The sequence below is a fragment of the Lepidochelys olivacea genome (genome assembly GCF_965140295.1).
Source record: "Lepidochelys olivacea isolate rLepOli2 genome assembly, chromosome: 7".
In the NCBI taxonomy this organism is placed as follows: domain Eukaryota; kingdom Metazoa; phylum Chordata; order Testudines; family Cheloniidae; genus Lepidochelys; species Lepidochelys olivacea.
In genome coordinates this window covers 84,930,120-85,178,193 of record NC_140417.1, presented here as the reverse complement: position 1 = coordinate 85,178,193, position 248,074 = coordinate 84,930,120, and the positions used below count along the sequence as shown (strand labels likewise).

General features: G+C 44.0%; 1 protein-coding gene across 3 annotated transcripts; it reads left to right on the top strand.

The window, feature by feature from the left end:
* The first annotated feature begins 22,320 nt into the window (after positions 1 to 22,320).
* Positions 22,321 to 215,525, top strand: PALD1 (phosphatase domain containing paladin 1). Of its 3 annotated transcripts, none has more exons than XM_084635428.1 (21): positions 22,321 to 22,563; positions 31,961 to 32,063; positions 96,036 to 96,230; positions 96,967 to 97,069; positions 97,961 to 98,140; positions 101,051 to 101,215; positions 102,004 to 102,164; positions 102,948 to 103,023; positions 105,843 to 105,994; positions 107,490 to 107,586; positions 107,811 to 107,915; positions 123,821 to 123,916; positions 124,663 to 124,797; positions 125,319 to 125,435; positions 125,580 to 125,759; positions 129,537 to 129,734; positions 131,632 to 131,772; positions 133,804 to 133,875; positions 138,234 to 138,374; positions 190,813 to 190,968; positions 213,729 to 215,525. In XM_084635428.1, exons 3-21 carry the CDS (start codon positions 96,049 to 96,051, stop codon positions 213,876 to 213,878), a joined length of 2,607 nt encoding a protein of 868 aa, XP_084491554.1. In that variant the 5' UTR covers positions 22,321 to 22,563; positions 31,961 to 32,063; positions 96,036 to 96,048; the 3' UTR covers positions 213,879 to 215,525. The 3 variants fall into 3 exon arrangements, with proteins under 3 accessions (XP_084491554.1, XP_084491552.1, XP_084491553.1); XM_084635427.1 differs by lacking the exons at positions 22,321 to 22,563; positions 31,961 to 32,063 and adding exons at positions 36,841 to 36,858; positions 37,515 to 37,561; XM_084635426.1 differs by lacking the exon at positions 31,961 to 32,063.
* The last annotated feature ends 32,549 nt before the right edge of the window (positions 215,526 to 248,074 follow it).

Sequence of the window (248,074 nt, the reverse complement as noted above, 5' to 3'; positions counted from 1 at the left end):
GCCCCCAGCTCCAGCACCCCAGGCACAGGGATGATAAGCATGAGATGGGCAGCGAGAGCACAAATGGGAGGAGTGGTGTCCTGAGATGATCTGACTTAAGACATGGTCCATGCTTTAGAAGAGTTTGAGAACTCCCTCATAGATCAAAAGTTATGTCACTCAGTGTGAGGTACTTACTACTGAGGTGCTAAAATTCACTGCTAGCCTGGACTCTGAGCTCAGAATAAGCAGGATTAAACATCATTGTTTTCATCTTTATTTGAAGACCAGAGATAGCTTTACTGGATAGATTTGCAATTATATTCCTGCACAAGAAACACACTCAAGTTGCCTGTGCAGTCGTATGACAAACATTTGTTTTACCAGTTCATTTCCAGTGTAATTCATCCTGAAATCAAGACAGCTAGTCACAGATGGCACAGCAATTTGCATTTCAGCTACCTGATTTCAATAGCTATGGTTATACACCAAGAGGTAAATATATATTTGTATATACTTTGATTTGAGTTGTTTTGGTAACTGAAAGAAGTACTAGGGTTTGGCACAGCTTGTCATCTTTTCCACGTACTAGTAGGGAATTTCCTTTTTCCCTTGTCAAAAATGCTGTGTAACTTTTCAGATGGGTGCAGTAGACTACCATGAACGGAAATAGCCCAGCTTGATTGTCATGCACATTGTGTAAAGAGTTGTCACTTTGGATGGGCTATCACCAGCAGGAGAGTGAATTTGTGTGGGGGGGTGGAGGGTGAGAAAACCTGGATTTGTGCTGGAAATCACTTTAGATAAGCTATTACCAGCAGGACAGTGGGGTGGGAATAGGTATTGTTTCATATTCTCTGTGTATATATAAAGCCTGCTGCAGTTTCCACGATATGCATCTGAGGAAGTGAGCTGTAGCTCACGAAAGCTTATGCTCTAATAAATTGGTTAGTCCCTAAGGTGCCACAAGTCCTCCTTTTCTTTTTGCGAATACAGACTAACACGGCTGTCACTCTAAAGACAGCCCTTGTGTCCTTAACTTTGCAAATATTCAAAGGGGGCTCCAGCCCCTATCTCTAGAACTAAAGCATGGACAGAGCTCTGCAGTTTCCTCAGTGACAGCCACACTCTTCTACAATCATGTCCTCATGGTGGCCTATTGTAACCCATCCCTCTTCATAATAGAGCATGCTAAGTGGACTCATTCTCAGTGGACTGCAGCAGGAGGCAGGGACATGATCAGGGTGATAATATTTCAGCAAACCCTGGAGAGAAAAAAAGAACCAAATGTCACATGAAAGGTGGTGGTGTTTGGGGATTTTTTTTCCTTTTGGGGAGAAGAGAAGGAACAAAGTGCCCTGACTCCAGCTGCTTCGTATCAAGTAATAAGAAAAGGGGGGCCAGGTGGGGGGTGTGTGTGAGCAGTTATCCAAGGGGTGGGCAGCAGAATGCCTGACTAATTTTTGGAGAATTTGAAATTCAGCCACTAAGGTGCCAAAGCAGCATATGATAGTGTCATTTGACAGGCTCTCTGAGAGAAAGGAACAAAGCTGCAGAAGTGCTATTAAGTCCACCACTACCAGACCCCACAATCAAGTCAACGTTACCTATTGCCAATAGTATCAAGCTGGTAAGAGGTGTAATAAAGTCCTCATGGACACCTTGCCCATATTCATGGTTAAAAGCAGTTCAAGCATCACTATCATTACAGTCTCTTGCTGTGCTCCAGGACAGACAGCAGACTGAAAGAGATGAGAGAAATCTGTGGAATCAGAGTATAGGTATGAGTGGGACCTTTACCACATTCTCAGTATCATTCTCTAAAATGGGAAGCTTCAGGCAGAAGGATAATCTCCAAATTTGTTCATGTCCAAATATTAGTGCTTGAGTCAGGATTTAACTACTATTTGTTTAAAAGCATTGCTGGCAGTTTGACCTGTCTAAAGAAACAAACAATGCTGATCAATAATGGGTCCAGAACCTCTTCACTTGGATTTAAAAGCCATAAAGAGGATTGGGGTAGGTAGGCTCTGAGATGTTTGATTGCAACTAGAATTGCAATTGGTTCATGCTAGAATTGCACTTCATGATATTTGTGATAACATTCTGCACTACAAAGCAGCTTTCATTTAAAGATCTCAAAGAATTTTACAAATGTATTTTCATTTTACAGATGGGGAATCTGAGGCATAGAGCAATGAACTGACCTGTCAAGCATCACAAAGCAAGTCTGTCGCAGACAGGAAAAATAGAACCCAATTTTCCAGAGTCCCAGTCTTCTCTATCTACTAGTCAACACTGCCTCCCTGTTAAACTTTTGTAGATTTTAACTACATTATTTTTTTTTGCAAAATATACTCTTTGAAAAATTATATTTGCACGTCCTAAAGCTTCCTAGAACAAACTGCAGTGTGTTTTCACACCCATCCTTCCCACAAAAATTAATCATGAAGGCTTTTCCAAATATAGCATTTGAATGCTTACTATTCAATCATCACTTTTATGTTCCCTAACAAACAATGCAGTAGTCATGAATTATCAGATGAATTTCCATGTCACTATTTGTTGTTCATGCTTTTTCTTGAAGCATTATTAGACTAAACACAAATACTGAAATACTGGGTACTATTTGTATACAAGGTAATACAAATAGGTTCGGTCAAATATCTATTCCAGAAATAACCAGTATCATTTTAAATAGAAAAGGATGTATGAATACTGAAAATGCAATGAAAAAAACTTTGAAATCAATAAAATCGTGTTGTAAGTAATTATACTTAATAATATACCACAGCATTCATTATTTTTGCTAAAAAGCTGTATTTAATTTTCTTCAACTGGGATATATCCAAGAGCTACAGCTGGCACGTGGGCTGAAATAGATCAGCTGTTAACTAGAGTTGGTCAGAAAAATTCTGAAACTATTTTTTTTATTGCAATTTGCCAGTTCTCTGAACTGGTTGATTCTGACAAAATCCTGCCTGATTTCCTGCCAGCTCTCCCACCTGGCTCCTTGGAGCTCATAGATAGCCAGAACTCCCAAGGCTTCCAACCTTCCAGCTCCAATTCATCCTGCCATGAGTGTTATTGAGAACCCAGAGTTTCCTGGTCTTCCACATTCTTTGGGTCCCTTGGGTTCCCAGCAACCCACTAAGCTGACTGCCTTGGAGGTGGGGATCCTGGAAGCCCTGGCATCTGCAGGCTGAAACTGACACAATTCCTGTCAGTTTTACTACTGCCTACCACTGAATAGCAATGATAAAACTGACCAGACTCTGTTAAGGTGACAAAATACTGAAAAATATTTGTGGAATTAAAATTTGATTTCCCACCCAGCTTTACTCTTAACCTGCATAGTACCTGACTTTTCAGATCTAACTGTATAAGAAAGTTCCTATGTATTTAAGTCGGGACATTGTCATGTAGCTGATGTTTTAAACTAATTTTCATTTTTCCTTTCTTCATTATTTGTAATATGCTCTCAAGAACCTGAAAATAGTTTTCTTTCTAGCGGTTTATTTGCACAACACTAATTGCCAGTCTTTCACACTTTCATAGTGGTATCAGAGTTTATGTTCAGTGTAGACTGCAACCATTAGAGGGCAGGATACTCATATACACTTGCAAAAAGAAAAGGAGGACTTGTGGCACTTTAGAGACTAACCAATTTATTAGAGCATGAGCTTTCGTGAGCTACAGCTCACTTCATCGGATGCATACCGTGGAAACTGCAGCAGACTTTATATACACACAGAGAATATGAAACAATACCTCCTCCCACCCCACTGTCCTGCTGGTAATAGCTTATCTAAAGGTTTCAGAGTAGCAGCCGTGTTAGTCTGTATTCGCAAAAAGAAAAGGAGGACTTGTGGCACCTTAGAGACTAACCAATTTATTAGAGCATAAGCTTTCGTGAGCTACAGCTCACTTCCTCAGATGCATATCGTGGAAACTGCAGCAGGCTTTATATATACACAGAGAATATGAAACAATACCTATTCCCACCCCACTGTCCTGCTGGTAATAGCTTATCTAAAGTGATTTCCAGCACAAATCCAGGTTTTCTCACCCTCCACCCCCCCACACAAATTCACTCTCCTGCTGGTGATAGCCCATCCAAAGTGACAACTCTTTACACAATGTGCATGACAATCAAGCTGGGCTATTTCCTGCATAAATCCAGGTTCTCACATCCCCCCACCCCCATACACACAGAAACTCACTCTCCTGCTGGTAATAGCTCATCCAAACTGACCACTCTTCAAGTTAAAATCCAAGTTAAACCAGAACATCTGGGGGGGGGGGGTAGGAAAAAACAAGAGGAAACAGGCTACCTTGCATAATGACTTAGCCACTCCAAGTCTCTATTTAAGCCTAAATTAATAGTATCCAATTTGCAAATGAATTCCAATTCAGCAGTTTCTCGCTGGAGTCTGGATTTGAAGTTTTTTTGTTTTAAGATAGCGACCTTCATGTCTGTGATCGCGTGACCAGAGAGATTGAAGTGTTCTCCGACTGGTTTATGAATGTTACAATTCTTGACATCTGATTTGTGTCCATTTATTCTTTTACGTAGAGACTGTCCAGTTTGACCAATGTACATGGCAGAGGGGCATTGCTGGCACATGATGGCATATATCACATTGGTGGATGTGCAGGTGAACGAGCCTCTGATAGTGTGGCTGATGTTATTAGGCCCTGTGATGGTGTCCCCTGAATAGATATGTGGGCACAGTTGGCAACGGGCTTTGTTGCAAGGATAAGTTCCTGGGTTAGTGGTTCTGTTGTGTGGTATGTGGTTGTTGGTGAGTATTTGCTTCAGGTTGCGGGGCTGTCTGTAGGCAAGGACTGGCCTGTCTCCCAAGATTTGTGAGAGTGTTGGGTCATCCTTTAGGATAGGTTGTAGATCCTTAATAATGCGTTGGAGGGGTTTTAGTTGGGGGCTGAAGGTGACGGCTAGTGGCGTTCTGTTATTTTGCCGTCACCTTCAGCCCCCAACTAAAACCCCTCCAACGCATTATTAAGGATCTACAACCTATCCTAAAGGATGACCCAACACTCTCACAAATCTTGGGAGACAGGCCAGTCCTTGCCTACAGACAGCCCCGCAACCTGAAGCAAATACTCACCAACAACCACATACCACACAACAGAACCACTAACCCAGGAACTTATCCTTGCAACAAAGCCCGTTGCCAACTGTGCCCACATATCTATTCAGGGGACACCATCACAGGGCCTAATAACATCAGCCACACTATCAGAGGCTCGTTCACCTGCACATCCACCAATGTGATATATGCCATCATGTGCCAGCAATGCCCCTCTGCCATGTACATTGGTCAAACTGGACAGTCTCTACGTAAAAGAATAAATGGACACAAATCAGATGTCAAGAATTGTAACATTCATAAACCAGTCGGAGAACACTTCAATCTCTCTGGTCACGCGATCACAGACATGAAGGTCGCTATCTTAAAACAAAAAAACTTCAAATCCAGACTCCAGCGAGAAACTGCTGAATTGGAATTCATTTGCAAATTGGATACTATTAATTTAGGCTTAAATAGAGACTTGGAGTGGCTAAGTCATTATGCAAGGTAGCCTGTTTCCTCTTGTTTTTTCCTACCCCCCCCCCCCCCAGATGTTCTGGTTTAACTTGGATTTTAACTTGAAGAGTGGTCAGTTTGGATGAGCTATTACCAGCAGGAGAGTGAGTTTCTGTGTGTATGGGGGTGGGGGGATGTGAGAACCTGGATTTATGCAGGAAATAGCCCAGCTTGATTGTCATGCACATTGTGTAAAGAGTTGTCACTTTGGATGGGCTATCACCAGCAGGAGAGTGAATTTGTGTGGGGGGGTGGAGGGTGAGAAAACCTGGATTTGTGCTGGAAATCACTTTAGATAAGCTATTACCAGCAGGACAGTGGGGTGGGAATAGGTATTGTTTCATATTCTCTGTGTATATATAAAGCCTGCTGCAGTTTCCACGATATGCATCTGAGGAAGTGAGCTGTAGCTCACGAAAGCTTATGCTCTAATAAATTGGTTAGTCTCTAAGGTGCCACAAGTCCTCCTTTTCTTTTTGCGAATACAGACTAACACGGCTGCTACTCTGAAACCTTTAGATAAGCTATTACCAGCAGGACAGTGGGGTGGGAGGAGGTATTGTTTCATATTCTCTGTGTGTATATAAAGTCTGCTGCAGTTTCCACGGTATGCATCCGATGAAGTGAGCTGTAGCTCACGAAAGCTCATGCTCTAATAAATTGGTTAGTCTCTAAGGTGCCACAAGTCCTCCTTTTCTTTTTGCGAATACAGACTAACACGGCTGCTACTCTGAAACCTGTCATATACACTTGAACATTCCATCCAGTTGTTACTATAAAGCTCACAGAACAGTTGTCTTTTTTTTTTAAAAAATGTATCCCCACCGAAAATATAAATTAATGTAGCCCGTAAAAATGTTTCAGAATGTTAAAGGTGAACTGCAAATAAAATATGAAAATTCCGTCCATTTCATCAATTGCTGCTGAATACCCATTTAGTCAGCCTAAAAAGGAATTCTGCACGTTATTATTTATCATCATCCCCTGGAGTTCTAAAATAATAATAACTTAGAAAAATGCAAAATGCCACATTTGAAGTACCATGGTGGCTGTAAAATCACCAGCACAGTGAATGCTAGGATATTACATTGGAGTGGGAGCCAACAATACAGGTGGGAAGGACAACACAGAACGTGAAGGGAAAGAAAACAGTGAGGTTTTAGGTAATAATGTATTTCTTAGCTGGCTAATTGGGGCTTTCAGTAAGGACTGGTAAAGTAGTTGGAATTTTAATATTTTATTTGCAATCCATCTTTAAATTTGGCTTTAAAAAAATATAGCTCTTCAGAACATCTTCAGAAAAGCCTGAAAAATGTTTCATTTGGCTGCCTAAACTTTGTGTTCTCTGCGATTTTAACTTTGGGAGATAAAACGAAGAATTTGGACAGCATCCCAGGGTAAAATTCTGACCCTAGTGAAATCAATGACAAAATTCCCACTGACATCGGGGTGAAATCCTGCCCTGCCGCCCCCCCCGCAAGTCCCTATTCTTAGATCCTGTGCACAAGAGGAAGACAGAACTGGGAGTCAGGAGGTCTGGGTTTATTCCCAGCTCTTCTATAGGTTACTGTTAAACCTTGGACAACTCAATTAATCACTCTCTGTGTCTCAGTTTCCTTATCTAGAGGTGTTTTGAAGCTAAATTGTTTTCAGTGCTTTGAGATCCTGAGATGGGAGGTGCTGTAGAAGAAATGCAAAGCATTATGATTTATATCCATCCTAGAAAAAGTTACATTTTTCCAAGGCTTTCATCAATTATTATCCACTAGTATGTTGGAGCAGTTCTGTTAAGCTTAAAAAGCAAGGGACTATAAAAGAGCATTAAAGTACTCTTAAATTTCATTTTGCAGCATAGAGACTGATTTTCAGCCTAGGAGGCCTAACTGCAGTGATTTTCAAACAGTGGTCTGCAGGGAATTGCTGGTGGTCCACAAAGAACCAGCTGGTTTCTCCCTTCTTGTTTCTAGCTACTAAAATGCACTAAAACAAGCTAAAAATGAATCAGATACTTTGGTGGTGGTGTTTTTTGTGCATGTAAACAATTGATGTAGTTGCCAAAGGAATGCTGTGGAGACTATGGAGAGAGAGAGAGGAAGGTGTCCACAAGGCACTCTCTTTATTAAGCTGTTGTCCATACTACGAAAACTTTGAGAACTCCTGCCCTACTAAGTGTTGTTAAAATATTAAGTAGAAAGGAGCAGTGGAACAGCAATTTAACATCTGTGTTTTGGAAATGCTCCCTACCAATACTGAATGCTGGGAGGGTGGGGGATAAGGAGTAATTCTGGTTTCCAATAGAAGTAATGATGAGTTTGCAATAAAAAGGTTCTAACACGGAGAAAACAATACGTTTTATCAATTTGCAAAGATCAAAGTTTTCTCTCTGAGATCAGTTCTCTTCATGAAAATGATTTTTATTGCAATATATATATATATATATATATATATATATATATATATATATATATATATTAGACAGCATAGCAAAACCCTTCACAGAGACATTTGTAAATTAAACAGAAGAGATAAGTTTTTAAGGTGATTTAACCAACTCTCAAAAGATGTAGCAATAAGATTCATAAATATTAAGGGCAGAAGGAACCATTATGATCACCACATCTGACTTTCCATGGCTGGCAAGTTTTCTTCCATTTTCTTTCTAAGGTATGTATTTCTAGAGCACCAATACCAATGCATATATGTGTAATGCCTCTGTGCATTCCTGGAGCCCCTTTAACATATATACATAGTATGGGTGCTCTAGAAATACATAACTTAGAAAGAAAATACAGGGCTAACCTAAATCCTGCTATCCAGTCAATCAGTCACCGGTTAAGACAGAGGAATGGATTATTTCTAATATTTTCAACTTTTTTGTATATTATATTATCACAGAACCTCGGAGCCCCCAGTCATAGACCAGGCCCACATTGTGCTACATTTGTATTTCATACTTCATCTATATTACACATTACAGGGAGTCATTTATATTTGTTTCAGAGTAGCAGCCCTGTTAGTCTGTGTTCGCAAAAAGAAAAGGAGTACTTGTGGCACCTTAGAGACTAACCAATTTATTTGAGCTTAAGCTTTCGTGAGCTACAGCTATATACCAGTAATTATACAAGCTGTGGTTTGTGTGGTTAGTGAGCATTCCATTTGTAGAGATACCTACAATATAAATAATATGGCTAGATTTGTTTTGCTGAACATACTACAATGTAGTAATCTTATAATTTGCATTTGTTACATCTTGTTCTTATGTTTTAGTATTGTTACACTCCCTGAATAATTATTTTTTTAATGTGCAGAGAAGGGAGAGGGAGAGTAAGCTTTAATAAAATAAAAACCATCTATTATAAAGTTACCATATTTAACACACTTAAATGAATAAAGCTACAATGCTATTTTAAGATTCCTAGAGACAGCACGATCCATTCTGCTCTCATGATTTAAGATCTCATCAGAAACCTCAGTGACATTTAGAGCCTTTAATTTTCCAGTGTGTATTAGTTATGCTATATTTAGTAAACATTTTACCAACTTCTAATTATTCCTGTTTTTAAGTAATACAAGCAGTTCTCCTATTACATCAAAACTGATAAAATTATCATAATTTTTGTTTCAAATTCAGCCATTCAGAACTATGTCTGACTTAAACAAGATTGATCAGATTCCTGGGGGGAGGGGAAAATCAATAAACAAGATCATGTATATTAGGAGAATCTATATCATCATCCCTTCCCCCCCCACCCTTTAATTCAAACTTTTTATGACTTTTGTTCAAACAAAAGTTTGCAAAAGGGTTACGTTTATTTTGTATAGTTTGTGGACCCAATTCTGTCCCTAGAATTTGCTTCAGAGATCTTGCACAGCTGTAGCTGAGGACTGAGTTTGGCCCTGTATGACTACAGTTTAGTGGATATGTATCCTTCATAAATGTATTCTCACGTGCTCCAACACATATCTGCTTTATAATATACTGTATGATCAGTTTGTTTCTTCATCTTCCTACTTTTTTATTATTAAAAGCATTTATTACATGCTGCACTGATTAATTATTTCATTCTTCTCTATAACCACACTATGTTAATCTAAGATGATGTAACAGGTACAACTCACATAGCACTGCCACTGTTCTATTATATTGAATTTTGTCTGCTGGTAAAGGATAGCACTAGAGAATGTTCAGCTCTCCCTCGTAGAGCTGGGCAAAACTAGGGGAAAAAATTTCCCAGTAACTTTTGTAAAAAGATCCATTTTTTTCCACACAATTTTGAAATTTCAAAATTCAAACTTTTGTCAAAATTCAAAAAACATCTGACAGCTCATATGTCCTCTGCTTTTCCTCCCTCCAAATTTCAAAATGCTGTCAAAGGTTTGAAATTGGAAACACGTAAGGTAGCTCTGCTCCCTAGGATTTTCTATTGAAAATTAGCCAGCTGAAAATTATTGGAGGATTGCCTAGGAAAATCCATTAATGACTTTCAACCTCCAGGATATCTCTCCAGCGTGGAAAGGACAGAAAAGCAGTGGAATTATTCTGCAAGTCTTGTTCCGGCAGGCTGTAAACTGCCCCATATTTCCATACACACACTTAAGTTTCCAGAGGGGGATATGAATGCTCCGTGGCTAAACATAATAAATTAATGTAGACAGGTCACACATATTGCACAAAGGTACAGTGGTGCTGGAACAATTTGTATAGCAGCATGCTGAGAACCATTGAAACTAACTGTAAACCTTGTATATGATGGAAACCACTTCAAGCCAGGGGGTGCAACAGCAGCCCCAGAACCCCTAGTTCCAGCATCTGTTCAGGAGCAAGCAAAACAGGTTAAGATTGAGGGATTGTATCCTGACGTTATCAATGGTGATTGCTTACAGAACTACAATGGGTTAAAGCAGCAAGCAGTTTTTTAAGGCAGGGGTTCTCAACCTTTTTCTTTCTAAGCCCCCCCCTCCCCCAACATGCTATAAAAACTCCACGGCCCAGCTGTATCACGACAATGGTTTTTCTGTATCTAACAAGGAGTATATATAGAGGGTAGCAATCAGGGCAATTGCCTGGGGCCCTACACCAAAGGGGGCTCCTCAAAGCTAGAGTTGCTCAGGCTTTGGCTCCAGCCCTGGGTGGTGGGGTTCGGTGCCCCAGACTGCAGTTCTGTGTGGCGGGGCTTTAGCTTTCTGCCCTGGGCTCTAGCAAGTCTAATGCTGGCCGTTGTTGGCAGACCTGTACACGGCCCCACATGGCCCCCTGACCACTGGTTGAGAACCACTGTTTTAAGAGAACTGATAGATTGTTTCTCTTCAAAACAAAGGCTAAAAGAAGCAGGAGAAGATTGGGATGGGACCTATTCATGTTCATGATGGCCATTGAGGATGATGGTCTGGAGATAATCTAATCACTCCACGGTTGAAAGGAGAGAGGCAGGATGTGGACTGCAAATCTGTGACAGATGTCTGGCAGGGGCATGGATCCACATTCTCTGCCTCAGAGGGAAACAACCACAAAGGGCACCACAGCTGAAGGGATAAGGGCATGACAGTCAGGCTCTTTCCCAGACACTTTCCCCCTTGCAGAGTTTATTCAGCCAGCCCCAGGGATGTGGATTGGGAGGTTTTGAGCTGCCTGGCAGGGAGATTTGACAATCTATGAGGACCATCAGACATCACAGAAGCAAGCATAAAGAACAGGAGTACTTGTGGCACCTTAGAGACTAACACATTTATTAGAGCATAAGCTTTCGTGGGCTACAGACCACTTCATTGGATGCATAGAATGGAACATAGAGTGCGAGCAATGCCCCTCTGCCATGTACATTGGCCAAACCGGACAGTCTCCACGCAAAAGAATAAATGGACACAAATCTGACATCAGGAATCATAACATTCAAAAACTGGTAGGAGAACACTTCAACCTCTCTGGCCACTTCAAAAGATTTAAGGGTGGCAATTTTGCAACAGAAAAGCTTCAAAAACAGACTCTAAGGAGAAACTACTGAGCTTGAATTAATATGCAAACTAGATATCATTAACTTGGGTTTGAATAGAGACTGGAGTGGCTGGGTCATTACACATATTGAATCTATTTCCCCATGTTAAGTATCCTCACACCTTCTTGTTAACTGTCTACATGGGCCATCTTGATTATCACTACAAAAGTTTTTTTCTCCTGCTGATAATAGCTCATCTTAATTAATTAGCTTCTTACTCCACCTTTTTATGTTCTATGTGTATATATATATATATATATATATATATATATATCTTCTTACTATATGTTCCATTCTATGCATTTGATGAAGTGGGCTGTAGCCCACAAAAGCTTATGCTCAAATAAATTTGTTAGTCTCTAAAGGCTTCAGAGTAACAGTTGTGTTAGTCTGTATTCGCAAAAAGAAAAGGAGTACTTGTGGCACCTTAGAGACTAACCAATTTATTTGAGCATGAGTGCCACAGGTACTCCTGTTCTTTTTGGGGATACAGACTAACATGGCTGTTACTCTGAAACCTGTCAGAAGCAAGCATGGCAGTGGAGAAAAGGGAAGAAAAGAGCATTGGAAAGCAAGGGCCTGATCCTGGGTGCCTCCATTTATTTTAATTATCTTTAAATCAGGCCCTAAGTGCACCACACTCTGGAGATAGCAGAACACAGGACTGATTCATCTATGCATCTGTCCCCCAAATAACTGCTCAGACATACCCTGATTTGAAAAGCATTCAGTGAAAGGCTTCATGGTCCATGGAAATTCTCATCAGTAGCTATATACAGTTGTTGTAGCCCTGTGGGTCCCAGGACATTAGAGAGACAAGGTGGGTGAGGTAATACCTTTTATTAGACCAAAACTCTGTTGGTCAGTGAGACAAGTTTTCCAGCTACACAAAGCTCTTTTTTATGTCAGGGAAACGTGCTCAGTGTGTCGATCTTTCATTTAGCAGGTACACTCTGAGTACATTTCCCAGACCTGAAGAAGAGCTCTGTGCAGCTGGAAAGCTTCTCTTCCAATAAAAGATATTATCTCAATCATCAGTAGCTGTCACCCCAAAGCCTGCTGCTAACAACGGTAATATGAACTGGCACAATATATACAAACACATCCTAAACGTAGTTAGGAAAGGATGTGAGATCTGTATGTTTACAATACTACAGGTACACTTCCACATTCAATTTTATATCAAGGCGAATCTTACTTGAAATGAACATGTGTGTGGCCGAAATATGACAGAGATAATCTCCCTCTCTTTCTCTTTTCATTCCGATCCACTAATTGCTCCAATGCAAGGCGGGGAGGGAGAGGCCCTAGCTGTGTGACCAGGGAGCAGCGCACGGCCCTGGGGCGGACACTGGCCTCCAGCAGCGACGGCGCCCTTGCTAGGCACACACAGTGCAGAACGGTGCCCGGCACGCCGCCTCCTGGCCCGCAGTCAACGTGGGCAGGCTCAACAGCCCAGCGCCGCAGGTGGCGTTGCTGGTGCCCGGAGGAGGAAGCCGCCCATTTACTGTGCGGCCGCAGGCTGCGGCCCACGTCCGCCCGGGCCGGGAGCCCGGCGCAGGCTCACCGTGTAGGCTGGCGGAGCGGGCGCGGAGGGGCTCTGAGGAGGGCCCCGAGGCGCCTCCCGGGGCTGGGCGCTCGCCGGGCTGCCGCGGGGGCTGAGGGGCGGCGCTCTCCGGCCAGCCCCGCCAGGAGCAGCAGCCGAGGCGCCCAGAGCAGGCGGCCCCAGCGCCGGGCTGGCACCTGCCTGGCCCGTCCCCCGCTCCCTGTCGCCTCCCCCCGCCGCCCAGGCTCCCAGGGGCTCCGCGCACAGGTCACTGGGGGCGGCTGCCGCCCCCGGGCCCAGCAGGCCTGGGCTCACACCAGGAGACAGGCACTGCCGGGGCGGAGAGGAGAGCTCAGCTCGCCCTGGGTAATGTCCGAGCCCCTCCGCTGGGCTGCCCAGGCCCCTCCTCAGAGCACAGCCCCCCTGACACGCACAGAGCCCTCGCCCTCCCCCCACTCCTTCCCCAGCCGCCCTCCCCCAACCCTTGCACCTACCCGCTGCGTCCTGCCTTGTGGCTGGGGGGGGGGGGTCCTGCAAGTTTCTCCTCTGAAGGGCACCGCTAGCTACCGTTGCGGTGTCCAAAACGGAACAGTCTGAACAGACCCGGCCTGATTCTCCGCTGCCTAGCACCTGTGCTCATCCTCAGCGACCGCCGTGCAAGTGGGGCTACCACGAGTAGTAGCATTTTCCACATGGTGCTCCTTTTGCACCGCTGTACGTGGCTAGGCAGAGTGCACCGCGGTAGAGCATCAGACTCAGTATTGACACATGCACAGACTCCAGCGAGGCTGGTCCCCCTACTGTGTCCCTTTGGTTATGCCCATGTGACCAAGGCATGGCATTGCACATGGATGTTCATGTGGTAAAACCAGTACGATGGATTAATTGTGATACTTTACAAATGTCTCAGCCATTCTCTCACAAAAGCTGCAACATAGATGCAATCCTAGCATCTCAGCTGTGCAACTGCTCATAATTATTCCATACTATTGGATTTACGACATGAACATACATGTGCAATGCCATGCTTTGGTCACATGGGCATAACCAAAGGGACACAGTAGGGGACCAGCCTCGCTGGAGTCTGTACATGTGTCAGTACTGAGTCTGATGCTCAGTCACATGGACATTAACCAGAAAGAACATGGCAGGCTGACCAGCCTCCCCAGATTTTATAAATTCCCCTCTGCATAGAACAATGCATTTTGCTGCTGTGGCATCTGGGTTGTCATTTAATTAGCTAGCATAAGCTAAATTAATAGGGTTGAAGTAGATCAATAGGAGCCCTCCCAGGAAAACTCACCTGCAGCAGGAAGTATTAGCAGTTTATTAGGTAGTGTTCTCTCCTAGAATCAGTACTGAAGCAGTGCCCTGCATGATATTTGAGCTTGCATATTTTGGATGAGATCTAAAACTAAAGTAATGCAATCTTCTGTGTTGTTTTTGCAAGAGATGATGTGCTAACTGATGTACAAGTTAAATTTCAATTTGGGCAGTCACATTCTGCCTACCTGGAGGTTCAATCAGAGAAGCTCAAATCCCTTCCTAAAAGTGTTGTTTTGTACAGCATTGCTCAGAGAGGTAGCTTCATTTTAGTCTTGGCAGAGGGATCTCGGTATACAATGCTTTGGAATCTTTTAGGATGAAATATGTCATGTACATGTAAGAATTAAATTTACTTTTGGTTATAGATAAATATGGGGTGGGAGGGGAAATGCCATTCAAGAAATACATTTTGGCGTTTCACCTTTTTTGATGGATTTCTCTAGGCTTATGCTATGGTGTCCAGAATTTTCCTGCTAGCAGGCAGCAACTAAGAGAAATTAGAGGCCAGATCACCACCCCCTCTCATGAAGAAAACTACAGGAAGGGGCCATAGGGCCAGGAAAACTCTGAAGGAATTTCCTGTTATGAAGCAGCCTCTCAAGAGGGAGCAGTTTGGGCAGTTGTGGAGTGGGCAGAGGATGGTGCCTCCTAACATCTTAGTAGAATTTATATTGTCTGTTGGGCTTTCCTGCTATTGCAAATACTGAAACTGGGGAAGCCTGATAAGATTATACCAGTGAGATTGCAAATTCACTATGTTGTCAGCTAGCATTGAGATAAATTAACTTGTTCTGTGACAGAAATATATGCTGAGGCAAACTGTTTTCTCAGATTTCGTCCAATATGTGATCTTAATGGGGCATAATATGCTGTATTTGTAGAATTCATGTCATGTAGCTGTTTCACTTTTACATACTACTTCATTTGTATTAAGATATATAATGTAAAATAAGTCACTTTTTATAACTTAAAAAAAATAAAAAAAACACCATGGAGCCTATGGTTCCATAGGGAAATGGAAAGATTCCCTCCTCCCCACACCCCACGCCTAGTTTAGAGAGAGAAGAGACAGCTGTGTGCATGCAGACTGTACTGGGCCTCCTTCCACTAGCAGCATAACTCTCGCAGGAGCCATTCTGCTATTGATGGGGTACTCCCACGGCAGCACAGCAGCAGCTGCTGAGGAAACACAGAGTAAATGTTGCTATAAGCAATTTTCTTTTTAGTAATGATTCTCTCTTTACTCCATGAGAGAGCATTAAGTGTTTTCCTCACACTCTCTGGTTATTAAGGTATTATTTCAATATTTGGGTAATTCTGTTGCACTTCTTGCTATTAATGTATATACTCCGCTTTGCTGTACAATACTCAAATGTCAGTAAAATAAGTAAAATAGATAATGATGTAAAGTACATAGTCAATAGCATGCTTTAGAAAGGAACAGCTGCTTACAGATTTTGGTCCCAGTCTTCAGGCAGCTCTAGACAGGTGGACCTTTGCACCAATGACTTCATTTAAGACTCTGCATGGAGGCGGAGGTCCATTTGAATGGAATTTTTGCACTTCTGGGGCTTCTAACATCATATGAAGGAAAAAGTATTAAAGGCATCTTGCAGAAATGAATAAGTAGAAAATGAAGGCTCACTATTCATATTTTGTCATTTGCCTTTGCAATAAGAAACAGAGCAAGCCTTAATACAAATTCACACTTTGGATGGTGCAGAATAGAAGTATATTGCAATATTTTTCAAAGACTGTGAAAGATCTCTCAGGCAGAATACATATGGAGAACAAAAAAGTACTGGTATTCATTAAAATTAAACTCTGTGTATATCTAAGAAAGGACAAAATAATAATCGTCCTTTTCCATAAATAATTTTAATAAAAACACTCTTGGTGCTTTTGTGCCATGGACAGTATTATATGGATTTTCACTGACTACATTCCTAGATACATTTAATGTCAATGAACAGTATGAACATATGTAGAGAAATACATGATAAACCTATAGATTTGGCTCTATTTGGGTTTAATTTTAAAGTTTTTTGTTCCCTGACACACAGTCCTTCATACATAGGGCCCTTTGTTTTCGGGGGGTTTTTTATTTAATTTTTCTTGGGAATTTCTTGGTGTTTATTACTACAACAACAAAAACAGGTGAAAATAGGTGGAAAAAACTATTAATATTTTTTCTGGGTAAATATTGGGGTTTGTTTTGGTGCATGGAAGGATGGGGCTGAAATATTCAGTAGATTACTACTTTGGTTAATGGAATTCAATGCAGTTTGCTGCAAAACTAAAATAGAACTCAAAACAGTGCTACCTCTGAGTTTAAGAAAACAATATAGCTCTAATCCCAATTAAAACTTTTCATTTCAATAAACAGTTTACTGTTGTAGACTTAAAAATATTAGCCTATAAATATTTACATTTAATAATTGGGCCACACCTTTTGCAGTGTATACACTAAATTTAATCCTTTTCTCTTGTTTTTTTTTAAACATTTGAATACTTCCTTGTGTTCTGAAATGTATTCTGATACCGATTTTCATTTTCCTCCCATTTTAATGTGTCAGATCTTCAAACCATTACCTACTAACAGCTTGAAATGTGTACATGGTGAGCGTGAGATTCATCAGTACGTTCAGATGCGCACACACTTCGGAGCTTGTGTGCATGCCTGTTTGTTTATTGTGTGTATCTTCTAGACTAATACATAGCCTTACTTCATCAGGTAGTTTTGCATATACGCACAGACTAACATATTATTGTAATACACATATCTCATGCAATGTATTGTATTTTCCTAATAAAACAAGTTATTTTTTATATATTTGAATTATATAAAATTAGGGTGAAAATTGGAAAAAAAACAAATACTTTTTGTAAAACCTGGGATTTTTTTTGTAAAAATTGGTTTAAACTAAAATGAAGGGGCTTATTAATAGATTAGGAAATATGACTTTTTATCAAGATATAGATCTTTAGGTTTATATAAAAATAAAAGTTGATATTTTCTTAATAGAATTATTTTAAAAGGGCTACTGCTTTCAAGCCTAGAAAACTACTTTGTGTTACCTCAATGATGGAAATCTGTTATAAGCCCATTTTAATTGGCCAGTTAAACCAGGTTTGTGGCTGTCTGGTTCACTGGAGAAATGGAAAGCAGCCAGAGATTAGCCAATGTTCTTTTTAAACCAAATTTTTTTTTAAATACTTGCTGTCACCATGACTGGATGAGCAATGGTCATCATTTTGGTATCCGTATTTGTCAGAAATCTGTACCTCCTGTAGGATCCCATATGAACTAATCAAATAGGAAAGATTTACTTAGAATCATAGAATCATAGAATATCAGGGTTGGAAGGGACCCCAGAAGGTCATCTAGTCAAACCCCCTGCTCAAAGCAGGACCAATTCCCAGTTAAATCATCCCAGCCAGGGCTTTGTCAAGCCTGACCTTAAAAACCTCTAAGGAAGGAGATTCTACCACCTCCCTAGGTAACGCATTCCAGTGTTTCACCACCCTCTTAGTGAAAAAGTTTTTCCTAATATCCAATCTAAACCTCCCCCACTGCAACTTGAGACCATTACTCCTCGTTCTGTCATCTGCTACCATTGAGAACAGTCTAGAGCCATCCTCTTTGGAACCCCCTTTCAGGTAGTTGAAAGCAGCTATCAAATCCCCCCTCATTCTTCTCTTCTGCAGGCTAAACAATCCCAGCTCCCTCAGCCTCTCCTCATAACTCATGTGTTCCAGTCCCCTAATCATTTTTGTTGCCCTTCGCTGGACTCTCTCCAATTTATTCACATCCTTCTTGAAGTGTGGGGCCCAAAACTGGACACAGTACTCCAGATGAGGCCTCACCAATGTCGAATAGAGGGGAACGATCACGTCCCTCGATCTGCTCGCTATGCCCCTACTTATACATCCCAAAATGCCATTGGCCTTCTTGGCAACAACGGCACACTGCTGACTCATATCCAGCTTCTCGTCCACTGTCACCACTAGGTCCTTTTCCGCAGAACTGCTGCCTAGCCATTCGGTCCCTAGTCTGTAGCTGTGCATTGGGTTCTTCCGTCCCAAGTGCAGGACCCTGCACTTATCCTTATTGAACCTCATCAGATTTCTTTTGGCCCAATCCTCCAATTTGTCTAGGTCTTTCTGTATCCTATCCCTCCCCTCCAGCGAATGTACCACTCCTCCCAGTTTAGTATCATCCGCAAATTTGCTGAGAGTGCAATCCACACCATCCTCCAGATCATTTATGAAGATATTGAACAAAACTGGCCCCAGGACCGACCCTTGGGGTACTCCACTTGATACCGGCTGCCAACTAGATATGGAGCCATTGATCACTACCCGTTGAGCCCGACAATCTAGCCAGCTTTCTACCCACCTTGTAGTGCATTCATCCAGCCCATACTTCCTTAACTTGCTGACAAGAATACTGTCCTTAGTGTCTAAGGTTTATCCCTATCAGTGCAGGACTGTTAGCATATCTTCAGTACTTTGTCCAGTATAGTGTTAGGGACCTCAAGTGATGAGACTTCCTGCCATTACTTTTTGGGGGACTATTTCACCATCTTATTCATATTGTAGTTAAGAACTTGAGCCTAAATTGATCTTTGCTTATTTTCACCCCATTCCTCCTTGTTGTACATAACGCCTTTCCGCTAAGGAAAGCAAAACCACAGAGAATGCAGTTCACAAGATATGTGCCAAACATAGGGCCACTTTGCCTTTATCCCACCTCTGCACCTTTGCTTGATTACATGTAGATTGTAGAAAAAGAAAAGGAGGACTTGTGGCACCTTAGAGACTAACCAATTTATTTGAGCATGAGCTTTCGTGAGCTACAGCTCATGCTCAAATAAATTGGTTAGTCTCTAAGGTGCCACAAGTACTCCTTTTCTTTTTGCGAATACAGACTAACACGGCTGTTACTCTGAAACATGTAGATTGTACACTCTTTTGAGAAGAGGGATGTTTTCTTTATATGTGGTTTCAGAGTAGCAGCTGTGTTAGTCTCTAAGGTGCCACAAGTACTCCTTTTCTTTTTTCTTTATGTATGTCCGTAAAGCAGCAAGCACACCTCTGGAATTACATATGTAAATAATAAGTATAACAAAATGATAACACTTTTAAAAAGTAAGCTATATGCCATATTCTTGCTTGGCCCTTCTATGAGTGCACAATGGAGGCTTGGGGGTGGGGGGTAGGAGCAGCTTTCCTCTTTCACTTGGCTTCTGTAAGGACCAGGCAGAACGGTGTTACCTGCACTCAGGAGAAATGAAGGGCTGTCCTCCTTTTCCTTCCCCAGGGGCACAGTGGCCCAAAGAAGGTGGGGGGCAATAGATATGATTCCAAAGGACACCAGTTAAATTCATTTATATTCTGTGGCCTTTACTTAACTTCAGGGGACACTTTCAGGCTAAACACCCTATATTAGAAACATAAATCTTAAACTGTTATGACTAACACCTGACCTTAGACTCCCTAAACCAAAATAATAAACTAACAATTGTTCACTGCTTAATTGCTTTTGCACTTGTCTCATCTTAGACGACACAAAGGGGATGAGTTTCAGAGTAACAGCCGTGTTAGTCTATATTCGCAAAAAGAAAAGGAGTACTTGTGGCACCTTAGAGACTAACCAATTTATTAGAGCATAAGCTTTCCTGAGCTACAGCTCACTTCCTCAGATGCATATCGTGGAAACTGCAGCAGGCTTTATATATACACAGAGAATATGAAACAATACCTCCTCCCACCCCACTGTCCTGCTGGTAATAGCTTATCTAAAGTGATCATCAGGTGGGCCATTTCCAGCACAAATCCAGGTTTTCTCACCCTCCACCCCCCCACACAAATTCACTCTCCTGCTGGTGATAGCCCATCCAAAGTGACAACTCTTTACACAATGTGCATGACAATCAAGTTAGGCTATTTCCTGCAGAAATCCAGGTTTTCTCACATCCCCCCCACCCCCATACACACACAAACTCACTCTCCTGCTGGTAATAGCTCATCCAAACTGACCACTCTTCAAGTTTAAATCCAAGTTAAACCAGAACATCGGGGGGGGGGGGGTAGGAAAAAACATCAGCAGTTTCTCGCTGGAGTCTGGATTTGAAGTTTTTTTGTTTTAAGATAGCGACCTTCATGTCTGTGATTGCGTGACCAGAGAGATTGAAGTGTTCTCCGACTGCTTTATGAATGTTATAATTCTTGACATCTGATTTGTGTCCATTTATTCTTTTACGTAGAGACTGTCCAGTTTGACCAATGTATATGGCAGAGGGGCATTGCTGGCACATGATGGCATATATCACATTGGTGGATGTGCAGGTGACCGAGCCTCTGATAGTGTGGCTGATGTTATTAGGCCCTGTGATGGTGTCCCCTGAATAGATATGTGGGCACAATTGGCAACGGGCTTTGTTGCAAGGATAAGTTAACAACCACATACCACACAACAGAACCACTAACCCAGGAACTTATCCTTGCAACAAAGCCCGTTGCCAATTGTGCCCACATATCTATTCAGGGGACACCATCACAGGGCCTAATAACATCAGCCACACTATCAGAGGCTCGTTCACCTGCACATCCACCAATGTGATATATGCCATCATGTGCCAGCAATGCCCCTCTGCCATATACATTGGTCAAACTGGACAGTCTCTACGTAAAAGAATAAATGGACACAAATCAGATGTCAAGAATTATAACATTCATAAAGCAGTCGGAGAACACTTCAATCTCTCTGGTCACGCAATCACAGACATGAAGGTCGCTATCTTAAAACAAAAAAACTTCAAATCCAGACTCCAGCGAGAAACTGCTGAATTGGAATTCATTTGCAAATTGGATACTATTAATTTAGGCTTAAATAGAGACTGGGAGTGGCTAAGTCATTATGCAAGGTAGCCTGTTTCCTCTTGTTCCCCCCCCCATGTTCTGGTTTAACTTGGATTTAAACTTGAAGAGTGGTCAGTTTGGATGAGCTATTACCAGCAGGAGAGTGAGTTTGTGTGTGTATGGGGGTGGGGGGGGGATGTGAGAAAACCTGGATTTGTGCAGGAAATAGCCCAACTTGATTGTCATGCACATTGTGTAAAGAGTTGTCACTTTGGATGGGCTATCACCAGCAGGAGAGTGAATTTGTGTGGGGGGATGGAGGGTGAGAAAACCTGGATTTGTGCTGGAAATGGCCCACCTGATGATCACTTTAGATAAGCTATTACCAGCAGGACAGTGGGGTGGGAGGAGGTATTGTTTCATATTCTCTGTGTATATATAAAGCCTGCTGCAGTTTCCACGATATGCATCTGAGGAAGTGAGCTGTAGCTCAGGAAAGCTTATGCTCTAATAAATTGGTTAGTCTCTAAGGTGCCACAAGTACTCCTTTTCTTTTTACAAAGGGGATGATGTGCACTTTCTGGCTCTCAAACAGTAGCCCCGCGCGACCACATTTGAGTGCAAAATATTGCAGGGGGTTGTTTGTCAGAATAATAACAATATAATAACTAATCCCATACATGATTATCAGGGAGAATACTAACAAGGGAATCATGCCATCACACATGGAAACGTTTCCATAGAAAAGAACTTTGTGGTGCTTTCTGGTGGTGTTGTTTCTCTTTCTTTTAAAAGCACTTCAATGTTGGGTCAAATAACAGCGGATCGGGTCGGTTCACTTATTTCCGCTGCAAGGAAGGAAGGAAGGAGGAAGGAAAGGGGGTGTGGGGGGGAGATGAAGAAGGTGAGGGGAGGCTCAGAAGGAGGGGCTGGGCAGCGCTCTCTGCCCCGCTGCTGGAGCACAGCTGTTGCAGCTGTGGCGGGGAGACGGCGCATGCTCAGGAGGCGGCCGGCGCCAGGGGTTGTCTCCCTGCGGTGGGGCAGCCGCCTTGCAGAGCTCGGCTCCCCCAGGGAGGCAGGCGGCGGGGTCTCTCCGAGGCGGTGAGAGCACCGCCGGCTCCCCGCGCGCCGGGTGTGTGCCTGGAAAGACAGAAAGTTGATGAGCCGGAGCCAGAGGCTGCTGCAGCGTGCGCGGCCGGTGCGCTCTGCCCCCGGCCCGGTGAGTGCGGGGGATGCTGGCGGCCCGGTGAGTACCCCACGCGTTTCCGGGAAGCCCCTTCCTGCTGCCGCTTCACAGCGCACCGAGGGCCGGAGGGGAGCCGCAGCTGCCTCGGGTTAGATGCACAAGCTTCCCAGAGCCCCGGAGAGGAGCGTGGCTGCTCTAGCTGCTGCACCGGGGCCAGTGCCTCTTTCTTCCCCGGCTCTGCGGCCGCTTGGGGGTTTCTCTCGCCGCCGCATGGGGCATTTGCGGGAGGCTGGGTGGGAAGGGGGAGCTGGCTCGCGGGCAGGACATTCCACGCTGCAAACTTTCCTCCAGCAAAAAACCAGGTTTGAGGAAGGTTCCTGTGTGTGCTGCTCCGCTCGGGCAGTCTCTGGTATGCTCTCTTCCCCCTCCTGCAACACCACGTCCCTCTGGTCAGACACTGGGTTGATTGTCCTCTGTCTTGCCCCATCAAAACGGTAACTCGGTAGCGCCCTAGCTGGGTGATCATCTTCTTCCCCAAGTTATATAAGTGTCAGTCTTGCTCCTTTCACATGTAATAATACCCGTTTCGCTAAATATATTGGGAAAAATATTCCAAGCCTCTCTTTGGAATGGCTGATAAAATCAAAAAGAACAGGAGTACCTCTGGCATCTTAGAGACGAACAAATTTATTAGAGCATAAGCTTTTGTGGGCTACAGCCCACTTCATCAGATGCACAGAATGGAACAATTTATATATATATATATATACACACACATACACTCACAGATAAATTGGAAGTTACCATACAAACTGTGAGAGGCTAATTAGTTAAGATGAGCTATTATCAGCAGGAGAAAAAAACTTTTGTAGTGATAATCAAGATGGTCCATTTAGACAGTTAACAAGAAGGTGTGAGGATACTTAACATGGGGAAGTAGATTCAATATGTGTAATGACCCAGCCACTCTCAGTCTCTATTCAAACCCAAGTTAATGGTATCTAGTTTGCATATTATTTCAAGCTCAGTAATTTCTCCTTGGAGTCTGTTTTTGAAGCTTTTCTGTTGCAAAATTGCCACCCTTAAATCTTTTACTGAGTGGCCAGAGAGGTTGAAGTGTTCTCCTACCGGTTTTTGAATGTTATGATTCCTGATGTCAGATTTGTGTCCATTTATTCTTTTGCGTAGAGACTGTCTGGTTTGGCCAATGTACGTGGCAGAGGGTCATTGCTGGCACTCTATGTTCCATTCTACGCATCCGATTAAGTGGTCTGTAGCCCACGAAAGCTTATGCTCCAATAAATTTTGTTAGTCTCTAAGGTGCCACAAGTACTCCTGTTCTTTTTGCGGATACAGACTAACACGGCTGCTACTCTGAAACCTGATAAAATCAAACCACCCAGACCTATTTTGAAACTTCTGCAGCAGAGGGAAATGAATGTGATTAGTGGGTTTGGCATTTGTGTTGTATTTGGAGATACAAGCAGGGGCACAACATTTTGCATTCAGGATCCTCTTGAAAGAGTTACCCCTATACCAGTCCCCATTGTGTATTCTTTGTCCGCATCGCTCTACCGGATATACCTTTGACCAGCAGGGTAGTTCAATTTTTGTGCCCCTTCAGTTGTTGGCCACTCAATTATCAATGATATAAGGGATGTCAGTGATGTGTGGCAGAGTGTTTATGACAGGGGTGGGCAAACTATGGCCCACGGGCTGGATCCTGCCTGCGAGCCGTTTTAAGCCAGCCCGCGAGCTCGTGCTGAGGAATGGGGTCTGGGGCTTGCCCTGCTCTGGCGCTCCATCCACGGTGCTGTGTCGGGGGCCGCACCACATGGCTCGGCCCTGCTCCGGTGCTCTAGCCAGGGCGCTGGGTCAGGAGCTGCTCCGGCGCTCCAGACAGGGCGCTGGGTCAGGGGCCGCACCACGCGGCTCCTGGAAACTGCGGCATGGCCCCCGTTCCAGTTCCTATGTGCTTCAATGGGAGCTGCAGGAGTGGTGTCTGCGGATGGGGCAGCGTGCAGAGCCACCTGGCTGCACCTATATGTAGGAGCCGGAGAAGGGACATGCCACTGCTTCCGGGAGCTGCTTGAGGTAAGCGCTGCTCAAAGCCTGCACCCCTGAGCCTCTCCACTCTCCCCACCTCCCTGCTGCAGCCCTGATCCCCCTCCTGCTCTCCAAACTCCTTGATCCCAGACTGGAATGCTCTACTGTACCCCAAACATCCCCAGTCCCACCCCAGAGCCTGCACCCCCAGCTGGAACCTACACCTCTTTTTGCACCCCTCCCCCAACCCTGATCCCCCTCCTGCATTGTGAACCCCTCGGTCCCAGCCCAGAGCACCCTCCTAGACCCCAAACTCCTCTTAGGCCTAGATCCACAAAGGTATTGGGCTCTTAACTTCCATTTAAATCAGTGTGTATCCCCCCCTACCTTCTCCAGTAGAAGCACTTGTGCCACCATCCAGAAAGGCAGAGTACCAGACATAATCTTTGATTCTGTATTCTGCACGTGTTTGAACAGAGTTGTATTTAGTGGTTAAAATTATACATACTCCTTACACAGTTTTAAAACAAACCCTAAACTCTGATGATATTGATTTAAGAGGACACAGTCTAAAAACTGCTGATTTTGTTAATGAAGTTCCCCTCCATCCTGAAAACATTTCCACTGGCGTACTTATCGAATTATTGTACAATACATTTCCTGAGCAGAAATACCTATGTAGATATCTGAAGTGTGCTTTATGGGGGATGGCCTTACTTTAACTTTCCAACAGGGGTCACTACAGGGCAAACAACATTCATAGAGATTATAGTGTAAAAACAACTACTATTGCGGGCAAAGGCCTGAATAGAATATTTTAAAATAAAATTGCAAGTTAAAGCATTATGTTTTAAATTTATGAACTACAAGTTTTAAGTGGTGTAACAAAAAGGTTTATAGAACACACTTGACAGTGTTTCTCAAATTTGTAACTGAAGCAAGTCTGGAAGTATCCATACACTCTGCTTCAATAACAACTTTAACATTATTAATGAAGTGGTTGGTTTCTGAGTTGTTTTGAGGTTGTGGAATCTATGTAATCCACAATCTGGAAGCCTTAGATTTCTCTGTAGACATAATGCTGTGCCTGGTCTGTTTTCATTATTCATTCTGGCTAATAGAATTGATGGGATCAGCTGCCATAATTTCATACAGAGATACTTGTCCCTTTTGCAGAGGGCTAAATAGGAGAATGGCAACTTCAGCCTTGAACATCTTGCTTCTCTCCTTTTCCTAAAAGAAATTCCACCACAAATAAGCAAACCCCCAACTACAAAACAATCTTTATTGCTCCTGGTGGAAAAAAATCAATGTTCACATCACAGCAGGAGTCAAATGAATTTACATCAGCCATATGAATCTGGAACTGCTCATTGTCATGGAATGGTGAATATTTTGGAAAGTTCCTGAATGAATGTGATGCAATTACACATTCTTCCTGTTGTGAAAACGACAGCTTTATGCTAAGGCCATGTCTACACTACCACTTATGTCAGCAAAACTTATGTCGCTCAGGGGTGTGACTATTCCACCGCTCTGAGTGATATAAATTGTGCCAGCATAAGTGCTAGTTTGCACAGCGCTATGTCAACGTGACAGCTTCTCCTGTCGGCATAAAGCGTCTTCGCCACACATGCTGTAGCGGCGCAGCTGTAAGTGTAGACATCCCTGTGTCAAATGATGAATAGCAGTTTAAGGAAACAGGTGCATGTTGCCCTGAGAAGGAGAAGCCTTTTGGAATGAGACCAAATGTATTATTTTGAAAGAGATACAGTCCTTTCCATTTTTGATAGGCCCCTGACAACCCTATTTACACCTCACCCTTGAGTTTTCATATTGCATCCCCTGCCACTCTGGTGTAGACGCCTTGTGGAATGTATTAATTCAGTTGTTCAAATAGCCAGAGGAATCGTTGAATGGCTCCGTCGGCTGCTAGAAGCTTGGAATGTTGTTTGTCCCAGTTCCTGCTGGCCTTGGGAGTAGAAGATTGGGAATTGAACCCAAATCTGCTGCATGGCCATGCAGTGCACTGGGGTTGTCTACAGGTAACTTACAGTCAGTCATGCTTCGGAAATACTCAAATCCACACACCTGTAGCATCGTAGAGCAACTCATTGTGCATCTCATGCTGGCTGCAGGGAATTATGATCCTTGATTTACTGACTATTGCTCAGTTTCCTTGGAGTTGCTTGCTGCTGCATTTCAGAGTAGCAGCCATGTTAGTATGTATCTGCAAAAAGAAAAGGAGTACCTGTGGCACCTTAGAGACTAACCAATTTATTTGAGCATAAGCTTTCATGCGCTACAGCATGCATCCGATGAAGTGAGCTGTAGCTCACGAAAGCTCATGCTCAAAGAAATTTGTTAGTCTCTAAGGTGCCACAAGTCCTCCTTTTCTTTTTGCTGCTGCATGAGTCTGCTAAAAAGATGTACAATAAGCTATGTTGTCTGCATTCTGTTCCTCTAAATTTGGTCTTCTTGTTCACTTTCTCCTTTCTTGTTGAGGGATGGTATTGAGGATAAAGAGTTTCTGGGGCTACTGCAGTATTCATAATAAACCATGGAAATAACATGGATGGGTGATGGCCAGTCATTATATAGCTGCCTCAGATAACATCATACACATGGATGAATTTCACTGAAGTTTGTTGTTTTGGCAATGCCCTTGGCAGAATTCTATGCATTATCTATACGTTATCTTGTATAGCATTCAAGTCCCTTAAAGGAACATTTTCAATATGAAAATCACATTTCCATCTGAAAATATTGTTCCTACCAATTCTTGTTATGGGTAACCCCACAGATAATGAGGACAGAGCAGGCCTGGAGAAAAAGTGTACATTTCTCTGTTTTCTGTTGCTCTGTGCATTTGGTGGCACTCTGTTTCACTGTTCTGTTGAGGCCCATGCAGTGCTCTGTGCACCGGCGTAGCGCTCACATGCATGCTCCATTAGACTCTGCAATTCGGTTTTCTGCAGTAGGAGCATCAGCAAAGCTGGCCTTTCGGTGCTACTGTTATTTAAATTAAAAAAAAAAAAAAAAAGGTAGTGACACGCATTCCAGTAAAAAAGACTAGAAGTTATATTATATAGAAAATAATGTGGTGTGCACATCAGCATGCTCAAATGGATTAAGTCCAGGCAAGTTTAATATTTAAGTCTCCCCATTCTTAATAGTTTTGGATTTGATTGCACCCTCTATAATTTGCAGTTGCTTTTGTTATAGATAGGGCTCCCTGCCCAGGCCTTGTCAATAATGGATTTTTATGGATTGGTTTTAAAATCATTGCCTAGAGGATTGAATAATAATAATAAAACCTCTGGGGTTCAGAGGATGGGGGAAATATCAAATTCCAAATAGCTGTTTTTAAATAGCAGATAAAACACACATTTGGTTTGCTGACAAAACCTTTTTATAGAACTTTAACTTCACATATCCTCTCTTCCATTTTCAAGTATTTGAATATGAAGATTTCTTTTCATATATAAAGTTTGTTAAGCTCTTCTCTTTTTTCAGCACTTGAGCTTCATAAATAGTATCATGGCACAAAATCTATGAGAGGAAAGCTCTGTTGCTTAGAAACAGTCTGGCAACAGACCCAATTTAAAAAAAACAGAGAGAAAAAAGGCAAGACAAAAACACGCTCCCTCCTCCGCTAAAAGGGGATGGTTGAAAAAATTCTGAAATGTTAGCAAAAATTTTGGGAAAGAATAAACAGGAAAAGTGTTGGTGACATTCTTGCAAATTCCTTTCTTTCTCTACTTCCTGCCCATTTTTAACCAGTTAACGAGTTTGTAATTTTTGTCTAAATTTGAAGGAAAAAGGGAAATATTGCAATTTCCCCCGTTTCTTTCTCAACCATTTCTACTGCTAAAGTTTCTCCAGGGATTGATGTTTTCTGTAGTGTAATAAACCAATGATCTAGTTTGGTTAGCTCAGACAATCGAAAAATGGGTGTAAATTGGAGGGAGGGGAGCTGGTGGAGTGACAACTCAACACTTTCTCGTGATTCTTAAAGAAGAAATGATGAAAAGTGATCTTGAAGCTAAAAGGCTAAAATGTCCAGTGTTTCTTCCTGGATTGTAAACTCTTTGGGGGTGGGACTTTTTGTTCTCTTTGTACAGCATCTAGCACAATAGGGTCCTTGGTCTGCGACTGGGGCTTCTAGGTGCTACCAGGACATAAGTAACAAATGAATGAGGGGCACATTAGGTTTATTTTGATTTTGCTAATTTTTTTACGTTTACATTTTTTATCTTATTGTTAATGTTATGTTATTCTTGATAAGACAATATAAATACAGGAGTGTGTGAGAGAGAGATATGATCACAAAGAGTTTTACAAACTGTATAGAAATTTCCTCCCCCTCCCCTCCGAAAAGCAATTAGATTTGGGATACAATGCAGCAGCTATTTAATGTTTATATTATTATATACTATGTCTTTTTTCCTTTGAAAGTTCTTCAAAAATTCTACTACATTCCTAACATATTCTGCCCTTGTTGTTATGCTTCTGTGGTTCCCACCAGCAGATTAAAATGTGATATTTTTTCCCACCTCTGTTACATTCTTACACCTTCCTGTTGGTAGTTTTCCCTGTTGCCCTTACATGTAATGTACACTTTTGTTTACATCACCACTGAATTTGGCCCATATGTCTAATTCTTGTCTATCACTTAATTTTCAAAGGAGGATTGTAAATGTTTTGGCTTATCAGTGAGTGTGTATTCTTTGTGGAGAACTTAATGAAAGCTCAAGATTTTTATCTCTTTCCTATTTTTTCTTGTTTATTTCCCCATGGAAGCTCAGTTCAGAAGCACCACCTAGTTTTGCAGGGGAGGGTCTTGCTTTCTAGTCCATTCTCTAACTGGGGCACTGCAGATCAGTGGTTTTCAAACTTTTTTTCTGGGGACCCAGTTGAAGAAAATTGTTAATGCCCACGACCCAGCAGAGCTGGAGATGAGGGGTTTGAGGTGTGGGAGGGGCTCAGGACTGGGGCATAGGGTGTGGGGGTGAGGGCTGTGGGGTGGGGCTGGGAACGAGGGATTCAGGGTTTGGAGGGGGCTCAGGGCTTGGGCAGGGGGTTGTGGTGCAGGAGGGGGTCAGGGCTCTGGGCTGGGGGTGCAAGCTCTGGGGTGGGACCAGGGATGAGGGATTTGGGGTGCAGGAAGGGGCTCTGGGTTTGTGGGGGGCTCAGGGTGAGGCAGGGTTTGGGGCATGGGGTTGGGGCACGGACTTACCTCCGGCGGTTGCCAGACAGTGGCACAGCGAAGGTTTTAGAGGCAGGCTTCTCGCCTGTTCTGGTACTGAGGACCATGCTGCACCCTGGAAGCGGCCAGCAGTGGGTCCGGCCCCTAGGCAGAGGTGCTCAAGCGGCTTCACACGGCTCTCACCTGCAGGCGCAACCCCCCCAGCTTCTGTTGGCCGGTGACTGGCCAATGGGAGTGCAGAGTGGGTGCTCGGGGTGGGGGCAGCGCACGGAGCCCAATGGCCACCCTGTCTAGAAGCCGGACTCGCAGCTGGCCGCTTCCGGGGTGCAGTGCAGAGTTGGAATAGGTAGGCACTAGCCTGCCTTAGCTGGGCAGCACTGCCGACGGGACTTTTAACGTCCTGGTCGGCGGTGCTGATCAGAGCCGCTAGGGTCCCTGGGTGCTGAGCGAAGCAACCCAGTGCCTTACATGCTGGCCCAAACTTTGAAAAACACTGCTATGGATGATTTGCCTCCAGTCATACAGAACATCAGAGGCCTGGCAGAGAATCCAGATTAGAACCCTGAGTCCTGTTAGCTCCCATCTCTTTGCTTCTAAACAAGACCACATGGTCTAATTGGCTTGACTGGAGTTGTTATTGGCTTTGCTATGACAATGAAACTGTTGCTGTGGTCAATGTGCTCTTATGGCCCAGCAAGGAGTTTTCATCCCTGCCTAAAGTAAACCAATTCCTAGAGCAGCCTGTAAGGTAGGGAGTCTGGCTATTATCTAGTAGCCTTGGCACATGCGTCATATTAACAAACTTTCAAGCCCTGTCTTCCAGCCTTACCATTTTCGGATTGCATATGGGCTCCGTTTACATTCCTTTCCCTCACTCCCACTGACATCTAATGTGTTAATACTATTTTTCTTTTCCGTTAGCCTGTGGTATTCTATAAATATTTATTTGGCTTCTGCTGGGCAGATGTAGTGTGAACTGACAGTGTCTTCAAAGGAGGCATAATATCCACAGAGGATATTCAGTATATTCTTAATTTGGAGGCTCTGAAAATACCCATACCATTTCCTAAAATTAAAAATCTCTGACATGGTTGAGGCAGGGAGGAGAGAGAGAGAACTTTAAATTAGCGCCGTATGCAGATAGAATGCTCCAGTTGCACCTCAGCATTTAACCATGTCTAGATCAGTCTAGAAGATCTTGGGATTGGTTTTAGCTCTCTGTGACACAGGTTAAGAATGCTGCCCAGGAAATGTCAGTGGGCAGCAGCCACTCTGTATGATTTAGGAGCAGCAGTGATTGGCTTCAGAGGGAGCTGTTCTTGTCTTTGTGACTGAGGATTTAAATCTGTGTGGTCAAGTAAAACTAAGCAGGATAATAGATGGGAGTCCTTGTGTCTCTGATATGAGCTAAAATGACCCTCTCCCGCCCCTTCACTTCCTTGGAGTTGAGAGGAAAAAGGAGTTAGGACTCTGACTGATTTTTTTTTTTTTTGGTTGAATTTTCTCTTTTCATCAATCTGTACTCAGGCAAAAATTGGCTGCCTGGCTTGAGGTTTCTGATGAGGAACTGAGATGGAAAGTGGATGCAAAGCCATTGTCTGCTCTGCCAGCTCTGATCTTACTTGGATTGTTTCCAAAGCCTTAAGAATGTTCATAGTACTTTCCATTTCCAGTGGTGCCTCTTCGCTGGAGAACTCAAAGTGCTCTACAACAGCCTCCCAACAGGCCAGGGTTGGGATTTTAATTAGGATTTAAATCAGCTAGCAGGAAACCTTGATTTATATTACTGACTTCAGTTGTGCTTGTACTTTTTAGTTATGGACCTAAAAGAAAGTTTAATTCTCATTAGTTGGTAACTGTTAAAACATGTTGATTTGCAACAAATATAGCCTTACACTAAATTTGGTGCTTTCTTATGCTAACCAAAAGGGTATGCTATATTTATACATATTTATTTAAGCAATTAAAAATTAAAATAAAAAAGTAGCCAATTTAAATACAAAACTGATTTTGATTTTAAAAAATCCGTTTTTATCCATTCGTCACCGGTCGCGTGCAGTGGATAAATATCAGTATACCTGTCTAACCGAGGTTAAGTGTCTTGTTCAAAATCATACTGTCTATAAATGGCAGAGTCAGAAACAAAAACCAAGAGGTCCCAAGTCTTCTGATTTAACTATGAGATCATATTGTCTTTCGTAGGTCAGGATCATAAGAACAGACTGAGATGTGGAGTGTGTTGAATACTTCACTTGCTGTTATTCAGAAGAAACAACTCTGCCTGGCCATGCTGAGGTTCTTGTTGGTTAGTGCTCATTCCTATTTGCCGTCTTTTGCATCACTGACCCTTCCTGCCCGTGGCTCACCAGTGTTTACCATCAGTGAAATAATATTTTTCCATCTAAATGATGATGGTTATTATTTATATAGCTCTAGCGCTAGACACTTTACAGATAAGAAGCCTAGATCATCTTTTCCACAAAGAACTTACATTCCTTGTCCAACATTTTATTTTGACTGCAAATCAGGGTGTGATGCTTGGCCAGAAAGCGTTAAACATCATGCAAAATAAATGACTCAAATTCAACCCTTGAAGACATATGGGGAGATAATGTTTGTGTTTTTGTGTATTTATATATGTATGCGTAGTGGTCAACAATGTAATCAACAGTCCCTGTCTGTGCTGTATTCTGATCATTCAAAGATCAAAAGAACATCCTAGCATTTAAATGAAGTGTAAACATGGGATATCTCTGTATTCATCTCTCTTTGAAATGTATAGCAAATCAGCGGTGAATGGTGAAGGAATAGGTGATTGTCTTATGTTAATTCATATCGTTAAGTACCGGAGATAGACTGCCTGATGGATAAATTGCCATAATTAATCTGTGTGAATAGTTATAATGATGGATGCTTAGGAAATAAGGGCCTATTGTTCCCCGAAGGACTCCAATTTGTCAAAGAAGACCTGAAATTGTATAAAAGATCCTTGGGTCCTGATCCTTTTAATCTCAGATCTGCTTAAGCTTCATCTGGGGAAGTTTGAATTGCAAGATGAGATCCCAGTTAAACTGGTACAACCTGAATATGATATTGGACATTGGACTTTAACCTATGAACTGCATTCTAAAAAACTCTTTGCAACTACAAAGCTCACTATCTCTGCTATGAATCTGAACCTCAACAATTGAACTCATGTCTGTATGTATATTGATCTTTTAATCATACTCTCTCTTTTGTTTTTTAACAAATTTTAATTTAGTTAATAAGAATTGGCTGCATGCGTGTATTTGGGTAAGATTGGGAATATCCATTAACCTGGGAGGTAATGTGCCCAATCCTTTGGGATTGGTAGAACCTTTTCTTTTATATGATAAAATCAGATTTTCAGAAATCTTCATCATATTTGACTTGGGAATCTGTATGGAGGCCTGAGGCTGGGTTACTTCAAAGGAACTGTGTTGTTGGCTTCTGGACAACCAATGAGGTAATAAAGAAGCTGTTTTATGCTGGCTTGGTAAATCTAAGTATTGAAATATCCACTGGGTTTTGGGGATTATCTGCCCCATTCTTTGCAGTTCATCCTAATTGGGTGACCTCGCCTGGCCCCCTCTGGGACCCCGGTCACACTGGGGCAGGAGTAAAAGCAAGAAGAAAACCCTAAATGAGAACAGACAAAACTTAAAGATTTTTGTGTGTGTGTGAATCAGCTATAATTGGTGATAGTAAGCTGCAGCAAGATACAAGTGGCATGGTGCTAGGACTTTGTAGGGTACAGGGAAAAAACCTGGTTCCATAGGAATGTGACTTCCCCCTATTGTGCAAGATAGGGACAGCCTTGCTGTTTGCCTTTCCATTAAATGTGAAACCTAGAGGAAGGAGAACAGGGAAGCTAGATTATTGTAATTGGCCATGGTGGGGAGAGAAGAGATGGCTACCTGGCTCCTCTGTGTGAAGGTTCCCTGACACCATGCAGTATGCTCAGGAATTCTAGGGGATGTGTCTGTTTGTGGTGATTGCCTTCAGCCATTGAAATATTCTTTCAGTACTACTAAATCTAGTCCAGACAGAGTCCTGAGGTTCTCTCCACCTTTTTTCATTTTGAGAGAACCATCACTCTGCGTCTCTTATAATATTTTTGCCCATAGGTGGTGCTAGCCCATTGGGGGGCCACCCACAAACAACACATATTAAAAAAAGCGAATGGGGGCCCGCTTTTGCTGCTTGGGGCCCTAAGCAATATAGCCTTAGTCTGCTTATGCCTAGCGTTGGCTCTGTTTTTGCCTTTAGGCAACCACCACTGTAGCAGGTGAGCATTCTCCTTCCCACGCTGTGCCATCTTTTGATCAGCGAGCAGAAGCTGTTCACATAGCAGCTGTCAGTATTGACTCTTTAGAAGCAAAGTATTGCGCACCAACCAAACCAGGGAGCAGAAGACTTAACATTGTATTGGAACGTAGGTTTCCTGCAGTCACCAACTGTTGGGGTAGCTGATCTGAGACACTGGAGGTATAAAGAGTGTGTGTAGTAGACTTCCAGAGTATTGAAAGGAAAACAGAGAACCATGTAGAGGTGTACAAATTAGTGAGTAATCGTCTCTATTTGCAGCCCTAAGTAACATAGACAGCACCACTCAGAAATGGAGTTTGACCACAGATTCCATATTGGCATGAAGTGGACAGTACTAGTGGGAAATGGAGCTCTAAATTCGATCCCAAATTATTTTTTGTTAATGTAGTCTCATTGAGTACAGTTACAATGTGCAAACTTAATAAAAAAAGTGAGAGACTGTAGGGAGATTGCTTGTCTTTAGGGATATTGCCCTATTCTGGACTGTCATAAATATAAAGGGAAGGGTAAACACCTTTAAAATCCCTCCTGGCCAGAGGAAAAAACATTTCATCTGTAAAGGGTTTAGAAGCTAGGATAAACTCACTGGCACCTGACCAAAATGACCAATGAGGAGACAAGATACTTTCAAAGCTGGAGTGGGGGAGAAACAAAGGTTCTCTCTGTCTGTGTGATGCTTTTGCCGGGAACAGAAAAGGAACGGAGTCTTAGAACTTTAGAACTTAGTAAATAATCTAGCTAGATATGCATTATATTCTGTTTTGTTTAAATGGCTGATAAACTAAGCTGTGCTGGAGGGAACATATTCCTGTTTTTGCGTCTTTTTGTAACTTAAGGTTTTGCCTAGAGGGATTCTCTATGTTTTGAATCTGATTACCCTGTAAGGTATTTACCATCCTGATTTTACAGAGGTGACTCTTTTACTTTTTCTTTTCTTTTAAGAACCTGATTGCTTTTTCATTGTTCTTAAGATCCAAGGGTTTGCATCTGTGTTCACCGATGCAAATTGGTGAGAATTTTTATCAAGCCTTCCCCAGGAAAGGGGGTATAGGGTTTGGGAGGATTTTTGTGGGAAAGACATTTCCAAACGGGCTCTTTCCCTGTTATATATTTGTTAGATGCTTGGTGGTGGCAGCAATAAAGTCCAAGGGCAAAAGGTAAAATAGTTTGTACCTTGGGGAAGTTTTAACCTAAGCTGGTAAAAATAAGCTTGGGGGGTTTTTCATGGAGGTTCCCACATCTGTACCCTAGAGTTCAGAGTGGGGAAGGAACCTTGACATGGACAGATGGCTCCTCCCTTTGAGAGAGAGAGTGGAGCACTCTGTATGGCTCATGCTTTGGCATTATTTGTATAGTTTGTCATGTCAGTGAAGTGTTATTGAATTGAAATGAATGTGTGTGGGTGTCTGGCTGGATGGGGACACTAAAAACTACAAGGAAGCGTAGAAACAAGGGGAAGGTGAGACATCCAGCAAGAAGAGATGTGGTTGTAGTGAATAATTCAGAGGAAGAGGGGTCTGATTTATCCTGGGCCCTGTAAATCTCGGTTAGATGCATTTTTTGCATTGAATTCATTGTAATAAAATGTCTTTCCTGGTTGCAATAAATTGACTTTGTTGTCAAGTGCCTTGGTATAAATGGAAGGAGTTAGGGTGAAAAATGTAAATACTTTAAAAAAAAAAAAAAAAGGAAATTCACAGATCCTATATGGGAGAAGATTAGAGATCAACCAAGATCAGGGCCCTACTGTGCTTGATGCTATGTAAAGATAGAATGAGAGTCAGTCTTTGCCCTGAGGAGCTAGCAGTGTAAATAGACAAGATGGCAAGGGGTGGGGGAAAGGAATATAACATACAAGTAGAGTGAACAGTGTGGTGGTCTCCAAACAGCATGAGAGTTCCATGAATGTTTGCCTTTTTAAAAACTTATGTATCTGTTTTATTTTTTAGGTGTCAATTTGTTAGAGGAAGAGTAGATAAATGGGTAGGAAGGAAAGTGAGATGTTAAAGGGGGAGAGGCATGGAGGGAAGGAAAGCAAGTGTGGAGGGTGGGTCAAGTGAGGCTGAAGTGCAGTCACTGTGTGGCGTAAACTTTATCCATGTGTGATAAGCATGACATTTCTAGCTTCAGCAAATTGATCCAGCAGGACCTAAATAAATGCTCTAAAAGGTAGTAAAAAGTGGTCATTTTGAAAGCTTCTAACTGTTAACCTCATCAATAAGCTTATATCAGACATTCTGAGAAATTCAAGCTGGGCACATGTGTGCCTTTAGGGAAGGAATAATTTTGTTTTTCTAATACAATCAGTGGGGTAGCTCCCCACTCAAAACAGCATTTTCACACAGATTTATCTGTGGGATTGAGACCAGTGCCTGGCTTGTGTATGTCACATGCTCTGATCACTGTCTCTCATTCTTTATGCTTAAATGGGTAAGAAATTGCAGTTTGTAATTCTGGTGTGCAGCTGCCAGGTAGTGCCTTTGACATTGCAGGAATGAAAAAATGTGTGACCCTTTCCTCCCCTTTCCCTCTTTTTTACCATTTAGAGTCTGGTTTTAGGCTGGACACACTGATCCTGTTCTGTTCACCCTGGGACTGCTGATCTGGGCAATTCACAGATTCCAAGCACTTGGGAGATCCAGATGAAGAGACAAATAACTGTTGCTCCCCACCCCTGCTACCATTGTTCTCTCCCCCTTCCAATCCAAGGGCAGCTGAGGGCCCCTTAAAATGGGCAGCATAAAAAGAAGGTAACATCAAACAGCTTAAATATCAAACATTAAAGACTCTACACTTTAATGTTAACTGAGACTAAAATCGCTTGACAGCTGTTCTTGTCAGTAAAGTGCAGTGCTGTCTTGCCCAGTAGGTGGGGATAGGGGTCAGGGTGGGAAGAAGACCTCCTGCTTTTGAGCCTTTTATCAGCATGGCCTGCATTGAGCTACTCCTGCTGCAGCAGTCCCCATGTAGTGCACTCACTTAGGTTGTGTGCTGCTGTTGCCAGGAGTCCCAGGCCTTTGATTGGCAGAGAGAGGCCCACGGAGTTGGCCCTCTTTAAAGTCCGCCCCCACATCCTCCAGCACACAGACAGTCGAGGCTGTTCTGCTCACAGAGTGAGAGAGCGGGCGAATGAGCCAGTGCCTGTTGCTTGGCTGGTGCTGTTTTTGCTGGCAATGGGTAGGGTTTGATCACTGACAACAAACTATTACAGATTTTGCTTCTCCTACTGGCTCCTCGATCAGCCCAGAAGGATGGGTTTAACTGCTTTGTCGCCATAGCAGCCCTTAATGGATTGTTCTGAAAAGTTACAAGGAGAGTGAGAGGATTTGTTTAAACCTGTGCGGGGAAACTGCTTTCTGCAGCTCTGAGCTTTACGGTTTTTTTTGGTTTTTTTGCGCCCCTTCAGCACAGCAAAGAGGAAACTGAATGATCTCTGGAGCTGCTGGAATCCAGGTACTGTAGCAGCTTTGTGCAGGTTGTTTTGCTCCTTTTGGATGAGTTTGAACCCCCTACCACCTCACGTTGAGAATTTTGTGTGTGTGGTGTTTTTTGTGATGCTGTTGTGGTACTTTCAATAGAGATTAGTTGGGACTTAACTAGGTCTTGTTTGCCAACTTCAGATGGACTCGGCTGTCTTATTGTGTTTGGTCTTTGTCAACAAAATTCCCACTCTCTCTCTTCCCCTACCTCTCCATTGTGCGTGGTATTATTTCTATAGTCTCTGATGTTGGAGTGATTTTCTTCCTTGCTTTCTCAGCATGGGTGAGCTATACCAAGCACAGGGCTTCCATATCTTCTGTCTTCATGTATGAGACCAAGGACGTTTTCCTGTCTTGTCCTTCTGAGATCTTAGTTATTGTCCTATTGTTGGTGGAAATATTTAGATTTCTGCCCTCTCTTTTGCAGAGGCAGGAAAGCACCCAGGTAACTAGTGCTTCTTTGAGAGGGTGGCCTAATATAATCGTAATACAATATAAGGCTCTAATGTCTTTCTTTGCCTGCACTGGGGACCATCAGTTTTATAATGGGCTTCTGCCTATGTAAAAAACCAAAATACTGCTGTGGAGACAGCAGACTTTACTCCTTGGGGTGAGGAGTGGAAAGGGAGTTCAGATCGTCACAGGTCTGTCTGAGATGCAGAAAACCAGAATTGACAGAAAGAGGGGTGTGTGTGTGTACACTTGCATAGCTAGTTGTATATGTTGATGAAAAGTGCTGTGTAAATGTAAATTATTAATTATTCTGTGTTCCATTTAGCTTTGATTACTTCTTAAAGTTTGTAAACATTTCAATCTAAAATGGATGTTGTTTTAGCTTGTGTTTTTAACTATATACACTGGTCTTTCTGTGGGCTGCACTGTCCCTTGGGGGTAGATATACAACACAAGATACCCAGTTTCATTCCTTGTACCATACAGTTGGTGAGGCCTGGCATTCTCATAATTCAAGTCCTTCAGCCTGGTATAAGTTCTTTGTGCCTAAGGCACCTGTCACTTCCATTAATGTTAATAGAGCTGACACATGTGCAGAGTGGCTAGAAAATAGATGCTTTTTATTTTCTGTTTACAGCATGAATTTAAGATACCTAAATCAAAGGACTTGTCTTGGGCTTGATTTTTCAGAAGTGTTAAGCACCCACAACTGCACTTGAAAGTCAGTGGGAGCTGTAGATGCTCAGCACTTCTGAAAAATCAGGCCCTTAACATGTTACTCTATGTTGATACTTTAAAGTAGTCTTGTGATAACAGTTACATTACAGGATAGGAAATGTGGTTTTTCTTAACCTCTACATTTGGCGCACAGACATTCACCCATGTTTGCAGACACGCAGCCTGAGACACACCCATGTATACATGTGCTGGTCTCAAGGCTTCAGTTCTGTAAAAATTTATACTTTATAAAGTTGCTTTGAAGTCACAAACAACATGACAGCACTGTAGGAGCTTTAGCCTTGGTGATGCAATTGTCTGTTCAGGCTGATTTCTTAAATACTAAATTAAACACAACCCAGCCAGTACCCGAAAGGAAACTCTCCCCTGTACATCAGACACTGTTGTAAATCTACATGGTATTTAATGACACCATCCCTGGTCATAACTATGCTTTGCAGAAGCCCACTGTAAACATGACTTGCTCTAACACACTTCTGGCAATAACACACGCACATACTCTTGCATTCCAGTGCTCTCAAGTCTACCAGTTTTTTTTGTCCTCATCCAACACAGCAAGAATTGACAGAAAATATTTTTAGCTTTCGAGGATGATGTTCAGCTCCATCTGTCTGCAAAAAAAAGTCCATGTGCTGGAGAGAGAAGGGGACTAGTCTCTCATATAGGCTAAAAATGAGTGCTGCTGTTACCGAAAAAAGGGCATCAAATCAAAATAATATGTTGCATGTGTATACATTTGACTTTCTCTTTCTTTAGAGTGACACTGCCTTATATCTGCTTGATTTCAGTGAGAACATGAAGAAACCAGTTTGACTTTGTGATGTAGAGACCTTCATTGCTGCCCATCTTGTAAAATCAACATGTGCACAGTAGTTTTTTCTGTTTTTAAAAAAAACAGCAAAAAAACCCACAACAATGTATGTGATAACACAGGCAACACATCCACATCTCTGAGAGTATAACCAGGCCCTTAGGAGGTTAATGGTACAGGTGGTTGTGTTAAGAATGGACCACTTTGTGATGTTAGTTGCCACAGATGTCTGTGACTGTAAGATGAAGAAACAAAGTCAGCCATTGAAATTTATCCGTCTCCAGTTTAATTTCATCATGCTGGCTTTGATTCCTGCCAGAGAGGTTCTTAACAGTAATGGGAATCAACCTGTGACCCTTGTTTGACTCTCTAGATAGAGCCTGGCATGCAGCTCTCTTTATCTGTAGGTCTGCTGTTGGTAATAGTTTGCACTTCTCTAATGCCTCCCATCTATTAATATTAGAGCATTTTTCCAGCTCTAGTAAATTAAGCTTCACAGTATCCCTATGAGACAGAAGTAATATTAATGCTCATTTTGCAAAGGAGTAAATGAAGACAGAGAGAAATAGCTTGGTTTTTAACCCCATCAAAGCCAGTGGGGACTGTTGGTTCTCAGAACCTCTGAAAAAACAGATCCTAAATAATACCTAGCTCTTAGGTAGTGTTTTTCTTCCATAGAAGAGCTTTATGGTGGGGTGGGTGTGTGTGTGTGAGAGAGAGAGAGAGAGAGAGAGAAATATGAGTATCATTATCCCCATGATTTGCCCAGGGTTGTGCAGGATGCCTGTTACAGAGACAAGAGTCACACCCAGATCTCCTGAGACCAGTTTGGTGCTTTAAAGGGACACTGTCAATATGAAATCTTGTCAGTTTTAGAAACCTGAGATATAGGTAATTTCAGGTCCTATGTCTTCCCCGCAGACCCCTGCCAACTTTTGTGGCTTTGGAATCATATTTTTCTGTTTTTAAAAGTAGTTTTTCTCTCCCCTGTTGCTGTGTGAAAACCCCACACAAAGAAAAGAGGAAACTCACCTTACAGGGGAAATGGTGAAAATGGCTGTACGCAAAGTACTGTCAAATGCACACAATAACACTGAGAAACAGAGACAAATATTTTCTCCACTTGCCTTTGTACTTGCACTTGTTACAACAGTAGCTAAGAAATTTCCAGACAGAAGTGTTCTATTTAAGTCAATGGTGTCCCTTTAACCAGCATTCCTGCCTGACTCACATGAAGCAGTGCAGGGGTGCTTTGTGTACACCCATCCTGTCACAGAAATGAGAAGCTGCTGGAATCTCCCCTTACTTAAATAATGAAGAAAGATAGAGGAAGAAGAAAGAGAGGACACAACTCCCACTTCCTCCTATCAAAATGGGTGGGGAGGAAGGCAAGAAAATTGGGCATTAAACTTAGTCAAAGAAAGTTATAAAATAACCCAAATGTAGTGTTTTGATACTGTGATATAGCATCAGTTCCATACCTCTGGTGTGAAGAGAATGTTAATTGCACCCAAGTCAGGAAATGCCGGTCAAGACTGATGCATAACCTTAACTCTGTCCATTAATACATATGCATTACATTAGTCTTTAGTTGTGCGATCACATACTATTTCTCAGCAATGCAATAGAATATTATATCAATTTTTCTAGAACTCTAGGTACATGTGTATGGCAGGGAGTCTTAAATTCAAGTATGTGGAAAGGATATGGTAACTGACACAGAAGGCTTTCTGGGGGGGAAGAAAGAAGGCTTGGCATGCAATTAGGAGTGCAGTTTGCAGTACTGTTGTACTTGCTCTGTTTTATAGCTGGAAACCACCATAAGATGCCAAAAGTTGAATCCTGGAGCTGTTTTCTATTGCAGCCTGTATGCAGTGGAACACCAGCATTTCAGAGGAGCATAACTGGTACTTTGGCTGCAGCTAGACTTACGCATCCCCTGATGTGTGAGGAACATAAGGCACTGAGGTACCCAAATGGTTCTTACGTGGAATGCCTCATTTAACCAATCCCAAATTCCTCACAAAGGCAAATCTCCTATGGAAATCTTAAAGTGATTTTCATTGGCATCAAATCCTGCTTTTTCATATGTGCATGCAAGTCCCATTGAAATCAAATGGAATTAAGTTAACACCTAGGAGGGCAGAATGGAGCATCCTGTATTAAAAGGGATACTGTGAGCTCAGTCGTGAGGGACAGGGAGAAGAGGGCAGGGGGAGAACTGATTTATTTAAAAATAAATACATTTTCCATAGAGTGTGTTTTTATTGTTTTTATTTAAAGAATTAAAATGTTCAGAAGGCTTTTTCTGCCCCCAAACTGTGCTCATAAGTTTCTTCTAGGTACTCCTCTCCATTGTACATCCTCTACCTTCCCCCCCCCCCCCACCTCTTTCCTTTCTCTCTGTACACATGCCTGCTTGCTGATTCTTCAGTTTCAGCTCTGCTGCTGTTGGTGGCGGTGAACACCCTTTTGCAGAGCTTGTGGCTTGGTGTGCAAGGGAGCTCCTTCCAGTGTAGTGTATGAGTCTTCCACCAACAAATCAGTGAACTGTACACCAGATGTTATCTAATGCACAAAGTAAACAAATTGGGGGGGAAACACCAGGAAAATAATGTTGTTTTCAGTTATAAAGATCTTATGGGTAAATAAGCGGTACAAAGTTTTGGATGAAACTATGATTTTTTCAGGTTGAGGGGTCCTTTTAATGCCCCTGGCTGTAGCCTGCGGTGGGAGTAAGGTGGTTGCGGGGAACCTTCCTCCTTGGAAGCCAGGAGACTGTTGTCTGGGGGTCTTGGACTATTCAGGCCTGGTCTGCATTTAGAATGTAAGTCAACATAGCTACGGCACTTGGGTATGAAAAATCCACGCACGATCATCATAGTATGCAAACCTAATGCCTGGTGGGGATGCAGCTAGGCTGACAGAAGAATGCTTCCATTGACCTAGCTACCATTGGTCAGAGAGGTGGAGTTCCTACAGTGATTCAAAAACCCCTTCCATTGCTGTAGTCTGTCTATGTTACGAACTTACAATGGCATAGATAGGGCACTGCTACAGCGCTTGAAGTGTGGAAATGGCCTCGGTCTCAGAGACATTCATGCAAACTAGTTTCGCTGTTTTGAATACACCAAAACAACTTGTTATGAAAGTGCTGAGAGAGAGAGACAGTCGGTTTTCATTGTCCCCATATTGAATACAAAGATGTGGAGGGAGGAAAGGAAATTTTTTTTGTTTTGCAAAAGGTGTGGCTTATAAGAACCCGGTTTAATAACAACTGTCTCTTGTGTGCGCTGCAGGAATGTGGAAAGACCATGCGTGGCTTGTAAACTGATCCACCTTGTTGCTTTCAGAACTTTCTAATCAGGAGGGGAGGTGGTGGTTAACTATGAATAGAACAAAATCATAGCTTTCAGTTTCCAAATATGCATCTTCTCATATGCAGTGTGCTCTCTGAGCTGAGTATTATGTACACAAGCTTTTCATGTTGCCTTAGCTGGCACTTAGCACTTGGGTGTTTCCTTTTCTCTAGGTCAAAAACCCCACTCAATTTAATGAAGGGTTGTTCCTGTCATCTAGCTTCTTATTTTGGCCTATGCTATTGGCCTCCATGTAGGAAGAACCAGGGTCATACTGTGGCATTATCTTCTGTAAAACGGTCTGCTTCATCTGCAAAAGGAAACTAGTCCCTTTTTCTTTCCCTTGCCAGCTAGTGCAGTGTTGCTTTTGGAGGAGTAGGGATATTTGTTGTCATTCACTAATGATTGCTGTAAGAAGTTAAATAGCGTTTTATTGGAGGAAATGCATTTCACTTTGAGGACACCTGTGAAGGAGCAGGAGAGAAGGCTGCCAGGCACAGCAGGGATTAAAGAAAACCTCTGGGCTCAGTTAGCTCTGCCTCGTTCTACCTGCAGCCAATGCCAAGCCTGGAGGGGGAGAAAAGAAGGGAGCCCGGCTCAGTCAAGGGCTGACTGGTGAAGAGGCAGGAGCTCTCTGTATGCCTGCCTGAAGGCACAGACCAGCAACCTGCCTGCCAGCACAGCCACTGGAGGCAAGTGAGTCTTCCCCTGCCAAGGGGAACCTACAGAGAAGCCTCAACTGTGGGGCAACTGGACTAAGCCAGGCCACGCCCCAAACTAAAGGACTTACATAAGGAGCAGGCCAGGAAAACAGGCCCTGAACTCCCCCTTATGGCTGGGAGAAAGCTCCATCTCCCCTGTTTAGGGGTTGAGCGACACGGGACCCTGAGCCAAGACCTGAGGGAAAAGGATGAGTCTGTTCACTCTACTGCCCCTGTAACCAACTATTTAGCCACTAGGCTGCCTGGCCACTGAAGACCCTATCACAACACCCTATAGTGTTACCATCTAAGTAATGATTGGGAGTGGTGGGTGCTTTGACCAGTGGCTTGCAAAATCTGCACATGCTCCCCAGTAACTGCTGTCTTGGATTCCCTCTGACAAAAGGGAGTCCTTGGCAGCATAGCTAAACTGGTGGACATGCAGCTTTTTACATGATTCGCTCTCCCAAAACCCTGATGGGATCCCATGGATTGGAAATATTATTGGGCCACAAATTCTGAAGGGGCAATGGAACTTGGAATTCCCATTATGGGGAGTGGAAATAGATTTCAACTTTCTGAAATTATGTTGGCAGGAAGACGATCTAGGATTTTTTATTTATTTATTTATTTATTTGATTTCCACCCGACCCCCACGACCCACACTTAATAGTTAACATCGAGTTCCAAAGAGAATCCTGGTATAGGTTTTAGCTGTTGAGACAATGGCCCAGACCCATAGCTGGTGTAAATCAGTGAATGAAGTTAAGATCTGGTCTGGCAATGATACTTTGCACTTGCATATGACTCCCATTTGAAGATCTCAAATATTTGAGGTTTGCTCATTTTTTAAAATATCCCTCTGATATAGGGAAGTAATATTACACTATGTTATGGAGGAGTAAACTGGCACAGAAAGAGGCTAGAGTAAAGGGACTTACCCAGGTCACATAATGAGTTGGTGCTGGAAGAAGAATATAGGAGTTATGACTGGCATTGATGTAACCGATAAGCATCCCCACCATAGTTGGTCTGTTATCATCAAGCTCCTGAAATTTGATTAGACTGCGAAGTAGTCTTCCAAGAGAATAATACTTAGTACTTATATAGTGCTCTTAATGTTCAAACATGGAAGTGCATTATACACATTATTTAATGAATCCTCACAACAGTCCTTTGAAGGGTAGGTGTGACGTTGCACTCTATATGATTTCATAAAAATATGCTAATGAGTGTGAATATAATGTAACTGGGATATGCTTCATGCAAAAGGTCTCTTGTAAGGTATCATTACAAAATTTATAATATACTGAATGTGTTCATCCTATTTGTATGAATGTATCATTCTTGTATCTGAAACTAGAAATATAAAATATAACTCTGAGGGCCTATTGTAATTATGCAAAGTGTGGGCCATTAATGGTGGTTTGGAATCTTGATGGCTTCCGTTAACCAGGACAATTGACTGTAGATGGCTCTGTTTTACTGGTAAGTCTTCCTGTATACTTGTGTGCTGGGAAATGGGTAATGAAGTCTTTCACTGAACTGGAATCCATCTTTAACCTGGTGTTTTTCCATTGAGAAGGAGGGGTGGGAACCCAGAGAGGGACAAAGGATTCCTGCCTTATGCAAAAGTGGCTGGAACAGAACAAAGTGGGTGGCCATCATGAGAAATCCCCTAGCTACCACCTGAGCTGGAACAAGGGCTGTACCAGGGGAAAGGATTGTGCCCAGACTAGGCAGGCGTCCAGTCTGTGAAAGAAACTTATTGAAACATCTCTGACGGTGAGATTTTATCTGTATTCAGTTTTATTACTGTACTAGACTTAGACTTGCATGTTTTATTTTATTTTGCTTGGTAATTCACTTTGTTCTGTCTGTTATTACTTGGAACCACTTAAATCCTACTTTCTGTATTTAATAAAATCACTTTTTACTTATTAATTAACCCAGAGTATGTATTAATACCTAGGGAGGTGGCAATCAGCTGTGTATATCTCTCTATCAGAGTTATAGAGGGCGAACAATTTATGAGTTTACCCTGTATAAGCTTTATACAGGGTAAAATGGATTTATTTGGGGTTTGGACCCCATTGGGAGTTGAGCATCTGAGTGTTAAAGACAGGAACACTTCTTAAGTTGCTTTCAGTTAGGTCCGCAGCTTTGGGGCACGTGGTTCAGACCCTGGGTCTGTGTTGGAGCAGACTGGCGTGTCTGGCTCAGCAAGACAGGGTGCTGGAGTCCCAAGCTGGCTGGGAAAGCAGGGGCAGAAGTAGTCTTGGCACATCAGTTGGCAGCTCCAAAGGGGTTTCTGTGATCCAACCCGTCACAGTAGGTTAACAATTATCCCCCTTTTATAACTGGGAAAACTGAAACAGGGACATTATGGGATGTGCCCAAGTCTACAGAATTAGACAGTGGCATATCCAATAATAGGAACTGATGATTCTCCATCCTGTGGCCCAACCACTGGACTAGGATTCTCATGGAATCCCTGTTGCTGGAATTATTTTAAAATAGGCTGGGCACAGGATTTGGCAATATACTTTGGGAAATAATCCTTCACAGACTAGTGAATGGACTTGATTAACTACTGTGGGATTTTTCCTCCCCTATAGAATAGGTGTATAATTTTTGAAAGAGTTTTTGTGGTTAGTTGACTGGAAATGTCTCATGGACATCTGTGCAGTCTTTCAGTTGTGTCATAAGTTTAATGTGGTTCTGGTTCTCAGTCTTGGAGATCCAGTCCCCATTCTTATCCCCTTTATCATAACTACTGCAACTTATTTGAATGGTGGCTTTAGTTTGGCAAATGTCAATCCTTGCAAAATTGATGTCAGAGGAGAGAAGGAGAAGCAGTTTTTCTGAGTGTATTCATTGTGAAAGTTTGAATACCTACTTTCAAAACAAAATAGCATGTCTAGGAGTTCCTTTCTAACCAGATTCAATTCTGCAGTGGCAACTCCAGACTAACAGGCAGAACATGAGGTACAGGGCAGGAGGTTTGCTGATGAGAGATTTTCATATATATAAAAATGACACACAAGGAATCCTCTATTTCTTTCTCTCTCTTTGTTTTGGTGTGGGTATCTTCCTTGTGATAGCATCATGGACCTTCTAGAAGCCTTCTCTTTTAAATGGAGTAAATTGCCTTTTCAAGACAGTGAATTGAGTCAAGGGTGAAGAGGGCAGGTCTACTGGTCAAGTCACAGGATGTAACTGAAATGAGGCTACTGTGAGGGTAAAGCCTGGTTTGATCCTTGAATGGTGAATGCTTTTAGGGATACTTTTGGGGATTGAGGCTTTCCTATTTGTAGGCCTTGTCTACATTAGTCCTACTAGCCATGAGTCGTATTCCACTTGGGTTCTCAGAGCCCATTTTGGAATATCTATTGGGGTCATAATGGTGGTTTGATTGATAATGACCCCTAGAGGGATTAATGGGTAGACCCAGGCTATGCTAGCATTAAAGATGGTAAGTATATCAAATTTGCTCCTTTTGCCATGCGCCAGCAGGGTTGACACAGGCCTGCTGCACATCAGAACTTAAATCCCTGCTGGTGTGCACTAAGGCACCATGTAGACAAGTTCTAAACAGAAATTACTTGCTGTGCAAATTCATCCTTTTGTGCAAACTCCATTTTCTTCAGCCTAGTTATATCAGGGATGAATTTGGCCCATAATGAACTTCTTCTTAGCTTGTTTTCCTTCTGCTCTAGAGATTCTATCTTTGCTTTATCTCCTTCTTCTGCATCAGTGTTTACTGTGTCTTCCTTTCCCCTGGCAACTTGCAATAGTGTCTAAGTATTTATATGGCCCCTTGGCCTTCACCTCAGTATCTGAGCACCTCTCAAGCATTTTAAAATAGGAATAACAATTTCTGTTCCTTCCTAGCCTGGAGGAGAACATAACTCGATTAGTTTAGTGGTTTTTGTTTTATTTGTGTTTGTGAGAAACACTTGTTGAAGGGAAGCTAAGGCTCAGAGCTGAGATTTGTCGTTATTTCTGAACATGGAAAGGTCTGTGGCCAGTTATATCAAAGATGGATTCCAGAGGTTAGGCCTAGTTCCTGTGACGATTCCCCTATTGGTTGACCATTGAGTTGCTCCAATGGAACAGAGTCATGGGAGGTCATGGTTGTGGAGGGAAGGATGATTTTTCAGGTAGTTTCCAAGCTCTGGGATATCAGGGCAGTGATTACAAACTGGACTATGTATTCAATAGGGAACCAGTGGAGAGGGTTTGAGAAGTAACATATTGGATCCTGATGTGGTGATGTGATCGGAGAGGTGCCATAGAAAGCAGACTTGGAAAAAACCTGTTTTTTTTTTTTTACAGATTGATCTTGTGTAGAGCAGATCATCATCCTGCATAATATTGTACAGAAAAACAATGCATGGCAGTTGCCAGTAGCCCTGAACTTTGTGGATTTTCAAAAGGCTTTTGATCAGGTAGAGAATCACTGTGGCAGATAATACGAATCTATGGAGTCCCCAGCAAAATCATTCAAATTATTAGGAATTTGTATTGGAATGTTCAATGTGCAATAAAGATAAACTAGGAGCTAACAGACTGGTTTAAAGTGACTACTGGTGTTAGACAAGGTTGTATCTTGTCCCCCATTTTGTTTGTAGACGCTATTGACTATGTGACAGACTGTCAACATGATTATCAACGTTGCCAGTCAGATGCCCTTGCAATCTCTGCTAACCAGAAAGGTGTTGTTAATAAATCAAAGATGGAAGTTATGAAAATTAATTTAGGTTGTCCATAGATTGAAGTGTTATGAAAACTAAATCTAACGCACCACAGAACTGTTTCTATATACATTTGGTTTATAATGCCAATGGAAAAAGTGGGTTTTTAAAAGAAGCAAATTCCCTTTTAGAGTCTGCAACTCAAGACCTGCAGCACTTTACTAGAAGCTGAGTGGCTCGAAACTGGGCATTGTATTTTCATTGTGCAAATAAGCAAACAGTGTTAATGGCAGATAATTAAGTTAGTGGCCTTCTAAGCCTTGTTATAGAAAGAGGAGGGTCTGGAACAAGAAAAGAGTTTTAGAAGACCAGTATGCAATTAGGTTTTGTGTCATTTTAAATTATCTCCTTTTTTGTTAAAAAGTGGTAAAATGATATTAGGGAATTCTGTGATCTTATTAGTCGTCATTAATGATGTTTTATTGATCTCTTTTCTTAGAGAGTGAAGTAGTTCAGCAACTAAAAGTAGGTCTCACCCAAGTTCTGTTGCCAGGATATTCAAGTTTTGTTCCTAAAACATCTTTTTACCATCTCTGGCATAGTGCCAGACCTTTGCTTAAAAAGGAAGATTTGAAATGGGTGATAAATGCTTTACAAAAGGGCAGTCTGGAAAAGGCATCTTAGTCAGAGGAGGCACCTCTGAGTATATATTGTCCAGAATGTAGCATATTCAGAATACAGGAGCACAAGGGTGAGATTCACCCCTGGTATGAAGGGGGCCACGTTCTAAGTAGGGAGAGTGAATTTCACTGCTAAACATCAAGATGGCTTTATGGGTACCAACCCTGCTCTAAAATCGCTGTACTGATTTCCTGATAAAATTCAGAATTGAGATCAAAGTATTTTTTACTAAAGTAAAGCACAAAGGAACTGTGGTAATGCGTACTTGATAAACCTTTTATTACCATATGTTAGTTGCACAGTGAAGTCTGAATCAACAAACCATTATCAGTGTCTGCTGATACAACTTCAGGTCTGATTCTGATCTCACTTAAACCGGTTTAATTCAAGAGTAATTCCTCTAAAATTAGTGGAGTTAGACAAATATGAGAGGAGAATCAAGCCCTTACCATCTGAGACTGTCTACACTAGCACTTTTGTCAGTCAGGGTGTGGAAAAAACCACCCCTCACACTGACATAAGTTTCACCAACAGAAGCACTGGTGTGGACAGTCTTCCGCCAACACAGCTACCGCTGCTCATTGGGGGTGGTTTAATTATGCCGATGGGAGAGCTCTCTCCTGTTGGCATAGAGCAGCTACATGGGAGATCTTACAGCGGTGCAGCTTTAGCGGTACAGCTGTGCTGCTCGAAGGTGTGTAGTGTTGACATAGCCTAGAGATACAAGGCCTATAGTAACTGTATGTCTATTGGGGAGACTCGTTACTCAGTTTTCTCTGTAGCATCTCATCTGTCACCATGACATGAAGACTGTGCAAGAGAGAACCTGTTTGTTGTAGCCTTTGCTTTCAAAATTTTAGAAATGCTAGTGCTTTATTGGGCAGTGTTTTATGTCTCTCCCTGGACAAAAGAAGCTGTATGTAAATACATTCTGTTGTGGCTATCACCATGGCTATTGAAAAATATCCTAATGTAACTTTTATTGCATGTATATACAGTATACATACGTGCAATGTATGTGTATTTGTTGGTTTGCAGTTGCTGTGGTTGAAATTGATCAGGGGTTTTCCTGGCGCCTTACCTTGCTTTCATCACTGTTGTCAATAAAAAGGACCAGCTGGCAGGTCAAGGTCCCTCCAGGTACTAGTGATAACAATTATTCTATAATAATGATTGATGCAATAATTATAATCATAGTAAAAACCCTTTTTAAGACAGTTTTAACCCTTTCTGAAGTCTTTTTAGACCCTTTTTTAATTGTGGTTCCTCATGGTAGTTTCTTGGCCTCATCTGTGCACCCCTCCATTTTAATACCCATCTTCCCTGGTTAACAATAGTGGTGGCAGCAGAAAACAATGTCTTGCCTTGATTAGTCTAGTTGGATCCTCATACCCCATCCCGATGTATATGTCAGGTGATGGTAGGGGTTGTTACACTTCATATATTAGCAATAGATACGGTGTTATTTATTTTCTATCTCTAGTTGCAGGCACAGCAAGCATAAAACAACAATTAAAGCAGAACAAATTAACCAAATCTTAACTCAAAAGAATCTCTCCTCAAACCATAATGAAAGTACAGCATGCATACCCTCCAGTCCACACTAAGGCAAAAGCATGAGTGATGATAAATTCTCCAACAAATGCAGATTCTGTGAGAACAAGTGGGAAGCAAATTCACAAGCTGAGGGTTCTGCACTGAAAAAGCTATTCCTCCAGGTCCCAGAGTTCAAATCTAGGATCTATAAATGAGCATTCCATCTAATGTCCATTGTCAGCACAAAATATGATCTCCAAGGTATCTAGAACTGAAACTAAACAGACTTTATTGATCAAAACCTACACCTTGAATTGCATCCAGAAACAAATGTTTAATTTAGTGCAAACTATGGAGCACATGTATGATATGTTTTGAGTGTGAAACACTAAGTAAGCAGGCTGCCACTTTCAGCATTAACTGAAGTTTGAGTGGACTTAAGTGTAACCCCATGTAGAGAGCATTAAATGAATCCATTGTGGAGTTGATAAAAGCATGGATAACTATGAGGAGGTCAACATCCAGAAGAAGAGATCACGGTCTTCTCAACAAGCAAAGATGGGGAAAAAAACGTGTTCTTGGCTGGTGATGTTTCCTGGAAATCCAAGAGCAGCCACAGACACAGCAGGATCCTTATATTGTGAACCTTAACACAAGGAGTTGTTACGCTGCAGTTGAGGAACCAGATATTGCTTCGCCAGATGTTGGCTGGGTGGAAGAAATCTTATCCACATTGAACCTAAACCAAGTAACAAGCCCAAATCTCAGCTGGGACACGGAGAAAGAAAAGGATATGTCTATGCTGCAATAAAGGACCCAAAGTATGGCCACTGCTGGCCCAGGTCCGATGACTGAGGTTTGTGAGGCTCAGGCTGCAGCACTATAAAATAGCAGTGTAGGCATTTGGGCTTTGAGATCCTGCAAGGCAGGGGTGGGTCTCAGAGCCTGGGCTCCAGCCTGAGCCTGAATGTCGAACTCTGCTATTTTTAGTCCTGTGAGCCCGAGTCACCTGGCCTGGGCTCTGAGATTGGGTGCAACAGGTTTTTTTTTTTTTTTTTGCATTGCAGTGTTGGCATACCCAAAGAAGTTATACCACCTGGGTCTGATGAAAGAAGATACAGAGCTGAGTCAGCACACACACGTGACATGGCAGTCAAAATGGTTTTCCTTGGCAACTTCTTGGTTACTTTTACTGGTTTATTCTGGCACATCTCCCATTCAGTCTTCCATGAGGGCCCATAGGTCAGATGCAGCCTATAAGAGGATGTTTTTCTCCTGTAAGGGCTAGAGGGCCTGGAGCCAGGCAGCCCTATTTGATTATCAGACCCAGTTGGGAAGGGATCAAGTGATCATAAAAGCCAAGAAACAGCTCACCTGGGCAGGGGGAGAACTGCAGAAGGGAGGTTGGCTCCTGTGACTGCCCCTGGAGAAGAGAGGGATATTGACTGAAAGGTCTTTGGGCCCCCAGCAGGCTCTGTTGGTGAGGGGAATAGCTTTATTTTGTGTTAGGAGTAATAAACTGTCCTGAGGGAAGAGCCTGAAAGAGATCTGAGTATGGCATTAGGGTTATTTTCCTTGGCTAGTGAGGAAGACCCTAGGCCCAATACCTCAGGGCCAATACTGTCCTCTGGGTCCTTTCTGAAAGGAATGAATGATGCCACCCAAACATTACTCTGCCTTCCCTGCTGGGCACACACCAATATCTGGTGGTCAGTGCTATCAAAGGCAGCCGGCAGATTTGAAAGTATCTATATGGACACCTGCCATTTGTCTATTATCAACAAGACACACACCTTCTGTCTGAGGATCCTATATAATAATAGAGCTGACTCATTACAACCTTCTTAAAACAGAAAGACTAGAATCAGACTGACTCTTGTGTCTGTCAGCATCAAGAGGTGATTTCTTGAGCGTGGGCCTACCAGTCGCTTGCTTATGTGGGGCCGGCACCTTGTCCTCTTAAAGGAAGGCATTGACAGTTTATACCAATAAAGGTCCCAGTGTTCCTCTGATAGATTAGGCCAGCCATGATTAGCATGGCCCCAAATTATGTAGGTGACAGCCCAAATCTTCCACAGCAATTTTAGAACCTCAGTGAGAGTGGCTGAAACTCAGACTTTGCTTTTTCCCAGGCAAGGATTTATCACCCTGGAGGTAGCCAAGCCATTCTGAATCTGATAAATCTTGTCCTCAAAGTGAAGAGAAATCTATGCAATGGGAAAACTTGTCTTTGCTTGTGAATGATGGCAGGCAGGCTTTACAGGACGTTGTGTCACTGTCAGAAGACTGAGAGTCATCTGAACAACAAACTGTATTGCTTTGAGTAGGCTGAGAAAATAGTAATAAAAAATGACTGAGCCCTATTTATAGTGCAGCTTCTATCACTGCTACCACCACTGGAACTTCACCAGTGTTGAATGGTGGGTCCCATCTATTCCAGCATAGACCAGCCCAAGAGTTACTGTGACCAGTATACATTTTTATTATTTATTATGGTAATTTATTTGAATTATGATAGCACCGAGACACTCCAAGCAAGGATCAGGGCCTCATTCTAGGCATTGTACATACAAACAAGACTGTCTCTGCTGGAGAGGGCTCACAATTTACATGTTTGACAACACAACGGGTGGACAAAATAGATAAATGGGTGCAGTGGATATGAACTAACCAAACAGAGCTTAGCAGAAAAACATTTTCCTTGCCCCCCTTCAACATGGTTTCTCTAAATACTCCACAGGAAATAATTTTGTGAAGCCTTGGGCCAGGTATATAATGCAGCTTTCACGTTCTGGGGTGGAATACAGACTAGTGAGGTGTTGTGTCACTGCCTGCCCTGAATGCCCCAAGTGTCTATGCTGCTGTGGTTCTCTTGTCTGGTCGCTCCCAGCCAGTATACAAGCCTGCACTGAGTGTCTGTGGGTTAAGCAGCTCTGACTCAGCTATTCCGTTTCCAGCAGCCTGCTTGTCACATCCCAGCCACACTCTGGTTACCCCAGACAAGATGACCCTACCAGTCCCAAATTTTCTCAAAACCACATGGTCTGAAGCTTGGAACACTCAGAGAAATAATAAGGTTTGTTTTCTCCTTTAAAGAGAGAGCCCAACAACTTGCCACATTAACTCCCGTTAAACATCCACTTTAAATCAAACACAGCACTGGTTGGTTTATATTACAAGTAAAAAAGCTCATTAACAAAACGAGATAGGACTTTAAGTGTGTTCAAGTATAAAGGACAGAGTTAGAAATGGTTACAAGCAAATCAAAGTGAAGAACACTTTCTAGACTTAGCCAAACAAGCTGCAGTCTTTTTTCAAGGTAGTTTTCTTACCACTCTTCCTTTCATCAGGATGGCCGACCAAACCCTCTGGTCAGGATCTTCCACGAAGTCCAAAGTGCTCAGTTCCTTTGTCGACTTAGGTGAAAGATAACTTGGGGTTCTTCACCCCTTTCATTTGTAGTCTAGTCCAGTGGTTCTCAACTTTTCCAGACTACTGTACCCCTTTCAGGAGTCTGATTTGTCTTGTGTACCCCCAAATTTCACCTCACTTAAAAAAGACTTGCTTACAAAATCAGACATAATAATACAGATGTCACAGCACGCTATTACTGAAAAGTTGTTTACTTTCTCATTTTTACCATATAATTATAAAATCAACTGGAATATAAATACTGTACTTACATTTCAGTGTATAGTATATAGAGCAGTATAAATAAGTCATTGTTGGTAGGAAATTTTAGTTTGTAAGGACTTCGCTAGTGCTTTTTATGTGGCCTGTTGTAAAACTAGGCAAATATCTAGATGAGTTGATGTACCTCTGTGTGCTCCCAGGGGTATACATATCCCTGGTTGAGAACCACTGGTCTAGTCAATCTTTGAAATGGATTCTTCTGACGATTACTCTACAAAGTAAAGTTTGCTCAAGCTCTGAGGAAAGCAACATGGAGTCTTGTGGTGAAGGAAGCTCCATGCTGACTTCTTCTCCTGCTGGTGTCTGCTAAAATGCAAATTATTCTGTTTCCTGCAATGTCTTCTCTCTGCAGTGATGCTGAGTGGTTACCTCCTCTCCTTGTTAGCTTGATGGTCCTGTTTATCTTCTATGTAAATTGTACTCCCATTGTCTCCTCTTAATGTACCGTTTAGGTGGCAGAACCACCTTCCTTTGTCTAGGGGTAACTTTAGGGCTTGTCTACACTGGCACTTTACAGCGCTGCAACTTTTTCGCTTAGGGGTGTGAAAAAACAGCCCGCTGGCCGCAGCAAGTTTCAGCACTGTAACGTGCCAGTGTAGACAGTGATGGTAGCTAGGCCACTCGTGGAGGTGGTTAACGTTGCCAGTGTAGGCTAGCCCTTAGTTCTGCCTGGCAGACACATTTTGGTAACAATTCCCAATATGTTTGTAATTTTGCATTTGCCCTTGGTACATACAGCACACAATAATATTGATGATCAGTATGTTGTTAGCTTTCCATTGATATCTTGCATGATACCTTTTTAGATACAGGTTATGACATTACTTGAGGTACAGTGAACTGGTCAGGCCAGCTGACACTTACCACCAGATACCAGGGAGCCCTTGCCCTCTTTCATTGGGATGCTGTTAAGGTCACAACAGCATAAGTTGTGTGGTGTGTTTTGTTTTTTTTTGGTGTGTGCTTTTTTTTTTAAACTGTTTTATTTTCTCTTTAAGTACAGGGCCTATTTGTGTCCACCTATAGGGAGCTGAAATCTAGGTGTAGCACATCCGTTTTGCAGTGCTGTTATGCTCCAGCCACTTAAGACACTGGAAAAATAATCAACCGTAAAGGATTCTCTGCTGTCAGAGGTGGAAAGGTATCTGTGAAGTCCTATAAGGTTGCTTCTTGAAGTTACTGGACAACATTTTCGCAGAGGACACACAGACACTTGATAAATATACAAATGGAAAAGATATTTTAAAATCTAAATGTTTGCAGTTCACTTTCTATGGCATTTGAAATACTAATAATTACAGACAATAAATCTAGTCTGTATCCAGAGTATTTAAATACACTAAAGTTACAATAAAACAAGTACAGGCCCTTTGTTTAGCTCTTGCCAGTGATTGTTCCTCTTGCATATACATAATGAAAGCCATCTGTTATGTCTAGTTTTTCCAACTCTGCTTCCTATGCTGACATTAGGTGGTGTTTGGTCAGTGTCTTCATCTGTAGCTGTCTCCATTAAATTACCAGCTCTCTCAGTGGAGGTAGAATATCAAGGTATAATGTAATTATTAAAGATATTTGTGTGTAAATCCATTTCTTAATCAATAGATTAAATCTTAATAAACCCACAAACCCAATGTTAAGGTGGAACAGACCTAGATTAGATTGGGTGCTTTTAAGGTGACATGCAGGGGGCCTGAGTTCTGATTTTGGGTTTGCTGGGCTGGGCCTTGTGGTGGTCGTGAATGAAGAGAATTGTTTGACTCTGTTACTCATGAAGGACTGATAGCCATATGTATAAACCTTAATTTTACTATGTCCATAGCAACATTCATTTTTAAATTAACATAGTAACACTCAGTTGCTGCTACCGTGGTAGTCCATGCACGTGCTTGGGAGCTGCTAATGCAGTTAGCAGTCAGGAGGTGTGGGTTCCATTCCCAGTTCTGCCCCTGAATTGCTGGGCAAATTCCTCCTCCTGTCCTTCTGGCTGTTTTGTCTATTTAGGTTGTAAGTTCTGAGGCAAGGGCTGTTTATTATATGATTATACAGTGGGGCTCCAATCTCGGGACATCCTGGTGATACTGTAATACAAATAATAGTAACCACCCCGACCCTAGCGCAAACAGGGAGAATGCAAGGAGCCTTCTCCATCACCTGTGTATAGGCCAAGGACAGTTGCAGCAACACTTGGGGTGTGTGTGTCTTGTTTGCCATCTCTCCTCTTTACTTTGCTATGATGTTATCAGCAGTTTCAAGTGATTAACAAGTGAAGTGCAACATTCTCAAGCAAGTATAGACAGACAAGAGTCAGTGTTTCTTCTGTAAAAAAAAATCCCTAGTTCTAAAAGAGCTGTGCAGTTCCTATTCCCCCACCTCCTTTCTAGTTAATCTAGTTGCCACCCTTTATAAACAACCTGCGAAGTGGACACTTTAGTGATAACATCATCTTATCGTGTTCTTTTGCGTGGTGGTTTTCCTGCAGTATTATGTAGAGCACTTTAGAAAAATGGCCTAAAAATGACAACTGCATTTGGCCGCTGTGTTTGTCAATTGTTTTCAAGAAGGGCAGATTGAAGGCTCTCTTGAAGCCTGAAACTGAGCCATTCAGGAATCTTCAAGCTACTCCAACCCCTGAGGAAATGAAGATCAACACTGCCTGTCGCAAAACAACTATACAGCACAATGCAACAAGGCTTCTCTGCTCAAGAGATTGTTGGAAATATTAAGGTTTCTGTCTCTCCGAATTGAGAAAACTGTGGTGGGGAGGGAACGTGTAATGCCAAGGTTCACAGAAGGTCAGGATTAGGGGTGAGCCGTGGCAGCTTCCGCTTGTGCAAGTTGTTCTGTGCACAAATAATGGGCTCAGCTTTAATGAGTCTTAAACTAACTTCAAATCAAGCAAAGTGCTGAATGTTCTCTGTGTAGGAAATGCACGCAGACCTGAAGTATTCCGGTCTGAAGTGATCTGGTAGCAAACGGTCCTAGAGAATACTACAGCTGTCCTGCTGCACAGGATGTCTCTTGGCTCTGGTCTGCCTTAACTCCAGGGCTATCAAGGGTTAGTGCACTGACTTAGGGGAAAAAAGGCCTTTCCATCTTCCTGTTTTCCTCTTAAGGGCTGCATGCTTAATGTTCTGTCCCTTCCCTTTCCCACTTTTACAAAGCTTATTGCCACTGCTATAATGTTCCTTGAGGTTTCTATCATCATTGAAATGGTTAAAGTTGAGAAGTTAGTGCTGGTGAAAGGAGCCACGCTGATAGCTTTGGTGAACCTTAGCCACAGGACAAACACAATAGGGACAGTGCCTTCTTCCCTTACATCGTCCTATCAGTGTACGTTGGTCCTGATGTGGAGGGATTGCATTGAGTGGCTGCAGGAGAATTCACTCTGTTTTCATTCACTTCTCAGACTCTTGGCAGAAGTTGCCATCCTAAAGTGCCAGCTGGTACTGACTGAGGTGATCTTTTATAATGTGGCCATCAACCCACTAGAAACCACCGGGCTGAAACCATCAACTCATTTCACCTAAGTCACAGGGTGTAAGATGCCAGCTACTTTCTCTCATTACTGATGCAGTGTTCTAGAGATAAAGAAAAGGAGTACTTGTGGCATCTTAGAGACTAACCAATTTATTTGAGCATGAGCTTTCGTGAGCTACAGCTCACTTCATCGGATGCATACCGTGGAAACTGCAGAAGACATTATATACACACAGAGACCATGAAACAATACCCCCTCCCATCCCACTGTCCTCATGGTCTCTGTGTGTATATAATGTCTTCTGCAGTTTCCACGGTATGCATCCGATGAAGTGAGCTGTAGCTCACGAAAGCTCATGCTCAAATAAATTGGTTAGTCTCTAAGGTGCCACAAGTACTCCTTTTCTTTTTGCAAAGATAGACTAACACGGCTGTTACTCTGAAACTAGAGATAAAGGGCTCTGTATCCTATAACAAGTCTCCTCAACCATCCATTTTCCCTTTTTATAATCCTGGAGCCACGTATGCACAGAGGAGAAATAACTGAGGTGTTTTAGTCTCATTTAATTGCTCTTTCCTGACTCTTTTCTTTAATCTACCACAACCTTCTGCAGAGAAAGATGCGGGCAGCATGTCCACCAAGGGATCTTTATTTATGGTGGCATGGGAAGAATATAATGCACAAGGTATCAGATCTGGGTGTGTTTTGTTTTAGTTTGCTATTAAAGGGATTCTGTGGTATAATGAAGGGAGCAGGTCTAGCAATTGTTAATAGCTGCAATTAAAGAGAGCAGGATCCTGCTGTTTTTGGTCCCTCCCCTACTCTAGCTCACTGGTCTTACCCTACCACATATTTACAAGCTGTTTGCTTAACACTGTTCAAAACAAGAAGTACAGTGTGATGGCTGGGAATGCAAAGATAAGGAGCCATCCAGATCCCCTCTGCTGGAAATAGGATACACTGCATCCGATGAAATGAACTGTAGCTCACGAAAGCTTATGCTCAAAGAAATTTGTTAGTCTCTAAGGTGCCACAAGTCTTCCTTTTCTTTTTGCGAATACAGACTAACACAGCTGCTACTCTGAAACCTGTAGATTTTAAGAGGCTGTTGTTTTGTGAAACAGGGTGAAAGAGGCGTGCATAGGATGCACAGGATGTTCAGTGGGAAATAACAGAGGACAGAATGCTTGGTTAAGTCACTTCCTTCCAGGTTCAATCCTCTGACTGCTACTGTCTTCCACAATAACATATTTCCGTTTTTACTGCCACACATTTCCCATTCCATTTATTCCAATGGCCCAGTTCGCAAGCAGATGTGTGCCTCTCAATTAACATATTGCCCTCGGACAGAAAATGTCTTTGTCCATTTGTGTGATCACTTCCTGTCAAGGTAGGCCAGCACTTCCTGCTTGGGTATTTATTTATTTTCTGTCTTACTAAGAGAACAGTATCTGCTGAGACTAGTGCTTGTTTTCTCTTTAATAGGCTGACCTCCAAAAGGGGAAAAGTTTAGAAAACCTTAAAGAGTGATACATTGCAAACTGTGGGCCTGATTCTCATTTACTAGTGCCAGTGTGGAGTAAAGGGGCCTTAGTGTAAATCTGAATCAGGGCCTTTGTGCTTTGGTTTTATCTTAAATTAAAAATACTAGGAGGGACAGATAGCTCCTCTTTTCATCCATTCTCTACCAAACTTTTAGAGCTTTGGAAGAAACCCTGGTATGTGAATTAAGCCTTTGATTTTTACTAATGTTTTGGTGAATATAGAGAATATAAATGTTCAGGGTTTACCATTCCAGCAGCATGATTTGGTGGACTTAGCATAAAGTAGGAATCAGGAACCCTGATTTTTTTAAAAAAATACTTACCTTTATTTTCATTTTACTGGTATTGTGATGTGACCTGATTGACGTAGGATAAACTTGAGAAAACATAATCAATGATATAAATAACTGATTTGGGGAGGGGGGGATTGGGCACTTAAATTTCAACCCAACCTAATTAATTTTTATTATAATTACATTTTAACACTATTTAAAATGATTTTTTTCTAAATTTGTTGAAAATAATGAATTTATTTCTAATCCAGTTCCACTGTTCATTTAGGAACCAGTTCTTCAATCCGATTCTTGCAAGATCTGTGCCCAACTCTGCATCTTTGAGCAAGTCACATAATCCCTGTCTCTCTATTTGTAAAACAGAGATGATTATTTACCTAACTACCTACCTACTTATGTACATTGGGTGTTGTGTGGATTAACTGGTTAGTGTTTATAGAGCACATGGGAAACATAAAACACTAAAGTGCTGTATATTATTTTTATATTTATCATCACCAAGATAATTAGACTGGATTCTGTAAACCTTTTTTTCTATTTCCCTACAAATACCTGTAGTCAAGCTGTATGCCACAAAGCATTGAACTATCTGTCCTATTTCTAAACAGATGAAAGGCTTCATCATGTGAGGTGATGACCACTCCCACCTTGATCCACTTAAGCACGTGGGTAGTCCTGTTGACTTCAGTGGGACTGCTGGTGCTTATTTGCTCTGCTGGATTGGGGCCAGAAATACTCAGCACCTTGTAGTATCAAGCCCTAAGTGATGATGCCAGGAATTAAAATACAGTAGAATCTCAAAGATACAAACCCCAGAGTTATGGACTGATCGATCAACCAGACGCCATGTGAAACCAAAAGTAACCAATCAGGCAGCAACAGAGATCCAAAAAAAAGAGGCAAGTACTGTACTGGGCCTGTATTGTGTCTTAAAGATAGGCACATCTGGGCTGCCTGTCCCCACTCCCATTCACAGGGCAGCCACTTACAGCAAGATGCTGGGGCTGCCAGCCCAAGGCAGCCGGAGACAACAGCGCAGGAGCAGCTCTGGGGTCTGCGCAGCTTTCACCCCCCCCGCCGGGGGGAGGACATGCTGTTTTTACCCCTCCTCCCCCCTCTGCTGGGAGGGAGACAAGCTTGCAAACTCATGCTGCGGCTGAATCCTGTCCTGGCATGTCAGCTGGAGCCCGAACTCCATTCCCGCGGTGTCCATAACTCGGAGGTTCTACGGTATCGCTGTTGTTTTGAACTATGCACAGGGTTGGGAAAAGAGCTGTGATTCCAGGTTTGGAAGTGTCACAGGAAAAGAGAAAACTTGCAGTATCCCTCTGTGTATGCGTGGCCACATCAACATACTTGACACACACTAATGCACGTTGCTAGTCTCTGTTCAGGAGAAAAGTGGGACTAGAATATCTGTGGGTGTTGTAGATTAAGAATGAAGTGCATTGACACTGCTGCGTGCAGTGACAGGAAGCGCCGCAAGTTAGGACTGTGAGAGCTGTTTATAAGAAATAGCAGGAAAAAAAACAATGAAATTCAGCGTTGCTTGAACATCATCCCCTCATTAAGAATTGTGCGTTTGAATAATTTAACTTTCTATGTAATAAGTTTTTAATGTGCTAGTCTGGTGCCATATGCAAGTGGGTCAGACTAGTGCTTTATATACAGTACAGATGGAGATGTCAGTGGAGTAGGAATGAAGAGCTAAAGTTTCGTTGTATGATACCGTACACCATGCTTTTCATGGAGGGCATTTGTTTCTTTATAGGAATTCTAAGGGCCTCACCACTGTAGTGTTTGTGCCAATCCCAGACTGAGTAAATGAGCCTTGCGGCCTGTGACAGTGGTGGGCAACAGCAGCTCAGCCAGCAGTCAGATCACTGCAACTCCAATTAGTTGCATCAGAGCACACCTCTCTACGGGATCTTTTCCCAAGTGATAGAACTGGAATGGGGTGGGAGAGTTAAAGGGCTAACTAACTCATTAGCCCAGATGGTACAAAAGGCACAGGAAGGAAGTGCAAATGGAGAGGTGGGAAGGGGGAGAGGTGGATGCTGGTAGGCAGAGTTAGAGTCGTGAGAGATCTCTCCTCTCTTTGCCTCAGAAGCTGAGGACTCCATCTTACTGTTGGTATGTAGTGGCATAGTCTATAAAGGTGGTGAAGTACTTTGTAAATGAACTGCATGAGGTGCTTTACCTGGAGTTAGAAAGTAGGTAGGAGAGAGTCTGCCTTTTCCACAATGTCCTGAATAACAACTTGCCATACATAACAATTAGGAGCAATGCTGACTATTCCTTTATGGGGATTGGTTGTTCCATTTACCAAGGGTCTTGAAGACTTGCTACAGTACATCTGTAGGTAGATGAGAGTTTAAAATATTTGGTCAAAAGTGCCCCTTAACTACTAGACTGTTCTTGGTGGTTTTGGGAGGTTGCCCGTCTGTGAAATAAGAGAGCCCTTCAGAGTAAAGTCTAAAAGTTCTGTACTTCATGGCTCTGTATGTAATGCATCTAAAGAAATGTATGCCTCTGACGCTGACAACCTGATGCATAATTATATTTTGAGTATTCAGTTAGATGGAAATGAGATACTGTATAAAACATATGGAGACTTACCATTGTTGAATTTTTATCTGTAGACATAGGTATAGTATATATATCTGCAATGCAAAGCCAGTGACCTCGGTAGTGAACCAGGAACATGTCCCTTTCTCAACCCCACAAGTTCATTTGTCTTCCCTGGAACAGAGATGTAAACTATCCATACCATTCCCTTGCAAAGGGACACTGCCTATTCATTTTTTTTTAAACTGACTAATTAAAAAAAAAATTCTGCCTGCTCTCTAAGTAGACATTCTAATATATTTTAAATCATTTTAAAATCATTTACAGTTTTGTTAATTAGGTTTTTTGCTCCTTTGTTGATGTTTGAGAATCTCTTTAGCAAGGGAGAAACTGACAATGCAGGGGAACAGTGCTGTCAGGTACACAAAGTAAAGAAACATATTTTTGTTTAGTTTCTGAGTTTAAGTTCTAGTAATCTCAGTTGTTGTTTGTGCCTTCTGTAGGCACAGCATTTCCAAGCAGAAATGTGATTCCCTCCCTCCCCCAAGTTGAGAATGTCCCTTTTAATCTCAGTCTGTGGTATGAATTTTAAACTAGCTGGCACAATCAAATAGCATCAGACAAAGCCATTGAGACATGTACATAACAGATTCCAGTCCTGGTGTAACACTTTTAAGCAGGGTAAGAGCCATACTTGGCTGACTGATTGGCTTGTGCGTGTGCACTCTGTCCTGTGTTGGGTCAGGTGTCTGATTAAACCCTGGGCAGTACTGCTATGTAAAGATTGCTTTCCCTTTACTTCTGTAGCAAAGGGTATGTCTACGCTACGAAATTAGGTTGATATTATAGAAGTCGATTTTTAGAAATCGATTTTATACAGTCGATTATGTATGTCCACACTAAGCGCATTAAGTCGGTGGCTAGCATCGACTTACGGAGCGGTGCACTGTAGGTAGCTATCCCACAGTTCCGGAAGTCTCTGCCGCCCATTGGAATTCTGGTTTAAGCTCCCAATGTCCGATGGGGCAAAAACATTGTCGCGGGTGGTTTTGGGTACATGTCGTCAGTCGCCCGTCCCTCCGTGAAAGCAACGGCAGACAATCATTTCATGCCTTTTTTCCATGCGGACGTCATACTGCTTTCAGCAGACGGTGCAGTAGGATTGCTAACCGTCGTCATCCACCACTGCCGCTGCAACTCTGCTATGCTGCTATTGTCTCAATAGCGAATTTCTCCATGTTGTCTGTTATGGGCTCCCGGGAATGTGTGTTCTTCCTCGGGAAATGTACGCGGTACTAACTGTTGTCATCCACTGCTTCTGCTGCAACTCTGCTCTCCTGCTTTCATGAATCCATCTCGCAGGTCCTCTCGTCATTCTCTATAAATATCTGTTCTTGTGGCATCCGTCGTCAGCCACCACCTCTGCTGCAACTCTGCTGTCCTGCAGATGCCATACCACGGGAAGCATGGAGCCTGCTTAGATCACCGCGGCAGTTAAGAGCATTGTAAACATCTTGCGCATTATCCTGCAGTATATGTAGAACCAGAACCTGTAAGAGCAGGCGAGGAGGCGAAGGCAGTGTGGTGATGAGAGTGATGAGGACATGGACACATCTCTCAAAGTACGGGCCCTGGCAGTTTGGCCATCCTGGTGGCAGTGGGGCAGGCTCATGTCGTGGAACGCTGATTCTGGGCCCGGGAAACAAGCACAGACTGGTGGGACTGCAAAGTGTTGCAGGTCTGGAATGATTCCCAGTAGCTGAGAAACTTTCGCATGCATAAGGGCACTTTCATGGAACTTTGTGACTTGCTTTCCTCTGCCCTGAAGTGCAAGAATACCAAGATGAGAGCAGCCCTCACAGTTCACAAGCGAGTGGCGATAGCCCTCTGGAAGCTTGCAACGTCAGACAGCTACCGGTCAGTCGGGAATCAATTTGGAGTGGGCAAAACTACTGTGGGGGCTGCTGTGCTGCAAGTAGCCAACGCAATCACTGAGCAGCTGCTCTCAAGGGTAGTGACTCTGGGAAATGTGCAGGTCATAGTGGATGGCTTTGCTACAATGGCATTCTTTATTAATTCGTCACACAAATAGGGGGATAACTGTCAAGGTAGCCCGAGAGGGGTGCGGGAGGAGGGAAGCACTGGGTAGGGTGGTGGAAGAGGGAAGGACAAGGCCACACTGCACTTCAAAACTTATTGAATGCCAGCGTTCTGTTGCTTGGGCAGTCCTCTGGGGTGGAGTGGTTGGGTGCCTGGAGCCCTCTTCTCTTCTCTCCCTCCCCCCCCGTTCTTGGGCATCTGGGTGAGGAGGCTATGGAACTTGGGGAGGAGGGCGGGTGGTTACGCAGGGGCTGTAGCAGCAGTCTGTGCTCCTGCTGCCTTTCCTGCAGCACCATCAGACCTCAGAGCATATCAGTTTGATCCCCCAGTAGCCTCAGCATTGCATCCTGCCTCCTCTTATCACGCTGCCGCCACCTCTCATCTTGCTCGTCCCTCCTGTCCTCGTGTTCATTTTCTGCTTTCGTGGACTCTGCCATTGTTTGTCTCCACGCATTCTGCTGAGCTCTTTCAGTGCGGGAGGACAGCATGAGCTCAGGACATTTCATCACGAGTGCGGTTTTTTTTGCCGCCTTATCTGCGCTAGCCTCTGGGACGGAGATGATAGGGGGAGCGTTGAAACATTTGCAGCTGCGGGAGGGGAAAAAAGGGAAAGTAGTATTTAAAGAGACACATTCTAGAGAACAATGGGTAGACTCTTTCACAATGAACCAAGCTGTTAACGTTAAATAGCACATGTGCTTTTGGTACAAGGTCGCATTTTGCCTCTTATGTTGAGGACTGCTGGTTTGGTGTGAGAGATCACACATGCAGGGCCGGGCAACAGAATTTGGCTTGCAGACAGCTGTGGTAAACCACAGTCTTTTGGCTTCTTCAGCCTTCATAACACCTGGGAATGCTTTCAAACAGCAGCGCCCTCCTTTCCCAAACCAAGCACCAGTTGGGTTGGCCATTTAAAATGAGGGGCTGCGGTTTTCTGGTTAATGCGCAACACAAACCCAATTTACCCCTCCCCCCCATTCTCTGGGATGATCGCTTCGCCCCTCCTCCCACCACGTGACTAGTAACAGGGAAGATCCCTGCCAGCCAAATGTGAACAGCTCAGCGTGAACCAGTTCCCCCGCTCTCCACCGCATGGCTAAAAGTGGGGATGGTTTCTTTTCAGCCACAGGCAAACAGCCCAGCAGGAATGGCCACCTCTGAATGTCCCCTTAATAATGTCCCTGGAGGATTTCTGCTCCATCCCTAGACACGTTAACAGACTTTTCAGTAGCTGTACTGGCTGCAAATGCATCCCACGTCTTCTGGGTAAATTAATCGTTAAACACGCTTGCTTTTAAACCATGTATTTATATTTACAAAGGTACACTCACCAGAGGTGCCTTCTCCAGCTTCATGGTCCGGGAGCCCGCCTTGGGAGAGTATTGGCTCCAGGGTGATAAACAGTTCCTGGCTGTCGGGGAGAATGGTTTCTCCGCTTGCCTGATGTGCACTCTCCTCCTCCTCATCTTCCTCATCCCCAAAATCCTCATGCCTGTTGTGTAAGACTCCCCCCCCCGCCCCCTTGCAGGTGTCCACGGACAGAGATGGGTTAGGGGTAGTGGTAGGGGCACCCACTAGAATTGCGTCTTTTGGAACGGAGTTCTGATAGCACAGATTTGTCCCCCATACAGCGATCAGATCCAGTACCTCCCGTTCGGTCCGTGCTGGAGCTCTTTTGCGATTCTGGGACTACATGGTCACCTGTGCTGATGAGCTCGCCACGCTGGCCAAACAGGAAATGAAATTCAAAAATTCCTGGTGCTTATCCTGTGTACCTGGTTAGTGCATCTGAGTTGAAAGTGCTGTCCAGAGCGGTCACAATGGAGCACTCTGGGATAGCTCCTGGAGACCAATACCATTGAATTGCATCCACACTATCCCAAATTCGACCCGGCAATGTCGATTTCAGCGCTAATCCCCTCATCGGGGAGGAGTACAGAAATCGATTTTAAGAGCCCTTTAAGTCGACAAAAATGGCTTCGTCGTGTGGACGGGTGCAGGGTTAAATCGATCTAATGCTGCTAAATTCGACCTAAACTCGTAGTGTAGACCAGGGCTAAGTCTGTGTTGCTTATCTGCTGTCAGACCAAGAAATCTGCATGGGGATGCAAGGTGTGGGATTTGGTTTCTGAAAAGCCAGTGTATAAGATATGGAAATGTTGTATCAAGGGCTTCTGCTTTAAACTGATATTTATAGTCAGCCCAGCAGTCACACTACCACAGGTCCCCTGCTTTTTCCGGCCAGTCAGGCTGAGAGCACTGGGAGGCAGTCTTGCTTGTTGATCCACCTTTGGTTGGTTGGTATGTGTCTGTAATGTGTAGGGTGTTTGGCTTGGGTGATAGATGGAGAAAGTGAGGAGGTAAAATATAAGAGCAGAAATGGGTTAGAGCTCAGAGATCCCAAATCCCCTGATATTAAAGGCTGATTAAATCCTAAACAAGTTATATTATTGGTATTATTAGTTTAACAGTTGTTTGAACTGCAAAACCTCATCCCCCCTCTACTTTATCTCCTATGATCTCGGCTCCTAGTCAGGTTAAATTAGGAAATGGTGTCTGGCAGCAGGTGACAAGGAAAGTGTAGTGGAAATACTCAGAATGAAGTTCCCCATGCCCTAAATTGGTTCCTTTTGGCTGAACATTTATTCCCCTCTCACTCCACAAATCCTGCTCACCATACTCACACATCAGTAGTCCTAGTGACTTGGGTGGGATTAGTCACATGAGTTTAGGTGAGCAGGATTTCACTTTCTACCTATAGACCTAGATGACAGCTAAAGGCATTTTAAAACTTTAGTATTTGAAAATCAGTTAGTCCAGGGGTTGGCAACCTATGGCATGTGTGCCAATTTTTAATGACACGCTGCTGTCTGCTGGACCCTGGTGGTGTAAGATCAGCATTTTAATTTAACTTTAAATGAAGCTTCTTAAACATTTTGAAAACCTTGTTTACATACGACAATAGTTTAGTTATATAATATAGAGACTTATAGAGCGAGACCATCTAAAAAAACGTTAAAATGTATTATTGGCACGCACCTTAAATTAAAGTGAATAAATGAAGACTCGGCACACCACTTCTGAAAGGTTGCCGACCCCTGAGTTAGTCTCTCTACTACCCACCCAAATGGATAAGAAAAGTGTTTTCTCCAGGGCAGCAAATGAGCCTCAATGGACTTAGGGTTGGCCTTAGCATGGGAGACTTGGGAACCTTCCCAGAGCACCAAAAAAGTAGGAGGCACATTTCATGCATGCTGGACATTACAGAGGATACTCCTGAGGGCATGCTGCGCCAAAAAATTAAAAATGTTGTGCACAATATTTTAAAATTCTGCAAATGTTTTGTCAAATAAATGTGGAGGCTCCAGCATAACATTGAGGAGCACAGGCCACTGGCTGCACAGAGGTGGGAGATCACTGTGCAGCTCCCCCTGGGACATGGACTCAGCAGTGAGGTTGCAGCCAACCCTGACACAGTGCAAGGACCGGGCCTGCCCAAGAAACACTCCAGGGCTGTGCCCCTCCTTGCCAGGTGTGGGCAGGCAGGCTCAACAAGGCAGCACCCAAGTGTGGAGGGGCTTAGTGTGGGGGGGGATCCAGGTGTGGGTTGAGAGGTTTCTGTGTGGGGCAGTCTGGGTGCAGGCAGCTCAGTGGGGGATCTGGGTGCGGGGGTGGGATTTGGATGTATAGGGGCTTGTTTGGGGGTTCTGGGTGCAACAGTAATGGGCCTCTGCAGGGGGGTCCAGGTGAAGGTGGTTGGGGCTCAGTGGGGGGGGCCTGGGTGTGGGAGGGAATAGAGCTTGGCATAGGGGGTATGGGTGTGGGGGACTCAGTGGAGGGTCCAGATGCAACTGGTTGGGGCTTGGTGGCGTGGGGATGTGGGTGTAGGTGGCTCGGTGGCGTAGTGCATGGGAAGTGGGGCTCACTGTGGGGGGCGGTTCTGAGTGCAGGGTTGTGAAGCTCGGTGGGACGGTCTGGGTATGAGCGGGCCTGGATGCACAGTGGTTGGTCGGATTGGGGAGCAGCTCCTTGCACAGGGATCCCACCCCCTGCAGCTGAGGAGCGATGGGTGCAAGAAGCGAGGGGTGGGGGGTAGAAAGACTTTGCAGAGCTTCCTTCAGCCGAGGGAGAAATCTGCGGGTGGGTCTGACCCAGCAAGGGAAGAGCAAGTCCCATCCTCCCCAGCCCAGCCAAGACTAGCAGCTGAGCTGGCACAGGGTAGGAGCCACCAGCCGGGTCTTCCCCAGTCCTGCCTGCTGCCTCACAGTTACTTACCACTCTGCTGGCTGCCCTGAGCCTCTGAAACTTATCGTTGCGGAGGGTCGCATGACCACTCTTGTGGCTTCCCTTTGCTTCCCTGTCAGAACGTCATTTTTCTGAAGAGAAGCAAAGATATCTGCGGGGGACACACATTCTGCGCATACGCAGTGGCATAGAATTCCCCCAGGAGTAAGAGGGATAGAGAGCGTGCTTCTGAAGTTTAGAATTGTCATGCTGGCTATGGGCTATGAAAATCTGGCTTACCCAGGCACTATTTATCCATGTGTGGAACCAACTATGTTAGCAGACAAGGGAATTAAGGTGCTTTTGCCTCAGGAGAAAAAAGGGACGATAGCCCTCCAATGTGCTGTTTGTGACAGGTATATCTGCTGTGACTCCCTGAGTAGCACTGTGGTAAGAAGCTAAAAAAGGGCACCTGGGAATTCAGAAATCATGCAACCTTTGTATCCTTCTCTCAGTGCTCTTGCAGTTCCTGTTCAGGACAGATGAAAATGTACTAAATAGGGAACAAAGAACATTAATTTGAATCCAGAGTACGTTAATAGCTAAAAACTTAAAAGAAACATGCCTAATTGTTTCCAAAATGTACAAAAATAGCCCATTCTCCAAGTGCATCCCCCTTTGAAGCCCTCCTGAAATGGTGCCGCTAAATCATGTGGAGCCCTGGCAAAGCTGTGTGAAGGAAAGTTTGCATGGTACTTGCCTATGGCATGATTAGGTTCAGTTAGTGCTGCGAGTCCTTTGTTTGCAGAGAATCATATTCACTGTCATTTTTTATCATTCAAATCTCTCTAAATACACTATCCATAGCAACTCTGTCATTTTTGTAGTCATGTCACAGTACGAAGACTGAAATCTAATGGAGCCTCATTAAATCTTCTTGGTTACTGTAAATGTAGTAGCTTTATTCACAAAGCAAAACCTTAGCTAGTACATTTCTCCCAGAACTGGTTCAGGTGACTCAATAGCATGGCTTACCATGTTTGGTTTGGAACATCTCCCATTCGGTAGAGTTTGTATGCTTTGTTGGAGGCATTGTACTTGGGACAGGAGAACCAAATGCTGGCTACTGTTTACAAGAGTGCCTGCGGCTATGCATGTTGGGATTGACGTTGGTCTCTGAATGGTGGTTTGGGTACATATCTTCCCTGGACAGAAAGTGAGAGAGATCTCTGGAGAGAGGGCTTGGGGCAGAAGAAGGGAAGAAGAAAGGTGGGAAGACAGTGGTTCCTGTAGTCAGGGGCAGCCCTAGACCAAATGGTGCCCCAGATGAGGAGAGTCTCCCCACCCCCACCCCATTTGTTAAACCTTGGAATACGTTACAGAACTCCCCAAGCCCGGCACTCTAGGCGATTGCCTGGGTCGCCTGCCCCTAAATCCGGCCCTGCCTGCAGTGGAAGAATCCTCAAGATACCATTTGGATGAATCTTCACGTAGAGTCAGTCAGGGTAAAGATTTGGGAAAGACTTTTACCGCCAGAAAAGTGAGTGTGTGTGTGGGGGGGGGGAGGGGAGTTGGGGGGGTAGGGGGAGAACGAACAGAGGCATAGTTGTGTTGATTCCTCAAGCTCACAATGAGAGAGCCAGGCAAGTATACGCTTCCTTCTAATTAGTGCAGTCCTAGACAGATGCATCCTGCAGCTGCGGGGCTCTTCCTCCTCCCAGATAGACACACTGTCTCTATATTTAGTCCTTTTGTTAAGTCTGTCTTTGAATCCTTGCCAAGTTCCCTACTTTGGTGGAATGTAAATTCAAGATGTATGAATAATTGTGGTGCTGGACATTGGGGGGTGGGGGTGGGGGGAAGCAGTGAGTCTGAAACATGTAGAGTTGGCAGAAAATTACCTTGTTGTCATTCTGTTTCTAGGGGCAGAGAAAAGAAATGCTGCTTTGGGATGTTGAGGGATTTTTTGTTTTGCCTACTGAAGAAAATGCTCAGTGTGTTTGACTGGGAATCAGGTTCAAGTATTTTCCTACATTTGTACCCCCACTCTACAGTTAAGATTGCCAGGCGTCTGGTTTTCAACTGGAACACCCAACTGAAAAAGAACCCACAGTGCTAAAAGTCCGGTTGGCAGCGCAGCAGGGCTAAGGCAGGCCCTGACGCCATGCGGCTCCCAGAAGCATCCGGCATGTCCTGGCTCCTAGGCACAGGGGACGGAGCTCTGTGCGCTGCTCCCACCCTGAGTTCTGGCTCCACAGCTCCCATTGGCTGGGAACCGTGGCCAATGGGAGCTGCGTGGGCAGTGCATACTGATGCGGGCAGGAGCCGGACATGCTGGCTGCTTCTGGGAGCCGCCTTAGGGAAGCGCTGTGGGGCTGGAGCCTGCACCCTGAACCCTCTCCCACACACCAACCCCCTGTCCCAGGTTGGAACCCCTCCCACACCCAAACTCCCTCCCAGAGCCTGCATCCCACACCCTCTCCCACACCCCAACCCCCTGCCCCAGCCCGGAGCCTCCTTTTACACCCCAAACCCCTCATCCCTGGCCCCACCCCAGAGCCTGCACAACCAGCCAGAGCCCTCACTCCCTCCCACACCCCAGTCCCCTGCCCCATCCCAGTGAAAGTGAGTGACGGTGGGAAGAGCAAGGGAGGATGGAGTGAGCAAGGGGCGGGGACTTGGAGAAGGGGTGGGGCAAGGGCGGGGTAAGGGTGTTCGGTTTTGTGTGATTAGAAAGTTGGCAACCCTAACCACAGCGCAATGTAATGGTTTATTGTGTCCTTTAAACTCTGATACCATATGGTAAAAACAGATTTTTCCTGGAAGGTACAGGAGAGTATTAGCATAGACATAGAATTAGATCCTCAACCCAGCAGGAGTTGGGGGTTCCTCAAGATAATCTCAAGGATCTATAGGCAGGGTTTTGTGTCTGCTTCACATCTTAATCTCTAAGCATTATAAAATATTTATATTTTAAAATCTTTATTAATCTAGGCAGGATTTTTTCCAAATTTTATTTAGCACAAAAGAGGTAGATTTTAGGAAACCAAAACCAAAACCCCAACCCATTTAACTTAATGAAGAGTAGTACATCAAAAGTGCAGATTCAGCAGTGTGCGTGTGTTGAGGGTAATACTGCATCTTGATAGCTCTTTTGTATTTTAGAGTGGGGGTGGAAGAAATCAATGAAAAGATGTTTTATAAGAAGAAAAATTCTTAATGGAAGCAGTGAATGCTTCTGTGAAGCCCTTCCTGGGACTTGGTTTTGCTGTGCAAATGCGATGTTTATTCCTTTAAAGTGTTTGCTTGTTTATGATTATTCTTCTGCTCTTTTCCTTCATGCGTTTCTTCTGCTTTCTCTCTTGCTCTTTATTTCTGCTGTTGCTGTCACTCCCTCTTCCCTTGCTGCCGTCCCTTTTTTGTTTACAACCCTGTGACACTTGTAGGAGAACTGCCTGCCTCTCTAGCCTGTAAGCCACTGCTTTCTATGAAAAGGTGAAAGACCGCAGTCAGTCTTTCAGGGAATTTATTGCAGCATTCTTGAAGCAGGTTGGCCCTTTCTTACATCATCTTATTGCTTCATGCCAAAGTAAATGTTTTCAGCTATAGCTCTGTTCTCAAATCAAGACTGAGAGAGCCTGGGTTTCAGAGCTTCTAAGCACCTGCAGCTCCCATAGGCTTCATCTGGAGTGGTGGGTGTTCAGCACGTCTGTAAATTGGGCCTGGTACCACGCCATGGCTTCTTTGCAGAGGACTACAGCACAGATGGGTGATTTTAATAGAGCGAAAGTAGGCGTGCTTCATAGTTCATGTTGCCGTCTATTTCTAGTCCCTTTTACCTTCTAGTAAAGTGTTTATTAATCACAGAAAATGATGAAACCTCAAGGGGAGAGAATAAGAGAGACTTTCACCTGAAGCAAATGTTAGCTCAAACTGAGCCAGTGGTTAATTTTCTCAACTGGACCTGGTTTCTGATCCCTTACTCACCTGGCTGGGAGCGTAGTGCAGGAAATACACTTAGCGCCAAAGAAGAGTATTTCAAATCACTTGAGCAATCACAACAGCCAATTAATAACAGCAATATTAAATTACAGCACACAGTGGCATTGACAGGTCGTGAAGGGACATCTGATTAATCCTCATTTCTGGAAGGATGGTGGCTGCTGTGGTGGGAAACGCAGGGGATCCTTGGGCCTGTACAAGGGATTGGGAGAAAATGGGGGTGATGGGAAGGGAAACCACAGTCCCAGTTGGCACAAACAGACTGCTTTTGTTGGACTTCCCATTTAGAACACAGGAATTAAAAGCCGGCAAACTTTCAAGCCCACTTCCAGCAAAGCTGTACTGGACTTATTTATTGGAGTAAATGTACATTTTAGCCATAGGCTGCTGGAAAACAAAAATTACTTCTTGCCAGTCCTTCACAATTTTCTCATTTGTGGGGGATGAATGGAGATGTACACTTGCTATTAAATCTCACTGTGCTCCATGCAGTACAATTCCTTGGTCATTTAAATTCATAGCCTCATTTTAAATTTTAAGCAAATCACCTAGCAAGTTAAACTAGCCGTTTTGGTTCAGCTGGGCCTATCATCTCCAAAAATGTCAGGCCTTTCTATCTACGATCTGAAAATATTATTGTCCTCAGACCATGGCAGTTGATTGGTTGCTGGTGTCTAGAGGCTGTTCTGTGCCTCCTGTGAGTGAGAAGGTACTCAGATACTACGACAATGATCATGGACCAGAACTGACTTGTGTGATTCCTAGAATCCCACTCTCTGGATGCGAAAGGACTGGGAGTTCCTCAAAAGCAGCACATCCAGCCCTTTGAGAGAAAACAGAGAGGTGAGGTGCTTTGCGTTGCCCAAAAGTGGGCCACCTGTTGATTACAGGGAGGAGTTGGGAGGCTACAAATGGAATTTTATATGTTCTCCCTCATCTCAAAGAAAAGTGGGTGGGTGTAAATACAAGGCCTCAAGCTTGTGGCTGATGGTAAGAGGTCAGGTTACCATGTTTCGAGTTCCCAAAAAGAGGACACTGCCAAAGGGATGGGGGTACAGTTGTGGGGTGCTGGAGGTGTGTGTACTGGGAAAGGGAATTTGTGGGTGTTGGAGGGGAATTTGGGGGGTGCTGGAAGGGGAGTGTGTGTGTCTGTGCTGAAGGGGGTACCTGGGACCTCACTCTTGTTTCGTGTGACAGTGGCTGGTGCAGACCCAGGAGTCAGCGACAGCTGTCAGTCAGTGTTCCCCGTGGGGCGCTCCCATTCCCCAGGGCTGGGATCTAGGACTTGGGTGGGTGGGATCTGGCAGCTGTGAGGGACCAGTCAGATGTGGGATCAGGGGAAGGACCAATTGGGAAGTGGACCAATAAAGGCTCTTTCTGAGCTGCAACGTCTGCTCACAAAAAACCTGGACATTTCCTCTTATTTGAAAAATCTGCTTGGACAGAGGGCAGAAGATCTAAAAAGAGGCACTGTCTGGGGAGAGCCGGACGTAGGGTAACCCTAGTAAGAGGAGTACTTTGTATGAGAGCAGAGAAATCCTTGGGGTTATGGGGGTAGCCATTTACCAGATGTCCTTACAATAACTGCTTAGTGGCTTCATTTTTTAAGAAAGCCAGAGAATGCTACACTGAAATCTCAGCAAAGCACTTTGATTCTTGGTTTTAAGTTCATATACAGTTTTCCTCCTCCTTTTTCATCAACCACAAGAACTACAGGCCACAGACATTCCTGAGAATTGATTCTTCCATTGCCATGATTGGAAGAGAAACCATATTAGACACTTTCAGATCTCGTGATGCCCCTCATATTACAGGAATCTCTTCTAATTGTACACAGAAACAGTAAAATAATCCACCCCTTTGGGTAGGTAAGCGGAGAGAGGGAGTATGTGGCTGTAGGCGTTATAAACTGTTAGAACTGGCAGAGTAATACATCAGAGATTTGAATGTTCAGATAGTCTGTGACATTTCCTCCATATCCACCTCAGAGGGATATAGCTTAACCAGTTGCCATCTGTGAAGCTCTTTGAGGTCCTTGGGTGGAAGGTATAATAGCAGTGCTAGATGCTATTGTAGGCTGAACATCTGACCTCTATATAGTGTAGAATAGAAGAATGTCAGGATATTAGGGAAGAGAGTGGAATCTTGTTTCCCTGGCCTCAATTCAGGCCCTGAGGGCTCAGATTGTAGGGAATTTCCCGATACTATACACCCCTTGTGCAGGGCCAGTGCAACCACTAGGCGAACTAGGCGGTCGCCTAGGGCGCCAAGTGGTTGGGGGCGGCCAAAAGCGCGCTCTGGGGAGGCGGTGGAGTGGAGGTGAGCTGGGGCAGGGGGGTGCGGGGAGGGCCGCCTGCAGCAAGTAACGGGGCGGGGGGGCGCACAGGAGAACTGCTCCCCACCCCAGCTCACCTCTGCTCTGCCTCCTCCCCTGAGCATACTGCCCCACTCTGCTTCTCTCCCTCCCAGGCTTGCGTGCCAAACAGCTGATTGGTGCCGCAAGCTTGGGAGGCGGGAGAAGCGGCAGCGTGCTCAGGGAGAAGGTGGAGCAGAGGTGAGGTGGGGCGGGGAGCTGCTGCACGCGGCTCCCCGGGCTGAGGGGAGGAAGGGAGAGAGGGGGCGTCAGGGAGCTGCCGCAGGGGGGTGCCTCAGGGCGGGGCGGGGGGGAGCTGCCATGGGGCTGTAGGGGGGGGTGGTGGGTGCAAGGTAGAAATTTCACCTAGGGCACAAAACATCCTTGCACTGGCCCTGCCCTTGTGAGCATCGTGCGCTGCCATCACATTGTTCCCAGCGCCTGCCAGGAATTCTTTAAGTTTATCTTGGAAGAAAGAAATGTTGCTCTGCTCCTCTTCTGTATTGCAGCACTTAGGGAAGTGAAAGTGATGAGGAAGACTCGCTCAGAGGCAGCGTTGCACTGCACAGCATTCCAACAAGACAGAGGTTTTATCGCCTGGACTTCTAGTCACTGGAAAGAGACAAAGTGTTGGCAAGGCCATTATTTTAATAGGGGGTTTTGGCTCTACGTCATTTCTGGTACATAAAGAGAAACCATAAATACTAGTTTGTACAAAGAAGGCAAAGCATGAAACCCAGCAGAACATTCAGGCTAATGATTAACTTGTGTATTTCTACAGTTTTCCCTCTCCCCCGACTTCCCACAAAATTATTTGCTTTTCCTGAATGTAAAGACAGGCTTTTAGTATGTTCTCCCAACCTGACAAAACTCTCTTCTCATGCAAATGTTTCTGTGTCTTTTGCATTTCTGATTACAAAGCCAAATATTCAGCACTCCAACAATACACCCTTGCAGTGTGGCTTGTTGTTTAGCCCTTGCAAACTGGTGCCCGTGGCTGGATAATCCTATGTGGTGTGGTGATATATCTAATTGTAACAACTTTTGATAGCAATAGGCATGTACAGTAATGCAAAGTTCCTGGTAGCTAGAGTCCACTGTAAAGAAACAGGCCTGTTTAAAGGAATCATTTTTTTACACCTCATAGTGAAACACAAGCAAAAATAGTGAGGCCCTTTGAAACAAATATTAGGTAAAATAATAACTTTATTTTAAAAACTAAATTGCTCGGAGGAAACTCATGCATTGGTTTATTACTAATATTTTAAAAAGGGTTAAATATAGTAGCAGCCAGGGTTGGAGTAAGGCAGTCCAGTGCTCTAGGCACTCTCTGACACAGGGCTCCCAGCAGCCCTGCTTTATCCTGCGCTGTGGTCTTGTCTCACATTTGGACTGATAGTGGCAGAGGTCACCTTTTCTTCAAGAGAGGCAAGGACAATGGTATGGGGCCCCCTGGTACTTACCCCAGTAGTAGAGCATATCCACTTGGATGGATAAGGCCTGCTGCACTGTTACCCTGCCATACACACAGTGTGCTGCTCTGGTGGGCCCACCAGGGCAGTGGTGTTAATTTCAACACCCCATTGAGATGAATGGGTTAGTTCTTTCTCTCTGAACCTGTCTCAGGTTGCCTGCAGACTCAGGTAGACAGTGCTGCATCACCTACACTTGGTCACATTTTCATGGTTTTCTTCACAACCATGAAAGCTGGAAACTCACTTCGTTAGTGAAAGCTGAGATTCTGATGTAATCATGTGACTCTAGGAGCAGAGGTGCTGTGCATGGGCCTGTAATGCTATGCTCAATTTGGCCCTGTATTAGCTGCTGTTTGGGTAGGAGAGGTTCCAAGTACAAACCATTCCAATGAACTAGTGCAGAGCAGGTTGTTCCATTTCTAGAGATGTGCCAGTTCAGGTGTGTGCCAAAATTCCTTAGCCTCTTTTAAGTTCACATGGCTTCACACCCCAGGAGTTTTTCCTTTCGACTTTCAAGTTCATTCAAAGTCAAACTGGCAATGGCAACGCTCAAATGGAAACAGGAAGGCTAGTTAAGATCTGTTCATTGCATGTGCATTTTTGAGGGTTGGTTTGACTAAAAGACCTGTCAGGTGACCAGCTCTCTTGCTTTGAAACCAAAATGATACTACAACATTCCAAATTTAAAAATCTGTGCCTATCCAGAGATTGCAAAAAGTTTTACTTTGAGCTTTGATGAATGATGTGTGCATCAAAAAAGTTCGGCATAAAACTGCAGGGCCTGTTTCCATTTTCAACCCCAGCCCTAGCTGAATTTTGCATAAATTCAGGACCCAGTGTGGTAGTTTCAAATGGCTCTTAAATCCTTTCTTTTGTAGGTTTTTTTCCTTGTAAATGGGTAATGAGTACATTTAGGGTATGTCTACACTGCAGTTAGACTGTTCCATGTCTGGCCCACACCAGTTGACTGTACGCTCCCTGGGCTCAGGCTAAGGGGCTGATTAATTGTGGTGTAGATATTTGGCGTCAGGCTGCAGCTTGAGCTCTGGGACTCTCTCACCTTGCAGGGTCCTAGAGACCAGGCTGCAGCCTGAACCCCAAGTGTCTGCACTGCAGTAAAATAGCCCTTTAGCCTGAGCCGCACAGGCCTGAGTGAGCTGGGATGGGACAGCCGCAGGTTTTTAATTGCAGTTAGACATATACTTAGAAGGTAGAAGAGGTAACTTTTTTCATGGCGTTTATAGTATTTCCTCCCTACTCTTCGTAGTAATCCCTTGGAAATTTGAAATCAAAATCTCTGTCCTGACTGAGATCTCCTCTATTGTATCTGCATGCATTGGTAGAGCCCCGCAAATCTGCAGATAGCCGTGGACCGTGTTTGTGGATTGGATGCGGGTACACATTTTGTATCTCCGCAGGGCTCTATGCGTTGGCTGCCTGTTGTTAGTTGAGGAGTGGGCAGCTGGTTGCTCCCACTTCTTTGGGGGCAGGGGGATTAAAGAGCTCATTGACGTGTTTGGAGCGTGGGACAGATCTTAGGCCTGTTACTATGCTTGATCTGCTCTCACGATGAGGCTTGTAGCAAACTGGGAGAGGGAGGGCAAGATGCACGTGCATTCTGATCTCCTGATCGTGTCAGTGTTGTAGGTAGAGCTAGTCTGAAAAACTACAAACAGTTTTGTGTTGAACGTTTTTTGTCCTCCTTTGTGTTGACACTGAAATCTTTCGGAATCTTTCACATTCAGTTCTTGTCCCAAGTGCAGACGTCCCACCAATCCTGAGTTTGCTGTGTTTGGGGCAGCAAGTCTAAGAATAAAACTGTAAGAGTGGCTATGTAATTAAGCTTGAAGAGATTAAGACTTGCTCTGCTCTCAGTTACTCTGGTGTAAATGACTTTGGTTTGTGTTATGGTAGCTCCTAGAGGCTCCAAATGAGATCAGGACCCCACTGTGCTAGGCACTGTACAAACGCACAGTGAGCCATGGTCCCTACCCCAAAGAGCTAACAGTCTAAATTGACAAACCCGACACTGGGGGGGGAGGGGAGATAGAGCTAAGGGAGGTGAAGTAAGTGGCTGAAGGTCACATAGGAGATCAGTTTCAGAGCCAAGAACTAAATCCACGCCCATTGATTCTGGCCAGTGCTCTCTCTGCTAGACCATGGTGGCTCCCAAAGCAGAAGTAATGTTGTTGAAAGCAGTGTCCAGTATGTGAGCTGTTAAGCATGCGTGACAAACTCTGAAGTGACAAACTAAAATTTTTGACCTATTAACTGCTTACAGTCTCTTGTGGAATGACTTACAAGTAATTGTTTACCAAAAAATAAGAAATCTCAGTTCTTGTGGGAGACTTATAAAGCATGCTGAGTTCTTACGTGCCCCCTATTGCCACTCTCCAACACTTCTCTGAGAACTGTATCAAAAACAATTTTATTAATAAACCAGTTGGGAGAGAAATCAAATGTTCCTGGTTAGAGTGGGTGTGAGCTGGAGAGCAAGGAGGCAGAGGAGCTCCTTTGGGATTGTCATGTTGCTCCTTTTGGTCTGGAAGCTCACAGCAAATATCAGCTGTGCTTTCAGAAACTGCTGAACATGGTTTGACCCTTCTCTGACATCGTAGTCAACCTGCACCCTTTCCTGACAACTACTGTCAGCAGAGGCAAATGTCCAGGGCCAGTGCAACCACTAGGTAAACTAGGCAGTCGCCTAGGGTGCCAAGTGGTTGGGGGCGGCCAAAAGCGCGCTCTGGGGAGGCGGTAGAGTGGAGGTGAGCTGGGGCAGGGGGGCGCGGGGAGGGCCGCCTGCAGCAAGTAACGGGGGGGGGGGGCGGCGCACAGGAGAACCGCTCCCCCCCCCCCCCCGCTCACCTCTGCTCGGCCTCCTCCCCTGAGCATACCGCCCCGCTCTGCTTCTCTCCCTCCCAGGCTTGTGCGCCAAACAGCTGATTGGTGCCACAAGCTTGGGAGGATGGGGAAGCGGTGGCGTGCTCAGGGAGGAGGCGGAGCAGAGGTGAGGTGGGGCGGGGAGCTGCTGCATGTGGCTCCCCAGGCCGAGGGAGGGGGCTGCGGGGAGCTGCCGCAAGTGGCTCCCTGGGCTGAGGAGAGAGAGGGGGGCGACAGGGAGCTGCTGCGGGGTGGGCGCCTCAGGGTGGGGGGGCGTGGAGCTGCCGCAGGGGGGCGCCTCAGGGCAAGGGGGGGGCAGGGAGCTGCTGCAGGGCTGGGCGGGCGCAAGGTGGAAGCTTCGCCTAGGGCATGAAACATCCTTGCACTGGCCCTGCAAATGTCCTAGGGAAGACAAGATGTTTGAATGGAGTAGTCATCATGTTCCACATGGCCTTTATAGTGCTGGGATCGGGATACCGGACTAGATGGACTGCTGGTCTGATCTATTATGGCAATTCCAGTGTTTCATTAACAGGAATCTGGTTATTAAATCAGAATATTATAGAGCTCTTGAGGGGTCACTGTTAGAGCATAATTTGGGGGGAATGGTACATGGAGAGCATATTTCCTATAACATTATACGTGGGCCCCAGCTAGAGTTGCATTCCTGATCCAAACTGTCCCAAAGTTCAAGGGTGTCCGAATCTATGGTTTTGATTCAGTACACTGCAGAGAAAGAGGGAGCGAGGGAGAGTCCAGATGTGAAATTAGAGTCTGGATCAAAACTCTTATGCAGAGTCTGGAAGCGTTCAGAGTGCAGTCCAACTCTAGTATGTATGTATTAGATATAAAAGAAGAAAGTCCTTAGAAAATGGCAAGTTCCTCAGTCAAGTTCAGAATATTTATAGATAACAAAACTGAGTCTATAATGGGATGGGGGGAACCTCTTTTCTCTCCTCTCTCTTACCCCCACCTATCCTTTTTTCTTTTTGCTGACCTGCAACAGAAGCTTATGCCTGTTTTGGAAGATGTTTCTTGGCTATCCCCTCTCAGCACAAATAACATAAACGCTTCCCTATTATGGTGGTTTTCTCCAGAGTTGTTTCACTGGCCACACAAGATGCCACTGTCAGGATGCACAGCCTTGATAGTGACTAGAGAGTACTAGATCTTCCCTTATTATAACCTCTTCTCCCTCCGTGTAGAGTTTTGTATGTTCTGTGTGTACATATGCACTTGTGTGGTGGTGAGCAGCAATGAAATAATTTATATTTCTTTCTTGATTTTCACTGTGCATTCAGTGTGGTTTTAAAGAACATTTCAAAATCTGTCAATTTTTTTTCATGCAATTCATTGTTGTTCACTGCTGTGGTTTATTGCTTTAAAAAAAAAAACCCTCCTTTGGAGGTTTGCCGTGAAATACCATGGATTTCTAGGGCAGGACTGGAGAGACATATATAAGGCTGGAAGGGACCATTGTGATAATCTATTTTGACCTCCTGCATAATGCAGGCCATAGGACTTCCCTGAATTAATTCCTGTTTTAGAAAAACATCAAAGATCTGCTCTATTTCAATCTTGATTTAAAACCATATCACCTTCACCGTACACATGCAAGTATAGGGCATTCAGTATTCCTCAGGGTCAGGGGGATCCTGCGCCCAGAACATGCATATTTGCAGTGAAGATAGCAAAGTCATCTGGGCATGTTGGATAATTGTAGTGTATTGAGTTGTGTTTGCTGTTCATAAAGTTCTGCTGAATCTGAATGAAACAAAATTTTGCAGAAAACAATTCTGGCTAAAAGCTTTTCTCCTGCTCAAGTCCTTGAACTTTTAAAACCAGCTGAGGGCTGCTACAAATTTTGAAATCCTTTTGATGTAAAGTTTTTCTCATTGTTAATGTGGGAGAAGTAGCGGCCAAGACGGTGAAGCCTCAAATTCTACTTCTGTTATAGCCCCCATTTTTTATTTTTTCAGTGGCCCATACTTTCTCAAACTTGGGCATCGAGTTTATCATGCTTGGACTCTTCCCAGGATTGACTTGTTCAGAAAGTGTCAACAAAATCAAGGTATTCATAAAGTGAGTGTGTGCGCGCGCACACACACACACACACAATTTTAGGTGAGGGTGTATGTGTGTGTGTGTGTGTCTCAATTTCTTAATCAGTTTTTTCAAGTTAGTTTGTTTCCATGTGGATGCGATAGGATATTAGGTTTTTTATGGCTTAGAACATTGAGGGCACACATGCATAGCAGACTGCGCTGCTAGGCTTGAGGTGAGATCACTAGTTGTTGCTGTTGAGATGACGAAATTGCAGAAGATTTTTATTTCAATCAAAGAATAATCTCCAGGAGCCAAAGTTTCTCAGAAATAATCTATTTTTATGCAACTACCTTTAGTAGTAAGGAGCAAGAGAAGAACTGGGGAAAAAAATTGCTACAGAAGGTAGAATAGTCTCAAAATAGGACATTTTCCAAAGTTTTCTGTGAAGTGTCAGCAGTTGTTTAAGGGCATCATGTTTCCCCAGGGGGAGCCTTTTCTGTAAATACTCTTAGTATCTATGTGCATAGATTTATGTGGTTTTGGTTTCTTCCAGTCTGGTTGATATGTAGAGAGGGCTTGCTGCTTTCAGCTGCCTCCCAGAGGTTTTGCCATGTTGGTCCCAGGATATTAGAGAGGAAAGGTGGGTAAGGTAATATCTTTTATTGGATCTACTTCTGATGGTGAGAGAGACTAGCTTTCAGGCTACACACAGCTCTTCTTCAGGGCTGGAGGAAGTACTCGGAGGATACATCCACACTGAGATAAAACACCCACAAACTGAGTCTTACAGCCCAGGTCAGCTGACTCTGGCTTGCAGGACTCTGGCTGCGGGGCTGTTTCATAGCTGTGTAGACTTCTGGACTCTGGGATCCTGCGGGGTGGGAGGGTCCCAGAGCTCGGACTCCAGCCTGAGCCCAGAAGTCCATACAGCACAACACTTTCAAAAGACAAGTCTAGGAGCTTAAATTCATTACTCTGCCAGACATGGTCATAATACAGACACCAGATTTATGTCTTTTTACAATAATCTGTAACCCACTAACTCCCCTTGTTTGTCCATGACTGTAGAAGTATTAAAAGGCCACTTCACCTTGAATAGTCTCTTAAAATATGTGTTAATTGCTTGTGCTAAGCAATCTGTTCCTGCTTGTATTTAGCTGTGATGCTCCTGAGGCTAAGAGCTTGTCTACACTTGAAATTCAACTTTCTGTTGGTGTAGAGCTTCAGTGTAGACCTTGTATGCAAGTGGGAGGGGTTCTCCCTTCGCCATAGGTAATCCACCTCCCTGAGTCCTGGTCTACACTACAAAGTTAGGTTGACATAAGCCACTTTGCGTTGACATAGTTGTGTGTGTCTGCACTTACGTTTGTAAGCACCCTGTTATACCAAGAATTGAGTGGCACTGAGCCATGGTTGATGTACTGAGGTTGACGCACTGCATTGCTTTTGTCAACCTTAACAGTCCTCCAGCAGCTGTCCCACAATGCTAGACACTGACCGCTCTGGTCTCAGTTGTGAACTCCATTGCTCAGGGATCACAGAGACTGGAAGGCTCCCCGACTCTCTAAAGCTCCACAGATTTTTGAAATGCCTTTTCCTGATTACCCAGTTTGGTGAGCAAACTTAGCAGCCCTCCATTGTTGTGCACAAGTGCCCAGCTGACCATGTTGGCTACATGCTCCAGATGTGCTGTGGCTTGGAGTAGATAGGAGATATTGGATCTCCTGGGCCTGTGGGGAGAAGAGGCTCTGCAGGCACGGCTATGGACCAGCTGTAGAAACATTGATATCTAAGAGTAGATTTCATGGGGGATGCAGGAGAAGAGGTAGGGCAGGGACCAGCAGCAGGGCCAGGTGAAAGTGAAGGAACTACAGCAGGGAGGCCCACAGTCAATCCGGTGCTGAGCTGCAGACCTGTTGCATTTACAAAGAGCTGTATACCATTCTTGGCGGAAACCCCACAACCACCCTGCATATCACCATGGAGCTTCCAAGGAGCCCAAGCCACAGGCCCTTGTCCTGAACAGAGAGGACAAGGAGAAGGATGGGGGAACATGTGACTGAGGGGTCCAGCTAAGCCACTTGTCAGGAGCTGTTTGAGACTCCACCACAAACAAGTCAGTCCTGTCAGTGGAGCATGGAAGAACCCAACGTAGAGAAGGAACCTGGGGTAAGTGTAAATGTATTTCCCATTACAGTGGTGGGAACTTAACAAGACACAGCTATTAACTTTGCATTAATTTACTTGTACTGGAAGTGGACAAGAGCTAGTGTTATCTGCTTTTCATGCCCCTGTAGAGTCAGGTGAGGAAGGGCATGCGGAGCAGTTTGTTTACATACATAGAGATGTCCCTTGAATCCTCCTGAGAGATCTCAATGAAACTTTCATGGAGGTATTCTGCAGTCCTCTCCTGAAGGTTTCTAGGGATGGCGGCCTTATTTCTTCCTCAGCAGTAGGACACTTTACTTCGGCAGGCAATATACGGGCCCGGGCATCTTCGGGATGCCAGCAGCAGCTGTGCTCTCTCTGCCTTTGTTACCCTCAGGAGTGAGAGATGGGCTAAAATCACCACTACCTGTGGAAAGTAGTGCCAGTATTCAATGCGATTGACCTATACTCATAGTTTCATGCAACTGAGCTATTCCCTTCTCATTTTCCTCACCCCTCGTGGGTCAGACTCACCATGACTGGTGCTGTGAGTGATGCCGTGCACAAGGTCTCTGAAGCAGAAGTGTCAATAAGCACGTCTTGTTTAAAACATTAGGGGGACAAAGGAAGGCAGTTCAGAATCTTAAGTTTCGCTTGCCATTGTGACTGTACCGACAACAATAGTACCTCTGTGTATTGTATCTGCAGCTGTTGCCATTGTAGCCTGGAGGGGTTCCCCCTTCACAGCTGCAGTGTGTCTGTCAGATAAAGAGGACAAAGAAGACAACTCAGGTGACATGTTCAAGGGGATCCTGCAAGCCACTGCTGGATCACCCTTGAGGCCCTTTGCTCACAGTTAAACATTGTAGCAGCCTGGAGAAGGAAGGAGTGGAGTGGAAAAGCACCAGGACAAAATGGGGCTTCTCTAGCAGCAAATACAAATGCTGCAGACTCTTGTGAATCTACAGATTTAACACGCCCAGGCTCACCTCCCTTTGCAGTCCATGGAGAACTCCATTGCGGCACATCCCTACACCCCCCTCAGCATTCCATGTGGCATCAGGGGCCACATCCCTACCCTACCTCTCCACCCGTGGGACATTAAGGACAACCTTAAGGACACAGCTTCACATGCACTGACCTGTGAAAGCCATGGCAGCTGTATGTGTAGCTAAAATGGATATGAATGTTCTTGCCTTTTGATACATTAAAAACCTAAAACTAATAGAATAGAATTTATTTGATTTTAAATTGCAGATTTTTCTTTTCACTGGTTTGTTACTGAATAAAATTCTATTATTTGGAACATATGTTTTCTTTATTAGTTCACATTATATACTGCAGGGTGCCTAGCAGTTCTGAAACCACCCACATACTTGTTACTTTTCAGTGTGACACAACTCATAGGATCAGTGACAAACACACACAGTGTAGTAATCATAAATGTACAAGCGCTGCAAAATTAGTAGGGGCATTGACAGTGTTATATTAATACATGTACACCAAGCACCACACAATTCCTAACAGGCCCTGAAACAGCAGGGCCAGGCAGAGCATGTTACACCATAACGCATTACTGAAGCTCACAATTCTTACAATCATAGAATATCAGGGTTGGAAGGGACCTCAGGAGGTTATCTAGTCCAACCCCCTGCTCAAAGCAGGACAGAACCAATCCCCAATTTTTGCCCCAGATCCCTAAATGGCCCCCTCAAGGATTAAACTCACAACCCTGGGTTTAGCAGGCCAATGCTCAATTAAAGTGTTCCTTCAGCACCTCCCTGAGCCGTATAGCTTGTGTCTGGCTCTTCAAACTCAGCAGACATCCACTCCATTTCCACCCTTCACTCCGGCAGCAACTTCCCCCCTTTGCTTCACAGATATTACATAGGACACAGCAGGCAGCTATAACCGTTGGGATTTTTTTTTCACTGAGATCCAATCTTGTGAGTGAACAATGCCAGCATCCTTTTGATCTACCAAAAGCACATTCAACTGTCAGCCTGCACCTGCTGAGCTGGTAGTTGAGTCTTTCCTTGCTGCTGTTCGGGTGGCTAGCATATGGCTTCCTGAGCTAGGGGAACAAGGAGTAGGCTGAGTCCCCCAGGATCACTGCTGGCATTTCAGCATTGCCAGTAGTATTCCACTGGTCAAGGAATAAAAGTCCCTGCTTGGAGCTTTCTGAAAAGTCCTGTGTTCTTAAAGATGCGAACATCATGCACCTTCCCTGACCAGCCCACAGTAATGTCGGCAAAGTGTCCACGTTGATCCACAACCATAGAAAAGTAGCCCTTTCTGTTGATGTTCTCTGTGACAAGGGAGTCTGCTGCCAAAAGGGGGATAAATGTGCCATCTGTTACTTCGCAGTTTGGGAACCCCATTGCTGCAAATCTATCCCCTGGGTCCTGCACATTGCCGAGAGTCACAGTCCTACGTAGTCCTGTACACGTGCATGACAACAGCCTTCACAGTGAAGTTTCCAACTCCAAACTGATTTCCCACTTCTTAGTGTATGTGCAACATGCCTCAGGTGGCATGTGACCAGGATTCATCACCGAATTTGGTCCACTGGTTGGATCATTAGCTTCCCTGACCGGTGCTGTATACTGAAGGGGAGTGCGACGTGAACGCTGATTCATGTCGCCCATTTCCCACTGACTGGTAGCAATCCAGCATTGCAAGTTTCCACAGTGCGATTGCCACTTACTTCTCCACTGTCAGTGCAGCTCTCATTTTGATGTCTTTGCACTGGACATCTGGGGTAGGGTGAGCTCAGCACACGGATCCAGGAATGTGGCCTTGTGCATCCAAAAGTTCTGCAGCTTGTCATCCCAAGCTTGCATTATGATGCAATGCCACCAGGCAGTGCTTGTTTCTCAGGCCCAGAATTGGTGCTCTACCATGTGCTCCATGAATGCCAACAACAACCTTGAATTGGTTCTCGCTATGTCCCACAGCAGTCTGCCCTCCAGGAAATCGTCATTTTCCTTGCAGATTTGGTTATTCTTGCTTCTCTGCAAATACCAGAGTGTCCTATACTTGCAATGTTTATGACAATAATGGAGCCTGCGCAGCTCTGCATGCTTCTGTCAGAGATGGCGAATAGCAAGGAAGGACATACGGGTTCATGGGATTTTTTGAAAAGGCGTGAAAAATTTGGAATATAGACTACATTATGGGATGGAGACAGCTGCACACTGGGAAGTTGACCTTCTGCTCCCAGTCACCCCTGCATGATTCATTTTGGACCCACCAGGCATTGCCAAAACTTCCCAAAAGACAATGCGCTGGCGGTGGCAGGTTGCACAGTGGGATACTATGATGCACTGCATTATGCATTGATGCAAGCACTTTTGGTGAGTGTGCACAGCGCCAACACAAGGAGACAAGTATGTACATGGACAAGCGATATACAGATTATGGCAGCTTAATGCTGACGTAACTTGCAGTGACCAAAGTTTGTAGCGTAGACATGGCCTGAGAGGCAGTAGGTAGGTTGATAGAAAGAATTCTTCTATCAACCTAGCGTTGTCTATACCGGGGGTTAAGTTGGCTTAACTGCGTTGGTCGGGGATGTGGATTTTTCACACATCAGAGAGACATAACTGTGCTGATGTCTAAACTGAAAACTTACTAGCCCTGTGTCTCCACTAGAAATGCTGCAGCAGCAGTGCGTCAGTATAGATCCTCTCTACAGTGACAGTTAATCCACCTCCCCGAGAGGCATTAGCGAGGTCGACGGAAGAATTCTTCATTGACCTAGTGCTGTCTACATTGGGGGTTAGGTTGGCTTTATTAGGTAATTCAGGGAATCTCACTTTATAGTGTAGACCGGGCCTGAGTACCTTTCCCAGACCGGAAGAAGAGCTCTGTGTAGCACAAAAGTTGGTCCAATAAAAGATTTTTCCCTCATTCCCCTTGCCTCTCCCAGAGGTTTTGTAAGTTGTTTTGGGGCTCACTAGCCATACAGTAAATTTTCTGCCTCCAGAAAGGAAATCTCCACAATAAACTTCTTCAGTCTCAAGTCAACCTCCTGTATTGAGAGTTATTCATCTTTGGACTGTTGACTTTTGTCTGCTAGCATAAAGATATTGTCCTGTTGCTCTATTTACTTAGCTTAGCACCTACCGGCAGCCAAGCTCGCCTCTTCCGCCCAGTGCCTCCCCCCGCCGGCGCCCCCACTGATCAACTTCTCTTCCTCCCTAGTGCACCTCCTGCCCACCATGATCAGCTGTTCCACGGCGTGCAGGAGGCGCTGGGAGGAGTAGGGGTGGGAAGAGGGAGGTGGGGGTTTTGGGGGAAGGGATCTGGTGGGGGCAGAGCTTGGTGTTGAGCACCCTTGGGTGAATTGAAACAAGAAAAACAAACAAAGCTTGCTTAGTTGAAACAAAAAAGTCAATAATTTTATCACATCGGTGTTAATTCATAAGAGCAGATTGCAGAATTCAGTAAAAGACCCATCAGAACTCATCCCTCAGTCACAAACAGTCCTTCTTTCTTTCAACATCTGAAGGAAGAGACAGTTGAGGGTTTTGTGGTCCGGAAGTTGTCTTGCTTTAAGAAACGATTTCTTATCACTAAGTTCTCTTGATGTATCACTACTTTCTTCTACGTGATCAGAAATTAGAAAAATATCTTAACATCGTGACTTACAATAGTGTAGTCCTAACATAAAACTGTATACTAGCATCATGTGCATCCAAACAGATTTGTTCTTAAATTGTTTATCTTCAGTAAAAAAAATTATTTTTTAGCTGCTTGTAGGATTTTGTTTTTCTTTTAAAGTCAGGGTGTTAAATACAACAGGAAAGAGTGACATTTCAAACTAGAGGTTGGAGCAAGTTATTGGGCATCGGGGGGCTATTCCTTTCTCTGCCACTAAATTGCTATGTGACCTTAGGCACGTCACTTCACCTCTCTGCTTCAGTTTGCCCATTTGCAACCCTGTGAGTTTAATTCACTGAGATTTATAAAGAGCTTGGAGATCCCTGATTTAAAGATTCTATGTACACCAAATGAGTATTACTGTATACTTCTGGGTCTAAAACCTTGACAAGCTTCCCTTTAAGTCTAAGATGTAAACTACCAGGGTGGATTTTCTGGTGTGATCTCTTCTGCAATGCCATGTTGTTAGTCAAAACTGTAACTCTGTTCAGTTCTTTCTGTATTGTTTTTGATGGGTGTGAGTCCTCTAGAATTCATCTCACTTCCTCTCCATCCTGAACCGGAGTCATACTTTTCTTCTTTCTTCCATACCGAGACCTCCAGTGACAGCAATCTTTTTTTTTTGTTTTTTTTGTTCGGGTGACAAGTTCTGGGCATGGCCCACTCCAGTGCCCATCAGTGACAGTCAACGTATTGTTCTAAAGGGGTCAAGTGATGCAAGATACTCTTAGCTGGTGCCAATTCAGGGGAGGATCCTCCTGCTTAACTGTTTGCTTTTGTCTGGATTTTAGAGTGTTGGTCTTGTGAAGTAGGACAAATGGAGTTTCATAAGAGCACAAAGTCGGTGCAGTGTGAGAGCTCTGAACTGGATTTGATTCTTTGTGCTACTAATTTGGGGGGAAGGTGGGGGAACGTCTTTGCCACAAACTCAAGGGGGAATCTTTGGCTAACGCAGAGCTTGGGGGAGGGAAGGAGGTAGGTTGTGGCACACATTTTTTCTACAGAATTACAGAGATGCTTTTATAGTGAAGGAAGGAAATCCCCGATGACAGTGGCTGTCTAGTAGCCAGCTGCTGGGTGGATGACTGCAAACATCTGTCTTGTCTGGGTTCTTCTGCGTTGAGCAGCTGGATCTTGTCACCAGCACCATGTTTTCCTGTAGACTCGAGTGAGAGGGCTGCAGGCAACTAAAGGGAAGTATTGCCATTCCATTAAACCTCCAGAGTTGCTCAGAATAATTCTCCCAGCTCAGTAGTGACAACAGCGTTATTCCGCAGCAAATAACTTACTGTAACTGTTTCACTCTTCTGTTCAGAGCAATGTTGCATGGTAAATTCTTTCCATCGTGCCTAGACTCCATTTCAGTGTATCCCAACTTGTCGTTGCAGATAGTTCCCGGCCTTGTACCCTCTTAGGGTCTGAACCTGCTCCTGTTGAGTCAGTGGTGCAAGATCAGTCCCTGGAATTGTTTCCTTTCTTGTTTCAAGGCTTGGATCTGTGTTTAATTGCAGTGTTGCTTGGTGGTGTTTTTTTAATTTTTATTTTGGTACTTTGTGGAGAAACATTACTAGATAATTATTATTATTATTATTTATTTATTGTAGAGTGCCTAAGTGGTATTCTACAAACATTGGAAGGCTGGATGCACCTCAACATTAGCGTTGGAAACAATCCATGGAAACAATTGCTGCACGTGAAACTGTGTTTAAAGGCGCCTGAGATGCCGGCACACAGCTGCTATATTTTCAATACACACAAATCTCCCAGTGATTAGCAATGATGGGATGGTAAAATGAAATGCTAATATTTTACCAAACTCTAATTAAACTTTTGTGCATTTTCTTTAATCTGTCAAGATTGCCTGTGGGGCAAGTACAGGGGAGGAGAATGTGCATGGCTGGAGAGGCTGGATTGGATTAGTAGAGACTTTCTGAACCGGCTTTGACAAATCAGAGGATATACACTACTGGCCTGGAGGCTGCCAGTAAGTCTGCAAAGCAGCCACGAGGCAATTCCGTTAATGATGGAATGATAAAAATCTGCCTCCTCTCCACCTTCCTTGAAGAGAGCAATGCCACGTGAATGCAAGCAGTCCGCTAGCTTGATGTCGTCTTCCCACTCCACACATATTCCAAATGTAGGCTGGAGCAGGGAAAATTGGCATTCCTTGAGCAGAATGGAATAATCCCTAAGTCAAACAACGGTTGCACAGTGTCTACTCCAGATATACATCAAAAATTCCCAAAGAGACCAGAATTAATCATGAAGCAGTTAACAATCAAAATACCACCTGTTATTAAAGCACCAGATCCATGTAAACAGCAGCCAAGACCACTTCAGAATTACTTAACCACATCCAGAGTAGACCGTATTTATATTTGCATAATACTTAGTCACTAGCATCTGCAAAGTCACAAATGCCAGGTGTAATCAGGGCAGCTGGGGCAGAAGTTGATCCAATCTGTTAGCAGGCGTTGAAATCCTTCAGGGAATGGCTGACTGACTTCTGCTGATATATTGTGGTAGGTTTGGCTTGTTAATGCCATCCTGAATGTAAGTGACATGGGAGTGGTTATAGAATAGAGGAATCTAGGATTTGAGACAGAGGAGTCTATAGGGAAGCCTTACAAACAGCCAAGCTAACAAATAAAGGCAAACCCCAGGGAGGGGGATGTTTATATGGATTGCATTTCATGTAGACTCTCTCTAGAACAGCTAGGGAGCTGCACCCGCTTATGCCTTAGTTGACTTATCTCTCTCTATTCCATGCAGAACATAGGGCCTTCAGCATTGCCTCCCATCTTTGACAGTTTCTTGCTTCTGTCTTAGCTTCCTGTTGTCATTTTGATAGCTTTCAGTTCCGCTTCTACTGTGCGCTTTCATAGAGCCCTGGATCTACCTCATCACCTCTTGACCTGGGGATTTCAGTCCAATGCCTGCGTAACTTTGTCATTTGGGTCTTTCCTCCATGTACGTCCTAGCCGTCTCCATTTTCGTTTTGTCCTCCTCCAGAGTTCCTCGTTTTGTGAATTTTTTTTCTGACCATCTGATATTGAGAATTTGTCTAAGGCAGTTGTTTATAAAAACTTGGAGTCCAGGTAGTAAGGTCTTAATAAATCTCCACGTTGCTTATAGTAAGACTGACATTTACAATGGTGTTAAATATTCAAAGTTCAGTTTGGAGGACAAAATTTGTTTCTCCAGATTGGCTTTAGAGTTAGGCAGGCGTGTTTGGCTTTCACTTTTCTGGCTTTAATGCCTTCGTCTGTTCCTCCTGTTGTACTTACAATGCTGCCAAGATGGGAAATATCTGACCCCTTCCATGTCAGTCCTAGAAAGTGTTGTTGGTGTTTCTTGTTGTGTGCTAATTCTCATGGTTTTGGTTTTCTCAGTTGGTCTTGATTTTTCACCCCTACTAATTGTGCATAGACCTGAATATTTTTGTTTTGGCTTGCATGTTTCTGTGGGTATAGGATAGCAAGTTGATGTCATCTGCTAAGTTAAGGTCTTCTAACTTCTGTGTGAAAGTCCATTGTTTATCCTGTGGTCTTTCTCATTACCACATCTGCTATCAGTAAAATGATTATCTGTGACATAAGACATCCCTGTCTGACACCAGTTTGCTGTTGTATATTACTTGGCATGTTATATTTTCATAGATGCTCTGAATGATGTTCAAAAATTTCTGTTCTAAACTGTTTTATTCACTGTATCAAAGGCGTTTTGGAAAGCTATAAAATTCATGTAAAGGTGTGATTGCCAATCGATCAACAATTCTGTGATGATACGTACAGTTATTTGATCTATACATGATTTCTCCTGTCTGAACCCTATCTGTTCTTGTCATAACCTTGAACCTACTGCTTTCTTTATTCTGTCTAGAATGATGCATGTAAAAACCTTACTTGGGATAGACAGCAATTGAATATCCCTCAATTTTTGAACTGACTGATATCTCCTTTCTTTGGCAACTTCACTGTATGACCCTTTTCCAACTCCTTTAGTATTTTTTTCTTCTTCCTCCTCCCATATCTTTTGTAAGATGCCCATCAAAATGACTTGTGCTCTTCAAGTTTCCCTTAAGAGCCTCTGTTGGGATCTTATCTGGACCTGGTTGGTGCCTTTCCACTTTTTAATCATTCTTATACCAAGGGGAAAATAGTGTTCCTTGCCTTTAACTTCCGCTGTCTTGAATTTGGATGAGAGACTGCTATATCCCTGACATTTTATTTACCGTCAGAAGTGAAAGGTCATGCTGGCTGAAGTATTAGGCATGAATATAAATGCTTGATTGGGGCTGGGGAGGTAGAATGGAGTTCTTAGCTCCAGGAAAACTAAGTCCGATGGAGGCTTAAAATATCTTTACTAAAAAAGCAACATTACCTAACTGCAGGAGAGGAAGGTGTTTCAATTTATATCAAGCACAATCAATATTTGGTGAACTCAGTCACCTTTTTTAAAAACCTGAACATTTTTGTTAGGAGGCAGAATTAGCATATTAGCTAGGCATCTTAACATAAAATAAAGAAACACGGGCAGAAACTTTAATCAGACTTGGAAATGAGGTGAGAGGCTTAGAGAAAAAAAAGTCACTTGGACATTCAAAATAAATATTTATTAATATTTACTCTTTAAAGCATCTTCAGTCTGGGGCAGGGACCTTGTCTGTAGAGTAACACACTGTTTGGCACTGTACAAATAAACAATAATGCTAATCTTCCTTCTCTGAGGCAGAAGGCGCTGGGAGTACTTTGTGCTTTTTGCTACTGGGAAAGCCTTATATCATGTAATGGTGCCACCTGCTGGCTGGTATGAGTGACACAACCTTAGATATTGAAGAATATATGACAATGGATCCTTGGTAGTTATTGTCCTATTATGTTCACCGCTCCCTCTCTCCCCCAAATCTTAAAGCAAAATGTCCCTTTGGTAGGTTCTCTTGGTAGAATGGAGTTTAGAGATGCATATTTTCCCTCGCCAGATGTCCCTATGTTAGCAGGTAGACTAAGGGAGTTCCCTACAACCCTTCTAGTTAGGGGGATTCATAACAATATGAATGAAGAGTTTTATATGGGGGAGCAAATGAGAACCTCCGGAATGGGCTGGCTGATCTGAAATGCACCTCTTCCCTGCCTTCACAGTTCCCATAACTTAACCAGGTTGAGGTGGTGTGTAGTCATTCTGCTGGAGTATTGCCAGATGACAGCAGTATAGGACTGGTGCTTCCTAGTTCTGAAGAGTAACTGTCCATGAGCAAACAAAAGGAAAAAATATAGGCATCCAACCTTTCTGTAAGACTCACTGCTAAAGCTCTATCTTCAGAGAGAGAATATTTCCCTTATGGTCTGAGAGCCAGATACAGCCATCAGGGAGCGACTGAAGCACTTGTCCCTGCTCTTCTAGCCCAGTTCCTCAGATGGAATATAATCTTAGCTTTTGCAACACTTCCCTTGGATCCTGTACAGTTCTCCCTGCAGCTTCCTCATATCCCTTGAAATTAGTCTGAGAGGTCAGTATTTCTATCTAGGAAAAACTGTTTTCATTTTCCTCTTGCATATTAATTTCCAGCCTCCATTACCATTAGTTCAGGCTCATGCTCTCTATTTAGTTATCACTGGAAAGATGCTCATGTGTGTGTGTCTGCTGTGTTGGCTAAGAGCAATTGAAGACCTCAGGAAAGCAGATGGCTAGACTCTGCATTCTCCTGATCCTTGCAAAAGCATCTTTGTTCTGTGTCTCTCACCAGAGTCCTTTGGGAGAGTGGCATGTTACCAGTTTCAAAGATCCTTCCAAGAATCTGTTGAATTTGAAGGGGGTGGGTGGGAGCTGATGAGTTGTGTTTGGAAGGGTGCTGTCATCTAGAGAAGGTTTGGGTGTAAGAGCATAGTTAGTCTGCAGCTAGAGGAGAGTTGAAGACACCCTCCCCCCAGAACAGCAGAGTCCCCACTAATAGCTCACATGCCTCCTTAGCTCCTCTCCTTCCAAACTCAAGGATCTTCATTTCTTCATGCCCTGTCAGCTTGTGTTTGTGCAAAGGGGGCACTCAGTTAAGGAACTTACATCATGTTATGTTATGGGTTTAGGACTGTCATAAGAAGGCGGCTGGCTAGACACTTCCCTCAACCAGCAAATCTGGTGCTCTGATATGTACAACATGGCTGACTTCTGAGTTAACAAGAGATGTTAACCAAGGGGCCCTATCATTTCGTCCCTGAACTCAGTCCATCCCATCCTTCCTTCCCCCGACTCCATTCATAAAGGCCTTCAATAGCCCCTAGATTGGGCTTTGAACTATTTTTAAAAGTGAGGGAAAACCAAGAGGAGCAATGTGACTGCTGGGACAACTGAACTGAATACTAAGGATTGAGTAAGAGGCCAGTACCTGTTCTGCATCCTATCCCTTTTTCTAAAGTTAAAAGGATCTTGCTCTGAGGGCGATCTCTCATTCCCCTCCAGGTCTTTAGTGGGGACATCAGCAATACTTAGCGTGCTGTTCAGTATGTCTACACTGCAGTTAGACACCCATGGCTGGCGTGTGCCAGCTGACTTGGGCTCCTGGGACTTGGGCTAAAAGACTGTTTTCAGTGCAGTGTAGACATTCGGGCTCAGGCTGGAGCCTGGTCTTTAGGACCCTGCAAGGCATGAAGGTCCCAGAGTTTGGGCCACAGACCAGGCTGGAATGTCTACACTGCAATGGAACAGCCCCTCAGCCCAAGGCCCATGAGCGCGAGTCAGCTGGCCTGGGCCAGCCACAGGTATCTAATTGCAGTGTAGACATAACTCTTCATCAGTAGCTTTCAAAGCCCTGTGCAAAGGGGAAAGCAGATGGAGAAAGTGAGGCACACAGAAGTTGTGTTTTGCCCAAAGCCACTGTAAGGGTACTTCCAAACAGTGAGTGTCAGCCCCAGGCAGTGAGTCTTCGAACCTGGGTTGGCTGACTTGGGCTTGCAGATCTCATGCTACTGCGCTGCAAACAGCTGTGCTGATGTTGCAACTCGGGCTGCAGCTTGAGCTCTGAAGCCCACCCCTACCCAGGCTTTCAGAAAGCGGGGCTGGGCTTCAGAGCCCTAGCTACCATGTCTACACAGATATTTTTAGTGCAGTAGCACAAGCCCAGCCTGTTGACCTAGGCTCTGAGACTCACTGCCACAGATTGCGGTTCACGGTGTAGACATATCCTCAGCAACTTAGTGGCAGAGCGAGGGTAGCACCTAGGTTTGCTGGGACAGCATGGGAGACTGCAGTGCTTATGTATTCCTTGAACTGGAGGGACAGAGACCCCACTTTAAACCGTGAGAGCGGAGTTCAGCCTACCCTTAAACAGCAAGATAGCTTAGCATTCATGACCAAGGGGACCATGTGTGTCCATATCCTGAAATGCCAGATTAATTCCATATATTCTTTGGAGGCCATTATTACTTTGCAATTTTATTTTATGTTTTGAAAATTGGGAATAGATGAGCTAAACCTCCTGGGTTCAGTTTCACATAGATCACTCACCAATGAAACGTGGGGATGTGTGTGTTTTAGTTGTCTGTCTGTCTGCCTGGTCAGAGTCCCCACAGGGTGACACACCTCTGTTGCTCAGGAGAGGCTGTAGGCCTACAGTAGCAGGGTTGGATTGAGGGATGGCCAGCCCCATGTTTGTTTGTGTGACCTGGGTGTTGGCTGTGAGAGCTGAAGGATATAACTGAGTTGCATTGGCAGAGGGGTGTGTGTGAACGGAGGTGGAATCTGCCCAGGCAGCTGCCCACACTCTGTCTGGCTCTACCCACACTTTAATGAGCATCAAAACCATCCAATTATGCAAAACCTTTAAAGGGGGAGACACGGTCAACAATTGTCTGTACAGTGTCAGATCTGAGCCTGTTTAAAGTGTAGCATCTGGTAATTCTGTCGTGACGTTTGGTTGGCGTTAAGTCCTCTTTAGATCAGCCCTAATGTTTTGTCTCGTCGTTTCTCCTCCCTTTCCTACCGCCTGTTCTCCTGGCTGTTTTATGAAGCTGCCTGTGGATTATGGGTACAACTGCCAGCACAGCTCAGCAAACGGTCTCAGCAGCTACGTTTGAGAACGTTCACGGCAACGGGACCATGGAGGACCGCCACTCGCTTAGCATCCACTCCTGCCAGACGGTTGGCCTCCACAACAACAAAGCCAAGTCCATCATCACCAACAAGGTGGCGCCTGTTGTCATCACGTGAGTAGCTTCAGACTGGAGTGCTTCTGTAAATCACATAACCTTTGCCCCAGCCCATCAGCATCCAGAGTTTCCCCTCTGCTAACATTCTAGGAGCATTGCTCTACTGGTTTTGTTGAAGACTGGGGATTCTCCTCCTTTCATCCTCTCAACCCCCCCAGCTCTCTGTGCTGAGAGAACAGACCTTCCCACAATTAATCTCCTGGGGAGAAGCAGCGAGTCCTACAACCTCTCCCTGCCTCCTGCTTCCCCTGTAGGAACAGCCTTCAAGAGACCCAGGCTCCTCTTTCCCTCCCCTCTCCTGCATCCCCAGATGAGCAGACTATTTGGTGGGTGCAGGATTCGGGACCATCCTTTTCCCCCCACCCCACTTTCTCCACCCTGTCCCATTGGAGCAGCCTGGCTCTCGCTTGTCGAAGCCTCTGCCAGTTACCTCTGTGCTGCCAGCAACTGTTCTGCCCCACAGCCTGTGTAGCATATCTGTGGTGGTGATTACCATGTATAGCACACAATTTAGTTTCTGTCACATGATAACATTTCAACCAGTGGTTGTAGTTATAGAGAATATATTGTACTTGGGGTTTACCAAGTGAATAGGATAGGGATGGGTGGCTTTTTTCACAGCCTGTGTCCCTGAGCTTCAATCCCTTGACATTCTTGGTCCATGATCCCCATGCTTACTGGAGAAAAAGTCTTTGTCTTAAATGCTGTATGTTTTGGTGTGTGGCTTTCACAGCTACAACTGCAAAGAGGAATTTCAGATTCATGATGACCTGCTGAAGGCCAACTACACAGTGGGGCGGATTTCAGAGACCACGTTGGAACACTACCTTGTACAGGTAAAGGCTGCTAACCCTGTTGTGCCATAAGCACGCTTTGTCACAGTATATGTAGAGCAAGCAAGTCACATTACCTGAGGTGAAAATTATACTGTGCATTTTATGAGCTAAGGGAAGGGTAACACAGCTGTGCAAATGCCACGGGATTCATTTCACAAACCCTGCAAGCATTGTTATCGGGGACTGGGAATGAGGTTTCCTTAGAGGCTTTGGATCAGCTAATTTGATCCCAGAAAGGGATCCCTGTGCTTGTGGGGATGGAGGTGGGTAGCTGTTTGGGGATAGGAAAGGAAAGGGGAAGGAGAGAGAGGCAGCTGCGGTTAGTGTATTGTGTTATGTGAACACTTTCACCGCAGGCAGCTTTGCAATCTCTCTGAGCAGGCAGGCTGATGTTTACAAACATGTGGAAACCTTCATTTCTAGGCTGTGGTCATGTAGGGTCTAAGCTTCATATCGGTATTTCACTCAGTTTTGAAATTGAATCAGACTTGCTGCTCAGTGTATAAACTAATCACCTTCAGGGGAAAGACCTGAAGAAGTTTTTTTCATTGCACATTTGGCTAAGTGAATTCTGAAGTTGTTTTGCATTTCGTAGAATGAGCAGCCACTATGAGCTGGTAAGACACTGTTTCTGCTGGCTGGTACTCTGCTTTCCCATTCTGCTATGTGCTTGTGATCAGGGATGATGGGGATATGGGCACATTGAACATATGTCTAGGAAGAGTTTCTTTTGAGTGAAGTGGTTGGAATACACTTCTTGGTCATCTCTTGCCCCTCTCCCTTCCTGTTGAATTAGAATATGCTCAGTTCTATGTAGATGCATAGTTTTATATAAAATGCTTGTTGTTTCACACTCAAATCATTGTCTTTTCTCCACCACTTATTTTGCAGGGGAAATATTTTATGGTCAGAGATGTATACAGTAAATTAGATGTCTTGAACACTACAGGCAATTGTGGAGCTCCAAATTTCCGACAGGCCAAAGGAGGGTATGAAGTGTTTGGAATGGGACAGCCCAGTCTCAATGGATTCAAGCAGGTGCTGCAGAAACTCCAGAGCTATGGGCACAAGGTAGGGGTGTGTGTGTGTGTGTGTGTGTGTGTGTGTGTGTGAAAGAAAACCAAATGCATACCTGTCTAGGTGATAAAAATTAGTGTTCCATATTACATGAGATATTCAGCTCTTAATGTGCATATATAATCCCATCCATCAATGAGAATGGGAGTTACAAAATTTATTCCCAGGGCCAACTGAACCCTCGTAGAGTGAACTCAGATGCACTGTAAAGCTGTTTATAATAAAGTAGATGTTACATGAGGGTGGCGAGCTGTCAGCTCCACAGAGCTGACAGCCCCGAATCCCCATTAAATTAAATTAAACTCCCTTATTTTTAATTTATAAAGGGGGGGGGTGTCACACTCAGAGGCTTGCTGTGTAAAAGAGGTCACCAATACAAAAAGTTTGAAAACCACTGGCCTACAGTGAAAAAAATTCATTGCTATGAGTTTTCCACTGTATTTCTTAATGTGGATCTTAATGTGGAGAGGGGTGTGATAGGGCTCCTGGGATGCAACCTGGACTGTGGGGCCACTCAGCCCTCTGTCCCACCAACCTGGGGTATCCCTCACATTATGTTCCTGTTTTCAAGCTACAAACCTCTGGCAGGTACTGCACTTACACAGACATCTACAGGCAGGGACACACCCAACTGAATTATATGAATGCTTGTCCTAGCCACTCATGAACCAACAATAGAGAGTCTTCAATCAATTCTCCCCAGCCTTGCACCTCAGAACTGTACTGTCTTGCCCTGCTCAGAAGCCTGACCAGTGTAAGTTCATCACCTAATCTGCCCCTTCCTCGATGTGGAGAGGACACACACTAGCCTTTGTAAACTGAGCTGAGATTTCCCAAGCACTTCAACCAGAATGCACTGTTTTAGGTAAAATATAAAACAGATTTATTAAGTGATTAAGATATATTTTAAGTGATTATAAGTAGCCAGCATAGAGATCAGTGTTGGTTACCTAAGAAATAAATTTGCAGTCTAAGTTCTATAAACTAAATAGGAATTGAATCAAGCAATGTCTTACCCTGACAGATGGTATATTCCTCAATATACAGGCTGGAAGTTCAAAGTTCAGAATCTTTGTCCTCCAGATGTGTTTCCAGGTGTTGAATTGTGGGGGGAGTGAGGCCAAGTCATGATGCCACTTCCCCTTTTTGTAGTTTCTTCCAGCTTGCTGGAAAGATCTGTGCTTGTGACGTGGGGGTCCGCCCCCATTGGTTAAGTATTCTCCATTGTTTATGTGCTCTGTCTGAGAAGTCTTCTGGGATGGCTGTTGGGAAAGTGCATTCCCTTTAATGGGCCACTAGCACGTCTGACTACTCCATCTTTGTACCTGAAAGGCTGGTTGTGAGTGTTCCCAACCTCACAACGTATTTCAGTAACACACACATAGCAAAACTTCATAACTGCGCACACAATGATAGCACATACAATCCAAGAGGACATTAGTGTTCAACAGATCACAACTTTTAAAATGATACCTCACAAGACATACTTTGCTCAAAATATATCCTAATTATATGGAGGTGGTGAATATGGGGGTTCCAGGGGTCTGCTTTGCGGTATATAGAGTGCCACGTGGGGGAGGCGGGGAAGAGAGTCCATTAAATGTTTAACTTTGTTAAAATAACTTTAGTGTGTTTGATTTGCTCACACAAGCAGGTTAAAACTGCCACTCTTCTCTGTGCCTACATATAATAATGGGCAGTGATACTTAGAGTAAGTGCTGCAGCCTTAAGCACAAGAGGGTGAGGTGAGGATGGATTTCCTGCTTGTCAGTGTGAGTGAAACTGTTTGATTTGTTTGGATGTAATGGCTCCTTTTAGAGTTCTGCAACTTCTGATTTTCATTGACATATTGGGCCTGTGGGTAACTGTGGACAGTATGAAGTGAAAGTAACTGTATAGTCTCCACAGGCTGCTGCTGATGTGAGTACACTGTAGCTATGACTTTAAGTCAAAATACAAACAGCTCATTGCTGGCCAATTCTAGTTTTAAACAAAAGCCTGTTGGTGTGTGATACAATTACCTCCAGACAGCAGTGGGAGGGACCCAGGAACCTCACTCTGTGCACTGGTGGGTGGGGAATCATAGGAGTGGAATGCTCCTGTGGAAGTTATTAGCTGCAGCCCCCCTGTGGAATACCCAAGATAGCATTAGCCTTGAAAGAAGCCACTCTGCTCACTTGGATGTGGGTGGAAGTAGAATGATGCTCTGGTGGTGTTGCCCCTTACCTATTTATTTTTAATCCCTCTTGTTCCCCTTTTTTACTGAGTTGGGCATCTGGGAAGCACTATCCATTGCGGTGAGAGTGGCATGAAAGAGAGGGTTTGCCTTCTGCAATTCACACCAGTCATAAAATGGCCCTGCCTTAAGAGCTGTGACTGAAATAATTACCTCCAAAAAAAAGGCAGCCTTCCAAAATTTTATGCCCCCCACTCATCCAGGACAAATACTTGGTGATTAATATTCTCATCCTCATCGTGGCACCAGGAGGTAGGTAATGCACATATTGGTGAATTTTCATGACACCTTTTTAACGCTGTCATAAGCACCTGTTGTGACAGGATTAAAGCTCAAGATCTTAAGTTCCTCCGAACACACAAAACAAATAATGAAAAATAACAATCCTGTCTCTTTAATATTTTCCTTGCACCGTCCCAGTGTTGGACACTGAGACCTTCACTCCCCCAGCTTGACTGGGGAAAAAAATGGCACAGCAGTATCCATCTGTCTAGGTCAGTATATCATGTCTGCCACTATATGCCTCACAAGCTTTTAAAAACCAGAATAAGAGTCTCTCTAGTCTAGTCTCCTCTCTCTAGATGCTGAGCTCAGCTAGGCATTCATCAACCATTCACAAAGCTGGAGCAGTGGAGGCTGTTGGCTGGCATGTACCTGTGTCTTTGCAGGAGTGCATCTTCTTCTGTGTTCGTGAGGAGCCGGTTCTATTTCTACCCATGGAAAACGACTTTGTGCCCTACACACCAAGAGGAAAGGAGAACTTGCATGAAAACCTGCACAGCCTGCCAAGAGGGGTCAAAGTTGACAACATGGAGCTTGCAATTCGGAAAGAGGTGATTGGGAGGCATAAGGAAGCTGTTCCACTGTGTGAAATAGCGGGACCTGGGGTGTCTGTCAATTTTGGTTTTGGGGACTGAGGTGAACTGAGGTGTGTGTTTGGCAGGGAATGGGGACAATTGATTGGAACCACCTGATAATTCTGTTACACTGTATAGTGGAGGTTTTTTTCACTGTCCAGTGGGAAGTGACCCTTGGGAGGGGCCATGATTTTTATTTATATATAAAAAATCATTTCTCCGCTTTACTTGGTGACTTTTAATGGCCAAAAAATAGAGGCTAAAACCCCACAGAATATTACATTGCACTTTGTTCCTGGCCTAAAGAATCCCTGCTCTGGGCCCTTACCCAGCTTTGCAAGTAAACCAAAGTCCTGACCCACAAGCATCCATGCTATTCCACCTTTGAACACCTGTACAGCTCTCCCATTGTGTCTCCACCTAGACCTCCAGCTGCTCTCATGCCTGCTACTTCAGTTCTAGATCTGCACACAATTTTACCAATTCACCTCAGTCCTTATATGCAACATCCTCCTTCCTGTTCCAGTCCTGAGCCTCTTGTGAGTGGGCACTGCCCGTTGTGCCAGATTGTGTAGCATGAACAAACTTCTAGTGACCAATATGTTGAGCCCAGTCAAGTTGTTTGTTTCCTTTGTCCAAAACAGCACATGCTGTATATAAGCACTGCGATTCCCATGTGCTGCTGGGTTGGTGGAGTTGAAAATGGGGATCAAACTGTAAAGCAGTTGTTTTAAACGTGGTTTTGTTGCATTTGTTTACTGAAGATACATGATTTTGCTCAGCTGAGTGAGAACATTTACTACATCTATAATGACATTGAACACTTCAAAGATGAACCGCACTCCGTGACCATCCAGCGCGAAGAGGACATCCATGTGATGGAGGAGGTGTACAAGCGGCCTGTCTTCCTGCTGCCATTTTACAGGTAACCCACAGGCACATAAAACATTCCTGGCCTTTAAATCACCCACATAGTTTGGCAGCGTCCTCTTTTTCTTTTCTGCTCTTTCTTTTCTCTTCCTCTGCATGTTTATTTAAAAAAAGTTTTATTTATGCCATGCCAAGGGAATCAATCAAATATTCAGTCTTATCAATACTTTTCCTAAAGTCCCAAAACTGTAACATAGACCTGGTGTTCTCATAAATGTACTTCTGGGTCATGCTCCCAATCTCCCAGAGGTCACAGGTTCTGTGGTTTCAACATGTAATAACTTGAGCTCTGGTTAAAGAGAAGGAAGGAAGAGTCCTTCTGTCCAGCTGGAGAGCAATACTGATGGGAAGTTTTGTCCAGTCCACCCTATTGGAAGAATGGAAATTGTGTTATGCAGCGTGAAGGGTGGGAAGGAGACTCAAACAACCCCCAGCATAGATGTGCATTTCTCCTACCCCCATAAAACCATGCTGTTCTCCGCCCAAAGGATGAATGGCAGAAGCACTCTACTTTTATAACCATGAAAGATGCCCCAAAACATGTGGATAATCCTCTTCTAAATTGAGAAACACAGTGACCATTACTGAATACATAACTATTTTTAGAGTCGTTCTTTTTACATCATTCTTCTTTTAAGTGAGGCCCTCACACACATCAGAAGGCAGCATTTCCAGTTGTCTGTGCTCTAGAACTTTATTAGAGTGTAAAATCTGCTTATTTTCAATGAATGGCATTTTGCTCACATCCTGATGAATGTCTTTTTACTGTGTTTGGCAGGTACCATCGGCTGCCATTGCCTGTGGATGGGGCACCTCTAGAAGCACAGTTTGATGCTTTCACCAATTTCCTCAGGGTAAGGACTGCAGACTGTGGAACTGCAGAAGGTGTCTCACATTAGCAGCTTGGAGGCAGTCAGAGTTAAAATATCAGATTTCTGTTAGCATGACCAGAAAGACTAGCAGCAATTACTTCACTAACTGTCACCTGTTTGTTGTTTATTTCCCTCCAGAGAAGCTACTTGGGTCAGATGCAGCATCTGATTTCTAATGAGGTTTCTGTGGTTTTTTTTAAGGCAGGTTCCCTCCTGAGATAAATCTTAAGGGGGTGGCAAATGACTTTGTCAAGGGCACATGAGTCAGTGGCTGAGCCTGGGTTAGGGCCAAGGACTCCCTGAGGTCAAATGTCTTAAGCAGAAGACCAATGGCCTGCTTAATGTGTACGTGTTGAATGGTTTTAATGTTAGTTACCACAGCTCCAGATCCACATTCCTTTCTGTTGGCAAGCTTGTGTGTCTGTTTTTAAACTTCTTTTGAAGCTTCTAGCTTTGTAGTAGCTGGCCAGAAATACAGTGTGGAACCCCTGTGCTTCGGGAAGGAGCACCTGTCATGATGAGCAACGGTATGGTATAGTTGGATCGAATCCAGTCCCAAAATGGCTTCCAAAGTTACTGATGGGATTGATCCAAGCTCTGACACACAAGCGCAGCGTGTGAGAGATGCCAAGAGCACAGCACTCTGGCTCTTTATTGCAAAGTTCTCAGGAGTGATTGTTTGTCTCCAGGGCCCTTAAAATATTTAAAATAACTTGAGGTCTGAAAATCATGTTTGGGATACTCTACATTGCTGATGCACATCTGGCTTGGGTTCATAGTGGTCAAAAGTTTTTGCCATCTTGTGACTGTTCATTGGCCTCTGAATTGAGTTGGAGGCCTTAGTTCTGTTCCTGGTTAACAATGGCTTTCATTATATTTGGCACTATGGTGGGAGAGTGATCCTTAGAGGTGGTCTCTTCAGGTGAAGGTGAGGTACGTTGGTGGGACATTGCAGGGGAAGCTAGCACTGCTACTGCTTGATTTGTACCTGTTCCATGGATAAACAGAGGGATTGAGTCTTCAGGGCTGCTGTTCTGGCGCTTCTCACCAGATAACTCTCTCACACAAATAACCACTCATCTTTTGCCTGGCCCAACCCCTGTGTGTGGCTGTACAAAACACTAGCCCCTAGGAAAATGTGTCTATTTTGTGTTAATTTCAAAAAAGATTTTTTTTTTTTCAGTAGGATTTAAGGGGAGTGGAATGAACCTTTTTTCTAGGAACCAATGAAAATGTCACTAATGCTTTCTTGGCACCAAAATCTGCCTTAGAGTGAGATTTTTTTGTTTAGACTCAAGTTGTCTCAACCCTAAATGATAAACAGCTGCTTTGAGTTCATTTTGCTTCAGATGTAGTCACATGTTCTTGCTTTGACGCAGTGATTTAGAAAAACTGGGCAACCTGTGTTTATCTTAGTTCCTTCCTGTTTGAGGTGCACACTGAGGGCTTGTGTTCTTCCAGAACATTTTCCATCCTGCTTCATGTTCTTTCACGCATTCTCCTTTTTGCTCTGCCTTTTTTGGAGCATATGTGCTGGATGTAGCAGGATGCTTGCTCAACTGATTGGAAACATCACCATTTTTGTACGCAGAGAGCTCTGAGTGCTTCTTGTTTCCAAAAGACCAATGAAATACAAAATCTATTTTCTCTTTTCCTCCACCATCTCCCACTCTGCCTTTTTTCTCCCTAGACCATTTACTTTAGCCATTAATTTCTCTGCTGTTTGTAATTCGGATAGAATGTCTCCAGATGTCTTGATCCAGGTATGGTAGCTGCTTTTGGTCTAGGGCTCATTTAACCACTTACTCCTGCTTAATTCTCGTCAGTCCTGTAAATTAAGAGCTGCTGTGCTCAGTATGACATTCTGAAGAGTGCAATCAAGACCAGTGAGGGGCTGTCTCACCCATGCCTGGCAAACTTGGGGGTGTGTCAGTGCTTTCTGTCTCCCACCTTGGCCACTCACAAACAGCCTTTCAGCATGCAGGTAACACACTTGGTGTCTGTGTATAGCTGCAGATTGCCAGCCACACTTCAGTCACACTCTGGGTTCCACCAGCCTGGGTTACCACTTGCAGCGTATAGCATATTGTTGCATTTTGAAAGCTAGGGGTATAATTAATCTGTTGTAATTCCACTGACTACAGGGGTAAAATTGGCTTAGTAGATTTAATTATTTTTCTGTACTGCTGCAAAAATATCGTATGGCTTACATTGTTCCAGAAATCCCCAGCAAACATACAATTAGTTATTGTTTGTTCCCTGCACTTTAGTGTAACAAAAACTACAATGAAAAGAGAAATTGAAGGCTTAAGCCATAAAACAAGCAGGTCAAATGTATAATTGAAGTGACAGAGCAACACAATAGGTACCCAAAAGCTGGGCTGCTAAGGAGAACCTGGTGTCTGGTGGAGAGATGCAATAGATCTGCTCTACTCCTAAAGCCAAACAGAAAGTAGCAGGTCAGTGGTGATAGAGGAGGTTTACCCGGTCTAAGATGATCACACCATTATCTGTCCCTGGTATTACAGACCTAAGGGACAGCTCTCTGCTTATGCAGCACTGCGTGAACTTGAAACAGCCAAAGGAGTGTGAATGTGACCCAACTCATTTAATTTCTGTGTGCCTGTTTCCTCATGTGAAAATGACGCCGATGATATTGATCTCCCTTTGTATATTAATGTTTGTCTTATAAGTACTGAGCTGTGTACTATTGTCTCCTTCCTGCTTGCATGTATTCACTGTGAAGCATTTTATGATGCTCTGTGTGAGAGATGATACATTTGTCTCTATCTCAATTATAGGAGAGTCCAAACCTGCTCCTGCTCCAGGACCCCAGCAGACTGCCTCCTGCTTTACTCTTCAGCTGCCAAACTGGTGTTGGCAGGACCAACCTTGCCATGGTGTTAGGCACTTTGGTGCTTTATCATCGCAAGGGGGCAGCACAGAAACAAGAGTAAGCATGCCTTCATCTCCCTCCCCTTTTAGATAGCTGGTGGAATGAAATGGGGAGGAGAGTGCCAAGGGCTTCCTTTAGTACCAGAGCTTCTTAAATAACTAACTTGTATTTAAGAAAACCCTCCCATGTTAATTGCTAAGGGTGCATGTATTGAGGGTGCTTTTCACAGGAAGAATTGAATTGCTGTAGAAATTCTTATAAATTCTTTTGTAAAAGAAAATTTACACTCAATGCTGCGGCTGCACCGGTGTAGCATTTTAGTGAAAACACTCTGTGCCAACAGGAGAGAGTTAACCTGTCAGCATAGTTAATCCACCTCTGCAAGATGCAGTAGCTACCTCAGCGGGAGAACCCTCCCACTGATCTAGTGCTGTCTACATCGGCGCTTAGGTTGGTATAACTGGGTTGCTCAGGGGGGTGTGGATTTTTTCAAACCCCTGAGCGATGTCGTTATACCGAAGTAATTCTGTAGTGTAGACCTAGCCTTAGTGTGATCTCTCCGACAAGAGACACGCTGACTACAGGCTCAGTTCAGCCACCGCGCCACAGCTATTCCATTCCTGGTCTTTCTGCCCACATGACCTTCTCCAGAAGCCAGGCACAGTCTGTCCAAATCACTCTATCCGCAGAGAGTGCACAAGGAGGGTAGGTGCTTGGTCTCTGTATTAGAGACCGGAATGTGAGTAAAGGTATTGATGATTTAATTATATTCCCATTAAATGACATTTGGGGCCTGGGGCCCCCTTCATTAACATATTTGGGAGAGTGGGGCCTGCTCCCAGCAATAGCACTCTTGTGGGGGTATGGAGGGCTATTCCCCACAAGAGCACCTTCCATCCAGTGCCTGATTTACTGGTGTGCTCTAACAGCTTATACACCACAGTGAATAGAGGCTCCCAGCCCGTTTATAATACACTCCCCTCTCTGGACCACTCCTGCAAGAGCTGCTTTAGGACTGAACATCTCCATACCCTTATCTGTAGCTTCCCCCAGGAGCAGTTCCTCCTGTCTTTCTGAGGAAGGCTTGCAGGTGGCAGCAGCTCAGACCTTGAAGCTATGCTGTCTGTGTAGACTCTGTCTGTGTAGACTCAGGATGATGATTACCTGCCAACAATACGCATCCTGGAGGAAAACAAAAATGAAAAATATGGACAGTGTGCTCATGGGAAAGGGATTCTAAATATACATAGTATAAAAATAGTACAATCAAATGGATGGATGGTATCCCTTTAATCCAAAGTCATTTCCCTATTTTCAACATAGAGCAAACTATTAGAACCTTTCAAAATGGAAGACACTTGTAAGCTCAGCTACTGTACACAATCTTGCCTACTGGGTGCTAGGTTGATTGGATGAATTATGTGAAACAGGATAGTTTCCTTTAAGATTTTAAACTGGCATAAATGTAAAAGGAAAGCAAAAGGAGGGAGAGAAGCGATGGAGATTATTATAACTTCGAACTTACTCTGTTTCTTTCCTTCCTTATTTACAGCCTTCCACATCCTGCTAATACTTTGTCCAGGGACCGATTTTGGGTTATTCAGAACTTTATTGACATGGTACCAAAAGGCCAACAAATCGTTGAGGAGGTAAGCGTCTGTCTGTGGCTGGGCTTACATTTGTAGGTATATCTCATGCTGGTGGCCTTCAGGCAGGTGTATAGCCCTTGTGTGGAAGGGATGTGTCTCTGAAAGTGTGTGTGTGGGGGGGGGGGGGGGGCGGGGAAGGGAGAGACTCAAACAGGACCAGCTGGGAGAGGGTGAAATCTCATCTTTTGCCTTCAATTACTGAATTCCCTTTTGATCTCTCCAAGGTGGACAGTGCCATTTCCTGCTGCTCTGAAATGCATGACATGAAGGAAGCCATCTATGAGTATAAGAAGAAATTGGAAGGGATTGGAGAAGATTACCAGATTCAGGTACTGTAGGGAGCCAAACTACAGAACCATGGTGCCTATTGAAGAGAATAATTCATATTTTGTTAACAAAAAACAAAAAATCTAGTACTAAGAGAATAGGCACCTTTTTGGAGTGAAATGCAAATAGTCTAATGCAGGTGATGTACTTATTTTAAAAAAATCTGGGGTGAATTTTGCGCTGATGGAAGTCACCAGATTGACAACTCTCCTTGCTTTGTTTAGCATTTTAAACAGTAGCTTGATTATTTGCAGAAGAAGAATTTCATGGCCTCTAATTTAGGATGGGTATCAGCCCATCCATCAGATATTGACCTCTCTGGGCAATATCTGTATCAGACTCATGTTTGTGCTGACAGGTATGTCTCTAGGAGCACTAGACTGGGACTCAGGAAACCTGGATTCTGTTCCATGCTCTACCACTGCTTTGCTGAGTGATCTTAGGCAAGTCACATAGCTTCCCTGTGCCTCATTTCCCCATCTGTAACATGTGTATAACAAAACTGACCTTGCATAAAGCACTTGGAGATCTGTGGATGAAAAGTGTTGTATGTGAGCTAAGTATTGTTGTCGATCCCTAGTAATTCAGACTGACTGTTTTATAGGGATTCTTGGCAGTGTCATAGTGAGAGCTCTGTCCTTCAGTATGACATGGGGGCAGGAGTGACACTGGTGATGGAGCAGCTCTTACGTCAGATTCCTGTCTTATTCCAGTTTACAGACTAAATACTAAAGTTCCTTCAAAAAATGTGGGTGAGAATACAGTGCTTGTGTTAACTTCTCCCATGTAGTTCTGCCAGTGCTCGTCTTTTTCCAATCCTGGACTTCCCTTGAGCAGAGGCTGCCTCTTGTGCCAAATGGTGTGGGTCTCTTTGTGATGTGGGCATTTGAGACAACCATACTCATTTTACCTGTGGCCGTGGACTCTTTAACCTACATCCCCAGATAGTGAACTTGTCATTTATTAGAAGCAAGTTACAGGGTGAGTGAAGAATTGAAGAAAGGATGGAAAGATGGGAATACTATGTCATTTTTCCTTTTGAAGTCTCCTGTGCTTGAAGAGATAAACAGGATGTACTATGGAGTTCGGGTGTAAACGAGAGACACTATAAACACAGATGATATATGCTATTAGATTGTGTTAAAAGCCAGAAGACCATTTTTTGGCCAAAGGTTTATGCGGAATACAGAAGGAATGTTCCTTTCTTCCAAGAGAGCACTTTGGGAAGGAAAATTCTCATTCCTGCTGATGAGGTGGTGATGTAGCTGTCTGAGATGAGGTGGTGTTGTGTCAAAATACACAGGTGTGATTTTATCCCCCTCAAAAAATGAGGTGTGTCTGAGGGAGGAGGCTTTCATGACGTTGTAATGTAAATGACATGCTCTTTACTTTATTTCACTGACTTTATTTATAACACTGACTTGCTTATGCCCTGAGGAAATATTTGTGATTTTTTTATTGTTGCTGGGGTATCCTTAGCTGCTGGGTGATTGCAGGAGTGGTTCCTTTTACAACTGTGTGTTTGAAAGTTATCAGGAGTGCCTAGAGCCAGGGATAGGAGCTCCTGTTGTTGGTTGTATAGAGCACAATGAATCCATAACATCATAATAGTAAAAGAGCATTCAGGATTAAGCTGCCACTCTGCTTGAACTCCTGCTGCTGCACCTCTGAAGACCAAGGATGGGATAAAGCTTTCTCTTTCTGCTTCCCTTCCAATCTTGGATGAAGTCAGAACTATAATATTATTTCATTAATTTTTTGTTGTACTGAATTTATGGGTGTGCTTTATAATTTACGGTATTAGGAATAAGTCATTTCTGCTACCTTTTGATTGGGACTGATCTCTTACCCTCTCATCCCACTCCAGTGCAATGTGGATGAACCCTATATAATGCAATTAAAAAGAAAAAGCATCCTGTTCTTCCTTTTGCTGAAATATTCCCGATCGATTGACAAGAAATGGGAAATTATAGTACTTGCTGGAGGCAAATACCACGTGAGAGCACAATCAGAGCCATATAGCACATTAGTGTAAAACCAGTGCTCCTCCATTGACTTCAGAGGTGTTATTGCTGATTTATACCAACATATGAGGAGACTCACTATCGCATATGCCACCACTTAAGACCTCCTCTCTTCAGCAAACTACATGTTCTATCCTTCTTGGGGAGGCTTTATAGAAGACTATCTTTTTATTTTATAAGGCTGTCCCCTGGGGACCTTGGCTGCTACCTCTATTTGTAGGCGCACCTTCCTAAGTGGGGTGGATAGGATAGGCTGTTTGTTTTCATTCTGCCCATGAGGGAGCATGAGCTAGGACCTGACCAATCAAGTAACCTCTTAAATGGCCAGGCCAAATGATCCGTAAAATGGAATCTGACTGTATCTAATTTGGGTTTAATTATCACTGATGCTGCTGTCTGCCAGTCATCCCATCCTTGATCCAATGGACAAGAAAACTTGCATTAAACAGTTGGTGCTGCTAAGCCGGCATGTGGTTGGCAGGGATCTGGTTAATAGGGAAGTTAATTGTCTTGTGATGCATGACTGATTTTCTATCAGTTTGATTGGGATTCACATCCATTTTAATTTCATACCTCAAATACCATGTACTAGTTAACGGCAATGGCTCAAAGCAGATTTACACTTTATTGCTCATTTAAAGCAAGGGATATCAGAGTAGCTCAAATGTTCCAATCAGTGCTGCTTGTGGCAATGTTAAAGTGTGCACATGGTGCCATGGATTAAATTGGTATCAACCCATTGAAATCAATGGAGCTATACTGAGTTACAGCAACTGAGCATCTGGCCTATAGCAAAGAAAAGATAGGAAGAATAGTAAGAGGCCAATATGGCACCATCAGGAGTTCTTTAATTACATGAAAATTAAAGGAATTCCATAAAAAGTGGAAACGTGGACAAATTTCTAAGCACAAAAGAACAGTGCAATCTGGTAGGGATAAAATCAGAAAGACTAAAGGCTGGTCTATGCTACCGCGGTAAATCAATCTAACTTACGCAACTTCAGTTCCATGAATAATGTAACTGAAGTCGACATAGTTAGATCCACTTACCGCAGTGGCTACATTGTGCTGTGTTGACGGGAGAGCATCTCCCTTCGACTTCACTTGCGCTTCTTGTGGAGGTGGAGTACACAAATTGATGGGAGAGTGCTCTCCCATCGATTTAGCATGTTTTCACCAGACCAGCTAAACTGACAATTGCTGTATCAATTACAGCAGTGCCGATCTACTAGTAAGTGTTGACATGCCCTAAAGTGCAGAATGAGTACATTAGGAGGAAGGGAAAGATGAAGGAAATTGTAGGTCCGTTACTTAGCAGGGAAGCAGAACTAATGATGGAGGACACCAAGAAGGCTGCAGTATTTAATGCCTATATTGTTTCTGTCTTTATTAAAAAGATTATTACCAGATGCTTAATACAATTAATATTAATACCAAGGGAGAAGGATCATAAGCCAGAATAAGGAAAGAACAGCGTTCAAGAATGTTGAATAAATTAGATGTATTCAAGTTGACAAGGCCTGACAAAAATTCTTCCTAGGGTACTTAAGGAAGTAGCTGAAGCAATCTTGGAACCATTAGCGATTATCTTTGAGAACTCATGGAGGATGGTGTGGTCCCAAAAGGCTGGGGAAGAGCATACATAGTACCTATTTTTAAAAAGGAAACAAAGAGGCCCTGGGGAATTATAGACCAGTCAGCCTAACTTTGATACCTCAAAAGATACCAGAACAAATGATTAAACAATCAGTTTGTAAGCACCTAGAGGATAATAGGGCGATAAGCAACAGGCCGCATGATTTGTTCAGAAAAAATCATGGACACCAATGTAATTTCCTTCTCTGACAGAGTTACTGTCTTATTGGATGTGGGGAGCAGTAGACGTGATATATCTTGATTTTTAGTGAGGCATTCTTATAAGCAAACTGGGGAAATGTGGTCTAGATGAAAGTATTATGAGGTGGGTCCACAACTGGTTGAAAGACCATACTAAAAAAGTAGTTGTCAGTGGTTTACTGCTAAACTGGGAGGATGTGTCTCGTGAAGTTCTGCAGGGGTCTGTTCTGGGTCTGGTACTTTTCAGTATTTTCATTAATGACTTGGATAATGGTAGGGTATTCTTATATAGTTTGTGGATGACACCAAGCTGGGAGGGTCTTCAAGCACTTTGGAGGACAGTATTTAAATTCAAAATGACCTTGATAAATTGAAGAATTGGTCTGAAATCAGCAAGATGAAATTCAGTAAAGCCAAGTGCAAAGTTCTGCACTTAGGAAGGAAAAATAAAATGCACAACTACAAAATAGGGAATAACTGGCTAGGTTGTCGTACTGCTGAAAAGGACCCAGGAGTATAGTGGCTCGTGAATATAAGTCAACAATGTGACGCAGTTACAAAAAAGGCTAACATCATTCTAGGGAGTATTAACAAGTGTCATATAGAAAACATGGCAGGTAATTGTCACACTGCTTGGCAGTAATGAGGCCTCAGCTGAACTATTGTGTCCCATTTTGGGCAGTACACTGGAAAAAAATGGACAAAGAGCAACAAAAATGATAAATGGTCCAGAGAACCTGATCTGTGAGGAAAAGTTAGAAAAACTGGACATGTTTGTTTAGTCTTGAGAAAAGAAGACTGAGAGGGGAACATAAGTCTTGAAATGTGTTAAGGGCTGTTATAAAGAGGAGGGTGATCAACTGTTCTTCCTGTCCACTGGAGGTAGGACAAGAAGTAATGGCCTTAATCTTCAGCAAGGAAGATTGAGGGTAGATTTTAGAAAACTTTCTAACTATAGTTAAGCTCTGGAATAGACTTCCAAGGGAGGCAGTGGAATCCCCATCATTGGAGATTTTTAAGGAACAGGTTAGGCAAACACCTGTTGGGGTTGGTGTAAGGATCCTGTCTCAGCATGGGGAGATGGACTAGCTGACCTCTTGAGGTCTCTTCCAGTCCCATATTTCTATGATTCAGCAATAAAAGTGTTTGATGGCACTTTTGTGAGTCTTTTCAGAAATTCATGAAATACCGGTTTCCTCCTCCCCACTCCCCTGCCCTTGTTTTTAGGAGAGTTTGGAATATTTCACTGCCCAAAGAGGAGTTGTACAGCACATGAGTAACACACTATCTCAGTGGGCATTCTCTGGTAATTCTTGGCATGTGTTCTTGGCTAACCAGTGGAGATGCTTCACAGTGCTGAATATGAGAGAACAGCAAGGTGAGGATCATCTTTCATTCATGTTTAAGCTTCAGGGCAGAGAGTTAGAAATCTCCCTCTGAGTCCAGAGGGTTGCTTGACTTTTTCATCCACTTTATATCCCCAGCCTTAAGGCTTCGTGTCCTTGCAACCATTCTTCCAGCAAGGGGTGACAGGATAGGACCCCCCTTTGAAGTCTGTCAGTATCACTCCTTCATGACCTTCCACAGTCAGTGTTGAGCCATGTGGTATGTCTCCATACCAAAGGGCTGAATGTGCTGCCTCTGAAGTTCTCCCAGCCTCTTTTAGCCAGGCAGCAAGAGACATGCATTGGGAGTTGGTGCCTCAAGTGTTCAGCTTTGCTGATGAGGTCTCTCAGCCAGGCTGATCCAAAGGTGATCTTTTATACCAGACAAGGGGCCTCCAATTAGGGCTAAGTGTTCAGAAAAATGCACCAGAACTGTCTGCACAAAATATGTCCCACTGGATCTTCACAGATAGGTTCTTTTGCATATAGATGCCTATTTGCATGTACAGTTGCAGGAGTGTTCTTCTAAGTTTCAGGCACAATGTAGATATCACTTTATGAAAGTTTGGCCGTAGCTATATATCAAGTGCTTTCTTCTTCTGCTGTTTTAAAGAGAAAAAGCTGACACATCCTGCTGACAGGTGGGCTTTGGAACTCAGAAACTGAAAGCTGGAATCTGAAATGCTCCCATTTACCATTCTTTGGGTTGGTGGCATTTGAAGGAGAACTCCTCTTCCTAGTTTGGTCTTTGACATGGGCAAGAGGATGGGTTTTTTTACCCATGTGGGGGATACAGTTTTTGTTTTGTAAAAGCTAAAGCTACCTGAGACCCATACCAAGCCCCCACTGCAGTGATTTGCTGTGGTGGGAGATGGCTGGTATATATCGTTACTGACAATGGGAAATAAACCTTCAGGGATTACTGTAAATTAAACAAGAGGAGTGTTTAATTGAAGTTCAAATGTAGCAATAACACTTTTAAACAATGGAAAGTCTCCAGGAAAATTTGCTTATTGGACATGAACTGCATTTGGGGGCAGAAGGGGAGGGAGGGAAGGAAAGAAACCAGAGAGAGTGAGAGATGGGTGGGAGGAGATATTTGTATACGTAGATGTAGGACCAGATCCTCAGCTGGTGAAAAACAATATATCTCCATTACAGTCAATGGTGTTTCAGCATATGCTTAAGGGCTTTGCTGAAATGGGGTCTCACTGAATGGATGTCATATGCCTGATCATTTTCTTGGGGCTTTTTGGCACACAGAGGAAATCTCTCTCTCACCCCAAAAAAGTTGGAGCTTCTGAAAGGTGCTAACTCCACAGAAATGAAGTCTGAAATCCTTCGTGCACAGAAAATAAGTATGGCACAGTCAGCAGCAGAACATACTTCCATAAACCTCGCTGACAATGTGCCTCAACTCTTGACCAAGAGAGGTCATTTCTACGGATTGAGAGGGTTGTTCATTTACTCCTTCACATCTCTGCTGAGACTGCTAGAATGGGTGTTAACGTGTGTCAAATGAAGTGTTGGCTTTTGTGATCTGGACACCTGTGAACAAAGAAATAGATTAAAACATCCATTAGATGGCAACAAGGTTCTAACATTACAAACCTGGTCTGGCTTTGACCTGGTGACCTAGAAGTAATCTCTGTACACTTTGCTACCAATCCCCTGAGAAATCCAGTTCTCAGCTACTTTGAATTTTGCTAAACTAGTCACCTCAGGCTGGATCTAGGTATTGTGTGTAATATAAAAAAAACTAAGAGAAAACAAAAACTTTTTGTGGTGTGTGTGTTAGGAGATTCATCTCAGAGGTAAAAATGTGGTAAAGAAAATTAAACAAAATAAATACCTGGGGAAAAATAGCACGAATACTGATATTAACATCAATGAAAACCTGGCGTATTCCCACCATTACAGACTTTGTTTTGAGTTTCCAGAGTAAGCACGCTTCTCAGTCTCTTGATAAATGACGGAGGGCTGGATTTATCTCATGGATCATAAGTAAATATTCATGAGTCAATTACATAATGTTAGAGATTTCCAAGTAACACTTACCAAATCCTCCTTCCCTCCCCTAGTATTACAGGGAAATCTCTTTATATATATACACAGCTAAATGTTAAAACATTTTCCATAAAATCCTGGGTCTGGATTTGCAATCTAACTGCTTAGTGATGAAATATTTGTGTCCTTCTGGTTGATCCTGGGGTGTGTGTGTGTGTGTGTGTGTGTGTGTGTGTGTGAAGAAACATGACCTTCAAGTGCTTTGAGAAGGCATCTTATCTTAACATTGCCATAACATGGCCTTCAAGTTGTTTGGCTAACATGGGTGCTCATGCTGTTTCCCCCCAACTCTTGATTTTAGCCTTTGATGATAGCAAAATTCAGACTGTTTGTCTTTTAGGCACCACAACAGTGTTTGTCTTCAGCTTAAGTCTATACATGCAATTCTAGTCAACTTCAAAGAAAGCAGATATTATTGGCAAATTATCAAACAGAAGAGAGAAGCATTAAATAAAACAAATTGGAAATTGTCAAGGTTCCTCCCCCACTCTGAACTCTAGGGTACAGATGTGGGGACCTGCATGAAAAACCTCCTAAGCTTATCTTTACCAGCTTAGGTCAAAACTTCCCCAAGGTACAAAATATTCCACCCTTTGTCCTTGGATTGGCCCTACCACCGCCAAACTAATACTGGTTACTGGGGAAGAGCTGTTTGGATACGTCTTTCCCCCCAAAATACTTCCCAAAACCTTGCACCCCACTTCCTGGACAAGGTTTGGTAAAAAGCCTCACCAATTTGCCTAGGTGACTACAGACCCAGATCCTTGGATCTTAAGAACAATGAACAATCCTCCCAACACTTGCACCCCCCCTTTCCTGGGAAATGTTGGATAAAAAGCCTCACCAATTTGCATAGGTGACCACAGACCCAAACCCTTGGATCTGAGAACAATGAAAAAGCATTCAGTTTTCTTACAAGAAGACTTTTAATAAAAATAGAAGTAAATAGAAATAAAGAAATCCCCCCTGTAAAATCAGGATGGTAGATACCTTACAGGGTAATTAGATTCAAAACATAGAGAACCCCTCTAGGCAAAACCTTAAGTTTCCCCCAAAAAGATACACAGACAGAAATAGTTATTCTATTCAGCACAGTTCTTTTGTCAGCCATTTAAAGAAATCATAATCTAACACGTACCTAGCTAGATTACTTACTAAAAGTTCTAAGACTCCATTCCTGGTCTATCCCCGGCAAAGACAGAATATAGACAGACACACCGACCCTTTGTTTCTCTCCCTCCTTCCAGCTTTTGAAAGTATCTTGTCTCCTCATTGGTCATTTTGGTCAGGTGCCAGCGAGGTTACCTTTAGCTTCTTAACCCTTTACAGGTGAGAGGAGCTTTCCCCTGGCCAGGAGGGATTTCAAAGGGGTTTATCCTTCCCTTTATATTTATGACACGCCCCCCAAATCTCAGCTAGGGTGAAACACTGGCTGGGATTTCTTCCTGGAGCTCTAGGAAAAACAGAATTAATAAGACACATGCATCTCTAAATATACTACCAAGTACATAAAGACTAACAATATTTTCTACATCTCAAGGACGATTTTAACCAGTTGATTCTGGGAAACTTTCACTGGAGAGTGCATCAGCCACTTTGTTAGAAGCTCCTGAGATGTGTTGGATGTCGAAATCAAAATCTTGGAGAGCTAAACTCCACCGAAGAAGTTTTTTGTTAGTTTCTTTGACGGTGTGAAGCCACTTCAGTGCAGCATGGTCGGTTTGCAGGTGGAAACGCCGGCCCAAACATATGGGCGTAGCTTTTCCAGAGCGTAGACAATGGCGTAACATTCTTTTTCAGTGACTGACCAGTTGCTTTCCCTCTCAGACAGTTTTTTGCTGAGAAACACTACAGGGTGGAATTCTTGATCAGGTCCTTTCTGCATTAAAACTGCTCCCACACCACGCTCGGACGCATCTGTGGTTACTAGGAACGGTTTGTCAAAGCCTGGGGCCCTTAGTACAGGGTCAGACATGAGTGTTGCTTTAAGCATGTTAAAGGCCTTCTGACACTTTTCGGTCCACTGAACAGCATTTGGCTGTTTCTTTTTGGTTAGGTCTGTCAGTGGGGCGGCGATTTGGCTGTAGTGCGGTACAAATCGTCTGTAATAACTGGCCAAGCCTAAGAAGGATTGAACCTGTTTCTTTGACTTTGGGACAGGCCACTTTTGGATGGCATCCACTTTGGCCTGTAGGGGGCTGATAGTTCCTTGACCCACCTGGTGTCCAAGGTAAGTCACTCTGTTTAGGCCTATTTGACACTTCTTAGCCTTAACAGTTAGTCCTGCCTCCCTTATGCGCTCAAGGACTTTTTGTAGATGTTCCAGGTGGTCTGCCCAGGAATCCGAAAATATGGCCACATTGTCAAAGTAGGTGACTGCATATTCTCCTAATTCTGCTAGGAGACCATCTACAAGTCTTTGGAAGGTGGCGGGTGCATTTTGCAGCCCGAAAGGGAGTACATTAAATTCATACAGCCCGAGATGTGTGGTGAAGGCTGACCTTTCCTTGGCAGATTCATCTAGCGGTACCTGCCAGTACCCCTTGGTTAAGTCCAAGGTAGAGATGAACTGGGCCCATCCCAGTTTCTCTAATAGTTCATCTGTGCGTGGCATTGGATAGTTGTCTGGGCGAGTTACAGCATTTAGCTTACGGTAGTCCACGCAAAAACGTATTTCCCCATCTGGTTTGGGAACTAGAACCACTGGAGATGCCCATGCACTTTCAGAGGGGCGGATTACACCCATCTGTAACATATCCTGGATCTCCCGTTCTATAGCAGTTTTAGCTTGAGGAGACACCCGGTAAGGTTGGACCCTAATTGGGTGAGCATTACCTGTGTCAATGGAGTGGTATGCCCGTTCAGTCAGTCCTGGGGTGGCTGAGAACGTTGGCGCGTAGCTAGTGCACAGCTCCTGGATCTGCTGTCACTGCATACGCCCAAGGGTCATGGAGAGGTTCACCTCTTCCACACCACCAGCACATTTCCCTTCATAGTAAACACCTTCAGGCCACTCAGCGTTGTCTCCTCCGTGGGCTGTAAACTGACAAACCTTTAATTCTCTGGAATAAAAGGGCTTTAGAGAATTAATATGGTACACCTTAGGCTTTCGGTTGGAGGTGGGGAATGCTATGAGATAATTAACAGCTCCCAGGCACTCCTGGACCGTGAATGGCCCTTCCCACAATGCTTCCATTTTATGGGCCTAGAGTGCCTTTAAGACCATGACCTGGTCCCCTACTTTGAAGGAACGCTCTCTGGCATGTTTATCATACCAGGCTTTTTGCTCTTTTTGAGAATCCTGTAAGTTTTCTTTAGCAAGGGCTAAAGAGGTTCGGAGGGTGTTTTGTAGGTTGGTTACAAAGTCCAGAATGTTAGTTCCTGGAGAAGGTGTAAATCCCTCCCATTGCTGCTTCACCAACTGCAATGCCCCCTTAACCTCATGGCCATATACAAGTTCAAATGGGGAAAACCCTAAACTGGGGTGTGATACAGCTCTTTAGGCAAAGAGCAACTGCTGCAACACTAGGTCCCAATCATTGGAGTGCTCATTTACGAATTTACGTATCATGGCCCCCAAAGTTCCATTAAACTTCTCCACCATGCCATTTGTTTGATGGTGGTAAGGAGTGGCAACCAAGTGATTTACCCCATGAGCTTCCCAAAGGTTTTCCATAGTTTCTGCCAGGAAATTAGTCCCTGCATCTGTGAGGATGTTGGAGGGCCAACCTACCCTGGCAAAAATGTCTGCTAGTGCCTGGCACACACTTTTAGCCCTGGTGTTGCTTAGAGCTACTGCTTCCGGCCATCGGGTGGCAAAATCCATGAAAGTCAGTATGTACTGCTTTCCTCTGGGTGTCTTTTTCGGAAAAGGACCCAGAATATCCACAGCTACTCGGTGAAATGGCACTTCAATGATGGGGAGTGGCTGGAGAGGGGCTTTGACCTGGTCTTGGGGTTTTCCCACTCTTTGGCACACCTCACAAGACCGGACATAGGTAGAAACATCCTTGCCCATTCCCTCCCAGTGGAATGACCCCCCCAAACGGTCTTTGGTCCTGTTCACCCCAGCATGGCCACTAGGGTGATCATGGGCTAAGCTCAAGAGCTTGGCCCGGTATTTAGTTGGAACTACCAACTGCTCTGAGGATGCCAGTCTTCCTGGTGTCCCCCAGAAAGAGTTTCCTTGTATAAAAGTCCTCTTTCTACAACAAACCTGGATCGATTAGAAGAGCTGAGAGGCGGTGGGTTGCTGCGTGCCGCCGTCCAAGCTCTCTGGAGGCTTTCATCTGCTTCCTGTTTGGTCTGGAACTGTTCCCTTGATGTTGGAGACATCAGTTCCTCATGGGATTGAGGACCTAGGCTGGGTCCCTCTGGAAGCGATATAGGGGATGGAGCTGTTTCTGTTGACTGTGAACCGCTCTCTGCTGGTGCACTATGTTGGGATTCAGGCTCCGGCTGAGCCTTTTGTGTAGGGTTATCGGCTGCTGCCAGTTCAGGTTCGGTGGGGCCCTCTGGTGTTGAGGTTGCAAGTACAGGATTCAGTGCTGACACTGGGTCTGGTGTTGGTTGTTTGGCTGGTTCCGGTTCAGGGACTGGTTCCGTCTGGATCTCTGGGACTGGATCCACTACTGCTGTTGCAGACATTGGCCTGGGGTCCGGGTCCATCACCTCTGACCGGGTCCTGATAGAAGTTTCCGGAACAGAGCTAGGCCTCACGGCTTGTTTAGCCTGGCTGCGGGTGACAGTTCCCACCCTCTTGGCCTGCTTCACATGATTGGCCAAGTCTTCCCCCAACAGCATGGGGATGGGATAATCATCATAGACTGCAAAAGTCCACGTTCCTGACCAGCCCTTGTACTGGACAGGCAACTTGGCTGTAGGCAAATTGAAAGAGTTGGACTTGAAGGGTTGAATCGTCACTTGGATCTCTGGGTTGATTAAATTGGGGTCCACTAAGGAAGCATGGATAGCTGACACTTGTGCTCCGGTGTCCCTCCACGCGGTGACTTTCTTCCCGCCCACACTCACAGTTTCCCTCCGCTCCAAGGGTATCTGGGAGGTATCTGGGCCTGCGGACCTCTGGTGTGATTCCAGTGCAATGAACTGTAATCTGTTGGGGTTCTTGGGGCAGTTGGCCTTTACATGCCCCAGCTCGTTACATTTAAAACATCGTCCAGCTGACGGGTCACTGGGGCGAGGTGGGTTGCTGGAGAATGGGGTGGTGGGACGATAAGGGGTCTGGAGGGTTCTTTGGGAGGTAGGTGGGGCCTTGGGCGGCCCCCAGTAATAGGGTGTGGTCTGGGGTTGTCCCTTCTGGTCTCCGCTCCAACTGCGACCAGTTTTCTTCTTCTCTGCCACCTCCACCCATCTGGCTCCAATTTCTCCTGCCTCGATTACAGTTTTGGGTTTCCCATCTAGGATGTATCTTTCTATTTCCTCAGGAACACCCTCTAAGAATTGTTCCATTTGCATTATGAAGGGCAAATTTACTGGAGATTCAACACTTGCTCCTGATATCCAGGCATCCCAATGTTTCACAATGTGGTAGGCATGTCGGGTAAATGACACGTCTGGTTTCCACCTTAGGGCTCTGAACCTCCGACGAGACTGCTCGGGTGTTATCCCCATTCTGATTCTCGCCTTGGATTTAAACAGTTCATACTTGTTCATGTGTTCTTTAGGCATTTCAGCTGCCACCTCAGCTAAGGGTCCACTGAGCTGCGGCCTCAGCTCTACCATGTATTGGTCAGTAGAGATGTTGTACCCAAGGCAGGCCCTTTTGAAGTTTTCTAGGAAGGCCTCAGTATCATCGCCTGCCTTGTAGGTGGGGAACTTTCTGGGATGGGAAGTGGTACTTGGAGAAGGATTGCTAGGGTTTGTTGGGATATTCTGCTGAGCCTTTATCTTCTCTATCTCCTCCACATACTTCCTCTCCTTTCCTTCTCCTCCAGTTCTTTGTCCCTTGCTTCCATAGCTCTCCTGTGAGCAGCCGCTTGGTGGTGTTCTGCCTCTTTCGTTGCCTCTCTCGCTGCCTCCCTTTCTTGTTCGTTCTCCTCCTCCTTCAGCCGCATGAGTTCTATCTGTCTTTCATGTTCCCTTTGTCTTTCCTCAGCCTGAAATTTGGCTAATTCCAGCTGTAGTCGAGCCGTGGATTTTGTCATTCTAACCTCTCTGTTTTTAACTAACTTTACACCCGAGGTTTAGAAATAAACAAACAAAACTTGGCTGTAAAATTTTGCTGTGCTGGAATAGAATACCTATTCTCTGATAGTGATTGTCAGCCTACAGAAAAAGACAATTCCCTTGTCTCTGCTCTGGGCCCAAATCAAAGCAAAAAACCTACAACTACTTGGAAATCTGCTTACCAGCAGCCCAAAGGAAAAAAAAAATTACTTTTTAAACTTGTGCTCCTTGTAAATAATCAAAATCCTAAAAAAAAACCCCTGCCACTTTTGTCTCCAGGCAAATGGGTAGAACACCCCCCCCCCCATTTACTTTTAGGGGAAAAAAAACTCTGGGTTGGAAGACTGTGAATTTCCCTGCAGGAGTTAAGTACCCTGCCTCCAGGCAAAGAAAACCTGCAATTCACAAAGATAATCCCCTTTTGTCTCTGCTTGGCCACAAAGCAGAGAAAAACAAGCTGCTTTCACTTTCAGCTGCTTTGTGGACTTCCTTTCCAAAGGAAAAATTTTTTTTCCTTTTTTAAAATCTGTATTTCTAGTTCAAAAAATCTCAACTGGATCTCAGAATGATTTCAGGTTAATCCCACCACTCTGCCACCATGTCAAGGTTCCTCCCCCACTCTGAACTCTAGGGTACAGATGTGGGGACCTGCATGAAAAACCTCCTAAGCTTATCTTTACCAGCTTAGGTCAAAACTTCCCCAAGGTACAAAATATTCCACCCTTTGTCCTTGGATTGGCCGCTACCACCACCAAACTAATACTGGTTCCTGGGGAAGAGCTGTTTGGACACGTCTTTCCCCCCAAAATACTTCCCAAAACCTTGCACCCCACTTCTTGGACAAGATTTGGTAAAAAGCCTCACCAATTTGCCTAGGTGACTACAGACCCAGACCCTTGGATCTTAAGAACAATGAACAATCCTCCCAACACTTGCACCCCCCCTTTCCTGGGAAATGTTGGATAAAAAGCCTCACCAATTTGCATAGGTGACCACAGACCCAAACCCTTGGATCTGAGAACAATGAAAAAGTATTCAGTTTTCTTACAAGAAGACTTTTAATAAAAATAGAAGTAAATAGAAATAAAGAAATCCCCCTTGTAAAATCAGGATGGTAATTACAGGGTAATTAGATTAAAAACAAAAAGAAAAGGAGTACTTGTGGCACCTTAGAGACTAACCAATTTATTTGAGCATGAGCTTTCGTGAGCTACAGCTCACTTCATCGGATGCATACCGTGGAAACTGCAGAGGACATTATATACACAGAGACCATGAAACAATACCTCCTCCCACCCCACTCTCCTGCTGGTAATAGCTTATCTAAAGTGATCATCAAGTAGATTCAAAACATAGAGAACCCCTCTAGGCAAAACCTTAAGTTTCCCCCAAAAAGATACACAGACAGAAATAGTTATTCTATTCAGTACAGTTCTTTTGTCAGCCATTTAAAGAAATCATAATCTAACACGTACCTAGCTAGATTACTTACTAAAAGTTCTAAGACTCCATTCCTGGTCTATCCCCGGCAAAGACAGAATATAGACAGACACACCGACCCTTTGTTTCTCTCCCTCCTCCCAGCTTTTGAAAGTATCTTGTCTCCTCATTGGTCATTTTGGTCAGGTGCCAGCGAGGTTACCTTTAGCTTCTTAACCCTTTACAGGTGAGAGGAGCTTTCCCCTGGCCAGGAGGGATTTCAAAGGGGTTTACCCTTCCCTTTATATTTATGACAGAAATAAACTCACCAAATATGATAGCAAACACCACTAGACAGCCACCATGCTTGCATTATATTGTATGACATTGTTACCCCTATGGCATAGCCTTGGCCGTCTCTCACTCACTTTTCATCAACCCATGCCCACAAGAAGATGTCAGTGTCTGAACTTGTTAGCTGCAAGCCATGTGCCCAGGAAGGTGTCAGGACTGAGCTCACCACAACCCCTCTTTCTTATAGCTGGTTTGCAAAGTTTTAAGTCACATGCTAACATTTGGATATTGCATTACCCCAGACTAAATGGAGGATAGCAAACCAGTTCGAATCCAGTTGGAAAGGCTCCTGCTGTGTCCAGAGCCCAAGCTATGCAGGAACATTAGGCAATATGCTATTCAAGTATCCTGTCCAACATTGCATGCTTAGCCGTAAGTCTTAATCATTCTCAGATAGGGTCTCTGAGATGGGCCAGTGTTTGCATGTTACTGGGTTTTCTCTTCTAGACAAACAGCAACAAGCGTAAAGTGATCTCCCATCCTTGAAGGCAAACAGCTTATGGAGAGACACATTTCATAGACTCAGACTCTGCATTGGTCTTAGGGTTTGGGTCATGTTTAAAGTCTGCAGTTCATATTGAATGGGCTCTATCTCCTGTAGTCTCTCACAAATGCCATTGTTATGGTTTATTCCAGGGGAGCAGCACCAAAGAGTATTTCCTTCAAAGGACTTTGCAGAGCCTTGAGCGCTATTTCTACTTGATTGCTTTCAACTACTACCTTCATGAACAGGTGAGTGTTCTCCCCATTCTCCTTGTGAAGCCTGCCCCTATGCCCCCTCACCCCAGTACTTCATTTCAGCAGCTCTACTGGGGGTGGAAACAAACATGTATGCTGATGGGCTGGATGCTGGAAAGCCCAGCTTCTGCCACTTTCCAGACATTGATTTTGCCCTCCTCATGGTGTCTTCAGATGCTCTTGGTTTTATGTTTGGAGGTATAGTTCTAATGGACTACTATGAGTAAAATCCAGTTAGGAGCTGGGGTAATGGTAATGGAGGCCCAAGCCCCTCTCCCACTATATACTGTGTGTATGGTACATGACGTTCCCTGAGAAAACAGTCCCCTTTTGTCTCCCCGAGGAAGGAACCCCAGGTACCAAGTGGTGACTCAGTGAACTGTTTATATCAGCTTTTCACCTGTGGAGCATGGAATCAAATCTTGGCAATTTTCAAGTGAAATTGGTTTGAAAACCTTTACTTTGTCTCTTATTTGTCCACATCACAAAACCACTGGAGAGTATGGTATCACTATGAGCCTGAGGCTTTGGACTGGAATAGGAAGGCGAATATCAGGGTCAGGTTGTGCGAAGCTCTGAAATGGGATTTTTGAAAAAGCAGTGAGCTTTCAACCCTTTTCTGAACTGCTTGTAAGGATTGCCCTGTAAGGTTGCTGTTCCTGCAAGATGTATGTGTAGTACAGTGCTTGCATTTGTCTGTTCCTGAACAAAGCATCTCTCTGTCTCTCTCTCCCTGATAGTACCCCTTGGCCTTTGCCCTCAACTTCAGCAGATGGAGGTGTGGGCACCCAGAGCTTTACAGGCTGCAGATGAACATGAACCTGTCAGAGCTCACAGTGACGGGGGAACTGATAACAAAGGGGACACGAGTGCTAGTGAGTGAGCTCCTTAAATCTTCTTGCAGATCCCATCCTTTTCAGGGCACGGGTAATACAGTAGGCATGTGAGGCTTATTTCAGCCTCTCTAGAGCCACATACAGTATATCAGAGCCAAACACTCTTCGGGGGGGAAAAAAAAAACCAACCATGCTTCCATAAGCTTACAGTGAAAATTCACTCTGATGGGGCCAAACCGGAGCCCTTGAGCCCTATGTGCCCCTCAGCATTGGAGTGTTTGAAATCTCGAGCCTGACTCTGTGACTTCGATCCCATCCTGACCCTTGTGTCAGACGTGCACATTGCAGTGCCCTGGGCAGCGTTTGAAGGGGAGTGGGAGTCTCTTGGTGGAGGTGGTTGTTTTACCATTCAGTGCCACTCTGACCTGGGGAGTGACCAGCTGGGAGAGTCTGTCTGGGAAGACCTGTGATGGCAAAGGTGCCAGCTGAACCAAGAGAGTGGAAATGTGGCTTTCATCTAAGTTGCGGCTCCAGCTTACTCTGATTTTGTTCTGCTGCAGGTGGTGGATGAGCGTTTCTCCCCAGATGTGCTCAGCACCGTCAAGGAAATGAGGGTAGCTAACTTCCGGAGGGTCCCCAAGATGCCTGTGTATGGGATGGCACAACCCAACTCCAAGGTAAGAATGCAGCGTGGTGGAGATTCTGGCACAGGGGGAGGTGACCAGAGTGCAGGACTGAAACCTTCTGGGTTGTGCCCAGTGCAGGTCAGTTTGAAACATGTATGTTCTGGGGGGGGTTCATTTTGTTTCCATTTCCCATAGGCCATTGGAAGTGTGCTAAGCTACCTAACTGATGCAAAGAGGAAGTACTCCCACATCACATGGATAAACCTCCGTGAAGAAGTGGTGCTGGAAGGGAATGAACAAATCTACACCCTCCGGGAACCCGGGAACCTGGAACAACAGATTACGGTGCCTGTTACATCACCTGAACAACTAGAGGTGAACACTCAGCACCTTCTTCACCTTCTGCCTTTCCTGTTCTTGGTGGTAGTCTCCACTGCTACTAGAGGGCTTAATGCAGTGAAGCAGGCACTAGGAAATGTCTTGGTGCTATTTTGGTCCTGTAACATTTTGCGCAAGCAGCTTGTATTGCTTTATTTTCATTGGCATATATGTAACTGCTTTGTGGTTACAAAGCAAATACTACATGGTAGTAATACTTGAGTAACTACCACAGATTCTCTAAGCCAAGGCAGGTGAGGGGATATCTTTTATTGGACCAGCCTCTGTTGGTGAGAGAGACAAGCTTTGGAGCTTACACAGAGCTCTTCTTCAGGTCTGGGAAACTAAGGCCAGGTCTACACTGCAAATCTATATCGGTATAACTACATCACTCAAGGTTGTGAAAAATCCATGCCCAGGAGTGACGTAGTTATTATGAACGATCTCCCGGTGTAGTCAGCGCTATGTTGACAGGAGGGCTTCTCCCCTCGACATAGCTTCCACCTCTCGGGAGGTGAATTAACTATGTTGAAGGGAGGAGCTCTCCCATCAGCGGAAGAGTGTCTTTACTTAATCTCTACAGTGGCACAGCTGCATGGGTGTGTAGACCTGCCCTCACTCAGGCCTTGTCTACACTACCAAGTTTTGTCGCCAGAAATTGCCTTTTGGAGACAAAACAGTGAGAGCATACACACCACAATGCGATTTCGTTGGGAAAAATGCCCAGTTTCTGCGACAAAAAACTTCTATCCCTATGAGAGACATTTTTTTTCTTTTCCCCCCTCCCTTTATTTTGGACAAAGAGCCAGTGTAGACGCCACAGTTTGTTTTGTCGACAGAACTGGCTTCTCCCAGTGTCTCACAATGCCTGCCCTGATCGTTCTGTTCAGCGTTTTGATCTCTGCTGCCTTGCAGGCGTGCACCCCTCCCCTTTCAAAGCTCCAGGAAATATCTGACAGCTGAGTGTGTTGCTCCCTTTGGGGGACAAAGAGGAAATCATTGGAATGCTCCTGTTCTGCCCGGCACTAGGAACACAGTGGCAGGCAGACTGCTGTTGTGGGATGGGGGTGGGGCTGAGGAGAGCCTGCTGGGCTGCTTTGACATTCCTCAGCACAGAGAGCTCACAGAGCTACTCACGATGCCGCTCCCAGCAGCTGAGGAGGCTGAGGGAATCCCAAGATGCGCAGCGATCAGCTCCACCTTCCCACAGCACTGCACTGTGGGATACATACCCACAGCGCATTGCTCACACTGTCAGTGATGGTGCCCCCAATCTGGACATGATCTGTCGACAGAGGGAGCAAGTGTGAACACCCTTTGGCGATTTTTGTTTTGTCGACTTTTGGGTGTTGACAAAGTTTTGTTGACAAAACTTGGTAGTGTAGACAAGGCCTCAGTGTCGCTGCTAAATACAAGATTTGAACAGATTGTTGAGCATAAGTAGGTAACACATTTCAAGGGTGCTTAAAGGGCCACTTCATCTTGAATGGTCCCTTGAAATATGTGTTAACCACTTATGCTAAACAATCTGTTCAAATCTTGTATTTAGCAGCCACACTTGTGAGTTAGGTTATATCTACAATGTGCACCTTGCAACGGCGTAGCTATGCTACTGCAGCCGCACCAGTGTAAGGTGTGCAGTGTAGCTGCTCTTTGTTGCCGGGAGAGAACAACAACAATGTCCTGGCAACAAAATAAAACCACCCTCAAAGAGGGGTGGTAGCTGCGTCGACGTGAGACCGCTCCTGCTGATGAAGCACGGTCCACACTGGCGGTCTTTGTCGTTAAAACTTCTGTCATTCAGGGGCTGTTTTTTCACACCCCTGAGTGGCACTTTCGTCATTAAAACTGTTGTCAGTGTAAACAAAGTCTCAGTTTCCCAGACTTGAAGAGCTCTGTGTAAGTGCGAAAGTGTGTGTCTCTCTCTCTCCAACAGAAGTTGGTCCAATAAAAGATACATTACCTCATCCACATTGTCTCTCTAATATCCTGGGACTGACACAGCTACAACACTGCATATAACACAAATTTAGTAATTACTGTGTAACACGCTATGTTCTCAGGATACATCACAGTATTATTCTAATGAAGAATATAAGAAAAAGAGAGAGTTGATTTTGTTACTGCATAGTGCACGTATAAACTCAATATTTAAAATATAATTTTGTATGGAGTGGTTATTTTTCCCCTCTCAAATTGCTGTACCATGGCGGGGGGAGCAGGAGGAGGGAAGAACAAGTTTTCAGTTTGCTAATAAATAAGTCAAAATACCACCAGCCTTAATGTATACCAAGCTGAAGATGGCAAGTGACCATGAGCAAATGAGATTTACATTGACGTACTGGACACTGCATTTAAAGATATCCCATCCATATGCTTCACAGCAGGGCATGGACCTGTGAGCCACATCAGTCCCCCTCTTCCTCTCACCCCGTTCCCAGCTGGTCACCTACCTGGGTTGCTGCTTATCACCCACCCCAGGGTGTTGTGCAATTGGCACAGAGAATTTCAATTTCTGGATACCGACCAAAGGTTTTTCATCTTTCTCGATTCTTTTCTTTTTTTCTTTTTTCCTTTCTGCCTTTCTGCTCACCCGTCCCACTCTCTCTCTTTTCATGTTGGCAAGTAAGAGAAAGGAGGAAGGAAACCAGTCTCATGACAAATACAGTTTTGTGTGGCGTAACATATTTTATATCAGCTGTAACCCTGGGCGTTGTGGCTTTGATACAAAAAGCGCAGTTGTAATAAAATTATTAGTAAATGTTTATACAGCACCTTAAATGTATATAATATTTTACAGAATGTGGAATAAAACTCAGCTCCAACCTGGAGAGTTTATAGGGTGGCTTGTAAGAGCATGTAAATAATACAGTTAGGCAAAGGAGAACAGAGATGTTCTTGGCTGGGTCTTGAAAAGGGATAGCCAGGACAACTTAGAGGAGAAGGGTGGCCCCATCACAGCGGTCAGATTGTGTGGTGGGACGTGTGGAGAAGGGAATGTGGAGAGACTAGATTCCTGAGTTAGGCAAGCCCATGAGGGGTTTTAAAATCAGGATGGCAATTTTAACAGGATCTTGAAATGAATGAAGAGTCAGTGGAGGTGTACAAGCAAGGGGGAGATGTGGTTTTGTTTCTTTGTACAAAACAGAAGGTGGGCAGTAGCATTTTGAACATGTGGGAGCTTGAAGAGTTGGAACTTGGGTCGGCCATACAGAACTTGAAGGGAGTTGTCAGGCAACAATGAAGATGTGGATCAGGATTTCAACAGAGGCAGAAGCTGTGTACGAGTGATGTTGCAGAAGAGATTATGGGCACATTTGTACCCCTGGGAGATGAGAGGAAAAGGGGTCAGTCCTTGACTCCTTTTCCTCTCAAGAGATTAAGGACAGTAAAAAAAAAACCCTGAAAGGTCAGAGTCAAGGTGGGCGATAGAAGCATGTGAATTTGTGTTTGTCTGGGCATCTTAGATGATTAACAAAGTATCATACATTCCTACCTCATTGGCAGAGTCTTTGGGAGAGGTCTAGACCAGGGTTGTTGTAGATCTGTCTAAGGCATATTAGCAGAGCTGTGTGTGTTAAGTTTCCAAACTGTGGTTTTGCACTATGCCTGGCATTAGTTCCTCGCTTCCCTGAGTCCTAAGTTCACCTACAAATTTATGGGGAAATAAAAATTTCCTTTTAGGGTGAAAAAGGAAGAAAGATTCTGAAAACTTATGTTAAGTGTCCATACAGTAAAGGAGTCTTGTTCAGTTTCTTTGTCTCTCCCCTGCAGAAATTAGAGTCTACCTTGAAGAATGACGTGCTAAAGTCCCAGAAGTGGCTGGAGGTGTATCTGGAACAGGAGAAGCAGATGAAGATGTTTAAGAGTTGCCTGACCACACAGGAGATACTTAATCAGCACAAGAGCACATGCCAGGGGCTGGTCTACAAACGAATCCCAATCCCAGACTTTTGTGCTCCCAAGGAGCAGGTAATGGAGGAGCTAGAAGCTATTCCTTAGTTTCAACATCAAAACTCCCCTGAAGGGGCCATGGTGAATGCCTTCAGTGAGGATCTCCTGAAGACATTCTACCCCACCACTTTCAAAAGGTGGTGCGTGGGTAGGTCAGCTCTTCTCTCTCCCTTCCCCTCCCAATTTATGATATCTTTCTCCCTATGACCAAACTGATATTCCGCTTCCTTCCCAGTTTGACTTTCTCTTCTGGTTTCCCCCCTCCAAATTGATGTTCTCTCTTCTTTTTGCCCTAAATTGTCTGTCTGTCTGTCTCTCACTTCCTCTTCCATTTCGCCCTGCAGTTGCTTTCCTCTCTTCTGGCTCCTCCCTTTCCCTCACCTTAAGGCACTGCAGACTCTTTCCCTAGAGGATTGCGGAGCTGATGCTGTGCTAGGTGTATGGTTGCTGAATCTGACTGCTCCATTTTCTTTCTTTCCCTGTGTTTGTACTCCAGAGAAGTGGATGAGGCAAGTTACCAGTCTACTGTCTGTTCACCATTGTGGTCCTCAGTGCCTGGTGGCTGACATTGCTTTTGAAAAAACAAAGGCAGCATGATTGCAATCCCTAGCATGATGTCTGGTACTGTAACTCTGGGACAATCCTGGCCAGAATGAGATGCTCTGCAGCCCTGGGTTGTGTTTACTGCTTGCGTTCCTGCACAGTTTTATAGACTTGTGAAGAGGAGATTTGGTGTGTGCTCCTCTAGGGAAGCTGTGCAGTTGCTTACAATTGCTGAATCCTCTCCAGTACACCAGAGACACCTCCTAGTCTAAGAGTCACTGATCCGTATTCTAGTCATTTGGCCCATGCGGGGATCTCGGATGCTTTTGTCCATGAAATTTCATTTCTTTAGTTTTACAGGTCTGAACGCATTTATATAAGCATTGATAGAATCAGGATCACTTTTCAGTCATGTTTATTGTAAGTGTGTTATTGCCATCTGCTGGTCTCAACCTGCAATTATAGATTTGCACCTACAGTTGTTAATCTCAGACTTTCCTTTGCATTTCTGTTTATCCTAAACATCTTATGTCAATGCAAAAGAAATTAAGAGAACTGTAATTAGCATTATCCTAGAGAGATTTCCTATTTGCATTTTCACTAGAGTGAAAACGGATCACCTTGGGATAGCCACAGAGAGATGCGTATTTCTTTACAGCTGCAGAAACTGAGGGATTTAAGATCAGTTAGTCTGGATTTGGTATAATCACACACTATTCTTCCTTGGGAGGAGAAACTTCAAGACCTACAGTAACACTGTAATGTAGATGGTGCCTTATACCCTGGTGATAGACCCATTAGGAGTACCTGAGAAAGACGGGGAACAGCTGCTTTTCAACACCTCAGGGGAAAAAAGTTGGCCAATCACAGGTTGTGCAGGTGAATGCTGCTGGTTCGCAACATATCACGGTGTAGGATTAAATGGAGGTCTCACAGAGACTCAGTGATATCCCTCTTAAATCTGGACTAGAGTATTCAAGTTCCACATTAGGAGTAAGGATCTTCCCTAACTGCTGTCACTGCAGTGCATTGTGCTGCCATTCAGATACAAGTTAAAGATGCCATGGCACTTTCTGCAAGAAATAGGGGGTTACACCTTTGCTTAGGCCAATATTCCCTCTCTGGTATGGCTGAGTATGAGCAACTGCTGAATGCATCAAAGTCTGTGGCATTTTCACACACAGTCACTGTAGTCCCAGTGTGTATCTTCTTGCTTTGTAGCACCCTTTGGGTTACCTGGAAAGTAAAAGGCACTACAGAAAGCCAGATACAGTTCTATTAATCCATGGAGGGGGTGGGGGGATGACAGAATCCATGAGTCACACCAAGCAGGGAAAGTCTGTATTTAATTCTTTTTGTTGTTCATTTTCAGGATATAGATCGGCTGTTGGACGCAATGAAGAGCGCGCTAGCTGAGGACTCTCACACGGCCTTTGTGTTCAACTGCCATAGTGGCAGAGGGAGAACCACCACAGCCATGGTTATTGCTGTCCTCACGCTCTGGCATTTCAATGTAGGTATTAGCCCAGGGATGGGCCTCTTGTTCTAAGGAGGGTTTAGAACAAAGGAAGCTCCGAGGAATGAATCCCTAAACACCAAACCCTAGCCTTGTGAGCAATGAAAGAGGGCTGTGCTGGAACCTCAGTAGGAGCCTTAGGGCTTGGCCACACTTGCAAGTTAGAGCACATGAAAGCAGTCCCAGGTGCCCTAACTCACGACCCGTCCACACTGGCAAGCCACTTAGAGCGCCTGCACTCTGCAGCTGGAGCGCTTCTGGTAATCCACCTCCGCAAGAAGCATCACGCTTGCTGCGCCTCGGCTGAAATGCCCCAGCGTCAGTGTGAACGAGGTGTTGCATTACTGCGCTCTGATTGGCCTCCGGAAACATCCCATAATCCCCTTAAATCAAGTGGCCACTTTTGTCATTGTTTTGAATTTGGCTGCAGGAATGAGGATATGCCCTTTCAAAGCTCTGTTTCTGATAGCCGGCATGCTTATCTGCGCCGGGACAAAGCAGCCATTTGTGTGGAATGCTGCTTGCTATGACTGAACTTACAAGACAACACGCTGACACACTCTCAGTTCCCCAAAAGCCCGCTCTCTCTTCCCTCACATACACACAACACACTCCCTGTCACACTCCACCCCACCCCCCATTTGAAAAGCACGTTGCAGCCACTTGCACGCTGGGATAGCTACCACAATGCACGGCTCTCTGTGGCATTGCAAGAGTTGCTAATGTGACCACGCCCGTGCGCTTGAATCGGACAGTGTGGACACACTGCAGCGCTTTCCCTACTGCACTCTCCAAGGGCTGGTTTAACTCCCAGTGCTCTACATCTGCAAGTGTAGCCATGCCCATAGAGTGGAATAAGGCCTCTAATAAGGTTGTTTAAACTACATTGCTGCTGAGCAAACCAAAGAGTTTTCATTTTTGCTGTGAGTGTGGCCACTTAAGTGATGGAACAGATTATCCACCAATTCCTGCTTCATTACATCACTTCCAGATCTGACAAGTCTGTTTCCTTAAGCTCTACACTGCTGGGGCTAGTCTGGGGCATGTCCTAGTAGTGGAGCTGGAGGTTGTCAGCTGCATGAGCAGTGTCACCAAGGAGTTCTGCTGCAGCTTGCAATGTTAGCGGGGTTTTTTTCCAATGAGAAATGTGGATCAGTGTTTTTAAATGACCTTGGGTGTGGCTTTGAATTGTGGAAACATCTCCCTGTTATGAGCAACTGCTGTGTGCATTAAAGTCTGTGGCATTTTCTCACAGTCACTGCACTCCCAGTGTGTATCTTCTTGCTTTGTAGCACTCTTTGGATTACAAGGACATCTCCCTGTTATTAATCCTTTCTTAGATGTAGCCAGCAAAGAAGTTTAAGAACAACAGCTAGTAGGACATTGTTGTTGTTATTTTTGGCAATTCTTCAGCACCTTCCATCAAAGGCATTGTACTGTGCTTTGTAAACATTAAGGAATTAAGTCACGTTCACCTCATGAAGTAGTCTCTTTTTACAGAGCAGGAAACTGAGGCACAAAAGTTCAGTGACTTGTCCAAAGTAACTCAACAAGTCTGGGGCAAACCTGGGACAAAGGGCATATGGGGAGCGGCTAGTGGTTTGTCATCAGACATAAAAGTCGGGAAACTTGGCCCTTTATTCTTGATACTTCGAATGACTGCATGGGCAAGTCATTTAACTGCTGTTCCTCAGTGTCACGTTCTGTTAAAAGAAATAAAAAAGGCATAAATAAGTGCTTTGAGAGCTATGGGTGAAAAAAGCTACATATTACAAAGTATTATTTGTAGAGCCCATGCCTCCTGGTGCGCAGTTCTTCCCTTAGACCACTGTATTCCCACATACGGTATTGTTAAGTGGATCAGGAGTTCACGCAGGAAACTATTGTGTGTGAAAAGAACAAGGAGTACTTGTGGCACCTTAGAGACTAACAAATGTATTTGAGCATAAGCTTTCGTGAGCAAAAACGCACTTTGTAATTGGATAGGTTTTTAACTGCTCAGCTTGGCTTGGCCTCTTTTTGCTGCAGGGCATCCCTGAGATGAGTGAGGATGAAATTGTGAGTGTGCCTGATGCCAAGTACACCAAAGGGGAATTTGAGGTGAGTCCTTCTCCTATATTAATCTGCCTTTATTTCAGGGTGTCTTGTGAAATCTCCAGGGGCTGCTCATGTCCTGTTCCTTCAAACAGCCTCAGCATTTCAGCTCCTTCATTCAGGAACTGAATTTCCCATTAAGTGATGTGGTCTGTGTTTAGGATTCTGAAGCAGCCAGACTGGAGTCTGTTCACACTATGGTTAAAACTCTGATAATAACAACCCGGTTCAAGCGTGGGTCCAGGCATTTGGGGGCTTTTCTGGGTCTCTGACACTGGGGTTAGTATGCTCATGGTTCGTATTTGGAGATAGTGTGGTTTTTAAAGCAGCAAAAAACCTATGTGCAGAACAAGGCAAGGGGATGATGATGGCCTGTTAAAGATTAACCATTAGGCTGGTCTCAGGAGGTGCTAAATGTCTGTTTCCATCAGCAATATCAAAGCAGAGACCAGGTGTTAGTCTACAGGAGCCATGTCTAAAGAGCCCTCCATTTGTCTATCAGCTGCAGACAATCTGAGTATCAGATAAAATAGCTAGAATAATAAAGTTTTTTTTTTTTAAATAGGGCTCTCTCCCCACACCCCACCAGAGAGTAAATGTTAACCAGCTGAGTTTGAGCCTCATTGACCCTCCCTCATCTGCTGATGATGGTATATGATTGATTATGCCCTATTTTATTAACCCCAGCCTCTACTGTTTTCCCATTGTGACATCACTCTGTTCTGTCCATTTTTATTTTCCAAAGGCAACAAACATTTCACCGAAGTGTCTGGCATTGTGCTTCTGAAAGAGGCTTATGAATACCACAGCACATGTGGCAGTTATATTAGTGTGTCACCTTGGCAAGTCCGCCTTCTGGCTGGTGACCTGCAGGTGTGTAGTACTATAATGGCATCTGCTTATAGTGAAGTCAGATTAAGTTTCCATTGATCATGAAGTAAAATGAAAGACCCTGATGGTTCCAGGGCAATTTCAATTCTGGTCATATTGAAATTTTCCTGGGGGAAACAACAACTTGATAATCCTACTTTTATTTTTTACAGTATAATAAAGAGAACTCTGTTGTTGTATCCTGAACTAAAAATGACTCCAAACCCAAAATATAATTATTACCAAATTTATGTCAAGCCCACAAGCTGTTGCTGCTCCTGTTCTGAAGCCATATCAAAGTAGCTGGTTTTGAGACTGAATTGGATGAGAAATGTTTGGGGTTTTTTAACAGAAAGAGAAACTCTTGAAATGTGTCCTAGCATCTTCAAGGTTCTGCTTGATTGAATCAAGAAACTGAGGTGGCCATGTGTGTTGAGGGAAGAAGAGTGGTCTGTTGGTTAGTCACTGGGCCAGGACCTGGGTTCAATTTCCTGCTTTGCCACAGACTTCCTAGGTGATCTTGGACAAGCACAGAATCTCTCTGTGAGGTCTGCAAAATGGGGGTGATAGTCGAAGATTTTAAGGCCAGAAGAGACAATTAGGTCATCCAATCTGACCACCTGTATAACACAGGCCCTAGATTCTACCCAGTTACCACTGTCCTGCTGGTAATAGCTTATCTAAAGTGATCATCAAGTTGGGCCATTTCCAGCACAAATCCAGGTTTTCTCACCCTCCACCCCCCCCCACACAAACTCACTCTCCTGCTGGTAATAGCAGGATAGTGAGTTTGTGTGTGTGGTTTTTGGAGGGGGGTGAGGGGGTGAGAGAACCTGGATTTGCACAGGAAAGGGCCCACCTTGATTATTATTATTCAGTAAACTGAACCCAATAACTGTTTGACCAAACATATCCTCCAGAAGGGCATCCAGGCTTGATTTGGGGAGAGAGAGAATCCACCCTTCTCTTGGAGATTGGGTAGTAGGTCCCTACCTTACAAGGGTGTGAGGAAGAGAAATATGTTAGACAGAGAGGTGCTCAGATTCTATGGTAATGAGAGCCATATAAGTATCTAGGATAGACAGATAATTTGTATCAACTGTCTGATAAGCTCTGAGGGGTTGTAGCCAGTCAGAGTTCATGGATCTACATGCTATGCAGTCACTGTATAGATGAGAGTCAGACATGGCTATTTGGCAATATGCTCTGTCTGTGTTGTTGTAGCAGTTTATTAGCATTAATTCCATCCTAATAGCACATACTGTTTAAAATTCCAGTTGAATTGAGGGGGAGCAGGTCTGTCCGTCAGTGACTCTGAAAGGAATGAGTATGTAATCAGCACTTTGGGTTTCAGGGCAGAGGTGATAATTACTATGCTATTAGATAATAGATAAATAGTCTTTGTTCCTTAGGTGTTTTCAGGAGTCTCTTTCGGTGGGGAGTCAGTGAAGACCCACGATGATGTCACTCCCCTGCCTTATATAGCTTTTACATCTGGCAGGAATCCTTTGTTTCAAAGCTTGGTTCCCATGCCAGTTAGTGGAAAAATACTGATATTCCAAGATGGAGACCGGCACCAGATGACTTGGTCACATGTCCTTGTAGTGTCATGCCAATATTACTTGGAGGCTGTTTGTAGGGTTCTCAGGAAGGCTCCCCAGGTGGGAGATAAGCTTCTCCTAGGGCCTCTTGTTTTCCTAATGGCCCTTCCGCATCCAGCTATTCAGAATGAAAGCATCGGGTCTAGTGGGTGTTCCTCAAGTTTAAACACATATTTGTAATACAGATACTCAGTCAATATTCCTAACTTCCAATACAAAAATTATACTTGCATACAAAGAGGATAATCATATTCAGCAATTCATAACCTTTCCAGTGACATCCCACAGGACCTATCTTACAGTAAACACATCATAACTATGTCATAATCATATAATAATCTCTCTCTGAAAAATATGGGGTCGCAACAGGCTCCTCCAGATTTAGAGAGTGCAGTCCATCTTGTCTAAAGCTTTTCAGGGGCAAGCAGTGTGTGGGAGTGGGGAATATAGTGAGGAAGCCCCAGTATTGGACTGGGGGAGATAACCAGCCTTGGTTTAACTAGGTGTTTATGCTAATGGGAGCTTAGTAAGGCAGAGCAGCTGTGTTGGGGACAGATTTTCTCCTACACTAAGATATGCTCGAGGTGGGTGTGGGTGCGTGTGTGTTGTCAGAGTGCCAGTTGTGGATCCCTAATTTCTCTGTTCTGCACAGCTCCAGCTATGGTCTTGGCAAGAGCAGCCTGTACATCAGCTGGCAGTGCCAACCAAATGAGAATTGATGGAGTGCATTGAGGCTCTTGCCCACTGCATATGTTCTACACAAGCGTTAGGAGGGAGTGATGATCAAAGGGTGGTTTCAGAGTAACAGCCGTGTTAGTCTGTATTCGCAAAAAGAAAAGGAGTACTTGTGGCACCTTAGAGACTAACCAATTTATTTGAGCATGAGCTTTCGTGAGCTACAGCTCACTTCATCGGATGCATACCGTGGATACTGCAGCAGACTTTATATACACACAGAGATCATGAGACAATACCTCCTCCCACCCCACTATCCTGCTGGTAATAGCTTATCTAAAGTGATCATCAAGTTGGGCCATTTCCAGCACAAATCCAGGTTTTCTCACCCTCCACCCCCCCACACACAAACTCACTCTCCTGCTGGTAATAGCAGGATAGTGAGTTTGTGTGTGTGGTTTTTGGAGGGGGGTGAGGGGGTGAGAGAACCTGGATTTGTGCAGGAAAGGGCCCACCTTGATTATCATGCACATTGTGTAGAGAGTTGTCACTTTGGATGGGCTATTACCAGCAGGAGAGTGAGTTTGTGTGTGGGGGGGTGGAGGGTGAGAAAACCTGGATTTGTGCTGGAAATGGCCCAACTTGATGATCACTTTAGATAAGCTATTACCAGTAGGACAGTGGGGTGGGAGGAGGTACTGTCTCATGATCTCTGTGTGTATATAAAGTCTGCTGCAGTATCCACGGTATGCACCCGATGAAGTGAGCTGTAGCTCACGAAAGCTCATGATCAAAGGGTGCTGTGCTAGCTTGACACCAGCTGAGAGCTCCCAGCCCTCCCCTCTCTCTCATCCCACCCCAAAGGAATTCTGAGTTGGCCACTAGGTGGCCTCTTTGGTCTGCTTGTAAGGAACAAAGGGGCCAGACTGTGGGCAAGAATCTGGCCTTAAGTGCTTTCGGGGTGGTGGTGATTATTTGTATTACTGTAGTGCCTAGAAGCCCCGGTCATGGACTTTGCTGTACAAGGCTCTGTACAAACACATAACAAAATGGTGGTCCCTGTCCCAAAGATCTTACAATCTATGTTTAATACAAGAGACAATAGGTGGCTGCAAGTGGATAGATTGGGGCGCACAATCTGGAATAGTCCCGTCTATTTTGTGCTCCTCAAAGTGTGTAGGTTTTGGAATGAAGTCGGTTACTACTCTCATACTCCAGGTGGTGATGAAGGTGGTGCAGCTTTTACCAGAGGGGCACAGAATGAAGAAGGAGGTAGATATGGCCCTGGATACTGTGAGTGAGACCATGACACCTATGCACTATCACCTGAGAGAAATCATCATATGCACCTACAGACAGGTGAGTGCGACAGTCATGCTTCCGAGATTAACTCTCTTCATTCCATATTTATTTTTTCACCCTCCTGTAAATGACCAAGTGGAAAGTGCAGGCACTGTGATTAATGGCCAAGATATCTGCCTAGTTTCGTGTGGTATTTATATTACAGGACACTCCTGAGTCCTATTGTGCTTGGTGCTGTAGAAACACACACAAAGGCATGGTCTCTGCTGCAAAAGGTTTCTTAATATAGCATTGTGGCTTCTTCAAGAGCCTGTGGGTATGTCTATAGTACCCGCCGGATCAGCGGGCAGCAATCAATCCAGCGGGGGTAAATTGATGCGATAAATCGACCCCCAAGCGCTCTCCCGTCGACTCCTGTACTCCACCGGAGCAAGAGGCGCAGGCAGAGTCGACGGGGGAGCGTCAGCAGTCGATTCACTGCAGTGAAGACACCACGGTGAGTAGATCTAAGTACGTCGACTTCATTGCGTAACTTAGATCGATTCCCCCCCCCCACCCCCACCCAGTGTAGACCAGGCCTTTAGTGTCCTGTCAGAATGCTGTTTTGTTGCTTATTTATTACAGCGAAGCTTTTCGATGCGTTACTAGAGAGATCTCTGCACCTCCTTCAGCTGTGACATGCTGGCACCCCAACTCTCTGCTTTTCATTTTTCTTCAGTGGCCAAAGCGGTGTCGTAAAAGCTGCTACGATAGTACTATCACTTTTCGGCCCAGACTCCGAGATGGTGCTGTAACTCTGACCAGTGTCTGTTTATTGTCTTATGGGTGAATATTTGAAAAAGAAAATCTGCTTTCAAAACACAATGCTTATGCAGATGGTTTAAACCTTATTCCCTGTGCTAGTTTGTTATTCATTGCAGTAATCTCTAAAAGTATGTCTCTTAAGCACTTGCTAAGGATGGTATTCCTGCACTGTTCCCAAGTATCACAACCTCTAGTAGAGCATTTCATTTTTACAATGTGTATTGTATGTTTCAGTGGTAGCATGGGTTTGATCATGGAGGGAGATGGTGGGCAAAGGAAGTTTGAACCAAACCCTAATGAAAAGCAAAAGGATGGCTTCCAGAGATATTTGGTAAATGAGAAGGACTGATAGGTGTACATATCACTCCAGGCATAATGGGACAGGTTGGCTTTTGATCACAAGTTCATTGATTTTTTGGGGGGCAGATTAAATCAGTTGTTGCATGGTACTGATTGCGTTCAAGACAAAAAGGGCACTTCCTGCTTTCACCCAGCAGGTGGCAAAGGTGCTCTTTACTGTCTCTATTCTGGTAATAGAGTTATGGTCACTTATTCATTTTATTCTTGAAGTGGAATAACTTGTCTTTTAATGTGGGGTGGTCTGGGTGGGGAGAAAGGGGGACTGTGTGAGGGGGGAGGGTACCCAGGAGTTTCCCAATACCTGTAGGAGACCTCTGATTTCCTTCTGTCTCTGCTTTTACATCTCCCTCTCTGAAGAACCTGTATGGCAGGCTCCTGTCAAAGCCAAGTAGTGCTCTGGACTCCCATCAGAGCCCATTCACACCACTCCCCTGCCAGTTTCAGTTTCCCATAGTGTCATCTAGCTTCTGCCAATGAATTTACATGAATAGTTCTGAATATTAACAAGCTATTTCTTGCCATGAGCAATAGAGCATGTGCACGTGGGATTGCTGGCATGGAAATCTTAAGGCTGCTTAAGGAACATGCTCACAGAATACTGTATACTGTGTATTTTCATCTTCTCTGGAACTAGCATAGAAATGAGAGAAACTAGCACAGAAAATGGTCACAAAGCTAACCTTAGCAACAAATCCTGCAACTTCCATTTTCTCGTATGCAACTCCAAAGTGTATACAGCTGGGAAGGCCAGTCTATAAAGGAGACATTATCTGTTCTGACAGGCCCAAATATAAACAACTTTAAAAATATTTATTTTATTTTATTTTATTTTATTTTTTTAATATAACCCTGTCTGGGAAAATCTGACTCCCTCTCCTGCAACCCCTTAGCAAAAACCAAAGCCTGTGAGATGGATGAAATTCAAACTTCATTGCTAGTTGGTGGCTGAGCCACAAAACCCAAGAGGGCTGTGGCTCTCCTCAGTTCCTTTGCACACTATACTGGCCCCTACTTGTGTGGTCTATCCTGAGATGTATCTTCTGCCCAGTGTATAGCTGGTATCCTTTTGCAGCTGCTCTGTAATTCAGTGTCAGAACTGGAATGTCATTGAGGTTCTGCCCTCTTTCCTTGATAGAACAGTGCATTTCATGCTGGATGAGCATTCCCCTTACCCGGCTGGTTGAGTTGTACTCACTGGGCAGAAGATGCCAGCATCTGGCCAATTTCTGGGTCGAGGCTTTAAATGTAAGCTTTTGTGGGGTAATGATGATGGATGGTAGAACAGTAAAATAAGAACCTTTTCAGTTGATACTTTTATAAGCTGTGGGATTGTTTTTTGTAATTCTCCTGGAACACAGAAGCCAAAATGTGAAAGGAGTTTTGCCAAGTTGGTTAGGCCCAAAATTCGACTTGCCTTAAAATGTTCTGACTTCTAAATATAACTTGAAAAAGTGAATCGTTGACTTTGCAGCTGAGAACTATTTTAATGCACTATGTGGGACCAAAGCAAGAACCACAAGTTTAGCTCCTTCCACAGTTGACTCTACAGCAGCAATTAGCTAATAAATTCCAAGAAGCATGCTGATATAATCCAGGATGCTAGTGCATAAATAAGAAAGTAAACATAAAAGGCATGTGAGGTTTAAGTTTCTTTAGAAACATGTGTGGGTGGTGTGGGAGAGTAGACGAAGTAGGAGGGTCACGTTTTGACATATAGAAAAAGAGCAGAACTGACAGTGGAAGAAATTTGAACAACTTTTAAAAGGGTTTTGCAGCTCAAGTTGAAATATATTTTGAAAAGTATTTGCTGGTAGTGCTGTTTTTGCTTAGTATGCACAGGTTTAAAGTTTCTTTCCTTACTTCAGTGCTGGTGCTCTGAGCGTTAGCTTTTAGTCTTGCAGCTTTTCCATATTAGCATGAAATGTAAATACAGGAAAGGGGACATAAGCCCTGTGTTCTTGCAGGTAGTCTTGTCCCATATCTAGTGAAAGAGTCCTCTTTCCAGTGACCTCAGATCAACCCTGTTCCACGTGGTGTTTTTGAAAATGGAAAGCAGAAACCTTCCAAAATAATAAGTGTGCCTCATGGGCATTAAAGTGAAACGGTCAGATAGGTAAGGCCCCAAGTAGAGGTTGAGTATATTACATATTTCTTTAATTATCATTTAATATTGATGGAAATAGTCTCATGATTTAAAAAACAAAAATCAAATAAAGGTTGTTCAGAATGTGTTGATTGAAACATTCCCCTGCAGTATTTACAACTTAAGCTCTGCAGGAGAAATGGAAAGCGAAACTTATTGGAAACAAAATCAGTTTGACTAGCTTCTAAGTTAGGGTAAATCAGAAAAATAAACAAATAGCAAAGTGGTGAAAAGTGAATTTTCATGATTATTTCCCCCTCTATTTATAATTATCCATGGTACTCTTAGGATATGTCTCTGTGGTGTAGTGGTAAAAAAAGAAGTGGGTAAACTAACCTAAACTAAACTCTGTATTCCCCAAATGAGAAGCTACACTACTGATATGTCTACCCTCTGAGCTGGTAGCATGATTCCCAGCTTGGGGAGACATGCTCATGCTAGCTGTCATCAAACTACTATGTTGTAAAAACAGAGTGTAGCTGTGGCAGAGCAAGCAGCAGGAGGGGCTCGCAGCCCTGAGTACAGGCCCATCAGAGAGGCTAGGTGTGCATTTGGGTCAGTTAGCCCCTCCTGCTGCTTGTGCTATCGCAGCTACATTCAATTTTTAATGCATTAACTTGATGAGAGCTAGTGCAGGTGTGTCTCCCGGAGCTGGGAATCAGATCTTCAGCTCAAAGTGTAGACATGCTAAAAAAGAAAACACTGGTAAAGGTGTTTAAACACCCCCCCCCCCCAAAAAAAAAAAGAGACAGTGTCCTCTACCTCATGCAAAAGATCATGCTAGTGAGGATCTCTCTTAAACCTCGTTTGAACTAGCCATCCTCCTGTTCCAAACTGGAGATGTACTGCAATCAGTGCATTTTCACTTTCTTGGCACTTTGAATGGCAGTTGTTTTACGCAAGGATCAGGAAAGGCTGAGACTGAGGCAGGAATGAAGTTTTCAGCCCTGCAATATGTTCTATTCACTGGAGTAAATGGGTTCCAAGCTGCAGAGGAAAAGCCCTGCCCTAGCCCAGTATAAAAATGCCATAGATATTTTGGTTTTGTCTTTTACGTGAGGTAAATTACCTACTAAAAGCCAAACTGCAGTCTCTGAGCCTTCCCACAACATTGGCACAAAGCTCCCCTTCTCAGTTCTGCAGGTCAGTGGAAGGCTAAGGGGAAATACAAGTCCATGCTTCAAACCCTCAACCATTATTTGCTTAAAAAAATATCCCAAAAGGGACAAGTTGGTGCTATAGTTATCTCCACCCTTCTCTTGCTAAATCTGCTCTTACCAAAACCCTCAATCACAGGGATGTCAGGTCCCTTCCCTCTCCTTCCTCTCCCCCCGCCCCCTTCTTTCTAACTGGTATCAGAGATCTGATTGTAGCCAGATGTGGCCCCTTTGACCCTGCTAAAGTGCCTGCCACAGTCTCTGGATACAAAACAATGAGGCTTTATCCCTCCTCTTTCTCCTGGTCTCATGCACACAGCTCTCTCTCTCTGCAGCTGTCAGACTGATAGGTTTATTTAACTGGGGCTCATGTTCTTACAACTGTGGAGTCGCCTTCCATGCACAAGTCTCCTCTCCACCCAATATCAACCTTACATCTTCAGAGGGGAAGAGAGAGTTACAAGAACCGATGGAAACCCGTTCTCTGATAAGAATGTGTGAAGCACTGAGTGCAGATGTCGGAAAGGAAATGGGAGAAGAGGGGGAATATGTAAATTAAAAAGGACATTGTTTAGGTTACATATTTTAAACTATTCTAAAGGGCCCATATAAAACTGAGTGCTTTCCCAGGAATTAAAATCCCCAGTGATTAAACCAGAATTGATGGCAATAATAATAGTAGCAGAAGCAGTAAAGTGCCCATATGTCTGTAACCTACCAAGCAGCAATAACTCAAAGACTCAGTTACTTCAGATTGTTGGTTCTGAAGCATTAGATGCTACTTTCTCCCTGATATCCCCATGTTAAGTGTAGGTAATGTGGCATTACTGGGTGGAGGGCTTGCATATAAAAAATCCTCTATATTTTTACAGAGTTGCCAGGGATAGGAGAATGCACATGGTGAGTATCTGCCCAACCATCCATTCCAGATCTCATGGAGTTGGATGGCCCATTTGAGGAGCTGGATTTTCAACACAATTTCAGCTTTCATTTCAAGGCTCTGGAAGAGTTTTCTCTGTGTACATTTTTAATAAATCAGTACCAGGAGTTCAGGAGTTGTAATCAACCCTACAATAACTAACTAAGCACCCGTGCACTATGGAAAGCAAACAGATTTCAGTTGTAAGCATACAGGGGATTTTTATAAACAGTAAGTACTAAAATATTTTAAAGTTCTGAAATTTATTCCAGTGACACGCTACACAATGTCTTTTTTGTCATGAACATCTTTCCACTAAAATACAAAACATGTTTTGCTGCTTATTTAAGGAGTACCAAAATTTAATCACCACACCCAAAAATCTCTCACTGTCCCCTGCTATTTATCCAGTTGTGCCCTTGGATACATGCACTCAACTCTCATTGAATCGATGGCAGTTGTATTTATGTATTTGACTCTCATGATATAGCGCACACATTCACAATAGATGAGATTCTTGTTCAATGAATGGATATAATAAGAATGAAAAAATTACAGTGACATTGAAGTCTTCGGTCAAATGCAAGATTACATTACAAGATTACATACTTAATCCTGCCTTGAGTGCAGGGGACTGGACTAGAAGACCTCTCGAGGTCCCTTCCAGTCCTACACTTCCATGATTCCATGATTCCAAAGCTAGGGAAAAGTCCCTTTCCAATGACATGGTCTGACCCTCTGCTCCTGAGAGGCTGAGGCCTTCACCACTGACTGTACCTTCCAGATCATGTGTTTATTTTTAAAGGTCTCCCTGGTACAGAAAAGTCTCCAAACTCCTTGAAGTGAGAATCGAGCCATTGTTTAAAATCCTGGTCCCCTGCTGGACTGCGCGCCACCAGCACCACCAGATTGAGAGTGCTTGGTTTGTTTGGTGTGCAGACATTCCTTGGGTGCCATCTGTTCTGTAGGGCAACTCTGTCCTCCTGACAGTGCTCTGGGAAGACATGAGCTCAAAGGAAGAGCTGAGGTCAGTTATTTTACACAAACTACTCTCAGCAGAAAGGGATTTAGTCTTGTTTCTCCTTTGCACTCAGAACACAAGGCTGCTTTTCCCTAATTCTGTCTCAGATTTTTCATAAATCTAGTGGAAAAAGAAAGATTGTTCATTCCTCCTTGGTGCGCAACATGCCACATAGATCCACTCACCATGTGACTATGGCATTTATAAAACAGTTGACTGAGGCCACCAGACGTTCTGCCTTGTATGTAGAAGGGCCAGGAAGGATTTTAGGGATTTTAATTGTATCCATTGGAACAATTATACATGTGTTCTTCTTACTGCTTACCCGAACTACTGACAGGACACCCTTGTAGGAGGACTCTCCTGAAAAGTGTCCAGTAAGGAGATCTTAGAGTAAATGCATGTATGATAGAAAAAATATATTTTTCTTCCCTCCCCCCGTTTTGTTTATAATTTTTTAATTCCTTCCATTGCATGAAATGATGCCAAGATCAATATTTACAGCTCTGAGCCTCTGAGAAGAGTTATTAATGGGTTTATTTGGCTGGGACACAACTTGCTGTTGAATAAGCCCCATAGCAGGTGAATGAAATTCCCAGGTGGCACGTGACTGAATATTAGCTTACTTCACTTCACCCTATTTTTATAACTGCAAGGGTGGAATTACTATTACTATTTGCATAGAAGCTTCACTCAGGTTTCAAAACACTACATACAAGCAGGCATTAAAACAAGCAGGGCCTGTAGTACCTGCTGGGTTTTAATTAAAACCACCCTCAAATAGAAAGTTTATTTAGAAAATACCCACAGCTTTTTGAGTGCCAAGCTCTTCTTGAATTCTGTTGGGATTATCATTGTGTATTGGATGGCTCAAAACCACCAGCCTTGTATTTTTGAAGTTCTCACAAACCAAGAAAATATTTTCCAATCAAGCTGGCCTAGGTTGGAGCTACTTGTCCTAACCCTATTGGAATTCTACTCAAGAATCCTGTTCTGCATTTTTACCAAAGCTGTGGACCCTTAAATTCAAGCCCTGGGATTTATCTAAATCTCCCCTTGCTCCTATTCTTTACATCTAGGGTTCATCGTTATCAGTGGAGTCTGTTTAAATGTTGGTGCCATGCAAAGACACAATGCAGGCATAATTTAATGGGATGGAATGGGACAGTATTTACGTAAAGAAAAGGTCTCAACCAAGAGCTCATTTTGTTTCTTGCTTTTCTAAAAGGATATGGTGGATGGGAAATCTTCTGCCTGAAAAGGAAACACCACAGTTTGAATATGTTTCTAAAGATTAATACGTTTCAGTAATTAAACACAAAAGTTTAAACAGGTAAATTCCCCTCCTACTCTTCCTCCTTCTGTATCTAAAGCAGAGCTGGGTATGAGCTGCAAAGTTTTGTTCAGTGTAAAGACTCCTCTGGTTTACAGTGGTGACCAGCCCAGGACTGGGAAGACTATAAAGGTGGCATAAAGCATGTTCCTCCTCCCCCCGCCAGTTGCACTAAGAGCTTCTGGGCCTTATCCATGCAAGGAAAGTTCCTGCACAGGATTAGACAACATGGTTCAAAAAGTATCTATGCCCTGCGTACACGACAGCTCCCCCAAGTTTGCACCAATGGAGCAGCACTGGTGTAATAAAATGGTTCACATTTTCCTAGTGTACACAGTGCTTCAGTGTGACATTTTTCTTCTCTGGTGCTCCACTATCCATCCAATTGCTTTTTTGATTCCCTAAGCTGTTCCCTATCACAGTGACACAAAACAGGGCAAAATCTATGAGAGGTGCTTTTGGGCCGTGCCCTTTCGAGCAAATCCTTCCAATAGAAAGACCGACACCTCAGCAGGGCAATGCTGGGGCTGGAAAACCTCTTGTCTGTCTGTGATCAGATGTTTTGAATGTTCTCACACTGATTCCAAACAACAAATTCAAAATGCCATAAAGAGCAGCAACAGTAATTAAATTATCCATATTACTGTGGCTAGGCTTGCACACAGCTTTCGTAAGAGAGACCTGGAGTTTCGCCCAACATGGTGTCCAAATTTTACAGTTACTAATCAGGATTGTGGCATTGCTGTGCATTCCTTTATTCCTTCTGCCCACTAAGAGCCCATAATCCTCTTCTACTGTGCAGACTGAAAGTACAGCATTCTGCATCTGTGTACGTTTCTGCTCTTGGTATGTGGAAAAAAAGGTTGCAGGTTGGAGCCCTGAGTTCACTGTGAGACTGCTCTCCCTTGGCATTACCCCTGTTTTCCTTTTCTTGATTTGTTTGTTTAAGATTTATTTGGTTGCTTTGTTCCATTGTCTGTTGGTTGGTTGGAGGTTAGATAGTGGGAACAGTTAGTGCTTATATTAGAGCGATTGATTCTCTATAAATACTTGAGTACTATTTTTCAGTGCCCAGATGTGTGCTAAGCCTTTTACAGGACAACTAGAACGACAGAGCTTACAAATGAATTATAAGACGTGACAGTATGAAACAGATTTATTTTTTTAACTAATTCATTTTCTGGAAGAAAGGCTTTACATTCATGGACATTTGTAAGGATACTTCGGGGTAGAGGGGCATGAGGTGTTTTCAGAGAAAATATTATTTTCCATGATAATTCACTGATATGTAACGAATACGGCACTACCAAATTTATTGTCCATTTTGGTCAATTTACTGGCCAAAGGGTTTTAAAAGTAGTCAGTTTCACAATTTCAGATGTTTACCTCAGATATTTTGTGGTGTTGTAATCGTGGGGGTCCTGACCCAAAAGAGGATTGTGGGGGTTTGCAAAGCTGTTGTAGGGAGGTCATGGGATTGCCACCCTCACTTCTGTGCTGCCTTCAGAACTGGGCTCTGAAAGCAACTTCCCTGGAGCTTCCTGGAGCTGGAGGAGGTTCCCAGAGGTGGAGGTGGATCCGATCTTCCCCGTGCTGCTGGGAGTGCCACAGCCAGGGACTGCTAGTCCCAGCCAATGGGGGATTAAAGCATGGGCCTACAGGGCCTGTGACCAGGGGCCCTGGCCAATTTGGGGGCCCCCTGTACCACCGTCACTTCTGCACTGCCTCTGGAGATGGGTCTGATTTCCCCACCAAGAGTGGCTGTGCAGGGGAAGGACAAGTCCTGTCCCTCCCCAGCCCGGCCCAGACTAGCAGCTACGAGCCCCCGGCTGGGGCGCTTCTTGCAGAATGGGAGATTGGTTTATTTCACGGACTGTGACATGTTTTTCACGGCTGTGAAATTGGTAGGGCCCTAGTTATGAACAGTAAAACCAGCCAGATCTGTGACAATGGTTTACAGTCCAATCCTGATCCTGTAGAACTTGATGGCAAATCTCCAGTTGACTCCGTTAACTTGCTAGGTTAATACTGCTGGTAAGAGCTGATGTGACTGATTGCCGTTGAGGATGCAAGGTCACAGCTGAATCTCTGCTGAATCACACTTGTTTGCCAGTGGCTGTTTCTGTTGGGGTGCTGTGGTTGTGGGTTGGGTTTTATTTCTTCCACAGTACAGCTGCGATCAAATTATCATTTTCAATTAACAATCAAGAACAAGTGACTGGAAGAATAAAATATAATCACCCAATAATGTTCTCAGCTTCCTGTCAATTTGACGCTTGATTTATGTAACCCTCTGAGCTCTCAATCAAAAGCAAGCAGTGCATGAGTTTGACTTGGATTGTTCAGTCCCACATGGACCTTATATATGTAGCTTTTTAAAATCACGTTTGTAAAACTGGAACTGACATCAATGAAAGAGAGAGATTGAAGGATCCACATGGGACTTCTGTTTAGTTCTACTGCACTGTACCTTTTATAGATACTTAAGAGTAAAAAATGGACTGCTCACTACTAAGTTATTTTATATTCTAGAGTTTTTCTTATGGCAACTCTATCTGGCTACAGTGCAACCATAATTTAGACTGGAGTGAATCATTAAAATGAGTGGGGTATTATTTCTCTTTTGTACAACAAGTTCCTTGTGTTCCCTTATTGTGTCTGAACTTTAGTGAGTTGTAATTTCTTACTGTACTGTACTAATCTTTATTGGATTAAGTTCGTTGCCAACCTATGACGAACCCCATGTGAAATGGGTGAGAGACCAAGGCAGTTTGATTTCTCATAAATGCATGTGGATAGGGTGAACACTGAGCAGTGACTTTGGGATAAAATAATCTGAAACTTACAAAAGTGCTATAAATGTTTTGTTGTCTTCAGTGAGGTGAATATTTGTGTGATGTCCTCCCGTGTTCAGTTTTTGCCATCCATTTCCAGGCAGCAGTGAGCACAGATGGAAAAGGCATATACATCCCTTCTGTATTTTATCTAATAGGAATACTGTACTCTGTGTTGGCCTCAGGCTAACAAGTGAGGCCAACAAGTTTGATTTGTAGCCAAAAGTTTCCAGAGTGGCAGGTTGATTTGAAGCCCATCTGTAACTGAAATGAATTTTATGGCTGCTGTATTGTTTTCCAGGATGAATGTTTGCAGAATTCTGCAATATTAGCTTTTTTAAAAAGTACAGTGCCAACACTGTAAAACGTACAGATTCCAGAAGATGCTGCTGAACACAAACCAACCCACCAATATTGCTAAACACCAAGAACTTCCCTAGTGACTGACCTGTGTGTTGTGAGAAAGATGATACTCAATTGCAAGAGCACACGGAAGCATGGAATCTTATCTCCAAACTTGCTTCACTTGTGATCTCTCAGGTTCACAGCAGAGACTTGCCAAATTAAAAAAATAAAATAAAATTCACACAGCCAGATTGTTCCCTGTGGAACCATGCACAGTGGGATCCTTTTACATGCAGCTCTTCCTGCTTCTATGTGAACAGGGGGCTCAGCTGCCTCCAGTCAGGATCAGGGCCCCACTGTGCTGAGTGCTATATGAACACACAAAGACATGGCTCCTCTGCTGAGTTGCTTACATCCTCTGTTACCCCATCGAATTGGTACCTGTCTGTCATAGGGATGTATCATTGAGAACTGGCCTGGTGAGGATTGAAGTCATCACACTGGCCACTGCTGGCTGTCCCTTTTTGGTTGTGCTGCCCACCTCAGAGACAAAGTCCCTGCACATCGAACTGTGAAGATTGGACTTGAGGTCAAAAGCAGTCACAGCCCTGCCACAGACTGGCGGCAGTCACGCACGGTTGCCCATGATTAACTTGGCTACACCAGATCAGTAAAAACCCTGTGGCGCTCTTCACTGCCTGGAATAAAGCCATACAGTGTGGTCATGGACATTCAGTGCTATGGACCTCCACTGTCCAAGTGTATTGTTAGTGTTTCTTGAGAGGGATTGGCTTATAGCCTGTCTCTGTCCTGGACCCTGACTGATAATTGCACACAGCAGGAGCACACGTTCATGCCCTTTGTATTAAGATAAGTCGTATGTTGAAAGTATCTTTTAAAGTATGCCGACTGGGTCTGCGCAGGGCATTTAGAGCACAGCACATTTGAGCATTTTACAAACCACTCCCCTCTAATGTGCTTTTCCTGAGCCCGGAGCGTGATCCGTGTCATGCAGACAAACCCTGAGCATGAGCAGGACATGTGCACACTGTGCTGCTCTCACCAGGCCCCGCCATTTCTTTCATGGCCTTCTGTGCGGGCAGTGGTCTCCTGGCTGTGGCCCTTCTTACTTGAATGTCTCCATTAATTAACTACTGAAATCTTTTAAATGGAATAACCAAGACAAGGAAATTCCGGCACCTTCCCCAGCTGTAAATGTTTAATCTTCTTTCAAAAAATGTTAGACCTTTCTCACTGGAATGCCTTATAAATGTTAGTCCCAATATAAATGCCACACTTGGCTTGTTACCAGATCAGCTAAACCTCCGGCACAGGCACCACAAACCTTCCTATAGCACATATTAGCAGCCACTTCTCTCTTGCTTTGTTCCTCTGTCTTGTGGAAGAAGAAGAATCACAGAAAATACTGAGGTATCACTTTCATGCCAGATTATTTTTGGTAATGTGAATGCTGTTAAATCTCTATTTTCTTTTCCTTTCTTTCCAAATTTTTAGATGAATTTTATTGCTTATTCAGCAGAGCGTAGCATGGACTAAAGTCAGACATAGTGCAAGCTTCTCTGCACAGCTCTGCCAGCGTACCTGTCCACACCCGTAATATCCCATGCTGGAGAAGTCTTGCTAGTCATTCTGAATCAGGTGTTAGTTTTGTGGTCCAGCTAGGCAATATAGTAGGTGAAGTCCAGATTCTTTTCATTTATGATACTGGGCAAATTCAAACCAAGGATCTTCAAATATATAAGCCCTGGACATTTATTTACCCACTTAAGCTTCAGTCTTGCATTTGGATTCACATGGATGTATCCCCCTGTACTTGTGTGGTGTGCCATTGCCTTTCCTGGGACTCCATGCCACCACAAGGGTCTGTGCACGTGTATCTGATTGCAGGATTGGAGCCTAAATCTTTGTAATGAGAGAGTTCGCTTTCCTTTCCTCAGAACTCTTCAGATAATGCAGAACCCTAAAGTGAATCTTTCTCCTGTAGGCACACTAACCTGTGAAATGAATATCAATAATCCTGTCTTAAAATCAGGTTTTCAGAGGAAATGGATCTATAGAGATAACCCACTTTTGTGAAATTCTACTTGGAAACTGTAGGTACTAAATGTGAGATGAAAGATTGGAAGCTGATCCATTTTGTAGCTGTACACTTTTGGAATCCATCTACAGGTCCATTAGAACATTTCAAACGTCTGGATGAAGCTGCCACGTTTTGAAAAGGTGGTTAAGATGACTGTAAATAAGGTGCATGGGCTTAATTACGTGATTTCACCTGCACTGCTGGATAGACTGCAAAAATTTTCCATTGGGGAGCATTACTTGAGAGCCAAAGTTATGTATTCAGGATAGCCCTATTTTCTCTCCTCTTTTGCCGTAGGCAGTGTTTCCTATACATGTCTCCCCTCTCTGTCTCCTTTATTGATTGCAAATGTTGATGATAATCAGCCCACCATCAGTGAGAATTAGATTTCTGGAATCTGCAGAACAGCTACAGTACAATGGAATAATTGAAGAAAGCAGAAATTCACAGGGGAACTGAAATGTTGTTGTACTGTTTTTCTAACTCACTGCCTGGTGTCCTTTGTTCAGACTGAGTATTTTTGGTGGGAAGCAGAACATGCCAAACTACACCGAAAATATATTGGTTAAAGTTCTGCACTGCATCTCACAGGGGACACAGCCCAGGAACAAGGGAGGCAAAGCCCCTTCTGTGCCTTTGGCATTGGAGGTTGCTCCACAGTGTAAATTAGAGCAGCAACCAGGGGTAAGCTAGAGCAGCAACTAGAATAAACGGCACCCCCGAGGGCCCTAAGTTACACCAACATCAGTGCCAGTGTGACAGCGCTTTGGTGGCGGGAGAACTTCTGCTGCGCGTGGAGATGGTTTTCTATGTCGACGGAAGAACTCTCTCCCGCTGTCATACAGCGTCTTCGCTAGATGCCTGCTGCAGTGCTGACCGTGTAGACATATCCTTAGTTAATCAGGTTTTACTTCCATGGGATCTGTGACATCCACCAGCTTGTTCTCCAGTTGTTCATAGTGTCTTCCAAGAAAATAAGCATAGACCAGCCCTGTATTGCTAATGTAGAGAAGCAAGGAAGTTGTTTGCCAGAGTGCCAAAGAATCAGAGGGTGTCAGAGCTGGTTCCCTACGGATACTGCTGAGGGAAGAGCTTCCAGCACCAGTGAATGTGGTGAACACACACACCTAATATGGAATGGACATGAGCAACACATCTCAAAGAACATCAGTTACGGAAAAGGTAACTGTCTTTTTGAATCCCCTATGAACACTCCTTCCCACCAAGAGTGGGAAGTGGAGATCATTCTCTCTGATCTCAGGATCATCATCTCCTCTCCTTTAAACTCCCTCTCCCACACTTCTGCTCCTTATTACTCTTGAAGGGTCTCATCATCATCCATCTGATTGAGGAGGATAGGAGGGGCCTCTCTGAACAGTGAGATAAGGCAGCAGTTCTCAGCCAGGGGTCTGGGGCTCCCTAGGGGGCCGTGAGGAGGTTTCATTGGGTCTGCCAAGCAGGGTCAGCATTACACTTGCTGAAGCCCAGGGCAGAAAGTACAAGCCCTGCTGTGTGGGGCAGAAGCCCCGGGGCTCTGAGCCCCACCACCTGGGGCTGGGGCTGAAGCCAAAGCCGGCACACACACTGTCTTGGCTTTGAATGTGCAATTTTAGTGTCTCTCCTTTCCTCCCTTTTTTAATAATTCTTTGGAAAAAGCTTTTGAGAGACCAGTTTAAGTATTAAATAAAGTCTAACTCATGTCAAGGTTTTCAGCAATATCAGGTGTGAAGTTTACATAGAAGATCTATTGTTCCCAGGAGAGGCTGGCATCAACATTTTATCTTGATAGCTGGTAACAAACTTGGGCTATACTTCATCTTAAGTACTTTAGCATGACAGATTATGGGGGCCCAGAGGCTGAGGGAGAGTGGGGAAGGATCTTATAGATTCTGGTTCAGTAGTGACTTCTCGCTATTTGTATTGGCGAGAAGTGTAACCCTAGTGTTTCAGAAAGGGGCAGGGTGACAGGTCGTCTTCTAGCAAACCTAAAATGGTTTTAACAGGCTGAAAGAATGGTTAGACATGAGGACATAAAATGCATGCCCTGAATTTTTTGCAGCTGGCTGGGAGGCCCTGTATTTTCCTCCTTCTTATTAATTTTTAATAGTAGGAGTTTTTCCCCGTGGGATGTGCAGCTCTCTTCTCTTTGTTCTTGAAAGTTCATCTATTGTATTACTGAGCACTGCAGACCTCTGAGCCAAATTCTGCTCTCGCTTACACTGGTGGAAATCTGGAGTAACTCAGTTGATTTCAGAAGAGACTTTCTGGTTTTGCACCAGTGTAACCAAGAACAGAATTTGGTCCTCAGAATTGTTAACAATCCATAACCTGCCTTAAAAAACCTACAACAGAATAATGTAGCTTTGTTTAAAAACATGAATTAAACTGTTTGATCCCAATTTATTTATTTTTGATTTATTCTAAACTAGAGGGGAAAAAACAGTGTCCATCCCAGGCTATAGGTGTCCTTGACAATCTCTTTGAAATACCCAATCTATGCTTAAATAAACAGATTCCCTATTCATAGAATATTTGTTTAGATATAATTACAAATATATAAAGTTAAAACAAAATCGTAGCTAATCAGTTCCCTGCTTACCTTCCATAGTTACTACAACACATTTCCCCTACCCCAGTTGATGACATCACTGACATCCTGTTCCCAGATCTGTTTTTGGTGTTAGAGATATAAATGAGGGGTGGGGAGTGGAAACAACAAAGGATCCTGTGCTTAGGTCTTGGCTAATTAAAATCTTCGTCTTTAATGGGATATTTCAGACTTCTCTGGGCCTTTGGAACCAGACTCTCTATTGTTGAGAATAATTTTCTTCCTCTCAAATGGGTAATGTAAACGATTTTTAACTTTTGAGAACTGTATGCTAAAACAAGGATTATATTACAGGCGTTAGGCTAAGAACACTTAAGTTTACTTGCATAAAAGAAGAAGAAATAGAACAAGAATAGTAACAAACAATACAGCTCCAGTAAAGAGAAAAGTTTGAAAGAGGAGATGGCGTCCTAATCTAGGATGGGATTTTCAAAGGAGTTGGAGAGAGAGGCACCCTAATCCCATTGAATTTCAATCCGATTTGGATGCTTGACGCCTTTAATTCCTTTGAAAATCCCATCCCCCTTTTCCATTTTCATTATAATGATGAAGGGCAGTCAAGTGACCAATCACTTGTCATATGTATTCATTTTTAGACTAGTCATTTTTCCAGTGGCTTCCTAAATGATGTTCATGCTGCTGTCCATTGGGAACGTTCTGATTAGCTGATTTCGCCCAGGTATCATAGGTAAAAATCACCCATTGCTATTCTGAAATTACCACTGCTCATTCAGAGCACAGGCACACAACAAGGGAAGATGGAGACAAGGTGAAAACTTTTCCTTGCCTTGGTTAATTTTGGTCTGTCTTTTAGTTTTTTCTTCCCTCTCTGTCCTCCTCTTTCCCTCCTTTCATATATGTTACGCTGTATATACTTTATATTTTGTGTGTGTATGTTGATCTCTAATATAGATATGAAATGCTATTGTCTCAGCCTTTTGGAGAACAGACCTAGTGTACAGTTGCTTATTCATAACTGTATATCTTTTTCTTCTGTAATTCTCTTCCCCCTGGCTGAAGGGTGTGGGGAATTGTCTGATTTGCCTAATGCCTGTAAGGTTATTTTTCAGTCACTGGAACCAGTTTTTGTTGGAGGACCATTAGACAGCACCTTGAGTGACTTCTTTGCACTTCTTGCTGAAGCGTGGCGATAATTGCCAACACATGGGTGTTCCTGTGTCTATCCTGTTTCCTACCCAGCTACACCCAATTCATTCTAACACCCTGATAGAAAAACAAGATAGGTACAAATAGTGCATTGAGTTCTGTGCCTATCACTCCCTAGAGATTCTCCTACTTTTATTAGTGTCCAAGTTTTTTCCATGGCACTTCTATATTTCCAAATGCTCTTGTCACAATTGTTCTTGCTACCCCAGATCTCTAATCTGGGATATTTCCATATATTTTTGCACAGCCAGGGCTGAGGCACTAGGAGAAGAATACAGGGTTGGCAGAAAGTGTGGGGGCTGCTTTGCATTGGCTGAGAGGACTAAGTAGTGGGGCTTGAGGGGTGTCTCTGTCTGTCTCTTTTTTTGAAGCACACACAAAATGTAGCACACACAAAAAGTGCCAGATTGACAGCCCTGCAGACTCAAGTCCTCGGTATAAATATAAAATGAAAAAAGACTGTATGTGAAATGGTGGTAGCAGTGAAATCAATAGCAAACTGGCATTGAATTCCACAGGGCCAGTATTTTACACTGTATTTCCAGAGAATGACTGCATGCACACCCCAAGTAGTGTCCCTATGGATGCTCCTCATCAAGATATACATGTGCCTGTGCACTATTGATTGGAGATTTTTGTCAGCAGTGACTGCAGGTCCACATCTGTGCCCCACACACCTTTGTGCCCCCAATATTAGGGTATATAGAGAGGGGCAGACCTGCTGCCATTCTAGTTCCTTCTCAACCACCTGTGACTTGGGATGGAGCATTGTGGTATCCTTCAGTTGAGTCGTGAAGCTTGCTACACCTCGCTTTCTCGACCTTTTCCTTTAAGATTTTTCCTTAGTTATTTCTTTGTTTTCTGTTACTAGCACAAGTTTGTGCTTCGAAGGGTTCCACCCACTTTTTCCTTCTTTGCTCATTTTGGGCCCTTGCAGATTTTTTTCCCCTCCAGGCCTTATCCACGCCTCGAGTATGGGTTATTCCCAAGGTCTCTAGGCTTCAAACCTTGCCAGACCTGCCACATGTCCTTTCCCTGCAGCGACAGAGATTCAAGCTACCCCCGCTGCTTGGGAGAAACCCACGTTCCCTCTAAATGTAACATCTGTTTAGGATTTAAAAGCAAATCTAGAAAAGAGGGAGGACAGACCAACTCCTACTTACGGAGCGTTCTCTGAAACCCGCAGGGTCTGAGTCAACCTCCTGTATGTCAGTTCCACTGATCACCTCTGCTTCAGCAGTAAGCAAAGACCCCAGGCTTTGGGGTAGTTCCCAGACTTTCAAGAAGAAGAAAAGACTCCATTCTCCAGAACAAGAAAATAAAAGGGGAAAGTCACCTCCTTAGTCTGGGTCTCAGGAGGCCTCATGTCTCGATGCAGGTACCAATGAAGCTCCCATTCTCTCTGGCACTGCAACCAGGTTACCGACCTAAGGAGACCATGTCATGTACTGAGAGGCAATCTAGAGCAGCCACAATGTCAGCACCTGACTCGCCTCTGAAAGCCTGTATCAAGGTGAAGTCATCCTCTGTACCATCTTCCCTAACAAGAAGAGAAAAGCCTACTGTACCTATTTTGGTGCAGTCTTTTGTATCAGCCAATATTCTTATTCCTGAGGAACAACAGCCAGGGTCACCGGTACTGCCACTGGAACTATAACACAAATACCTTTGAATCCTCAAAGAACCCAAATCACTGTTATTGGCAAGTCACCAAAGAAATGGACAAAGGGTACGAAGTCTCTGAAGTTCATTGGTACCATAGGGTAGTGAGTCTCAGCATCTGTTAATAACTGCAGTCTTCCAGCCGTCCCTAGGAGGTACAAAACACTGTACAGGACCTTCCTTTTAAAGGCCCCAAGTTGTTTAAGGACACCATGGATGAGTCCCTCCATTCTCTCCAGGTCTTGTGGGTGACACTACAAGCTCTGGGCATCTATACAACTGAGATTAAAAGAAAATTCAGAAGGTTGCAGAGAACTCAACAATCTTGCCCAGCCCACTACCAGCCCAAGAGTCTGGCTGAACCCCCCTAAAAAGTCCAGATTCCCTAAGGAAGGGTCCTCCCCCTCTTCAACATCCTCCCAGCCACCAACATCTTCAAAATATCTGGTCTGACCCATTGTTCAAGGGTCATGAACTGTCTCCTGCTCCAAGTCCTACTTTACACTTATTCCCTTCGCACCCTTATTGTCTCTCCCATTTCCTGCCTTCTTGGGACCTCATCATCTTGGACAGATGGATCCTATAAGTAATTTCCACAGGCTGTTCCATCCAGTTCTACTTCTTACTACCCCACACTCTCCTCTCCATCCCTCTTCAAGGGCCCCTCTCATGAAAACCTCTAAATGCAAGAGGTACAGTCCATCCTAGCTCTGGGGGAAATCAAACCTCCCCCACCAGCTTCATTGGGAAAGGTTTCTGTTCTCAGTACTTCCTTGTCCTGAAGAAAAACAAGGTGGAGACTGATTCTGAACCTCAGGACTTTAAACACACTTGTCCATTCCCAATGGTTCAGAATGGTGACCCTAGGAATAATAATTCCCTCTCTGGATTCTGGAGATTGGTTTGTTTCCTTAACCTTCAGGATGCTTATTTTTATGTTGCCATTCATCTCTTCCTACGTTTTGTGGTAGGCAAGCACCACTACCTGTATTGAGAGGCTGAAGGGCAGGATCCTACGGCCCCAAGGAAGTCTGTCTTTGCCAGATAGGCATAATCACCTTTCCCTATCTGGACAACTGGCTCCGGAAATGCCACTCACTCTCAAAGTGCAGCCAGCAAGGCCCTGTCTCTGTTTCACTCTCTGGCCTCAACGTGGAGATGTCTACCCTAACACCCACACAGTGTATAGACTTCGTCAGAGCCATTCTGGAGTCCTCTTCCGCCAGAATGTACTTATGTGGTGATAGATCCACCACAATGTCCAACCTTGTTTCAACAAACCAACAGAGTCGATAAACCACTGCAAGAACTTCTGGGCCATAAGGCATCCTGTATATTTGACTCCCCTAGCAAGATTTCACTCCATGTCTTCGAGCATGGTTGAAAACTTTCTACACCCCCAACAGACACAGTCTATCCAAATAACTTCCATATCTTGGAAGATCCTTGATTCTCTGTACTGGTGGAAGGACCCATAAAAGGTAGGGGTGTGTATGTGTCTGTGTGTGTTTGTACAGCCTCCTCCCACAAGGATTATCACCAGATGCCTCCCTCATACGATGGGGTACACACTTCCAGAACCTCACAGCTCAGGGCAAATGGACCAATCCGAAGGCAATCCAACATATTGGAGCTCAGAGCAGTCCATTGCCCTTGCCAACACTTCCTACCACACATCAAGGACCATCCAATCAGAATAATGGTGGACAACAGAGCAGCAGTGTATTACATCAATCGGCACGGAGAAGCAAGATCCCAGTCCTTAATGTGCCGAACCCATAACTATGGAACCGATACATATCACACTGCATACAGATCTCAGCAGTGTATCTACTGAGACTATAGGGGACAATGGTGGATTCCTACAGATGACCTTTCAGTGTTGACTATGAGTAGGAATTGAACAACAAAGTGTTCCAAGAGATATATCTTATCGGGGGCCCATCCTCTGGTAGATCACTTAGCAACTCCATGCAATGTGATGCACAGATGATTCTGCTCAAGCAGAAGGCATGGCAGTAACTCAACGGGAGATGCGTTAGGCATTACGAAAAGGAGGACTTGTGGCAAGTCCTCCTTTTCTTTTTGCGAATACAGACTAACACGGCTGCTACTCTGAAACCTGTCGTTAGGCATTACGTGGCCTCAGGCCCTGCTATATGCTTATCCCTCAATGCCTCCACTGCATAAGCTCCTAAATAAACTCAGACAAGAAATTAGTAGCCATCCAAACAGCACAGTCATGGCCAAGACAGGTGGTTCCTGGAGCTGATTCACATGTCCCTGAAGCCTCCTTTCCACCTTCCTCTGACCCCAACACTCCTCACCCTGGTATTGGGACTGGTCACCTACTCCAATCTCGTGACACTTCACCTCAAAGTGTGGCTAATCGATGGCTTTCTGGTATAGAACAAATCTGTTCTCCAGAAGTTCAAAGAGTGCTACTCAACAGCAGAAAGGCCACAGCTAAAAAACCAAACAAACTCCCAACACTTACCAGCAGAAGTGGAATGCTTCCGGGCTTGGTGCAACTGTCAGGCTATACATCCTCTCGAGTCCTGTTTTGGTTCACATCCTCTATTACTTGCTGAATTTAAAGACCACAGGCTCATCATTGAGCTCCATCAAAGTTCATCTAGCTGACATCACAGCTTTTCATCTGCCCATGGAAGGGATCTCAGTCTTCACTCACCCCACTATTGCAAAGATTATCAAAGGCCTATTCAAACTCTTCCCTCCTATCAAGGAACCAACTTTGCCATGGGAACTCACCTTAGTTCTCAATGCTCTGAGGAAACCCCCATTCGAACCTACGGGGAGTTGTTCCCTACATCATTGTCCCTTAAGACCTCATTCCTCAAAGCTGTTACTTTGGCCAGGAGGGTAGGGGAGCTCGGAGCCTTGATGGCAGACACACCGTACACTGTGTTCTACTGAGATAAGGTGACTGCATCCTCGCTCTCTTCCGAATCCCATGTCAATCAGGAAATTCACCTACCCCAGTATTTTACCCCAAGCCTCACTCTTCTAGAGAAGAAGTGAGCTTCCATATACTGGATGTTAAAAGAGGTCTTGCCTTTTACCTCAACAGGCCTAGGCGCTTTCGAGTTTCCCCTGGACACTTCATTTCTATTGCAGAATGAATGAAGGGACATCCAATCTCCACCAAAGACTGTCCAAACAGGTTGCCGGTCCTGTCATGCTATGAAGCTCAAGAGTTTATCTCCCTCCCAGAGGTATTGCTCATTCCACCAGAGCTCGGGCTACAGAGGTAGACTTTCTCAAAAATGTACCCATTTCAGACATCTGCAGGGCAGCCACCTGATCTTTGTCACACACATTTTTACCCACATTATGTTCTTGTGACCACTTCCAGGACTGACATGGCCTTTGCTGATGTTGTCCCTATGGTCTATACTGAATCTACTTCCTTGGCACCCTTCTCTGTGATGGAGGTACTGCTTGGGAATCTCCTGACGTGGTGCACCCCTAGGGATGCTATTCGAAGGAGGAGAGTTTAATTATCTTGTACAGTAACATGAGTTCTTCAAGATATGTCCCTATGGGTGTGCCACGAATTGCCCTCCTTTGCCACTGCCTTGGAGTCTTTCTTGAGACTTCTGTGGCTGAGAAGAAACTGGAGAGGCGGCACATCCGCCTTTCCCTGAATACCCTCATATTGGGGCACAAAGATGAGTGGGGTGCAGGCGTGGACCTGCAGACACTGCTGACAAAAGTCTGATCAAGAGCACACGGGCATGCACGTATCCTGACCTAAAGCACCTAGAGGCGACACATCTTGAAGAACTCAAGTTATTGTGCAAAGTAAGTAACCTCTCCTCTCCTTCTTCAAGCCTGACCCAGAAGGGCCATCTCTCAGAATGAAAGTGTGGTTCAGTCTCCAGGACCCTTAAATCCTTGGCTTGTCTGTAGAGACTGCTAACAAAGTTGTCCGTTATAGCAATGTTTGTGATGTGTGTGTTCACTGTGTACTTTACTGTGTTGCCAAACACTCCACATAGGCCTTTGGACTGCCATCAGAAGTTAGTGACACTTCATTTCTATCATCCTGGATTTGCACTGTCAACCTAGGAAATAAAGGTTGTTATATCTCATTAAAATCCTATGAGCCACCCGGTCCCTTCAGCAGTGCTTGCTGAAACAGGCCTCTTTTTACATCACAGTAACTTGGCAGGTAAAACACAGCAAGGCAGACAAGGAGAAGGAAGTTGGAGAAAAATCATCTATTCACCTTTAAAATGATTTTAAGTTTCCTCTTTGTTTTCTGCAGTGTTGTTGTAGCTGTGTTGGTCCCAGGATATTAGAGAGACAAGGTGGCTGAGATAGTATTTTTTATTGGACCAACTTCTATTGGTGAACAAGACAAGCTTTCAAGCTTCAAAGCTTAACTCTCTCACCAACAGAAGTTGGTCCAATAAAAGATATTCCCTCATCCACCATGTCTCTTTGTTTTCTGATTATTTCAATTTGAGGAACAGCCTAAACCTAATGCAAGGGAAGAGCCTGACATCTGTAGAATAGACTCTCCTTCAGCAAACAAGCACAGGCCTTGAATGAGTGAGAGGGGGGACCAAGAGGAATTGAAAGAGCTCCCTACATCAGCATCTTTTAGCAAATTTCTCCTGCAGCCAGTTCCCAGACCACAGCAACCACTACCCTTTGAGCTGCCTTCCCTTTATCCTCTCTGCTCCTGAGCCAGAGACACAACTTTGGGCAGCTTGTTATGTTTCCCTTCTAGTGCTCCATAAGTAAATGGGCTCCATGAATTTACACTTTGGACTATGGCTATAGTGAAGGATGAGAGCAGACTGGCTTTTTATCTATGGAGGGCATCAGTCTCAAGCTAAGATATCATTTTACATTCATGTGTCTAAACTTCTCTCCCTGGGGAGGAACAGGGTTTTCAGTAAAGTGAGACACAACCAAAATGCCTCAGACCTCACATGTTACATCCAGCTTTAGCGCTGATCATCTAATCAGTGCCCCTCTAGTTGTTTTTCAACACAAATTAATTTCCCCAACTCTGAACAAGTTAAAGGTGCACACTTACCTACACATCAATTATCACTCATCATACGCCACACAGTTCTAGGCAGATAGTCCATATACCACTGTGCATCTCTATAGCTTTGTATGTAGGACCTCCCGTAAGGATGATATTTGATTATTTGTTTTTAATTACTCAGATCTGGAGGACCTACCTATGTATTGTTTCTTGACTTTAGCAAAGCTTTTGACACTGTCTCCCACAGTATTCTTGTCAGCAAGGTAAAGAAGTATGGGCTGGATGAACGCACTATAAGGTGGGTAGAAAGTTGGCTAGATTGTTGGGCTCAACGGGTAGTGATCAATGGCTCCATGTCTAGTTGGCAGCCGGTGTCAAGTGGAGTGCCCCAGGGGTCGGTCCTGGGGCCAGTTTTGTTCAATATCTTCATAAATGATCTGGAGGATGGTGTGGATTGCACTCTCAGCAAATTTGCGGATGATACTAAACTGGGAGGAGTGGTAGATATGCTGGAGGGCAGGGATAGGATACAGAGGGACCTAGGCAAATTGGAGGATTGGGCCAAAAGAAATCTGATGAGGTTCAATAAGGATAAGTGCAGGGTCCTGCACTTGGGACGGAAGAACCCAATGCACAGCTACAGACTAGGGACCGAATGGCTAGGCAGCAGTTCTGCAGAAAAGGACCTAGGGGTGACAGTGGACGAGAAGCTGGATATGAGTCAGCAGTGTGCCCTTGTTGCCAAGAAGGCCAATGGCATTTTGGGATGTATAAGTAGGGGCATAGCGAGCAGATCGAGGGACGTGATTGTCCCCCTCTATTCGACATTGGTGAGGCCTCATCTGGAGTACTGTGTCCAGTTTTGGGCCCCACGCTACAAGAAGGATGTGGATAGATTGGAGAGAGTCCAGCAAAGGGCAACAAAAATGATTAGGGGTCTGGAACACATGACTTATGAGGAGAGGCTGAGGGAACTGGGATTGTTTAGCCTGCAGAAGAGAAGAATGAGGGGGGATTTGATAGCTGCTTTCAACTACCTGAGAGGTGGTTCCAGAGAGGATGGTTCTAGACTATTCTCAGTGGTAGAAGAGGACAGGACAAGGAGTAATGATTTCAAATTGCAGTGGGGGAAGTTTAGGTTGGATATTAGGAAAAACTTTTTCACTCAGAGGGTGGTGAAACACTGGAATGCGTTACCTAGGGAGGTGGTAGAATCTCCTTCCTTAGAAGTTTTTAAGGTCAGGCTTGACAAAGCCCTGGCTGGGATGATTTAATTGGGGATTGGTCCTGCTTTGAGCAGGGGGTTGGACTAGATGACCTCCTGAGGTCCCTTCCAACCCTGATATTCTATGATTCTATGACCTGAGTTCAAAGCGAAACATCTGGATAAAACGGGGGTCGGAGGGGAGAAGGGTTTTGTCCACAGAATATTCACCACAGAGGATGACTCGATAGTGTTCCTTTAAGTGACTAAGTAACAGCTGGATTAATAGGAACTCTCAGGTGTTCCCTTGTGTAGGTCACTGCACTGGTGCTGGTGCTTGGGCATCCTGCAGTGGCATTAGGTGTCATTGGGCCTCCCATGCTGGAAGGAGTCCATTTAAAGGTGAACCTAAGAGTGTTAATAACAATATGGTCAGAGTTCTGAAAGTTCTTGAGTTCAGCTCAAGATCCAGGTGTCACCTACAACCATAGGAGGTATCTAAGAATTCTACTTTTTCATTGTCTTTACTTCCTAACCTCTGGAGGTTGTTCATAGCTAATACCTATCTCAAATTTTGTACTTTTTCACCTGAAAATTTAAAAGCACTTTCTAAGCGTTCACTAATTATTCCCATATCACTATTTATTTAATGCCATATTGTTGCTCTCATTTTAGAGGTAGAAAGAGGTCACTTACTTGCCCGGGGTCATTCAGTGACATAAGTCAATGTTAGAACTGCAATTAGAATTCAGGAGTCCTGACTGCCTACTGCCGTAACTACCAGGCAAGAATGGGTCCTTTGTTAGCAATGCCATTTAATGGTTATAAGGAAATGTGGCATCCAGACTAGGTCTTGCTACAGTACTTGGCAGTGGGAACTAATTTTCAAAGGTTTTTTTACACAAATGTAAATATTTTGTTTTAATATGTAAAGATACTTGAAATTATAAATCTACCTTGCTTATTTATGGGACGCTTATGGGGTGCACTCACCATTAGAGCACCCCCTTGCATTAGGGTTTGATGTTGTAGGTATCTTCAGTTCCAGTACCTCTTCTAGGCCATCTGCCTCTGTCTTGGTCTTCCATAGCCCAGCCCTCTGGCCAAGTCACATTAAAGTTCAAACTCTTTCTGGGGTAACAAAAGGTCCAACTATAAGTCCCAAAACAAATACCCACACTAATAATTCTTGTGCCTCCTCAGTCTCTACTGCATTTTTCTGCTTCATCTCTTCTCCTGCCCATACAGAACTTCTCCTGTCGTCTTCTCAACAGGTTTCCTCCACTGTCCCCTCCCTTTGGGGGCTCTGATGGCTTTCCTTAAGGTTCTGTGTGCTCCTTGCAGGCATTGTCTTAGGGCTCCTCCACAGGAGCCTTCCTGTTTGCTATGAGTCTCTTCAATTCCTTGTTCCCATTCTGAAACACCAGCCCCAGGTCTGCCTCCCTGGCCTCTTGTTTCAGAGACACAGAGCAGGACATAGTTCTATTCTGTTGGCTCAGCTCTCCTTTACAGCCAGCCCCAAACTGCTGGGCCTCCCCTCTTCTGAGTTCTTGATTTTGTGTATGTCCTCCTCCTTCATTTCCTCCTACAGCTGGGTCAGTCACTATAATTGTCTCCCTCGCAGATTGAGGTACGGTCACTAGTTATTCTTGATGTTGCTAGTTCAGGGGCAAGCCTGATCTCGGCTTGTCTTAAAGGGCCTGCCAGCCCATTACCGACACCAGTCACAGTTTTCTCTATTGTAGATGCCACATAAACTCTGCTCATAGAATCATAGGACTGGAAGGGACCTCAAGAGGTATTCTAGTCCAGTGCCCTGCACTCAAGGCAGGACTAAGTATTACCTCCATGCCTGACAGATGTTTGTCTAACCTGCTCTTAAAAATTTCCAATGCTAGAGGTTCCACAAACTCCCTAGGCAATTTATTCCAGTGCTTAACCACCCTGACAGGAAGTTTTTCCTAATGTCCAACCTAAACTGCCCTTTTTGCAATTTAAGTCCATTGATTTTTGTCCTATCCTCAGAGGTTAAGAGAACAATTTTTCTCCCTTCTCCTTGTAACAACCTTTTATATACTTGAAAACTGTTATCATGTCCCCTCTCAGTCTTCTCTTTTCCAGACTAAACAAACCCAATTTTGTCAATCTTTCCTCATAGGTCATGTTTTCTAGACCTTTAATCATTTTGGTTGCTATTCTCTGGACTTTTTCCAATTTGTCCACATCTTTCCTGAAATGTGGTCCCCACAACTGGACACTAATACTCCAATTGAAGCCTAATCAGCATGGAGTAGAGCAGAAGAATTATTTCTTGTGTCTTGCATACAACACTCCTGCTAATATGTCCTGCTTCACTGATTTAGTATTGTAAACAGTTTATTTTCAAATGCTTTTCAGTCCACTTCTAAGCTGCATTGGTAGAGTGAGGCTGTGTTGGCAAGGTGATGGCAGCTAACTTTTTGCTCTTATTAAATCAGATTCTGCCACAACTTCGAAAGGATCAGAGCCATGTGGATTGTGGAGCTGGCTAAGTCATGCAGTTGTCACTGCAAAGGCTTTTCTGCTAGATATGTCAGGGCTGAAACAGATCTCGGCAGTCATGCCTATTTCTCATGGTGACCAAGGCAAACAACAGATTGTTAATCTTGATCCTTCTCTCCTGCCACTCGTTTTGGTACCACATCTGCAGGCAGTAAATTTTCAGAAAGTAAAGTTTTCCTCATCCAAGTGTCCCCAGGAGGCATCCAGTGTCCTTTGATGGGTTACCCGGGAGTTTCCAAGATGCATTTCAAGTTCTGTTGGCGCTTGTTCACTTGCAAACAAGTTTTTGTGCTTTTGGCATTTTCTGTGATTGTGGATGATGATGTCATTCTGTAAAGACATATATTTATTCTGTACCCAGGATAGGAAAAGACAGACAAAGAGATTTCTGGACACCCAGATGGTGCACTCATAGTTGATAGCCTTTAATTTAGGTTAGATTGGAGGCCCCAACTGGTTCCCATTGCTGTCCCAGGTGATACGAGCATATGGTGGTGTAAGTGTGGGTACCCATCTAGTGCAGTTTGACCTGGCAGAACTTAAACCTGAGCCTGGTGCATGCTGAATTTCTCCCCTCCCCTGGCCTCATGCTGATGACAGACCTTACAGACCTTTTGGCATTTTCAAAGAGTGCTTCATGTTCTTACAGTTCCCTCTCCGCTCGGGGGGCTGTTTGGCAGCATTAGCGTCTCGAGGCTGTTGAGCTGAATGAGATGCATTAATATTACCATCTGGCATCTCCGTGACACAGTGAGTTTACATGCTGGCCTTTCACATCGGGAAGCCTGAGTTAAAATCCCAATTCAGTCAGAAGTGCAACATGATGGGCTCATCCTGGTCCCTAGTGGACAACTGCTTAAAGCTGCTGCTCCATTTGGTGCACTCCCGTGCAGGGTGCACTAGTGATGAAGGCTGCCTTCCCCATTGACCATCCTACTGTGTTTGAAGTGATTGTGGTCGTGGTGGTTCTGATCAGAAGCTCTAAAGTTATGCCTCTGAGTTCTGGAGCCTGGCTCTTATTTAATAACCTCCGTCACCGTTTTCATTAGAGCATAAGCAGTTCTCCTTTCTTAATCCCCTTTTCTCCAAATCAGGGAGGAAATATCTGAGGATATAAAAACATTTTCTTCTGATTTTTTTTCCCTTGTCTGTGTTTTTGTGCTTTGCTAGTTCCCTTTCTCTTGCCCATGTAGTACTCTTAGAGCAGGTAACAAAAGGCTGAGGAATTTGGAAATGTGTTATTGACTGACTTATATGGGGAAGTTAATAGAAACAGCTTTGTGACAGGGATGGGTTTGTGAAGTCAGTCCTTACTGGTTCTGTTGACGTGAGACTCTCTCTGCTGCTTTCTGTCACTGAGGGTGCTGCAGTTGCAGTTAAACCAACTTTTTAAAAACCTCTCATTTATCACTGTATTTTGCCTACACAGTGACCACTTTATAAAATAAAATATGGTCATGGGGCTTCTGGAAGAGTTAATGTTTTGCACTGGCCTGTAAAAGGTCTGGATTTCACACCCATTCTCAGGAGCTGGGGGTACAGGGATTGAAGTGTCTCCTAACAGCAGCGCCTTCAGATGATTACAGGACAGTTCTTCGCTCTTTGCTGTGAGTGACTGAAGGCTATAATGTGAAGCTTCAAGTGGGAGGGTGCAGTTTAAAGCAAGGAAAAATAAGGGGATACTTAAGGCTTTGTTAGAAATCTGGCACCCTTCCATTCAAACAGTAACGTGGTCCTTTTATAGCGACTGGTTAGTAAGTAAGAAAAGCAGCTGTTTGACAGCGTGAGGGCATTTCTGGTAAAGTTACATTTTGGAGAAAAGCCTATTTATTCTTCATGCTCTTGTTCTCCTCCTCCCCCTCCCCTTCTAGCTTAGAGACATCTGAAGAGATTTACATTTTCAAATTATTGTGTCTAAAACTAAAGTTGCAGCCCAGGAGGAGTTCTTGTTTGCCATCATTTAGCCCAGAGGCTCTGGCTGGGGCTGAGCCCAATCGCCTGGGAATGGAAACTTCGACAGACCTATCCTAGGAGCAGTTGGAGTGGTGCCTCTGTACTATATTATACTGCTGTGTTTCTATATACACATGTGTGATGTGAGACCATCAAGGTAGATCTGTCTCAGGTGCATTGTCAGACACAAGGCCAAAGACTTTCAGCCTCCAAGAAGCGTGTTTATGTTTTTCTGACCCTTTCCCCCCTACCCCCCTGCAGTTTAATAAACATGTAAAATAAGAAGTTTTTAATATGCATGCTAAATGTTTTTTTTTCTTTTCCAACCTTCTCTTTTCAGTAGGGCTTGTTGTTGAACAAAACATCTGCTTTTTAAAATGATACAAAACCTTTTAGTGTGTTCTGTATGATTTTAAAATAATTGAAAAATGACTGTAAAGCACGAAAGGTCTGAAGAGGACCCCAGCACATTCACTGACTTTGCTGCCTACAGCTAGTTAAGCCATGGAGCTTTCTGTCTGTTTAAACCAGACATGACTCAAGATGAAAGTACTCTACGTAGAGAAATTTGAGGAAGTATAAGTTTATTTTTAATGAAGAATAGTTAGCTCTTTTCATCAGTAGGTCTCAAAGCGCAGTAAAAAGGAACTTCAGTATAATTCATTATCCCCATTTTACATATGGGCAAACTGAGACACACAGTGATTTGCCCAAGATCATGCAAAAGGCCAGTACCAGAGCCAGAAATAGAATCCAGGTCTCCTAAATCACAATCCACTGCTCTATCCACTAGACAACACTGTCCAATATTAAATTACTGATAAAATGACCATCTCCATCCCCAAAGGCATTGCATTTATCGGCTGTGCAGTGTGCACTCTGTGAGTGCATAGTATCACAGAATCCTAGAACTGGAAAGGACCTCGAGAGCTGGAGTGGGGCCATACTGTGGCTTCTGGGAGCCACAAGGCGCAGCCTCGACCCTGCACCCTGACCCAGTGCTCCAGCCAGAGTGGGGCCGAGCTGCCTGGTGCGGCCCCCAACCCAGCACCCTGGCTGGAGCGGGGCCAGCTTAAAACGGCTCACGGGCTGGGCTGTAGTTTGCCCACCTCTTATCTAGACCATCCCTGACAGGTGTTTGTCCAACCTGCTCTTAAAAATCCCCAATGACGGAGATTCCACAACCTCCTAGGCCATTTATTCCAGTGCTTAACCACTCTGATGAGGGCTGTGCCAATGTCCTATGGAGTTCTATGTGAACACTGAGGTAGGGACCAGTCACAAGATCATGAAAACTTTTACATCCATTTTAAAACCTGCTTCTGTTGAAGGGCCTCTGGAAAATGGGTCCTCTCTGCAAGTTCCAAGGTCTGTAGGTGCTTTGGGCTGGCCCTAGTTTATTGCACATAGACTAGGAACACCGTTGCTGCCCTCCTATGGGTTGTGCACATTTTTCTGTATTAACTGAAAATTACTTCAGTGGCTGATGTATATGTTATCATAGGATGGGAGGGAAGGGTCTAGCTCCTAGTGACTGATAAACATAAACAGGCTCGAGAACATATCAGCCAAAATAGGAATTTTTCTCCTAGTGGAAAACCTTAAACTTGCTGTCACTGCCCAGAGAAACTGCACTTGCATTCCCCCTCTGTTGTGGTCCAGCAAGGGCAATAATTTCTAGGCTCCCAGCTCCTAGCCATCTACTCTCTGGGGCAGAAACCTGTCTCCTACCCTCCTGGCCAGAGTTTTCCCTGCACAGTTCCCTACCTACACTTCCCAGGGTTTGCATTAGTCTAAGAGACTTTAATTCAGTAAGGTTTTTCCAGGGTATTGCAGGAAACTGCCATAGCAGTCAGTGAATTTATAAGTAATTGGAGTTCACAAATTGTCCTTCCCCTGTACCTCCCCAGTCACAGTTTAGAGTGTTAGAAACCAGAAAAGCTCCAATGTATGAACATGGGTTGTGGGGAGACCGAGTGAAGAGTGAAACAAGAACAGGAGTGGGAGGAATGGCTACTTTCAAAGGTGCTGCTTTTCTTGTCACTGTTACTGAGTGGTGTTGGCTTCCTTGGCTGGTCTGGATTTGCTGGTGACGTGATGCTGCAATGTGTAAAGCTGAACTGAGGTATGTCCTTGCCATCAAAAACATTTTTTCTGCTGTTGAGAAGTTTTGTTGAACTTCAGTGGTGGCTCAAGAGGTGGGGTGGTTAGGAAGAGTGTAGGTTGCCTGTCTGGGGAGGGATGAGACATTAGGAAGAAATCTGGACTTGATATTGATACGTGGGCAGTGAAGTGCCCCGTCAACATCGCTATTATGTAGAGATCCCAGTTCTGAGTGATGCATCAAAATATGTTGGGTGCAGGTATGGCCCTGTCCTGGCTTCCCTGGGAAACAGGTACAGAATAAGTAAGCTTGTGTGTGTGATGTTTGTGTTCCTTTGATTTTTCAGGAGTTGGTACTGTTGACAGATGTATGAAGTTTACCAAAGTAATATATTCCTGCTTTTGTGGGTGAGCAGGATTTTGGTGGTGATGCAGGCTCTTTAGTCATCTCACATGTTAAAATCAAATATAGTTCCCTCACGGACCTACTCTTAACTTTCTGTTTACTGATCTACTGACTGCATGAATGCCAAATCCTGAAGATGAGCTTATGGCAAACTCATTACATTAAACAAAAGAAACCTGGGTCATTTCAATCCTCTTCCTCTCTAGATATAATTGAAAAATGTGAGAACTCTGATTAACCCTTTAATAAAGTGCCTGCAGTCTTTAATTTTTCTTTTTACTCTGCCATTCAAAATTCCCTCTCAGGAGCTTGAAATAACTGAAATAACCAACTTCATCTGTTTCTTTTTGGTACATATTGATTCTATCCTATCAAACTTTCCTCTGTTTCTTATGGAACAAATGTCATGTGGGTCACTACTTGCTAGGCATCCGAAGACGAGGAACAGGAGTTCTGATTTTCTGAGGTGCCGAGCATTCACCACTTGCATTGGTGTGAATGTGGGAGCCGCAGGCAGTATACAGCTGAAAATCAGGGCACGAGTTCAGAAGCTGTCCAGGATGGATTTAAAATGTCATTGAATCTCACTACAAAGTCTTTCATTTTAACAACCTCAAAATTAATCCAAAAAGTGGCTGTGTCTCACTTCAGATTCTAGAGACTTGGTGTGTCTCGTGTAGGTAGAAAGTCAGGGGAGGATGAGGCTACTTCACTTAGAGAATATAGGTCACAAGTCAGTGACATTCATTCCTATCCTGAAGGGGGGGGCTGGCCCCGAAGTGTGGGAATGTCTGAACATATAATCAACTTGGAGAGTATCTTTAACAGAGACGATTAACTGTTAGTCACTGAGAAGGAAATGTGTATTCAAGGCATTACAGTAATGGGCTTTGAATCAGGCGTGGTTTAGAGTTTAAAGAAACATATGGTCTCAGTAAACTTGCAAATTTTAAAGGAGAGGTTCTGTCTGAGGCCAGGCCATAGTCCTCTGCAGTTTATTTCTCCAAGGTATTTTGAGCCACATTTAGAATCTTCTCTGCAATGTAGGTACCTGCAAAGTAAAAAAAAAAAATGTTCCCTTCACCACCCCACCCCACCCAAAAGTAACAGGGGTAGGGGTGGAGTTGCTGACCGAGCCTATTCTTGGCTTAGCATTTGTGCTCAGGGTACCTGCATTGACAACCCAGCTTTGGTTACAAGAAGAAGCAGGATTCGTGATCTCAACTTGGTGCACGACTATCTGCATTACAAAACTGCCACACAGTTCAGCATGGCCCTAGCATTAAGGTGAGACCCAGGAGGGACCCAGGGCTGAAATAGCAGGAGTTACTGCAAGATGGAAATATATTTGGTAAACAATGGAGAAACAGTCTTTTTTCCTTATCTATTTCACTCCAAAATGTTGGGTTTTTTTTTTAAAAGAGGGGTGGGATAGGAGAGGAAAGAGAAAAATAACTCCATAAGAGAGAGCAGTATCTTTCCTAATAGATTTCTCCAAAAGAATTCGGTTGAGTAGTTTAAGGTATGCCCTGACCTTGCTTTAAGAGGGTGAGGGAGAGATTGTCTAAATTCTTATTTTGTTGGTGTTGGTTTTGTTAAAGAAAAGCAAGCGATGTCACCAGAAATTCAAACAAAATCGAAATGCACTGGTTGGGCCCCCCAGAAACTGGTGTAGACTCTCTAGCTGGCACAGCAGTAGTTTAATCACAAGCCTAATCCCCTGAGTGGTGGTGGTAGACAATACGTTGATTATACAGTTGCATCAAAAAAAAAAAAAAAAAAAAAGAGGGCACTTTTCATTTTAACTCCATTAAAAACAAAGGATAAAGCATTGGTGGCTTACTAGCCCAGGAACGCAGGGTTAGTCAGAGGATCAGATTTCTGGACTGAGATCTTGGGAGCATGGGGTAGGGAATACTGTCCTCAGAGACCCACAGTCCTCTCTAGTGCCCCCTTGACAGAAGAAGCAGTATTGATTGATCCCAGGAGGAACTGCAGCCTGATCTCTGCAAATGGAGAGTTATGTGGGCCTATCATGCTGTCTTTTTCAGTGTTCAGGCTGGGGGCAGGTCTAAGGCGGAGAGAAATTGGTATTTCTCAAAATGGAAAAAGACAAAATAAAGAAATTCTTTTCTCTCTTCAGAGAAGGAGGCATACACAGTGGATATTTCCTTTATGGGACAATCCTATAGAGTCCAACAGACAATAATAACATATCTATAGATTTTTGACACCCCCTCCACCCCAATAGATGGTAATAAAGATTTCTCTGCCATAGAATTCTGTAGAATGATTTGAAAAGCTTATAGAAAGGATATCATTCTCCTTTAAATTCTGTAGGTTTTTAGAGTAATTTCTTCAGGACACTGAGGGCTTTTCCATAACTGTTTATAAAGAGATTAAAACTCCAAATGATGGATTGGAAACTCTATTCCTTTACACAAAAGAGCAACCTTGTTTCAGTATATTCTCATCTGCCACGTTGAATGAATGCCTGAATGTTCCTAGCATCTCTAGTTCCATGGGACTCTTAGAATGTGAAGTTACTCTTGTAGCATGTGTAGGCCATAGCCAGTATATGATCTGCCACAGCCCCTTCATTTGTGCATTATGAATGGGATTAGAAGGCTGTTTTTCTTTTTCTAGCCACAGGGAAGTGCTTCCTGTTCTGAAACACGATCCACTTCCATTTAAAAACCAATCTGTAAACAGTGTTACTATTTTCAGTCACATATAACAGTGAAGAAGGCTCAGTCATGTTTGTTACTGTACCTTGGGATCTATGGCAAAAACTATATATTCTCTCTCTGGCTATAGGAAAGAGAGGCTTGTAGTTCTACCAGCTGATTTCTAGAGTCTCCTGCTTATTCATTGTACACATGATTGTATTCCATATCGTTTGGGAGGGAAAGAGAAAACATAGAAGTATTTTTTTTCTTTTTACATAAAAAAGTGAATATTTATTATGATTGGAAGTGGAAAACTCACACCCTTGGCTTCAGTCAGTTATGGTGTGAACATTCCACTGTGCAAGCATCTGATCACAGCTCTGCTAATGCTAACCTGCAATACATGTCCTCCTATTCCAGCTGTGAGCCACTGGTCCGCACCACCTGTACCTTGACCTACAACCATCCCTGGTATTCCAGCCCTAGGTTACCATACAGCTTTGCAAATGCACCTCTATTGACTCAACCTGCAAAAACCTGTTCTTATTTCAGTCCTGGTTCTCACACAGGGTTGCTGTCTATCTTGTTATTTCTAGGATTGCCCTCATTTTAATGGGCCATTACACATCCCACAAACCTCACCATAAAAATACCCACAATAAAGACAATTCTGTTTCATTTTCCTGTCGTTTCCAAAATGTACAAATGGTTGTAAAACCTCAGAAACAGAGAAGCCTCCAGTGTTCATGTCTGCTTTTGTTTGCACATTCCACGCTTCCTATGGATTTCAAGGCTTGCAGTAACCAGTGGGGAAAAGTGCAGATCTATTGTCAGTATTCATGTGTTTTATGTACCCATTTACAGAGACATAACTGATGTCAGTTTCCCTGGGGAAAACACTGGTAATAGGCTGATGTGACAGAATACCTGCTTCGGGGAGAGAGGGAACTGGTGGTGGGTTTTCTTTTGCTGACTGGATTGTTGGTCATGGTGCTTGTGAATTTGCAGGGAGTCGGCTCGGTCATCGAAACCAAATCTTTCTGGAATGTTTTTGCTGGCAGCTATGCAGTATATGTCAGGGAAGGTGCTGATACCTAGCATAGTAAGTGGGCGATTAAACCAAGATGGAGTGTTCAGTGTCTTGGCAGCCTAATATTTTGTACAATATTCATTTCAACAGAGTCCTTTCAAGTACTGAATATTTTTGAAGTAAAGGACACATGCATAAATACTTCGTAATGAATTAACTTCAGGTCTAAAGTGGCCTTTGAACCAGGCCACAGATAGAGCTTTCTGACTGACCATCCGTGATCTCATACACATGTGACTAATAATGCCCAGTAAACGCACACTCATTCTGTTATATCAACTCCATTTCATAATAGTACTAAAATACTTCATGCTATGCACTACATGGTAATAATTATTACACTTCTTGGGTGGTTAAAGTCATTTGGCCTCAGCGTCTTGCCTACAGCACTTCCAGAGACATGTTATAATCATCTGAAAATGTGCTGCCTGTTGTGTCCTATTGCTTAAATAGTTGGGTGTCTCAGTTACAGGCATTAGGAAAATATCTTCCCCGCATGTGTCATAAGTTGTTAGAATAATACAGCTCATAAAGGTGTAACTCAGTGAAAGACACGCATTTTGGGGGGCCATGTTTTGCTCTTCTGTGTCTTTCACTCTTCCCCAGTCCCTCTCAGGAAGAACTATCCCCTTATAGTCAGTTCAGTGCACCACAGGCAAAGACTAATAGCGGCAGGAGCTGCAGGAGAGTGAATTTACAATCATGGGGCTGGTTAAGATGAACCAGGTTGTAAACTGAACAGATAACTATAAGGAGGGTTTGTGTTTTAACTGCCCTTCTGCTTATCGGGGCTGCCACATGTGTGAGGGACGAAGTCACTCCTGCCTCAGGAAGGTTAATTTCATATCCTCAGTAAAGTTATAACAGATTATCTCTCTTCCTCAAATATTATTATTCATTATTTGTATTGTAATAGTATCTAGGATCCCCCATGATGGACCAGGGCCACTGTGCTGTACAAGCACAAAACAAATGTATACTGTACAGTTCTTTTAAAAAGTAATGGTCTTAAAGTCCTGTGGGATAAAATGGTCAGAGAAACAGTCTGAAGTAAAACTAAAGCTTTTACAGTATCTAAAACAATTACTGTGTCCCCTTTCTCTGAGGGTATGTCTACACTACAAAATTAGGTCGAATTTATAGAAGTCGGTTTTTTAGAAATCATTTTTATATAGTCGATTGTGTGTGTCGCCACACAAAATGCTCTAAGTGCATTAACTCGGCGGAGTGCTTCCACAGTACTGAGGCTAGTGTCGACTTCCAGAACGTTACACTGTGGGTAGCTATCCCACAGTTCCTGCAGTCTCCACCGCCGATTGGAATTCTGGGTTGAGATCCCAATGCCTGATGCGGTAAAAACATTGTCACGGGTGGTTCTGGGTACATGTCGTCAGGCCCTCCCTCCCTGCGTGAAAGCTACGGCAGACAATCGTTTCGCGCCTTTTTTCCTGAGTTACCTGTGCAGATGCCATACCACGGCAAGCATGGAGCCCGCTCAGCTCACTGTCACCCTACGTCTCCTGGGTGCTGGCAGACGCGGTACTGCATTGCTACACAGCAGCAGCTCATTGTCTTGTGGCAGCAGACGTTGCAATAGGCCTGATCACCTCGGACATGATGATGATGGTTCTCCTGGCCACCTCGGTAAGGTTGGTCAGGAGCGCCTGGGCAGACATGGGCGCAGGGACTGAAATAGGAGTGACTTGACCAGGTCATTCTCTTTAGTCCTGCCGGCAGTCCTTCTGCCGAGCAGCCAGGAGATGAGGATGGCTAGCAGTCCTACTGCACCGTCTGCTGCCAGCCAAAGATGTAAAAGATAGATGGAGTGGATCAAAACAAGAAATAGACCAGATTTGTTTTGTATTCATTTGGTCACCCGTCTCTCCCTCCCTCTGTGAAATCAACGGCCGACAATCGTTTCGGTGAGGTCTGTCAGGGGCACCTTGAAAATTTTAATGGAGATTCAGTCCTGCCTGAAATACCGGGGGGAGGGATAGCTCAGTGGCTTGAACATTGGGTTGAGTATTGGCTTGCTAAACCCAGGGTTTTGAGTTCAATCCTTGAGGGGGCCATTCTGTATGACAGTTGTTGTTTTTTTTTCTCCTTGATGTAAAGCCACCCCCTTTGTTGATTTTAATTCCCTGTAAGCCAACCCTGTAAGCCATGTCGTCAGTCGCCCCTCCCTCCATCAGAGCAACAGCAGACAATTGTTCTGCGCCTTTTTTCTGTGCAGATGTCATACCACGGCAAGCATGGAGCCCGCTCAGATCACTTTGGCAATTAGGAGCACATTAAACACCACACGCATTATCCAGCAGGATATGCAGCACCAGAAGCTGGCAAAGTGAAACCGGGCGAATAGGCGATGTCAGCGCGGTGATGAGAATGATGAGGACATGGACACAGATTTCTCTGAAAGCATGGGCCCTGCCAATGCATTCATCATGGTGCTAATGGGGCAGGTTCGTGCTGTGGAACGCTGATTCTGGGCCCGGGAAACAAGCACAGACTGCTGGGACCGTATAGTGTTGCAGGTCTGGGACGATTCCCAGTGGCTGAGAAACTTTTGCATGCGTAAGGGCACTTTCATGGAACTTTGTGACTTGCTTTCCCCTGCCCTGAAGCGCATGAATATCAAGATGAGAGCAGCCCTCACAGTTGAGAAGCGAGTGGCAATAGCCCTGTGGAAGCTTGCAACTCCAGACAGCTACCGGTCAGTCGGGAATCAATTTGGAGTGGGCAAATCTACTGTGGGGGCTGCTGTGATGCAAGTAGCCCACGTAATCAAAGATCTGCTGATATCAAGGGCAGTGACCCTGGGAAATGTGCAGGTCATAGTGGATGAATTTGCTACAATGGGATTCCCTAACTGTGGTGGAGCCATAGACGGAACCCATATCCCTATCTTGGCACCGGAGCACCAAGCCGCCGAGTACATAAACCACAAGGGGTACTTTTCAATAGTGCTGCAAGCACTGGTGGATCACAAGGGACGTTTCACCCATGTCAACTTGGGATGGCCGGGAAAGGTACATGACGCTCGCATCTTCAGGAACTCTGGTCTGTTTCAAAAGCTGCAGGAAGGGACTTTATTCCTAGACTAGAAAATAACTGTTGGGGATGTTGAAATGCCTATAGTTATTGTTGGGGATCCAGCCTACCCCTTAATACCATGGCTCATGAAGCCATACACAGGCAGCCTGGACAGTAGTCAGGAGCTGTTCAACTACAGGCTGAGCAAGTGCAGAATGGTGGTAGAATGTGTATTTGGACATTTAAAAGTGTGCTGGCGCAGTTTACTGACTCGCTTAGACCTCAGCGAAACCAATATTCCCACTGTTATTACTGCTTGCTGTGCGCTCCACAATATCTGTGAAAGTAAGGGGGAGATGTTTATGGCAGGGTGGGAAGTTGAGGCAAATCACCTGGCTGCTGGTTACGTGCAGCCAGACACCAGGGCGGTTAGAAGAGCACAGGAGGGCGCGGTACGCATCAGAGAAGCTTTGAAAACCAGTTTCATGACTGGCCAGGCCACTCAGTCCTACTTCTTGTTCAGCCACTCACTCAAATAAGTTTATTTACATTTGCAGAAGATAATGCTGCCTACTTCTTGTTTACAATGTCACCTGAAAGTAAGAACAGGCATTTGCATGGCGCTGTTGGAGCCGGCATCACAAGATATTTATGTGCCAGGTGCACTAAAGATTCATATGTCCCTTCATGCTTCAATCACCATTCCAGAGGATTTGCGTCCATGCCAATGACGTTCTGCTTGATAACGATCCAAAGCAGTACAGACCGATGCACGTTCATTTTCATTATCTGAGTCAGATGCCACTAGCACAGGAGTGGGCAAACTTTTTGGCCTGAGGGCCACATCTGGGTATAGAAATTGTATGGCAGGCCATGAATGCTCACAAAATTGGGTTTGGGGTACAGGAGGGGGTAAGGGCTCTGGCTGGAGGTGCGGGCTCTGGGATGGGGCCAGACATGAGGAGTTAAGGGTGTGGGAGGGACCTCTGGGCTGGGGCAGGGGTGTGGGGAGGGCTCATGGGTGCAGGCTCTGAGTGGTGCTAACCTCAACCAGCTCCCGGAAGCAGTGGCATGTCCTCTCTCCAGCTCTTACACAGAAGCGCAATCAGGCGGCTCTGCATGCTGCCCTGTCTGCAGGCGCCACCCTGCAGCTCCCAGTGGCCACGGTTCTCGGCCAGTGGGAGCTGCAGGGGTGGCAGATGGGGTGGGGGCAGCATGCAGAGCCCCATGGCTGCCCCTACGCGTAGGATCCGGAGGGGGGACATGCCGCTGCTTCTGGGAGCCGTGGCCCCCAATCCCACTCCCCATCGGGAGCTTGAGGGCCGGATTAAGTTGGCTGCGGAGCCGGATGTGGCCTGCAGGCTGTAGTTTGCCTACACTAGCAGAATATTGATTTTCTTTTTTTTGATCGTTCAGGTTCTGTAGTTTCTGCATCAGAGTGTTGCTCTTTTAAGACTTCTGAAAGCATGTTCCACACCTCCTCCCTCTCAGATTTTGGAAGGCACTTCAAATTCTTAAACCTTGGGTTGAGTGCTGTAGCTATCTTTAGATCTCACATTGGTACCTTTTTAGTGTTTTGTCAAACCTGCAGTGAAAGTATTCTTAAAATGAACATGTGTTGTGTCATCATCCGAGACTTCTATAACATGAAATATATGGCAGAATGCGAGTAGAACACAGCAGGAGACATGCAGTTCTCCCCCCAGGAGTTCAGTCACAAATTTAATTAACACACATTTTTTTTAATGAGCATCATCAGCATGGATGCATGTCCTCTGGAATGTTGGTAGAAGCATGAAGGGGCATACAAATGTTTAGCATATCTGGCACGTAAATGTGTTGCGATGCCGGCTACAAAAGTGCCATGAGAATGCCTGTTCTCACTTTCAGGTGACATTGTAAATAATAAGCGGGCAGCAGCATCTCCCGTAAATGTAAACAAACTTGTTTGTCTGAGTGATTGGTTGAACAAGAAGTAGGGCTGAGTGGACTTGTAGGCGCTAAAGTTTTACATTGTTTTGAGTGCAGTTATGTAACAAACAAACAAAAAATCTACATTTTTAAGTTGCACTTTCATGATAAAGAGATTGCACTACAGCACTTGTATATGGTGAATTGAAAAATACTGTTTCTTTTATTTTATCATTTTTGCAGTGCAAATATTTGTAATATATAGTGAGCACTGTAAACTTCGTATTCTGTTTTGTAATTGAAATCAATATATTTGAAAATGTAGAAAAGCATCCACAAATATTTAATAAATTTCAGTTAGCATTCTGTTGTTTAACAGTGCGATAATCACGATTAATTTTTTTGAGTGACTCCTGTGAGTTAACTGCGATTAATCGACAGCCCTATTTATTACTGAAATGGAAGTTGAGGACTACTGGGAAATATTTGTTTAATCAAACAATGTTAAGTTGGGGATTACTGGAAAATATTTGTTTAACCAAACATTAGCCTCCAATTTTCCCCACTAACTCAAAGGCTAGGTTTTCCCTTTTGTAGCTTTGTGCTATTCCTAGATGATTTCACCCTGACAAAGAGCATGAAGGGGGGATTGTGGCAGAATGGAGAAATATGATAGTGACATTTGGGTCTAGAAACATTTAGCTTGGGGATGCAATATTTATTTCCCAAAAAGTAAGTTAAGTGATTTGAAAAGTAAAAGCAACTACATACCTTTAGGAGGAGAGCTGAGCGAATAATTCCCAGCAAAGGAGTGATCTGATGAGTTGTGTGTCTTTTCTGCTTATGGAATGTTTGTGAACTGATGGTAACTTTCTTACATGTATTTGTTGTTTTGAAATTATTTGCCAATTTATTTTTTTTAACTTTGACTTCCTTATTCCAAATGTGTTTTGTTGCTTGGTTGTGATTTGTTAAAATCACATTGCACACCAGCACAAGCTTTAACATCAAGTTTTTGTTAGAAGTGCATGCAGAAAGCCAATTTAAATTTTGCATTGTGTGAGCATTGAGACATGAGCTTCAGAGATTCCCTTGCTGAGAGCAGATATGCTAGTGGATCTGATTGCATGAATATTTGTTGAAACAACGCAGAGAGCACAAATGGGTTAAAAAAAATCCTTCAAATGAATATTTGTGGAAACGTTTGGCCTACATACCATGGTGATTAGCAGCTTACAAATATCTAGATAGAATAGAATAGACTATTTGCCCAGCTCTATTTATGACAGGGGATGCAGATTTGTACTCATACCAGCGAGTCAGTGAAGCTGCTGTATTAGGGGATTATAAAGTGAAACTGAAATGACAAAAGGGGATGGGAGTTCTGTGTCGGGAATACTTGCCGGATCAGGCCCTAAGTTTTCCCAGAACAATAATGAAAGTGTAACTAAAGCTTCTAGACAGCAACTTAAATCTTTCCCTTCTCCAGCAAATTCCCTCCCCCAAAAACAGCCATTTTAGACCACCAGTCTGATCGGCTTTCTCCCCAGAGATATCATTCTAGCAGGTAATATGTCTCGAAGGCCAGGCCATGTGTAATTAGAGCAGCTTTGGAATGCTGTGAACTGTCATATAAAAATGATTCAGAGAAGAATTGCTTTCCAAAACCAGTTAACGCCTGGCTTAAAATAGATCTGACGGGTCATTCTTTTGGCTGCCAAAGCCAGCACAGAAATTCTTGTTCGTTTTTTCCACCTCCACTGTTGTCACCACCATTCTCCTCTTCTTCACCCAAGTTCCATTTATTTTATGGCAAGACACATTGCAGTTTTCAGTGTGATATTAACTTTTTTTGGTGATATCCTCTAGTTTCCCAGGCAACCAAACAGTTACACCATCAAGATCATGAGTTTTAAATACAGTGTGTGAAGCGGGTCGCAGGTGGGGATAAATGCATTCTCCCTCTGGCATTAGCAGAGCCAAGGAATCTGAATGTTCATCTCCCTGTGTTGGCTTGTAGAAGATGGTCTTCATTTAGAGATGAAGTGCCTACATATTCCAAGTCTCTAAAATGGTAGCTATTATATTTCTGTTAGTTACGCAGGGCAAAAGCCTGGAACTAGGGTACACTGGACTGGTCAAGCTGCATGCTAAAGCTGTCTCTGGGAGTAGTTGAAAGGAGTCTTTACCGCCTTCCGTTGCCAGCTGTGGAGTGGGAATGGAGCCACTCTGAACTCATTATTCTAGCCCTAGAGCAGTAGTAATACCCTAGAAGCCAATATTCTCCCCCTTCGCAGGGAAGTTAGGACCAGTGGGTGCGCCAGCCATGATCCCCTTGCATGCTGGGGCACAGGGAGATGCTATAGAGTAGAGTTCCATTGTGCATATGATTATGGACTTCCTATGTGCCCTGGGATCTACAAATCTTGCTCCTATCCCATGGTAGAAATGCACCAGACCTTACATAACTCTAGATGAGGGAGCAAGGTCTGATACTACTGCTTTTTTTTGCCTCTCCCTTGTGTGGATTCCCAGAGAGCTGTAAAGCTTTCCTTGTAAATAAGTCAATCCAGGAGATAAGGGTTTGTGATGACAATGGAGGCAGAGCTGAAATCTCCAGAGCCCCCTTGAGAAAAAATTAACTCTTTATAGCTCATTACATATCTACAATACAGTAGAACCTCACTAATTCACCTCAGCACACTTGAGAATTCTAGGGCAAAAATAGAGGTCTCTCCCTGCTTTGTAGCAAAGATACCAAGGGCTGTTTGACTAGTAGTGTTCAGAAAGATGAGGGTGAGAATAAATCCAATCTGGACTTTTAAAATAAGGTAACTTGTCAAAAACCTTTTCATTCTGGTTGTGGTTTAGGTTGTGTGGAAGGTTTATATAGCTGCCTTGCGTAGTCATCTTGATGTGAGTGATTTCCACAGTACCAATGTCTGTATAGAGTCAGTAGCCCAAGGCTTATGCAAATGGCTCGTGCTATACCAGGAACATTTGACCAAATTTTGTATCCAGTGACCACTGTCATCTAAGCATGCAGCTGAGTCTGCATACCAGCAGATGGATATCTTTCTGCTGTTATGTTTCCCATATCGCCTCCAGAGTGAAAATGGAGCTGAACTCACTGCAGCTGTTATTACAGAGCTGAAACTAATGTGGAAAGAATTAGCAATTATCCATGGTAAGTCTCATCATCCACAAAGTCAAAGATTTGTTTAGTTTTTGGGAAAGGAGATATGAAGAATTGGTTTGCAGTAATAAAAAGTGAAGATAATACCAGTGCAAGGCTATTGGGATCCTAGTTCATTCAATTTCACAAAAAACACAGGCTAAGGGACCGGACAATCACCATGTACCGTTCTCTTCAGTGGAGATGCAAAGGTCTGACTAATGTAATTGGACCATATTCTGTGCTTGCGTATGCCCTGTAACATCACAGTATTTGCACTAGGTTGGATGGGGTGTGAGTAAAGGCAGAATTTGGCACATCATCTCTACAACTGGAAGACAGAATGGATGCAACCAGAAGATGATTTATTGTCTGTTTAGCCCTGTAATGGGGTCAGCTGCCTCCCAAGCACCCCTTGGTGGCTAGGGGTGGCTCTATGGCACCTTCCCTCTGTGTCCCTTCTTCCTGGTCCTCAATAAACTTCACACAGGCTTCTTTCTGTGCATACACCACTCACTAAAGTCTGGGTTTATTAGTATCACAATTGCAAACAAAACTAAAGTCCACAAGGTCCAAGTCAATTCCTATTTTAAGCGGGCCACTCTAAGCCCTACCTGGCTGAAGTCTTGTTCCCCTAATGCCTCAAACTTGCCTGTAGGAGTCTGTTAACTCTTTGCAGCTTCCCCAGCCAGCTTCCATCTTTATAAGGCCTAGTTGCCTCTCCTTCAGCCCACTTGAGCATCAGGTAATTGGTCACAGAGACACTGGACCCCACTCCCTCTTAAAGGTGCAAGTCAACCTACGACAAGGCCCTACTTACAATCAGAAATCTCATGACCAATCAGATTTTCATAGCCAACATCCTTGTCATCAGCACCACTCCTGCTAGTAGTACTTGCACAATCTTCCAGAAAGAAGGAGAAAACCTCAGCAAGCAGATAAATAGGACACATGATTCTCGGCAAGTATATGGAGAGTGAATGATGCAATTAAGTAGAATCAAACTTAGCTGGAAGGGAAGGTTGCTGGAAAAGCAGGAGTCAATGTAGCTGTACACTTTGCATGTTGAGACAGTCACTAGAGATTGAAGGAAAATACTTGGTGTTATTTTAAACGTGTGTGTGCGAGAGAGAGAGAGAGAGACTACATTATTGGTGGCCTTTCAGGGTTGTGGATGGCTGGGAAGTTGTTTATACTTCCACCTAGTGAGGTGATGCAGTGACCCTGGTGAACAGCAGGAGGATGGGGAAACTGAGCAGAGCCCAGGAGGGGCTAGAGCTGAGCCCAGGGGAAGGGGAAGGCTTGAAGAAAGATAGAAGAACCTCCGGAGAGAAGGGCTGTGCCCACCTTAAGACTGGGACAGAAGCCTTTTAGTTTGTGGTGTTTGGAAGACGTGAACTTTTTTGTGACTTGGCCGGAGGACTAAGGCACCTTGGCAACCAAACCATGCTGAAGGCTGAGAGAGCCATCACAAACAAGGGTAATTGCAGCTCCACACTCGGCATGCTCTGCACCCTGCTACAATATTGACATTGGTTGAGATTTTCAAACTAGCCTAGGGGATTTGGAGGCCCTTTCCATAGAAGGGAGTTGGGCCTCCAAATCCCCTAGCTAGCTTTGAAAATTCTTAACTGCTGTCTTTTTTTATATCTGTTTATACCATTTTTATTATGCACCTACTTATGGCGCATGTGACGTTGCTTGTGTCAATCATTGTTAAATAAGAAGTTAATTTCTTATTTAGAAATATTGAACCTATTAAACTGAGATATTTTTCCCTAAGTGTTTTACCTGAGCTCATTGGAATTGTATTTTTTGCAATTGACCTGCTTCAGTGCCAGCATCCATCATTCTGCTATTGCTTGGGATAGAATATGATTTACTATGTGCTTATTGCCATAACCATTTTATATGCTACATTCCTGCTCATTACCTGAAATGATCATAACTTCAGGCCTCCCAAGCCTGCTTTCTGAAGCAGGGGACTCCTGCAATGGTAACATTTATCCTGCTGTCCCTCAGGATAGCTCTGAGTTCCTGCCAGAGGGAGATTTGAAGTCCTGGCTCTGTGCTAGAATGCAGACATCACCAGACACCTGCTGTTCCCCCACTCAAGCCAAGGTTCTGAAGCTGTTCCTGCAAAGCCTACTACTTTCTGGCATGCTGCTCATCACCAGCCAGCTCCTCTGTTACAGATACCACTGCTCCTTACTTTGCCTGAAACACAAGGCCAGAGGCGGGGAGCCAGCCCATGGTCACAAAAGCACTCCTCACTCTAACATGAGTACTCTTCTGATCAGTGCGCAGCTCGGGCCATGTGTTCCAGCTGGAACATGGAGCACTGAGAGTCTGTGGGAAAAGAGAGGACCAGCACTGAAGGGAAGGGATACTGACAAAAGCAGGGACAGCAGGAGAGAGGGAGAAATTACTGGGCAATTTAAGTGTGGGCAGAGACATATGTGAGTAGAGAGAGAATTTGGTTTGAGGGAGAGAAAAGAAGAAATGACTAGGAGTTAGTGGACGAATTGGGAAATAACAAAGGAAGACCAGTGGAAAGAAAGATCTCTAGTCTAGAAAAAGGGAAGAGGGTTAATTTTGTTGGAAAAAGAAACAGAAGAGAAAATGAAGGCATTAAAACCAGACAGAAAGGAGGAAGCTGAACGCTGAATGAATTGACGATAGTAATGGAGGAAGAGAATAAAGACATCTAAATGGGAAAGAAAAAGCAATAAAAGTAGCCCACAACTTTTCTGTGCTCTCCCCCCTAGGTTTGGTAGTGTTCCCCTGGTGAACAACCCACAGCTTCACAGATTTTTGGGAAGAGGGATTCCAAAATATCTTGCCTGTGGAGGTTTGAGTCCACTGCTTCCAAACCTTACAGTTGGTCATATATTTGTAAAATAACATACCATAGCAGGTGTGTGCAGTTAGAAACAAGAGTTTCTCAGATATGGGTGATTGCTGATTTGCTAAGCAATAAGTATTGACTTTTCTTTATCCAGCTGCACAGAATCTATTTCTAAACTGCATAATTCTATAGCATTTGAAAACTACATTTTGGGTACTCCTCTTATGCTTTTTTATCTGTTAATATTACTAGATGAAAGGCCATCCATCTAATAGGTTATTTTAAAAAATGGACAAGTTTTTCAGATAACCAATTTTGAATGGAAATGTAATTAAAAGCAAAATTGTCTTGTTGCCTTGAGAATTTGGCACTCCAGCTTCGTACGTACTCTGGTGTTCTTGCTTCCTTGTTTTCCTGTTACTGTTTTTCTCTCAAATATTAATAAATAGAAAGCCTTAAATTAAGGCAACTATTTTGTGTTCTTCCTTTAGAGATAGGCTCTCCTAATACTCTCCTCAGTTACATATGCTCCTCAGTGTGTAAGTGGACTGTCGAACTCCTTGCTACAGGAGATTGTTGAGGCCATAAGTTTAGCAAGATTCAAAGAGGGATTGGATATTTAGAGGGCTAACAAGAATATTCAGTTATCACAATTAGTGATGATACATTTTGGAAAAGGTGTTAAATCTCATGCTTCAGGGCTTAAACCAGACTCTAATTCAGGGGTTGGCAACCTATGGCACGCGTGCCAAAGACTGCACGCGAGCTGATTTTTAATGGCACGCTGCTGCCTGCCGGGTCCCAGTCACTGGCCCTGCTCAGCCCACTGTCGAACCCAGGCCAGCAGCTGGCTGAGCAGGGCCGGCTGCCAGGACCCCGGCAGGCAGCAGTGTGCCATTAACAATCCTGCCCGCCCCGGCCCGCTCTTCTCTGCCCCCATGCCCCCCCTCTCCCCCTGCCCCCCCCGCAGGGGCAGGGTGAAAAAGCTTGGTCCTGCCGGCTGCTGCTGCAGGGCAGGCAAGCTCCCTCCCACCCCGTGCTGGGTTCCTGCCCCTCCTCTCCCTCCCTCCCTCCCTGCCACCGATCAGCTGATAGCCCTTGCGAGGGAGGGGGAGAAGCGGAGCCGCAGCGCCCGCTCGCTGCTCCGGGGAGGAGGCGGAGAAGAGGTGGGGACGGGGCCTTGGGGAAGGGGGGTGGAATCAGGACTTATCCCCTCCAGCTCCCTGCCATGAGCCGCTCTGGGCAGGGGACTGGGAGCACCCCCAGGACCCTAGCCCACACCCCCAGCCCCCTGCCCTGACCCCTGAACCCCCCCCACAACCCCAGCCCTGACTCCAACACCCCTACACACACACCCCAGCCCCCTGCCCTGAACTCTGCACCCCCCACACACCCCGGCCCTCTGCCCTGACCCGTGCACCCCCTTCACACACACCCAGCCCTCTGCCCTGACCCCTGCACCCCCCCACAACCCCAGCCCTGACTCCTGCACCCTCCCCACACATACCCAGCCCCCCCACACCCCCACCCTGAGCACCAAACGGGAGCTCCTGCATCCCCCCCCCCGCCCACATTCCCACCTGTACCCCTTGCACCAAATGGGAGCTGCCCTGGTAAGCACTCTACACCCAAACCTTCTGCCCCAACCCTGAGCCCCCTCCCTCATTCAAGCTCCTGGCCAGACCCTACACCCCAGCCTGATCCTTCACCCCCAGCTCAGTGCACTCCCACCCTCAGCTCAGTGCAGAGAGAGAGGAAGAGAATGAGCTAGAACCAGGGAAAAGGTAGGTACCCACTCTATGTGGGCAGGGCCAGGATCCCAGACCGGCAGCAAGCTGAGCAGGGCCAGCAGCCAGTACCCTGGCTGGCAGGAGCCGGCAGATGGAACCCCAGACCGGCAGCAGGCTGAGTGGCAGCGGGCTGAGCTGCTCGGCCCACTGCTGGTCTGGGGGCCCAGCCGCCAGCCCTGCTCAGCCCGCTGCCGGTCTGGGGTTCTGGCTGCCGGCCCCTTGCCAGCTGGGGTTCCGGCCGCAGGCCCCACTCAGCCTGCTGCCGGCTTAGGTGAACAGATCCCCAGGCTGGCAGCGGGCTGAGCGGGCCGGCGGCATAAGATCAGCATTTTAATTTAATTGAAGCTTCTTAAACATTTTGAAAACTTTGTTTACTTTACATACGACAATAGTTTAGTTATATAATATATAGACTTATAGAGAGAGACCTTCTAAAAAATGTTAAAATGCATTACTGGCATGCGAAACCTTAAATTAAAGTGAATAAATGAAGACTCAGCACACCACTTCTGAAAGGTTGCCGACCCCTGCCTAACATACACTAGGATGTGTATGTGTTGTGGGGTAGATCATCCCACATCTGCAGGATTCTTACATTTCCTCTGAAGTATCTGGTACTGGCCACTGTCAAGATACTGGACTAGATGGACCTTGGGTCTGATCCAGTCTCGCAGTTCCTAATATTGCCATTTTGGTTTGTTTTTTCCCCCGCACTCTAATGAGGAGATGCTATTTGCAGACCAGTTTGGGATTTTCTTTTAACAGTTTGAGATAGAGATGTCAAACTACCTCTTAAGCTTGCTCATCAGCTGATTGATTGTTGTGCCGCTTCTTAATTTTGATCCTGGTATAGTGAACCAGAGTGATAGGGAACATCATGCTTTGTCTGTCAGCCTTGACTTGCATTCATCTTGGAAATAACAGTAGTTTTACTTTTCTATTAATATAGATCTCTGTGTGGCTCTCACAAGCTCTGGACCCTCCTTGAGTTAGTTATCCTGAATCTAGAAGGACCTAGTGTCTACTTACAGTGTGGTATTCAAGGGGAACACAGGCAAAGTCTTTTGAGAGCTCAGCAAGAAATTGTGACTCAAAGAGCAGACACCTGTAAATCCATGTCTCCCTTAGTCGCTGCTGTAATACAGTCAGATTAGGGACAGGAAGTGAGGAAGAGCCAATCTTCAGTTGCCTAGTAGCTGTAGCCATTCAAAAATAGGACAGCCATAACAAAGACAGGGTATAGTTTGTAGTCTGGTGAGGCAGGGAATGCCTATTCCTGGACCTTCTCTATATTACACATGTGCCCACAAGCACACACATAGCAATACCTTTTCTATTTTTGAGGGCTACATCTTAAAGAGGAACTCTTTATACAGTTGAAGCCACAGTTTAATAAGAGCTTGAATTGCCAAGCTAAACCAGGAATGATTTTCAAGTACGTACTTATTTTTGTCACCAGCAGAAGGCTGGTTGGGCCTTTCTTCAGAAATACTCCATTCTAAGATGATTTCAAGGAGACTAAGGTGTACTAAAGGTCAAGACAGACTGAGGTCTCAAGTCATTAATGGAGCAGCTATAAAGGGCCACGGACTCAGAAAGCGAAAGCTAATGTGCACTTGTAAAAACATTCCTCTACACCTGGGTCCACATTTGCACATGTAAGTATGGAAACTAACTCAATGCGAGCCAGGATTGGGGCTCACATTTCACAGTGTCCTTAAACTTTAGAAGGTGGTTAGGCTACGTTGTCTTTTGTTCCCATGGATGCTTTTGAAGCAGCCCATGATTTAAACACGAGTCGTTTTCTTTATTTTCTACAGATAGCAGAAAATGAGAGTTTTTTTTGTAGGTAGCCTGCTGTGCGGTGGGGTGGGCTGGTTGACGTTCACGAAGCCTAGGGCTTTATGTATATAGAATCCACTTGAGAGTGTTCCTCAACTTCATTTTTTGATACAAGTGTTGTGCGATCACTTGTTACATTTGTTGTTGCCAAGGAGACATCGTGTGATACCACTTTAAAAAAAGAAAAAACAAAACTTAAATTTGTTGACTCCTCAGCTTTGTCTCTTCCTGTCTTGGAGAGACATAATCCTTTAAGAGAGGAAAAACTGATCACAAAGTACTTTTTTTCAACCGCATAATAGCCTGTCAAAAAATGGGCGAGCCGAACCAGGACAGGCACTTGATAGGGCAGCAAGGGAAGGGATATAGTACTTATTGAGCAGGGAGATTTGTCCAGTAAGAACATAATGGCTGACCTGGTCAAGGAAAGCAAGGATCCTTCTACAAGGATTTACAGGGATTTATACCAGCAGTATGTGGAAAGACCAATGAGAAATAGTGAGAGAATCCTTGGACTGGGGATGCTGTATAATAGGCCAGAACTGCTGTGCATTGTGGTGTGAACAGAATGTGTTCCAGGAAGTAAAATCTACCTGGTGTGCAGTAGTGCTGATGAATCACAATAACATGGAAGAGCTTCAACAAAAAAATGTGAAACTAAAAATAAACTGTACTTGAACCTTCCTGGAGCAAAGAGGAAGCAAAGACTTTCCACCAGGGTCTGATGTGAGATCATCACATTCATTCAAGATTACAAGATAGATATTGTCCTAAATGTCATGGCTTTTATTTACCAGGCTGTATCTGACTTCTCCCTCATTCTTGTAAACATTGGTTTGCCCTATGATGGAAAGGTGAGATTGAAGAGCTGGCTCAATTCTTCTTCCTGGGCATTTGGAGACTGGGGATGGTGGATAAATTTGTGCTCATGTAGGAATATTGTGAGAAACTCCTTCAGAGGGACTTCACTGACAGACAAGATGATGTGAGGAAAGGCTCATAGTTTTATGCAACTTGTTCTCCAGTGTGATAGATTCTTTATGGCTTCACACCTCCCACCAAATTATGGGGACTTCTACTTGGAGAAAGCCTCACAGGATTGTCAAGGTTTCTTCCCCACTCTGAACTCTAGGGTACAGATGTGGGGACCTGCATGAAAGACCCCCTAAGCTTATTTTTACCAGCTTAGGTTAAAAACTTCCCCAAGGTACAACCTTTGCCTTGTCCTTGAACAGTATGCTGCCACCACCAAGTGTTTTAACCAAAGAACAGGGAAAGAGACCACTTGGAGAGGTCTTCCCCCAAAATATCCCCCCAAGCACTACACCCCCTTTCCTGGGGAAGGCTTGATAATAACCCTCACCAATTGGTACAGGTGAACACAGACCCAAACCCTTGGATCTTAAGAACAATGAAAAATCAATCAGGTTTTTAAAAGAAGAATTTTAATGAAAGAAAAGGTAAAAAAAAATCACCTCTGTAAAATCAGGATGGTAAATAGCTTACAGGGTAATCAGATTCAAAACATAGAGAATCCCTCTAGGCAAAACCTTAAGTTACAAAAAGACACAAAAACAGGAATATACATTCCCTCCAGCACAGCTTATTTTAAAAGCCATTAAACAAAAGAAAATCTAATGCATTTTCTAGCTAGATTACTTACTAACATTACAGGAGTTGTAAGGCTTACATTCCTGATCTGTTCCCTGCAAAAGCATCACACAGACAGACCAAACCCTTTGAGCCTGTCCCCCCGCCCAGATTTGAAAGTATCTTGCCGCCTCATTGGTCATTTTGGGTCAGGTGCCAGCGAGGTTACCTTAGCTTCTTAACCCTTTACAGGTGAAAGGGTTTTGCCTCTGGCCAGGAGGGATTTTATAGCACTGTATACAGAAAGGTGGTTACCCTTCCCTTTATATTTATGACGATACCAATGGATTTTAAAAGGGGAATATCTCAACTGTAGGAATATTTTTAAAGGGGAAGAAGACTTTTTTTGCAGTAGATCTTTTGCTAGAAGGGAGAACCCCTCAGTGATGGACTATCTTTTAAAAAGTAGAAGGCATTTTGATCGTTGTGGAATTGCTGAACTGAAAGCCTAAAATGTTATAATAAGGGGTGCCTTAAGTACAGGCTGAGATTCCAGTTACTAATTTCTTAAGGATTCCCCCAATAAACTAAAGCTAACTGTACTCTTCCCTTCCAGAGAAATAGAAAGAACCATCTAATGTCATTGTGATGATATTCCTTGCTCTTGACTATTCTGTTCAGATGAAGAAATAATGTACTCTTATTTCTTATAGATATCCTACCCCTCCTGTTTACATCAGCTCAGAATTAGGCCCATGGTATATAGATCTTTGTTTTCAGTGCATTCTTGTATGTGATGTTCAAATGGAATCCGTGATGGTGACTTTGAATCATTCCAATTATGTCATCCTTCATTTCAGGGGAAAACAGCCAAGGAAGAGAAGGAAATGCGGACGTTGCAACTGCGGAGCCTACAGTATTTGGAACGATACATCTATCTGATCCTGTTCAATGCCTACCTGCATCTGGAGAAGAAGGACTCTTGGCAGAGGCCATTCAGTGTCTGGATGCGTGAGGTAAGAATTCTCCTAGCTCCCACAGTTAGCACTTAGGAAGAGAAATCAACTGCATTGAGTGTGTGTTAATGGGGCCTACACTCAATCCTGCATTTGTATTAGAGAGGAAATGATGACTGGCTCAGGCAGCTGGTTTTTCTGATTACCAGTGTGTTCATGACCAAAGGTTTCACCAAAGCAGTATTTCATAAACCTGTTCTTCTCTCATGTTTGCAATGGACCTCAGAAATGGCTCATCTTTGTATATAGGGTTTATATGCTAGCCCATCCACAAATCAAATTCAGTTTGGCTGAATGCCGAAAAACTATTGCCTGGAAGGGGAATGGTGATTTCTGAATACGGAAAAAGACCCACTTGACCTACTGTATAGACTAGGCGCAGACCAATAGAATAATTTTCTCCAGTCCTTCCTCTTGGTCCACTTCAACCAAATAAAGAAGCCAAATGAAATAATTTAAAACATGTTTCAAATTTATTGCTAGTGACACAATTGCTTTATCAGGTAGTATCAGCAATACACAATCCCACTATACAGCAACACATATTGGTCCTTATCTGGATAGAAATTGTTAATGTAAATGAAAAAACCTTTTAGGTACATGGGAGGTAAGCTTCCTATCTGAGCTAGTGAAGTGTATACTTGAAAAACTTCCATTAGAATGTGTGCCCCAGAGTGTGGGTGCTTAGCTGAATTTATCCAAACCTTTGGTCCCATTTCCCCACAGTAGGCCCTAGTCAGCTGCACCTTCCACTCCAGCTGCAGAAGTAGTCCTGCCATTGCAAGTGAGAAGGGGCAGGGATGATAGGGTGAGTGTAAGGACTTCCCCCAATTTTCTCCCTCTAAGAAACTTTATGAAAACCTCACAAACATGTGTGTACTTTGGGTACATTCATTTCAAGGGATTGTGGTGGTGGTTTAGGCTGGACCTTGGGTTTTGGTTTTGTTTTGGGGGTTTTTTTTGGGGTGGGGGGGGCATTGTTTTTTTATTTTTAACTGAACCCTGCTATGAGGTTCCAGTGACTAGTAGTACATATAATAAAGTAATCCTGCCATTTGTGATAAAATTACCCAAAAGAGCAACTTTTTATTTGTTACTTGTGTTTTTTACTTTCATCCCCGGCCACGTTTCTACTTCCTCATTGTCAACAATTGCTCACAGCCACTAGCTCTTCACCTTGCCTCCACTCAGAGTTTTCACAGAAAGAAACACAAACCTCCTAGAAACTGTTCACTTGCAGTCATATGTTGCTGTAAATCCAGAATGGGTTGTTGCCACTGCAATCCTGGATTTACTCTCATGGAAAACAGCTGTTTTCTTTTTTTGAGCCATTGTTCACAGGATGTCCTGATTAGTATCTGAATGAGCACTTGTGTTATGATGTCCAATTCTGTGTCACACCATTTGCGTCTTCATGTCTTGACGCAGTGTCCTGATAGGGTGATACAATATGATCATATCCTCCGATAACTTTTGGGCTCTGCAGTTATCCTGTAGCGTAGGTGTGGGACTAGCCCATGAATCTGAGGATGAGTGGTAATTCAAACACATGAGACATGACCAAAGAAAAAAACTCAAACCCTTTCAAGACAGTTTTAGACATTTCAGCTGGTATATACAAGTCCCATTTCTTTTGATCATCCAGAATCCTGCTGTGAGCCTGAATGTTTGGTATTGTTTAGTGTGCTGGTAAGATGGCAAGTGGACCTTTTATGGAAATATCCTAATTTTAAATTGGATCTCCCAAGCACTGCTGCTGCCTCAGTTTGATTCATTCAAACAGGAGGCTTAGGGACCTCCTAACTATTTTGTCTTCAGTCATGTTTAAAACTACTGACTATCTATTTAAATAGCAACATTTTGGGCTGGAAGGAGAGCTTGCAGCCAATCTAGTTCCTCCACCTATCTGTCTGCTTTGCTGCCCTATAATGTTTTTTCCCAAAAAATGCCTGTTTCAATTTCACTCCTGTTTTGAGTATTCCCAGTTACATCCTCTCTTCCTTCCTCTGATTGCACCTGTTCTACATACTAAATATTCCTGAACTCCCACAAGTCCCTGCCGTTTTTTTATCTGCAGTTCATGCCCTCTTTTTTGGAGTCACCCTGTGATACAGTCCAACCTGTGATCCATCCTACACTTCAATTTAAACCTGAATTAGATTAACTGAAACCTATTCTGGGCAGCTGGCACTGTTTACATTGTTAAAAAAACAGAAGGCAATTATGGTTTGGCAGTGCATGGATTCCATGAAATTTCCCTTCTTTACTTCTCTTGCCTCCACATTGTAGCCAGTTCATTGCCCTTCTAGACAAATAGGAGGGGATGGCATTCATTTTAGTACCCATCAGCATCATGCTTTGGTCAGTCAGAGGTCACTGCTGAGTGACACTAGTTACCCCCCTCCCTGCCATCATCCTATCTGAGATGAAGTGCATCACAGCAGTCGCAAGCTCAGATCGATGTGAGAAAGTTGTGCCAATTTATTGAAGGTGTGATTTTTTTAAAAAACTGATTTAGTTAAACTGGTGCAAAAGGCTATATGCATGTTCTTACTCTGGTGTAAACCAAGCTTATTTTGTTTTAGCTTAAAATGGTTAGGAATCAGTTTAACTAAACCAAAACAAGTGTGTCTACACAGGGTTTTGCACAAGTTTTATTATATCACTTTTTAAAAAGACATCTTCTGTCATTGCCACTGTTCAACATCCTAGCACTGGTACTGCAAGATTTCTTGATGTTTATCACCAGTCCAAATTCCTGGCATCACTGGGACAATCAGTACAAGTGTAGAGATGTGAAAAACAGAAGCCACCTTCTTTTCCAAATGGCCTTTGTGGGTACCTGGAAAATTTGATCTCTTTGCTGCATGTAAGGTTGTTGACAAATTCGAAGGTGTTCAGAAAAGAACTACATAAATTATTTGAAGTCTAGAAAAACTGCCTTTCCAAAGCACCTCAGTCTATTTAGCTTAACAATGAGATGGTAAAGTGATGCTTTGATCACAATTGATAAGTACTACCTGTAGAGAAAATTTCTGATAGTAGAGGGTTCTTTAATTTAACAGACAAAGGCATAACAAGTTCCACTGTCTTGAAGTTAAAGCAAGACAAATTCTGACTAGAAGTAAAACATTGAGGGTAGTTAACCATTAGAACAGCTTATGTAGGGATCCGGTCTCTTCTGTCACTTAAATCTTTTAATAAAGTTTAGGTATCTTAAAAGATGTGCTCTAGATCAATCAGAAGTTATGGGATTAATGTAGGAATCACTGTGTGAAATTCTATGGCCTGTGTTATGCAGGAAGTCAAATTAGATTATCTTCATGTCTCTTCTGGCCTTAAATCTATGGATGAAATCCTGGCCCCATTGAAATCAATGGGAGTTTTGCCATTGACTTCAATCAGGTCAGCATTTCATCCTGTGAATCACTGCCATTATGACATTGCTCCTTCCTCCCTGCCCACTGCACAATTACCTTGGAAGAAGAATTTTGCCTTTACAGTTAAATAATGAGTATTTTTCTGTTTCTTTATTAACCCGTAGTTTTACCATAGTACAAATCTGAAAGCAGTATCACCCATTGTATTGAAACATATGACTCAGAGCTCATGTATATGTTTACAAACTAGAGCCTCGATGGGGCTGGGATATACAAAAAGTGCTCCATTCAAAAATTCTCTGGGTGGTGTCAAATGAAAGTAAGTAACTAAGTGAAGGTGTCCAAGCTGAATGCATTAATGTTCACACCTAGACCAGCTCTTAAAAGGTGACCTAGGAAGGGAAAAAATTGGGCTTGTGCTCTCCTTACTGAATTAATGCGATGAAAGTCTGAAAGCTTTTGTGTCTAGGAGGGACGGGATTAAAGGAAATGGCAAGTTTGTGCTTTTTTAGCCTCCCCTGCCCGCCCCCCGATTTTGTTTAAGCATTAGAAATTCAGGTCTTGTCTGCCCTGGCAGACTCTGAGATGACTGAAGAACTAGTGAAATGACATCACAAAAGTCAAGTGTGTGAAAAGTAAGCAACTGAGAGGTGAAGGGAATTTTAGTCAGTGTTTAAAACTTTCACTAAAATGTTCTCAGTTGGGAGGTTTAAGTTACATTCCTGTGTCTGTATTTAGACACCTAAATAAGTGTATAGATTTTCAGTGGTGCTGACCACATAACAGCTCCACTGAGATCCATAGGAACTGCTGAATGCTCAGCACCTTTTGGAAAATCTGGCTTCTGATTTAGGTACTTAAATAACTTTAGGCCCCTACTTTCTTTTAAAATTTGACCTTTTAAATTTTTTTTTTAACACCTATGTAGGATCAATGACTCATGAACATTTTGGATAAAGAATGTCTCTTTATTAGTGTCAAAAACTGCACCCTTTCCATTAGGTGTTTGAGTCACAGTAACCATACTGTGAGAGCTAGACTACACTTAAGACAATGCAGCTGTACCACTGTAGTGCTTCAGGGAAGACACTACCTGTGCTGATGGGAGGGCTTCTCTTGTCAGTCTAGGTACTCCGCCTCCCCGAGAACCAGTCTGTCCACTGTCCACCCTGGGGGTTGGGTAGATTTAACAGTGTGGCTCAGGGGTGTGGATTTTTCACACTGACCTAATTTCCTAGTATAGACCAGGCCTGAGACCCTAGAGGGCTCTTCAGTGAGGGAGAGGCAGACTTGCAATCACTGACATTTCTGAGGTAAAAATCAAACAGAAAAAGAATTATTTAATATCCCCCCCACCCCCCAAAAAACCCCAGAAAGTTAGGCTCTCCCTTACTACATCATAACGATGTTAAACATGGGTACAAGCCCCCTTTTTTTTTTTTTTTAAAAGAGCAAACTTTTGCAGATCGCCTTGACTCCTAGTCAGAAGTGATTATTCCTGGTGAACCTTTTGAAATTATGAAAACCATCTTTGGAAGTAGGGAATGGACAATATAAATAATAAATTCATCCCCACTCCACAAACTAGACCAAACCCTGCACTGTCTTTAGTGCTGGGACATAGGTTTCTGCATCTGAAATATCAGGGTCCCTCTTGGGGAATGATTATATTCCAGTGGTAATTGCCATGATTGAGACAGCTGCTGTCAGATGGAAACAGCTGAAGGGTATGCATATATTGTGAAGCCTGTGAATTCTGGACTCAGATTGCTCCCATCCTTCTCTCCCTTTTTCTTTCCTCCTTCTGCCTCTTAGCTGCCATGGTTTCTCTGCATGGGGGAGATTTTTGCTGGAATTCACCAGTGTACCTTTTTGTTCTTTCCTGCTGTCTCCGTGCACTGAACTTCAGAACGTCTGGCTTCTGGGTTGCCGTTGATGTGTTAATCTCAGTTCATGGTTTGGTCAGATGGACGTGCACAGAAAAGAATGGAATTTATGTGTATTCTTGATAGATTATGGCTGATTTGTCAGCTTTTCCAGCTTTGATATTTTGCTTGCTCTTTTTTCTTTTCTGAAGTGAGTTTAGCAACAGTAAGAAGAGAATTTGTTCATATATGTTCTAAAAAAAGTAGCAGGAGGGAGCTCCCCTCCCTGGGGTAATAACTGGACCACTTTTGCCATCCTTACCAACGGACAGTAGAGTGAAAATCTCCCAAGTAATCTTATGATGATGATTTGATGATGTCACCACTAAATCAGCTCCTTTGCCTCTAAGGGTGCAATGGGAGGGAAACTTGCTGCAGGGATATTTCTGCTACCGCTGGTCGAGTGCTTTTTGGACTAAGCTAAAGGAGATGTAGCATATTTTGATGGTGGGAGTTACTCACTAACTGGCTTTTGATTTATAGCAAGGACTTCCATGAGAGAGTTTGGGATGGATACAGGCTAGGATGTGGGGATAATTAAAGTGTTTGTCCCACATTTTAAGAGCTAAGAAATAATAATATACATTATCTTTGTGTGACCATAATGGCAGAGAGATCTTTGTTGTGCAGGACCATGTTATCTGACTCTTGGATCCGGCAAATCTGGAGTTTTCTGGTAGCACCACAGCATCCTGCATTAGTGAGCCGCTTGGGAGCATCCTGAGCTGTTTCCTTCAAGAGTTTGAGCAGATATCCGACAACCAGACACCACTCTACAATAATCTAATATAGCCGGTACTCCTAAGGGCCCAAACTCGCTAACCTCAGTTTCTCATTTTGTGTATCTGGGGGGTCATGGTCACAGCTAGCATGGAGGATAATTAAAGTGTTTGTCCCACATTTTAAGAGCTAAGAAATAATAATATACATTATCTTTGTGTGACCATAATGGCAGAGAGATCTTTGTTGTGCAGGACCATGTTATCTGACTCTTGGATCCGGCAAATCTGGAGTTTTCTGGTAGCACCACAGCATCCTGCATTAGTGAGCCGCTTGGGAGCATCCTGAGCTGTTTCCTTCAAGAGTTTGAGCAGATATCCGACAACCAATACACCACTCTACAATAATCTAATATAGCTGGTACTCCTAAGGGCCCAAACTCGCTAACCTCAGTTTCTCATTTTGTGTATCTGGGGGGTCATGGTCACAGCTAGCATGGAGGGCGGTTCAAGTCCCACTCTCCCAGGATGGTGTGGAAATATGGTGTGTATTGTATCTTAATTTTGAAAACCTGAGGATTGGATAGGAAGGAAACTAGGGACCCATCTACCATACAAGTACAACCAGGTGTTTGCAAATATTCTGTGAACACCTTTATCTGTTAGATGTGTTCGTAACAATTTGTGGCCCCACAACAGCATTTTTCACAACACAACCGTGTATCATCTGAGTTTGTGCATCCACACCTACACGCTGGTTAATAATGTTTACACCTGTGCATTCTGGGAAAATCTGAGCAGCTATCCTATATTGCCTCAGAACATGCACAGAGTGGTGTCAGCAACACATGCAGCAGTGTGCTCTGGGATGTCCTGCCTAACTGCTTACACAGGCATAGGTATAGGGTCTCATTCACATGGCAAAACAGGTTACAGGAACACAAACATATGCTGGCTTAGGCCCCTTGCAAGGGTGAAACATGGTGAGTTGCCATGGTTACAAACTGAGTAGAGACTAACCACTAACTGGTTACAAACAGTTAAAAATTGTATTGCAGACAGAATTTTAATCATAACTTTGGGGTGATGGGGTTTAGCAACACCCCTGTTTACCTCTTCAGATCATGGCTTGGGGTGTGTGTGTACATAAAATGTTTGTAACATGAATTTCCATTTCCTCTGTGCGCTTTTTCTGCTGCTTCTCTTTCCTGGTTTATACATCTGGCAAGTATCCTTAGAGGTTAATAGCTTTCTTGTCCTGGAAGTAGTTTTTGGATTAAGATGATTTTATCTTTTGTCTGCTAGGAGCTTTGTTAATGGGGCCTTGCTAGGTTAACTTTCAGCACACAGCATAGGTGTACCCCCCTTCCCTCCCACCCATAAAACAACGCACAGTAAAAAACCTGAACACCCCCCCCCACACACACACACAAATGTTACTGTTGAAAATGAATCCCTGTAGTTTGAAATGGTTTGGCTATTTGTACCTCTCTAAACAAACAGAACAGGAAACAATACAACTCTTCAAACAAGTCTGGGCTGGGTCACGTCTCTAGGGGATGAGGTCATGTTGAGGAAATGAGGGAGATAGAGTGCAATCCATTAAACTGAAAGAACGCTTGTTGGAGCAGTGAGGCAGAGACAGGCTGCTTCTTTCTTTTCTCCCCCCCTTCCCCTTCTCTCTTTTTTATGAGGTATTAAACTGCCCCTTGAAAGCATTCTCCTCCTCCCCATTATTCCCAGGCACAAAGGGCTTTTTGAGGCTTCTCCTTTATCAGGAGTTTGGCATCTCTCATATCCAAGCAATCAGCTCTTTCTGTGCAGCAGTCCTACTCATTTGACGCAGGGAAGGTTTTGTAGATGCATGCAAAGGTTGGTTGAGTTGGTGCACTCTCCACATCTCTCAATACAGAGATTAAACTTGTGTGTGTGGCGTGTAAGGGGGTGGAGGGGTTAGCTGAACTGCACATTTGTACAAGCTCTGCAGAGGTGGGCAGTCCAGGAAGTCCCAGTGCACTTAAACATAAAATTCAAACAACAACATTTCATTTGCCTAGAATTAAGATTACTTATGTGCAACTCTCAGTAACGCGGTCAATGAAAATCAAGAAAATCACTGGTCAAGGCAACCTTCCTTCAAGTTCTTTAACCCTCCACAATCAATATTTGTGGGAAGTGTAAGGGAGCTCGCTGTGGAAATGGGGGGTCTGGGTGAGCGTTTGGGTGTTAAAGGTTCTTAGATGTCCCCCATCACTGTAGAATGGGCATGGATCAGCGTTCATGTTGTGCTCCCAGTCAGTACCTGGCCTGGGCCAGGAAAGCTGATGATCTAATCAGTGGACGAAATTTGGGAATGGATTCTGGTCACGTGCCACCTGAGGCATGTTGCGCATAAGCTAAGAAGACTGTAGAATCAGAGCGCCTGTAATACCAACATTGATGCGTCCTCCGCACATGTGACAAATGCTCTGTTAACATCTTAAACTATCACATGATGCTCAAATCCTACATCTTAAACCCAAGTTAGAATTCTTTTCAAAAACGTAAATGATGGCTCCTAGCCGCAGGAGCTGAAAGGGAGCAAACTCCATTCTGCTTCCTTGGCCAGCTTAATCTTTTGGCATCCAGGTGGTCAGACTTCCTATGGTGATGTAGCATGATGGGATGTCATGAATTCTGCTAGCAAGAGTTAACTGGGACAAACTAAAAGGGTGATGGGGACAAATATGCTAAATATGAAGCAGCATATTTGTCAATTCTCTCCCTCCTCCACTGTTTTCTGTAGTAGACTGTTGTTCTTGCTTCATGCAGTTGTACCCATTGCAGTGTGAACGTACCCCATTGCACTTCTCACCTGGGGAGTTTAAAGCTAAAAAGTTAAATATTCTGGCAAATTTCAGCCCTCTCCCATGTCTCAACCCTTCAAAGGCTTGATCATAAACTAACTGAATGCGTACTGTACATGAACACAAATCAATTCTGAATGCTTCTCTGTAGTGAGGCCTAGTCTGAAATACCCTCCCTCTATACAAAGCCATAGGTTTTTTTCCTCTAAATGCACTTCTTTATAAAAGCCACTGTTCTATTTTTTTAAGGACTTACTGGGTCCCAAAGACCCTTTTCATAAGCAGAATTCATTGTATAAGGAAGAATAAGCTTGATCTGAACAGCATAAACTCTGAGTCTGAAACTGTAAACCACAGGTCTAATTTCTCCAGGGAGAAAATACAAACTCCATTTCTTAAATGTCATTCATACGTTTTATTTGTGTGTGTGTGTGTGTGTGTGTGTGTGTGTGTGTGTATATATATATATCATATATAAAATATACACTAAACTGTCTATAATGAGCCACACCAAAACCCTGGATCCAAGCAGCCTGAACTTTGGAAAAGTTCTGATCTGGAAAGAAACATCATAAATAAATGTTTTATTAATTCATTTGGATTTATACAAATCAGACATTAGAAAAACATACATACTCTGGTCTCTTTGCTTCATATTAACAATACAAATACTACACCAGCAAAACTAAACCTAGCAACTTGACCCAAACCAGAAAATAAAATAAAAACTAAAACTACCCAAGTCCCAGCCCTGAACACACCTTTCCCTCCTTGGAACCTGGGAAAAGAGATTAGCTTTGCAGTATTCCCTGAAGGCTAACAGATTCAGGCTATATTGGTGTAATGTGGTTGCCTGTGCCTTAAGGGGACAGTGGCCTGACGCTGGCCAGCCCCATACAATTAGCCCTGCTTGCCACACCTGGGATGGAGTGTGGGGTTTAATTAGTAGAACCAGCTGAGTGTGAAGGAGCTGATTCTCCTATGATCAGCAGCAGGAAGCTGCAGAGAGAGAGAGAGAGAGGTGCCCTGGGAGAGAAACAAGAGTGAAGCTGGAGTGAGAGACTTCAGCAGAAGTTTGTGAACGCAGGGATTGGCTACTGGGCACGAGGAGGCTCTAATAGGGGACTCTGAGGATATGTCTACACTGCAGTTAAACACCCATGGCTGGCCCATGCTGGCTGACTCAGGCTCACAGGGCTCAGGCTAAGGGACTGTTTAATTGTGGTATAGATGTTCAGGCTTGGATTGGAGCCCAGACTCGGGGACCCTGTGAGAGGGAAGGGTCCAAGAGCCCAGGCTCTAGCCTGAGACCAAAACATCTACACCTCAATTAAACAGCCCCTTAGCCCGAGCTCTGCAAGCTTGAGTCTGCTGGCACGGCCAACCCTGGGTTTTTAATTGCAATGCGGACATACCCCGAGAGTACGTCTGCACTGCTATTTTAAGCCCCAGGACGTGATCCCTGTGAGCCCCGAGTCAGTTGACTTGGGCTCTGAGACTCACAGCTGAGTTTGTTTTGTTTTTTATTTTTTCCCCGTGTATATGTACCCTTAGTCATTCAGGACAATCCAGGGAGGGTATGACCTGGGAGACCCCAGCAGGAAAGAGTGGAAGTGTGGATTTGGGGAAGATTTTAAAACTTTATTTTGGGTCTGATTTTGTTGTTTTAAAAAATCCAGTCCCAAAGAGGGGTGTGGATGAACCAAAGAAGAGTTGTTTTGATAGTTTGGTTGTAGGGGCCCTGAGCTGAAGAGGGAAACCGAGGCAGGGTGCCTACAGAGTGATGCTAGGCCATAAGAGGGTGCTTGGGAGGTGTCCAGCCCATTTACAATTGGACTGGGATGTACTGAATTCTAAAGTTCAGAGCCATCCACAGAGAAAGCTCTGTCAGCTGCTCCACTTTATTAAATTAAAAGTGTTCCAAACTGAGCACCTCTAATTGTAACTATGGTGATATCACGCTGGAAGAGAGACCTTATTGTTAGTGTACATGTGTGCATAGGGCTCTATACATTTATAAAATCTTGTCCATGCATCTGTGGTGCATCTCAGTTGCACCTAGGCATCAAATACCAAAATAAAATCGAAGATGCAGTGTTTGCAAGTGACATGTACTCTTCAGCTGCGGTAACTTAGAGTGACATTCGATTTTGGGCTTTGAATTACCTTTAAATTTTGTGCAAAATATTGTTTTAGACGTTAACATTGAAGAGAGACTGGGAAGACACTAAATTTGCACCTAAAGAGCCTCAGTACAGTGAAAAAGGATCTTCCAAGATTAAGCAAATAATGAGGAGGCAAGTGAGGTGTACATAGGTGGTGTTTAGTTATTGAGTCATTCTGAGCCCTGGTCTACACTAGGACTTTAGGTCGAATTTAGCAGCGTTAAATCGATGTAAACCTGCACCCGTCCACACGATGAAGCCCTTTATTTCGACTTAAAGGGCTCTTAAAATCGATTTCCTTACTCCACCCCTGACAAGTGGATTAGCGCTTAAATCGGCCTTGCCGGGTCATATTTGGGGTACTGTGGACATAATTCGATGGTATTGGCCTCCGGGAGCTATCCCAGAGTGCTCCATTGTGACTGCTCTGGACAGCACTCTCAACTCAGATGCACTGGCCAGGTAGACAGGAAAAGAACCACGAACTTTTGAATCTCATTTCCTGTTTGGCCAGCGTGGCAAGCTGCAGGTGACCATGCAGAGCTCATCAGCAGAGGTGACCATGATGGAGTCCCAGAATCGCAAAAGAGCTCCAGCATGGACTGAACGGGAGGTACGGAATCTGATCGCTGTATTGGGAGAGGAATCTGTGCTATCAGAACTCTGTTCCAGTTTTTGAAATGCCAAAACCTTTGTCAAAATCTCCCAAGGCATGAAGGACAGAGGCCATAACAGGGACCCGAAGCAGTGCCGCGTGAAACGTAAGGAGCTGAGGCAAGCCTACCAGAAAACCAGAGAGGCGAACGGCCACTCCGGGTCAGAGCCCCAAACATGCCGCTTCTATGATGAGCTGCATGCCATTTTAGGGGGTTCAGCCACCACTACCCCAGCGGGGTTGTTTGACTCCTTCAATGGAGATGGAGGCAACACTGAAGCAGGTTTTGGGGACGAAGAAGATGATGATGATGATGAGGTTGTAGATAGCTCACAGCAAGCAAGCGGAGAAACCGGTTTTCCCGACAGCCAGGAACTGTTTCTCACCCTGGACCTGGAGCCAGTACCCCCCGAACCCACCCAAGGCTTCCTCCTGGACCCAGCAGGTGGAGAAGGGATCTCCGGTGAGTGTACCTTTTAAAATACTATACATGGTTTAAAAGCAAGCATGTGAAAGGATTAATTTGCCCTGGCATTCCCGGCTCTCCTGGATGTACTCCCAAAGCCTTTGCAAAAGGTTTCTGGGGAGGGCAGCCTTATTGTGTCCTCCATGGTAGGACACTTTACCAGTCCAGGCCAGTAACACGTTCTCGGGAATCATTGTACAACAAAGCATTGCAGTGTATGTTTGCTGGCGTTCAAACAACATCCGTTCTTTATCTCTCTGTGTTATCCTCAGGAGAGTGAGATATCATTCATGGTCACCTGGTTGAAATAGGGTGCTTTTCTTCAGGGGACACTCAGAGGTGCCCGTTCCTGCTGGGCTGTTTGCCTGTGGCTGAACAGAAATGTTCCCCGCTGTTAGCCACAGGGAGGGGGGAAGGTTGAGGGGGTAGTCACGCAGTGGGGGGAGGCAAAATGCGACCTTGTAACGAAAGCACATGTGCTATGTGTGTAATGTTAACAGCAAGGTTTACCCTGAAAGAGTGTAGCCACTGTTCTATAAAATGTGTCTTTTTAAATACCGCTGTCCCTTTTTTTTTCTCCACCAGCTGCATGTGTTTCAATGATCACAGGATCTTCTCCTTCCCAGAGGCTAGTGAAGATTAGAAAGAAAAAAAAACGCACTCGTGATGAAATGTTCTCTGAGCTCATGCTGTCCTCCCACACTGACAGAGCACAGACGAATGCGTGGAGGCAAATAATGTCAGAGTGCATGAAAGCACAAAATGACCGGGAGGAGAGGTGGCAGGCTGAAGAGAGTAGGTGGCGGGCTAAAGACAGGGCTGAAGCTCAAATGTGGCGGCACCGTGATGAGAGGAGGCAGGATTCAATGCTGAGGCTCCTGGAGGATCAAACCAGTATGTTCCAGTGTATGGTTGAGCTGCAGCAAAGGCAGCTGGAGCACAGACTGCCACTAAAGCCCCTGTGTAACCAACCACCCTCCTCCCCAAGTTCCATAGCCTCCACACCCAGATGCCCAAGAACGCGTTGTGGGGGCCTCCAGCCAACCAGCCACTCCACCACAGAGGATTGCCCAAAAAACAGAAGGCTAGCATTCAATAAATTTTGAAGTTGTAAACTTTTAAATTGCTGTGTGGCGTTTTCCTTCCCTTCTCCACCACCCCTCCTGGGCTACCTTGGTAGTCATCCCCCTATTTGTGTGATGAATGACTAAAGAATGCATGAATGTGAAGCAACAATGACTTTATTGCCTCTGCAAGCGGTGATCGAAGGGAGGAGGGGAGGGTGGTTAGCTTACAGGTAAGTAGAGTGAACCAAGGGCCGGGGAGGGGGTTTCATCAAGGAAAAACAAACAGAACTTTCACACCGTAGCCTGGCCAGTCACGAAACTGGTTTTCAAAGCTTCTCTGATGCGTACCACGGCCTCTTGTGCTCTTCTAACTGCCCTGGTGTCTGGCTGCATGTAACCAGCAGCCAGGCGATTTGCCTCAACTTCCCACCCCGCCATAAATGTCTCCCCCTTACTCTCACAGATATTGTGGAGCGCACAGCAAGCAGTAATAACAGTGGGAATATTGGTTTTGCTGAGGTCTAAGCGAGTCAGTAAACTGCGCCAGCGCACCTTTAAACGTCCAAATGCACATTCTACCACCCTTCTGCACTTGCTCAGCCTGTAGTTGAACAGCTCCTAACTACTGTCCAGGCTGCCTGTGTACGGCTTCATGAGCCATGGCATTAAGGGGTAGGCTGGATCCCCAACGATAACTATAGGCATTTCAACATCCCCAACAGTTATTTTCTGGTCTGGGAATAAAGTCCCTTCCTGCAGCTTTTGAAACAGACCAGAGTTCCTGAAGATGCGAGCGTCATGTACCTTTCCCGGCCATCCCACGTTGATGTTGGTGAAACGTCCCTTGTGATCCACCAGAGGTTGCAGCACTATTGAAAAGTACCCCTTGTGGTTTATGTACTCGGCGGCTTGGTGCTCCGGTGCCAAGATAGGGATATGGGTTCCGTCTATGGCTCCACCACAGTTAGGGAATCCCATTGCAGCAAAGCCATCCACTATGACCTGCACATTTCCCAGGGTCACTGCCCTTGATATCAGCAGATCTTTGATTGCGTGGGCTACTTGCATCACAGCAGCCCCCACAGTAGATTTGCCCACTCCAAATTGATTCCCAACTGACCGGTAGCTGTCTGGCGTTGCAAGCTTCCACAGGGCTATCGCCACTCGCTTCTCAACTGTGAGGGCTGCTCTCATCTTGGTATTCATGCGCTTCAGGGCAGGGAAGGCAAGTCACAAAGTTCCATGAAAGTGCCCTTACGCATGCAAAAGTTTCTCAGCCACTGGGAATCGTCCCAGACCTGCAACACTATGCAGTCCCACCAGTCTGTGCTTGTTTCCCAAGCCCAGAATCGGCGTTCCACAGCACGAACCTGCCCCATTAGCACCATGATGCATGCATTGGCAGGGCCCATGCTTTCAGAGAAATCTATGTCCATGTCCTGATCGCTCACGTGACCGCGCTGACGTCGCCTCCTCGCCCGGTATCGCTCTGCCAGGTTCTGGTGCTGCATATACTGCTGGATAATGCGTGTGGTGTTTAATGTGCTCCTAATTGCCAAAGTGAGCTGAGCGGCCTCCATGCTTGCCTTGGTATGGCGTCCGCACAGAAAAAAGGTGCGGAACAATTGTCTGCCGTTGCTCTGACGGAGGGAGGGGTGACTGACGACATGGCTTACAGGGAATTAAAATCAACAAAGGGGGTGGCTTTACATCAATGAGTATTTCAGGCAGGACTTCACGGAGGGTTCCAATAAGAAATGGTTTACCTAAGTAATTGTTCTTATTGGAACAAGCAGGTTGGTCTGGCCTCTGATTGATGCATGGCTAGATTTACCTCGCTGCACCTTCTCTGTGAGTGACTGCAGTGTGACCTAGAGGAATGAGTCCCCTAGACGGGGGAAGCAAATGAGTACAAAACAAATCTGGTCTATTTCTTGTTTTGATCCACTACATCTATCTTTTACATCTTTGGCTGGCAGCAGAGGGTGCAGAAGGACTGCAAGCCATCCACATCTCATGGCTGCTCGGCAGAAGATGGTGCAGTAGGACTGCTACCCATCCTCATCTCTTGCCTGCCTGGCAGAGGATGGTACAGTAGGACTGCTAGCAATCCGTATCGCCTGCCTGCTCACCATAAGATGGTTCAATAAGAGTGACTGCAGGATTAAAGAGAATGACCTGGTCAAGTCACTCCAAATTTAGTCCCTGCGCCCATGTCTGCCCATGTGACCTGGTCAAGTCACTCCAAATACCAGTCCCTGCTGATGTGGCCAGGAGCACCTCGGACATGACGATGACGGCTACCAGTCCTACTGTACCTTCTGCTGTCACAAGGCAATGGGTTGATACTGCTGTGTAGCAATGCAGTGCCACATCTGCCAGCACCCAGGAGACATACGGTGACGGTTACCTGAGCGGGCTCCATGCTTGCCGTGGTATGGCGTCTGCACAGGTAACTCAAGAAAAAAGGCGCGAAATGATTGTCTGCCCTTGCTTTCACGGAGGGAGGGAGGGAACGGGGGCCTGACGATATGTACCCAGAACCACCCGCGACAATGTTTTAGCCCCATCAGGCATTGGGATCTCAACCCAGAATTCCAGTGGGCAGCGGAGACTGCGGGAACTGTGGGATAGCTACCCACAGTGCAACGCTCCGGAAGTCGACGCTTGCCTCGGTACTGTGGAAGCACTCCACCGAGTTAATGCACTTAATGCACTTAGAGCATTTTCTGTGGGGACACACACACTCGAATATATAAAACCGATTTCTAAAAAAACGACTTCTATAAATTCGACCTAATTTCATAGTGTAGACATACCCTGAGCGATGTAAGAAGGTAAAATAGAGTGGGCAAAGGGAGTAGAGGGGGCTGGGACTCTCTCTGTCTCTCTCTTTTTTTTTTTTTATCTGTGCATTGAGATTAGCCTCTCTCTCATTTGTGTAGGCAGTAAGTGGGGAGTCTCTGGCTTGTGTGTTGTGGGAAAACCTCCTCCCCTCTCTGTCTCAATTAGCCCTGCTAATTCATATTGGCATGTTTGATCTTTTCGGAATGAGATGAAAGGGGCATCTGCCAACTCTGGTTACAATCAGAGCCTGCCCAATCTCGATTGAAGGGACTGTGCTGGAAAAGGACATTCATCACTTTGAGGGGAGGGAGGGGGAAGAGAAAAGCGCCACGAGTGCCCTGCCCAAATCAGGGGTGTAGAATGCAAGGGGAGGAAGGAATGTTATCTGCACTGCCTTACCCAACATTCTCTTCGAAAACAAAATCGGAGTTGAAATGTGCTCTGCTGTGTTCAAACTGAAATAGCTGAGGGAAATGGCACCTCATTTATTTCCTTGTTTTCATTGCCAAACAGTGGGAGTAGGGAGGGAGAGGCAGCTTAAGTGCTTCTAGTGCCCTGAGCAAAACTGAATTACAGAGCTAGTCTTGCCCACCCCAATGCGTGGTTAGACATGAGAGAGTATGAAGCAACAGATCTTTGCTGACTAACGAAGCATTGGGATTCCACTTCAGAGGTGCCAGCAGAAGCCTCTTTGTGCTCTTAGAGCCTTTTTAGACGCACAAGTTGTATAGTTAAAGCAGTACAACCCCGTGGTGTGGCTCTACCAGTAAAAGCTGCTTTATAGCTATTCTTGTACAGGCAGGGGAACAAGCTATACTGGTATAAGTTACCTTTGTACAGATAAAACTGCGTCCACACAAGGGATTGTACCAGTATAACTCTAGTGGTATAAAATCATACCCCTAACCAAAATTGTACTGTTGGTACAATTTTATAAAACGTATACCAGCATAGCTGTGTTGGTCAGAAATGATGCTGATGTCTCCATCTTCCCATAGCGCTCTCGCCATCAAGAGTGTCTAAGCTTTTTCTGCCTTAAATGTTCCTACATGGAAACTGGAGTCTGCACGTCATTTAATTCTCTGCCCTTGCATTTGCCTAGAGGATTTCATTATTCCTAAAGCACCCTTAGTGGATGGGAGGGATGGCATTGTCTAGTCTGGAGTACCTTGTGCTATTGGCAAACTGCACTCACATCTGTGATTTTTTTTATACTAATATTTAAAATTTCCCTTGCCTTTGCTTCCTTTCCACTCTTAAGGGGCTCTAAAGTGAGAGGTTCAGTCTGTGCCCTGGGGATTCGTTTAGAATGTTTTTTGTTTTCCTGGCTCATAATGCCACCTGCAGTAGGCCATTTCAGGCATCATAAAATGAGGGGGTTCAGCTCACAAAGCTAGAGAGAGGAACAAGGTGCAGTAGCACCATGAGCCCCCTCACCACTTACAGCCACTAAAAATTCCACCGCACTTTTGAAGAGTAGTGTGTTAACCCTGGTGTCCTGGCCAGATTCCAGCCTGGGTCATTACACTTTCTGAGGCCTGATTCTCCTTTTACTTACAGTAGTAAATGAAGTTACACTGTGAGAGGAGAAGAAGGCCCTTCCTGTCTAAAGTCCCTCTGTCATTTCAGTTGGATACAGTATTCCCCCCCGCCCCAATATTAAGTAGCATCACTTAAATAGTGGCATGATTCCACATCAGAAGTGACTCTTTACAGTGGCAGGTGAATGATCCCTGTATACTACCTCTGTAAAGTGCTTGAGATGTTTCAGAATGAAAAATGCTATATAAATATAAGCAAGGCCCTAGGTCCTATGCAGCAGGAAGGCAAGGATTCAGGAGCGTCTTCCCAAGCCTCCCCATGCACTGTAATGAAGTACAGAACAGGCTGTACGGTATACCTTATTTTTGCGTTTGATATTACATTAATGTTGCACTACCCGTACATATTCAGTGTGCTGCTGATTTTATTTTTATATTGATAATGCAAGAATGCATTGTGGAAGTTATGGGGATGAGGAGGAAGCTGAGAGTTTTGGTAGCTGTATAGGGGACAGATGGGGTGGGAGCTAGTAATATGGAGAGAGATGCACTTCTTCTTTCTCTTCTGCCTTCTAGACAGGGGTGAAAGTCACTTTAAATTTGGGGACGGAGAACGAAATTCCTCATTTCCTACTCCAGCAAACATCCACTGCATCCTGGCCTACTCTCTGCTCTACTCCCAACAATGGAGAAGAACAAACTAATATGTGTGAAATAGTTAACAATGATGACATATAATGTACTTTCATTAGGGTTCAAAGTGAGATGGATGGGAGGAGTTCACACTTCAAAGTTCTAGTTGCAACCAGTGAGCAGTTTCAGGCGGGTCTGACTGCATTGGTAGATTCACTTTACGTTTTGCAGGCTTTCTTTGTGAGCATAGCAAGTAGAGACTTAATTTTTTAAAAACAAATGAAAGCTGAGATTCTGGAGCCAATTCAAAGAAAAAGCTGCCCTGGGTCCAGGGTTAGCTGTACCTCAGTTCCCTTTCTGGTCTCTCTAAATCACCCCCTCAGGGGATAAGCCTCTTGCTCTGACCAGTTTTGCATGGCATTTTGCCGTTCTCCCTCTCTTAGGGGCTCTGGTTATGATACCTTATGCACAGCAACCGCTCGTCTCACTGCAAATCTGATTTGGTTCCAGGCACCTGCGTTTCTTCCCTTTGGGAATCTGTGACCAGTGCCACTGAACAACAGCCTTCTCAAAGTATTTTTATTTAGTCGTTGGGACAAAGCATTAAAGAAACAAAAAAAGATTTTAAAACAACTAACAGCTGACACACACATTTAGTCTCATTACAGGAATAGAACAGACCCAATTCACATTCTCTTAAACCACCAAGATCTTTCTGTGCATGTCTGTCTCGCTCTCGCTCTGACTGGTTCCTTCTGACAGGTTCAACAAAGCGCCACCCTCCCTGTGTGGGGCCTGGGTCAAATTACCATATTGCTGAATCATTTTTTTGTTTATGGGCCCAGGTGTGAAATATCCTGGTGCCTGACAGTCGGTTTTTCCAGTCAATTGAGCATGCAATAGGGCCTCTCTGGGAGAATGCCCTCTTGATGGCTGCTGCAGTGTTTGGACAGTTAGATCCATTCAGTCTCAATGGGTTGTAATCCCCAGCCTGATGTCTGCCTGTCTCCTGTGGGTGAGTGCGTTGGAACTGTCTGCTCTCCTTTGATAGTCTAACACACCGTCTTAGAAGTCAAGCACATAGAGCACATTATGATTACAGACTGAAATGAGCAATTGATAGAGACACTTTTGGACACATATCATCACAGAAGGACAATTATGTGACTGATTACATGGCCATGTAATCACATTATGCAGGAGGATCTGAATACAAGATGGTATGATGATCATCATTTTCAGCACCTTAGAGTACAACGAACCTACTGATAGGATTTAGAAAGAGGGTTCTAAAGTGATATTTACTGTCTAAACAGTAAGGAAACATCACGAAGGATTGACCTAATGCTGACCATTATTGAAATGCTTTTTGGCCTGTTGAATTTTGGCAAAGGGGAAAGTTATGAAAAAGTCCTTATTTTATTCATGTGCAAATGAGTGCCCTCTACATTATAGAATAAAATGGCAGCTCCTCTGCTACACTCTTCAGTAAATCACTAATTAGGTGCAAGATTGGCAGCTAGCTTCCCAGACTGACAGCAGCTGGATGGGAGAGACAGAGACAGATGAAGGGTGTGTGTGAAAGTGGAAGTTCTGGGAAAGGATAAGATCAAGTCACTCAGAGCATCCCAGTGCTGAATTAAAAACAGGCATTGAGACAGGAGCTCAAACAAGCAGCTATTTATTCACTGCAGCAGCTTTGTTAATTGAAACACACACTGGGCATGATTCTCCTCTCGCTGAGATCAGTATAGAGGGCTAGAGGTAAACTTACCTGTTCAACTTAACTTCAGCATTTCCTGACTGAGTGGTTCACTTTGCACCCTTAACATTCTTTATTGTGTGGGGTGGCATACAAAGTGCGGAATGTGGTTTATGTGTATATAACATCTTCAGTAAGAATCCTGATTACCAAACATTTGAGACGTCTGATCTCACTGGTTTGGTAGAACACTTCTCTCTATGCCAACCTCTGTCTCTCACCAAACTGTGCAGTCTCTAAATCGATACTCTTTCTTTCTTAAGACTGACACATGCTGGATAACTTCCTATATGAGTCTTTATCTTCCCGCTGAAACCAAATTACATTGTGTGGATGTGGCTACACGGCAAACCTTGTCTATATTCACTGTTATAGCACCTTTCTCTAGATAGAAGCTTACCGGTTGTTTTTTCCTGAGTACTACACTTGTAATGCTTTTGTTGCCTGTGTAAGTGCTGAGAGCATCTGAAAATCTTTTTTTTTTTCAATCGGTGTGTAGGACCATGCATAAAAAGTGAGCTATCCAATAGCTTTTTATTTGAAAGATGTTGACTATTTATCTAGTTGACAACCCTGGGATGCTACATCAGTTATCGTCCATCCCCATGGATAATACAGAGCGCTTCCCCTAATGAAGAGGCTGTCATGCATTATCAGGCTGCAGGAGCTGTCTGTTCAGAGAGTCCAGGCATTAACAGAAAAGGAATTGATTGTAACAGGACTGTTTCCTTAGCATGCCCACAGCAAGGGCAGTGTATGTACACTATTTAAATCTGTCTCCCTTCCACCCCTGCTCACTTCACATATCCATGATGGGGGATGGTTGAGGCTAAGCTTGAGGTACTTCAGGGGAGGCATGTGCCTGGCTTATGGATAAAAGGAAGTCTTTGGGCTGAAGTGCTGTCAGTCCCTCTCTGCCCTTTCATAAGCACTACATTTTTAGCAAAAACAAGGCAACATTGTAACTTTTCCAGAACTCCGCCAAAGCTAACAAACCCTGCAAATGCTAACACAAACAGTTAAAAAGTGGCTTATAAAATGTTTAAGCACCAGATGTAGGAAAGTACGAGGTTTTATTTGTTACCATATGTATGACCATAGTTCAAGCTTTTGTTAGGTTAAGTATGTACTGGACCTGTCACAGTGCCTCTAACTACCCGCTCTAACAACAACCACAGCTCCTTTAACTACCCAGACATCTGTTGGAAAAGTAATATGGTAAAACACAAGATTTCCAATAAGTTCTTGGACTATATTGGGGACAACTTTTTGTTTGAGGAAGTGCAGGAAGTAACCAGGGGAACAGCCATTTTAGACTTGATTCTGACCAACAGGGAGAAATTGGTTGTGCATCTGAAGGTGGAAGGCAACTAGGGTGAAAGTGGTCATGAAATGATAGATTTCATGATTCTAAGAAAAGGAAGGAGTGAGAGCAGCAGAATAAGTACAGTGGACTTAAAAAAATAACAACCGACTTTAACAAGCTCAGAAAACTGGTAAGGTCCCATTGGGAAAAAAATCTTTAGGGATAAAGGAGTTCAGTAGATCTGGCAATTTCTGAAGAAAATAATATTAAAGGCACAACTGAAAACTATCCTGATATGAAGAAAGATCAGAAGAATAGTAAGAGGCCAATATGGCTCCATCAGGAGCACTTTAGTGAACTGAAAACTAAAAAGGAATCCTACCAAAAGTGGAACATAAGGAGGAGTACAAAAGAATAACACAAGCATGTATGGACAAAATCAGAAAGGCAAAGGCACAAAATGAATTGCATGTAGAAAGGAATCTAAAAGGCAATAAGAAGAGGTTATTTAAATACATTAGGAACAAGAGAAAGTTGAAGAATGTGTAGATCCTCTACTTAGCAGGGAAGGAGAAACTAATAACTGATGACATCAAGAAGGCTGAGGTGTTTAATGACTGTTTTGCTTCAATATTTACTAAAAAAGGTTAATGGTGACCAAATACAACTAATATTAACAACAAGGGGGAAGGGACACAAGCCAAAATAGGGAAAGAACAGGTTCAAGAATATTTAAATAAGTTAGAAGTATTCATATTGGCAGGACCTGATGAAAATCATCCTTGGGAACTTCAGGCATGAGCTGAAGTAATCTTGGAACCATTAGCAATTATCTTTGAGAACTCCTGGGGGAGGGGAGGGCCCCAGAGGAGCGGAGAAGGGCAAACAAATTTCTACCCTTCGCCCTGAAAGAAGTAGATGTTTTGTTGGTGGCATTATTAGATATTGTGTGACCCAGTATGCCCAAAGGTTTGGCTTTTGGTGATTTATTTGTTTTTGTTTTTGGTGGAGAGTTGTGCCAGGTTGGTGACCCATGGTAGTACTGCTGAAAGGAGCTGTTAGGAGAGACCAGAAGTGCTGCAGTGTTGTTAAAGATTCCTGTAATAGGAGCAAGTTTTGCACCAAGCAGAGGGAGAGAAAAATCCCTTTTTCTTTTTTCCCTTTCTTTCCGTAGAGATATGCAGAGCTGCAGCAGTGGACATCTGCTGCCTTCCCCCTTACTCACATCATTATCCCTACCATTGTATAGAAAGCACATTTCTGTCAGAGTTGCCCTTCTTGTTTTGTGTGGTGTTCTTTCTAATCCTGTTCACTTACCCCGGTGGTTTTACATCAAGGGCAACGGGAATGCCATCCTGGTACACTTCTGCGCTCGATATAATCCAGCCTGTATACTCAGAGGAAATTTAAGATTCTTCCTTCTCCCTTTCCCCCTCCTTTGCTTTCAGGTGGCGGCCAAGGCTGGAGTTTACGAGATCCTGAATCAGCTGGGGTTTGCTGAGTTTGAGAACCTAGAAGACAAGTCTCTCTCCAAGCTCCGCTATCGCTGGCAGGAACAGAGCTGTAGCCAACTTCCATTCCGAGGGGAGTTCATTTAGGACCTGATGCTGTGAGGCACCTTGGGAATTTCTGCGTTTCTCCATACTTGGCTGGTTCTCTTGCTTTTTATGGATGGGGGGAGGGAGAATTTGCCTTAAGGAAAGACTTTGTTTCCAGAAAGATTGGAGCAGGACGGGACACACCTTAAATTGACTTTAAAAAACAAAAATTTATAGTGTTCTGTTAGACACAATAAAAAATATTGTAAATTAAATAACAGGTGTCTAATTGAAAACATTGTGTAACCTTTAAAAAAAATCTCTGAAATGTTTAAAACAAATCTTCTTAATTTAGTGAATGTATTAGCAGCAAGTGCCAAATTTTTCATGGCCTTCCTCACTTTCCCACTATAGCAGTGCAGTCTATGCACTATATACAGAGAGAGTCATATAAATGTAAAAGAATTTGCAGGCCAACTTGGGATTCATGAAGAATCCTGTAGGCACTAGAATGAGATCTGGATTTTTATGTTTGTGCATATTTATTACACTTTTTAAAATTAACTTTATTAACAAACTAGAGGTGTTTGAGAAAAATATAAGGAATAACTTCCCACAGCCCTGCTACAGTCAAAAGCCCTGTTTCCAGAGCCTGTATGCTTATGCTGCAGTATGGCACCAAAGCTTCTGTTTAGCAAAAAGCCACATTTTGTGGATCCAGAAATGAAAGATGAAATCTTGGCTCAACTGAAATCAATAGGAATTTTGCCATTGAAACCAGGATTTCACACAGTGTATCTAAAGCAATTTAAAAAAAACCCTTCACAGAGGAAATAATAAAAAAGAAGGGATTGGAAAGATTGAAAAATAAGGTGAATCAAGTGTGTTCAGATACAGAATAAAGTCGCATTCTCACTATCACATCTGAGGGAGAGGCTGGTTGCAGAAGGTTTGGTGAGCAGAAATGGAATAGTCCAGAGCTAGCATGAACAGGATGACAAAATAAGATATGAAGTACAAATGCACAAGCATGCAGTCTGTCTCTTTCCAAATCTGCTTTCATCGGCTGCCAGCAGTTCAGGAGGTGCATACATCAGAAATTAAAAAGTGAATTTTTTGAAAAAATTAAAATACCAAGAGGTGTGTATTTTATTTGGAATTGTTCCTATTGCTACTTCAAAATCCAAGCACCAAGGCTTCTGTTGATCAAGCATTTTATTTTTGGCTTCTTTCTGATGGAGCATTTTGTTTTCTTTTCTTTTTATAAATGCAAAGCATCAGATCAAGTATTTTACATCTCCAGCAGGATATTTTAGGGTTTAAATTATTTGCTGGTGATATAACTGAATAGATAAATTGGTAACTTGCAAGAGGCAGTTGCTATTTCTTTGTCTTTTGTTACCTCTAACACAGCCATCTGACAGCATAAAATGTTTTCACTTCTCCTCGTCGCCTATAGTAACTGAAAGGTGGCTATGTTGAAGTGACGTAAAACCAAAATAAACTTGCTCGTTGAAGGTAGTTTATGGCACCGGTATGCAGAGAACTTTGAAACAGCCCTGTTGTTGACTGATTTCTGTTACAAACAGATGTATATCAATTTTTGTATTCAGTTCCTTTCTGATAATGGAACAGACACTGTATTTTTTGCAAAACTACTGTACAGCTGTATGCCTCCACTTTGTTTCTAAATTTTATGTGATCTTTTGGGTTTCTCCACGTGTGTGTTTATTATTTCATTAAGGTTAAAGATCTTTGTGGGGAGTAGGGTGCCTAAATACCTTTGAGGATCTGTGACTAAGTGTTCCCTGCTTTGCCAAAACAGTTTTGCAAAAATTCTTGTACTAACCTGATAACTTCATGTTTTATAGAGTGCTACTAACAAATCTATCATATTACAGGTTTCCTGAAGTTGTACCTTTAACATTTCTTGTAACTGGGCAAAGACCATTGTGGTTCTCCAAATGGACATTTTATTCCTTAAAGGTATGATGTCTGGGGTGAATTCTGGCTCCATTGAAGCCAATGGCAAAACTCCCAGTGACTTCAGTGGAGCCAGGATTTCACCCCTCATGTCCACATTTCCACAGGCCATGAACATTCAATGTATGGTTTCAGAAAACCTCTCTCTTGTACAGAATCTTTCTTACTGGGCTTCAACATTATTCTGCATAGACTGTCATAAGGCAACAAAAATGGCTAAAAAGCAATAAGCCCAGGTGCTGGGTAAAGCAAATGTGGTCTCTTTACCACGTATAACCAGTTCTAAGAGGTGCATTCAAAGCACCAAGCCTAGAAGAAATTGGAGACAGACCCTGCCTGCCCTTCCCTCAAGGGGGACTTCACATAGATCCTTTAAGGCATAAAAGGCTCTGGTAATTCAGTGGTTGATGCAACTGATGTTCTTTGACGTCTCTTAATGAAATTAAAACTATTCTGAAAGGGGATTGTTATCTGGGATCTAGGTACCTATATATTGGTAATTTCTGGGGCCACATTTTCTCTTGTGCAACTGAATAGAATGCAAACTCCTCTGAACAACGGGTAAGGATTTGTGATTCATTAACAAACTTTGGTTATATTTTCAAAGGGAGCATTTCTCTTTTGACCTTGTTTTGGGTCTTTTTTAATGCCACTTTTTAACCTTTGGGCCTGAATGACCCAACTGCATGCTTTTCAAATGTAATATTTTGCTAAACCCCACGTTTGTCATAACATTTCCTCACCATGAAAATGGACACAGTCAGGCAGGAAGTGGCTGAGTCTAGAGGAGAAGAATGCTCTTTGCACTCATATGCTGGATCTGAGTTACCACAATGATGCAAAGAAAATACAGGCCTATTAAAATGGGAAGTGGCTCAGTTTTGGAAAGTTTACCTTAGCCTGGCATGGGCTCATTAATTTGGTCTCACCAACAGACATTTCCTCCCTGTAAGTGCTGCTATATTTTACAAAAGTTTAAACTCCAGCTAGTCATCAAGTATCCCCTCAAGCTGACTGTTGAATCTATTCCCTGTGAGCTACTGTCCAAAGAACCAATCTACTGTACTTGGTTATAAGATGTTCGTGTAGCACGTTTTTGGACACAGTGCTGGGCACTGCTAATGTTCCTGTTTTCCAGGGTTGCTGGGTGAATTCAAACCAGGATCCAGGAACTTGGAAAGTCCACAAGATTGCCACCAACTTCTCCGCCATTCCCATTAGTCTGAATTTAAACTCTGCTTATTAGTGCTGGTTGAAAAAAAAATCAAAACATTTTCATAGCAAAGAAGAACAAATCATTCACAAAAATTCCATGAAATAATATTCCCATTTTTTAATTAACTTTACTGCCTATGTTGACTGGTTTATAGCTAATACAAATAGTGCCCGGTATTTCACAGTGGTTTATGTACAGCCTGCTAATCCATATGAGAAATCTGTATTTTTAAAAATCCTGTCAGATATAAAGTGCGAAGTAACTGAAGTGCTGTTTGTATAGCTAGCTTTGTGTGGCAGCTAACGTGGTTCTTGCTCCCCTGGTCGTTTAAGACACCATACATTTTCGGGGGCTGACCGTTGCTTAGTGGATGAGACATTGAGTGGGTGGCAAGCACCACAGAAGGTTGCCTTTTGACTTAAGGCATCATTTTCAGAGGAGCTGAGTGCCCACAACTCCACTTAAAGTCCTAATGAGCTGCAGGTACACAGCACTTCTGAAAATCAGGTCCTTTAAGTATCTTTTGGGGTATCTGCCCAAAACGTTATGGGCGGTAGTTGTGTGAAGGATGGAGGGTTGGGGAGCTCACCTGCAGTGGCCCTTAGTTTGTGGAAAAGGCCAGGTGACAGGGGACTTACAGTAAGACAGAAAGCAGTTCCCAAGTGAGGTTATAATATTCCTCTTAAACATTCATTACTACCCTTGGTTTCTTATTTATTTATTTTGTAGTTGCTCAGCCTTGCCCTGCAGGGAGACCAGTATCTCTCTAGGTTGTGGGTGCAGTAATGTCAAATTAGCCTTGAATACACAAAGTAGCAACTGAACCTCTTTAATGTTACAAAATGTTCTGATTAGCTTTTAAAAAATATTCATTTTATTACACCTCTTGCCATTTCACCCATAGGGAGAAAAAGCCCCTTTCCAGCTTTATCAGTGTAGACTAGAAACTTGAATGACATCACCTGGATTGCGATGTGAAAGGTCTCTTTCCACAACTCCATCTTTACATCATGCTGTTTTAAAGAGCAGCTCAAACTTTTGAAAAACTCAAAAGAAAAATCCAGGAAAATGGCCTTTTAAAAAAACCCATGAATTTCGTGTGTGGGAAAAATTGCCATTTTCAATGTTTTTCATTTTTTAAAAAATGTAGTGCCTTTCTCAGTATTTTGAATTTTTTATAGAAAACTGTAATAATAAAAATGTGGTTGAACTGGCTATTGAAATTATACATTTACTAGAAACTGGATTTTCAGTAAATGAAAAATTATTATAATAATTTTGATACTGCTTTTGTTGTGTTCTCAAAAATTCTAAAAGAAAATCTGACAAAATGTAATCTGCAGCCTAGCCCCTATAATTCACTATTAGCACTAACCTAGGCTACTTTACTGATCACATTCTTTGCAAATCTCCCTGCTTCTCCTTTAATTGAAAAGTGACTTTTTGTTTAGATTTCCCATTTGTTCAATCCAATGAAACTTCTGTGATTCTCTTACCTTTTGTCCACTTTCATTTCTGGCCTCTTTGCAACAAGAATTTTTTTCCCCAGGTAATGTTTCTGAGAATATTAGATCTTTTAGGGCTAAATTCAGGCTAGTGGTGAGAGTGACCTGCCTCTTTTTTCCCCATGTGCATGCTCCCTAAATGAGCACATATATGACCTGTACAAGTGACATTAGTATGTGCCTGTATGATCCTGAACCAACCCAATGCACAGTCCTCTCACCCATTAGATGCCTGCTCATTGTGGAATAATTTTCATGGGGGCCTTTACATTGGGATCATCAACTTGGACAGGACATTTGCAAATGGGCATATATATGCAGGGGTTTCTACCATTCCCAGACAAGGGGATATTGCTGTACCAAACTGTTTTAGCGCTATTCATCATTCTCTTGGGCCACAAAGCATTCATTATGGGCCATCTCCATAGCAGGTGTGTTATATTTCCATTCTCTTCTCCACGGTTCGAGCATTCTGTGATTCTTCTTTTCTGCTTTCGGTGTTTTTAGCCCCCTGTGTTTTTACTGTTTTTTTTTTTTCCTGGTAAACTGCTTTGAGTGACTATTAAATGGCATATTTACTATAGGTATCTCTTAACTGAGTTCTTCTTCCATGTTAGTGAAGAAATAGGTTAAAGCATAGGAGTTCAGGTTTTTTAGACTTGGATATGCACATTTCCCCTAGAGTGTTTAACAGTATGAAGCTGAGACTGATTCGTATTATAAAATTGGCAGCTTAATGCTGCTCACAGGGGAACAGGCCTCACACATTCTTCCTCTTTGGAATTTACCCATCCCTATGTACTTCTGTTTTTGACTGTCAGCCAGGATATGGTGTGCTTCGTGATTAAAAAAAAAAAAAAGTCTTGGTAGGATTTTCAAGTTGGGAAATCCTAAATCTTCCATTTTCTGTGGCAAGAGTCAACTGTGGGAACACAATTCTACTAAAACTTTGGGACATCTTATTCTCTTTGGAAAAGAAATACTTAAATCACTCAGCAATGAGATCAAAATATCTATTTATCTTGTTTAGTACAGTCTGCTAATCTGTAGAACCTTTGTCTTGTTCCATTTGGTATGTGTGGGCTATTCACACAGCTCACTAAATCTAACTGTATTGCATGTAGAGCCTGGATTTATAATGATGTGTGTGTGTGAACTGAGATGTTTGGTACCCTTTCTAAATGTCATTTCAAATTCATGCCATTCTAGGAGTGAGCTCTGTAGCAGCCTTTTTGGGCCATATTTCTAAATATGGCCTCAAATTCTATGCCAGCCAAAATGCTGAACTTGCTTTCACCCATGGTATTGGGATTCACGCACTTAGCTCTTATTATTATTTGTATTATTGTAGTGCCATTTTGCTATCCATTTTGCATGAACAAGTACAGTTTTCAGGCTGATGCTGGGGCACTATTACCAGAGATAACCATCACCTCATACCCCTGAGAGATGTCAAAATGGGGGCAGGTGCTGTCAAGCCCCTCAGATGAAGCCTGTGGATTAGCTTGGTTTGAGGTTATATTGGGTTTTTTTCTCTTCACTGATTGCAGAACATATTAGCACAGACCATGCTAATTATGGCCTTGGAGTTCCTGTTCTGAAATAGTATGAACTAATTACCTAAATTAGCACTACTGGTTATTTGTGGAATTCTTTCTTGCTGTTCTCTTAATTGCAACTGGAGGAATCTTTTTCTGAGACTGGCTCCACATGCCACTAAAAGGGCAGAAAGAAGGCAGAGAGATGTGGGGATACATGGAGCCATGACTCTGCTCCCCCAAATGCATCACCCAGTAAAGGCTAAAGTATGGTGTGTGCGGTGCTCCCTCTCCACCACTCCCCAACTACGGACAGGTGGCGTTCCAGGGGAATTTTGTCTCAGTGGGGCACAATTACTTCCTGGAGCAGCACAGCAGTGACTCCCACCCTACTCAGGTATTGAGACTAAGGGCTCAATCTAGCTCTAAATTTGTACTACCCCAGACACACCAGTTATTCCAGCAGGGGCTGAAGCTGTGAAAGGAGACGTGCTCTGGTTTCACACTGCCCATCACATGCTCCCTTAACAGGTACAGGTGTGGAGGCAGTTGAGGTGGCTGCGAAAATGTCAGGCACTCTCTAGTCAAATCTGTAATACAGCTTCTCAAAGGATGTTTCAAATTATTTTTTTCGCTGCAATAAAAGGTAGGGAACTCTGAGAATAGGATAGATATAGGGGAGAGGAAATTCTGGCCCTGCTGAGTGGGTGGACCCTTGCTCCAGTAGGGCTTTGCGCAGGCACAAGAGTTCATTTGCAAGGGTGTGACTGCAGGAATTTGGCCTGAGACTGAATTTGGGGTGGGATGGCCATAGCAGTTGTGGATTCATAGAATCATAGAATATCAGGGTTGGAAGGGACCTCAGGAGGTCATCTAGTCCAACCCCCTGCTCAAAGCAGGGACCAATCCCCAACTAAATCATCCCAGCCAAGGCTTTGTCAAGCCTGACCAAGCTTTTCATTCCAGTATTTTCATGTGTATTTGTTTAAATAAAAGGTGATATCCATTACTTTTACCATTCAGGGATTTTTGTGATTGGTGCATGTGATGCATGTGATGCCAAGTGTCACAGAAAGCTAGAAAATGAAACCCTTTTGTTGGCTAGGAAGCTAGTAGAGATTAGGAGCTCACACCACCATCACCCTGACGCAAAGGATCAGATCAGCTGACTACTGTTAAGAACAGCAAAACTGGACTGGAAAAATCAGTGACCACAGGCTCTCATTTCTAGTAGTGCATCTACCCTGAATTTGTGTACTGTGTATTGTTCAAGCTGCAGTGATGGGTCTGAGACAGAACAATAGCAAATGGGCATGATCTCTATTCCTTAAATGCAACATTTAAGAAGTATATTTGGGAAGTGTGGAGCAGGAAAAGGTGGAGCAAAATCTCAATGCTGTCTCTTTCTTATAAAGCAGACTTTTTATTATCTTTTCCTCTTTGTGCACAAGTTTCCATTGAACATCCTTGTGATTGAGAGAAGGTTTCTTTAGAAATGAAGGACCTTACACTAAGAGAGAGGGAAATGGAGAGAGAGAGAGAGTTTCTCCCTTGACAGATAAAACATTCAGTTCTAGACCGGAATGATCTCCATCATATAATATCTCAGTTTCTATGTGGTGCTGAAGATCCCACAAGTGTTAGGAAAGAGCGTGACATTCCTTAGGGGGGCTGTTTCCAAGTAACAGGATCTTTACTAACTACCTTGCACCAAACCAAACTGCTGCATCAGCAGAATATATGAAACAGTGGGAGGAGAGGGTGAATTCTAGGGATGATTGTGGTACAGTCACAATCCACCAACCCATTGGGGTGGGTGATGGGTGTTGCTATGGGCAGAAGAACAAGAAAGCTTAGGGGAGGATTGTGGAGTGAGAATAAAAAAACAGATGGGACATTAAAGAAGGTGAGAATGCAATGCTTGTTTTGCTTTCTGTTTAACATATGTATATATAGTTGCAAGTTGTCCCGAGTAAATCCATTTAAAAATAACAAACCCTCAAAGTATCAAGATGACTTCACTGAATTAGAAGCATACCATGGAGCCTTCGAGCTGGGAGAGGGATTTCTTGTCACTTACATCACAAACATATTACAGGAGGAAATTCTTTTGCCCCCACCAACAGGGTAAGTAAACACTTCACGCTACCATTACACCAGCCCGAGGGAGAGTGGGTACACTTGATTGTTTCTGAGCTGGCTCTTTTGGGAACTAAAATTCTAGGTGAAATAATTTTTTAACAGTGGAAGTAATTAACCATTGGAACAATTTACCAAGGGTTCATGGTGGATTCTCCATCACTGACCATTTTAAATCAAAACTGAATGTTTTTCTACAAGATCTGCTTTAGGAGTTATTTTGGGGAAGTCCTATGGCCTGTGTTATCCAGGAGGTCAGACTAGATGATCAACGTGGTTCCTTCTGGCCTTGGAATGAATGAATGCCCCAGAGCCATTCTAAACCTCTGTGGTGTCAAAGCCTCTGGATCAGTAGATTATCCCTTTTGCTGCTCCACGAGCTTCCAGTGAATTCTGTGGTTCCACTATTTGCTGAGAACATTTCCTCAGGTTGAAGTGAATGGAACGTCAAGCTGTAAGAGAATTATATTAGTAGGATGTATGTTGAAGAATCAGGATCACTGAAACCCTTGAGGCATACACTACATACATGATCACATCCCCAATATTAGACTCTTAATGGAATGAGACTAGAATAAACCCCCCACTGTCCGTATAAGAGGACAAGTATATACAATGTTATCATAAACATAGACACCATGGGACTTGCTGGCACAGCAATTATTCCACTAACCTTTTTTGCTAGTGGTGTCAGTGCTTTGGCTAATACATTTCCATCCTGGCTCAAAACGCCCTGACCAATCTCATTCCTAGCCCACCCTCACCCCGTCCGTGCTCTCTCCCTCCTTCTCTCCCAGGAGTGCCGTTGATGCACATCTGTTGATGCAGCCTTGCTATTCTAGTCTTGGACCTTTCACTCAACTTTCCCATACACTTCATCCCTGACCTGCAGCATTCCCTGCTGTTACAGACTTGGGCCTTTCTGAGGAGGTTCTGCTGAGTGTGTGATGCTGTTGTTAAATGAGCAACGTGGAGAATGAGGAAGTCACCACCCCAGACACATTAGTCACCTGAGGTCAAAGGCTATTCCAATAATTAATTATCATCTTCCTCCTCTTCCCCTTATTTGTTGAAATTCCTTGAAATTGTAGCTGTCATCAGCAAGGAAGAGGTTTCAAAGATTTCTTTGTCTGGAGCTGCATGAATGTTCCTTCTAGTTTATGCCACACCTCAAGGGAAATTGAAGATTCTTAGTCCAAAGAAAATATCAGCAATTGAAAAGCATTCCGTCTGAGACAAGGAAAATATGGCTGTGTATATTAGGAACCTGTCATTAAAATATGGTTAATGAACAGAAAACTGACCTTGTTCCTGTATCTTCAATTAACTAAATTTGATTAAATCAAGAGTTTCGTTCCATCAGTCCTGTGGAGGCAAAAGCTGCCTCACACATCATTAATGAAAGCACCAGCTAACTGACTCCAGAGTCCTTATTGCTGGAGATAATGTATGACGCAGGAAGGACCCCACTTGCTTTTCAGACGCCAGGCTGAGTTGCACACATCCCAGCCTTGGACATTAGAAACAGAGTTAGTCCTGCAGACACTGAGTCCATTTAAGGGACTCTAGGGGCATTCTCCTCTCAGAAATGCTTGTAAGATAGAAACTCAGAATTGTACTATTTTCAGGCAGATGGTTGTCTAGTTGACCTTTTAACAGATAACTATTTTATTTAAACCCCAGGGACCTTATACTTTTTGTTAGACTGAAAAAACAACAACCTATACCGACCCCTATAGTTCTTTTAAAAAAATCTGCTCACACAATTTTTTAAAAAATATTCTGATTTAGCTGATTGTTCAGATATTTCATTGTTCAGTGTGCAGGTCCTGCCCTCCTAGTACTGTTTGTCTGGAAGCTAGAAGTTTGCAGCATGAGCTGGCAAAAAAAATCCTGTTTTGACTTGTAAACGGAGCATGTTTGATCGAGAAGGCAAAGGAAGGAGAATAAATATTGGACACTGAGATGTCATTTAGACAGAATCACTTTTCTGACCCTCTCCCCTTTTTAACATAAAAGGGATGTGGAACTAATGACCTGAGGGGCAACCTCTTGGAGCTTTTTAAAGCTGAACTTTTAACATAAGAGACTCTTAATGATGGTTAAAAAAGGAGGTAACAGATTTGCACGGAGGCCAGGGACTAGAGGAAGGAGATGGTGCTGTCTAATTTGAGTGCAGCTGCTCACCTCAAGCAGAGGAAGCACCTCGGGGTGCAGCCAAACCCTTTCATTACCTCCTTCAAGTGTTTGCATCCCCCTACCCTTTGTACGGGTCAGCACCATCTGCTACTCCTGCTGAGACATGTGAATGCCTTAAGAAAATATTTAGTTCCAAGAGAGGTGATAACTGTTTAGGTTTTTGTTTTGTTTTTTGCCCTGAGTGACAATTATATCTGTCTACAGAACCGCTGCACTGCTGGGGACTTGTATGCTTGGCCACACACACTGGGAAAGAAAATAATTTGTTGCATTAAGAGGATATAAGGCAGCAGCGCTAGCATGTTTTGGTCTTGGTTTTGCTCACTGTGTCTAAGAAACACTTGGAAATTGAAACTCAGTATGTGCTGCATACGTGCATATTGGATACTAAGTGTGATGATTTGGAACCACACTAATGTCTGTTGTTTTCCTGGAAGGGCTGTAATATCGTGATCTGGACATATAATGTTTATATCTAGAGCTACTCTAGTCTAGCTCCACCTTGAAAGATGCTTGAAAAATTAGCCATTGCATGGAAATATAGGGCCCAGTCCTGTGAGGACTGAAATTGTATCCAGTGATGCAACTTAGGTGCCTAAATTCCAGAGATAGGTGCCTAAGTGCCCATGCGTGGCACCAGTGTGATCCATGAAACTCCCACCAAGCTGCTGCCTAACCCTACAGGTGCAGAGTGAGTTTAACTTTCTGTAGTAAAAGTCTCCTAGTTGCCTAGGTTCTAGACTCTGGGGCATGTGCATTGCAGTCCCACTCTAAGCATCTGAACACCCATCTACCACATAGGCCCCTGAGTGAGTCACAAACTGGGGGAAGATAGGCATTTGGCCACTTACGTCATGTGGGGCCCAATCTGGTGCAGGATGGGGTGGAGGAGGTGGTGGTGGTGCCCACCTTATAACTTAGCTCTGTGTTTAGAGCAGTGACATGGGATGTGGGACACCCAGGTTCAATTTCCTCACCTCTACCAGAGGGGACAGAGGATTTGAACAGGGGTCTCCCACCTCTCAGGAGAGTGCTCTCACACTGGGCAATGTGATATTCTGAGGTGGGCCTTCCTCAGTCTCCTGCCTAAGCTGTTCCACTCTGGATAAATCAAGAAAGGCTACGTCTACACTCGTCACTGTACACAGTTACATGTGCGTTGTTGTGCCATAACCTCCTTATTGTCCACATAGCATGTTCCTGAAGGAGAGCGCATAGTGTGAGAGCTAGCACACAGGAGGGTGTAGGTATGTATATATCTGCACTGTGGTATGGACAGCTCTACAGTGCAGTGCGGACATGGGCAAGGGGCATGTACCAGGTCACAGGTATCAATAGTCCTCCAGGGCCATTCCCACAATGCACTGATCCTTTTACTGCCTGACCCTTACCAAAGGTGTAGAGGTCCCTGATCCTTCCCCCCGCACCGGTTATCAGTGGTAGTAGTGACCTGCACTGAGCACTTCAGTTCTCCTGTGAACTCTATTGATCAGCACAGGCGAGCGTGGATCATGCTCCAAGAGCAGCCACCTGGTCTCCAGAGCACACCCAGGTGCTGATCAATGAGTGGTGAGAGTACACTACCCTCCAAGCCTTAGCCCAGAGCAGCAGGGACATACACCTGTACCAGGACATGTCGTGGAGGCTAGAAGAGACCGGCATTTCCTGGATTCTGTCCTAGTGCTGGGAGCGCATGAAGCACCTCAGGCTCTGTCCTGGACGGTGAAGGACTCTAACGGTCACTCTGGGAGGGGACCTAGCATATGCCATGTTACAATGAGCAGGACTGGGTGCTCTCCAGGACTGCAACTACGGCACCTGAAGTGACTTACAACCCCCTCTTTAAACTGTCAGCCTCCTCATAGGATGGGAAGCTGATGAGGGGCAGGGCATGGAGGCAGCAAGGACCTTGGAGGAAGTGCTGGGAGACCCAGAGGAAGACAAGTATATGATTCTGCACCTCTACCCAGCGGACCTAGTTGGGGAAGTCCTCCCTCCCACGAGGAGCTGTAGGAGGACCCCCAAGCTGCAGCAGGAACCAGAACCCAAGGCTGGTAAGTTACAATATACCCCTACACTCCCTGGAAATATTCCCTCTTGCTCCCATAATACATGTCTGAAGCCTCCCCGCTCCACCCTGACGTGGTCCCTAAAAAAGACACGACTGTAAATTGAGACTAAGGGTATGTCTACACAGCCAAAGAACACCAGCAGCAGCAAGCCTGAGGGCCTGGGACAACAGACTCAGGCTTGCGGGGCTTGGGCTGTTTGGCTAAAAACAGCAGTGTACACATTCAAGTTAGAGTCTGGGCTCCAAGGCCCTTCCCTCCTGCCAAGTTTCAGAACCCAGGCTCGAGCCCGAACATTTATGCTATTATTTTTAGGCCTGCATCATGAGCCTCACAAGCTCGAGTCAGTTGACCCAAGCTCTGAGACTTGCTGCCACAGAGTTGGGTTTTTTTTGTTTTTTTTGTTTTTTGCTGTGTGGATGTAGCCAAAGGAAGCTAAAACCCTCATCTTTATTAACATAATTCATCTTGCCTCAAGACAAGACTATTCCCTTACAAAAGTTTCCTCTATTAATGTCCAGATGCAGCACATTGTACTGTCCTGGCAGTCTGTTTGTATCATCCATTAGCTTCTGTCTTTTATACTTAGATTGGAAGCTCTTTGGGGCAGGGGCTGTCTTTTTGTTCTGTTTGTACAGTGCCTAGCACAATGGGGTCCAGATCCATGACTAGGGTAGTGGTAATACCAATAATAAATAATTATAGTAATGTTCTGCAAACCCCCTAAGCTATGGCTTATGCTGAGCAGAACTTTGCAGTCAGACTGAGGTGACCTTTCATCCTTGTAGGAAGTGGGGACTTTCTGTACACAACTGCCAATAGTATGGAGGAGAAGTGTGCATTCAGCTACCTCCTTATTGCTCAATACTTTGTAAGTGGTACCCTGGCCAAAAAAACAGTTTTACCAACCTCGCAAGCAAGACCTTTCCCCTTCAGATCTGCAGCTCCTTATTGGACTGCTAACTAGAGAGGTTTCTTATTCTGTTATCGTTTAGTAAGTTGGAGGGAAGAGTGCTCCTTTCCTCAGGGGCTTTTAGCACTCAGTGAAAAGGACTTGTGGTGTTTTCACACTTGGCTTCCTGCGAGGAGGTGGCAGCTCTTCATTCATTGCTTTAATATAAGTTTAAAACATCTAAAGGGGAGGGAGAGTCTTGTCACTGTAACTCCTCCTTGCCTCCCCATCTGATCTCATCCTGGTACAGCTCAGAAAGGAACTGTGTTAGGGCTTGTTTGTACTGAAAATGCTACAGCTGCGCTGCTCTAGCGCTTCAGTGTAGACCTGTCTATGCTGACAGGAGGGATTCTCTTGTCAGCGTAGAGAATCCACTTCCCCGAGAGGCAGTAGCTAGGTCAACAGAAGTATTCTTCCATCAACCTATCGTGGTCTACTTGGGGACTTAGGTCACTGAATTATGCTGCTCAGGGGTGTGGATTTTGCGCACCCTTGACCGACATAGTTAACCTAATTTTAAAGGCTAATTAAAGGCTAATGTAGTGCCAATCTTTAAAAAAGGGAAGAAGGAGGATCCTGGGAACTACAGGCCAGTAAGCCTCACTTCAGTCCCTGGAAAACTCATGGAGCAGGTCCTCAAAGAATCAATCCTGAAGCACTTGCATGAGAGGAAAGTGATCAGGAACAGCCAGCATGGATTCACCAAGGGAAGGTCATATGCCTGACTAATCTAATTGCCTTTTATGATGAGATTACTGGTTCTGTGGATGAAGGGAAAGCAGTGGATGTATTGTTTCTTGACTTTAGCAAAGCTTTTGACACGGTCTCCCACAGTATTCTTGTCAGCAAGTTAAGGAAGTACGGGCTGGATGAATGCACTACAAGGTGGGTAGAAAGCTGGCTAGATTGTTGGGCTCAACGGGTAGTGATCAATGGCTCCATATCTAGTTGGCAGCTGGTATCAAGTGGAGTACCCCAAGGGTCAGTCCTGGGGCCGGTTTTGTTCAATATCTTCATAAATGATCTGGAGGATGGTGTGGATTGCACTCTCAGCAAATTTGCGGATGATACTAAACTGGGAGGAGTGGTAGATACGCTGGAGGGGAGGGATAGGATACAGAAAGACCTAGACAAATTGGAGGATTGGGCCAAAAGAAATCTGATGAGGTTCAATAAGGATAAGTGCAGGGTCCTGCACTTAGGACGGAAGAACCCAATGCACAGCTACAGACTAGGGACTGAATGGCTAGGCAGCAGTTCTGCGGAAAAGGACCTAGGGGTGACAGTGGACGAGAAGCTGGATATGAGTCAGCAGTGTGCCCTTGTTGCCAAGAAGGCCAATGGCATTTTGGGATGTATAAGTAGGGGCATAGCGAGCAGATCAAGGGACGTGATCGTTCCCCTCTATTCGACATTGGTGAGGCCTCATCTGGAGTACTGTGTCCAGTTTTGGGCCCCACACTTCAAGAAGGATGTGGATAAATTGGAGAGAGTCCAGCGAAGGGCAACAAAAATGATTAGGGGACTGGAACACATGAGTTATGAGGAGAGGCTGAGGGAGCTGGGATTGTTTAGCCTGCAGAAGAGAAGAATGAGGGGGGATTTGATAGCTGCTTTCAACTACCTGAAAGGGGGTTCCAAAGAGGATGGCTCTAGACTGTTCTCAATGGTAGCAGATGACAGAACGAGGAGTAATGGTCTCAAGTTGCAGTGGGGAAGGTTTAGATTGGATATTAGGAAAAACTTTTTCACTAAGAGGGTGGTGAAACACTGGAATGCGTTACCTAGGGAGGTGGTAGAATCTCCTTCCTTAGAGGTTTTTAAGGTCAGGCTTGACAAAGCCCTGGCTGGGATGATTTAACTGGGAATTGGTCCTGCTTTGAGCAGGGGGTTGGACTAGATGACCTTCTGGGGTCCCTTCCAACCCTGATATTCTATGATTCTATGATTCTATGGTTATAAGGGGACCACCACTACCATAGCTGCTGTCATTTAGCATGGCGCCTGATCTCTTAGGTGGCCTCTGAGAACACCCACTGAATCAGGCCCCGCAGGTGAGATAGGTGGAGAAATGCCTAGTTTCCTAGAATTAGGAGCCAAGCATCTTGGTGGTGTCAGGACTTAGGCAGCTGTGTGCATGCCCAGCAGCAGAAATTGAGATGCCTAAGGTTACTGACCCCACGAGAACTCCGAACATTGCCCCAGACTGCTTCCGATATGGATTGACTTGCTGGTTATCCAACCACTTGCGCACACTTGACTACTGCTATAGACTGTCCCCTAGCCCGCCTTGACATTACAGTTCCATGTTTTAGGATGGGTTGAATTACAGTTTTATACACTCTACCTATTAACTTTCTTGGCATCTTTTTATCACAGATAACTGGGCTCCCATCATCTGCACCAAGCAGCGTTGATACAATGCTGGGCATCTCTCCAGAGAGCACTATTGTCAGCAACCATTGATCCCAGGTATTTAAATTCTTTCACTCTCCTAAATTCTCTGCCTGTGATATCCTTTAAGGTGAATTCCCTGCCCCTGCCCCCGGTATTGTAGCCTCAATCTTACCAATGTTAACTCTAAGTTCCGCCTGGTCACTGGGTTGCCACCATTCAGAGTTGGTTTGCAAGATCTCATAATCTTCCACACACATCATTAAGCCATCAGCGAACAGCATATTCCAAGGCTGCTCCCTTTGTAGATATTCACTTATCACGTCCAAAACAACCGCAGACAAAAAAGGCTCAGTGTTGACCCCCTGGCGCAGGCCAATGTTTACCGAACATTCTCTGCTGTCGACCCACATGCTTTTCACTACAGTAGTCACTCTGTCATGCATGCTCTGGATAATATGGACAAATCCTTCCAGCACATCTCTCCATCGCAAATTCCATCAACCTGCTTATCTTGGTACCTGGTCACATGCCTTCTCCAAGTCCACAAACACCGTGCCCAGCTGCTGTCTCTTTTTTCTGAACTTCTCCATGAAGAGTCATAGAGCAAAGGTGGCATCAATTGTACTCCTTCCTGGCATAAATGCACATGGACCCTTCCAAATTTCAATCGTTCCATGCAGATATTTTTCAGTAATCTTCTCCTTACTTTCATAGCATGTGATGTCAGGTTAACTGGGAAATAATCAGCGCATAGCATAAAATGGGCACCGCAAAGCTTTCATTGGGCATTTTCTCTATCTTAAAAATATCGTTGAACAGACTTGTAAAATAGCTGCCTTTCCTTCCCATTGACTTCAGTGCAGCCACCTGGTGCCTCATCTGGTCCAGGTGCTGGAAGATCTTAAAGAATAATTAACAAACTGAAAATGAGCTACGTCTGCCAACTTGGCAACATCTGAGAGAATTCAGGTCACATTAGAAACTGCTGAAAACCCACAGATCGAAGGGTAAGTTCTGTAAGGACTGTTTGTCCATTGCAACTGAAAATATTTTGGGAAAATACTGCAGAATTTACCTGAGAAGACTGTAGCAGTCTGATTTGATGTGGTTTTTCATGTGTGTAATAAATATTTATTTAGCTGTCCGTCACATTATAAGAAATCACTGCAGTTTCCTTTAAACAAAATAGCTCAAACAGCATGACTATGGCAAATCCTTCCTTTGAGGTGTGTCTATCAACATCTGACTTGGTTTGCCTCAAGGGTTTTATACAAAAGAGACTTGGGGGAAAAATAATTGAAAAATATTTCGCTATTCCCAATTACCCATTAAGAGTTGCTAATGAATATGATACTGAGTCACTAGATAGCTAGTGTGAATCCAGCAGTGTGAGAATGACTGTGACACCCATGAAAGGTTTATTCTGCTCTTTGATGTTGCTAGACATGTGTCCTGTCCTCAGGATCACTGATCATCCAATGAGAGTCTTTTTTTCTCATGACATAATGGATTCAGTTTAATATTTGCTAGAACTTGTGTGGGTGCAGTTCTTTGAATACCGCTGGAACCTAATCTCCTAGTTCAGAAAAGCTACCAGCTCTCCTCCTTACGTAGTTGAATTATACTCTAAGGTGCCACAAGTACTCCTTTTCTTTTTGCGAATACAGACTAACACGGCTGTTACTCTGAAACCACTCTTTTCTTTATGCTCCATTTGAGTATATTGTCCCAGTTCTGAGAGGTAGTGCAATGTACTTATGTTAGGACAGATGACTACAAGCTGGGAGGGGCTGCAAATGCTTTGGAGGATAGGATTAAAATTCAGAATGATTTGGACAAACTGGAGAAAGGATCTGAAGTAAATAGGATGAAATTCAATAAGGACAAATGCAAAGTACTCCACTTAGGAAGGAACAATCAAAATAGTCCTTGTATACACACATACAAAATGGGAAATGACTGCATAAAAAGTAGTACTGCGGAAAGGGATCTGGGGGTTATAACGGATCACAAACTAAATATAAGTCAATGGTGTAACACTGTTGCAAAAAAAAAGAAAACATAATTCTGGGATGTATTAGCAGGAGCATTGTAGGCAAGACACAAGAAGTAATTCTTCTACTCTACTCTGCACTGATTAGGCTTCAGTTGAAGTATTGTGTCCAGTTCTGGACCCTACATTTCAGGAAAGATGTGGATAAATTGGGAAAAGTCCAGAGAAGAGCAACCAAAATGATTAAAGGTCTAGAAAACATGACCTATGAGGAGAGATTGTTTAGTCTGGAGAAAAGACTGAGAGGGGACATAACACTTTTCAAGTACATAAAAGGTTGTTACAAGGCGGAGGGAGAAAAATTGTTGTTCTTAACCTCTGAGGATAGGCCAAGAAGCAATGGGCTTAATTTGCAGCAAGGGTGGTTTAGGTTGGACATTAGGAAAAACTTCCTAACTGTCAGGGTAGTTAAGTAACTAAGTTGCCTAGGGAGGGTGTGGAATCTCTGACACTGGAGATTTTTAAGAGCAGGTTAGACATACACCTGTCAGGGATGGTCTAGATAATACTTAGTCCTGCCTTGAGTGTGGGGGACTGGACTAGATGACCTCTCAAGGTCCATTCCAGTCCTATGATTCTATGTTGGGAGATCTGTATCTATTTCCAGCTCTGCCGCTGACCTGTGATGTAACCATTGACAGGTTACTTCATCTTTTTGTGCCACTGTTTCCCCTTCTACCCTTTGCCCTGGTCTACACTACGGGGGGGGGGGAGAGAATCAATCTAAGTTATGCAACTTCAGCTACGTGAATAACGTAGCTGAAGTCGATGTACTTAGATCTACTCACTGTGGTGTCTTCACTACTGTGAGTTGACTGCAGCCGCTCCCCCGTCGACTCTGCCTGCGCCTCTCACGGTGGTGGAGTACAGGAGTCGACAGGAGAGCGCTCGGGGGTCGATTTATCGCGTCTAGACTAGATTCGATAAATCGATCCCCGCTGGATCGATCGCTGCCCGCTGATCTGGCAGGTGGAGTAGACATACCCTTTGTCTGTCCTGACTAAATAGACTCAGTTCTTCAGGACAGGCACTGTCTTGTATAATGTGTTTGTCAGTGCCTGACACAATGGGGCCCTGATCTAAATTGGGGCCTCTAGGTGCTACTTTCATACAAATAACCATTTCTTTCTAATTCATTTCTGGACTCTTAATACTGTAATTGTTGCTCTAAACACAAAAGCCACCTCAACAGAGATTCAAAATGCTAGCGCACTGTTTGTACACTGAAGAAAATGCATTAAAAAACCTACCTCAGGGAATTTTCTGTAGCCTGAGAAAGAAGAGCCAAAGACTCCAAGAAGTCTACGTGGGGCTTTGCTGTCACCACACTAATTCGTGTGGAAGGCTTTCAGATGTTCTGATGATGGACAGCAGCACAGCGTTAACTAGAAAATATATCTGGGGAGCACATCTCTTTTTATATATTGGCGATCAATAAATAGTTCTCCCCTTCCTCACTCTACCTCTTTCTTCTTTCTGTTCTTTTTACTCTGCTCTTGGAAATATGCTTTTGAGCATGGTTGGGTGATATTGGAATTGACTAATGCTGAAATTGGTAGATGCCTGAAGTATGTGCATGTGTGTACAGATATGCAGGCCTACGTTTTCAGCCCAATCAGTGTTATTACTAGCAGTATTGTAAGAAGGACTGGCCTCTTTAAAAGGGAGTAGGCCAGGCTCTAGCACCTGTGAGTTGTAAGCTGCCACCCAGTTGGGGTTAAAAGAAGGTACCTGGGCTACTTGGAGACTCATGAAGTGGCAGGAGAGAGCTGTCAGCGGGGAGTGGGGTAGCGGTCAGTGAGGAATGGGGCAGCTGAGAGTTGCCTGAGAACAGACAGAGAGACACAGATATGTGCCTAAAGAAGAAAGGAGAGAGGCAGGAGTAGCAGAGGAGAGCAGTGGTTAATGGTGAGGCCTAGCCAGAGCGTGGAGAATCCCTGCTGAGTTAAAAGAGAGCTTGTGCAGACTCCTAGGAAGAAGGGGAAGAGGCCACCTGGTTAGGATATGCTGAGCCCAAAACAAGAGGGTTGCGTTGGAGGGTGGATCCTGGGAGAAGGTTGGCATGGGTGAGTGGAACACTGCAGGAGGCCCCCTTGCAGCAGGCCTGAGTGGAGAGCTGCAGGAAGCTGAGCCCAGAGTAAAGGGCTGGTCCTGGAGGGATGTTCCCTGATCAGGGGTAGGACTCATGGGGAGGTTGGGCTGGCTGTGTGGAACACTACAGGGAGTCCTCTCATGGGAGACTTGACTCAGGGCTACTGGAGGAGTTTTGGGAAAGAAGGTAATCTGGGGGCTCCCAGCCTGATGGCCTGAACAGTGGAGCCCTGGAACAAGAGCAAAAAAGGTCTGGGGACAGACTGGTTAATGACTCTCAGGAGGGTGAGCTGGAAAGGACATCCTGCAAGGGAACATAGAAAACTAATGTGAACCTGTTGTACTTTGGGATTTTAGGGAGAATGGTTTTACTAAGAGGTTTCTGTGGACTATGGTAGAGGTACAGGAATAAATTATGCCTACAGGCAGGCTTTTGAATTAGACATTGAGAGAGACTGTGTTCCTTCTATAGCTAGACCAAGGGAAACTGAGGCAGGTTTACCGGTTGTGCCACAGCCTGACACAGGTGGGGGGATGCCTTATGACAACTATCTAATATTGGATATTATATCTGTTATGTGTAATATAGGACACATGATGGGAGTGGATAAAGGTTTTATCAGCATGAGTGCAATGACTTCATATGCCCTTAGAGTGCAAGATTGAGCAACTTCATGGTCCTTCTGCCCTAAAAATTGCACCAGACAGAGCTCACAACAAGCCAAGAAGTGTGGTTCTCAACCATATTGCTGAAGGAGCAACCAGTTATCTGCTTTCAAGGGTACGTGTGAGCACACTGGGGCCTCCTGAGTCACTTATACAGGGGGGAAGGAGGAGGAAGCAGGCAAGGCAGCAGCTACTGCTGCAGTGGAGGGGTTTGGCTTGAACTTCTCTCCTGTTACATTTTAAGCAAGGAGATACTTGCCAATCTTGACTTAATAAATAAAATATCCTTCTGAAGGGTGGGCCTGTTTTAAAATGTGCCACCTGTTGAATGTGTTACTACTCAAGCTCCAGAATGATGTGTGAACAAGAAGGTAATTGGTGGGGTGAAGGGACAGAACAGAGAGGCCTGTGGGATGGGGCGAGTGTTAATGTGACCCACAGCATGTTTTGGGCTACCCATGGTTGTCTAGACCTCAGCTCACTCTTCTAGACGTGGGTAAAGTGTATGTTTGCTCTTGTGCTGTAAAGCTGAAAGGCTTTCCAGCCGGCCGCTTGCTAGCTGTGAAAAGGCTGCTGCTGACCTCATGGTTGAATTGTAACTAGGGTGGGGGGTGTGGGCAGGGGATGGGGGAGCTGGTGCAGTGATGTGGTGGTCTGTGGCTGGAACTCTTTCCTCCCCACTCCCTAGGGAGCTCATCACCTGCCTAGAAAAAGGAGTTTTTCATGAAAGAGCCACAGTTGTGCATGGTGTAATAAAAGCAAGAGGAAGACCAAGGACAGGGCAGGTAGGTCCGTTACTCAATGAGGGGAGTGGGAACAATAACAGAAAATGTGGAAATGGCAGAGGGGCTTAATGACTTTTGTTTCGGTTTTCACCAAGAAGGTTGGTGGCCATTGGACATCTAACATAATGAATGCCAGTGAAAATGAGGTAGGATCAGAGGATAAAATAGGGAAAGAACAAGTTAAAAATTACTTAGACAAGTTAAATGTCTTCAAGTCACCAGGGCCTGATGAAATACATCCTTGAATATTTCAGGAGCTGACTGAGCAGGTATCTGAGCCATTAGTGATCATCTTTAAAAAGTCATGGAAGATGGGAGAGATTCCAGGAGACTGGAAAAGGGCAAATATAGTGCCAGTTTATAAAAAGGGAAATAAGGGGAATTACACATCAGTCAGCTTAACTTCTGTATCTGGAAAGATAATGGAGCAAATAATTAAGCAATCAATTTGCAAACATCTAGAAGATAATAAGGTGATAAGTTACAATCAGCATGGATTTGTCAAAAACAAATTGTGTCAAACCAACCTGATAACTTTCTTTGACAGGGTAACAAGCCTTGTGGATGGGAGGAAGTGGTAGACGTGGTATATTTTGACTTAAGCTTTTTATCATGTCTCACATGACCTTCTCATAAACAAACTAGGGAAATGCTACCTAGAGCTACTATAAGGTGGGTGAATAACTGGTTGGAAAACCGTTCCTAGAGAATAGTTATCAATGATTCACAGTCATGCTGGAAGGGCATAACGAGTGGGGTCCCGCAGGGATTCATTCTGGGTCTGGTTCTGTTCAATGTCTTCCTCAATGGTTTAGATAATGGCATGGAGAGTACACTTATAAAGTTTGCAGATGTTACCAAGCTGGGAGGGGTTGCAAGTGCTTTGGAAGATAGGATTAAAATTCAAAATGATCTGGACAAACTGAAGAAATGGTCTGAAGTAAATAGGATGAAATTCAATAAGGACAAATGCGAAGTACTCCACTTAGGAAAGAACAATCAGTTGCACACATACTAAATGGGAAATGACTGCCTAGGAAGGAGTACTGCAGAAAGGGATCTGGGGGTCATAGTGGATCACAAGCTAAATATGAGTCAACAGTGTAACACTGTTGCAAAAAAAGCGAACATCATTCTGGGATGTATTAGCAGTACTGCTATAAGCAAGACACAAGAAGTAATTCTTCTACTCTACCCCGTACTGTTTAGGCCTCCACTGGAGTATTATCTCCAGTTCTGGGCACAGCATTTTCAGGAAAGATGTGGACAAATTGGAGAAATTCCAGAGAAGAGCAACAACAATGATAAAAGGTCTAGAAAACATGACCTATGAAGGAAGATTGAAAAAATTGGATTTGTTTAGTCTGGAGAAGAGAAGACTGAGAGGGGACATAACAGTTTTCAAGTACATAAAAGGTTGTTACCAGGAGGAGGGAGAAAAAGTGTTGTTCTTAACTGCTGAGGATAGCACAAGAAGAAATGGGATCAAATTGTAGCAAGGGAGGTTTAGGTTGGACATCAGGAAAAACTTCCTAACTGTTAGAGTGGTTAAGCACTGGAATAAATTGCCTAGGGAGGTTGTGGAATCTCCATCATTGGAGATTTTTAAAAGCAGGTTAGACAAACACTTGTCAGGGATGATCTAGATAATACTTAGTCCTGCCTTGAGTGTAGGGGACTGGACTAGATGACCTCTCGAGGGCCTTCCAGTCCTATGATTCTATGAAAAGGCTACCATTCCCCTTCAAACAGGAAAATCCAGAGGGCGATCTCTGCATGGTGCGCCTTATACAGTTATTCCAGATTCCTTCCATTCGGAGATAAGTTGGTGAGGGGGTTCCCTTCTATTGAATGGGCTGCAGAGTGACCTCCAAAGCCCATAGATTGTGGAGAATCTGCCAGAGATATGCAGCCCTCAGCATTGAGGTTGTCTGCTTCTGCACTTCCTTTGGGCCCTCAGCTCTGAATAAAGAAAAGGAGTACTTGTGGCACCTTAGAGACTAACCAATTTATTTGAGCATAAGAGCCACGCTGCCTGAGAGTCCTTTGCTGGAGGAAGCTCCCCAGAAATGAATCAGCCATAGGCTGCATTAACTTTTGGGCAGAATCAGTGGTAGCAGCTACAGTAGTGATACTGAATTAGATCTGCCTTTGGGTCAATTTGAGAATTTTATTACTAGAGGTGGGCCATTTGTGCAGAAGGCTGACAAAATTAAAAAAGAAATTCAGCTGCCAATAAAGAAAGACCTTGATTGCAACATACGTACTAATGTTTCTATATTTTAAAAAAGTTTATACATCAACATTGTTACCTGTGTTTGTGGCAATCTCTAATCGGAGAGGTGACAGACGATCACTGGCAAGCTTTGTGAAGAGTGGTTTGTACGAGGTCAGGTCAAAGCGCATGCACTGATGACGATGCTCATCTGTTATGTGATTGTGGTGTTGGTTTTTTATAATGTTCATGGTAGAAAACCCAGATCCACAGAGGTACATTGATCCAAACATCATTAAAAGATAGATGGCTAGATACTGGCTATTCTGTAACTGGTCAGCATATTGAGTCCAGAAATCATAAAGTCCCACTTCTCTGAATTTTTCCTTCAAGACATCTGAGCTCCGGAGCCTTACAATTTCTAATTGAAGGGCACCTTCATCAATTGAATCAAGAATGTTCTTTGCTTCAGAAGGACAAGGTCCATCAGCAGAGACAATAAACAGATCACAAACAAATAAAAGCAAATCTTTTGGCATTTTAAAATTCTCACATTGCATTTTAAAATTTTAGATCACATTGTTTAGGACTTCTTGCATTGTTTTCATCAAAGTTTCAACTGTAGCAACAACATTAAAGTGCAACATCTTTCCTGGTAAGTCTGAAAGATTTCAAGATTCCTCTGAAAGACACCCACTCTTGCAAACAGATCCCTGATACTGCTTGCACGGCCTTGCGGCTGCAAGTTGAGGGAATTCAAGTGACCAGTAATACCGCACAGAAAAGCTCTCTCTGACATAGAAGGGACATCATTCATAAATTCCAGGAACTCCCAAGCCTTGCTGATCTTGTGATTTGAAAGAAATTCTATTATTTCTTTCTGAAGCACACACAGCCTCTCTAACACACTCCCCCTACTTAACCAGCGAATGTTGTTGAGCTGCAACAGGTCACTGTATTTGGCCGAAATGTCTTGTAAAAGAGCTTTAAAAAGACGATGTTGCAAGCTAGACATTGAGTGTATGTAGTTCTCATCTCAGTGCCCATTGTTTTTTTTTAAGTCCCCAGACAATTTACTATCCAGGACAGGCTGGTGAATGATGCAGTGAAGTATATTTAATGAAGGGTAGAGCAAAGCTCTTCTTTTTCCCTGCCAGGGAGGGAACTCTGTCTGTAACAAGCAAGTTTACTCTTTGCAGATCGAAACCATTTTTTTCAAAAAAGCCTTTTGCCTTTTCAAAAATGATCTCTCCTGTGCTGTAGGTTACTAAAATTCTTAATTGAAAATCTCACTATCATAAAATCTAACAAACAGCGACAGCAGGGCAGTGTCATTTCAATTGCTTGATTTGTCCACTGCAAGAGACATGTATTTGGCCTTTTTTAAATCGAAAAGCAGTGCTGACGAACAATCCTTGTGAATCACCTCCAATTTTTGCACTGCCGTGGAATCAGACAGGGGAACTTGCTTCACGCTGTTCGTCATATCATCTTTGTTTTTATCTCCAGCAAAAAATTCCTCCAGCATGCACTCCTTCACGAGCTTGGCATTCAGGAAAGGCTCTTTCTTTTTAGCTAGTACCCACATTATCTGAAGAGAAGCAGCCGGTGCTTTTTCCTGTACAGTCGCTGATGTTGTGAGAATGACATTTGAAGGGAGATACAAAGACATCAGATTTTTAATTTTGTCACGTCTTGCAACACTGCCAGGAGGACAGGCCACGCTGAAGTTACTGTGCTCTGATTCAAAGTGGTGCCTCACCTTGACGACCTTACAGACAGATACAGTGGCTTGGCATATTAAACACAGAGGGTTTGTGTTTAAAGGACGTGGCATAATAAAAAGGAAATCTGCTGTCCAGGTTGATTTAAAAGCTCAGGTTTCACTCGTGACTTTGCAATATTTACTCCCACTCACATTAACTTTTTTTTTTCTCCATTTCCATCATTACTGAAAAGATGGGTGGCACCCAGGACCAGCCTTATGGAAAATGGTGCCCTGGGCGAACTTATATTTTGACACCCTTCCTTTGGGTTCAGCCCAGCAGCATTGGAACAATTTTTTATAGTGGGGGTGCTGAAAACCCATGAACAAAACTGTAAACCCTACATCTGATGAAAACCATTACAAGCCCAGGGGTGCTGCTGCACCCACAGCACCCTTAGTTCCAGCACCCCTGATTCAGCCCTCGGTGGTGGGGCTCCAGCTGTCAGCCTTGGATGGTGGGACTCTGGCTGTCAGACCCATGCAGTGAATTTAATTATAAACTTTTTTTAAGGTGATCAGGCAGGCCACACAGGAAGCCTTGGCGGGCCACATTTGGCCCGCAGGCTGCCCATTGAGTATCTCCGGGTTACACGTTTCAGAGTAGCAGCCATGTTAGTCTGTATTCGCAAAAAGAAAGGCTTATGCTCAGATAAATTTGTGAGTCTCTAAGGTGCCACAAGTACTCCTTTTCTTTTTACTGGGTTACACGGCTCTCTACCGGTCTTGAGACAGGGACTTAATGGTGCTGAAGAGACAGTCACCAAGCCGCTAATTCTTGTAAGGAGGGCCTGATCCATGCAGGTACCATCATACCCATTCATTGTTTGTAACTCTTCATAATGTAGCTGCAAAATAAAATCCCTTTCCCGGCCAGGTTTTGTTCATTTTTTTCCATTTGTTGAACGTTGATCTCCTTTCTAGTATTTCTAGTGTAGTGTGAAATGAACACGGCTTTATGGTGATGTCAATGGTGGGGGAAAGCTTTTGAGAATTGGGTGCTAATGCAGAACTGCTGGGGGCGGGGGGGGGCATCAGAACAGTGGTTACTGAGTTTCAAAGAGAAAACAAATGTGTGTTTGAACAGGGCATGTCTAAGAACAATGCATCGAGTTCTTATTCTGTGACTACATTCCTATGGTCACAAAATCTTGAAGTTCCTGGTGCCGCTACTCAGAATCTTTTGTGGGAAATGTGTGTGTAGCCAGCTGACTGTTTGATATGTGAGGTGGTGTAAAAAGCAGCTTTGTTCTACTGAGACACACAAAAATGGTGTCAAATCTATTTAAATGGAGAATTAAAGCTTCACATAGGACTCTCACAGCCCACTTTGTGATATACCAGTCTGACTGCACTCCTTTCCTTCTCTTTGTTTCAACAACTCTCTACTCATTAGTTATCCTAACCATCAAGTGGAAAACTTTTGCTGTACTTTGTCATGTTTGGCCCCTGCAGTGACGGTGTGACCACAAAACCCAAGTCTGTAGCCCTCTCTAATGTAAAGACCTCCCTCACCATGTTGCTGAATTAGCCAGGGAGTGTGTCATTCTTGATGGCATCATCTAAGGTTGTTTGTCAGGCTTATTGCTTCTGACTCACCCGCTATGACATACTGTCTCCTCCAACACAGAGGCAGTCAGACAAATTGTCCAACTGCTTATAATAGCCTCTTCTTGCTGAGAGTGAGTTTAAACAATTGAAATGGAAAATAAATGTGCACACAAAGTAAAATGATTTTGGACTATACATTTTGTGACGTTGCACTCCATATGCTTTATGAAAATATGCTTATGAATGTGAATATGATGCAACTGGAATATGCAAAAGGTCTCTTGTAAGGTGTCATTACAAAGCTTATGATCTACTGAGTGTGTTCATCCTATTTGTTTGCATGTATTATTTCTATGTCTGGAGTTAGGAGAATAAGATATAAACTTGTTTCAGAGTAATAGCCGTGTTAGTCTGTATTCGCAAAAAGAAAAGGAGTACTTGTGGCACCTTAGAGACTAACCAATTTATTTGAGCATGAGCTTTCGTGAGCTACAGCTCACTTCATCGGATGCATACCGTGGAAACTGCAGCAGACTTTATATATACACAGAGAATATGAAACAATACCTCCTCCCACCCCACTGTCCTGGTAATAGCTTATCTAAAGTGATCATCAGGTGGGCCATTTCCAGCACAAATCCAGGTTTTCTTACCCTCCACCCCCCCACACAAATTCACTCTCCTGCTGGTGATAGCCCATCCAAAGTGACAACTCTTTACACAATGTGCATGATAATCAAGTCTGGCTATTTCCGTATTAAGTGGAAGCCATTAAGGGTGCTTCAGAATCAATGAACTGTAAATGGCTCTGTTTACTCGCAAACCTTCCTGTGTACGTGTGGGCCAACCCACGAAGAATGGAGGCTGGAGGTCTCACAGGACATGTGACCATGTGACCCAGAGAGACAAAAGATTCCCTTGTGCCAAAGCTATAATAGAAGGTGGACAATTTATGAGTTTACCCTGTATAAAAGGGTAAAATGGATTTATTTGGCGTTTGGATCCCTTTGGGAGCTGGGTGTCTGGGTGCTGCAGACAGGTAACCTGAAGAGCTGTTTTCACTTAAAGCCTGCAGCTTTCGGGGCATGGCCCGGACCCCGGGTCTGTGTTGCAGCAGGCTAGCGTGTCTGGCTCAACAAGGCAGGTTTCTGGAGTCCCAAGCTGGCAGGGAAAATGGGCTCAGAGGTAATCTCAGCACATCAGGTGACAGTCCCAAGGAGGTCTCTCTGAACCTGTCACACACTCCCCTTCTTAACAGTGTTGGTAATCTTGACAAATGCTACTGAATAAGATCTAACATTTCAAAATTCTATTTGGTGGCATGCAGCTGGGTGGATTTCTGCATGCTGAAAGAGAATTATACTGGTAAGTAAAGATAAAATATAATATCAGTTCTTTCGTGATTGAAGTCATCAGTTTTGTGCCTTTCAACTTCACTAGAGATGTGCAATAGAGTAAATGCTCCCAGCGTGCCTGGATGTTTTAGATGAAATACCTGCCATTTTAGTGATGTGGTCAAATATTTATGTGAAATAGTCACTTGACCAGTTGACTGAAAGTTTCCATATTATTATTGTGTGCTATGAAGCTCCAGCCAACACTGTACTAGACACTGTACATACACATAGCTAGAGACAATCCCTGTCCCCAAGAGCTTACAGTTTATATAGACAAGACAGACAAAAGGTGAGAGGGAGAACAGAGGGGTGAAGTGATTTGCCCAAAGTCTTGCAGCAGGTCAGTGGCAGAGTTGGGAATAGACCTTAGATCTGCTGATTCCAGTCCAAAGCCTTATCCGCTGATGGAATTACTAACACAATTATCCCTTTCCAAAAAGGAATTTTTCTAGGGCAGTTGAGGAATGTCATCATTCACAAATGACACTCTTCATCCCATTCAACATTTCTGCAAATAATATGGAACAGTTTTTTGTGAATTTTGGGAAAACTTTTTTGGAGCTAGCTCTCATTCCTCAGGGGTGTTGCAGTGAGTGTGTGTATTAAGGAAGGTAAATTTAGGGGCCTAATTAGAGCAGAAACCAGCTTGATGCAGGAGAAAACAAAACTGATACAAATATTATTTGCACACCTTTAAAATGAAAACAGGGAGTAGGAAAAGTTATGGTTAATTATCATATGGAGCTCTTTGCAGTACAGTAGAGTCAGCTGGTCAAATAACTATTTCACTTCGTCATTTGACTATATCATTAAAATGGCAGGTATTTCATCTAAAACATCCAGGCATGCTGGGAGCGATTACTGTATTGCACACCTCTGGTGAAGCTGAAAGGCACAAAGCTAATGACTTAAATCACCAACGAACTGAAATTGTATTTTATCTTTACTCACCAGTATAATTTTGTGCACTTCCAGTTGCTGATACTATGCTTTGCAGCAAACAAAATTCCACTTCCCAGAGGCCAGATGCTGGATCTCTAATCCTTGAAGTGTCAGGGAGACATATTCCTTTGACATCAGGGAGATATCTGACCTGGAGTCTTCCAACCAACTTCAGCAGGCTTGCTTCATGCTCATGTGCAGATCTCTGGTCACAGGCAACAAAAAAGATGATGTGGTTCTTCTAATTGAAGTGGTAAAAGGAATGCATATGTGAGTCTTACATGCTCTGATGCAGCAAAGACTCATTGGTGTGGGGTTGATTATTGAATAACATGCTTGGATTATGATACCCACCCCCACATCCTTTCCTCTTTTTCTGTCTTGGTTACCGTGTATGTGCCGGAGTGTCTCAAGTAGAAATGGTTGGTACTGGAAATCTTTTTCCTCATGTTTGTAAGCTGAGGCTAAGAAACGTCATGGAAACTCTTAAAAACACCACTTATGAGCCTCTGGAAAACATTATTCACATTGAGTATTTTCAGCATTGTGGCAACAGCACTGATGGAGATTTAGAGATGAGAAGGGCACCACGGCCTCCTTAATATATATTTCTCCAATGCTTTTACCAGAGTAAATATCAATACAATCAATACAACAATACAATTTAAAAGCTGCCACATTAGCTGGGACATACCCATGAATAATAGTCCTGAGTGTTTCACTTTTCCAAAGAAACCAGCTCATTATGTCTTATTCATCTCTCCCTAACTTTAGTTAAAAGGCATGTCATTCCAAATATCATCTAGGTTACCATGGGGGTCTGAAGTTCCTGAGTCTGGAGCATCAGTACAACAGATGCAAACAAATATATGTATAAAATGAGAATTCATGTTAAAGCAACATTAGGGTTCAAAATCAAGAGTTCAAAAGTCAGTACACTGAAAAGTTACACTAATTCACTCACAGAACCCTTGTTCCATTTGTTTTCACTGAATGTCAGAATCATTAAGGACTTGATTTTCCTCAAAGGTGGTGAGCACCTGCTGTTCCCATTAACTTCAGCAGGAAGCATGGCGGCTCAGAACTTCTGAAAATCAGAACCCCACCTACATTTAAGAAGTATATAGAATACTCCTTGTGTGCCATGTCGCTGAGTTAATGAGGTAGGAGTTACTCCAACTTTTTCATTTCCCAGCTTCTGCGTGCTTGATTTTTCAAGCTGAATGTTGCATTAACACTAGTTCTAGCATCAAAGAGTTTTCTATCTAATTAGGCAAGAGAGACAAAGAAAGTATTAGTATCCCCATTTCACAGATAGGGAGACTGAGGCACAGAGGGACACTGATTTGCTTTTGGTCACACAGGAAGTTTGTGGCAAAGCCAAGAGTTTGAACCCAGGTCTCCTGAGTCCCAGTCTAGTGCCTTAACCACAACACCATCTTCCTTCATGAAGGATGGCCAGAGTCAGATATAACAGTGGTCCTCAATCAGGGGTGCATGTACCCCTAGCGGTACTCAGAGGTCTTCCAGGGGGTATATAAACTCATCTAGATATTTGCCTAGTTTTACAACAGGCTACATAAAAAGCACTAGCAAACTCAGTACAAACTAAAATTTCATACAGACAGTTACTTGTTTATACTGCTCTATATACTATAAACTGAAATGTAAGTGCAATATTATTATTCCAATTGATTTATTTTATAATTATATGGTAAAAATAAGAAAATAAGCACTTTTAAAGTAATAGTGTGCTGTGACACTTCAGTATTTTTATGTCTGATTTTGTAAGCAAGTAGTTTTTAAGTGAGGTGAAACTTGGGGGTACGCAAGACAAATCAGACTCCTGAAAGGGGTACAGTCGTCTGAAAAGGTTGAGAGCCACTGAGGAGTGGGACCAAGTGCTGTTCCCAGCACAAAGCCTGAGTAGCCAGAGAAGAGAAATCCTTCTTGCCAGCTCATAGAGTGGAAGCCTCAGGGGGACAGTAGCCCCTAGGAACTATCTTTGCAAAGGAAATGACCAGAGGATCAGTACAATGCTTGATCTGTAAGCCATTGCCCATCTCTCTTCTTTCCCGCACCCACAAAAGCAGCAGGTGCAGCAGGGAGCTTATTACTCTGGGGAAATTATGAGCCACTGCACAATGCAGAATTTTGCAGAAATTAATGTTGTGCGTGCCGAATTTCCTCTCTCCCCCGGCTCCGAAATGGGCTGCAGTGCTGCTGGCTACCACTAGGGGCCGCTGACCCCAGCAGAGCCCCATTCGCAAGTAGAAGACATTAGCGGAGGGATGGGGAGAAGGAGCTGGAGGGTTCCCGGCCGCTGCAGTTTCCAGCATGCCCTGGAGGAAGGAGGCAGCGTGTGGAAAATTCCATGCCAACCTGGGACCCAACATCAGGCTGTTTCTCCCTCTGGATCCCTTGGCTCTGGGCATGATAGGGGTAGAGGGTGTGAGTGTCTGGGCTGCGGAAGGGCCCTGCAACTGGGGCCTGGGGGGAAGGAGGTGTGAGTGTCTGTGCCGGGAGGGAGGTGCAGCTGGGCTCGGGGGGTGGGGAGAGGATGTGAGTGTCTGGGCTGGTGGGGGGCCCATGGCTGGGTTCTGGGGGGGAGGAGGTGTGAATGTCTGGTCCTCCAGCAGGGCTCTGGAGGAGAGGAAGCAGAGAAACAGGAATCAGGCTGTTGTAGGGGTTTCTTTAACTCTCTACTCCTGGGGGAATTCTTGTGTGTGTCTGTATTATTACAGACATACTTGCCGACAGGTATTTTGAAATAAATTACCAAAATAATTGAAACTGGCGTGATTATATAGTGTTAATCTGACAAATAAAATTGGCAGAATTTTAAAATATTGTGTGCAGAATTTTTAATTTTTTGGTGCTGAATTCCCTCAGGAGTAGCTTATGCAGAGCTTTGCTCCACAATGTGCAGGTTTCTGCACATTCTCTGTAGCCTTGCAGAATCTTGCCTCTCTTCAATGGTTCAGGAGCTGCCAGAGCCCCATGCCATCCACAGTGGAGGAGATATTTAGTCCATTGGATGTACTGTGCATTAAACACACTGATACACCAAAAGCAATTTGGTGCAAGGAGCTCCTGGCCCTCAGAAACCGTGTATGGGCTTTGGATGTCAGGGTGGTGGAACTGGAGGAGCTAAGGGAGGCAGAGAGGTATGTTGATGAGGCTTTCTGGGACACTGTAGATTTGTACCACCTCTGGTCAGACAGTCCCTGTGGTGTTAAGAAGGATGAAAGGCCCAGAGCAGGAGAGCAGGCAATGGGAGCAGAGGAAAACCTTCCTATAGTTGGGACCCTCCTTCCAGATTATGATGGGGTATCCTCTTGCACTGAGGTTACCTGTCCGGGGGAGGGAACTCCAGTCATTAGGAAAAGGCAGGTGTTAGTAATGGGAGATTCGATCATTAGAAACATAGATAGCTGGGTTTGTGAAGACGGGGAGAATCGTATGGTGACTTGTCTGCCTGGTGCAAAGGTTGCGGATCTCTCGAGGCATCTAGACAGTCTTATGTGTAGTGCTGGGGAGGAGCCGGTGGCTGTGGTACCTGTAGGTACCAATGACATAGGGAAGGGTAGGAGAGACCTCCTGGAGGCCAAATTTAGGCTGCTAGGAAAGAGACTGAAATCCAGGACCTCTATGGTGGCATTCTCAGAAACGATTCCAGTTCCACGTGCAGGGCCAGATAGGCAGGCAGAGCTTCAGAGTCTCAATGCGTGGATGAGACAATGGTGTAGAGAGGTGGGGTTTAGATTTATCAGGAACTGGGGAAACTTTTGGGATAGGGGGAGCCTATACAGGAAGGATGGGCTCCACCTAAACCAAAGTGGATCCAGACTGTGGCACTTAACATTAAAAAGGTTGCAGAGCAATTTTTAAACTAAGAGATGGGGGAAAGCTGATTGCTGCAGAGGTGCACGTGGATCGGACAGAGACTTCACTTAGAGGAGAGTCTATTGATAGAGATTCTCTAGGTTTTAGTCAGGAGGAAAGGATGGAAGAGGATAAAGCCAGATCAGACGAGAAACATTCACATAAAGAATCTGACACATCAGAAAAGGGCAGCCAAATAAACAGTGACAAGTTTTTAAAGTGCTTGTACACAAATGCTAGAAGTCTAAATGATAAAATGAGTGAACTAGAGTGCCTCGTGTTAAAGGAGGATATGGATATAATAGGCATCACAGAAACCTGGTGGAGTGAGGACAATCAATGGGACACCATCATTCCGGGGTACAAAATATATTGGAAGGACAGAACAGGTCATGCGGGGCAGGGGTGGGGGTCGGGGAGGGGAGAGGAGAGTGGCACTATATGTGAAAGAAAATGTAGAATCAAATGAAATAAAAATTTTAAATGAATCCACATGTTCCATAGAATCTCTATGGATAGTAATTCCATGCTCTAATAAGAATATAACAGTAGGTATCTGTTATCGACCACCTGACCAGGAGAGTGATAGTGATGATGAAATGCTAAGGGAGATTAGAGAGGCTATCAAAATAAAGAACTCAATAATAGTGCAGGATTTCAATTATCCCCATATTGACTGGGTACATGTCACCTCAGGACAAAATGCAGAGACAAAATTTCTCAATACTTTAAATGACTGCTTCTTGGAGCAGCTGATACAGGGACACACAAGGGGAGAGGCAGCCCTCGATCTAGTCCTGAGTGGAGCACAGGATCTGGTCCAAGAGGTAACTATAACAGGACCACTTGGAAATAGTGACCATAATATAATAACATTTAACATTCCTATGGTGGGAAGAACACCTCAA

Excerpts from the sequence above, each read along its gene's own strand:
- PALD1 (XM_084635426.1), top strand. Across the intron at positions 123,917-124,662 it reads ACTACTACCTTCATGAACAG|TACCCCTTGGCCTTTGCCCT; the intron begins GTGAGTGTTCTC and ends TCTCCCTGATAG. Across the intron at positions 125,436-125,579 it reads TGGCACAACCCAACTCCAAG|GCCATTGGAAGTGTGCTAAG; the intron begins GTAAGAATGCAG and ends CATTTCCCATAG.